The sequence below is a fragment of the Hoplias malabaricus genome, chromosome 7 (genome assembly GCF_029633855.1).
Source record: "Hoplias malabaricus isolate fHopMal1 chromosome 7, fHopMal1.hap1, whole genome shotgun sequence".
Lineage (NCBI taxonomy): Eukaryota > Metazoa > Chordata > Actinopteri > Characiformes > Erythrinidae > Hoplias > Hoplias malabaricus.
In genome coordinates this window covers 14,555,737-14,812,802 of record NC_089806.1, presented here as the reverse complement: position 1 = coordinate 14,812,802, position 257,066 = coordinate 14,555,737, and the positions used below count along the sequence as shown (strand labels likewise).

The window sequence follows — 257,066 nt, the reverse complement described above, 5'->3', positions numbered from 1 at the left end:
ACTGGTGCCCCCTCCAGGGTGTAATCCCGCCTTGCGCCCAATGATTCCAGGTAGGCTCTGGACCCACCGTGACCCTGAATTGAATAAGCGGTTACAGATAATGGATGGATGGTTACAGATAATGGATGGATGTATTTCATTGGACAGTGACAATTTTTAATGATTGCTTTTGAATACAGAAAGTGATTAAAATCCTGGTGGTATCTTAATAATAAGATGATTATTGACTAAAATCTATAGGACTACCACACACTCTCTAATGAGCATAATGTATGGGTCCACATAATGTCTAAGTCCAGAATGTAAAACATAGTTCTGAGGTGTTCGTATATCACGCTCAGGTCCACTATATGAGCTTCTCCTCTGGAACTGTAAGAGCCATACCTCATTGTCACACTGGAGAATCACTGTAAGCCTTTCCAGCCTGTTGCTATGCTACATTATTAGTGAAGCATCAGGTCTGAACCCAGCATGGTTCCTATTAGAAGGAACAGGAAGAAGGGTTATTTCAGAACTTCAGCTCGCGTGATAAATCACTACCTACAGTTGCAATCAAAATGTTCATTCCCCATTGTAAATTAGGTTTATTAGCAAAATGTGAGGAGATTTAGAGAGTCCAGGTACTGATGTTGGGTAATTCATTCTGGATCACAAATTCAGTCCAACTTCATCCCAAAGTTTGTGGTTGGTGCTTTAAGCCTTTAAATCTGAACTAGCCAATGCCTTGATGCCAGCCATTGGGCTGGGTGAGTTTAGGATCATGTGTGGCTGCTTCAATGTGCACCACAGAGCAGTAGGTAAATATTAAGCTTTTAGGAATTTCTACAATGTTTACATGCTGCAAACTCATTTAATTAAACAAGTAAAAAAAGACAAGTTTTCATTGATGTAGGCTCTTTAATAATCAGTGAGTTTCAGCTATCTGAATTTCTTATCTAATAATTTTACAACCACAGGTTTAAATCATAATGAACAGAAGTGGACCAGTGCTGCTGGTCATTTATGTACCAAGCCCAAGGCAAGGCTTATTATAATGTACCACTGGCTCAGAATAGGCACAAAACCTTCTCTATTCCATTACCACAGGCACATGCACATGCCACACAGTCACAAATGATCCTTTGTGTTTTGGTCGAGTAGATAGGCATGAATGTGTAGTCATTTCCTAAACTGCAGAGAGGTTATTTTTCTCCTCTGCAGCTTTAAAGTTCCAGTTTGTCCAAGTTCTGGCAAGCTTCTGAGGTCAGGTCGTTTTGGGGCAGTGCCTTGACCATATGGAGTCCAGTGACCACTCATCCTCAAAGCAGGACTCAGCTCTCAGAGTGATGAAATATTCATTGATTTCTCTCAAACACACAAGCTTACAGGGCTGTAAAGTAGGCTTGGAGAAGAATAAATGGCTCAGTGTAATCTAATCAAACTGTGTAATAATATTTCACAGAAATGGCAAATACCCCTTTAAACCAGTTGGGTGCATAAAGGGAAAATTGGTTCAAGTGGGATTTTACAGTTTATAAAAATATTTTGACTGAACTCAGAGCCCATAAGGCTTAGCCTTCTTAAGATTATGGCTGTCACTGATACTTAAAAAAGAAGATCTAATGGTTCTTGGAAACTTAAATATGTGTCATTTTCAGTTGTTGTGGTAAAGCTATTTTTGACTATTCCTCTTTTTCTTGAAATACAAATATTACCTCCTCCTGTGAAAATTAAGTTTTCTACTTGATTCCCTCTTAACATATTCATGTGGTGTTGTTTACACACTAGAGGTATTCCATGCCCCAAGCTTTGAAGCTGCAGATTTCAAAAGATCATCTGAACAGCTTGTGTGCAAAATCACTACTCCAAAAGGTTTTTGAGGCAGCACTACCTCCAAGGCAGAAGAAATGTATTTGGTTACCAGCCAACAGGCAAGGATGAATGTGACCGTTTAGCACACATTATGTGTAGTTTTTTCAAATTTTGTGCCATAAACAAGCAAAGCTTCATCTAGACCCTTGTGGATTCCCTGTTCTCTCTGGCAGAATGACTTTGGAAGAAATAAATGTGCAATATCATTTTCTTTTTACACTGTACACTTAATTCAGTTTCATAATTTGCTAGAAGTGCTGCAAAAATGTCAGCATTTGATTTTTGATTGGAGGATAATGTCCCTTTGAGGGAGCTTCAGAATGTTATAATGATCTGCTGTGTCTGAGGCAGATTTTGCAGAAGTACATTTGAGTAATGTTTGCTGCCTCAGAGGAAGCTGTAGAATGTATTACAATAAAGTTGTGCTGCCTCTGAGGCAGGCAGAAGGCCTAATGTATAATGTATGTACGCCTGCAACATAGGCCTTATTTTGGAAATGCCTTAGAATTCATCACTAGCAGCACTCAGCATCCAGGCCATAATTAGCTTGTGAAGCGTGGCTATTAATAACACATACCAAAACCTGACAAAAGAGAAGTCCACGACACATTTAACACTTCAGCTTCAAAGTGTGACTTAGCAGTAGCTCACAGTAAACTTTATCACTGATATGGAAATATGGAAATAGTAGATATGCTCTACTTGACCTTTCACCAAAACTACCTAGTCATTGTAAGAGTGAGCTTCCTTTAAACAAGATGCTAATTCATATTAAAAACACATGTATATGTAAAAATAATACTAATATGTAAGTCAATAACTGTGAAGTGAGGACTTGAAGTGGAGTGTAGGGATATTTTACATGCAGTCTGAGTGGGGTCCCTGGCATTACATACTAGGCAGTCCTAGAAATACCCTGCTTATTTTAGTAGTTGCTAAGATAAACCCAGTCTCGCCGAAAAACACTGCTGAGAAACCCTAAAGAGGAAATAGTGCTTTAGATATCTGTTTGGTCCAGTTTGCATTACCTACAATAAGTAAACTCTGGAAATCCCCAGGGTAAAGACACAGCAGCTGGCCATCAGATTCTGCACAAACCAACAGAATATTCATGTCACAGAACCTCATGTCACAATCAACACAGTGTCCATCAATGTTTTTTTAAGTAAATGAACACTTACAATATATAGACAAAATGTGTCCCTATACAATTTTTTTTCTGAAATGAAAATAGATAGAAGTTTATCCCTCTTTTGCTTCAGTAAAGGCTTCTACTCTTCTAGGGTTTACACACAAACACAGTTCCACTGCTACACAGTACCATGCTGGAGTGCTTTATACCCCTCTTGCTGACTTGTTGTTTATGCATGCTAACCTTAGACCCCAGAACATCTAGTTTATTTCATGTATTTCTTAGGAGATTACCTGAGCGCTGATGTGCACCTTAATAACCCTAAATTCTACATTCTACAATTCTAAATGTTCATACATTGGATTCGAATGGGTTAACACAGAGCACTGTGTCACGCTTTGTCTCTCTGTCCTTTGATTTCTGTCCTTGTTTTCTGCTTTGTCTTGTTCCTTTCCCACCATGTGCTTTGGGTTTGTTTATGTCAACCATGTGCTTGTAACTCCTCATGTGATCTTCTGCCACACCTCTTTCTGTGTCAGGTGACTGATGTTCACAGATGACGCTCCTGATCTTTTGACACCCCCCCCCCACTCTTTCTTTGTGTCATGTGACTGTTGTTCACAGGTCCTTTCCCTAAGCCCTGTTCCTTAGTCTTTGCCTTGTCTGTCATTTTATGTGTATCTTGATCTATTCATGGCTTAGTCTTGTTTCGTGTTTATTCTTTGCCTTAGTCCTGTGTCATTTTCTAGGTTCTCCACCTTGCGCCTGTTTCTGTGTCCTTGTCCCTTCATTCCACACACCGAGCATTACACACTGTCCCATTGTTCAAGAGAAACTCAAATCAAAGACTTTTATACAATCCATGCTTGCATTAAAAGAACAGGAATTTGTCCAAGGTTTATTCTAATTTTTTATATGTAGCACATTTCTACAGTTTGTGTGATGTTTAAGTTCTCTGATGTCATTAGTCCTTGCTTTGCCAAGCTGAGCTTTGTGACTGGGTGAAATGCTCATATCTGAAAGTCACTGATGTAAATGGTATTTTCCTGTTAGCCTATTTTCCCCTCCATGGATTAAAGGTTCTGCATCAAGCTGCTCAGTTCCCCTGGCTGATCACACTAATTAAATGATGGCTAATTCATTTTCTGGTTGGTGGGTGCAGGTGGCCAGGCCAGTCAGAGTTGTGTATGTTTTGCAAACACACTCTTAAAGAAGAGCTAAGAGTGTCCTTCATGGTGAAATGCAAGTAATAGGTGATGTCAGAGGCATGTTTGTATGGGTTTATATCACAGAGAAAGACATCAACGATATTCACATTATATTCTGTTTTTAAGCATATGAAGAATGTCAGGGGAGTTTATTTCTATATATTAGCTGATTATTTCATGATGAATGGATCAGTAGAAATAGAGCTCTAAGGTCATGTCACTATTCTGTATTTAGCATCATGCACATGTTTGGAAAAATTTTCTAGGAAAAAAATGATTACCACATTCCCGTGGTAATGAAAAATGTTCTCAAACAGAGATGTTTTTCTTTACAGTTATTTCTCCTCATACTCTGAATTATGAAGTCATTAAGGAAATGAAACGTATGGAAAAGTGCATGGAAAACTGTTGTGACCTAAATTGACTTCATAAGTCAACCTCACCAGAATGCCCCATGCAAACCAACAAACTGTGTCCAGTGCTATAGCAACTGCTAAACAGTCTTGTGGTTCTGAGGAAACCGGGAGAGAATTTGTACACACAACAAACCGTAATCTTTGGGTAAATTCTTTGCAAAGATGTCATTCATTTTGTTAGAAAAACAGCCTAGACTAAGAATTCCTAATATGGGTATGATGCTACCCATATTACCTCAAATTAGTAAGAAAAATATATCTTGTAATATGATTTTCTATAAACCCATTCTGATGGTTTTGTTATAACAAATATTCAGTGTGTCTACCAAATGTCAGGTTGATGGAAAATGAAAATGTTGCCGCTGCAGGAAATTGATGTAAAAATCAATCAATGTATCAATCAATGAACATGTATTACAAAAAGGTTAACATGAAAATGCTCCAAGGGACAAGCACTATATAAGTCATCGTGAGAGATCTATAGTGATCTGAAGTCCAGAATGAATTCAGAAAGAAAAATGTCTATGCATATTTATTAATATTAACTAATATTAACATCAGCTCTAATGTGCTGTTTTGTGTTCTGTTTTGTATTGTTTCTGTTCTGTGCTCCCCTTGTCATGTGACTGTTTACCCCTGTCTTGTGTCTGCTTCCTGATTGTTCCTTGGTCATGTGATACCCTTCCCTTGAGTTTCTAGTGTCATGTGTCTTAATTAGTACCCAGGTGTTTCTTGTAGGTGTTGTCTTTATATAGTCCTTGTCAGTGTTTCTTGTTCATGGGTCTTTGTATGTATGTTTGGTTGTTGTTCATGGTCCTTCGCGGTGGTCTATGTTTAATGATCTGTGTTTAGCCTTGCTTGTGTTTAGGCCTTGTTTTATGTTTGGTTTTGTTTCGATTCCTTGTTTAGGGGTAAGCCTTGTTTAGTGTTTAGCTTTGTTTATTGGTTAGTGTTTAGCTGTGTTTAGCATTTAGCCCCTTAGTTCTGTATAGTCCTTGTTTAGTGTTTAGCCCTTTTGTTTTGTGTCCCTCTGTATAGTTTCCTTTAAGTTATATTAATAAAGCCTCATGCACTTACCTCCTTCCCTTACTCCTACACCCCCAGCGTATATTACATTAGCATTAAAATCATCTTTCAAATTATGCATCCATTCAGCAATGGAAAAGCCTAAAAGCCACACTTTAATTTCACTTTGAAAAGTATTGCCACAGTTGTAATGATGTCACAGAGAGATCTGATTTGATACCATACTGCTGAGTTAGTCCTGGATCTGCTTGATAGATGTAGATCCAGAAACAAGAGCAACCCGAGGAAATCAGATTGGATAATTGTGGATTATTTTTGTTTCCAGCAGATAGCTCCCTGGTAAAAAAATAACAAATCCCTAAATACAATGATTAAATACAGTAGCCAAATATTAAATACAGTGAATGATGTTATATCAACTATTATGTACACCCCAGGTGCTCCCCCTCCAAACCAACAGAGGTCACTGTCTCATGAATATTAAGCCCAATTTATGCTTCTATGTTGAACCTATGACATAGGCAGCATGGCCTGGTGTGCACCTCTCCAGACATGTCTGGAACTTGTCGCATCTATGCAGACCACAACAACTGTTATTGGTCTGCAGTCGGACGAACATGTGACGTAATTTAGGAGAAAACAAACAACCACATACATCGTGCGGAAGCTTCGCTCACCATGTCGTACACACTGAATCTGCGTGAACTCCGTGGCATAAACATCATGTGACAAACCTTTTCATTGGTCAGTACAAAAGAGGTGTGTCACCGTAACAATCCCGGGAAAACATGTAGCAACACTACTTCAGAGAGCAGAAGCTGACTGAACTTCGGACCCTGTGACTATGATTAGTTGAAAGAATTTATTGCATCCAATAATTTAGGATGTCATTTCACCTCGTCATATCTCATGTTAGAAAATCTCAACTTGATTGGTCTGCAGTCAGTTCAAGTTGCTCAAGTCAAGAAGTCTAGAAATATTAACTCTTCTACGCTACACTCACTAAATAGTGCACTTTAAAGATTCCTAAAACTAATACCACTACACCACTACATTGTGGTGGTATAATTGCATAGTCACGCAGACACCAACGCACAAGTATAAACTTTCACAATGGCATAGAACACTTGCGCACAACAAAGTTTTTTTTTACTCATTTAGGAACACTAGGCTCCCCCTAGTGCAATTGACTTTTACAGAACTGTACTGAATTTGGTAGGGAAGTGAAGGGGTAGTTTCCTCCAAAAGGCACATAGTGCAGTTTCTGCAGTGCTGTGCCAAGAGTAGCAATGACAGAGGCTATATTCTCCCTATTACAGGTCAATGAAGCATCACAATGATTGTGAAGCTATAATTTTAAGGTAAACATTAGTGTTAATTTATGCACTCTGTTTTGTCTACGATTGGTTCAATGAATTTCTTGCAGCCAATCATTTAGAATGTAGCTTCACCCAGTCATAACTCATGTTAGAAAATAATCTGAAGTGTGATTATTCTACCTGACTCGTGAGTTAATCATCTTCCTGAGTCGCTCTTTTACAAACCCCACTCCAGTGTTTCAACTGAATTGTCCGCTGAGTCAAGGCATCATTTGCATGTGGGAACACATGTGGAGAAGCCTCTGCAAGGACCCAAAAGTGAATTGAACTCTGAGACCATTTCCTGAGAAGGCCTTAGTTCAGTTACCCTGTGGCTTGTTGCATGAAGTGTAAAAACAAAGCAGCCGCTGTCTGCTTTGGGTTCTGATTTACAGCCTCTAGGTTTGCTAAATAAAGCACCAGTCCTTACAGAAGAAACAAACCACAACTTGTGAACGATGGCTGCATGTGGGATCATGTGGTCTTAGGAAAATACAACAGATATCCTCTGCAGTGCCACATCAAATTTCTTTTTAAAAATGTTTTCAAATATTCAGCTGCTTCAGGAAGGAATTTAAAGGTCATGAATAAAAATGGGAATCACTGGGCGCAAGGCGGGAATACACCCTGGATGGTGCACCAATCCTTCACACTCCCACTCACACATTCAGTCACACACTCACACCTACAGACAATTCCAGACAGTCGCCAATCCACCTACCAACGTGTGTTTTTGGACTGTGGGAGGAAGCCAGAGCACTAGGAGGAAACCCATGCAGACACGGGGAGAACACACCAAACTCCTCACAGACAGTCACCCAGAGCGGGATTTGAATCCACAACCTCCAGGTCCCTGAAGCTGTGTGACTTCGACACTACCTGCTGCACCACCATGCTGCCTGGTTTTGCAAATTTGTTTGCAAAATTTAACACACTAAAAAATTAAGATTTAAGTATAGCCTGGGCAAAATTATTACTCCACAAACGAATAGATGACCAGAAAACACCATATTTTTTATTCCATGTAAAAGATAAAATAAATGATCTTAAATCTAATGTCAGCAGAGCAGAGGCATGTAAGCACACTCGTATTTTCTTGAAGTTTTAATAAGATATGTATGTGTGATGTTGATCCAGTTTACAGTTGTAAAGCTTGGTGCAGTAATACCTTGAGGGTGTAATCATCTATGGACACATTTCCCAGACCTAGATTAAGACATAAGAAATAAATATTCAAAAGAAATGCAGACAGTATCTCAAATTTTTTGGCACATTTTATGGTATGTTGATACACTTTATGACCAAATATTTATGGACAGCTTCTCGCTCAATTTCTAATGGAAATAAGGATATTAATTGCTGAAATATTGGGAAAATCTCACAGTTAAAACAGTGCTCATACTCTTCCACTTTATACACATACCCAAAATAATTTACAAAAGCCTTATACAAAAATGTGCATTTCTTCTACATCCCACATTATCAGAGTCAAAAAATGTGTATTTTACTTAATGGGCTTCAGTGCGTTATACCAATAGTACTTCACAAAAATACCTAAAGATGACTAAATGGTACACTGTGTATAATGAGCAAAAATACAAAAATAATGAAAATGATACATTCTTCTGATTAATTTCATGGTTATTATCAGTCATCCTATTAGCAGGTCAATGTGTTTCTTAACGTGTTATTTGACACTTTCGCTATTAGCCTCCTATCATTCTCTTTTCTGCCAGCAGGTGTTGTTCACTCTTTCCAATGTTCTGTTATTAAGATTAAGGTATTATCTGTACACACTACAACACGCAGCAATCATAACAGCAGATAACACTAATGACATTCCAGGCTTAAAAGCAATAACAACGTTCCTGGATCAATAACAGTAATGATGTTCCTGTCTCAACAATAATAACAGTGTTCCTGACACAACAACATGTACAACATTCCTGGCTCAAAAATAAGGCTTATATGACATTGCATGTAAAAGATGAGAGATGCAAGGGTGTCAAATTATGCAACAAGAACATTTGCATCAAATTATGAAACATGAACTAACCAAGCATTGATACCACATAGTCACAAATATGGTATGTTGGCAAGAATTTAAATATCCAAACTGGATTTCCATGAAAACATAAATTGCCGTTCTCACAGTGCAAAAAATGTTAAGTTAGCAAACTGTTCAGACTAAGTAAATAGTAAAAAGCTAACTACGTTTAATCTGATGTTAGTCAGTTTGGCAAGGCAAGTTTATTTTCACACATAAACAAGGGCAATTCAAAGTGCTTTACGGAGTCGGAAGAAACAGTAAACAGCAGTTAAAGAGCAAGAACAAAAAAGCATAAAAGGCATTTAAAACGATAAGACATTTGCAGAGTGCATAAAAGACATTTAGATTACTTACATTTGGCACATGATTAAAATGATTCAAACTATTAAAATGATACAATAAACAAAGCAAAACAAAAAAACTAAAGCGCCATTCCAGAATAAATAGTCAAGAGTTTTTTTTAACTGAGCTGTAAACCTGCTCAAACAGGAATGTTTTAAGTCTTAAAGTTTTAAATGTGTCAAAAGTTAAGGCTCTTTGAATGTTCCCAATCAGCTGGTTCAATTTTAGAGCAAGCTGTGATACAGATATTTTGTAAGTAAAACCAATGTTTCATGCTAAGCTCCAAGGAATCCACTTGCCTTTGAAAAAGTAGTGAGGCAATAAACTAATATTACAGTTTTTACAATCACTAACATCACTGTGTCCAATCTGTAGTCACATTTTCAAAACTCTAAACACAATTAGCACAACATCCGTCAGTTGTGGACTATACCATTAACACAATTTATTTTGTTTTTACAAAATGTACAGTAAATTAACATGTTTTTAAAATGATTACATGTTCTGCACATGCAAGCTTTCCCAAAACCAAAACTATGGATCTTTCTTGACTCATTTACAAATTCTTGCACACAGTGTGACAGTGATGAAAACCTAATGTTGTTCAAAAACTTAAATACAGTATAAAACATCTACTTCTGGAACATCATCAGGTGAAAATCTCTGCTGAAACAACAGATTAGCGTTTCTGAATAAACAGATCAGTGACACGTTGAGAAATATCTGATGTAGATGAATCTAGATGAATCACGCCTGATTCTAAACTCACTCATGAGACATACGCTGGTGTTGAAGTTCTGTCAATGACATGGAATCCAAATTCAGGATCCACATTCAGTGTGGATCTAAAACACCATACAAAGAGAGAGTGAGAGAGAAATTTGTAACCACAAATTACAGGAAATATATATGATCTTGCTCATAAACAGTTCAGTCCACACAGAAGCTGGAAACAATATAAACTGTTGTTTGAATCTTCACACTTCTTTACATGGTCACAATTGCAATCACATCACAGAGAGATGCTACATCTAATTGGATACTTTCATTTCTGGTCCTGGATTTGCTTTATAGATGTAGTTCCAGGAAACCACAGGAAATCACATCTTGTGTCCAGCGTTCACTGACCACTGTTTAGTATTAAACCGATAATTGTGTGTGAAGTAAAGGGGTAGGCTTTAAACTTCAAAGCCACTGTAGCTTCACACACACATCTCTCACTCTCACTCTCTCTCTCTCTCTCTCTCTCTCTCTCTCTCTCTCTCTCTCTCTTTTTCTCTTTGTGTGTTTGTGTGTGTGTGGGCGTGTGTGTGGGGAGGAGGTGAGTGGGGCCAGGGGAGTGATGGATAGGGGGAGTGTTCAATGACAAAGTGCTCTGAAAGGAGGATGAGAACTAAGGGGAGATGAAAGAGAGAAGATGAAACACATCAATATAACCTAATATGATCTACCACTGTCTTTGGCTATTTTTTGGTTTTCGTCCATTAGAAAAATACTTAGGTCAGGTTCTGATATTGGATGACTTCAGCTTGTCCCTATGGAACTATATTTTGTTTAGTGCTTATGCTTCTGTGTGTTTTCAAGAGGCTCTGACTTTTGCCAATCTGCCATTGTTTAAAAGAAGCTGTTCTAAATGACTTGCCTGGTCATAAACTGGATAGCGCTCCATCAGTCCAGAGGATGCAATTCCACTTCACACCTGACAATGGGCATGGGGATGTTAACCTGATGTGTTGCTGCCTGAAAGTGCCTGCTCAGATTCATTTCATGATTTTCTTTAGAGATTGTATTTAGAGATTGCTGTGTGCACAAGTAAACATCAGTGTGCATAACGCGCGCACTTTTTATATGTACCCCATGTATATCAAGTTATAACTAGTGTTTATTGCTCTGAAAGGCTAAAAATGAATAGTAAAATGTTATCTTGAGCAGTTAAGTAATTTCTTCTGTATATTTGACTTTAGCCACACTCCCTCTTGGTATTAGGAAACTGTTGATGTTTGGTGTAGATACAGAATAGTGGACCTCAGTGTGATGAGTTGGCATTGTGTGTGTAGCATGTGCAAAGGAAGCAGAGACAGATGCAGAGAGAGGATTCAAAGCTATGACTCTAAAAATACATCCTCCTGAAAATTAGAAGTACAGACCACAGAGCTTCTGTGTTCAGTGATGTGACTTATGCTGCAAATGTGTGTGTGTGTGTGTGTGTATGTGTGTGTGTGTGTGTGTGTGTGTGTGTGTGTGTGTGAGAGAGAGAGAGAGAGAGAGAGAGAGCAGTGTAGTCTGTGTATTCATAAGTAGGTGAGTGTGACTTGCATGCATGTGTATCTGTGTGTGTGTGTGTGTGTGTGTGTGTGGGTTTGTTTCTTGTACTTGTGTTGAATAATGCAGTGATAGAGCTGACTGAGTGTTCTAGCATGATGAGGATTCTCCTTAGAACACTATGTAGTTCTGCTGTGTCATTCCTCACTGCAAACTTTTATAGGCATGATGTAAACTTAATTTCACATTTATTATACCTTCCTTTTTATACCACCTGCCTTTTGCACTGGGCAACAATTTCAGATTGAAATTGTCCAAAAATTAATCATTAATTTTCTTCAGCAGTCAAGTTACCACTTTAGTGACATAATTTATCCAGAGAATCTGGCAAGGTGAGCACACACTGGACAGGGAACCAGTTTATCACACTGTCACATTCTCTCTCTCTCTCTCTCTCTCTCTCTCACACACACACACACACACACACACACATACACACACACACACACACACACACACACACACAATTTAACCTAGCATATTTTGGACTGGGAGGGTGAGAGCCCCAAGCACTGCAGGGGAAAAAAATGGAGCAAAAATGGAGCAAAAAAGCAAATGCGGTGTGATCCCACTTTGCCCCCAGTGGTTCCTGGCAGGTTCTGGACCCTCGGTGACCCTGATCTGGATAAGCTGTTACAAACAATGAGTGAATGAATGAAAAATGAACCAACTGCTTGTAAAATAATGACTGACAAGCTTCTTTAGTAAAAATCCCACAAACATTCTCAGAATGAAATGTAGTGATAGGTAAATACTGTGCAAAAAAACAGTGGTACTAAAGAAGTCAGAATGATTAGACTGGGAGAGTAAAGAGGGTGTCACTAAGGAACTTGATATTAAAACACATTCTATATTGTTTGACTGGAGGTTTTTTTTTAATCTCCCCAAACTGAAAACTTTATGACTTGAAGGGTGGGGCAGTTTATAAAATTATACTAGAATGTCCTTCAAGATAGTGGCAGAGATTTTCCTACAGTAATGCATTTATACAATGTGCTCTGGTTTCCTCCCATGGTCCAAAAACACAGGTTGGCAGGTGGATTGCCGACTCAAAAGTTTCTATAGCTGTGAGTGTGTGTGTGTCCCTGTGCCCCCTCCAGGTAGGAACCTTGCGCCCAGTGATTCTGGTTAGGCTCCGGCCCCACCACGACCCTGAACTGGATAGTCAGTTACAGACAATGAAAGAATGAATGAATGAATAATTAAAGTGTGACATTGCAATGTACGTTTAATGTACATTTTTATGCCCAGTTCATTTCTAATACATTAACTGGAACAAAGCCCCATATCTCCACAATGTCAACTTTACAAGAGAGGTGGTAAATAAAATAATAAATAAATAAATAATTGTAATAATAATTTTTATACAAAAGACAGTTATAGACCATTTATACAGCAGATCATGTGACATTTTGAAAGCGTTTAAAAAGCATCTGAAGAGAACTGATCTTTCAAAGCTTACTGGCCTATGATTCTGCTTCTTTACAGAACTGTTAGTGTCCATAGTGCTGATGACTACAGCAGGAGCACTGGAAATTAGGGTCAGCATGTGTTCTGAGTCATGTGTGTTTTTGGATAGCAGTTACGAGCCCTTTCTTGAGCTCTGGTGACAGCCACAGTGGAAATCTCCCCCTGACGCAGATGCTGTCAATCAGTGCACCCATGGCAACCAGAAAATGCATGGAGACAAAGTCCTTCACATCATCCTCTGACGCGCATCAGATGCTATAGAGATGTTAAACAGGTTCTGTGTGGATCAGCTCACTGAGCTTTTGCAGAGAGAAAGCATTAATGAATGGAAGATGAAACACACAGATAAATCTCTACAGACTCATACACAGAATAACACAAACACACACACACATGCACAAACTGATTTATTCACATCACTCAAATTACCTGTCAATCACACACACACACACACACACACACACACACAATTACACACTCTTCATTCTTCACTGCTTTCTGCCAAGCTCTGTTCCACTCCATTGCAGGTTGCAATTTCAGCTGTAAGAAGCCCCCAAAATAGTTAACACTTTTTCACAGTAGCCATAAAAAGATTTTTCTCTTTGCACTGGCAGTCTTGCGGTTTATAACTGAAATTTCCCCCAGATTAATATATTATGGAATATATTTTTATGTAAATATATTTGATGAAACCAGAAGCATTTTAGTGCCTATAGTCCATAGTATATATATATATATATCCGCCTTATACAACCACTATATGTCACACTGTACAAGATGCTGCAGAACTTTGATGAAACTTATGAAAGACTGTGCACTGAAGTCAGATCTGAACATCATTCCAAGCTCCTTTTGACTGGTTGCTTTTAGACAAGTGTCGTAGTGTTAAATTTCACTTTGTTGGATTTTGGACAAAAAATTTCTGACACAGTTCAAATTTAACCATCAGTTACTTTATGGAACTGAGGCTGCATATAAGCATTTTCAGATTTCAGTTTGTAAATGTTATGAAATGTGAATATACACATTTAAAGAACCATTTATGCAAGTTGTGTGTGTGTGTGGTGTGTGGTGTGTGGGGTGTGTGGTGTGTGGGGTGTGGGCGGGGGGTGGGGGGGGTGGTCAGTTGCCCTTTTTTGCATAAAGTCTTATGTGAAGATTCTGGAAAGCTTTAAATGGTCCTTCACACTCACACATCCTTTTTTTCAGATGTGGTTCTTCAGGTAACCAGAAGTGGTTCTTCTATAGCATCACTTATTTGAGGCAATAAATATTTGAGGGAACGTTTCACTAGTGTAAACAAACACTAGCTTGGTGCTAATGTAACACTGGGTAGTTACTACTGGTACTCTAGTTACAACACAGATACCAAATTTAAAATCTTCTGCTAAAGGAAATATATAGGAAACAAAAAATGATTTTTTGATAACCTTTGAAGTATTATGAATGCTTGTATATTCAGCCAGGTGAGAGAATCTGTGAGTGTCCAGTCTTTGAAGCGCTTTAGTTGGCTGAAGTGTGTAAACGGGTTGGTGGATTGACAATAACAGGTGTCCAATGTTTAGAAAGTGGTTGTAAAGCACAGCATCAAACTGATACCTTTCTCCAATCCTGTTGGAAATAAAGCACTGATAGATCACTTAATGCATCATGTCTTTATGCTTGCAAATATAAACATTTGGGTGTCCCTGGACAAAAGGAATATTTTGCTAGCATATGATTCCAAGTCATGTGAATCCAGTCTCAAACTGATAGCACCACTGTATGACTCAAAAAGCTTGAAGGTTTGAGGTTTAAACCGCAAAACAACTTGGCGAGTAATTTCGAATTTTGTGCTCTGTCAGGCCTTTTTAGTCAGGTTCATCTTTGTATGGTTGAATCCAAGGAACCCAATAGAGAACAACCTTGTTTTGAAGTGTGGAGGCTGTTGAACGCCTTAAGCAGACATGTGTGAGTGTGAGCGAGTATGGATCCAGACACCCACTCTTCTTCACTGGGCCAGGAAACCATTACGTAACAGGTGGGTGACTTCCCCCACACACGCAGTGGGACTGCACAGGGAACTGAAGCTCAGAGGCTGGGGCCATCTTTTTCTTTCTCTCTTTTAGTCTTCAGTATCTTTCTTTCCAATCTCTGCTCTCCACTACCACCTCACAACTCTTCTTTCTCTCTACAGCAATAGTTCTCAAATGGTCCATTTTTTGGGCATCCATGCATTGGGAATTATAGAGAAATGTTTGTCAACAAATGCCAAAATAATAAAAAAGACACATTTGTCGTCTTCTTTAGGATTCTAACCCCACTGTATCTGCTACATCACATCTCCCAGTGGCAGTGAATCTTTATTATTAATTAATCAATTCATTCATTCGTTATCTGTAACCGCTTACCCAGTTCAGGGTCGTGGTGGGTCCGGAGCCTACCTGGAATCATAGGGCAACACACACTCACACATTCACTCACACACTCACACCTATGGACACTTTTGAGTCACCAATCCGTCTACCAATGTGTGGGAGGAAACCGGAGCACCTGGAGGAAACCCACGCGGACACAGGAAGAACACACCTACAGTCCTCGGCTCTACCAGCTGAGCAATTGAAGGACTGAATAATACTAGTTTTATATTAGGCTAAACGTGTCTAAAACATACACATCCTATGGTTCCTCTTTATTTCAGTCTGCAGCTACTCATAGCTGGAACACACTTCAAAAAACTCTCAAACTGGAATCTTTTATCTCAGTTTCTAATTTTAAGTATTGCATTATGGAGATAGTTTGTTTTGACATTTTATATTGTCTATATGTATTTATGTGTATTCAAGTAGCTCCTGCTGCTTGCTAGGCTGCTATTGTAAATAACAACTTGTTCTTAATGGCTTGCCTCATTAAATTTAAGGTTAAATAAAAATGTTTCTTATAATCATTTCATTCTTGTCTAGGGTTCTTTGTTTTCTAGGTTTAAAGCCTTATAAAAATACTTAACTTTACCAAACTTTAGTCATTGCCAATTCCACCCATTAGCTAGGTCTCTTTCAAACACACCATACTAAGCTGGGATGGTAAAGCCTCATTCATCCTCCAAGATGCGAATCCACATTTTCATGCTGCTGCTAATACTTAGCTGTATGCTAAAAGCTAAATGCCCTATTCTGTTAGTCGGCTAACAGATGCCTGCATTGGCTAACATCATACTGAATGATTGTGGGAGAGGTTGGGCCATCATATACACCAAGAGCGAGGCTGATAATGCTTTCTTGGACTCCCAGCCATAGGCTGCAGAGGGACAAATCCTGCAATGAAAGAGCTAAAACTAAGATGGCTGCCCTAAATGGGAGCTCTAAAAACAATAAGTTCATGTTCTCAGCTTCTTTATTTTTGATGTTAAGAACTACAAGCACTCAATGTGCAACAATAACTCTATAGTAAATTCTGTCCTAAAAATTTTTTATAGGCTTTAATGTGTTGAGAAAATGAAATCATTTAAAAGGGGGTGTTATGTGAAGGGGGCGTTGACGATGGTACTGACCCATCGTCTTTCTTCCTGCAGTGTACTCACTGGAAAAGTAATATGATATGTTATTTGCATTCTGTAAATGATGAAACCATGCTGTGTAATGTCCTGCCATGTTTATTTACAAGAAACACACAATTAGCTGTAAAAAGACACATTTTTCCCAATGCGCATTCTTCTCAGTCATACCTCCATGACGCTTCAAATGTTGAAGAGAAATCATAAGTCTACCGTTTAATAATTAACACACAAGTACAAAGTTCCTGTAAATAAGGGTTAGTAAAACCTATTAACAGACCTGTAGAAAGTCACTCTGTCTTCCTTGACTCCACAAGGAAGTCTCACTCTCTCTCTCTCTCTCTCTCTCTCTCTCTCTGATTCTTACTCTCATTCTAAGCTAGTATTTCCCTCATTCTTCTCCATGCATGGATTCATATCTACTGTAAAACAATTACACAAGTGCTAAAGTAGTGTTTCATCCTACTCTCTGCCCACACACATCTATTATTTCAAACTGACTCCGTTAGAAATCAGCTAAGAGCAAATGGAACACTGTGTAATTATTACATTACATTAAGAAGTAATGTGAAACACGTGACACAAGGTGGGTCTGTTTTTAGCAGTTAGCCTATATTACTCTCTCACATGCCATCTTCTCTCTCTCTCTCTCTCACACACACACACACTTTATTTCTACACATGTACATAGACATACTGTCTCACTCTGTCTTTTTCCACATGCACTACCCTTCTTTGCCTCTCTCACTGTTTATTTTTCACTCACACAGGATTTCCCCAAATTTTCAAATTCAGATTTTTTGTCTTACATTTGTCATACACCGTATTCTATACACAATCTTTATTTTTCTTTTTCTCTCTCCCTATCCCTCTTTTACTCTCCCTCACACTGTCTTAGCCACACTCACTTTATATTATATATATATATATATATATATATATATATATGTGTGTGTGTGTGTGTGTGTGTGTGTGTGTGTGTGTGTGTGTGTGTCCATCTGACATTTTCTCACACATGGCATCATGCATTATTGGTTGTCATGGCAACCGCACTGTTAACCCACACATGTAGCACGTACATTAAGTGTGGTGTGTGTGTGTGTGTGTGTGTGTGGAGGGAGTGATTTGGCTGTGAAACACTATGCTTTTTGTGATTTTAAAAGGCATGATTACCTTGTGTTCCTACCCGGAACTTATGGTGTATCACTCCATAATTTATGCAGGAACTTCCCTGTATGAATCAGTGCTTATAAAATACTTACTGGTTCCTACTGGTATTTAAATGTATGCACAGCAAAAGAAAAAGAGGAACAAGAGAGTAAACCCGGGGACTTAGAGTGTAACTTATTTACCCTGCAATTTCCCAGAAATTATGGTGTAACTTTTTAGTATATAGAGAGTCCAAAAACTATTGTCCTTTGTTCATAGCAGTTGTCATTCCTTATGCATGTTAATTCAGCAGGCAAGCTTGACTTAAACCCTAGGGATTTAAAATTAATTATGTCTCTTACTTTATTGTGTGATTTTGAATCATAAGAATTGGCTCGATACAATTTCCTAGATTCCCATTAGGTCCTCTACTGCCTCAGCTCATAACAGGAAGGTTGAGTAGAAAAAAACTCACCTCTCAAGTGCACATAAATGGAAGGCGTTTATTGTCATCCAGTGACATAAACTGAGTACACTAATGTAATATAAATATTTACATGCTGAATTACATTTAAAAGACAAGCAAAGAAATGGTTATATAACTCTGCACTATACATACAAACATTGTTAGATCAATGTTTCCTCTGAAATCACAAATGTTTGTAGCCCCTTAATTGCAGCCTCTTCTCTCTGGGTGGTCTTGGAAAGATGCTGGAACATTGCTTTAAGAATCTGATGCATTCAGCCACTAGAGCATTACTGAGGTCAGATACTAATGTTTAATGATTAGTTCTAGATCTCAAATGTCACTCCAACCCATGCCAAAATTACCCAGCCAAGAAATATAAACGGAGATAGTAGGTGGGATCTCTCACAAAAATTATTCACAGCTGCACAGCACAATACAGGATAGCTTTATAGTTTTCTAGTCAATATTAAGCATAGGGAATAGCCAGGCTAAGTTCATGTGTGACTGCTCCAGTCTCACATTCTGTTGACATATTATATAAATGTTAAGATGCCCAGATACCTTCCTATATAGTTCTTTTGGCTGATCTGTTATACACACAAACGCCCACATGGCAATAAAGTGTCATTTACTGAACCGCTCTCTACCTGACAAAGTGTGTTGATATTGCACCAATCTTACAAAAGTCAGTTAAAGCCACACCTATGAACAAGGTCAATCACCTTTTTCTCAGAGGAAAAACATAAAAGATTACAGAAAAACAGAGAGAATTTCTTACTCTCAGACACATTCACATACCTAACCTGCTTCCTCCATATCAGCAAATGTAAATCATAGGTCTCTGTAAACCTCCACAGCCAACAAAGTCAATTAAATTCCAGCTCAATAGTCAGTACCGTGCAAAACAGCTTGTGCCTGATCAATATTCACACACAAGGACCAGTGATAATTAGGCACTGTTGACTTTTCTGATTAATGTATTTGCGTTCATAACTTCCTCGCAGCACATTTCCTCTTTAGGAAGAAGCTTAGTACTGACTGCATCAATCTCCGTGAGAGTGATTGCTCTCATTCATCTTGCTGTGTGTGCATTTGATCAATAGAAAAGCTGATTGTGTCTAGGTTTCCCCTTTTTGGTTCAAAGAGGGGAAAATATCAATTATATTCCCTCATCCACTTACTAGATTGGCATTCTGGTGTTAATGAGGTCAGTTATAGTATGAGGAGTGTAATATTTTCAAAAGCAAAGGCTGTCTGGCCTCAAAAGGTCACTTGAGGACACAAGAAGACCACACCATTCTATTGTGCTGAGTTCATGGTCACAAATCTGCTGAAGGCTAATGTCAATCAATCACCAGTCACTCTCTGGAGCGACTCTCTCCAAAATGTCGATGCTGTGGAACATTTAGGTGCCTCTGTCTTTCGTTCTAAGTCTTAAAGGATTGTACAGGAAAAACCTAATTTACACAATCTGCTCACTCAAAACATAGTGAGCCAAGACATGTAAACTGGGACATGTGAACAGAAGCTTTCACAAAACTGTAACATGAGGATGATTGCCCTAACAGTAGTTATTCAGTTATCTATTAGGCATGGATTTGCTGTATTTTGCTGTTTGAGTATATTTGGATTATTTTAATGTGAAACTTAAGCTAATTATTTTAACAAAACAACATTGAAAACGTTATTAATGTACAACGAGCTGACAAATGAATCAGGAAACCTTTGGGGTTGATAAAAGACTGAATTTTGGTGCGCACCATATAGGATAGTAATAATAAGATCTTGCCAGTTTGGTGCCATTTACGTATTTTATTTATTTATTTATCGCTACACTTATAAAGCGCCTTTCTAAATACCCAAGGACGCTTTACAATCAACACTGCAGAACTCCATTCCATTCAACACTCAATCCACACACACACACACAGATGAGAAGCAGCAGCCAAACGCAAACAGCGTACTATCAACCAGGAAAGACCGTCCACTTGGAAGACAGCATCAGGCATTAGGGTTTCACCCAGGATAGAGCACCAATCCATATCTGGGCACACACACATTCACTCATTCACTCCCACACATACACACTCATTCACTCACACCAGGACAATTATTAGAGAAGTCAATTCACCTAACCATTCACCATTTGAATATAAAGCATATAAATCATTTGAATCTCTTTGGACACATTAATCTGGATAAATGTGCTGTGTATTTTGAATAGACTAATAGAATGCAGACAGACAGAGTTGGCTCCAGGCTTTTGAATAGGAGCTCATCCAGATTTCTTCTCACACTGCAGGGTGAAGTATGTGTGTCTTTCATCACTGTGGTCCTAGAGGTCTTCGTAAACAGCCAGCCTGCTGTCTCACTGTGTAACGATGGCAATGATGTCACTTGTTCCAGAATAACAAAGGAAGGGCATGTCTCAGTGTGTGAGTGTTAGCGAGTGACCTACACACCCTACACATCAGACATTATCATAAACAAGCAATATAATAAAGTAAACATTAAATTAAATATTCTCTTGTGAGCTGCATTTTACTACAATAAAATTTAAAAAGAATAAAAACACTTTAATAAACATGGGTGTTACAATTTTGATGAAAAAATGACTTACAGCCTCTTTAGGAAAGGGGTCCAAAGGGAGTAATAATGAATTTCACCCACTGTGAGATCACATGGGCAGATAGGCCCAAGTGTGTGCTTGAGTCCATGTGGTTTAGACCTCAAACTATACAAGTAACCTCTTATTTTGATTAATAATAATTGCTGATAAAATGGCAATTTTCAAGATCTATTTCAGCGATGCTCTGTTTAACATTACCCTGTGAATAGAGCTTATTTGTCACTCCATTTCTCTGTAGCACACAGCACTGGCACAGTACCAGTCACATAAAAAAAGTGTCACCTAAGTAAATTCTATCTGCACACATTACTGTTGTCCTGGAAATGAGGAATGGGGCCAAAATATCTCTTTAAAAATGCACATTCCTTAATTTGGCTATTTTGAACAACAAGCTAACATAATATCAGTCATAATGGGTGCCAATTTAGTCTCTTTATTCTGAAGGACACTTCCAGATAAAATCGTGGAAGACAATAATGCTTTGAATGCTTAAAGAGGGCTTCAAACCCCTGAATAGATAGTAACACTATAATTTTCTAACAAGTGATTTAAGGTCTACTCTATGTCTAAAAGTATCAAGAAACCAATTTCAACTCATAATTTCACATATGTAAGGTGCACATGGGAATTCAGTTGTGCATGGAGCAGTAACACATGAGTGTTGGTCAACACCGAGTTTGACAATGCAACAGCTATGTTCCTTTGAGTGATGGAACAATATTAAATAAGACCAGGATCAGTTAGCATGGATTAGACCAGGATCACAGCACTGTTCTAAAATCTGTCAAACATTGCATAAAGAGTAGAGAATGCGCCTATAGATGAGTAGAGACAAACTTATTGCGTGAATGGGTGTAATCATACAGTGTATTTACTTATTGAAGAATAAGTTTGTTAGTATAATGAGCCAGCACAGAATATCTGAATAGCAATGAGAAAATACAATGTGAAAATACACAAATGGAACTTTTTCAGTCTTTATTACTAATGAAGCTAAAATTACTGGTTATCCTCTGCCAGAAAAACATGAGCTGTGTAGCACAACGCTAATTCTGGCAGTTTTCTGAGCCACTTTGGGATTGTACATGCACACATACACACACACACACACACACACACACACACACACACACACACACACACAGCTCCTGCCTCTCACCGTTGATTATGCATGAGCCTCCCCAACCCCTCACCAAGGCTGCCCTGCTGGTTGCCAGGGCAACCATCACGACGCAAAGCTGAGGTGGGCAACAATAGGGTTTTCCATGTGAGGAAAGAATGCAGAAATGAGAGCGATCTCACCTTCACTGCTTCAAATTGGTGAATTAAAACCCATGTTAAAAATGACTGAAAAAGCCAGTGAAACTGATATATTCCCTCAAATTCTTGTGGAACAATATAATTAAATACTTTCTATTGAAAAGAAAGGAAAGTCACGGATGGCCAACTGCAATCAGACCAATACAATGTACATTAATGAACATGATAGCACAATAGTCAAACGCTACATTTATTTTTAAATTACAGTTCTGAAAGGCAGTGAAGCTGTACTGTTACATAGGAAATGAAACAGAGACACGCAAAGAAAATCTGTGAATCAAACAAATTTGGTGTCCTCAAAACCAAAGGTTGGCCATCAGCTCCTGTCTTTGGTATTAGTTTGATTATCAGAAGCAGAATAATGACAAAGCTGGAACCACTAAATACTAAAAAGGTTTATATTTAGGTATAATCTAATTTTACCATTATTTTTTTTCTTGCTTTGTTTTGTTTTGGGGCGGCACGGTGGTGCAGCAGGTAGTGTCACAGTCACACAGCTCCAGGGACCTGGAGGTTGTGGGTTCGATTCCTGCTCCAGGTGACTGTCTGTGAGGAGTTGGTGTGTTCTCCCCGTGTCTGCGTGGGTTTCCTCCGGGTGCTCCGGTTTCCTCCCACGGTCCAAAAACACACGTTGGTAGGTGGATTGGTGACTCCAAAGTGTCCGCAGGTGTGAGTGTGTGAGTGAATGCGTGTGTGTCAGTATTGCCCTGTGAAGGACTGGCGCCCCCTCCAGGGTGTATTCCCCGCCTTGCGCCCAATGATTCCAGGTAGGCTCTGGACCCACCGCGACCCTGAATTGGATAAGCGGTTACAGATAATGAATGAATGTTTTGTTTTGTTTTGTTTTGACCTCAAAATTTTGTACCTTTAATTAAATAAGGGACAAAATACTGATTTAGGCATCAGATGCAATAATTTGAAACAGATGCTGCTTAAAGATACTATTGAGTATGAGGCATTATTTATTCCACCTGCTAAAGCCTTTTGTAGTGCTGTGTGCGTTGTGTGTGTGTTGTTTTTTTGGGGGGCTTTTCCATTGTCATACCTTTCTAAAGAGTTACTACTGTTCCCACATAACCTCATGCCTGAGACCTATCACACCAATTCTAACCTCAGCCACCAAAACCATGTTCTATTCACAAAAACATTTGAGAGCTGAAGCCGAGGAGTACCAATGAATTTCTAGTGAAGGGTGTTGTTTCTCTGACTTGCTCTGATTTGATGAAGATGCTCTGTGTGTGTGTTTGAGGGGGAGTGCCAGACTGGTCGTTTGTTTGCCCAGGCACAGCCTCTGCAGAGCAGCAGGATGCTCGAGTCGTGATGGTGAGCGGGAGTGGGAGCATGCAATATTTATAACAGCCCAGAAGCCAGCAAGTCGGATTGTGTGCAGTTCATCCCTCCACCCGCAAAGCGACTCAGTATAAAACCTTTCCAACCTGCAGCCCACTGCCTCCTACAACTCCATCCCCGGCCCACTGCCTCTGGGCACTGTGGAACGTGCACTAAAAACACTGATAACTTGAATGTACACAGTTCAAAGGTGTACACCATTTTCATATGAATACATATTTTAATATCAAAATGTTTATTTTCCATTTTGCTTTCTAGACAAAAAAATATATATTTTTGTGGCCATTGTATTCTATTTATTTTAATTAGCTTTTTTATAGAATATTAATAGTTACATTTTTTTTTATTGTGTATGAGTTTAACTCATTTTAACCAGATAAAACGATATAAGGAGGTAATAGGAGAGACAGGTGTTTTAAAAAGTTAACTTTAGTATGAAAAAATGACATTATCTGACATTTTGTTTTCAGTTATACTAATATATACTAACGTAATACTTTGCAACTTGTAAGTAGACTGTAATAAGCTTTAACATCTGAACTCTAAAAATTGTCATTGGGTTAAACTAAAGCATTGCCAGTGCAATGTAAAGTTTGTCCAAGTATAACATAACAATCAATATTGAAGGAAACTAATGTGGTGCGATGGCTGAATGTACTGTAAATTATTCTTGTGTATATTATCAAATGGAATCAAGAAAAGGCCATTTTTCCAGTGTGTCACACAAAAGAGAAAAGGCTAAATGAATCTCTTTTCTGGAAGGTATGAGGAAATAATGCCTATGTAAGCAGTTGCCAAAGATTCCTGCTTTCCATAGACAACACTGCTGCACTTTGCACACAAGAGCAGTGAAGTTTGCCTGAGAGGGGGAAAACCATAAAACTGGCACATGGCAGAAAAGGCATTTCTGACTAAACAGGTTAAGCAAGGTGCTTTTTACCTGTAAAGACACATACACCCCTCACACATTCACCATTTCACACTTGAGGTGGTTGTGAAAGACATACAAACTGCTTGCTATATACAGATAAAACAATACCATGCAAGCAGTATGCAGGGGAAACCCACTTTTTTACCAGTCTTGCATCAATTGTTGACATGTAAACAAAGTCATTGTGGGTGGTTTGACAGGAAAATTGTACATAGACTTCATCTCATTTCATCTTACTCTTACAAACCTTTCAATTTCAGGGTCACAGGATGAAGGGATCTGAATTCTTCTCCAAATTTGGTTTTGAAGCCTACACTAATTAAACCCTTTTTTACTGTCCACTTTTTTCATATACAATCTAAATTACTTTGTATATAAAAATATTCAAAATTCCCCTTTATTTCACTGTAAATATCTCTAAAATATATATATAAATAACAAGCATCAGAATTAACTATTTAAGGTGGAATAAAAATAATAAATACAAATAAATTTAAAAAATGAAATCATTCTAAAATTCCCCTTGGTTTAACACCTATATCAATAGAGCAGTCAGCATGGTTTATGATTGATACTATTATTTACTAAGTTAATCATTTGAATGCATGTTTGGTTTTTTGTACACAGGGGATTTTTCAGAGTACTCCAATTTCCTCCCACTGTCCAAAAAAATACACTGGTTGGTGGATTGGCTACTCGACAGTGTCCATATCTCTGAGTGGGTGAGTAAATGTGTGAGTGTGTGGTGCCTTGTGATGGGCTGTGGCCCTGTACAGGGTGAATTCCCACCTTACCCCAAGCGATGCTGGGTAGGCTGGATAAGCAGTTACAGACAATGAATGAATGAATGAATGAATAATTCTAATGCTATATTATTTTACTACATAAAGAATAAGATATTTGTGTACATTACTCCTAAAACTTGCCCATGTAATACTATTGTAATATAGAATAGCAAGCTTGACTAATGTTTATCTTGAAACAGTTATGTACAATGAACCCTCTCTGTTTGATTTTTCTGGTTCCCATGGAGCTGGCAGTCCTCGTGTCCTCACACACTCTCTCACACTCCTACTTACACCCACTTCAGCAGCCACCCACCCACACTCACACTTACACACACACACACACACACACACACACACACACACACCATAGAAAACACCTTAATTTTTATCCATAAAAAGAGATCTAATCTAAGCAAAAGAGAATGAGTAAATGTGGATTACCCTAAGTCTTGTTCTTTTGTTCTTCTTCAAATGAATCTATTTTTATATGCTTATCATTTCTACATTATCTAACAGAAAAGATGGGGAAATGTGCTCAATGCAGACAAGGGCGCCCTCAACTGGAATACTATCCATGTGAGAATAGAAAAACATTGGGCTGATGGTACATTTAATTAAATACATTATTGTTCCAAAACAGTTTACAGACATCCAAGGGGGCTGTTCCCCAAAGCAGGATTTACGCTAGATAACTTACACATACACTTGAAGGCACTTGAAGCTCGTGGTCTTTTTTTTAACATATTTAAGCATCTATAAACAGTTTTTTGTGGCATATATATGCCAGCTCCAGGCCTTCAGGAACAGAAAAAGTAAAATTTCACAGAGGGCATGATTAGGATCAGGATCAGCCTGGTTCTGTTTAGTATTTAAGTGGCAAGGATTAGGTCACATTTAGCAAGGATTAGGTCACGGTGACCTAAACATATATTCAACAAGTACCAACCCTAAACTATTCTATAGTTTTAGGAGCATGAGGTATAAACCTGAGGATAGCTTTACTTTGTGAAGTATGCTTTTGTTTTAATAAGTGCATATATGTTTGATATGCAATATACTAGACCAGACAAGCACACAGACAAGTAGCTAAAGAAAACAGGATTACAATATTTTAATTTAAATATTACATGTAATAATTATCATATAATAATGTATACTTTTAATAATTTATTTAAAAACAAGCTAATGCTTGGCATATGTCCAAGATTTTTGAGTTAGCTTGATAATTTTAACTCTGGTTGGTCTCAACTCCTTTCGTGTTGTACAAATGTGAATTAATTTTATATGGCTAAACTGAGAAATCCTGCTTTTTTGGAACAAAACCTAGAATTGCTCACTATTATAACCCTGTGTGGACCAGGACTAGGCCCAATCATTCACTGAATTGTTTTTTGTTTCATTTAATCTTATTTTATCTGTGGGTGATTTTGTTTGTTTGTTTGTTTTATATTTAACCATATATGTTTATATTTAAGCTGAATTTAGTGAAGGGTTTTTATGATATAAAACAGAAGCTTACTGGTTTATTTACAATAGTGTAATATATTTTTATAAGTGTAATTACTACGACCGTTATGCGGGGCTTTTATTTTGAAAAGCAGCCTTTAAACACAGTTTTGGTAACTCGCTCATGTTTGCTGGTTGTGACGGGCAGCACGCTGAAGAGGAAAAACTTGAGAAGCCGCCTCTTACTTCGTTTAAATAATATTGAAGTCCTGTGAAAATGGACGAAGATCTCACAGTGAGTGTCAGCTGTGAAGACGCTTGCTTTAAGATAATGTTTGACGGTTTACGAACTGAAAATAATTACCCCCAGTCTGTCAAAACCGCTGTATACGATTTCAATCCTTTACACTGTTGTGTTTGTGAGCTGTAAATAGAAGTCTGTCGGTGTTGTGACATTATCTAAACCTACTTGTCTAAACCCACGATTTTTTTATATGTTCTTTTGTATTTCATGATAAATATGTGTTGTGGGTGCTTTGTGTAGCTAGTCTGACTGTACCAAAATTGTACATGATGAAACAAAATGTTTAAAACTATATAGCTGATACCTAGTTATCTTATCTTTACCCTCATACGGACATTTAGGCTATACATATCTTCTCCTTATACTTTTGTTGGGAGAATTTCCTGGTATGCTTCGTTTAGCCTATTGAAATATTGTACCAACTGTTTTATTTAGGTGGCTATACTGATAAAAATATACTACTATATCTAGCACTTTTGGATAAGTCATTCAGACGAGAAGCACATCACAAAAACTGATGGTGAACTGAAGCGAGGGATGCATTTGCCCTGCTGCCTAGTTCAGACATCAACAGTACTTATCCAGAGAAAAGTTCACTGCCTATTATTGTTGTTTAAATTATGGCAAATGGGAACAGGGAATGGAGATTGTTGGTCTGACCAAAGGATTGTGTGTTGTATTTTTCAGGAAGGTTATGGTGAGCCGTGTGCACAATGTGGAGCGGTGTGCTGGGCTTTAACAGATGGACAACAGTTTTTCTGCAAAAACTGCCACAATGTTATTGAGGTACAGTATTTTTTCATGCTGGGATAGACCAGTACTGGAACTGAGGGGCAATGGCCTTACCAATTACTAATATCTGAAATGGGATGGCACGGTGGGCAACAGCACACAGGTTCAGACCTCTCTCGGGTGCTGGCTTCAGTCCCTGCCTGTCTGTGAGGTGTAAAGTAAAAGAGTCTTATGTGCTAAAATATTCCATTAAAAGCTATTCTTGTACTATGACACACAAATAAAAATCCCTACTGTAATTGAGACCCCAAGTTTTGAGCAACTGAGATCCCTTTAACAAGTAAGAATGGGAAAAAATTAACTTTCAAAATTACAGTAGTTGGTCTCCTCAGTTCCTGGAAATGTAGGTGATGATATACAGTGTTAAACATGCCCCTCTCCCAAACTTTGCTTTTTTTTTTTTTTTTTGGTGCTGGCATCTTACTTTTTTCAATTTTGACAATTTTAGTTGTTATACTTGGACTATTTTTGATTAACTATAGAGTACAAGTGGTTTGCAAATCATAGCATGGTTTTGTTTTGTTTACATTTTCCCCAGCATCCCAACTTTTGTGGAAATGGGGTTTGTAGATTGACCGTGCAAAAGTGTATTGTGATGGACTGGCACCCAATCCATGATGTGTTGCACCCTGTGATTCCAGTTGGGCTTCTCACCCATCATAACCCTGAACTGGATAAAGCAGTTAAAGTGAATGAATGTATGATGATCAAGACTATCCAATCACTGATAACCAATATTTTAGATGCATAATAATTAAAATCTTCATTAATTGCTATTTATTTACCATGGGTAACTGATATTTCTCAAATAATATAATATACAAATTGCAGTTCTATTCATTTTGAGTTTTATTTTATTTAAGACATGCAATTTTGTTCCTATTTGACTACAAATCCAGTAAATGCATATTTGTCAACAATGTGTAGGTAGTACCAGGCATTTAAGTAATATATATATAGTGGTGGTATATTCTTTCTAAAAAAGGTTCTCAAATAAATGTTGCCCTGTTTGGAGCTGTGTATTAAATGTATAATAAAATATAATTATAAATAAATAATTAAATTATAATAACTGATGATTTACTGCTTTTCAAAAGACTTTTGTGAATTTAAAGTGGCAAAATGCTTGCACTGTTTAACTGAGTGTATAATAATACGATAGAGTTAATGATGGTTACATTTTGACAACTGAACTCTGGATGATCAAGAATTTGTCCCTTATTTTGATATCTTGTTTTATTGTTAACAGAGAACTCAAGAGGTTGTGGATGAAAGAACTTTCATCCAGAACAACAGAATAACCTATGTAACATCACGCTCTCGCACGAAGACTGGCCGAGGTAAGTTCTATATTCTCTAAAGTTCTGCACCTCTACAGTAATGTAACTATGCTTAGTGTGGATGACTGTGATTGGTCATTAGTGGGACAGACATTGATTAATTTGAACCGAAGAAGGACATGAGCATAAATTCATCTTCTCCACACACAGACTTCAGACAGCAGCAAATTCATAGCAGGATATTTCCTCAGACATAGTGTGGACGTGGATGGATAAAAAGTTTAAACAAAAAAATGGACATTTAAAAAAAAAAAAAAAAGACTATGGACGTTGCCAGCTTTGTATTTATGTCCTGGCACCTCATGTAACCTATGCTCTGTCCCAAACAAGATTTATAAAACTGGTACTACTACACGACTACATTGTATAGTAGATAGTGTAGAGGAAGATGTATGTGATTCAGCCGTAGTGGTGTGGCAGTGTAACTTGCGTATAATCAAAGGGAATCAAGTAAATTCAAAGGCACCTTTACTAATGTTCTTGTAGCTAAAGCTATTCAAGTACTTTGAATATTATAATATTAACTGTAAAGTCTTCACAGAAGAGTGATGTGCAGTGCAGAAATGACACCAAAGGGAAGGTCCTACTAATACCATTTATTTAAGAATGTGAAAAAAAAAATGCCAGACAATTTATAGATATGTGATTTCTAGTGCTGGGTTGTAAATGGGTAAATGACAGACGCACTGTGTCTATCTTGTTTGGAAACACAGAAGGTGGAAGATCATGGCTGGTAGTGGAAGGCTTTCAGTTCATCCTCAAACATCAGGCAGAAGCTTTGGTTCGTCTGGGCGTTTGCCCTGAATTTAAGGTCAGTAAAGAAATGTAAATTTGTGTAGCTAGTTAAAAGAAGTCTTTGCTGTTTAATTTAAATAATTTATACCTCCCAGACAAATGTGTTATGGGATTTCTGGAAGCGATACCTACAGAAAACCAGGCAAGCCTACACAAGGGCACCGCTGAGGAGTAACTTAAATCCAGTGGTGAGTATGATGCAGCTGTTCTAATATCTGGGCTTAGGGTTTATAAATGACATGTCAGTTTGCTGTTAATGAGCCTTTTTTTTTAATTCTGAAGAACTGTGTTTGTTCTTTAATGTATTAATTATCTAATATTGCAACATTTCTTTAAGTGCCAAGAGTGTTTTTTAATGAATTATTATTCATTATGTAAGAAACCCACTAATTTACACTTTAACATGAAGTCTTTATAAGTTCAAATAAATTATCGCTGCTATTTATCTGAAATATATCCTTCAGGAAACAACCTCTGAGAGTGAGGCTGGAAATGTGAGTGATGCGTCAGATCAGAGAAAGCATTCGTCTGCTGGTATCACCGTTCCAATTTTTCCCATCAGTCCACTTGAGATTTTACCAGACTTCATTGTGTTTACATATGTGTGTGTTATTTCTTATACAGGATACTCCAGTGATGAGAAATATTCAGTGTGTTCAGGCTCCCTGGATGCTGAATTCTACATATGTGCTAAGGAAAGAAAGAGTCATTGTCTCATGAACATGCCCCGGACTCTGGCCCTGTGTCATCTAGCCCTGCTCTGGCTCCGGGAGGCCATCACACTAGCAGACTTGCTCAGGTTATTATAGAAACAATCTGTCATATGTCATGTAAGCTCATATGTCAAGTCGTGTTAGCTTCTTCAGTTTTGCAAGAGAGTTGTGACTAACCATTAGTCTAGCTAACAAGTGGTGGTAGTCATTCATTCATTCATTCATTGTCTAAATACCGCTTAACCAATTCACGGTCGCGGTGGGTCCGGAGCTTACACGGAATCACTGGGCACAAGGCAGAAACACACACCCTGGAGGGGGCGCCAGTCCTTCACAGGGCAACACACACTCACACATTCACACACACCTACGGACAATTTTGAGTCGCCAATCCACCTACCAATGTGTTTTAGACTGTGGGAGGAAAACAGAACTCCCGGAGGAAACCTACACAGACACAGAGAGAACACACCAAACTCCTCACAGACAGTCACCCGGAGTGGGACTCGAACCCACAACGTCCAGGTCCCTGGAGCTGTGTGACTGCGACACTACCTGCTGCGCCACCGTGCCTGTATTTATCACAAAAGAAAAAAAACTGGGAGCACACATGCAATTATGTTGTCTGAAAAATATCTGTAAAAATAAACAGCATTAGTCCTAGTGTTTATCCATTTCCAAAATATTTGAGATGCTATGCAAAATGCAATGATGTGCAAATCTTTTAAATGTTTTAAATTTTAAATTGAAAGTAGTTCAAAGATGTTGAACAAAACATTTCCTCTTTTTTCATTTCATTCAATAAACACATTCCAAAAATGGAGACTGAGGGCACTCAAAAGTGGTCTCAGCGACACTATGTAAATATTTTATATATTCGTGTCTTGTTTGTATATGGTTTCTTCTTGGCACAATGACGTTTTAACTTGCATCTGTGAATGCAGTGAAGAGACAGTAGTTTTTGTTATGTGTATCTAAGCCCATGCAATGATTTCCACTACTTAATCATGTCTGTTTTCAATGCAGTACCAACTGTGAGCCCAAAGGTCACAGCCAGTCAATATTGTTTGTTGGCCTTGTTTTTTTTTGTCCTGATTCTAAGAATATTTTACTGATATTTTGCAAATTCAACAGGTTTCAACAAATACGTATTGTTCATTTAATTAGTTTAGAAAGAGATGGGTCTTCACTCGGGTTTTGAAGACTGCGAGAGAGTCTCCTATTGAGACATTGAATGTCCATCACCAGGGACAGAGAAGAGTCTTGACACTAGTCTTGAAGGATGGTGGGTCTGGTCTGTCTGTACTTGAAGGGTTTGAGGTACATACTGGATCTTGACTGTTACCATAAAATAGGAAGGGCTGGCCCACTCTTGATTTGCAGTCAAGCAGCAAAGGTTTAAATCTGATGAGGGCAGCTACAGGAAGCCACTGAAGGGCGTGACATGGATGAACCTGGGGAGATTGAAGACTGCCTTTTGTATCAGCTGCAGTAGCCTGACGGTTCAGTGAGAATGACTGGCTAGGTGCAAGTTGCAATAGACAAGTCTTGAAATGATAAGTGACTGGGTGGCCTCCTGAGTGAGAGAGTAGAATCTGCCTGTTGTGCACAAAAAATCTACTTGACAGTGTCAGGTTTGCAATATGGGCTGAGAGTCAGAATTGATTATAGACTGTATATCACTACGATATATGTATATTTAATCATTTTTGAGAGAAATGAAATAGGGATACAGTTTGGTAGCTGCTGAGCTGTCCAGTGTGGGCTTCTTCAGGATAGGAACCACCCTGGTGTTCCTGAAAGAAAAAACAAGTAATTTTTGTGCTGTGAGGGCATGCAAAATATTTGTGAAGCTTTCCCCTTTTTATTCATGTTTTACTCTGTTTTATTCCCCAATTAATGAAATACCTGAACTTGTTTGGCATTTCTGTTGCAGGTTGGTATCCAAGGGGCATGTCCCATACATTAATGTCCATGAGGATTTCCCTGAACAGATGAAGTTCTTTGGCAAGGACGCTTATATCTTTAGAGCTGAGGTGGGTGTGGGAAAGGGTGCAAGCGCTCTAAATGTTGATTAAGATTGGGCATGTGGTTGGTTTGTACTGTGGTGACTGCAACATTCAGTACTCTGTTTTACATTTTTACTAAACTACAATATAAATACATTGTAACTAATTTTACATTTTGTAATGTTACTCCACAGACCATCCCTTCTTACAAAAAGGTGCAAGAGGATGCTCTTCAGCTAGCTAAACTTCTGAAGCTCCCTGCTTTCCCTCCAGTGACCGAAGACTGCCTCCTGCACCCAGGCCTGCTCAGCCTCCGCTACCTGATTGAGCTAAACCTTCCTGGTGAGTTTTTCGAGCTGGTTATAACCTCTTTCCCTTTTGCCATGTTTTCATCTCATGTACTATCGCCAACTCATTTGTCTTTTAGACCAACTACATTACTTTGTATGCCAAGTAATGGAGGATATAGGCATGGGAAATGAACACTTTCTGACCTTTGGCTTGTCTCGGCCAAAGTATGCTCTTCTGTGCTATGATGTTCAGGCAGCGGCACTCATCATTGTTACAATGAAGCTTTTCTTCAGGCTGGATGATAAGATGGAATGGTGAGTGTCTGTCATGAATCTAATGCACAGCCTTGTTGCTGTTGATTTATGTAACTTTTATACTGTTTAAGTCTTCTGAAAATAAAAAGTAATACATTTAGGAGGCTCTTAAGAGTGAATTTCACATGTATTCACATTTGAGCATTCCTAAACACGTATAGTGTGATTTCTAGGAAGATAAATAGTTTTGGTTAAAACTATTTAAAATAATAAAGCCTCTCTCACACCCATTTGCCTCAGTTAATTACAAATTCCACATTACACACACACAACGTGGCTGATGCAGACAAACATTTGAAAAGGCCTTCAAGAGGGTGCTTTAAATTTCTGCAGTTACCTTATAAAATAAGATGTAATATTCATCCACTACATTGTGGGTGCCCGTAACAATGCATTTCACGACGCTATAAACAAGTGAGAGAACCAGCTCCTGTAACCAAAACAATGCGTTCCAGTGTGAGATTTTATTATTTTTTTACATTTTATTTTCTTTTTTTACTAATTGAAAACTTAAGCCTTTGTCCTGCCTACAGCACACCACAGCTACATACAAACAGAGTAGAGAATAGACTGAGTGGGTATGCATAGACCATCATAATATTAACTATATTACATGATATTACATGTTATATATTAACATGTAAAAACATGAATTGTTTAAAAACAAATAAATTACAAAGGGGGCGGGGGGGGGGGGGTGTTTAGCAGAAGAGAGCAAGAAATAGTAAAATTTGAAAACCTAAAAAAATCTATATCAAAGGTATTTATAAACTGATCTGTATGTATGTGTTTACATAGGCTCATATAAAAGATGATAAACTTCCCCTTCAGCAGGTGTTCAAAGAAACATGGTAGGGGTGTAGTTCTAGTTTAGCTAAGGGCCTCTTATTGGTTAAATAGCTTTTAAAATATGGAAAATATAAAATATGATATATGATGTGCTTTTGCAGGTTTGAATTTGTGAATTTAGGGTGCAACACAATATACACGCATGTGTAATTTGATTTTGATTACATAGAAATTTTGAAATCTTGGTAAAATTATCCTTTGACATTAGTGACATAAATGAAGTGGCCAAACACACTTGAATGGGTTAGAATAATGCTGAAAAATGGAAATAAACTATCCCATTGAGTCAGGATTCTTGTTGGTCTTACTTGCTTTAGTATATTCTTGTTAGGCTTGCTTTGCGTTGTTCGTTTCTGTGTGAGGCCCTTTAATCCTTCTGCACCATTATTGTGAACAGCCATTATAAAAACACTACAGTTTATGGATTCTATAATGTATGAAAGTATAATGCATTCATTCATCCTTATGTTCTAATGTGTCTGAAGGACATTGCATGGGAAATTAATAGGAACAGAACAAGACAGTGATGATGATGACCAAGGCAAGAGTGACTACATACCCAAGCGAGGTAGTGTGATTATGCTGTCAGTTCTGCATCAGCACTCATTGTTACTACTTTCAAATCATACTCTGTTTTTGCATTTTCTGATGATCTTGTGGAACGGTACAATGTCGCTTCAGGAATCGGTGGACTCATTTTATGCATGTGCTTATATTTTATCAGACAGTGAGGTGTTTAATTTTAGAAGGTGGTATATGATTATGCAGGCTGCACTGGAGCAGGCCAGGAAGAGAGAACAGCTTTTTGATGCCAGGTGAGATGAGTTATGTCTGAGCAAATTTTCTCTATTCCATCTTGTATTCAATGAAATGGTATAACTTTACTTAATGTAAAAGTCCCTCATTTTGATGTACCGTGCTTTTTCAGACGACAGTGGAAGTCCAAGCAGCCAATCATTCCATCTTTGGTCATCAGGAGCGTGTTTCTAAAAAGAAGACGTAAGTACATCACTTTATGCTCATCCAGAACGTGTCTCTTTTGCCATTTCACTTTTATTAATTAGTGTCTGCAGAGGGACCCTGGCCAATTCGAGACTTCATGACAAGCATGGGAATCCCTAGATGCCTTGCAATTCGATTTGTTTTAATTAAGGGGCCTTAATGTGATTGTAATACGATTCTCATTTTAACTTGAAGTATTCTCCTTGTTTTTAAGGAGGCCGTGTTTTAATTTATATAGTAATTGCCAGTGTCTCCTGATGCATTCTTGTCTTTTGTATTTCTATAGCCTATATTATTACCTTAAGAAAATTATATTGTAGCAAACAATAATATTAAAAGATCTGATGAAAATTTCATATTGAATTCAATACTGATGAACATTTTTGGAGCATTGTGTGGTAGTTATTAACAATTTTGAAAGTTATTTGTATGATAGAACATGCAAAAACACTTTGATTATTAACATTGTCTCTATTTGAGATGCAAATTTAGTAGTGTTTAATAAATAGGGAATTGTGCGTATAAGAAACACATATATTCTCCACCACATAAACATTAAATGCAATATGATTGGGGGAAAACGTATGTTATTAAGATGTGTTTATAAAGCTTTGGTCTCAGACATTTATGTTGTTGCACTTACTGTATCATACTGTGTGTGTGCTCTATTTAATAACTTGAACATGCTACATAACTGATTACATGTATTTGGGGGTCTGTAAAACACAACACACTTCTTGATACCAGATGTTTTAGCCATCTCTCTCTGCAGCACCAGGCTCAGACCTTTTCCTCCTCTTCCTCATATCCAGGTATGGTTGAACAGCTGCAAAGCAATTTCTATTCTCTGACTGGTTCAGCTCCAGAGCAACAGCCTAGTACCCCTCCTAGCTTTGTCTTCCTCTGGGGGCCAGGTCAGGATGCAGATGGACCCAGCCTCCACCACAAGCACCTCAACTGCATGCTGTATAAACTGGAGGACATAGGGTTTCTTGTCAATGGAAAGTATTGGCACCCTGACTTGAAGATCTGCCACGAAAAGTAAGTAACAAACAATGTAAATACTATTAGTGATAGTAATCGCACCAGAAGGAAGCGTATCTAACAAGTTTCTGTCATATTTCTATTAGGATAGTAACCACAAGCAGAAAATCATTTCAAAATCATTTTTATCACGATTGTCATCACTGATTTAATGCTAAGTGACTTGTGTGGAATTTGCTGTATCCTCAGCAACATTTAAATACATAATAGTGAATAAAATCCTGTTAATTGTGCTTTGTAAGAAATGTATGCATGAAATATTCAGGATTTATTAATATTGTTGATGTTTGTGTGCAGAAACTGTAGAAGAAACCATTACACCGAACAGGAGCACACTTTTCCCAGGACGTACGTGTGGCTATTGGAGCTTTTTTCTTTTCTTCTTGGTGTCAAGAAGGCTATGGTGCACAATGAGGTCATCAAGGTGGAGCGTCTCTTATTGCGCAGAAGAACTGCATCTCAAGGAGGCCCCAGTAAAGAAAAAGTGACTTCATGACCAGTGTAATTGTAAAAACGGACCATTGCCACAAAAAGCAAACCCCCCCCCCCCTTTTTTTTTTCCTGTGAATTATGAGTAGTTACAATGCTCTGCCACTAGAGGGAGACCGACACTAGGTTTGCTGAAAAATATCTTGTCCTTTTGCTTTTGAAAACAGATTGTTTATTTTTATATGCTTTAAAAGGAGTTAAAATGTAAAATAAAGTCTTGTATCTGATAAGAAATTATGCTTTAGTGTGTTTTCTTTATTTTCACTTTGTAAAAAGGGGAATGCTGACGTGAAAATGGCCGGAATGTAATTTCCTTTGTTCTCCGAGATCTGTTTTTATGAGGCTGAGAGTGGGTGAGGGGATCTGAGACAAAGGGGCCAAAGATCTGAATGAAGACAGGAAACTATTACGCAAGAGGCTAAAGGCCAGCAGACCTATCAATACAACTGGTTTACGAAACTGTGAACACACCTAGTGCACATCATATCAGACACATTTACTAATTATCTATTTGTAATGTGTAACCAAGGCCGAGCCTGTAACTGTTTATTTGAAAATGTAGTCTCTTAAGAGTTTTACTAAAGGTAAAACTGCAACCTAAAAATCTTAACTGCGTTGTTAATATTTCTGGATTATTTTACATTTGATTAAATTACTGTTTCAATCTTGGTAAGCTGTGCATTGTATGGTCTGATTCGGTTTATTCAGAAAAGAAAAAAGCATGTATGCATTACAGTATTGAGAAATGTCTTCTTAGTAGAGGTGTAGGTATTTTTACTGAGAAATAACATGACTATACACATTGAACAATGAATTTCCAGAAGCAGTTGATCTGGTACATCTTTAAAACACTAAGACTAAAGCTTAATCTCTTTCTCCAAAAAATAGTCTGTGGTCAGACATTATAGAAAGATACTGCTTGCATTTGCTTAATTTACTATAGTGCCCACTGTACTGTGTATATAAACGCAGTCAATCTGCCAAAGGCCTAACAAGGTGGACATTAACTTCTCAACTCCTATAACAATCAGTGCCATGAAGCTGCTTCTTTCACACCTGATGTTAGCCTCTACTGGACCCAGCCTGATGTAAATCACTGTTTTCCCAGCCACTGATCTTCTGCTGCATACTTACTATGTCATTACCTCCTACAGCAGCAAAGGCCCTAACCCAGTAAAGACCTCTTATGACTTCTGCACACAATCACACCCTGCTCTCTAACAGGTAAACAGTTCATTAAATGACACATAAACAATGACATATATAATGTGTCACACTTGCCTGAAAAATCTAATTAAATCTGGGACAATGCATATTTTTACACGCTTATTTTACCTGTGCCTCATTCAAAAAGCTCAAGCTGGAAACAGATTTTATGACCTAAAGCAACACTAGGTCATATTTTTATCTTAAAATAACACCATTGCGATGATTCACTTTGCTGTAATAGGGAGAAAAGGGCCCTTTTTTGTTGCTACACTTGGGTCAGCACAGTAGAAATTGCACTATGTTTGTTTGGGAGGTTCTGATTTCAGGACAGTGCGGTCAAAATTAATTATACTCTACAACTTTAGAGGGAGCCCAGGAGCAAAACCACATACGTAGTGTTGCTTTAAGTAAGAGTAGGCCACTTTTAACCGCTGTTGTCTCAGGAGGAAAATACCTGTAAAAGGAAGAAAAGTGGACTGAGGGGTGAAGTACATGTTTTGAAAGTTTGACAACGTTTACACACAACAGAAAATACTCTTACTAAAAAAGAATGAAATATTAGTTCTATATAAGACCTTCTAAAGTTAAGGTTGGGGAAACATTAGGTTGTGTGTAGTTATAATTAAAAAAAGTGTGTAGCGAAGGAGATCTAGAGATTGTGTTGCAACTACGAGGCAGAATTTTTATGGCACCTTAATGTAAGTTAGAACAGGACACTTACGCGGGTTTACACTACGTCGTCGAGCCAACATTAGCTTTGTAGCTACAACTGCAGTTAAGTGTGTGTGTGTGTGTGAGAGAGAGAGAGAGAGAGAGAGCTCAATTGTGCTGCTATGTTTCTCTGGCGCCGCTCCCTGCACGCACCAGCTGACTGCTCGCGCATGTAAACATCATTCACATGCTTCCTACACACACACACACACACACAGAGAGAGAGAGAGATGCATCTCACTCCTACTGCCTTTTACAAAATAAACTCTGAACCCCCCTCTCTCTCTCTCTCTCTCTCTCTCTCTCTCTCTCTCTACCTCACGCGCTCGACGCTTTTCTTTGAACGGGGACGGTTGGTTATAAGCGGCGCACACCGCGGTTTTAGAGCAGTATGACTAAAACACATCCTTTAACCCTTTCAGTGCCTCAGTTCACTGTTTCGTTTCTGGAGTTTCTAAACCTCTCAAAAGTTGGTCATATAATTAATATGGTCTAAAGTATAAAATTCGTCAGTTGGTTAATGCTGTTATTGGGTATCTGTTTCTATATGAAGTTTTTTGTGTGGGTAACGTGTGGGTCACGTGACAAGAGCCAGTCACTTCACACGGGCCTCAGAAAGTCCCTACAGAGGGAAGTCTGTGAAATATTATAACACAGCTACAGCTGCCATGATTAGTGCACTGAATATTTGAAGGGTCTCTTACTGATTTTCTAATACAACAACACTAAATCAGCAAATGTGAACATGGGACCAATAACACTGTATTTTAGGACAGGCCTAGACACTGTAGCCGAATAAAACACAAATGTCGGGGGTCCAGAATTCAGCGTTTGTGAGGTCTGAGGGCAATATAAAATTGTATATAGCTTCCCAGTAAACATTTAGGCGTTGATTCAACGTTGAAATAACGTAATGACTGCCGTCTAATCAACGTTCTCTTAAGGTTGAAAATGAAAGTTGAAAAGACGTCCAAACACAGACATTGAAAAGACGGCTATTAGACGTATTTTGGACGTCCATTTACGTTATTAATTGGTCCAGAAATAAATTACTTGTATAAAACGCATTTTGGACGTCCACTTACGTTATCGATTGATCACCACTTAACTAACTTATTAAGATGGATTTTTGACGTTTAAAATATGTCCTTGACGGACAGACTACTTTAAAAAAAACTATTTTGAACGTCCAGGGACGTTTACTGGGTTTACACATCCAGAAAAAAAACTAAATCCAGCACCAAACATAACTTGTCTGATTGACTAAATTTAGGATAGGATGAAGATAACACATTTGCAAAAATGTGATTTTCAGCTGAGCTATTGCTTTAAAGGTTGAAAGAGGACAGCAGCAAATCAAAAATTCAGTCTATAGGCCACAGCTGGAGAGCTGTCCCCTGCTGGGATCTGAGCATGCTGCTTAACCTTAATTGTCCGCGGTCCTGTTCTGCTCTACAGGTGTTGCACACATCTTGCACAGTGCAATATAATGAAATAGAAGCACACTTCACTACAAAGTGAATGCAAAATCTAATGGGCAGGGTCTCACCTCTCTGTAGATAAAAAAAGCACTAGCACTGCCTCTGACTTCTCTTATTTTCTTTGTGATTTCTTTCTTTCTTTCTTTTTTCTTTCTCCGTGACCACAGCACTGGTGTATGTCTATATATGGAAAACAAGGAAATAATGAATTCACTCTTGAATGACCTCATGAAACTTACTGGATCATAAAAGTAGTACCTTTTTTCACTAATGTCAGAAGACATTTGAAGGTGTCCACAAACCTAAAGCTCTTTATATCCATGTTTATGTGTTTGGTTGTTAAAGGATGAAAACTTTCCATTTGCGGGTTTGAGGCTTTTGGCAGAATGTGATAAAATGCTGACCTAAAGCAAAAAGTGAGCTTGACTGAGTGGTGGGGGGAAAAAAAGGTTTCTTTCCTGTTTGTGTGTGAGTGGAAGTTGTGAGTGACTCAGCGTCAGTGGACTTTGTAGTTTCCGAAACTCACGCTCCCCCATCCTGTTTTCTCGGCTCCCCTTCTTCAGATAAAGAGAGACGAATTTGCACAGGGTTTTTCAGAATGGTCTGAGTAAATAATAGCAGCTGATATTAATTCTATATTTATGATTATAGGTCCTTCAATATATATCTGCTACATATGTACATTTATATATAAACTATTTGTAATCTTGTGCTTTGTGCATACTATTTTGCAGTGTTTGTATGGACAGGTATCTAAAGTTGCATTAATATGAATAAAAAAGTGCTGTCTTATTATCTTAGTGAATTGTAGAAGACAAATATAAACACAAGTGTAAATCAGAAACAGGTGACGTATAAACGGAGGGAAACAAATTTAATAGAATAAATAATTTCAACTTTATTGGTAGTGAAAAATCATTTCCTTTGTTTGGTAGTGTGTGGTTTGGTGAGTAATGGGCAGCAATGGTCTTCAAACAAAGGTGAATTAATATAGTTATGCTCATTCATACCAAATTGATTGGATATTTTTTTTAAATATCAAAAGTACATTAACGCGGCAAAGGACAACCAGGCAAAATATTGATATGGGGTATAAATAAAGAATATAAAGATTGGAGGGGGAAATACACATTTCATTTCAGTTTTATTTTAATAAAGTATAAATATTGAAGTTTATAGGTACATTACCAAACATGTAGGTGGAACAAGTAAAATCAGTAGGTGGAGTCATAAATGGCCACTCAACATATGTCAGTCCCAGGACTTTTTAATTTAATTGGACTTTTTAAATTGATAATATGGACAAATTAGTTGAAGATGTTCTGATGATGGGATGTTGTCGGCTGAATGTTTGGTTCCCCTTGTGTCTTCCACAATGAGAACTGAATGAGGAAGAGAGGAAAGACTCCCTCCTGGCAGACTGACAGTCCAGAGCCACTGGAACATAAAATAACAGTCAGTGTGACCTGCTTCAGGGCCTTTTCACAGGTGGAGGCATACATGAACATTTCCAGAGCTGCTAGGATTTCTTTTAGAGACGTCTCATTGATGGATGAAAATAAATAAATAAATAAATAAATGTATTAAATTAAATAAAGTCAGTTGGATTTTTGCACAGTTCTGTATGTTTTGGTCTGATTTGCAAAAATAATTAAACACTAAAAAAATCTTTAGAAGTCGGAAATGGTTTAAACGATGACCAAATCAGATTCTTCTGTTATTCTTTCTTTTGCTTTATGTTCTCTTTTCTAGCAAGAAGTGATTGGTTAGCAACAATAGAAGTGCATTACAGCCTTCTCAAACTTTTGGCTGATATCTTTGTCTTTTTAATGCTTTGAATATATTGTAAACGCTGCATTTCCTTCCAATTTTGATTGAATTAAAGTTGTTTCATAAGGACAAACAATTTTCTGTTTCTTGCATAGTGTGTATTATAGCTTTCTGCTGAACAGTTATAGCTGAAGCTAGCTTTGTGTTTTGTGGCTTGGTGTCAGCTCAGTTGTAGTTCAGTCTTGTATGAGTTGGCAGAGAGCTATAAATTTCCACTTTTTAGCCTGTATAAACTGCAGGATGTGGGAAAGATGTGAGTTCAGCTCAGGCCTTAGAGACTCTACACCATCTGCTTTAATAATGCTGAATAGACACTATCCTACTCCAGCTTGTAAGTTGTGAAGGGACTTCATACTCAGGGACAGTTTGCCATAGCAGGCCAAACAGATAAAGCTTATCATCCCTTGTAGAAAAAACCTCCCGTTGTCTATTTGCATTGTGCTGTGGAGGGAAACTTTAGGACATGAAACTCGAAAAGTATGTCTGTACTTAAAGAAAAGCCCGCCCTCCATTTTTGGGTTTGACCTACATTTGTGAACCCCACCTATCTCTTAACACAGGGCTTGTTGTTGTTACTGAGGGCAAGCTGAAGCGACACATGTTTCTCTCTCTCCTCTTTCGATCACCCTGCCCACTGCCACTGCAGTTTTTCCTCTGGCGGCCAAAAAGACCCAGCGCATCTGTCACCAATCCCTTCACATAAGCAATGTCCTGGCACATATCCCTCTTGCACTCTTTCCACCCTCATTCTCTCTCTCACTCACTTACTCACACATACACGAACATACTCCCTCCCCCGACCATTAATGCATCGCCCCTACACATGGCCCCAAACCAACACCCTCCCCAAATTCCACAGCCTCGCAAAAAGTCAAATTGGGCCGCTTTACTGCAGGACCAACTCACGCTAAGATATACTCACATTAACCTGAAGAGCAGCTTTTGACACATTCAGTATGGTTTCATGGTTAGTGCAGATGGAGGGTTCATTGCGATCTTCACCGAGGGACTGTCTAAACTCTTCAGTCTATAATGCTGTACCACAACAAGAAGCAGCCTAAATGAATAAGCTCTGATGAATATGCAGATTGAGAATTTGGTGCCCCGAAAGAGAAAAAATTATTCAGGACACTTAAAAATAAATGTAAATGTTAATAGCAGGCTAATGGTGGCAAAATGCAAAAAAACACTTCTAATGTCAGGACCCATGAAAAGTCATTTTCTAGACCCATTTCAATACTCTTCTGGGAGTACACAACATCAGGCATAGTGGTACGGCATGCTGTTAGTGATTGTTTGATCCCTTTACGGCATTGAAAGAGCACTTCTCGGCTTGTTTACCTCATCAATGCTCCAGCAAGTCTAAGCTATGTCGTACAATATGCATCGGTTTCCAAGACAACACCCACCCAATTAGCATTTGGTATGGTGGCAGATCAACGTAATGGATGGATGTTCAGTGTAATTAAAACTAGTGTTCCCATTTCAACCCCCAAACTCCAAATAAATAAAACACTTCCATATGACACAAAAACATTACCATACATGGTACAAACTGAGAATATGGGTTAGTGGAGCTCTAGAGCACCCATGGTTTGGTCACGTTTCTTAACAATAGCAGCTTGTTTACATAGCTTTACACAGGTTCAGTGCTGCAAATGGAGGAGCAATCTGAATTCACTCTAATAGTAAAAGACGTGTGGTGGTCTGATACTGTTCGCCAAACATATTCAAGAATAGTATTCCATCTCAAACCTATTTATAGAATAGAATTAAATCAGTGCTGTTATTCCGTTATGCCCATGTAATTTCTGATATATTTCAAGATGAACCTTGTGATCTGAGTGAAAAACAAGGATGGGCAAAGCTATTTGGAAAACACCAAAGAGGCAGGAAGGCGGATTGTGGGGGCAGAATAACAGCCATAACTGTTTCTTCTCTGGGTATACAGCCAGCAGCTGTCAGCTGAGGTGGGAACACTGGAACTGAGGTTTTCTAAAGCCATGGCCAGTTGAAGGTGTTTTTTTTGTGTGCCTATATCTAACCTCATTAATTTATATGTTCCATTATATTGATACAATGTGAAATTGCTAGGTGCCCTTTATATTATGTACATGTTTCATGAGGAATCAATCAACAAACATAGTCCAAAATATGAGAGAAGAGAAAAATCTAATTAAATCAGATTTTTTCATACCATTTCTGCCACTTATTAAAGATGAAAACTGGCATTTTGTTGTGAAATGTTCTGTTCTAGGTGCGGTGGTGCAGCAGGTGTCGATGTCACACAGCTCCAGGGACCTGGAGGTTGTGGGTTCAAGTCCCACTCTGGGTGACTGAGTGTGAGGAGTTTGGTGTGTTCTCCCTGTGTCTGGGTGGGTTTCCTCTGAATGCTCTTGTTTCCACCCATGGTCCAAAAACACACGTTGGTAGGTGGATTGGTGACTCAAAGTATCTGTAGATGTGAGTGAATGTGTCACCCTGTGAAGGCCTTGTGCCCAGTGATTCTGGGTAGGCTCCGGATCCTCCGCAACCCTGAACTGGATAAGGGTTACAGACCATGAATGAATGAATGTTCTGTTCTAGAGTAATGTATGGAAGTCTGAAATTTTTCACCACTTTGAGAGAAAACACATCTGAAGAGCTTTGCCACAGTAATATTGTGTTAAATAGATATTTAAGACATTGTTTTGCAATAGTTTTTAAGATATACAAATTATTCAATCATTTTACATTTGTTCATGTCTGAGTGATACATGCATGGTGCTGTATGGCAAAATAATACACAAAGAATATTTTTAGCAGACTTTTACAAACCCCATTAATAGAAATGCTGGGATACTTTGTAATATGCAATTAAAACAATCTGTAACCTGTTAATTCTGTTGTAACTCAATGTTTTAGCTGAGCATCTGAATATATTTTGTTAATATAAAACATTTTTACACTTGGACAGGATAAAATAAGATCGTAAGATTTAATGAAATTCCAAGTTGTGCATTTTGAACCATTCCACAATAAGCAGTTGAATAAGCATCTACCAAAGGCTCAAAGGTAGGTTATGGCTCACCACTTTTTGCCACGCTACATGAAAGAATTGTCAAACAACATAACTGCAAATAATTTAGGTCCCTTATTATCTACAGTGGGACGTCACGGTGGTGCAGCAGGTAGTGTCGCAGTCACACAGCTCCAGGGACCTGGAGGTTGTGGGTTCGATTCCCGCTCCGGGTGACTGTCTGTGAGGAGTTGGTGTGTTCTCCCTGTGTCCGTGTGGGTTTCCTCCGGGTGACTGTCTGTGTGGAGTTGGTGTGTTCTCCCTGTGTCCGTGTGGGTTTCCTCCGGGTGCTCCGGTTTCCTCCCACAGTCCAAAAAACACATGCTGGTAGGTGGATTGGCGACTCACAAAGTGTCTGTAAATATGTGTGTGTGGTATGAGAAAAATCTAATTAAATCAGATTTTTGCATACCGTTTCTGCCACTTATTAAAGACGAAAACTGGCATTTTGTTGTGAAATGTTCTGTTCTAGGTGCGGTGGCGCAGCAGGTAGTGTCGCAGTTGCACAGCTCCAGGGACCTGGAGGTTGTGGGTTCAGGTCCCGCTCTGGGTGACTGTCTGAGAGGAGTTTGGTGTCCGGATGGGTTTCCTCTGGATCCTCCTGTTTCCTCCCACGGGCCAAAAACTCATGTTGGTAGGTGGATTGGTGACTCAAAGTATCCGTAGATGTGAGTGAATGTGTCACCCTGTGAAGGACTGGTGCCCCCTCCAGGGTGTATTCCCGCCTTGCACCCAATGATTCCACGTAGGCTCCGGACCCACCACGACCCTGAACTGGATAAGCGCTTACAGACAATGAATGAATGAATGATCTCCTGTACATAATATTATGAAAAGATTCAGGGAATCTGAATCTTGAAATCTTGGTGTAGACCAGGTCATCAGTGTCCATGTCATGGGTGACACAGGCTTCACTGATGTAGAGACATACTTTGCGATTTTAGAGAGTCATACCACCATTACAGTGACAGACTTTTGGAAGTAAAATCTGGCCTCATTCTACACATTACTATAGTGTGGCTTTATAGAGATTGTATGTGTGCTAGAATGGCCTGCCTAAACTCAAGATCTCCTATTAAAAATTTAAATTGCATAATGAAGAGGAGAATCAAACAGCGATGAAGCAGCTAAAGTCTTGTATCAAGTTAAACAAGCAAACAAACAAAAAATCCACATGCATATGCATCCTCAATTCCATCAATTCCCAAATAATTAAAAAGTATAATTAAAATGAAAGGTGGTATCTACAGGCCTATTTCCAAATTCTGGGAATGTTATTTTAAGCACAAATTTAAAACTTGTTTACATTTAGAAAATACATTCAAGTTGGTCAGTTAACATTCTTTATTAATGGTTACATCTGCTTTAGTATATTAAGCTCCGGACAACATATTATTTGTTTGCAAACAGAGCCGTACATTTATTAAGAAAGATGTTGGTAAGTCTGTATCAAAACTGAACAGTCAAAGCCACAGTGAAATAGAATTCAACAGGATCATCATGCTGCTTTTCATCGCTACATCCTGTTAGTGTCCCTTGTTACTATGACAACATGTGTTTGGGATCCCCAAGAAAAAGTCACTGAGTCTCATTTATGTACACAGTAATTTGTTTATAGATTATGATTATACGTTTGTAGGTCTGGGATGTATTTAAAATGTGGCGATCCATTTTTATGTAACATTTCAGCACTGATCTTGGCATATTTTGCTTATTAACTCTAATTGATGTCTTTTGTTTCTTTGTTTTCACTGACACTGTAGCTTTTACACAGTGTCACATTATGATTGTCAATTTATTGTAAAGAGCTTACCACACTTTCATAGTCTCTAGAGTAAACAGAGAAAATCAAATTTGGCAACAAATCTCTCGTCTTTCTCTCTGTCTAGGAATATACAAAGCTCTGAAGTGGAGGGAGGGAGTGTCAGCTCTTTGTCTGCAGACACTGTTCCCTCCAGTTACAGACAAAATCATAGTCGCCCATCAAGGTGGGGGGCAACCGGTATACAGCCTTTCCCCTCAAACAGCAAAAGCCCAAAGTCACTACACACTTACACCTTGCCAGTCTTATGAATAGAACACAATAACAGAGCCCAGTGTGTCTGAATAAAACAAGAGCCACACAAAGGGGGATTTTAAGGGTTAACACAGCTACAACAAAGAGGCGCAGCCCACTGGAAGGCTCCGCCCCTTTCAGGGACTCTTTAAGAGAAAGCTGTTTACAAAGCTCGAGCTGAGGGGTCTTTGAGTTCATCGCTGCTTCGCTTCCCTTTTTTTCTTTTTCTTTTTTTGTCCACTGACTGAAATCAAATGCGACTGTCATAAAGGTGCAGCCTCACACTGCTGCCTCATTTAACCGCCTGTCTTCTATTCAGGTGTTCATCTTCCGTCACTTAACTGAAGAATAACCGTGGGAAATGTCTATTTTGATTGACAGCTGTATGAATATTGAATATTAAGCAACGTTTCCGAAACAACGTTTGCATGTAAAAAGTCTTATGCAAAACGTTGGTTAATTCTGGTGTAATTACATGTTTTCTAAGGGCAGAAATCGTCCACCACATGTATGCACAATTTCTGCATTTATTTATTTTTGATTATAAAAAAAATAAACAAAAATAAATGAGAGAAAAATAACTAACTGAATTACTGCAGAACGTGTTAATATTATATTTGGGCAATTTATATATTGCATTTTTCCAATATAATAATCTCAGCAAATAAACAGACAGGTTCGCACACTACTGTTTCTGATTTTACTTGTCTTTAAATAAATATATGCAGCCTCCAACTTTCATTTCCCTCAAACATTTCCTCTTTATTACCTTTATCCTGACGTAGACTGATTTTTTTAGGAGTGTGTAATTACTGTTTTCATCAACAGCGCTATCAGTAACTCCCTCCGCATTGTTTTCCGTGCAGACCGTCTTCCTTTGTCACGGAGAGGACATGAACGCCCCTCATGAGAACCAAGGACTGAAAGCCGCCTTTAATTAAGCCTCGTATTCGTATAAAATATTTTTTTAACATTCAGACCGGTTTATTTGTATTGTGGTCAGCGCGCGCGTCTGGCGGAGTGTCTCACGGCAGCGCGCGTTCGCCGCCGCGACCTTTCCCCCAGTTCTCGAGCGCCGAGTTCATCGGGTTTACACTGACACCGCTGACTCCTCGGCCACGCCCCCCAACAGCCACGCACCCCGCCTCGGCCAATCAGGATGCGATCACGTACTGATCACGCGCTGCCTGCGCGCCTATTGGCCGATCACTGCTACACCTTTGTTTCTGATTGGCTGCATGTTACCACCCGCCAGTCTGCTCTGAATTTTGTTTCTGTTTTATTTTTTTCCCTCTTCTGCTTCTCCGCTCCTGATTCACTCAGCTGAGGCTGGACCTGGCTGTGAAAAAAGAGTGGCTACACTTATGAGCTCAAGATCCGCTCGGCGGTCGCGTCGCTTCTTTGCCGTCGTTGTTGTGTCCTGACTCCGCTGTTTTTGTTCTTCTTTCGCTCACACATGCCCACTGTCGCTCCAGACTCCGGTCAGGTAAGTTCACCCGTGTGTCTTTTCCAGACTGCCACTGTTTCTTTGCCACTTTGCGTGATTTGCGCAGTGACCCACTAATGATCGTTTGAAGCATCCGGGTGCTGCAAAGTTAGACAGCTTTGTTACGGTGCATGTTGTAGATGATTGTGGTTCGTTGTCATGAACTGATGTGTTTCTTAAGCCCTTGTTTGCCTAACTCGTTTATCATAACACGGTCGTGTTTCAGTGTTGCCCTCTTGATATATACAAGAAGTTGCCTTTACACGATGAAAGGTGTCAAACAGTAAAAATAGTCCACTTTGTTTAACACATGTATATGCTTTCCATCGCAGTTATTATTTTGAAGTTTTTACTTTTTGTGAACTAGACTCTTCATATGTACTTCCCCACACAGAGAAGTGCATGCAGAAAAACATTTGCCGCAATGAATGTTGTGCATCATGCCCTTTAGGGTGAAGGGCTGCAGTGCTACTCGAGACCTTTGCAGCAAGTTCAGTTCTGTTACTCCTGTGTGGTGTTCTTGTTTTAATGTCATGCCGTTTATAAACGCACAGTTTATTCTTGTAAGTCGTAGCCTGCGGATGAGGGAGCTGCAACCTCAATAACTACAACAACATATTCTGACACCTCTGACAGTGTGGGTCCCTCTGAAAATAGAATAACATGGCTCTAGCTTTTGGCCCCTTGTGAAGTCTTCCTACAAACAGAGGTGTAGCCTGAATTTAGTACTTCCTCATGTGGGTTCCCGCCCTTGCTGCAGATTTTTTTTACATGGTAAACTCACATAGCGTTTTGGTTTGGGGCACGTCACTCTAAAGTCTATTTTTGGAGATGGGAGGTTCCCAGCTCTAGAGTTTAGTGTTAGTGTTGAGGGCTGGGTGTAGCAACTAAACAGCACTGGGGCCCATTCTCTCTCTCTCTCTCTCTCTCTCTCTCTCTCTCTCATTTCTTCATCTCATTACTCACTCATGGAACTCTACACACTAAAATAAAGGTTATTGGCTTAGACATATGTTTCTAAGCGTTTTCAACTTCATCCAGCCACTGAAATGTTAGGAGATCTCAAAAAGAGATTATTCTTCTGTAATGATGGGTAATATGGTTACATGACATGTAATGCATCACAGCATTGATTTCCAGAATATTGGCATATTACAAAAAATATACAACTATTTTTGTCACAGAAAACTATGCTATTAATAATTTCAAATTTATTGACAATTCAACAATAGAGCACTGCATATATAAGCTATTCTTGCAATAAATCTGCCTTTTTAGTGCTGACAATATCCTTATTATAACAAAAATAACATATTGTTATGTAATTCTATGAGTTTTATTATAGTTACACAAAAATATTGCCCATCCTATTGTTCTATAACATGATTTACAAGAACCTTATATTTTTAACATTGTATAGGCAGTCTTTAAATGACACAATACTGTATACAGTAACTGAGGAAAGAATTTGAGATCTGAAGTATAGTACATAATATTAGTGTCTTGGAAAGTTGCCAGCCTTGTATGTGACAACAACTAATTTGGAAACACAAGTGCAACTTGAAAACTGAATTACATTAAATCTTTTGTTTTGTCTTCACATTTGCTGAGGTTAACAAAGCTGTATTGTGATGGTCAGTAGTTATTGAGAGGTCTATACAGTGCATTAACATCCCAAGCTAATCTGTATTGCTCTGTTGCAGACCAGTCTGATGGACATCTGTGAAGTGATAATGGAGAGGAACAGGCATGACAGTGAGAAGTCCTGCTTCACCACACTGCAGTATCATGACCTTGAGGCCGCTGAGGCTCTTGTGTATATGAGCGCCTTGGTCGAGAGGTCACCCAAACCTCGCCCTCTGACGCCCACCTCCGATTCCTGCGACTCGCTCAGTCTGCTCCAAGAAAATTTGGAAAACCCCAAAGACCTGGTGTCCCTCTCTTCTCTAGTAAGTTTCTAAAAATGAAAAGTGCTTTGTTAACGTTATTGTTAGGGTCATTATTGTCAAATTGTCAATGAGTGTTACAAGAGATATTCATGTTGAACATACAAGAGAAGTGAATATTTTGTGTATGCCTGTTTTTGTAAAACTAATGTTTGTTGTTGTTGTTTTTATATATTTATTTATATATTTTTTATTTTTATTTTTTTACACATTAGTGCATGACCCCACCACAAAGCCCCAGCTTTGCTGAGACCTCTACAACTTCTGCTGTCATCACCACCATGCCTGCTTTGGCTGGTTTGGGCCTCAAACCAAGTGTCACACGGCCCAGAATGTGCCCTGTATTGACCAACACAGCAGCAACACACAGAACCCTGCAGACTAGCAGTACCACATTCCTGCCAAACAATCTTCCACCATCATCCTCTGAGCCAGCTGCACCATGCAGGGCCATGGCCACCAGTGTCATAAGGCACACTGCAGATACATCTCTCGAACATCACATTCCATCCCTTATCACAGTGCAGGAGAAACCAGGGTTGTCAGAGGGGCCTGTCCAGCTGTCTGACACTAATGCCCACGTCACCATACTGACTGAAGTTCAGACATGTAGTAGTCCATGTACTTCTACCGAAGGGGAAAGAACCATCCCCTCACTCAATTCCTCAAGCTCCTCAACCCCTTTGCCACAAACCTCCCACCCCATGCCACAGTCTCCCATTGCCAGCTCTCCAGTTCTCTGCCAGGTGTTTCCAGTGAATGGACAGACTGGCATCATCTCTGCAATCGTTCAGACCCATGTTCAGATGCAGGCTACTGGGCAAAAGCCCATCCTTCCTCAGTCATCTTCTTTTTCCCAGCCACTTCTAGTGGGCTCTCCTGTGGCTCAAGGTACTGTGATGTTTGTAGTTCCTCAGTCCCAGGCCCCACAGTGCCAGCAGAATGTCGTAACTGTTGGCAACACTAAACTCCTGCCCCTGGCCCCTGCTCCAGTGTACATGCCCCCAGGTCAGAGTGGAGGGACTGCACAGACTGATTTCTCCCGCAGGCGGAACTATGTCTGCAGCTTCCCAGGATGTAAGAAGACCTACTTCAAGAGTTCTCACCTAAAAGCCCATCTGAGAACCCACACAGGTTGGTGTTTATTCAACACTGAACAGAGAGTGCGGTAGACCTTCAAAATATGAATGAAAGCTTTAAGTTGCTTCATTTTTGAAACTTTTACATCTAAAATGTGAATACTGCCTTCTATTATTTTACATTATTTATCAATAACAAACAAAAGCATAGTCTAAATTTCTAAAGAAGGGGGCACAGTGGCACAACACATAGAGTTGCTGTCACACAAATCCAGTTTCCCATAGTCCAAAAACACATGCTGGTATGTGGATTGGCTATAAAAAATTTGTTTATAGGTGTGAGTGACTCTACGATGCCCTGTGATAGACTGGTGTCCCATCTAGTGTGTGTTCACTAGAATCACTGGGCAGGATCTGGACCTGCCTGGACATAAATCTGAATGGGATAAAGCAGTTATATAATATTAATGAATGAATTTCTAAGGAGGAATGTTGAAGAACTGGTTGAGAATAAAGGAATGATTAATGGAGGTTATTACATTTATCATTATATGTTATGTTACATTTATATATGTTGTTCTGATTATGATACTGACTCTTATTCTTTTCAGGTGAGAAGCCATTCAGTTGCCACTGGGAAGGCTGTGACAAAAAATTTGCACGCTCTGATGAACTTTCCAGACACCGCCGCACTCACACAGGCGAAAAGAAGTTTGTGTGTCCAGTGTGCGACAGACGCTTTATGAGAAGTGACCATTTGACCAAGCATGCTCGCCGTCACATGACCACCAAACGGTCTGCTACATGGCCTACCGAAGTCCGTGAGCTCAACAAAATGGCCTCCTCCCAGGCCCCATCAACACAGTCTTCTCTGGCCCTCAGTGTACTTTTACCTGCCTCAAACTAGGCCAATCCTCAGGCCACTCCGTCACCTCAGGACAATATCCCACTGACCATTTCACAGGGGAACACAGAAAACCAAGGCTGCTACACATCCATGTACAAAATAAACTGACCTTGCACTGGATTTTTTTTTCTATCATGGTCATTTATAAGAAATTATTGTTTACTTTTGTATAAGTTATGTCTCCCAAAATGTATGCACTTCCGTTGCCAAAGTTTTTGTGTCAGTTCATATTACGTATTGTACGCCATTGTATATTTGTACATAAATGTAACTATCTATATGAATGTAATGTGTATTCAAACGATGCATTTATTGACGATATATGAATAAATGTTAAGTTTCTGTAAAGTGAACAGTATTCCTACCTGTGATACTACCTATCTTGATTTGAATATAATTTAATAATGAACATTTCATTTCAAGAATCAAATAAACCATCATGTTTATGTTGAAGTCTGTTTCCTTTTGGAAGTGCCAATGGTATTTTGGAAGCTTGAAACCAGAGGGGCCAATGTGACATTTGACACAATTGACATAGAGCAAAATATTTGTACACAGCCATGTTTAAGTCACGTTTTAAACATTATTAAAATTCGTCCTTAGCATTTATAATATTTTGGCTTTTTATATAAATTTCCTTTATTTTTTAATTTTTTTTTTTGCTGAAATGTTCAGTTATGCCCCTCTGGTTCCAAGCCCTGTGTCTGTTATTTAACAGTATAAAGGCATTGACAGTGAAACAAAGAGGCCTTGCCTCAAAATATATATGTGCAATTTTATGTAAATTTATAAATATATGTGTAATTATTGCGATATAATAAACCATTCCAAGTCGTACTTAGCCTTCAAAATATTTATTATTAAATATGTTATCAAAGGCATCCGAAGACTGGTCAAAGGAAGCTAAACAATGAGTTCATTATGCAAGCCCTACATTGAGGTTTTTCTGGATACAGTTACACAACAGTCTCCCCATAACACCCAGTAACAAACTCCGTCCAATCACAGCGCATCGCTGTGGAGCGGTTAGGGGGCGCGACCAATCACGACCAACGTTGGACTGTGGTGGCTTTGCTGATTGGTTGAGATTGAACCCGCCCAAATGCCTTACTGACCGATATTCTCAAACGGAGAAAAAGCAAAATTTAATTTTGAGACGACACCGTCAGAGAGTGAAAGGGGCCCTAATTTTTTGCTATTTATACACAGCAAATCCATGTAAAATGAAATGTTCTTAATGTGAATAAACGAAAAATTAAAGCAATTAATTAAATAGCAAGGCACAAGATCGGAAAAAATATACAAACCCCAATGCGCACTAAGACCAAGGAAACGACGGTGAAGCAACTTACGGCGCCTATCCATGAAAATTATATTTCAGTGTACCTTTCGTCAACAGCAACACACGGGGGAACATGTAAACAACATTCAATGCTTTTCAAACACTACAGTTAAATAAAAACATCGGACCCAAACCGTGGTAAACAAAACACTCCTAGCGCAAACACGTTAAAGAAACCGTATAAATATATTTATTCACCCCAACTCGGCAGGCGACTTGTAGTCGTGTAGACCCGTTTGTTGGAGGTGAGCTGTTTTCAGATTTCTTAAAACTAACTTGCGCATGTGCCAATCAAACCAAGTGTTAAGTTTGTTTAAAAACACAGGCCACTAAACTCCCTCGATTTCATTACTACAGCCTTATTATCAAGCTAAAATAATACATTATGTGTAATTCCAGTATACACAAAATATCAAGTAGCGTCTTACGTCATAGAGGGGGAAAAAATCATAAAAACAAGAACTACGGCTACGGTCATTACGGGGGTTTGAATTGTTAGTGAAATGCGACCTCTGCTGGTTATTCAGTGCTCCGACCTCTCATTATCAGGGACTAAGTTGTGTAGGATGAAATTGTGTTACATTTGGTCAGTATGTGCCTGTGACACCTGCGAGCCTATCTTGAGTTTACAGCCACAGTTTACTTCACTTCAGAATATTTTATAATGGTATGAGACAGTCAAAAAAAAAAGGGCTAACAAACTCTATTTCCAGAAAAGCGGATTATTTCTTAAATGCAATAAAAAATTATTTTTATTTGTCAGTTCTAGTAAAGGTTCATGTAACTGACACAAATACAAAGAAAGATTTTCACAGTCAATTTTGTATAAGTGAGTGTATAAAGGATCATCAACTAAAGTCTGTCTCTAAACTAAACTAAGTCTCTCTTGCTCTCGTGGGAGGCGGTCGCATTTTCACCCTCTCCGCTCCTTATCTCTCCTGCTCGCTTCTCTGGTCTTGTCTTGTCTACCCCGGGTCTCTCTAACGCCGCTCTTCGAATTACAATTTTGAAATGGAATTGATCAGCTGGTCTCTCAACGCTATTGACACCATCTTCTCAAGAAGAAGTTTGGGCACGGGGGAGCCCTCCTGTCCTGATGGAACGACGCTGGCTGGATATGCCATGGATATGGGAGAAGTGGCGCGTGGTGTGTCTGGCGCCTCTCTCCATTGAGGACATCGAAGATGTATACCTATTTGGATTTATGATCGTGGGATTTCTGCTGATTGGATTAGGTGGTGCCCTGGTCTATCGGAAAATTAGAAGAGTTGAGTCAGTTGTAAACAGCCCAAAGAAACTGACCAACATTATTGATGGGATGGGCAGAGCCGTTGGCGCACAGACTGGGACTGTGAGTAGAAGCTTGGATTCCATCAAGGAGCAACTAACGGCTTTGAACGCCAAGATTGATCGTCTGGAAGACCAGTGAAAAATTGGAACTTTGAATCAGAGGGACTATAGCAAAAAATTCAGCTAACATCTCTGATTCTAACAAGCTGAACTTTATCTGTTTTGGCTGCCCCTGCTATCAGTGGCCTTGGCTGCTGATAGTCTCAACTCCTCCAGAAGGAACGGTCGTCATGGAGATCTGCTGCACCTCCCTTGTCTGAGCTGGGGCTCAAGGACACGTGACCGCTACTACATCTGGACATTTTCACGAACTGAACCTGGTCCCCTCCCTTCCCCGTTGAACACGCCTCCTACTGCTTTTTGTCTACGTCACTGAAACTACTTGTGTGTATTGCTTTGTGTGCTAAAGGTGTTGTTTTTTTTCAAGATCACACACTGTGCTTCTTAGGCACAGTCTGGGACCTTCATTTTTTTTACCACCACTTCCCCAATGTTAATCTAGATGTTTCTTCTAACTATACGATGGCGCGGGTAACCTGCTGCGGTCGCGTCTGTTGCACTCACCTAACCCCTGTTTATGTGAGTGTACAGACGGAAGCTAATTTCGCTGCAATGTTGTACTTGTATAACTTTGTATGTGACAATAAAGATCTATCTATCTATCCATCTATCTATCTAAAACCACAGTGTTTGCAGAAAGAATAGCTCACTTTGTGCCAAATTTTGATATTTCATACAATTCAAAAATTATATTTGTTAATGAAATTTAAGAATATTAATAAATATAGCATCAGTAATCTATGGGAGCATCTTTGTTGTTTCTAAGCAGCATGGTGAATGCTATAGTTATTGAGCTTTTCTTTTTATTATTAATTTGTATCATATAAAATCTTCGCCAAATCAACCTTCAGAGTTGCAGCTTGGAGTTCTGCACTGTGGGGCAGTATCTTAATATTTTCTGTACTAGCCTTCCTGTTAAGGATAATACAGGGCATATACTGTACAGTATTAGTGTGTAGTCCACAATTAGTATGCAGCTGCAAAGACTCAGTATTTCAGAAATCTGTTGTAACTTAACCTGCTGCAGCATAAAGAAATGCAACCTGAATTTCTGCTGTGCAAGGAGAAACCATACATCAGTTCTACGCAGGAACAGCACGACTTCTATGTGGTCAAGCTCATCTCATGGTAAAAAAAAAATGTGGAAAGGTGTGTTGTGGTCAGATGAGTCCACATTTCAGCTTGTTTTTGGGAGAACAACTATGATATTCCCTGTACCACAGATGAAAGGGACCAGTTAGAACGTGAAGTCCAGATTTGTCTCTTATGGAGCATCATGAAGAGCCAGATAATGGTGATCAGCGACTGTTTAAGTCTTATCATGCAAGAATGGGCTAAAAATGAACTTAGAGTTGTGAAAATTTTTTATCCTAATTACCCAAACAATTTGGGAGTGTTTTGTAGACATTAAAGTGTAAATGTGTTCATATTTTAAAACTGTAGTCAGGTTGATCACTGAAACATTTTACAAGCGTTTGTGTGTAGTTCTGTCAATTAATCAAATATATATGAGAATTAACAAATTACAGGTTGTTGTTTTTATTACATTTTACAAAAAATCAGGGTTTGTGAATTTGAGGCACTAACATAACACAGAGGGCTGGTTAAATTGTTTTATAATAAGCCCTGCTCCACAGTTGCCAGTTTGACCTCAGCTTTATTTAATTTACTCTGTTTTTGTGCTCCGTATATTAGCATGCAGGATTTGGCTGGCAACTGCTATGTATGACATTTACTTGGTGCTGTGTGTTGGTAAATATTTAACAGTGTCTCGTGTTAAATCCTGTTGCTAAGCACCTGCTCCAATATAACTGGAAGGTATTTTTTTATTTTAGATTCTGTCTCTTTTTAAAGCACGTTTTTAGTAATTTCTAAAAATTCTGAAGCTGAATATCTGAATTGAAATGTTTTTTTTTTTAAATATAAATTTGTTGATTTATCTGGTTTTGTACCGAAATCAGTGGCTTCTCAGCTTTTTTCCGCTTTAATCCTCCTGCCAGTAGAGGGCCGTACCCTTGGTTTTGAGCTTCTCTTGTTTGTGTCGGTGGACTGCTGAATATTGTTGGTCTCTAAAGTGTAGTAGCAGAGGAAAAAAACCAAAAGGAAAACACTATTAAACGGATTTGTGGATAATTGCTACTCGGTCATCAGTTTCAATAAGTGACTTTATCTTCAGTGTTGTGTAAATCTGCCCGCAGTGCTGTGTGTAATTCCTCAAACAAGGGCTTTACGTTTAGTCTAATGTTAGTTTACGCGGGATTTATCTGTGGAGGCTTTGGCTTTTTAGTGTTTTGTTGTGAACGAATGGTCACTTCTTCTAACATTATAGCTACATATTAAGCGTATTTTTTTATTGTTGATGTTGAACGTTGTGGAGTATAACCCCTTTGGTGAGCTTTGTTCGGGTGTAGCTTGTTTGTTTGCTCCAGGAGCGAACAGTAGACTAACAGCCCCAAATGTGCTTATTACTCAAAGATTATTCCAGAACAAAGTCAGACAGGGGTCAGAAATACATTATTAACATGTGAAGGACACTGGGGTCTGCACAATGGGGGAGAGAGGTTCTGGTTGTTATTCTCAATCTGGCGGGAATTTGCTGAGCAGGAATGCATTGTTTGGTTTAGGGAGTGTCCTGCTAAATGGGCAAGTTTATTAAACTTTTCCACTACATACACGTTTATGCACATGACTGGATCATTGCTAGTTTATTTAGATTATTACTAGTGACACAAATCATTGTTATATGCTGTTACACGGTCATGCCCTTTACTTCCGTACATCTCTGCGTATAAATGTTGACATGTAAAAGTACATAAACGTGCAAATGTGCGCGGGGTCCCCTACATTTAATATCCTATGTCCGTGATTCGGCAGTCGATTTATTTTATTGCCGTGGCATTAGAACGCGTTTTGTTACTAGTTCATTCGTTAGCTCCCTTAAACGTGTTTTTATATGTAGTGGAAATTGCTGACACAGATATGCAATGCCAATAAAGTGTACGTTGTTTTCTTATCTTTATCACTTGACTGTTAAATATATTAACTGATAAATTAAGCACATTTCCCGCCTTTGTGGTTCACAAACCGTATGCAAAAAGCGTCTGTTCCTCAGGGAGATAATCTAGTGTCATGCGTGATGGTACTGTCTTTTGGTGTCTAAATAGGTTTATATGCATAAAGACGTGTTATTCTTTTTAAAGTTTTAATTTATATTTTTGCCAAAGCGCGCCTTTTTTTTCTCCCACAAGCGAAAAAAAGCCGGTCACAAATTTAGAGAACTCCCCGCGTTTTAAATTTCCCGCAATCCTTGAGTGACGTTTTCAGCAGTTTTAGTTTGATTGGCTGCAGACAAAAAAACCGGCTAAACTCTGATTGGCTGAGCATATAGCGCCAAGATCCAAATAAAAAGGGCTGCAGAAAGAGAGGGTTTTTTATTTAGCTTCTCAACTTCGCTGGATGCTTTTGCTCTTTCTTCCTTTTTTTAATTAAGCTTTTGTTTTTTATTTACGATTTTATTTCTTCTTATTCTTCCTTTTTCTTCTTTTACCGCAAGATATTTTATTTCTCTGTACTTTAACTCCTATAAGAACTGAAAATGCTGTCTACTCGCTCCCCTCTCAAAGCCAAGAATGAGAACTTCGTTTCTACGAAGCTGGACGGCATGTCTCTGGTTGATAAAGAAAACACGGTAAGTGTGCTACTGTGTGCTGTGGTAATGTCTGTTGAAGTCTTAAACTAAATTCTGCACGTTTAACGTAAGTTAGCTCCGTTGATAAGTTGAGAGGAGGCGGGAAAATGATGTTTAATATTGAAGTATCTCTTTAAATTAAGAAATGAGTGTTAACAAATCACTGTCTGTATTTTTAGCCGCCGAGTCTGAGCACGAGTAGGATTCTGGCTTCAAAAACGGCGCGTAAAATCTTCAGTGACTCTGAGGTAAGTGTCAAGCTAAAGCTGCTAAGTCGTTCAGTAGCTGCTTTAATTTTACCTAACGCCGTTGACTTGTGTATATAATTCGTGCTACTGTTTATTCTGAATTGCCGCCAGTTATCTGTGTAAACTATTAATATGGTTAAATAAAAAAGGTAAAGCTAAAGTGTTTACCTAAAGTGATCAAACATGTAAGGGTTAGTAATTTAATGTGGCTGTATCTCAAATGTGTCTAGTTTCTTTACAGTGCGTAGAGGCGCTGTTTTGTTAAGGTTTTATGATGTGCCCAACGTAGGGTGGAGGAGAAAAGTGTTTCTAACCCCACCCTAACGTTACCAAAGCTGCAGGAAACTTAACCAAAACTACTGACCTCTGTTGGCGGTAAATGGCTAGCTATAGCTAAGTAGTTAGCCTATTGTGTCATGTTAAAACACACACTTGCACAACAGCCAAAGAAATACAAAACCCTTAGTATTTATATGAACAAAACGATATAATTCTGATGATGGCAATTGTTTTAGTCAAATATGCTTAATTATGAGCTATACTTAAAAACTGGGAGCATCCAAGTTTAAAAAACAATTTAACCTACAGATCAATATATTAGAATCATTGAGCCATGATTACAGTAAGTGAAACTTTGTGTAAGTGACCTGAGTTTCTAGGTTTTGCTGACTTTAGGACATTTGTGAAGAAGTTTGCATGTTTTAAGTCTCTTTCTCTCTCCCCTTTTCTCTTTTAAAGGAGCGACCCAAACCAAAGATTGAAAAAGTGGAGGACGAGCCCCTTCTGAAGGACAACCCACGCCGGTTTGTCATTTTCCCCATTCAATACCATGACATCTGGCAGATGTACAAGAAGGCTGAAGCATCTTTCTGGACAGCTGAAGAGGTATGCATGCATGTCTTGGTATTAAAACTTGTCTGAGATGGGTGTTATTCAGTTGATTCCCGATTTTAAGAAGTGTTCGTGTTCTAGAATCACTAGTATACCCTGCCAGATACAAATATCCAGCTGCAGGTAAAGTGATACTATAAGCCTAGAGAATATTACAACTGGCACTGAATGCACATTACTGTCCAGGCTAGAAATCACTGTCATTTTTCACCCAGTCAATTAAAATAGATGTTCTTTACAGCCATAACTTCTGTGCTTCAGAAAGCTCATTTCTTGTTTTATAATTTTTATTCTTAACTGAGCCATTTTCAAGCCACTTTCTGTTCCTGTAGGTTGATCTGTCCAAAGACCTTCAGCATTGGGACTCTCTGAAAGACGAGGAGCGATATTTCATCTCTCATGTGTTGGCGTTCTTTGCTGCAAGTGATGGCATTGTTAATGAGAATTTGGTGAGTTGAAAACCTATCTTCCGTTTACCTAAATACATTGCAATTTAAAACAATTTGATTCTCATTCCATGTCATGTTTTCAACACTAGGTGGAGCGCTTCATGCAGGAAGTTCAAGTGACTGAGGCACGTTGTTTCTATGGCTTCCAAATTGCCATGGAGAACATTCACTCTGAGATGTACAGCCTTCTTATTGACACGTATATCAAAGATCCCAAAGAGAGGTGAGTTGAGCATTTTAAGTTTGCTTGGAGGGCAATGATGAGAAGCGCAGGGGTACGGACCTCAGCTGATGATGGGAGCTGAGTGTTGGTGTTATTCCAGATCAGTAGGCATGTGGTCAACTGCCTGGCTGACACCAACATGAAACAGTCGCTTTACTGAGCCCTGTGAAAACTTTAAGGTCTTAATGATCTGCAGACATCCTTGCAGTCAACTAAACACATACTTCATTCTTGCAGGGAGTACCTTTTCAATGCTATTGAGACTCTTCCATGTGTGAAGAAGAAGGCTGACTGGGCCCTCAACTGGATTGGGAACAAAGATGCTAAATATGGTAAGTTTAAACTTCCTTTTGCATTACAGCAAGATTTTGTAATGTCTTTTAAGTATTAAATAGGATCAATGATGCAATACCAATCACTAGAAGACAGTACATATAAAGTGCAGCTCCCACGTCATGTTTTCTATGGCAAATATCTGAGTTTGAAAATGGAATGTGGACCAATCTGATTATTACATTGATTTATTATTTTAAATAAAAATTCTGCTGTTCATTGTCTACATAATATGATCTATAACTAACATCAGCCTGAACAGATCACTCTCCTAAACTGAGTGATAGGACAATGCTTCAGGTGCTGACCTGAAGGAAATGTCTGTTTCATACAAATCACGATTGTTGAAATGAAGGAATGGGACTGGGTTGTTCGGCTGTATATTCTCCCTTTATTTTATTCCAGATTAACTTTTTAAAAACAAATATTAAAAACTAAAATATTGTGAACAGATTTTCACACTAGGTGCAAATTTCACGTCAAAGCAAGATCTCCAGAGAGGACTAGACGAGCACAACTATGAATTTAGTATTTCAATATTTATTATTCCATATTTACAGTTTCGTTCAGCTGTTTGAAATATGAGGAAGGCTGTTTAGGCAGGTGTATTTAAATGTGGTAGAATGGTCTGGCTCCTGTCTCTGATAATAAATTTGACAACATGGTAAATTTTGGCTTAATTTCTGTAGAACCGAAGGGAATGGAAGCATACCATCAGTGTTTTTATAATCATTCTGTAACACATTTACTTCTGTCTGCAGGTGAGAGAGTGGTGGCCTTTGCTGCTGTGGAGGGAATATTTTTCTCTGGATCTTTTGCAGCCATCTTCTGGCTGAAGAAGAGGGGTCTTATGCCTGGCCTTACTTTCTCCAATGAGCTCATTAGCAGAGATGAGGTAACATCATCAAATATTAAAACAAGCAGGTATTCTTACAATGGTGCATGTATGGTGTTTAACAGTTTGTTTGGCTTTCAGGGTCTTCACTGTGACTTTGCCTGTTTAATGTTCAAGCACTTGGTCAACAAGCCCTCAGAAATGACAGTCAAGAAAATTATTACGAATGCAGTTGAAATTGAACAGGTATTTATTATCTGTATTTATCAGAAGTTTTGAGGGTTGTGCTTCTGAGAAGAGATTTCTAAATACAAACTTGCTTTTTATAGGAGTTCCTGACGCAGGCTTTGCCAGTTAAGCTCATTGGCATGAACTGTGATTTGATGAAGCAGTACATTGAATTTGTGGCTGACAGGCTGATGCTGGAGTTGGGCTTCAACAAGGTGTGTATGTTGTAAATGTGTTAGGAACAGCACTTTAAGTTGAGTGGTTATTGCCTGTAGTTTTGCATGTATTTTAATGACACTTTTGGTGGTTCTTTTGTAGATCTACAGAGTAGAGAACCCTTTTGATTTCATGGAGAACATTTCCTTGGAAGGGAAGACCAACTTTTTTGAGAAGCGAGTGGGAGAGTATCAGAGGATGGGGGTCATGTCGGGACCCACAGACAACACCTTCAGGCTCGATGCTGACTTCTAAACTTGAATGTAGAGTGAATGGACACTTGTAAATCTAAAACTTGAAGAGGTGTTTGTCTAAACTACCTCCATAGTTCATCCCCAATGATGACACACATCAGGGCTTTGAAATGGGCACTAACAAATCTTCAAGTGCATGTGGGGTTTATTAACTTGTAATATTCAAATCCAAAATGCAGTAAATCTTGTGGTGTTTTTTTCCCTCCCCTTTCCCCCTTCTCTGCAATTGGTGCGCCTGTTATTTATAGCTTGTAAAAACTGCCTTTCATGCTTTTAAATACTGCTTTTCTGAGTTCTTAACAGTACTTGTAATTGATTATTTTTGTATTTAACCCCCTCCCCCCTCAGTGTAAATAAATTTTTTGTTAAAGTGGTGGTTAAAGGGTGTTTTTTATTAAAGCTGCAAGGGATATAACCTTTTAATTTAGATGTTAATTCTTTTTAAAAACTTTATTCTTCAGCACATTTAAAAGGCTGCAGAGGCAATAGGTTACATAACGTGTTTCAAAGGGATCATTTCAGACTGAAACCTGCATTAGAAGCACAGAACCGTCTTTTCCCTTGCATTTTAAACTGCAGGGTTTAATAAATGGTAGCATGTTACAGCAGGAATGGATAACTCCTGTAGATCTCACAAATTGTTATTGTATGTGAAAAGGGAGGCTAGAGGTATCCAGTTGGTACACAACTGTAACAGAACAGATAGAAAACATGGAAACTTGTACAGCACCCTGTATTTATAGCTATAGTTATCTGGAGCACTCAGCGTAGGTTAAGGCAGCCAGCCAACATCCCCTGTTTGGGTTCCAAAAAATTACAGATGGCAATGTGGACTTTCTCAGCCACACAGTCAAAGTTTATGGCTGATTAATTTAGTATTTTTATGTAGTTAAATTTACTGGCTAATAAGAAAATCTGATATGTGGCAGTGCCTGTTCAGTCTTGTGTTATCACAAATGGTAAGTTTGATATAAGGCTGAATGCGTTGAATAGTTAAAATTCCAAGAGGAAATGTTGAAAATAGATGATTAAATCGATATATTCATACACCGCTTTGTGAAAGTGCTCAGTTCTAGAGACGCCTACTTTATAACAATTTTTCCAACAGGGATAGGAGCGATATATGTAAAATGTATGTCTCTTACACTCAAATGTGCTAAAAAGGGTACTTGTGATGCCATAGAAAAACCACTCCAAGTTTCATAAAAATGTTTAAGAGATGTAAGCGTTTTTAAAGTCCTTCACTTGATCTGAAAGTGGTTTACTCATTTAAATGTTATAAGCAAAAATTGTGGCATCTTGCAAAAGCATTTTAGAGAGCAACTTCACCACTTTATTACTTAAAATGTACAAATATACCCATGTATTTGACATGTTTACAATTTTTTTTTTTTTTTCCAGAGTGGAAACTTCCAGGGCAATATAAGGTGAAATGACATCAAAACCCAAGTTTTTGCTGTTATCAACAATACAAATAATCAGGAAAGTTTGGTAATTCAGTGGTCACCGTGGATACTAACTAATGGCTATGGGATGTTGTGACCCCTGGTTTCTATCACCATGTCTTTGAAGAAACCACAGTATTTTAAAACGAATTAATTTTTACTTTTTGACTTTACACTCTGATTTTGTGTTCATCGTAATTATGTTAAACATTTGACTAGTTGGTTTAATCCCCCTCGTATAGCTCTACTGTAATAACACAACATGGATAGAAACAATGGCTGGTGGTGTGGCATGGGCATTATTAAGACGAATATCTATGTGGATATTCCTGATTAGCATGCCTGTCAACATAATGCCAACCTGAAGTGTAGGCTGCTAGCAGCAGCTGCTTTAGCCACACTGACACATAACAGATGGTGTTAATGTACGACATGACATGAGATAGCAATCAGTCAAAATCCCCAGGAAACATCTGGAAATAATCCAATGTAGTGACAGGTCATTTTGCTGCATCAGCAGCTACACTACTACTTTATCCACTCTTATTTGAAAATGTTTAGACTAAATTTTGGAACATTGCTGTGAGGATTTCATTGAACACAGCCAAGGGAGTATTAGCAAGATCAGGTACCGATAAATATTCTGGACAAATATTTCTGGATCCAAAAGCCACTAAAACTCACCTCAGATTAATTGCATGCTGTAAACACAGAGAACAGTGCTGGGGGCTGTTGAGAACTAACTCTATCACGACTGTTCTAGAGCATCCCCTTTCACTTCCTGTTTTTCAATGAAGATTCTGCACGCTATCTGCACATATTTCACAGTATATACATACAACATCAATATATCTCTGACACAAAAATCACAGACGACTGATATCTGACACTGTCTGACTCTGGAGTGATCCTCGGGACAGAAGTTTAAACTAGCCCACAGACTCAGCAATAACTTGTATTTTCGCTGTTTGGTGCGAATGTCTCATTCCCTCACCATCCCAGCTTAGACCAAAGGCATAAACAGGTTGGTCAACAAACCATTGCATCTAACAATGTGTTGTTTAAAGAGGAAAAAAAGAGAGAAAACATTTGCTACTAACAGCTGCCCCACTGTAGATTAGAGTCTACTGGAGCAGGAAGAGCAGCTGTGAAGCCAGTCCAGCACCTCTCTGTTCCCTTTTAAGGACATAGGTCCCCCGAAAAGCACTAGTGTTGGCTATCTGTTTCATCTGACCCACTCTTGTTTAGAACAAAAGCTTATATTTATAGCTAACCATTTAGCAGAAATAACTGTATGATACAATGTTATTTGCAGTGCTAAAATATGTGCAAGACAGTGAAATATTTTGTTTTCAGACATTTTGCAATATATAATAAAAATGAATACATGCAAATGTGTATTTCTTAATCTATTTAATAAAAGTCAAAAAAACTATTCAAAAGCTCATACTCTGTAGGACAAGTCGAATTTTCTTCACTACAAATTTGATCACTTTTGTTAAAAGCTCAAAATAAAACAGTGTTATCAAAGGTTGTTATACAGTCAACATGTCTAGTAGTTCTTTTATCAGATGCTCCTATTTTTTCTGTTCCTTGCAGCTTTTTGTTGGGGAACAGGAGTTCCACCAGGTTTTCAAACTTACTGCATAATTAAATGAAGAATGTGTTTCAGACCTGATGTTGGATTTGACATGTTTTATTGTAGAAAATGCTGCAGACTGTGATTTCTCTTCTGTGATGGCGACAGAAACCAGGGGTCAAAACATCTACAGTTTTATAATTATATTATTTACTGTCTAAAATACATTTTTATGTACAACTAAAAGAGGGGATGGTGGTCTGAAAGGAAAAACTTGAAATCTGAAATAAATGCATTAGGTTTCTTTGACAAAGCAGAATTAATATGTTAATAATAATGACAACAAAACCAGAGAGCTGTCAAAAAATCTATGGAATATAACCTTCAGTGAACAGATGATAGAAAATATGCTAATCTGACACTGGAAAAGCTAGGTGTCCTTGAACAGAAACCTTATAGGAGGGTAATTGTTGAAGGCAGGAGCTGTTAAGGTGAGCGCTTGTTTCAGGATGTCACCATGCCTTTATCACAGAAACTACAAGCATACATTTTTTCAGAGAAGCCATGTTAGAAATTGGCCCAGTGTCTACCACAGTGCTGTAAATAACAGGCCCTGTTCACAGCTATTCTGAGCTGCCATTATCAGCCTGAGTACAAGAGAGTTCAAGGGAATCCTCCAGGATTGTGCACACTAACTAACTATGTGCTTGGTGTGAAAATGTTCTAAAAATATCTTCTCTAACCCAGAGGATTGGCCTTGGTGCAACTCAGAAATGCTCACATATAATCCGAGTATGGAACAGGTCTATTGAATAACTCGGATCATTTTAAATAGCACTGGCTGAGGGCACAACTGTCCCAAATGAAGTGATGAGAGACAAAAAAGTAATGGATGTTCAGCATTTACTGGAGAAACTGGTCTGATGGAAGACAATTCGATCAAATCGATAATCTAGGTCATAGACATATGAACACAGATGATGGTAACATTATGATCTTTCATTAGTTTGATAAATGACATTACATATTAAGAATAATGTCTGCGCTTAAAATGTGAACCAACAACTATAAATATTTCGGTTTTTGAAATGCTGGCCTTATATATTACCTCTTATTATTTCTGAATGCATTGTTTTTAAATAAACCATCAGAAAATAATAGGAATCCCCTGGTATGACGATTAGAATAGGCCAACATCCAAACAAAGCCAAAAAATGCTTAGTCTTCTGATCGGGCTCAGTGAGGTTGACGAATAAGGGCCTGGAGCTGAGTGGTCAGTGTTGAGGACTTGCGCTAATGGCCGTCTGGGGACACCTGTTATTCACAATGACCCTAAAAGGAGACGCCTGAGCCAATCAGAGTGCTGCAGCTACAAACCATCCAGAGAGCAGTTGTGGAGGAGGGACAGAGAGCCTCATCCATAATGCCCCCTCACCCGCCTAAACCCCACCTCAGCTGTCTGTTTTGGGCCCCATCAAGCATACCACTCACTGACCAACTGACACAGACAGGATTGCGCAGCAAAGACTGGAGGCCCCTCAACTGGTCCCTTAACTAGACTTTCTCAATCCATCTAAAGTTACAGTTAACGGCCTCCCCTTCCTCAGAAGCCCTCCGGACCGCCAGAGCGCCAGCGTATCCAAGCCTGAATGGAATAGTGACTGTAATACTTCCCAGATCACTTTATGAGACGTGTGATTACGTTACATCTCCACTGGCCCCAGTGCAATATGCAAAGTCAGAAACTCCCACCTCGTGCTCTTCATAACACAAATAATACACTGCCATGACTGTTCACATACTCAGCAGAGTGTACACTGTTGTAAATCACTTTAGAAGAGCACTTTGAAGTACTGCATTATTTTGCAAATTCAGAATTTTAGAATAATTTGTAGTGCACTGTAAATCTTGTACATTTTTATGAAAAAATACTGAATGTAGTAACGTTAACACATTTTAAACCTAAAGCAGTGTTTAACTGAGCTCCTTCTGTTTGAGAACAAAGGAAAAACTTGACTCTAACCAGTGCCATGTATGTAAATCACCAGATCCATCTATTTATTTGTTTATTTATATATTTAAGTGAATGTAAGAAATAAATAATGTGAAGTATACATGGGGATTTTTAGTATAATTTAAAATGTGAAATCACAGGCTTTATATTTATCTGTGAACAAAACAGAATACAGGTCCCCAGTGCTTATTTCTTGCTTCAGGAAGAGCCATCTGTCACCCAAGGAAACTCATTCCATTTTATGGCATTCTGAAAATCTAGGATGGATTCACTTGCTACTGGGTCATTTTTTAGTAGTTCTTATTTGGTCCTGTGTGAATTCCTAAGCCCGCCCCTAGCCCCCTGCATCTGGACGGCCGTCATATTTAAGCGGCATCCCTAACACTCTCCCTTTGTCCCAGTGGAATCTCCAGTATTGCGGCACAACTTGGTAAGTCTCTTCTACTGACTTTTAAATGGACTTCTACCTACAGGGAAAAGGGAGAGGAACAGGGCTTTGTGTTTGGATACAGAACTGAATGTATATGGGATGTGTTCCCTCAGTGATCAACTTCTCTTTTGAGCTCTCTGTACTCTTTTAAAAGAAGGTGCAAAAAAGTTTCTTTGGAATATTGCTTTAGAAGAACCAATAAGGGATACCCAAAGGCTTTTTCAGTGGTTTCAGGTGGTCCAATTGTACTTAAAGGAGATGTTAATAGGATTTTAAATGAAGATGTTTTTAAAGCTTGGGAAAATGTTATGTAATATAAAGATTCATACATTTTTTAAATCATCCATTGAAGCTAAGTGCTGTTTCAAAACATTTATTGATCAGATACACTAAAGCCTGGAAGTATAATTACATGAGAAATTGGTCTTTTATCAGAAGCCAACAGTAGAAAGATTGTCAGGTGCACATTTCCTCTCTCTACAAGGAGAAAAGTGAAATGATAGGTTGTTCTTATTTGAATAGTAGCTCTGCAAATATGTAAAACCTAAATATGCAATCACCGACTTGTACTCGTAAACTGGATTCTTGTTTGGATCTGCCAGAAGTATCTCTGTTGAGGATTTAAGTGAAGGAATTTATCAATGGCAGCAGTAGTACAGCACAAGAGTTACTATGTGTGGACAGCTGGGCCAGGAGCCTGCTGTCACTTGTCAAGCGACAAACTCCTTCAGCTGTGAAATAACTTCAGATAGGGGGCTCAGTGGGGGAATTACAGGAGCTGATGCCAAAAATAGCATCCTGCTCTAGAGGACTGTGCTATGCCCCTTTTTGGCTTTATTGTACTGGACAGGTCATATCTCACTGCATACAGTGAATTCTACAGTAGACCACCATTGTGATGACCTCCTGGACAATGGCAGATGTTTATGGTGTAGTCCTAACTACATTTTTTAATAGTCTACATCATTCACATTGTATGATTAATTCAAGTAATTTCTGCATTATAATTATGTATAGCCAAATTTAGGAAAGAAAAAGCTAGTTACAGTTACAGATTTTCCTTGTTGTACACAGTTCCCTAAAAGCAGAATGAAATTGTTATCTTCTAACTTTTAAGACCATCCCAGAAAAGACCAATCATGTGTGACGACGATGAGACCACCGCCCTTGTGTGCGACAATGGCTCTGGCTTGGTCAAGGCTGGATTTGCCGGTGATGATGCCCCCCGTGCTGTCTTCCCCTCCATTGTTGGAAGGCCCCGTCACCAGGTAGGCAAATTCACTTTGGACAAGTTTACTCAATGTACTCAATGAAGGAGCTTCACTGACTCCAAATTAAATGGTGAAATTTGGGTACAAGTTTACCTGTATGATGTATCAATCAAAGTGCGCCACGATTTTCTGATGGATAAAATTTCCCCAACAGGGCGTGATGGTGGGTATGGGTCAGAAGGACAGCTACGTCGGAGATGAGGCCCAGAGCAAGAGAGGTATCCTGACCTTGAAGTACCCCATTGAGCATGGCATCATCACCAACTGGGACGATATGGAGAAGGTAGTGATGACCCAGAAACATTCAAAACAACAATATTTTAACATCATATATATGTTGTATAATGTGGCATCATAGGAAAGGCTTCAAACAATGTGCAAATTAAACCTTAATGGCAGTGGATCAATCAAAGCATTGTGATAGTTGCTTATGCAATTTTTTGATCTTCATTTTGACCCAGATCTGGCACCACACCTTCTACAATGAGCTGCGTGTGGCTCCCGAAGAGCACCCCACCCTGCTCACTGAGGCCCCCCTCAACCCCAAGGCCAACAGAGAAAAGATGACCCAGGTAAGCAATTACTACCAGGGTATGCTACACTAAAAGCAAATATATTGTGATACTTGAACTTTATTACACAATGCACAAAATGTATCATTACATTTAGTACATGAAAAAGCTGGAAAAGACAAAACAACAGAAAAAAGAGCACTGTCATATTAAAGTAGGCTATAAAGAGAAACAGTACAGAATCCAGAAGTAACATAATTTAATAATTGGGGAATAAATGAAATAAATTATCAAAATAATAATAAAAAAAGAATGAATAAGACTTCTAGTCAGTCCATTAGCAGCTACAATATACTAGTTGTTGGTTGTTATTTTACAGACATTTAAAAATTGGTCTAAAGCAGTTATAGTCCCTACTGCTATTTTTCTAGTTTTCTGGATGTACTGAAAATCCAATAATATACGCATGAATTAATAATATACAGTGCTTACAAGCATTATTACCACCCTTTATACTATCATTAATGTTAACTGACTTATGTCTTTTAGATCATGTTTGAGACCTTCAACGTCCCTGCCATGTATGTGGCCATCCAGGCTGTGCTGTCCCTGTACGCCTCCGGTCGTACCACTGGTCAGTATTCTTCAAAACTTTGCAAATTTTCCTTAACTAAACTATTTTGTAAAAATTGTTTTTTATTTTGTTTGTCACTATGCCAAATTTACACTCTCCTGTGCCACTGATTCATAGGTATTGTGCTCGACTCTGGTGATGGTGTGACCCACAACGTCCCTATCTATGAGGGTTACGCTCTCCCCCATGCCATCATGCGTCTGGATCTGGCTGGCCGTGACCTGACTGACTACCTGATGAAGATCCTTACTGAGCGTGGCTACTCCTTCGTGACCACTGGTGAGTACAGAGCAGAGTGGCAGGCCTTTCCAGAATCCATATAACTATTCAGACTAAAGACGTACTGTACATGAGTAGGTCATCTGTTTGTAAACATGGCTACCCACACTTCAGTCTTACCACAATAGTCTAGAGTGTGATTTTGAATTGGAAAACTTCGGATGATGCATATTGGAGGTGGGTAGAATATTTAAAAAAATTGAATGGATACATTTGGATGGGCTGTTTCTGGCAAATGCAGAAGGAAGGCATATAGCAGACATTACTGCTAGAATGTCATGCCTCTATTAAAAGGCATTTCTTTACAGCTGTGGAGGATATCTCCAAAGTTGTAGAACAGATTTGCAAGTTACAGTGAAGAACACAGATGGATTAAATCTCATAAATACTAGAAAATAAAGAAATAATTATGAATAATGTCAAATCAGATAAGCTTGGGGATGCAATTCTGCACTATAGAATAATATATGACATGACATATATGACAAGACACGAGACTTGGGTACTTTACATGTGTACTTTATTTGATGCATCTATATGATGTTTTAGTCAAACCTAGTTGAATAGAAAAATATATTCCATGTGCAGACCTTGTATAGTGACATGCTGAAATTTGCCATCTACAGCTGAGCGTGAGATTGTGCGAGACATCAAGGAGAAACTGTGTTATGTGGCTCTGGACTTTGAGAATGAGATGGCCACCGCTGCCTCTTCCTCCTCCCTGGAGAAGTCCTACGAGCTGCCCGATGGCCAGGTCATCACCATTGGCAATGAACGTTTCCGCTGCCCTGAGACCCTCTTCCAGCCCTCTTTCATTGGTACGTCCTTTCTAACCAAAATACATACTTTGTCACAACGTGTGCCCTGCTGTTGGCCTAAACAGTCACAAGTCTGACACAGCACACCTCAGATGTAGTATATCACTTATGATTTTGCCTGTTGCCCTGTCCTCACAGGTATGGAGTCTGCTGGTATCCATGAGACCGCTTACAACAGCATCATGAAATGTGACATTGACATCCGCAAGGATCTGTACGCCAACAACGTCCTTTCTGGTGGCACGACTATGTACCCTGGTATTGCTGACCGTATGCAGAAGGAGATCACTGCTCTGGCCCCCAGCACCATGAAGATCAAGGTAAGAATACAGATGAATGAAGGCACACTTTCAGAAGAGCAGTGTGAATCCTGCACCACTTCTGTGTATTTTCTAATTATTTGTCTTCTCTCTAGATCATTGCTCCCCCTGAGCGTAAATACTCCGTCTGGATCGGTGGCTCCATCCTGGCTTCCCTATCTACCTTCCAGCAGATGTGGATCAGCAAGCAGGAGTATGATGAGGCAGGTCCCTCCATTGTCCACAGGAAGTGCTTCTAAACATCCAATCCAACCAAACCAGCTACTTTTCTGTCTGCATTTGTACCGTTCTGTTTACTGTATATACATGTACTGTTGTAATAAAATAGATTTCCTGTAACAGAAATCAGGTGTCTCCTCATATTTAGTTTAAAAGAAAGCAAAAAAATACAATGTATAATAAATATGTATAAAGGTCAAGAAACATTTTTACATAAAATTGTAATTTGGAGAAAAAAAATCTTTGTGTATCAGAGCTGTGATTTCAGATACTGCTTACATTTAACAGTTTGGAGTAATATTTCTCACTGTGTAATATGAGTATCTGCTGTCGAATAAGGTACATCATTAGCACTTATTGCATGCATTGTGGTATTGTTTGAGTGCACTGATAAACCACTACAAAAATGGCAGAACCCCAGAATAGTGCACTATATAGTGAATAGGGCACTTTTTCAGACACAGCTTGTAGTTTGCCACGGAGCCCCTAAAGGGACTTGGTGGAAAAATAAAAAAGAATATTGATTTTGCGTTCCCTCGCAAACACATTAGCCAATGTTTTATGATACACAATTGTCTTTGGGGCTCAGTCAACACATCAGGACACTGCAGTTTCCAGGGAAATCCAGCCACTTGAAACAGATATTATATATGTATTTATTTATCTCTACTAACACACAGTGTAGTTGCCAGTGTGAATCGTTCATACATCCGTAAGGAACTGTTTTGAGCAGCAAGGTTATATACGTTCGGTAGCATCCTGAAAGTGCTAGTCAGAATGCCGTAGTTCCACGTGTCACCATACTAACAGCTGTATGAGACGTAGGCGGCTTTGTGAGAGAAAGAAAAAGTGTGGACTGGGGTAGAGGTCAAGCTTAAATTAAAACCTTTACCAAGCATTTCCCTCGCAAAAATACGGTCATTCAGTAACAAGATGGAGGGTGTAAGGCAGTGGCTCAACACAGAGATCTCAGGGCACATTGCGGACTGATTTTTACAGACTCCTGGAGCTAGCGAACCGGTCGCTACACCATGCATTTCGTTTTATCTGGGAATTCTGGTTTGTTTTTTTAAAGCTGCAGTAAAAATAGAATACCATTTTCTTCCAGAACAGACTTTTACACACATTACTCCAATACACTACCAATAGCTACACATTTATTCAGGTGTTCACTCTCCATTCTCTTCCACTGTTTGGAAACTGAGTTCATTGTCTGTATCTCTGTACTGTTCACGTAACCTTTGTCCATGCGCTTGCACTTTAAATTCTCTCATCCTTATTTAATAGCCATTAACAAAACAGCAACAAACGTTTCAGCTTGCGCTCCCCAATAACATATCCAGGTTTTCTACTGAGAAGAGATGCTATGTCTTTATATTTCAGTTCAATATCAAAGTAAAATTCTACAAGCTGCTCTATTGTTCACCTGACACGCACAGCAAGCACATAATTTACAGCAAGCACGGTACTACGGAGCCCACAAAGTATTTGTGTGGGAAAGCAATTGTGTTTGCGAGGGAACACAAAACTATTTGCGATGGAACGCAAATAATTGCGAAGGAATCCATTATCTTTGCGAAGGAAAGCAAAATCAATAGTCTTTTTTTATTTTTCCCCCAGTCTATTTAGGGGCTCCGTTGTTTGCTAACCACATTTCACTCCAAATTCAGACCATACAATAAAGCAGTGGAAACAGTCATAATACAATTACAGTTTACAGTTGTGGAAAATTATCAGTTTGCCAGGCAACTCTAAAAAGGCACTCAATGCCATTCTCCTATACAAAAAACAGCTGTCGTGTTTTCTGTAGGGCCCATGGCTCTTTGTTTTGTTTTGTTCCAGTCTCCCTTGTCTCCTCCTTAGCCCCTCCTTGGTTTGTAGCTCCATCCTCTCATCAGTGTTTCCTCTTGTGATTGTTGTTCCCAGGTGTTTTGTATTGTCTAGGGCAGGGGTCGGCAACCTTTACCACTTAAAGGGCCATTTGGACCCGTTTCACACAGTAAAGAAAACACTGGGAGCCACAAAATCCTTTGAAATTTTACATGAAATAACACGGCATATAACAGGTTATTTTTGCCTTTGTGCTATGTATAAACAAACCATACTGTGTTACATTTATGAAATCAATGAACGACTGCAGAAAAATGAAATAACATTTCTGCATGCAACAAAACGTTTTTAACTCCGAAAAAAAGACGTTGGGTTGACGGTTAAGTAAAATACTCAATGTCTATTTGAGTCCTTGTAGTAATGGGGGAAAAAACGCTGAACTTAAATTATACACTGGCAGCAAACAAAAATGCTGTCCTCTGTCTGCGTGCCGTCATCTGTCAAAAAGTTCAAGAAACCGCACACTGGCGGGTGTCGCACATTAGAAGTTGTGACGTGTATTAAGAGCGACAAAATATTTTAAATATTAAAATATTTTAGATGTTACAAGATCGCCATAATTTTCATAGAATTACATTTTGAAAATGAACGAACTAAAATAAAATACATTTTAATTAAATACTCAGTAATTATTTTCAAAAGCTGAGCCGCATCAGAGGGATCAAAGAGCCGCGGGTTGCCGACTCCTGCTCTACACCCTATACCCTTCACCCTATACTCCACACCCTACACCCTTCACCCTAAACCCTACTCCCTATACCCTACTTCCTATACTCTACACCCTATACCCTTCAGCCTAAACCATACTTCCTATAGCTAATAAAATGGTTGTCTATAGATCTGCGTGTCCTCACTGTGTGTTCAGGAGGCAGGAGCCTGTGCTTCATGTTTTATATCTGATCATATCACAGGCCTTGTTTGGGACACATACACACAGGTGTTAAGGGAGGAAGAAATTTTTCTACCTCAATTTTTTCAGGAGTCATTCATTCACTCAGTCAATTCATTTATCTTCTGTAACCAGTTCACCCTGAATAAAAGGCAGGAACACACTCAGGACAGGGCCTCAGTACATCACACACTCACCTTGTTACACACACACACACACATTTGTGAACAATGTCACACAGCCAATCCAAAAACCTGTGTGTGTGTGTGTTTAAACTGTGGGAGGAACCAGGAGCACCTGGAGGAAACCCACACAGACACAGGGAGAATCCACTGCACTCTTCACAGACAGTGACCAGAGGACAGGATCCCACCCAGGACCCCGAGACCCTGGAATGTGGGGGGCCCTGTTTAATATAATGAAGTAAATAAATAAATTCATTCATTAATGAGGAAGAAGACATATACAGGCAGTCTCTAAGATTTTAAAGGTCATCTTTCAGGTGGAAACTTTGTTGTTTTTAAGGTGGACGTCTTAATAAAATTGCTCCAAAAAGCACAAGCAACCTGAGTTGGCATAGGACCATGTGAAGTTTCGTGGCTGTAAATATATTCACATATACTGATAAATACACTTAAATATACTCAGATAAATCTAAATATACTCACATATTCTTTTACATACACTTAAATATACTCAGATAAATCTAAATATATTCACATATACTGATAAATACACTTAAATATACTCAGAACAATTTAAAGTCATAGCCATTAAGCCACATTTAAGCTAATGTGGCAAGGATGCTAGCAATACTAGGGTGACCAGACGTCCTCTTTTACCCGGGCATGTCCTCTTTTTTAGACTTAAAAAATGTCCGGGCGGAATTTCATAAACGTCCTGGATTTTGTTTTTCTAGAGCTTACATAGAATTTCGAGAAGCGTTTCGTTCACAAACTAGTCCCGCCCTCCCCTACTCCGTTTGGTTCGCTTGAGTGAGAAGGGGGCGTGGTGAAGTAGCCTAAAATCTTCTGATTGGACGGTCTGACTGTAGAGCTACAGTTATTGGTGGATAACCTTCTCTGTAAACATTTAATTGGTCAGTCTGCACGTCAGTAGTCATTGTTTACGTCAGGCAAAGCTCCTGTACCTACTCTCATCTCGAGCAGCTATGCCGAAACGTAAATGTAAGTTCTCGGATTAATTAAAACAGAAATTCCCATGTTTTGTGCAGCAAATAAAAGTGTAAAGGACCCAAAAGCACACATAGGTTCAGCTAAGCATTCACGCCCCCCCACCATTATCAAACTCATTATCCAAAATTTTAAATGAGTTTGTAGTATAAATTAGTTCAATGCAAATATATGTGCAGCGAATATGCCAGTTTTATGTAGTTTAACATTTTCAAAAGACTTCTTCGAATTTAATTTTCTTCTCAGCTAACGTTTTCCCTCTCAGTGATAGAGTAATGTAGCGGTGTCGGTTACTCCACCTGATTGCAGGCCATATATATAAATCCTGGCAATGTCGTATTACAGCCTTGGAAGCGAGTTACAGACTCGTGTCTAAACATCGCTTTCTACAGCACAGAGTAATGAGATTACTCCATTCTGTTTCAGATACAGCCACGATCGGTGACAGCTTCCTTTACCGGAGGCAGCTGCCTGTCGGTCGTGTCTGCTGTCTGTCTCTCCAGATGCCAGTTATAGATGAAACCCCCTCTCCAGTTGTTAAATACGCATTATCACTGCGCTTACAACAGCAAATATCTCGTATGTCTGACACGTAAATTGCAAACTGAAGCGTATCATTCTATTATTATTCGTATGGAATCGATTCTGAATCTTGGGAGTCGACTCAATTTCAAAATGTGTAGGTTCTGAGAATCGATTCTTTCTGGAATCCACTCGCTGCTCTAGATGAACCTTGCTGGAGGATCAGCATCCAGTGATCGCCAGCCTCTTCCAGAATCACAACACGAGGTAAGCTTATTTATTCACTTGATTAGAGCGAACTATGTTTTTGTTTGTTTGTATTTTGTCTTTCAAAAAGGAGATTTAAAGGTGGTGTAGGCGAATTGATGTCGAATAGCTGTGTGTGTGTGTGTGTGTGTGTGTAGCAGTTCCTCTATCCTCTGATGGTGATGGCGTAGGTGGATGTGAGGATGGATGTCGCGATATATTTGCCCTGAAACGGCGGAAAAAACATCTGATTTTATCAATCCGCTTCTATTTTATTTACAGCGTTAAAAATGGCGATAAACATGCTTCAGTACTTGGTGTTTTGTTCTCCACAAAGTCCAGTGTTTACGAAGCTGAGCTTGGCTTCTTATTTTAATATTCGTTCCCTATCTAGCGCTGTTCTGTTCAGTAGCAGTGGACATTATGTTAATGCATCACGCTGCCCCATGTCAGTTTATAAGGAAAATTACATATTTACTTTTTAAAATGGCCTGTTTACCTTTTCATTATCTGTTATTTGCAGTGTAAACATAGATAATGTGCATGTAAAAATCTACAGGGTCTCACCATTCATTATTCAACTTATACACACAAAATCCGGCTACAGATTTACACAACATATTTCTTTTTAAATCATTAAAAAAATGTTCCCAACATTAGCACTAATAAATGCTTCATCTTTATCGCTACACCCAGGCCACTAGGTGTAAGTATAAGGACCTTTTTAAAACCTGAAGTGGACTCATTTTAGAAAACAGCTGGATGTTATTTTAAATTCTGCACGACATTTTACTACTCTGTATTTGAGTTCTTTTCCCAGTGTTCAGTTCCACATTTAATGCTTGATGCATTTTTTGGTGAAAAGATGTTGGCATCTGATATGGATTGTCCACACCTTCGTTGTGCAGCAAAATAGCAGACCCTCTTTTAAAATCTAGGAAAAATTTGCCATGCAAAAAAATAGGTGTCTGTTCTTGAGTGCATAAGAATTTAACCTTAATGTTATCCCTCTCTCAGCAGGGAGCCAGTGGTGCACTCCTGCCCTGGTCCTCAGGATGTTGTCTTCAGTCTGTCTGGGTCTGCTGGTGAGTCTGATTGCGATGGTGTTTGGCCGTAGTGCACGTACGGCTGACCAGGTCTCAGAGGCTGACATCCAGCGGCTCCTGCACGGCGTCATGGAGGAACTGGGGATTGCTCGGCCACGGGTCGAATACCCGGCACATCAGGCCACTAATATAGTGGGTCCTCTCAGCATTCAGGGTAAAGAACAACAGTTTTGGTAAAGACCAATAATATAGAACAGCAAACTGAATGTAAATGAGATTAATATATATACACTCACACACACACAAAAACACACTGTTTTGCATAATAACACTGCAACAACAAATATTAACAAATTAGATTATATAATTATATGATATGTTTTGCCAGTAATGCTGAAATAAGGCACAATTGAAAACAAAAACATTTTGTCTACTCTTTTTGCGTTCATGCATCCCATGTAGTGAAATAACTATGGGTTTGTGTTTTGTGGCATTAATCTCTTCAAATGCCTGGTTCCTATCATTTCTGTAAACTATTCTGACTTCAAGAACACATTCAGTCACTATGAATTACTTTTTATACATCATAATATTTGAGCTAGGGAGAAAGAATATCTTTATAATTCTCTACTAATTACTGTTGTGGAACGTCCAGTGTATTTTTACACTGTATTTTATTTATAATATATATTTATGTCCACTAGGTGGTGCTCACGAGGGGCTCCAGCATCTTGGACCATACGGGAACATCCCCAACATAGTGGCAGAGCTGACTGGGGATAATGTCCCAAAAGACTTCAGTGAAGACCATGGCTATCCTGACCCCCCCAATCCCTGCCCTCTGGGCAAAACTGGTACAGATTATTCCAGAGACACCAGCTTGATATACCTTGTTATATCTTGACAGTTGTCATTCTGTGATTAATTTATAAAATAATATAGAGTTGTTATTATATTTATTGTGTTTCATCTAGTTTCTTCATTGAAGTGTCTGGTTCAACCAATGTTAGTCAGATTATTTCATTAGACTCTATTATTCTGATATAATATTAAGTTCTGCTCTGAAAAAAGGGGATATATTTGTGCCCCTAGTTGCCGATGGCTGTTTGGAGAATTCACCGGACACAGCTGAGTTCAGTCGTGAGTTTCAAAAGCATCAGCACCTTTTCGACCCAGAGCATGATTACCCCACACTGGCCAAATGGGTGAGTTTTTGTAGGTGAACAGGTTTGCCATCTCAGGTATGACTGCTTTATTATACATCAGCAGAGAAAAAGAATATATGACCGGAGCTGAGCTTTCATCACACTTTAAAAATGTTATTTTCTCTCTTTCTTTCTTTTTTTTTTTGGACGTTTCATTTAAGATGACAGTGTCCAGATCAAAAACTAAAGTGAATGTATACGTATACGGATAAATGAACATTTTCATATTGTGAAAAGTTCTAAAATTTGACGTGAAATGCGAATAACACAAAATAATTTCTCTTCATTTTTTTTGTCACAGAATAAGGAAATGTTGTACCAAAAACTGAAGGGAGGACCAAAGAGAAGAAAAAGGGTGTGTTGAGCTTTAAGTGCACTTATGTGCCAGAATGTGGGATGTGAACTACAAGAGAGCTTGTGGTTATCTAATGTCAGGAAAAGACTTTTTAAGTACATTCTCTCTGTCTTTTGTTTCAGAGCACCAACCCATATCTAATGGGACAGAGGCTGGACAATGTAGTGGCCAAGAAGTCTGTACCACATTTCCCAGAGGAGGAAGAAATGGAAACGGCTACAAGCAATGTCATGCCATAAAATTTGTTTTTCATGTCTGCAACGCCACAGTGTAACTAGTATTTTTATCAGTGTTACATCATAATTAGATCAACTTTAATTGTCAGACTAGAGGGGAATGATGACTGTCCTTAACTGTTCCCTATCGCAGATTTTAAGAAAGTTCAATAAAATCTATATGTTCATGTGCATGTCTATGGGGTGTGGCTTTTTTTCAGGACTGTAACTCACTGGTTTTCTCAGATTTCAGTTGGGGAATTAATTGACTTTCCAAACATTCTTGCAGTAAGATATTCTGCTTTGCTGACAGTTTTGTTCCTGTCTATAATGTGCCTCAATTGCACAATAATTTAAATTATAAATAATATTTCTCTTGGGAAAACAAATCATTTCAAGACTTGGGCTGCTTTGGTTTATTATGCCCAGGGCAGAAGGTTCATGCATTCAGAGCAGGGCCATATACTGCCAGCCACTTCCTCCAGTTTCTGTGTTTTGGGAAATGTACCCACAAAACGATAACTTTAAGCCTCTCAAATCCCCCATGGTCCTTTATAGTGTGTGTTGAGGGGCGTGGTGGGTTGCCACCCTCCTGCCCCTTCCACTTAAATGTAGAGAGGGTGTCCCACGTACTCTTGTCAAGCTCTGGATTTTGAATCAGGTTGTCTTCCCATTCGCGTGCATTTATTTTTCAAAGCAAACCCAGCTTATCAGGGATTTCACTTAAAAACATCTGGCAGTTCGCAAGGTAAGTACCATCTCAGCCTGTGATAACGGAGACGCTAATGTTAGTGTTCAGTGTTTTTAACTACACAGCTTTGTTCAAAGCGGAACAACACGAGGGAGCTCTAAACACTGTTAGCGCTGATATGAAGCTAAAATATAACGTTACTCTATTAAGGAGAGGGCGTAGAGTACAGATATTCTCCAGTATAAAAACCGATAAGGAGTTTCCACCTGCAGAATGTGTGTAACGGTCCCTGAACGCCCAATTGTCGCTTTGTTGGCACTTGATTTGCTGAGAACGACGGACAACGTACATTTTGTCATCGTGGGGATGTTATGCTAGACCCCTTTAAGAAAAGGACGTTTCATGCAGCTTTTTAGATAAACATCAATAACCCAAACACAATATTTCCATTTGGTGCTGAGGTACAGTTTCGAGGGAGGAACGGGCACAGCTAATAACCCCGTAAACGACCCCACAAAGGCAGGAATACAAACCGCGTGTGACGTTAGGACTGGTCAGTTTTAGCAGTAGGTGAATACTTAATAGAACTATTTTATTTATTATAGGTTTTCAAATAAAATAAGGTATATATTAGAATTTCGTTGCAGACACAGTGATGTCACAGTAATTCACTTTCGATGATCGTGACAATGACTTTAGTGTAATTTTTACCATACAACCACCACTAAGAACATGGCTTTTATTTTTTTAATTAATTTTATTTAATAAGTGAAAATAAATATTTATAAATGGTTTATTATTAATATGGTAATACTTATATTACTTATAGGAATATCTGTTATATATAAAATAAGGGTCCTACTAAATACTAATTGTTTTGTTCTTCCTTTGAAATTTGTGTAATTTAATTGTAGTAATAAATAATATAGCAAAGAATATAGCAGTAAAAAAAAAAAAAAAAAAAAAAAAATTTAAACACCCTCCAGTGAAAATCAAGTGTTGAAACTTAATATCTTTGTGTTGGAAGATGTATTATATGTGAAATAAGTGGTCTGTACAATGACTAATATTTTCCACTTTTAAACTCCAATATTCTCAAACAGGCAAATTCAGACAGCCAGGGTTTATTACATCATTACCTAAGTAAACAATCCTGTCAGACTCTGGGGTGGGATTTTCCAGATGCAGGTGACCAGTGTCATTTGGTATATATATATTTTTATATCCATACACTGATGTATGGAGATGAGGGGTGTAGTTACTGACTAAAGAGGGGCTTTATGTCTTTTCTTTCATATGAAATGCTTAATTATTATAATTATGATTATAAATATTATTATCATTATTAAGTCAGCTTTCTCCTCTTATAGGCATGGCTAGTTGTCCTGTCCCAGTGGTCCTGGCTGCTGTGTATCTGCTCTTCTGTCCACTGAGCTGCTCTGATTCTGTGGGTTTTCATGGCTCATTTTCTCACTCAAACAAGCCTCCAGCTCTGGGGTGGTCTCCGGTGACCTCAGGATCCTCAGGTGTCTGGTCTCCGGTGGTTTCTGGATCCTCAGACGGCAGCAGTAGCAGTGCTCCAATGGCGGATGAGCCGTTGGACTCAAGCCATGAGGCGCTGCATGTGACGGAACGGCATTACTTGAAGCGTGACTGGTGTAAGACACAGCCGCTGAAGCTGGCGCTGCGTGAGGAGGGTTGTCTACCGCGCACTGTCATGAACAGCTTCTGTTACGGACAGTGTAACTCCTTCTATATCCCACGACATGAGCTTCATGAGCAAGGAGCCTTCCAGTCCTGCTCCTTCTGTAAACCCAAGACCTTCACCATGGTCACCTACACCCTGCTGTGTCCAGGTCAGATCCCCCGCACACGCAGGAAACGAGTTCTCCGTGTCAAACAGTGCCGCTGCACCTCCATAGACCTCGACTGACCAACCCTTCAAGCTTGACTTCAGGCCCAAAAAACAGGCCTCAGCTCTCACTAAGGCCAAGGATGGATTCTCTAAAGCACTGGCTCCCAACACTGGTTCTGGAGTGTCTTCTGTCCTGACCATTGTGGAGTTCTCACTGCTCCTAATTCATCTGATCCAAATAATGAGCTAAATAACATGCCCTGTTAGACCATACGGACCCTTCCACACTGTGTACTGATGGCTTCAGGCCTGAAAAACAGAACTGTTTCTCTAAAGGACCTCGCACTTTCCTCGGTCACAATCATTGTGTTTATTAACAACTCGTCCTGTGTTGTCTAAATGTTATGGAGAAATTTATGGGCCCTGAGCAAATGAAGTTCTTGTGCCACCTAATTTACTCAAGGTGTTTTAAATGTCTCAAACATGAGGGCCCTGGGGATTCTCTTCCATTAGTCCCACATCTTTGATAATTATGCTTCAATAAAGTTAAAGTAACACTATATCCAACAGGAATGCAAAATACACTTATATCTACACAGAAATGCACAGCAATGGTTATCTGATGATATCTGGTTCCCACAGTTTATGTGAACTTTTGGGACAAGAAAGAGGAGGGAATTACACCTATTTTCAAACTTTCTACCTAATGTAAAAATTAATTCAGTGCTTTCATATGAAATTCTCTGATTTCTCTATGTATTGTATAAATATAAAAGTATTTTTTAGTACATGTACGCATGGTGTCAGGCAAAATGCTTTTTGAGATATACCACTGGTTTACCATTATCAAAATGACTGAAATAAATGGTAGAATCCCTGGTTATTTTAAACAAATAAAATAAAAACATGTTTAGGTTTGCAGTGCGGAATTAGCACCCCACGCTTTCACCACCACCACCAGTGTAAATGAGTCTACATTTTTGTCTGGAAAAGCTAATGGAATAAAGCTCTTCTCTCCAAGTTGGCTGGGGAATTGAAAACCAAATTTAAGGGTTCTATAAAAGTGAGTTTCATGGCAATTAGGACTAATTACAGGATCATAGGAATTACAGGAATGTTTATACTTTAATAAAAGATATGTGCAGCCTATACCAATGATTTCAGACTACGCTACACACCTGTTTAACACATTTTGGTTCAGGTTCTGTGTTGTTTTTAACACAGCGTGTTGGAAATATTTTTTACTCAAAGGCAATGCTTACAATGTCTGCCACTGTAATTTTAAGCAGGCTCTGCTTCTTTACCTTGGTTCACACAGACTCATTTAGCCTGTGTCTGAGTGTAACACTGATGTTTAATACATGTAAATGTTTTGTATGTCATTCAGCGAAAAAGCATATCACTGTCCACCATGTGGACATAACGTTTTCTGATTGCACAGCTTTGTGAAAGGTTGTTTCTTGCATAGTATAAAATTGTGTACATAGTGTATTTCAATGATTTTGAACAATCAAAAGGTACCTTAATCTTCGATATAGAGATATTTATTGCATTAAGTCTTGCTTTTTTATGTACAAAAGGAAAATTTATGTACTGAAGCAGACTTGTCAAGTACTCCCAACATCTTTGAAATAAAATGGAAATTGACATGTCAGTTCAAAGCATGTCATCCTTTAAAGCAATGCAGGCGTAAGGGAATTTTATATTCAAGAGTTTACTGTATGTACTGTATCTCGGGAAAATGACACTATGTTGTGGCATGTATTTCAGTGTTGTAAATGTATTAATAATTTCAAAACTATATTTTGAACATACAAAATAAAGAGTAATATCTCTCTTGTAATTAGTAATCTGTTATTCCTGAAGATCCAGTTTAAGACTGAATTTAACATAAAATCATACAAAGATTTTCTGAACATACACAGATGAAACAGAAGATAATGTTTACTATATGTATTATTTAACAAGACAATCCAGCCATTTATGTATTAATATAGGCCAGAATTTTCATGTCTGTGGATTAAAGGACTCACACACTTGAGTCTTTTTAAACCCGTGCAGGACGATATATATCAGCACATCAGATATTTATATAAATTGTTGTTTATATCGTTTGTTAACATGAATTGAAATACATCCCCACCCACTTCCACTCGAATCAGTTTAGTTTTACCTGGAAAGTGCAGCCACATTGAAAAGTTAGAAAACTGCCAGGATCAAAATGGGCTCCAATCCCATTGGAAAATAAATAATGTAAAATAAACTTTGTGTCAGTGTGGAGAGTTAATTATATCTCAGCTGCTGGTTAGACTCGCTTCTTTCAGACGCAGTCTTTCTTTCTGTTAGGAGAAAAACAAACTTCTTTTAGGAGAAAACTAAGCCAGACATTTAAAAGATGTATGTCATCGATCTGAACTAAACCTCCAGAATTCTAACTTATAGGAGATGTTGAATGTACATCAGTGCAAATCTGCTGATTCAAGCCTTTTTGGACCATTTCTGGTCCATTCATCATGAAATGTATAATATACAATATATTATATAATAGCATATTATATTTTTATATTATATACATTATAAATATACAAATATAAAATACATATTATAAAAATATTATATTAAATATATAAGAACTTAAGAATATATAAGTTCTACTTCCAGTTGGGGGCAGCTGTGGCCTAATTATTTGAGAAGCATGCTTGGAACTGGAAGGTCATCTTTTCAGGGGCCCAGGGGTGTGAAGGAACAGCATGTTCTCCTCCCTGAACATCCATGGCTGAACTGCCCTTGAGCAAGTCACCTAACTCCCAACTGCTCCCAGATGGTTGCCTGCTGCTCCGAGTGTGTGTGTGCGCAAATACGTATATATAATATATACGTATCTTCAGAATGTATTAGATGTGTTGGGAATTTCATTTGAGATATTTTCCTGTGACAGCGATATGCCACCTGTTGTTTTATGCTCCTGAATCTTTTCAAACTGATTAAATAAACTAAGCCATGAAAACCAGCCAAAGTGAATCAAGTGTTGCTGATAAATGGAGGAAACGGAGACCTAAGGTCTGGTGTGTTTCTAAAATAAATCCCAAATGTTAATCTCATCAGCAGGTTCACCAGCATATATCACAATCTGTGTATATTAAAGGTTTCCTAAGAGGTGTTTATAAAGCACTGATTTTTTTCAGTATTTATTGAACACAGGAAGTTGCTTTTACACTGTGTAAAACTGGCATGAAATACATAGAAATAGATATATTAAAGATGACTGAATAATGTTTTCTGATATGAACTTACATTAGATGTTTATGAGATTTTTTGGGGGGTTACAATGATGGTATGCCATATGCCTTTGTTCCTGTTCTTTATTAACATGGTGAATCTTACCAAGCCATTTGCGTCGACCCTCTTGGTCTCCACTTTCTTCTCTGCTGTGATGTTATGCACTGACTGCTGGGCTTCTTTCAGTCTAAAGAGCAAAGTAAGAATATAGTCGGCATATTGCTGCTGGTCAAAGCTTACATATGGTTTAATATATCAACAATGTCTAATGTAACACATGTATCTCAATTTTTATCAATTTTTAGTTTACTACATCATTTGAACACGGCAGCTGTCATTCACATTGTGAAAAAATTTCATGACGAATGGACCAATAGAAATTTATATTCTATATTATATATATATTATATATATATAATATTTTTGGAGATACATGTTTGTCCCTGAACAGCATCGATATTAAGGGAATCCCACCTATTTGCATGAAATTACAGATAGAGCTCTGATAACTATCACATTTTTTATTGGTCTCACAGATACGGGAATCAATAAATAATGTGTAACTGTTTAAGTGCTGTCTGAACTTTGCATAGGGCATGCACAGTAGTGTCACTGTCACGCAGCTTCAAGGTCTTGGGGTTGAGGGCTCGAGTCCCAGTCCAGGTCTATCTGTGAGGAGTTTGGTGTGTTCTCCCCGTGTCTGTGTGGGTTTCCTCCGGGTGCTCCGGTTTCCTCCCACGGTCAAAAAACACATGTTGGTAGGTAGATTGGCTACTCCAAAGTGTCCATAGGTGTGAGTGTGTTAGTGACTGTGGGTCGCCCTGGGAAGTACTGGTGCCTCCTCCAGGGTGTGTTCATGCCTTGTGCCCAATGATTCCAGGTAGGCTCCGGAAACACTGAAACCCTGAACTGGGTGATCAATTACAGACAATGAATGAAGAATGAATGCAATTTGCATGTATATTGCATTATGCATGTTTTTGGTTTTGCTTGTTATGCATTGTTTACAGTACTAAAAAGGGCTGTAGCTTGTTGGATATGTTGGAATTCCACAAATTTACCGAAAGATCTGCAGGATTAAATAGTTAATATATAAACAATGTCAATCAGAGGGGTTTGATGTGAACTGCTCTGTTCTATAATAACTTACTGAGTCAGAATTATTAGTAGCTTTGAGCCATTTTACATCAAACCACCTTCAAATACACTCTCAGTGATTAAATAATGAAAAATAAATCGTCCTGAAGTCCCGAATCAGGATGATTGTGTAAGTCTCTGTGTTAACCACGTACGACACTGGAAATTGTTGCTTTTTCACCTCTCCTTTGAGATGACCTTGTTCTCCCGCTTCCATCTGGTCTTGAAGTCAGTGCAGAACTCGAACCAGAGCATGAAAACATGACCAGGCTGGACCGCCTGCTCTCCAGTGCGTGGCTTCAACCCAAAGTATTCCACCAGGTCACGGAAGCTGAGGAGCAGAGTCAGAAAGCAGGGATGGAGAAAACAGACCAAGAGCTCTGCAGTGTACATTTAATAATGTAATAAATGTTCACAAAATCACCTCATAACATTTCTTAAAGCATACCTGTTATGATTATAAAATTGCATAAAGAAAATAAATTAACAAAGATAGCCATGTACCTTTTCTGTGCTGATAATAGGTGACGTTCAGTCGCTATTTGTTCATTCTGAGCTGCAAAAACACAAATATTGTAATGTTTACAAGGCATTCAGTTGTATACTTGGCCTCGTTAGAAGTTAAAGTATGTGTTGTTGCAATTATTAGGAACTCCAGGACTTCAGCAGGTAGGTTTCATGCAGTAGCAAGTTATGATATTTGATGTTAGAACATTACTTCATAAACTTGACATAAACATTTACCCCACGGACATTTCTGAAGTATTGTTAATTTTGGGTGATTAGTTTTGGATCACTAAAGCAACTCTAATTCACTTAATATGTATTTGATGGTGCTGCATTGCTCAGAGATTGTAGTTTGACGGCTCCACTACCCACTGATTGGGGCTTAACACTGCTGCAGCTGATGCTCAGGCTTGAGCATACAGATTTTGAAGCAATTAATCTCATGCCTTCTGTGGAGGGTATGCAACCTGTGTGTGTGCATGGGCAACTGAACGTCTTTGTCCACAACTGATGTGAATAAAGTAACTACAAAAGGAGTGCTACAAATTCAGACGAATATTGTAATTAATTTACAGAACTGGAAAGTCATTCATTCATTATCTGTAACCGCTTATTCAGTTCAGGGTCGCTGTGGGTCCAGAGCCTACCTGGAATCATTGGGCGCAAGGCGGGAATACACCCTGGAGGGGGCGCCAGTCCTTCACAGGGCAACACAGACACACACACATTCACTCACACACACGGACACTTTTGAGTTGCCAATCCACCTACCAACGTGTGTTTTTTTGGACTGTGGGAGGAAACCGGAGCACCCGGAGGAAACCCACGCGGACATGGGGAGAACACGCCAACTCCTCACAGACAGTCACCCGGAGCGGGAATCGAACCCACAACCTCCAGGCCCCCTGGAGCTGTGTGACTGCGACACTACCTGCTGCGCCACCGTGCTGCCAACTGGAAAGTCATATACACAAATATTTAATTTGTAAATTAAATACAGGAACTAAAATGTGTTCTTCTATGGCATTGTATCCGTAATAAAGTACTTATCTGAAGAACACAGAGATGGTATTAGTCTTAGGCCCTTTGCTGCTTATCCCACTCACTTCAACATGCAATACAATTTCTCTTTTCTTGTTTAAGTCACTCTACTGCTGCATTTTCAGAGATTCCCCCCCTTTTTTAAGCTGAAGTACAGCCTTGACTTACTCAGAAGTCTCCTTCACTGCCAAAGCCTTCCTGATCCCTATCTGTCTGTCTGCCTTCTGAAGCTGGCGGCTATCTTCCTCAGGTAAGAAAGACCACAGACACTTATCAGGTCCCAAAAAGGCCCAATCACAGATATTCTCCATGGAAACACAATGAGCACATTTTACTATGTAGTAGACAGTTGAGTAATTAAGGCAAGAGACACATGAGAGAACATTTTTAGAGAGAATTGTGTGCAGTTACTGAACTTTTCATGAGCAATGTTTTCTGAATAAAAGTACTTAATATATCTGTACTAAATTCTGATGTGCTGTACTATAAACACTGCAAGGTGGAGATTTAATTTCCAAATGAATGCAAAATGAATAATGCTCAACGTGATGTATATTTCTGTTGAAAATTCCAATGTTCAGTCAAGAATCAACTAGAAGGTAAAAAGGTTTTCTTAGTTTTCTGAAACATTTGTGTGATTTTTGCCTGAGTGGTTTCAAATGTCTTCTTTTTTAAATGTTATTGTGACTTTAGTTTTGGGTTTGTGTCTCTCTACATTCAAAGGGATATGGGCCTGGTCTTACATGATTGGAAATTACTGCCTGCGTGGGTTGTAGAGTTCTCTGAATGGACTATAAGGACTTTGACCATAGTTAGTACTCTCAGACAAGTACAAATACTACAGAAAGTCATTCTTTAGCAAGAGGCTGCTTTCAGCAGACACTATCCTTAATTTTCAACAGGCACGTATGCTCTTCTGTTCATTCATCTTGTTCAACAAGCAGCAAAACAAAACATCTCCCCTATCATATCTACAGACACATCTGTATTCCTTCCTCACAGCCTCCTCTGTAGAGCTGTCTGTTTGACAGGAGGACACGCTGTTAAACCTGATTCACAAAGACAGAACTGTTCAATTTAGAGAAATATAAGGAAGAGACAATTCAGAGGCTGTTGTAACTACACCTGTTCGCATATTAAGTGCACTGATTTTTAGCTCACCATTGGTTAAAAAAGCTTCCATTTTCTCCTTGAAAGGCTGGATGTAGTTAAGGGTTGTTCTGGAGCACACACTCTGGACATCTTTCTCACAAACTGTAGGGGGAAAAAAAGAGTTATTGCTTATCTAAGGCTCAGCTTTGACAACTACTGAATATCCTTTTCAGCTCTTATTGTTTCTACAATTTTAAAAGAGGGATTTTATCGTTTTTTCGAACGCTTTAAAGTGAAATGGTTTAGATGTGAACAAATTCACTTGATGAGAAATGCTCCATTCTACAGTGTGATGTGGAGCTGACAGGAACCAGACCCCTGCAGTCTACACAGCAGAAATCTGCCAGATTCCTCAGATGAACTATATGTATAAAAATAAAGAAGTGCTCTGATTTTTAAATATCTGTTTGTGGTAGAGGAGTACTAATAGGACTGTGCTTAACCAAAGTAAATCCCCATATTTTTCCAATTCACCAATATTACAGCATGAGCAACATCTAAAAACCACACTGTTCAGTTGTGGTGTTGAATACAAAATAAAAAATGTCTATTTTTGTGCAACCCCAGGTGCCAGTCATGACCACTGTAAAGAAAATTATCCTTAAAAAATGATCATTCGGTAATTTTCGCTACATGGAATATTTTCTTTCAACACACAAGAGTGATTTTGTTTACAGTGACTGAATTGTGTAGGAATGTTGGGAGATTCCCCTTTAACTCCTCATGAATTCCCTTTTAACTATCCATACCCAGATTGACTGTTTTCAGCTTAAACTGAATGATCATTGTTCATTTGCTGTATACAAATGGTACAAGTGTTAAAAAGGTACAAGTGTCTGTAGGAGTTCAGTGCGCTTTTCTCAGAGGAAGGATGCAGCGAGGCAGGGGCTGGAGCTCCACCTGTGTGGAGTCAGAGGTTATCACTAGTCTTTTCCCCTGGATAAAGGCTGTTTAGAGGCACCTCTGATGGCGGCCACAGATAGCTGCCACTCTGCCTGTGGCACCAGGCTGTGCCGTTTATTCCCCATCAGTTCTTCATCCAATCCCTGGATCAGAGGGACCGGTCTCCTGTCCCAGTCATAATACACCCTGATGGCAGCCAGGGCCTGCTGGATACACTCCATCTGCATCTCCCTCTGATAAGATTACACACGTCACTGTTTTCATTCAGCATTTGTGTAAACTGTGGAGGCAACCGGCTACAGAGTAAGCCCCCAACTTTACAGCAGAAGCATTTAGCAATTTCTCTTACATTTTCTACACTAATATCTATAAACAGTCTGCAGTAACAACATTTGTTATCACTTGACTATATGAATACTCAGGGCTAAAATTCTGTAATGGGTGGTCATATGTAATCGTGGTCATGATGAATTCAGATGAGATTATTTAGCCTAGTTTTTAATGGATGTTTAGAAACTGTACAAGGAAATGTTCAAATGATATGTCAAACATTCTATTATTAAATTGAATCATTTTTCATTTTATACATCCATTAGTCAAGAGCAGTGTCAGTGCTCAGTTTGTAAATAGCCTCTGTACAATGTCTGTGTGACAGCTGACCAATTAGAAAACCTCCCCAAAGCTGCAATTTTATTTGAATTCACAGCTATATTCGGATGACCTTTCTCATTCTGTGTAACTGGTAACTGTGGGTCTGGCCACCGCCAAGCACCAGGAGATTTAAATACAAAGAATTTTGTCTGCACTGCTGTCATTGCTCTCTTTTTGGCAGTTTTCTGCACAGAGAATAATATCACACAGACGTTCCCAGAGTGACTCATGTGAATAGCTCAGCAGTTCCCTATGCCACAGAATAAGGCAGGAGACAAATGCGGTCACCTTGAGCGAAGCCAAACAGGGAGCATAAACTATGTGCTCAGGGCAAACAAACTAACCATAGCGTAAAACAAACAACCAAATAAAACAAAAACAGACCAGAATGGTACACAAAGAGAAGAAAGACCAGGTTCATCCCAATCATGAGGGAGGTTCAAACGGTGGGACAAAGGGGAGAGAGCGATGGGCCAGATTTGGCAGTCTCTCAGTCGCCCGATAAGGATGGCTTGTTGAGAGGTAAAGAAAAGAATCTCTGACACACATCTGCGGGGCCACACTGAACTGAAGCTGATACAGTGTAACAGGAGAGCAGTGATGCATCTGTGTGGAGATAGAGCTCGGCTCGCAGCCGATAAGCTGCTCTTCCCTCAGATTATATAAGAACAGACTGTGAGCCTCTCCTCCACATGAGCAACAAAGCCTCAGAATCATACAATGCCATGGAGCATCTGATGGGCAGGATTAAAAACATATCTAAAAGGCGCCATGGCAAAGTCACAGAGACTCCTCTCCGTCTAACGTGCACGTGATCACAGACAGACACGCACACACTCACACAAGGGAGATAGCAAGTTTTTGATCAATGCCATATGGACACACTTGAACCAAGTATGACATAAAGTATATTCTAAAATAAAACCAAGAAAAATATTGAAATGAATAGGGGTATAAAAATGCGTCATGATAATGTCATAACAAAATGCTAAACTGAGTAGCAATATACATAACACTGAAATATGTCATGGCAGATGCTGTGAGCAGTTTTGAGTTGTCATGACAGATTTAATTCAGCAATATTACAGTGACATGTTACCACTGTCGATAATGCCATGGCAGATGCTATAATATTTGAACACTTTACTCTAGGAAAGACCTTTGTTCTAGACTCCAAGATGGGATTTTACAATGACCAGCCAGAATGACACTATATCTGACCAGATGGGTGCATTAGCAGTTGCAGGTATAGTGTCATACCAGCCGGGCATTTTAATATCCTGGTCCATATTAAGATCCAAGGTCTGGATTTGAAGCCCTTTGCTGTAGAACAATTATCATAAGGGTACATGATAATGACTATATGTCAAAGTGAGTTGTTGTGGATCTAATTCAATGAACAAGATCCTGAGATGTTTGTTGAGTGGCAGTGACATTACTAACTGCTCCACCATGCTGCCAGTTTTCATGATATTCTTTTGTAACGTTGTATAGTAGAAATCCACAAATTAATATTGACAAGTATTATCCACAACTGAGATAATGCTTTGTGAGTAATAGATATTCTGGTCATTTTGCCATTTAACGCAACTTTCAAACCTTTGCAAAAAATAAGCACACTTCCCGACTCCCAGGTATAGTGTCGTAAACAAAGTAAACAACATAGTTACAGTATTTACTTATTCATTATCTGTAACAGCTTTTCCATTTCAGGGTCGTGGTGGGTCTGGGGCGTACCCAGAATTACTGGGCGCAAGGCAGGAACACACCCTGGAGAGGGTGCCAGTCCTTCACAGGGCGCCACACTCACACATACAGACACTTTTGAGTCACCAATCCACCTACCAACATGTGGTTTTGGACTGTGGGAGGAAATCGGAGCACACGGAGGAAACCTATGCGGACACAGGGAGAACACACCAAACTCCTCACAGATAGTTGCCAGGAGTGGGACTCGAACCCACAACCTTTAGGTCCCTGGAGCTGTGTGACTGTGTCACTACCTGCTGCACCACCATGCCACCCTAGAGTATTTATATTTCTTCATTAAAAGTTTGGAGAAAATATTGCAAGAACGTATTCTCCTATTCCATGGAATACAATGAAGAATTTATTCTTAGGTTTATTTTTAAATTACTGGACTGTGTGATAAAGGTTTGAATTTGAGGATTTAAAGCACATCTAAAATGCATGGAATTTAAGCAAAGTTCATCAAAGCTCATCCTGCACTTTTGTGGGTTACAGAAAAAAAAAAAAACTTGTTGCAATACGATGCTTTTTGATCTATGAAGATTAAAGCGAAGCCAGGCGGTGGTAACTGTGTCTTTTCCATTCTGGGGGAACTGGACCACTGTGAGACACTGACAGAGTTACAGTCAGTCATCAGAGCATTCCAACCTCAAAACACAACTGAAAAGCCACACAATAACAGGATGGGAGCAGATTGATTACAGGCACACAAACAGTCCTGGACGAACAGCTTTATTACACAGAATCATGGATCTTATGCTGATACCACACAAATGTGAAAGACAGAGCAGTGCAAGCTCAACTATGTATTTTATTTGCTGCTCTGTCTGGGATGATATGGTTCTTACCCGTCAGGTCGTTCCACAGCTTTCGGAGCTCCTTCGTGAGGTCCTCAAATTTAACTTGGGCAGCAAGAAAGACATCTTGAGGCTCAGGCAATGGAAATATGCAACTGTCTTTCCCAGCATTCTGATAAGAAGTGTAAGGCTAAATCAGAACCGCATCCTCAGTGATGAGTTAAATGTGGAATATTGTGTTGATAAGGAAAGATAGATAGATAGATAGATAGATAGATAGATAGATAGATAGATAGATAGATAGATATACATATACCTCATCAATGTTGCGTAAATAGTAGGATACCACATAATCCACCAGATTTATGCGATTATCCTGTGAATCAGAATAATTTTTTTTGCCAAATATATGGTTAAAATAAGGACGTTATATCTGATGTGTGTTAACACACAGACACAAAATAATATACAAAAATGGTTCAGAATATTTTGGTGCCCCAAACAATATCCTACTCTGTGTGTGTGTGTGTGTGATGTGTGTTGGGGGTGGCTAAATAGATTAAATCAGCTAACCAAATGTAATGCTTGAAGTACAAATGAAAAAAAATGTTAGCAGTAATTGTAATTACACTGAAAGACTTACTCTGCTTTTAACATCTTTAAGCTTGGGGAGAATGTCTAGGCAGAAGCCGTCCGCCTGACCTCGGGTTCTGCTGCCTCCATTCATGTAGTTCCCCAGAGCAAGAATCATCCCCAGCACTTCTTTCACACTGACTCGCTCCAGCAGCTCCTGACACATGGTATCGCATTATTATTAACATTCATTATCATGGCCAACAGTGGGTTCAATAGACGAAACCTAAACATCATTATTTTCATGTGTAGGAGAGAGTAAAAGTGTATATTCCAACAATTCTCAGATTAGTCCTTTCGGAAGTTAAATACCTTGCACACATGGAGGACTATGTCTGTTTTATGCTTGATGGAAGCAATGGCATCAGCAAATGTTGATTTGAGAATGACGCAGCGTGCTCTCAAAGAGAACTCGGGAATCTGAGAGAGCTCATACAAGAACCTGGAGGAATAAGGTATTACAAACACCAGTCAACCACATACTGAAGTTAACTCAGCAACTCAGTTGAAATCTGATTAATGATCTATGACAGGGGTCCTTGAGGTATGGTGATTTCTCTACTCAAACAAACCTGATCAACCAGGTATAGTGACTTTGTTTGAGTAAAAGGAACTGTGCTAGAAATAGGCCCTCCAGGACCAGAGTGGTGAATCCCTAATCTAGAAAAGTCACCTATCGTGCTGGTCTCAGTACTTTAAGAGGCTTAATACAGACTACACTGTAAAAGTGACTACGAAATACTTTCCTTGGTGTTCCCTAAACAGTGACCTGGTGTTTCTGTGAATTCTTGACAGATCTGGTTAATATCTCACTGTTCAGGCTTGTCCAGCAACTTGATGTGCTCTTCATCTGCGGTTTCATAGTGTTTCCTTATTCTTTCCAGTTCTTCAGGCTGAGCTCTCTGAGGACCATAAAAAAGCACAGACACCCAGATCACAAAGTGGAAACAGAACTTTGAAATATGCACAAAACAAGGCCATTCACGCAATTATGAAGGGACAATTGTTATGCTGTGTGTGCTTTTTGGAGCAGACTGGTTCTTCCCATGAACATCTAAGTAGAAAAACAATAATATTCCAGGCTACTGCTAAGTTACTGACATAGTGCATGAAACTTTGGGGAAAATTTGGTTTGGGGAAACGTCTAGGGCCCAGTTATCAGTTATTATTTTGTTGCTGCCCAAAGAAGTATGTGTATCTCCAAAATAATAACTTTGGAACATCGGAGCATTGGAACGTTGGAGTTGATTCATCATGAGATTTTAACACGATGTGATTGGCAGATTCTGTGTTGTTTCTACTCTTTAAGAAAAGGTTACTAGTTGAAAAAAAATGCTCACGTTTTCATACAAGGCTTCAATAGCATCCAGGTCGACCACAGAGTTGTCCAGCATCAAAACAGCTGAAAGAAAAAAGGTATGCCATTTTCTGTAAGCTTTTATCTTACAAACCATATTTTCCGATGATTTGTGCCAGAAGGAAATGCTGCAGACCGATTTGTGACGTGTATTTAAACTTTATTTTCACACAAAGTTTAGGTTCAGTGGTTTTGGACCACACCTCTTTGGTTGCATGCTGTTTCACACCACAGCATGCCCCCTGACAGTGGAAGATATAATAGATGCTTCTAGAGCAAAACAGGCAACATTGCTATCTGTCATTATTACACACAAACACAGTTAGTCAAATCTGAGCTTTCAAGTCTCCAGTAACATACAGAATTCTAGAAATAAAGACTGCAGATTCAATTGCATTTTAAAAATGTTCATCTATGAAATAATTATATAATATTTACTTTAAAAGGGCTTGTATGTGTCTTTTTGGCTTGTAAGGGAAACCCAAATCACCTGACATTTCAGTTCCACCTCAAAATACATAGCTGCCAGCATGTAACAGAAAATAAAAAACCCCTAGCAAACAAGAAGCTGATTTTTCAAGCCTGCCTCTATTACTTTTGCAGTAAGTGGTTACAGACAATGAATGAATGAATGAATAGTGACTAGATTATGGAACAATGTAATACTGATGTAGAGTATTATATATGGAATCTGCCATTGGTCATCATTCTACACCAGAGACATTTTAATTTCAGGAAAACCATGTTTAGTTGAATGTAACATCTGAAGCTAATTTTTTAAAGAGTGGGTTATTTAATGTAGGCAGAAATTCAAACAAGCCTCACCACACTGCAAAGGCAGCTCATTTGATTAAAACGAGCAGCAATAAAAACATGCATCTTCCATTGAAAAGCACAGAACTGTCTGTAATTAACCACTATAGCTGCCTTTTAATAGAGGGATAAAAGATTAATCCATGGCTCAAATATATCAGTTTACCGGTTTTAAACAGAATTTGTTGCTCCCAACATACATTGACATGAAAAAAAAGGGCAGTGTTTTAACTAACAGTAAATACAAGTAAGAAAGTAACATTTAAGCTGTGTCTCTGCACGACCTGCTTGAATGTTTTGAAGTCTCTTACCCTGCTGTATGTCCTTCATATCCAAATGAAGGCTTGAGATTAGAATGCCTACTGCCTGAGAGCGTTTGGCATCCAATAGCTTAATGATCTGGGATGAAAAATAAATAAATAAACAATTTAAACAGTACAAACCATAAAAATACAAATACAGTAAAAGTACAGCATTTTACTGAATAAGAACATTCCTTCTCTTGTGCAAGAGGAACAATGAATAACAACAACACTCTGTGGAAAATGAACCTTCAGGCCAAGAGAAACATTAAGATGGTTATGTTTCATAAACCATCTTAAATATTCTGGAGAGAAACTACAAGTTTTCATCCATTAGACTTTATTCTCATACACAGTGTAATTACATATGTCCATTTCAGAAACAACAACAGAGCCACTTGTGGCATCCTGTTATTAGACTTAAAATATGTCCCACACTCAAAGGATTTGTCCAGTCTGAACTGAAACGGAACTAGTAATTTAGCTATTAAATTGAGACATTCAACAACAAAACTGTAGTCAATGAAAGTGCAGAATCAGCACTACGAAGAAAGCTCTGTGAAGCGTTTTCTGTGAAGCCTGTCTGTGAGCTACAACACCCAGGCAGTGAAGGCAGAAATGTTATTTAAACAGAAAGTCATTTTGTTCATAGTTTTATTTTTGCAATGTATAATTTAATGTGAAACCAAAAACATTTTCGTGCAAGCATTCATTATTTATTCATTATCTGTAACTGCTTATCCAATTCAGGGACACGGTGGGTCCAGAGCCTACCTGGAATCATTGGGCGCAAGGCAGGAATACACCCTGGAGGGGGCACCAGTCCTTCACAGGGCAGCAGTCACACATTCACACCTACGGACACTTTTGAGTCGCCAATCCACCTACCAACGTGTGTTTTTGGACTGTGGGAGGAAACCGAGGCACCCGGAGGAAACCCACGCGGACACAGGGAGAACACACCAATTCCTCTCAGACAGTCACCCGGAGCGGAAATCGAACCCACAACCTCCAGACCCCTGGAGCTGTGTGACTGTGACACTACCTGCTGCGCCATTTGTTGCAAGCATAAATATTTAAATTAATGTTATTTAAGCATAAATGCTTTGTTCCTGTCCATTGTTGCACTTATCATGCATTGTTATTCTAACATAAAACTAAAAAGATAAAAATTAGTTTCTGAACTGGATACGTCAGTGAAAACAAAAATGCATTTCTGAATCCAGGACCTGGCTGCAACATATTTCAGTATTTATCATTTAACATAATGCACATCTAGTGTTTAGTGGACTTTATCAGTACAGTGAGGAATACATGCTCATGTGAGGAAAAGAAACCTTTCTGCCATGCCGTGCCACATTGGGTTATTCACTATACTATACTAATAAGAGTATAAAGATTTAAAGTGGTTTATACCTTTTTTGCTTTGGCTTTCTTTTCAAAGGCCTCAGAGAGGGGTTTCCTTTTGGTGGGAGAGGACATTTTAGCGAACAGCTCGGCAAACTCATTGGTGTTTATTATGGCTGGCTCCTTCAGCGAGCTCCACACGGTATCATTTCTAGAAGAAGAAACGGAGGAAAGATGAAGACAGACATTCAGACACCACTAAGTCTTGTGTTCTACAAGCTGCCTCCCTCCCTTCTTTGTTTTAAAATAATACTGAATAATGGATGTTTCATTTTTCCCCTCACTGCTTAGAGCCTAAAAGGTTCAGTTTTCACACGTCAAACACAAATCCAGGCAGCTTAAGTTGGACTAAATCAAGCAAATGCCCAAATTAAAGGAAACACACTGTGTTAGTGTTGCTGAGCAACATGGCCTAAAAAATCACATTAAATCAATAGGAAGCCAATACTGGCTTTGCTAAAACCTTTTCTCTTATGAAAACAATCAGACAGGCTGCAAGACGCTACAAGGCTAAGCTTGACTTGGTTTAGCTCTGGCTTGCTGAATGCTCAGAGAGAGAAAAAAAGCTTTCATGAGGAGTCAAATAACAGTGCAGCAGCAGAGTGATGGTTGAAGACCAGAGTGGTTGAACTACAGAAATCCACACCACCGCTAGAGGTCCAGGAAGGCCTGCTGATGCCTGTGGTTAGCCCCCCACACACACAGACAGACAGACAGACAGACCTCAGTGCAGCACTGCTGCTAATCCTCCCCAGAGGCCTGAAAAAAAACCGTAGCTTCCTAGTTTTATTTATTTTATTTTTTAAAATAAATGATAATTATACTGAGATTGACGTCAGTAATGAGTGAACTTTATGATGATGTTCAAAATATGTTGTCTTTTCAAATCTGTTATGTGAGGGTAAGAAAAAGAGATCAGAATGACTGCTCAACATTGGTGAGGACCTATTAAGTCTGTTTGGTGGTTTTCTCGTTTCTGTGTACAAAACAGATATGAGGTTCATTAATTTGATTGGGAAGTGTGGGCGGGCATAAAGCACTACTTTCACTTCATTGGTCCGGCTGAGCGATGACCTGTTTTTAACTGCTCTCCGCAGTTAAAATTTAAAGTCTCAAACCCCTTAGACATCCGGGGCTCGGTGCGCAGGCACACATGTATTATATGTTTGTAAACATAGGCGTATTCCATAAAATAATATTGAAATGTTATTTATGCATTTTTGTGTTATCTTTTTTCTTAGTAAGTTTTTATCAAAATCTATATGGGTTTGAGTGGCACGGTGGTGCAGCAGGGAGTGTCACAGTCACACAGCTCCAGGGATCTGGAGGTTGTGGGTTCAAGTCCCGCTTCAGGTGACTGTCTGTGAGGAGTTTCGTATGTTCTCCCCATGTCTGCATGGGTTTCCTCCCATGGTCCAAAAACACGCCTTGGTAGGTGGACTGGCTACTCAAAAGTGTCTATAGGTGTGAGTGTGTGTTGCCCTGTGAAGAGCTGGTGCCCCCTCCGGGGTGTGTTCCTGACTTGCACCCAGTGACTCCGGGTGTGCTCTGGACCCACCACAACCCTGAACTGGATAAGCAGTTACAGACAATGAATGAATTATAAACACAGCACCCAGTGACGTCTAAGAATTTGAGACTTTTGTTTTAACTGCGCAGAGCTGCTCAACACAGCAACACAGTCTAAACGTTTGGGACAGGTCATCGCTCAGACGGACCAATGAAGTGAAAGTATTGCTTTAAGCCCACCCACCCTTCCCAATCCAAAAATTTGAACCATTTTAGAGACAGAAACAAGAAAACAAAAAGAAAACGGTTTCTGTCTTTGTGTGTTTAAATGGAAATCAAATAAACAAGCCGTTTTTTCGTTTCTCTTATTCTACATTCAATCTAAGAATCAAACTAATCAAATGTATATGGACCGGAAAGGCACAGCCAATCACTGGGGGTTGACGACTACTGACGTGCAGACTGACCAATTAAATGTTTACAGAGAAGGTTATCGACCAATAACGGTAGCTCTACAGTCAGACCGTCCAATCCGAAGATTTTAGGCTACTTCACCACGCCCCCTTCTCATTCAAGCGAACCAATCGGAGTAGGGGAGGGCGGGACTAGTTTGTGAACGAAACGCTTCTCGAAGTTCTATGTAAGCTCTAGAAAAACAAAATCCCGGATGTTTGTGAAATTCCGGCCGGACATTTTTTTAAGTCTAAAAAAGGACATGTCCGGGTAAAAGAAGACGTCTGGTCACCCTAGGTAGGACTCGAGTAGAGAACGTGATTTAAACAGCTCTAGGTTAATGAGACGTTGACATTTATATATATATATATATATATATATATATACATTCGGGACAATTCAGTAATCGCTGGATATTGGTGGGGTCACGTCACCTCCGTCCATGCTAAATCTACACCCTTGACTCTTTCTTTCTCTTCATTATTTGGCCAAAAGTTAGTAGACACCATTTTAATTAGGGCATTCAGCTAATTAAAGGTGCACCAAATATCCACACACAGCTGGTGTAATTATTTTAAAAACAGTGTAATAAATATGATGCTCTAGAGCAGCTGCACATGAGCCTAAGGTCATTTTTCCCAAAGGCAAGTGTCAGCTTAGAACTCTGATTTTCTGTAGTGGTGCTAATGACAATCTCTGATGGTGTTTACCTGTTGTTTTGAATCTGTATTCGTGTCCAGTAGAGTGGTTTCATTGGACACACCGGCTCCACTCTTGGCTTTCGTTGTGGCCACTCTTCGGCTCTAGAGGAAAACAGCCCAGGTCCAGCTGGAGGGCAGGGGGCGAGGCCTGGTACAGGTGGTGGTGGAGGTGGAAGAGCGCCTCCGGACAGAGGTGGAGGAGGTGGTGGTGGAGGCAGTGGACCATTGCCTTTTTCGAGTTGTGGCTGTCTCTCCGATAATTGAGCAGGAATTGAAGAAGCATTAGTGTCTGATAATGACGGTGGACTGGGTGGGACTCTGTTATCAGACTCTGTTGAAATAGGTAAAGGTGGTGGTGGAGGTGGAAGTGGGTGTGGAGCAAGAGAAGGAAGTTGTTCCTGATTGCCAGAAAGGCTAAGAGTAATTGAAGTGAGATCAAGTTTTTTTGGCACACTTGGTTGAGGGCAAAGGCTACTAATCGATTCTGTGCCCTCCAGAGTCTTGATGAAGGTTTCTCTATCCGTCTGGATGCACACTGTGCGAAAGGCACGAGGCGTGACGCCGTCCTCAGTGGACACTGCGACATCTCTGAGCTCACCATGAGTATGCTGAGCCTTTTCTTTCTGCTCTGTAATGGCAGCCTGCAGTCTGGACACAGTTTCTGCATTTTCCTCTCGTAGACGAAACAACTGGAGCTTAAATTCAGCCTGTGCAAGAAAACAGTCATCAGAAGCCAGGAATATTTTCAGTAAAGTCTGTTTTGTTCCACTGTCCTTTGGCTTTTTTGACTTATAGCTCATCTCCTTAGCTCTTGTGTAATTGCACATTGTGCTGTAGGGCAGTGGAGAAATCTAATCCATACCTGACATCACTAATATTATTGCTGCTAAATGCAAAGAAATCCTCAAAGGTATGTTCCAACATCAAACGTGAAGACAGCCTAATGAGAGAAGTGGGCTCCGGATCGGAAGGTTGCCAGCTTGATCTCCACAACTGCCAGAAACAACCATTCCTGAAATACCCTTCAGCAGGGCACCCAACCTCCAAAATTATCCCTGTGTGTGTGTGCGCGCGCCCCCGTCTCTAGCGAGTGTGTTTACTGCCCCAGTCTCTAGTATGTGTGTTCACTGCCACAAATGGGTTAAATGCAGATATCACATTTCACTGTACTATTTTACAGTGACCATAAAACACTCCCCCACAAAGTAGAGGCTATTATTGCAGTAAAGGGGAACAAGACACCTTTAATTTCAGGAGTGAAAAATGAGAATATTTTAATCTGAAATGTAATAAAAAAATCAAAATATGCTGCTGTGCATGTATAAAATGATGCTATATAAAATGCACTTCTATATACAACTTTTACAAAAAAATGACCATTAGCTAAGTCTCACATGTTTAGCACCAATAAGAAAAAGGAATATCTAAAATATCTGAATAAAAGCAGATAACTTACAGGACAGGTTCAAAAAGAAGCATATTATATGATCATTAAAGACCTTGTTGGTCTTTCAAAAAAAAAAAACTAGAATATGAAATTAATCATCTGCAAATATCTGCAAAGTTTTCTAGTATATAATAAGCTAATATTTTATTAGGGATATAATGTATGGAACATATGAAACAATAATAAATACGAAAATAAAATGTATATTTATATGTCAGTAACATGAGAGGGGAATCCAGACCTTAAAGTCCGTCCATGTTCAGAGTGATTTACCTCTAATGTTTCTACCTCTTCTTTGCATTCTCTTTTCAGTTGTAGCAGAGCTGCCTGGTGCTCTACAAGGACATAAGGCAAAGTGAGCATTGAGATTAATAAAAATTACAACGTGGAAAAGTTAATATAAAAAGCAATTTAAAATGAATGGAGATAAACTAGCATTATTCACCAAGGATGCTGCAGATTTCCAGCAGGTGGCAGTAGATACATGCTCCTAAACTCAAAAGTTACTTCCTATTTGTGCATGACTTCACTACATACATGCGTGACAACACTTCTGAGATATGGCTATTCTTTTAGTGTGTGCTCAGGTGTGACTGTAGATTCCACACCCTGTTGCCCTACAGGATATGAGACTTTATTTTGAATGCTGACAACAGTAGCATATGATGAAGCACAATCTTTTATTAATTTCACCAATTCAAAAGTGGATAGAACATAGAACCCATAAGATGATACATTTTATTTCAAGAAAAGTAGTGTGTGGTCACTGCAAAGGTTATCTGTACTATAGAAGAATTATTGAGGGTGGAGGTGTATTCGCATTTGTTTGGAGAGAGTTGCACCATCACGTACAGGGCAAATACATGACTCAGGACAAACATTTGCTTTTGCCTTTCTTGCATGAACAATAAGTTCTTACCAGCCTCTGTGTATTTCAGCCCTATCTTCTCCTCCTTGTCTGTTGGCTTTGGTGGGGGCCAGACGGCATGGAGTCGTCCTGGGGTCCGATCTTCACTTTCTGAGGGCTGTGGGAGGTGAAAAAACAAAACAAAACCAAAATACATTACATCATATGCATTCACATAATGCAGCAATACAAATATTGAGTAGATAATACTGTCAGTGTTGCGTTATGGCTGTAAAGAGAAAAACAGGAGATTAACGAGGGGTCACAAAGTTCTGTGAACCAATACTACTTAAAAAAAACAAACAAAAAAAAAAAACACCTGTTCTGGCAAATTGGGCTTGCAGAAGATCTACAGCATAATTATAATAATCTGAAAAACCCTACAGATCAATATGTGGGTTACCTGTATTTATCATCAGACATGGCTAAGATGGCTTTTCATTTGGAAACTTTAAAGTACACATTAAATTAAATCTAATTTGAAATAATATGTGTGTTTAAAAAGTTCTCATTCTGCTGCCAACATTCTTCCCTCGGCCCATGGAGTCCCTATTTATATAAAAAGGGCAAAAGTAGACTTTCTCAGCAAACTGTTTTGTAATTCCATGTATAAATATTTGCCAATTCCACCTTCATTCATTCATGAAAATGTTATAAGTTTTGGACTGCTTTCTAAACGAGGCACAACAGAGATCAAACGGTGACGCAGCAGCAAAAACAGCTTGATTAAGTTAAAGAGGAATTTGAATGTGATGTAAATGATTAGTTTTGGTACATAAACCAACACACATTAGTTAAATAAAGACCACAGTTTGAACATTTTCAATGTTGCTTCTTTACTGGTCTCATGAAGTCCCCACATAAGTCTGCATCTGCCCAATCTGTTTTTTTGGAAAACGGAATCCTACTCTTTCTACAATTTTTGTGTTGTAACAAGACAGTTAAATGAAAATATTTTTTAAAATCATTGCTCTTATTTTGTTTTGTGAAAAGACACAGATTTTGCAGCATCCCCCACCCCATTCCCATAACCACTGAAAGCTTTAACAAGCAATGCCAAATGCAAAATAAAAATAGCTCCTACTTTGGCATCAGAGAGCTTCCTGTCTGGAGACTTGCTAGAACTCCTGTCAAAGATAGCTCGGATCGCATCTGTGTTTAGGCCCTTCTTCACTGCATCCAGGTCAATACGGTCAGAGGGGTCCTTTTTAGTTTGTTTGGGGGTAAAAAATGCCTTGAAGGCATCAAGAGCTGTCTCTGAAGTTGGAGATTTGCTGTTACTTTCAGAAGAATCAACACTGGGCTCTTCTACAGCAGTTTCTTTTATGATCTGCTTCTCTGCTGCTGGGTCCTGGCTGATGGGAGATACTGGAGGGTTTGCTGCAGTTTTCGGTTCTTTTTTTATTTCTAGTTTGCTGGCATCAAAGCTCAGCAGCTGGGAGAGCTGCTCGAGGAAGCTCCCTTTCGCCTCCTTTTTGGAACGTTGCTCAGAGAACAGTCCTCGTTTGACAGACCTTCGTTTCAACAGATTGTTGTCTTTAGGAGGTTCTGATGTTGCTTCTGCATTCTGCTGGTCATTTGAATCTTTCTTTAACCCTTTCAGTCCATTAAAGAGGAAGGGTATCTGATGAGGTTTCTCCAGCCCTGGAGAAAGTGGAGTGGGGGTAGACGTGCTTTCAGAAGTAGGCAGATCTTGAGAGTTGGAATCTCCTTGATCTCTCACAATTGCATTGGTGGTTCTCTCGTTGTGAATATCATTTTCTCCAATTGTTTGTGCCTGGTTATGCTCAGAATCGTCCATCTCCCTTTCTTCACTCTTCTCTGTTCCTAGCTTTCCTGTCTGGTCAGACTTGTATTTAGGTGATAAGTCCTCCTCAGGAACATGATGTGGTGAGCTACCAGAGAGTACTTTCGCTTCAATGAGACCACAAAGGGAAGAACCTTTAGGAGAGGTGTCCAAGGGATCATTCACAGACCTGACTTCCTTACTTCTTTGCTCCACAATTGGTTGTACGTTTGTTGCATTAGGATTAGTATGGCGCACTAACATTGGTTGGACACTGTTGTCTCCATCTAGGTTTTCCCCAAGGGCATCAACCTCAACACAACTTAGAGTAATCACCACAGACCTGGAGGATGCTGGTGGGCTTGTAGACTGACAATACTGATTTCTGGTGTGGAGCTCTTGACCTTCCTGTACATTGTTTTTGTCTATTAATGTGTCTTGATTAGGCATGTCAGTAGATAACTTGAGATGATTTAACTCTGTGTATGTCTCTACAGTTGCAGATTCGTTTTTAGCAAGATTTCCATTAGAAAGAAGGAGGATACTGCCCCCAGCAGATAATACCTGATCATTAGTCTCTCTGTAAAGCTCATTACTGCTGTTTGTAGATGAAATCTTGGAGCCTCCTGCAGTAGAGTCAGGATTGTCAATGTTTGTAGAACTCATGTGAAGCTGCTCAGGTTTGTTGACAATTGAAAGTTCCGGGGTTTTGATGTCTGTATATTTAACGTCGTCTATTTTCTCTTGAGTTTCACCTTCATATTTTGCTATAGAAAATATCCCTTCCTTGGTGACATTTGTCTTATTTTTGTCATTCGATGCACTGGCATTATTGTCTGAAACATTCTTGACATATTCTGACGATGCCGCTGTGCTGTTTACTATAGGAGTGTCTTTACCGATATCACCACTATAGTCCTTTGCTAGCCCTTTATAGCTCAGGCTACCATTGGCTGTATCTTGGATAAATGCTCTGGTCAGCAAGTCAGCTTGACCATCTGCTGCCTTCTGGTTAGTCTGGCAAACTGACGATGAGTCTTTGCAAGAATTTCCCTGAACTGAGTTGAGTTTCAGGGCCACATCCAACAGTTCTTTTTCTTTATGAGATGCTGTTTCATGATTTTTTATTTCCTCTTGCCCTGTGCCAAAACTAACCCCATTTTCAGTGTCATTAATCCACTGCTCTGGAGGTAATTTCTGTCCCAACTCAATATTGGTTCTGCACTGCTCCCTAGGCTTCCATGTCATTGGTAATCCCTCCTCAGTCTCCACTGAAACCTCTTTCCCAAGTGTGATTTCTGTGGATTTGGTGAGGCTTGAAATTTCCACATCTTTCACATCTTTTTCAATAGCTGAATCATTCTCGGTTTTAGGCTTTTGCAGACTGCTCTTCCTTAACACAGTGCCCTTCTCAGACAGAGAGCGAAAAAATGCTAGAACTGGTGTGTCTTCATTTAAGATCTGAGGCTCTGATTTTTCTGATTGATTGAAAAAGTTGGTGAATTTGTTAAAAAATGAAGCAGCTGCATCATTTTCCATTGTTTCAGATTTGTCTGATGTTCTTCAGATGAAAGCTGTCTCGACATACAGACTCCAGGCAAGCAAAAAGAAGAGAAACGCTTTAGTTGTAGTAGTTAGCACACACTTCTAATTCAGCAACATCAAGGTGATTTAATATATTTGCCATGTTTGTTCTAACCAGCAAAGCTTGACTTTTGCATCCTCTTGTTATAAACGTCTTGTTAAATGTCTTTGACAGCAATTAATTTGTGTTCTCTGTTCGAATGTAGCTTTTGCCCGTGTAAAGTTTCACTGGAGATCTTCCGTCGACTTTCGATGTGTGCAAAGTTGTTGTAATGCACTGACTTCATTGAAGTTTCCAGAAAAGACAGGCCAGGAAAATCATGGTCTTGGAACAACACAGAAATTGAGATCTGATCCTCGTGCCAGTTACAGCCCAAAAGCAGTTACAGACATGTAAAAGAATCCACAATTCTTAGGAAGTTGGGAGTCAAGACATTTTCCAATTGATGTGGCAATGAAGGAGTACTTCCCTTGATCTTGCTTCTCTTATTTTCAGGTCTAGGTTCCAATAGTATCATCACATTCAGCAGTTGTTCTTGCTTTAATCCAATGTCACAGCAGGAACACACCAAAATCCACTCATCCTTTACATGCACTCACACATAAATGTTCTTCGCTGAAGTCAGGGCTCCACCTTCTGTACTTGAACTTCTGTATCTGTACAGTGCTACAATGTTTGACTACACCCTCAGACGTCTCTGAGCTATAGCCAGACAAACACACACACACACAAACACACCTGTACTGGACTGCTGGAGGTCTTTTCCTTTAGCTCACAGTAAACTCTGTGAGATTAGCCTGTTTTACCCCACCTCCCTAGACACACAGTCCCCTGTCAATCTGCTCTGTGCTCTCTGAGGTGACTGGTACTGCATCTGCTACTTCCTGTTATAATGGGAGCATGCACACTGCTACCTTAAAAGAATTTTTAAATGTTTTTTACAGTTTCCTTTGAATGTAGAAACCCTTTTTTAATAGAGTGTTGTCTTCTTGTATAATCATGACACAAATCATACTTGTTTAACCTATATTCTGAATATATAATAAAACAAACAGGACTGAGGAAAGGATCTTGGATATACACCAATCAACCTTAACATTATGACCACCTCCTTGTTGCTACACTCATGGTCCATTCTCGCAGCTCCACTGACCACACAGGAGCAATGTGCAGTTTTATAATTACAGACTATAATCCATTGTTGCTCTGTATACTTTATTTAGTTCTTTAATGGTCAGGATCCCACAGGGGTGGTGGAACATTCTCAGTGCTCAGTGACACTGATGTGGTGGTGATGTGTTAGCGTCTGTTGAGACGGTACATGTAAATCAGACACAGCAGTGGTGCTGGAGTTTTTAAATACTGTGTCCATTCACTGTGCACTTAGTTTGACACACGTACCTTGTTGGTCCACCATGTAGATGTAAAGTTAGAGACAGTATCTTATCTGTTGGTACACATTTGGTATTGGTCACTGTCTGTAACTGATTATCCAGTTCAGGATCATGGTGGGTCTGGAGCCTATCGGAATCACTGGGCACAAGGTGGGAACACACCCTGGAGGAAGCGCCAGCCCTTCACAGGGCCACTCACACACACATTCACTCACACACTCCACACATGGGGAGAACACACCAAATTCCTCACAGACAGTCACAGGGAGAGGGATTGGAACCCACAACTTCAGGATCCTGGAGCTGTTTGCTGCCCCGTTTTGGTGTTCATTCATTCATTATCTATAACCGCTTTTCCAATTCAGAGTCGTGGCGGGTGCAGAGCCTACCCGGAATCACAAGGCGGGAACTCACCCTGGAGGGGGCTCACACCTATAAACATTCACTCACACCTACGAACACGTTTGAGTCACCAATCCACCTACCAACATGTGTTTTTGGACCGTGGGAGGAAACTGGAGCACCCAGAGGAAAGACCAACTCTGAGGAAACACACCAAACTCCTCACAGACAGTCTGGAGCGGGACTAGAACCCACAACCTCCAGGTCCCTGGATCTGTGTGACTGCGTCACTACCTGCCGCACCGGTTTAGTGTTCATTCATTCATTCCAAATCACGGTCGCGGTGGGTTCAGAGCCTACCTGGAATCGTTGGAAACACCGTGGAGGGGGTGCCAGTCCTTCACAGGGCAACACAGACACACACATTCACTCACACACTCACACCTACGGACCCTTTGGAGTCACCAATCCACCTACCAACATGTGTTTTTTTTTTTGGACTGTTGGAGGAAACTGGAGCATCCAGAGGAAACCCATGCGGACACAGGGAGAACACACCAACTCCTCACAGACAGTCACCCAGAGCGGGAATCGAATCCACAACCTCCAGGCCCCTGGAGCTGTGTGACTGCGACACTACCTGCTGCACCACCGTGCCGGCACAGTTTAGTGTTCAGTTGTGAACCAAATTAAACCATAAAAAAAACTCTAAAACCATCGAAAATGTAAGTTGGTATTTTGTAATATAGACTACAGAAAAGATTTTCCAACTCAAAGTTAATAAATAATAAAATATATTATGTAGAAATATATGAACAGACATTCCTTGATTAGTTATTTGTCTTAAAATTTGATCTTTTAAAAATTTACTGTGGAAATAATTCTACTGTAACGTCATTGTCAGAGTTATGCATCTTTTTCATTGTATTTTTACATAAATCTCTTTTAATAATTTTTGTATATCTAAGACCACTTTAATTATAAAAGGATTATTTGTAATACCTCCATTTTATGCACAGATTGAACCAAATTTGTTTTATAGTCTTGAAAAATGTGATTCCAAAATTGTGCTAGTGTACTGAAATAACACTGACTAAACAATCTTTCGAAGGGCTGGAGTATTCATGTAAGCATTCTTTTTGTATTATTATTATTATTTTTTTGCATGCAATCTTTATAAATAATGTAAATGTGCTTACAGTTAATTCAGGTTCTGGGGAGGTAAGTGGGACACTGATGATGTCACTCTCAGCAGGGGGGATCCTCAGCAAGTCGCTGTGGTTCCATTTGAAGGAATAGGCCAGGGATTTGTAGTGGGATTCACACTCATCCTGATCCAGCAACAAATGGTCCTCTCCTGTAAAGACACACAATCAAATTCATACATTTTTACTGTGACCTGAGACACTAACAGAAAAATAAGAGGATTTGCAGATGTTCTTTAAATTATTTTACCTTTTTCATCCGTGACTATATTAAGTGTAAAAACAAAATCGTTTAGTCTATTGAACATTTTTTAAAAAGAAAATAAAAGATCAAATGAGGGCAAATAGACAAGTTAGTGCATTCCAATAGACATTAAATTTTATTGCTAGATCATACTACAGGTCAAGAATAACTTTGTTTGTTGTGCATACATTCATATATATATATATATATATATATATATATATATATATATATATATATTCCAGTTGTTTAATTACAATATTTCAAGTAAAGGATAACAAGGACTTCATGTCCACCACCAAGTGTTGTTTACCGAAATAATTTTCGCAATTAAGCTGACATTTATGTGATTAAACACATAGCTCATATTTACACGATATTAACAATGAGGGCTTAAGTTATGATCAGGAACACACAAGGAGACTCTGTAACAACATAAAGGCCATGCCTTTTAGTGAAGTGAAGGGAACATCCGGGCCACATAGCCCTGTTCAGTTCATTTCACAGTTTTTATGATAAAACATACGTTGGACTACTACTGACGTGCAGACTGACCAATTAAATGTTTACAGAGAAGGTTATCGACCAATAACGGTAGCTCTACAGTCAGACCGTCCAATCAGAAGATTTTAGGCTACTTCACCACGCCCCCTTCTCACTCAAGCGAACCAATCAGAGTGGGAGGGCGGGACTAGTTTGTGAACGAAACGCTTCTCGAAGTTCTATGTAAGCTCTAGAAAAACAAAATCCCGGACGTTTGTGAAATTCCGCCCGGACATTTTTTAGGTCTAAAAAAGAGGAGATGTCCGGGTAAAAGAGGACGTCTGGTCACCCTATGCAAGCTTACTGCACAAAGTAACAGGCAGTAATCTCAGCCACAGACGGTTCACTCACAAGCTGGTGGAGAGTCTGATACTTTCAGAGCATTAAAGAGGACTTCTACGATTGTGGGGAAACACTGTTTTTTATGGTTTGTACACCTCTAAAAGCTCCATGTATTTAAGGTGGAACGATATGTTTAAGGGAGGTAAACGACTGCTTTTTAATGTGGCTCAAGTTTAACTTGTTTGTAAGTTTTTATTTATTTAGTTTGAATTACCACAGAAACGTATTTAGCTCGAGTGGAGTCGTTTAGTTTCGTAGTTAGCTGTCACCTGAATTTGGAAACATACCACCTTAAGAAATCCGAAACAGCAAATACAAGTCAATATTACCCATATGTGGAGCACGAATACAGCAATTTCTTCATCTCGATGCGTGCTTTTTATAACATTTGGAGTTTTCTCCATTACTCTAGATGCCGTTGCTCTGCCATGAGCAGAGAGAGAGACTAGACAGAGACAATTTGGCGTTTTATGAGAGGCCCTCTAGGGCAAAATACAATGAAACACTTTACACTGAATAATCTTAGTGCACACTACATTGAAATACTTGCACAGTACTCTCAGTGTAACAGGAAGGTAGTTTCTGAAGAACTGAGCATGCTCAGTAGCACAGAGGGTAATGATGTTTGATAAATTCCTGAGCTTTGAGTATTTTAAGAAATGAACATACATTTCCCCCTCTGTGTTTATATCGGTCTGTGGAGGTGACAGAGCAGGTGCTGAAATGCTGATCTAAAGTGAATTAGAAACTGAATCTATGAATACAGGAGACCCAGTAAACACACAGCAGTGCACAACTGTGAACTGAGACCAAGTGAGCGCTGTGGCTGCAGACTGCTGTGAGTTTACTGCGGCCCCCTGTAAAACCAAGAGGCATAAATGTTTGTTAATTTCTTAAAAAAGAAATCTCAAAGCCCAGGTGTTTAAAGTCTAGTTATTAACAAATATTAGTGCAGTGTGCGCTAGTGTTTGGGTCCTATCATAGTTTTAGCCATTTGGACTTCGTAAACACATTACAGCGTTTTCTAGCACAAAATCAGATTGGAGATATAGGAAATGGGGAACCATCCTCTGAATTTTATAAAAACTGTTTTTCTTTTTTTTTTTTTTAAATCATAAATGTCACCTTTAATTTAGCCTCACTGATAGGATTCTGTCAGTTGCATTCTGATGGGCTCTCTGCCTCCTATACACCATGCTGAAATAATTAATAATAATTATTAATAATTAACTAATAAAAGATTTATTATTAGTCCTTTTGCGTGTCAGTCAAATTTCACTTCCTGCAGTTTTAGGCAGGTCTTGGCCTCGATAAGTGGTGAAAGGTACCAGACTCTCCCTAGGGTCTGATAATGTGAGACTACTGAGGTCAAAGTACAGTAAAAATCTATGAAGTTAAGCTAAAGCCATTGACATTTCTTTGTAGTGCAGCTGTAACATAACTTAAGTATAAAACATTGTAAGAAATACGTCATTATATTTTCAGAAAGATTCTGTTAACTGATTCCTTTAATGGCTTGGTTCTAAGCTTGTGATATTTTTGCCGCTTCTGAAAGAAACTCTTGCATAAACTGGAGAATCTTCAATGATATCAGGATCTAGTGATTGGTTTACAGCTCTTGCATTTTGCCACAGCTGAGGTGTTACAATTTTCCCAGTGTCAAGCATAAGAGGAATGCCATCTCCACTCTAGTAAATCAGTGTCAAACCTTTGTGGCACTGAACTATTATGGCTTCAGAGGCGTTACTGCTTCAAAAACATTTGGTCTGCCCATCCCTTTTTACCCTACTACTAGCACACTATTTTGTGTGTGTGTAAATACATATATATATATTTACACACACACAATATATACATATATATATATATATATATATATATATATATATATATATATATATATATATATATTCCAATACCTATAGCACCACTGAAAGGATTCAGGAGGTACTGCAAATGCAACAAAGGTCAGTCTGTGTTGGGCAACATTATCAAATTGCAATATTTCATTAATATAATTACATATCAGAGCCATTCCAATAGTTCTGGACAAGTTCTCCCCAAAGAACAAACCTCACACCACACCACAATGTCCAACAGCCCACTATATCCAATCAGACAACTCAGTGGAATATTGAAGTAGGTCAGTCCCAGCATGTTGTGAACTTCCATGGATCGATGAAGTTGTAATGTAATAAACAGCTGAAAATGAGCACTCAGATGAACCCATGTCCCTGAGTTTCCCAGGCACAGACCAGACCAGCCAATCAATACAACACAGTTTAACAGAAGGGAGCCAGTTTCCTGTACCATATTACAGAGCATTTCATCCCACTGAAACAATCTCCCACTGTGAACCATTCTCACTGTATGTTGTATGATGGTGAATGGATATGGACAAATTTTTAATATTTCATGTCTTTACATATCTCACATGTAATATTAGATATTAATAGACACAACAAAATCATTGCTACTATCCGCAGTTACACAACATTCTAATTAATGTTTAGTGATACTTTAAAAATAAACTAAACACTTCAAACAGTTTGTAACTTAAGAATTTGTAAGAATGAAGATGAAACAGAATTATATCTAATTTAAATTAAAAATGTTTTGGTAGAAGTAGATTTATATACTCATGATTGCTTCCTGCTTTGGCATCACTACTGGAAATAAAAAAGCAATGTCACTGGACCACATGGTGGCTATTTTTGAAAAGGGTAAACCATACCCTTAAGGGAACATGCCTTATCACTTATTTTTAGGGATTCTATGATACCATGTTTCACCCCTAATACTGATACTTGATCCTTACATATCTGCCAATACACAATATAGAAAGAGATCCTAATTTTGTCTTACTTTACTATACACTCAGTATAAAGCATGAAATGGGTACATTTTTCGCAGTCTAGCAGTGATACTGATCTCCAGCAGCACTGCTGTGTCTGACACACTCATACAACCTAACACATCACCATCGTGTCGTTGTCACGGCAGCACTGAGAATGATACACTACACAAATCATACACTGAAAAAAAATGGTCCAAGTGCATCAGTGGCTGGGCAATATGTTCGTCACAGAGAGTAAATGACCTTCCTGATACTTTGTTAAAAAATGAGATTTGATTTCCAATTCACACTGACTTTACATTTAAAGGTCACCTTTAATATGAAGGTGAAATGAAAGAACATATACAATTACAATGATAGTAGAATATAACACAGGGCTTCTCAGTGGTGGTCCTAGATTATCCCAGGAATGTTTGCAGGACAAAAATTACATTGTGCAGGGCTGAGGGCTATGGGACTAAGGATGAAAGCCACTGCTATAAATGAACTACCACCTTAACATACAGCTGAAGTGTATGCATTATTCAAAGACTTGAACAGGGAGTTCAGGTAGCAATGTGACTGAGTCAAGTCATGCTGAATTGACTAAAGCTACACATTCTCTTTACCTTCTCCTTGTCTTCTTTTGATGTCTGGGAAGGTCAAGTGCATTGGTAATGTTTGAAAAGATTATTCAGACTTTAATGTATGTGTAGTCACTGTTTACACAGGATCTCTTAAGAGAACAACCAAGAATAAATTTGTAATATAAAGTATAATCATCCTTCCAACTGTAAATAACCAAAAGAAATAATCAGTTAAACACATGCATTTTTAAATATTTACACAGTTGCCTCTATAACCTCCCCGAGAATAGTTTATAAAGCATTTTCCAACAAGCATCTAGACTAGCAGATAACTACTGGGCTTCCTGCAGTGCTCTGAGTTCAGCTCCACTGAGCATCTTTGATGTCTTGCATCACATGATCATTTGAAAAAATGAAGAACTGCTTGACCAGACACAGCAAGCAGCAGGTCCCACCAGAGGAAACTTGAACCATGTTTCAGTCTTCTACCAGTGCTAATCTTTGTCAATAGCAGCAATCACAAGGTTCAAGATGAGGATTCCTGTCCACCTCAGTGAGTATGGGGAATGCAAAAGGTTATAAACTCAACATTTCCCAAGCCGTTCTCCACACGTCTGTCCTGTAAAGATTCCAATGACTCTGAAAATCTGTATTTAAACATCTGCTTTCACCACTACATTCAAACTAGGCAAGCATAAGTTAAAAAAAAAAGAGCTGTAAGAGTTTATTTGCTAAAAAAAACCCAACTATTATTAGAATAAAAAGAAATAATATTAATATATTAAGTAGTGATGTTCTGTTTGTGAATGTGTTGTTTTAACCCTTTCCAAAAACTTTGTTGTAGTAAAGTATTATTTGAGGTTATCCTCCAATCCCTAGTTTTACTAGTTAATTAATGTTTTATCTGCACATGCTCAGAACACATCTACTACTTGGAAAAACATTTTTTTACCTTTACTGTACTGCTGTATTACAGTATGCATACTGAGAAATAAAACATAATTATTTTAATAATAATCCAATGTGCCTACGATTTTGTACAGGACAAAGGTAGATGAGAATCTGAAAGCAATGAAGAAATATGCCCACCTGCTTTCAGAGAGATGAGCATGCTTGATAATTCGGGTGAGTTCCAGCTGGTATCCACCACCTCTAGAGCAGTCACTGATCCAGTGAGGCTGCAGACATCTGGACTCTTTTCTTGTATTGCTTGTATTGGTTTTATCCAGTTATATATATTTGTTTCCTCGCTTTGCAGGATGCAGTGCTGTAACATGATTTTGGAAGGACTCGAGGAACAAGGTAAACCCAAAAGTGAGGAGCTTCCCTCGCTGTTGCTGGAGCAAGGTACATGTATAAATGCACTGAATGAAGAGAACAATGTTCTCTCCTCTGGTTTGCCCCATACTGGGTATTTCTTGCAGATGTACAAAGGTTTCTGTTTGACAGTCTCTGGATCTTGCATCCAGACTGAGCTCGAACATTTCTGCTCCTTTTGTGGACCACAGATACTCCCCAAGTCTTCACCATAATGTGCAAAGATCCTATCCACCTTGCAATTTCTGTGGAGACTTTGGTTTAAGTCTGTTCCCTGTAGATATATTTTCTCTGCGGGAACAATATCCTCGTGGTTTAGGTCCTGGCTGCTGTTTGTGCCTTTCAATACACTTGTAGTTGCTTTGTGTTCTGGAGAAAGAGTGCAATCTCTGGGGTGGTGTAAAGTAATTAAGGTGTTCTGTTGAAAGATACCCTCCAATTGTCCTTTCTTCAGTCTCATTATTGGTGTGGCAGACTGATGTGCCCAAGAACTTTCTTTTACCAACTCCTCTGGACCTGGAGGGCCTAGCTCTGTAGGATCAACAGTTAAATCACTTTCTGCATCAGTCCACACTTGCAAATCCTCAGAACAAACTTTTATCATCCAGTTACCTGTGTACAGTTCATTATCATATTCTGACAACTCGCTGGACTGGTCTCCATCCATCTCTGCATTTCCTGTACATTCTGCAATTCCAGTTCCAGTTCCACTGAGGGTCAAGTCAGTTTTCTGATCCTCTGTTGAATATGATTTGCTATAAATTACCAAATGTGTCTCGAGTCCACTTGTATAATCCAAAATCTGAAAACAGTGCTGTTCATGTCCTCCCTCTGTGGTCTCTGACACACCCTTTGAGAGCAGTTCAGCATTAAACCTTTGTTCAGCTGTACTCCCTGGTCTCTTCTCTACACCGTGAGTGTTCATCAGCCACGATCTCTTCGATCTCCGTCTTTTAAAGGATGTTCTCAGGGCCTGTGGACAGATATGGAGTGTCTTCTTTAGGCTGCTAGAGAAACTCAGTCCCTTCCGGGTCTGATGAGCACTCTCAAATTCCCAGTTGTTGGGGAGACTAGAATTTTTGTTACACTGATGATTTCCCATAGCAACACTGGCTTTGCAGTCTGCACGCATAGCCTCTAGTCTTTCTGTAAGCACCCCTCTTTTGACCTTGTCTGTCTCATTAAGAACCTCATACTTTGCCTTTTGTGGCCCCACCTCCTTAATCTCATGACTAATCACACTCTTACCCTCATAAGCTTTAAGACCTTCCTGGGAGTGGTCTTGGATATTGTAGGAGGAGGAAAAACTTGCTCATTTGATTCTGTTTTCTGATTAGTTTGTACAGGTGCAATATGGTGACGGTTGCCCCCAGGTCAGACTCAGTGTTAGAGGATTTATCTGTTGATGTGACAGTAGGAAAAGTGTAAAGATGGTTAAAGCATTATATGACATCCAGTATCTATGATGAAAATAGATTCAAAGATGAGCTAAATAAGTCTGTAATCAGGTAATTAATTCATTCATTCATTATCTTTAACCGCTTATCCAATTCAGGGTCACGGTTGGTCCAGAGCCTACCTGGAATCATTGGGCACAAGGCGGGAATACACCCTGGAGGGGGCACCTGTCCTTCACAGGGCAATACAGACACACACACACTCGGACACTTTTGAGTCGCCAACCCACCTTTTGTCTACAGAGCACTGGAGCTGAATAGAATACCTACCAACACCTTTGGCAGGGGTTGAAACGCTTATCCAGTTCAGGGTCGCGGTGGGTCCAGAGCCTACCTGGAGTCATTGGGCGCAAGGCAGGTATACACCCTGGAGGGGGCGCCAGTCCTTCACAGGGCAACACACACACACACACACACACACACACACTCACACATTCACTCACACCTATGGACACTTTTGAGTCGCCAATCCACCTACCAATGTGTGTTTTTGGACTGTGGGAGGAAACCCGGAGGAAACCCACGCGGACACGGGGAGAACACACCAAACTCCACAGACACCTGGAGTGGGAATAAAACCCACAACCTCCAGGTCCCCAGAGCTGTGTGACTGCGACACTACGTGCTGCGCCACCTCCTGCATTTTAAAATGAAACAGTTTATTGTTGGCCAAAGAAAATATGGATAATGAAACGAGTAAAGCCACTGGCATTTAAACAAATTTGTTTTAAAACAAGCTTCCACATGCATGGGTTGTCAAATGAGCTATGGACTGAGAAAAAAAATCCCTTCAGCAATGCCTATGCAAACAGTCTGATTACAGAACTCACTGTGCTGAATATGAATGACAGCAGCTGTGATTTCAATTTACCACAAGAGGGCCTTGTTGCTTCTTAAATGACGGCAGACGCAGCAGCAAAGTGTCCGCATGCGAGATGTGTGTAAAACCAACACACTGCATTATTGCATATATTATCGAATGTGTCATTACACTTGGCAGAATTGTATTATTTGGCAAATTACTCGAGGAAAGGCAATAATGCTAAATTCCTCAAAGTAAGACAACTAACGACAAGTTTGGTGTCCAACGCAGAAGAGCTATTTTATAGTTCTAGTATTATTCAAATACAGTTAGATTTACATGGGGATATTTTTAACAGAAATGTACAAATATGTACAAAATGCCTACATCGTCAAGTGTTGGGGGGTTGGATGTGAAGTGCTCCATTCTAGAGAAATTTACATGATCAGATTCATCCACTATGGTGGAGACAAAAAACATGTCTGAAGAGTTAATGCTTCTAAAAGCTCCCTCATAGAAATCTGTTACAAAAAATAATGGTCTCTGCCTGATGCATTGTTTTTAAAAAAAGATTAGATTTTGTTTGAAAGCAAAACCGTAACCCATGGAAACCCAGTTTTTCATTGTGACCACTGTTGTTTGTTTTCAGAAAGCACAATGTTTTTAAATATTAAGTTTAAATAAATTGCCTATATATTTAGATGTAAAACATACCCAGGTTCTGTTCTCACAAATGAAATACATTTTATGTGGACCTCTCTGCTTCAATGTTTAGTTTAACATTTTCTTCTCGAATGTTCTGCCAGTTACTACACTTAACCGCTCACAGACCAAGCCTACAACCTGTTTGATAACGAGGGTTTTGAGGGAGATTATGGAATGGCACTCAACGTTTTTGGTTCATATGAACGACTAGCTGAGGGAGACACGGAGCCGCAGGTTTTATATTCCCTGTTTGTGTGTGTGAGTGAGAGAGAGAGAGTGAGGGAGTGACCCCGGAGGAGCGCAGTGTAGTGGCTCTGCCCGCTCTCCCCTATATGGCTGTGGATTAGCGCTATGCTAATGTGGAGGAGAGGAGAGGAGGAGAGGAGAAGCGCCGCGTCGCTGTGAGCGCTCGGAGGCTTGGAGCAGGTTTAACACAGCCATGGCAGAAGGGGGAGAAGGAGAAGACGAAATTCAGTTCTTACGAACTGTAAGTACACTCCGTGTTCACGGCTTGGCTCTGGTACTCATTCACTGCAGTGTCTTTTAAAGGTTCTCTGCGTGGGGTCTTCAAAAAGCCCCTCACGCAACCCTGTAGTGCTGAGGCATCAGGTTTTCAACCGTCGTAGGGAAACGCTGTTGAATCTCCAGTTCATAACCTGCCGCATTTCTTTTCTGCTTCACTGTGCTCCGCTCGTGTGCCCGAGTCACCGGTTATCGCCGCTGTTACTCGGTTTGAAAGTTGACGCAGGTGGCCAGCTGGGGCTCGTACATCACCTGTCATTAACGCTACTGGATGTGAATCTAAAACAGTCCTCCCTCAGCTGCAGGTGCAGGGCTCACTTGTACACTAAGTAATAGCCCTGCAGGCTTGTTTAAAAAGTTTTCTGGACTTATTTGGGGGTTTTGTAAAGACTGTTCTCCTGCAGGCTACCTGCTGCTTCCCTCTTTGGATTTGTTTCGCCCTTAACCTGCTCATATCTGAGTTCTAGGGCTGGACCGATATGAAACGTCTGTGAAACTGATACTGATTAAAAGGAATAAATATTCTGAACCATAATGAGCTCATTTATTTTGATTCATTTAATTTATTTTGTAAATTTGCAGCCTCAATAGCTTTTTTTTTCATTTTTAAATTAGGCAGTGACTAATGCATTAAACAGTGCCTTAATGCTACTTTTTTATTTAGATTTTAGACACTAAATGCTAAAGATATTAGCTTTCTGTCAACACCATTGAATAATTCTGAAGAAGTTTCTCAAGAGTTGTGCATTTCACATGAAAAACATCCTGAATTAATTTACATCTTAAACACACAATTAAGCAGAAATATGGAAAATCAATAGAATTCCATTTATGTCCAATATATGTTCAGAAGGTTTTAGTTGTCAGCTGTGTATTATAAATTATGACTGTTCTTTTTTTTTAATTATGGGAATTTTAAATTTGGGGCTAGGCTAAACAGATTTAGTTTTGGTTTATATTGATTAGATTATTGTTTAGATTGATTCATATTTATTTATTTATATTTTCATAAATTTTTCAAAGTAATAACACATCTCACATTATTTATAATGTGGTATTCTCCTGCTAAAGCTTGCACTGTATTTTATATTTTTATAATTTTCTGGCATTTTACCTGTGGTGGGCGGCACTGTGGTAGTGTCGCAGTCACACAGTTCCAGGGACCTGGAGGTTGTGGGTTCGAGTCCCGCTCCGGGTGACTGTCTGTGAGGAGCTTGGTGTGTTCTCCCTGTGTCTGTGTGGGTTTCCTCTGGGTGACTGTCTGTGAGGAGTTTGGTGTGTTCTCCCTGTGTCTGCGTGGGTTTCCTCCGGGTGCCCCGGTTTCCTCCCACAGTCCAAAAACACACGTTGGTAGGTGGATTGGCGACTCAAAAGTGTCCGTGAGTGTGTGTTGCCCTCTGAAGGACTGGCGCCCCCTCCAGGGTGTATTCCCACCTTGCGCCCAATGATTCCAGGTAGTCCCTGGATCCACCGTGACCCTGAACTGTATAAGCGATTACAGATAATGAATGAATTTACCTGTGGTGCCGTTTTGAATTCATATTTACCATGTCATCTAGTTTTGCTGTATCACTGAGAAAACAAATTTGAACCCTGGTAATATCATGTCCAAAAATGTGACATGTCAGATATTATTCTGAACAAACAATTTTCCTAAACTAAACCACATGCACACGTGGAAACAATGATCATTATATTTTCATTTAAAGATAAAAAAAAAATGGAAATCACAATATTGCTTTTACAAAATATGAAAACTTATATATTTTTTTACTTTTTTTGCAAAACAAAAAGTACAATTTTATAAAAAGGTAAAAACACAAAAATCAACATATTTAGCACAAAATCTCCTCCAATTTTTTGAGGATAAACCTTTTTCAACTGAATAATAATGCAGTATAGTACTACTGTGGAAGGTAGTCTTCTTCTTGCCATGTCTAAAATTATTTCGAAGTATGGTTCCAAATCCATTTTGCTGACCAACAGCTCTGTTAAAAAAAAGAGCAACCATTAAATAAGGTCCCACACATGCAAATGCCCCTATTTAGAAATGAAATGATCAGATACGGTGTGTTTTCTTGCTGTTCACACTGCCACACTGATAACATGAAACATATTTTACTTGCGGTGTCAACATAGCCCAAGTTATGCATGTTAGCTATGTGTGCTAAGGAGTGTAAAATCTCTCTCTCTTTTCTTCAGTAAATAAACTGGAAAAAGCACTGCTGTGCTTTTTCAGTAGTGTTCACTAAGTTGTTTTTGTGTATGTTTTTCTATTTCTGTATCAGACAAAGATTAATTACAGTTGCTACATAAGACCAGCCACCTCTGTTTTTTTTTTTCCTGTAATCGATATGCTTTGGTTGAGAGCTCTTCTAGTAGAAATGATCCTTTCTTTTCTTTGGCCAGTAGCATATTGAAACCCACTGGCTTTGTACAAACTTTTAGTATTGGTCACATATGCTCAGTTGTGCTATAAAACAGCTTCTAACTATATCTGTATATGGCCATGAAGCTGCTGTATATCATGGTTATATTTTTGTGTCGCAGCTTGAATGGCTTTTCCTGTAATGGATGTAGATGTTTTAGACAGCTGGGAAATGGAGTCTCCAGGTGTGAAGCATTTTATTTGGAGTAAAGTAGTTGTTTAAGCCGGCAGATTCCCCAGGGTTAATTGTCAGCTCAAAGTGCTTGGCATGCCTGCAGTGTAATAAACCACAATACTCAAATTCCATGTGTCAGAAGCATGCTAATAATCTGATGACACTGAAAATTACCAGAGGGTTCTTGAGTGAGTTACAACCTTGGTGTTGGTTAAACACCTCCTGGTCATCATAGTCATGATCAAAAAACATACTTCGTATTTGATTATAGTTGATTTCTCCTATGTGATGATGCTGATTTTTAAGAAATAATATTTTTATGTAAAAAAAGAGTAAAGTCTGATATTATTGCACATCTAAAATATTAAATATTATAAGATGTGTGGATGTTTAGCATCTTCTGCTCTTTTGTATGAAAGAGGTTTCTGGTTCAAATCTTTCATTTCATCATGACAAACCACAATACTTTTAATCTCAGATTATCTCAGTGATCACTTGGGGGTGTAATATGTGAGGCTACTGTAAAGATTGTACATGATGCATAATAACATATTGCCACTAATTGAAAACTGCAGCAATCCCTTGCAGGACCATGGGGAAGGTGGATGTAGTCTCACCTTGCCGTTAAGGTGTTAAAGTGGGAAAGCTGGCAGTGAAGGGCATGCACACACTAAATCGAAATGCTCAAGGGGTGTGAGTGGAGCATGTTCTCCCAGTAACCTCTAGACTGGTGTAAAAATATGCCCTATTTCTGCTTTTGCTGCTGCATTATTGAGCATTTTAATATTGTCTTTTGTGGTAGGCTGTTTCCATTTCAGCAGTAAGAGAGGTGTCCTACAGTTTACTTGTCAGTGGAATAAACAACAGTACATTCCATAAAGTTTGATTTATTTATAGATATCTCCAAATACCTAAAAGTATATATATATTTGCAAAATGACGTGGAACGTCAAAGGAAAATAGTGAACAAATATTTCCAAAATTAGAGTTTAAATCATCATCTAAAAACATTAAAAGAAACATTGTAAATCCACACAATGAATGCTGTTACGGAGGGAAGGTAAGAGGGAAAAAAAGATAAAATTTGCGAAGGAATCAAAGAAATTGAATGTTGTTTTCAGAATAATAAACTGCCACTGACCACGGAAGTCTTTAAATGTGATTTGAATTTAATGTGCCCACCTTCTGTGACTGCATTTTGGAGGTGTGAAGGATAATCTCTGTGTGTTTCTTTGAAAAACCAAAAGCAAATATCAGAGCTGTTATGATTTTGGGAGATTTGCTTTTGGTTCATGTGGACTCATAAATATTGGACATTTATATTATATTTTTTGCTGAGCTTTTTTTTTTTATTAAAGCTCCACATTTTTAAACAGTTCTCTGACATCTTAATTAAATATCTGTGACATGCACTGGTCAAAATACCACAAGGTTAAAACACCACAGCGCTGTTCTCCCCCTGTCTAAACAGCCCTGTTTAGAACAGCTGGTTTCAGCTCCTGTTTCTTTAAATGAGAAGGAGCCACAGCTCTGTTCACCATGAGAGTTCAGGAGTTAGAAGAAGCACTGTTTTGTTTGTTTGTTTTATAAAAACTTGGTTCAGGTTCTACTCTGTTCTATGTAGCAGAAATCAGAATGACCATCCAATGTTTTCTGAATTAGCCAAATATTTTTTATTTATTTGTTTATTTATTTATTTTACTTTTTGTATGTGTTTCTGAGAATTGAATATCCCTAACGCACTGGCAATAAATAAATGGATACTCTCAGAAAAATTGTCACTTTGGCACTATTTGTTCTCTTTGTGGTGGTACACTCAAGGGGACATATTGAGTACCTTAATTAATGGAATATAATTGTAACATACTCTATAAAAATTACGGATTTTAAAGTTGTGTTGATTTCATACGCTCCATTTAATCTCAAGGATGTTCTTTCATTTTACACAGGTCTGTAGTGAAATTTTACAAAAATTCAACTCTTCTTCTGGAAAAGGGAGCACAAATGGACTTTTAAACTAATTTACACTGTGTCGTTAATGGTACTGTTAAATTACTGTTGTACCTTTAGTGACAATAGTGTACTTGTATTATACATTTTTTCTGAGAATGTAGTATCTTCTCACCTAGCAAAAAACACCTCAAAAAGACACTGAAAAGACAATTTGGCCAGCCAACGTTTATATATCATTTATAAGATGTTCCTCTTCATTTAAAATTGGTTGAAATGTGGTAAATGATCAGAAAAAGACGTCTATCATAGGCTAAATTTGGACCAAATCAGACATACCAAACAGACCCAAGTTTCAGTGTCTATTTTTGGGCAAAATTAAGGCCATGACCAACTAATCAGATTTACCTTAAAAAAAACAACATTCATATGAGGTCTAGTCTTTGGTGGGTTACTGTTATATAGCACTATATGACTTGAAATGTCATGCCATAGATCAGTATTTGGATTTTCTTTCTTTTAATTACTACAATACCTCAGAAAGGATAGAGGGTAGCTGAGCTTACCAGGACCTTTATTTAGTCTTTGTGTTTATTGAGCAGTTGTAGTGATACCTTTAAGCTCAGGTGCTCCCTGAGGAGCCTGTACAGTAGCAGTGGGCTTATTTGGAGTTTATGTTGTTCTGGAAGCCCTCTACATTCCAAGAGAAGACTCCAGGTTTAAAATTAGCCTCTTTAAAGCTGATGCTTCCACCAGACATACGCATACAGTTCTCTGGCACCAGCCTATGTGTCATTGCATCAGCTAGTTCAGCTAACTAACATTTTAACGACATTTTTTATTGGTTTTATATGATTTAAAATCAGCAGCTTGCCACCACAAAACTATAACTATAAATTATAACTATAACTCTGCAATATATTCAAGCACCAGTGTCATTTCATCTGACCAAGACAATTCATTTATTTCCAGTATTAATCGATGATTGTTAAATTGGAGATTTGATTTAAAAAATGAGTATATAAAATGATTAGATTTATGGAGCACAACAACATAGTAGCTGGCACTGACCCTGATGCTATTGTGGTGGCGAACAGACTGCAGCCTAAATAAGTGGCCTATACATAATTAAAAATGTGCTCAAGATGATTATGTGATGGTGCTTTTACTCTGATCGTCTGGAGTTCAGCTTTTGAAGCTGAACTCCAGTATGGCCTCATGCTGAACAAAAGGTCTTGTTTTTATTGTTTAAATACTTTATTAGTTGCTCCCTCACTTTATGGATGTTTGAGTAGTTGATGTAATCAACATCAGTGTAGACCATTCATTCATTCATTCATTGCCTGTAACCGCTTATCCAGTTCAAGGTCGCGGTAGGTCCGGAGCCTACCCAGAATCACTGGGCGCAAGGCGGGAATACACCCCGGAGGGGGCGCTAATCCTTCACAGGGCGACACACACACACACCTTCAAGTTCCACCTATCAATCCTATGTCTTGTTTGAATATTTGTAATTTGCAAGCATTACACAGTTATTCTAAAATAATTACTAAAGTTTATAGAGCAAATATAAATAATCAGGCTTAAAATTTTGGGAAATAAGCGTTTTGAAAGAAATTAAAACATTAAGAGAGAATTAATATGCAGTTTAATAGACTATAGGTGAAAACAGTGAGGTGCTTGAAGCAGGTGCTCACAGTGGCTCTCAGCACTTGTATTGGTAGGTGAAGGATGCACGGCGCTGGTAAACAGTGTTTTAGGACTCAATGATGCGAAGATCGGCCATGTCATTTTGCTTTCATTAAGTGTTCTCTCTATTTATGCCTCTAGATTTAGTCCCTTTGAGCTTAGGAGTATTTCGCTGGGTTGGTCTCAGTTTGTTTTTCTCATTTCCACATTGTAGTTTTTGCAATAAAATCTAATTATCCAATAAAATTCCTCATGTCTGTCTCTAGCCTTTGCTTACATTTAGTAAGAAGAAATATACTGGGAGATCGCGTTCCCTCCCTGGAAATAAGAAGCGGAGGAACGCTGCACCAGCCCTCCTCTTACAGATGTATTGAATACCGTTTCTTCGTAGCCCTACTAGCCCATGTTGCATTTTTTTTTACACAAACTACATTTACGCAAATTAAGCTTAATTATGAAAATCATGAATCATTATGTAGTTTACACAACATTTTTCGGTTTCAGATTTTCAGTATTTAATTAATTTTTTTATTAAGTAGTAATTTTTCCAAGGTCTCCTGGCGTACCACCACTTACTGCTTCATGTACCACTAGTGGTACGAGTACCACAGTTTGAAGAACCACTGCTGTAGACAATAAATCATGCATCATTTGGCACTACTTTTTAATTCAGATGATCCACTGCAATCTACTGTATTTTAAACAGTGTCTGATTCTGAAGCTTGTTTGGTTTACTTAAGGGCATAGTAGCTGTGATGTTTGGGAAACCTCTTGATATCTATCACTGATAAATCAAGCATGAATCAGAGTTCCTAATATGGGCGTGACAGCCATTAAAAATAATGACTTGACTACAGTGGTCTCTAGGACTGACACATGCCAAAAATCCTTAGTTTGCTACATTCACTTTCCATTTGCATAATATCCACCCCAAGCGTTGCATATTGGACTGAAGCAGGCCTTGCAGATGATTCATTAAAATATATTGTACACCAAGGACAGCCATGGTGAAATATTAAATGTCACAAAGGCAGATATATAATTGGCTGAAAAAATTACTGGGATATTTATATTTTTTTTATGGACCACAATCCATACTAAACTCTCTTAGTGTCAAAGAGATGCAAGTAAATTTAGTTTGCAAAAAAAATGCTTAGGTATTATGAAGTGTGGTGCTCAGTAGACTGTACTCACATTATAGATGTAAACAATAGTGGCACACTATACTTTTGAAGTCTCAGCTGTTTTTTTCCTGTAGAACATTAGATAAGGGGCCATCTTCATTTTCTGCCAGGCTGCTCTTTAATATATATGAGTGATAATCCAGCCACTGTTTTCCATTTAACCTCAGTTTCACGGTGCCCTGAGGTGATCTTATTCATCATCTATTTCCAAGGTAGATTTATATTCTCTGTACTGGAGATTTCCTCTCAGAGATAACATCACTGTGCTTTACAGTGGTGTTCTGGACTTTTTGCTAAAACTGTTTTGAAGGCTCTTGCTAAGTGTATCTGTGATAAGTAATTGTGTTGGAGACAGGCAAAATGAGTAATTCATTTTAGAGCTTTTCTTTTCTGCTTGTCATTATGCATCACCTATTCTGCAGCCCTCCACCCCGATGTAAGATGCTGAGTGCAGTTAGATGCTGTGAATGTGACTTATGAGAGACACGCAGGTGTAGGTAAACTGCTGGGCTCAGTTCCAGGATTGAAATCCTGCAGTACGTGAGTAGACTGTGACCCCGTGTCATCTGACTAAAGTTCCTCTGTGGCTTCTGACCTCCACCAGCTTGACATGCCCTGCTCAGTGCACTGAGCCCCTTCACATTGGTTAAAGAGAGGCTGATGTCACTGGCGTGGTGTGCTCCCTGGCACCGGTTCAGTCCCAAAAGGCGTGGAGCAATCTGTGCTGAAGGACAAAATGTCGTCTTACATCCATCACCATCACCATTGTGGATTCAAGGCTTGATCACTAAATAATTGACCTGACATGGACCTCTAAGGAAAGACTTGAAAGTTGTGAGCAATACAAAGCTATGATCAATATTTAATTTGCATCCCTTTCTACTACTTTTTGAACTAAATCTGTAACTTTATACTCAGTGAAGCTGACAAAATGGATGACAATACCTGTGAAAACAAGGTGGTGGCTTGTTATGTCATGGATGATTACTTCACATTTCCTTAATTGTGCATCCATTCGTAGTTCTACTATTACAAACGGTAGTCCATCTGTTCCTCTGTATATTTGTTAACCCACGTTTCCCCTTATTCTTAATGGAAGGGATGATTTGGGTGGTGCATCATTGTCACTGCCGCAGTGACAGTGAATCGGTGGAGGCATGCTAGTGCATTTTGCTCCGGTATGAGTGGATCAGACACAGCAGTGCTGCTGCTAGAGTTCTTCAACACTGTGCTCACAAACTCCTTTAAAGACAAGTCAGTGGTCACAGTTTGCAAAGCAAAAGATGGTCTACAGTATATAAATGTAGAACTTCAAAGTGACACCTTAATTGTAGCTTGAGCTGATATAATGGAAAATGAGTGCAGAAACAAGGAGATGGCTTTAATGTTATGGCTGATCTGTGTATGTATTTTTCCTTACAAAATGCATTTCTCTAGTCAGGCGTTTAATGAGATATTCCAGGGATTAATGATATCCCATCATTACATTCATTTCAAGTGTATAATCTAAAGTAACCAGACACAGCTTCTAATTATGAATTGAGCTACTTAAAATTTAATGGACTGCTGACACACTGTTTGATATCTGTGGGCACTGCCCTAAGAATTAGTGTGGGGCTTCCAGATTTTTTCCAGGATGATTTGGAGTGATGTTGTGATCTAATTGTGGATTAATGATCCAACATCAGCACTTGACACTTGATGCTCATGTTGCTGGAAGCAACTAAAACCTGAAAAATGTGTAGCAAGAATGAAAGAATGCTCAGTGAGCAAAGGTAACAGAAAACTCTGACTAAGCAAAGAGCATCAAATAATACAAACAGGACCACAGAGGAACAACACCTAAAAAAATCACATTTAATACATTTACATACAATTCCAGACTACAGACAGAACTGAGACAAAGGGCTTATATGCAGAAGTGACAACGACCCACTGAGAGTAGTATTTCAGTAGTATTAGTTTTATGATTTGTGACGTGCGCTCTGACAGAGCCAAAAATATTCAGATATAAGAAGCTTCTCCTTTACTGTTTCGCATTGGATTGTGAGACAATTGTGTCCATTATTGCACTGTGGATTTCTTAACATACATTTCTGACACCTTTATTCATCTTACATACTCAAATACTGGCTAGTAACTGCAGTAAAAGTGCAATTGGGAAACCATCTTTATTTACGCTGGCACAAGAAGACAAGTGCATTAAATTTTAAGTGAAATGGTCAGGTCTGTGCTTGTGTTGACAGAATACAGAAAATGCTGGTGGACCAGGAGTGTCCCACCTTATCTCCAAAGAGCCAGCGTAGCTTCAGGATTATTTTCCAAACAAACAGGAGCACACAAGATCAGTTGTTTTGTTGAGACGTGTTGAATACACAGGCAGAATCAGACTCCTGCTAGATTGGAATGAAAACAGCAGCCAAACAATATAGCCCTCTGCAAATGAGATTGGATGACCCCCTGCAGATAGTCTGTGCCTACTGAAGATTTTGTATGCATTATTTACTTTTTAAGATTGTGATTCTCTTTTTGCCTGGTGTTTCAGATAGAACATGCACACTGTTGCCTCCCTGTTTTAAATGTTATTGTTCCATACCATGCAGTCTATTTCATCATCTCCATACAAAACAGGACAGATGAATCTGTATTTGAACCACATCTATAGATTCCTCTCTTTCTTCGAAGCCTGCCACTTTCATTTGTCAGTGTTGATGGAGGTCGCTCAGCCATGCTTGCAAGCCATTTTCTTATTTAATGAGAAGGGTTTATAGCAATATCCATGGAAAGTGAGCTTCGGAAAATTCAATTTGTAATACACCTGAGCATAAGATGTAATATTTGATGGTGAACCTTTGTAGTCTAGCCTTATCTTTCTATCCACGGTTTCAGTATAGCAGTGTTTCTCTACTCCAGTAGAGACAGTATTTGTCGTGCTATGTCATTTACACTGTGGATGCTGAAATCTTACATTGACGTCCCTGACAGTGCCTGTATTATGCCTGTTGTGTTGTTATTTTCCTTCTTTGTGTAACATCTTTAAAAAGGATGGTCTCGGTATAACTTGCAAGCTTGTAGCATCTTATTAGCAGTTAAGCAAACAGATCAATAGCAGCTACAGCACAGAGAGAGGTCTGTTACTCTTTTGGAAATGCAATGCGTTCTGGATATAATCCAATGCTCAGTGAAAATTGATTTATCCGTATTTCATTAAGTGAGTAAGAGAGTGTTTCTCCAATACACTGATACAGTCCAGAATTATAAGTGCTTTTAAAAAATCATAATAGAATAATTAATAATTACAGATTATATGATACTTCTTTTATAAAAGCTGATGACACTGATATTGTAACCTTGAGCTTTGACCAACAGCAATCTCATATTTATTTACATTTATATATTCTTTGTCATTTATTCTTCAAACATGATGAGATTCAAAAATGATGAGATTCATTTGATCCCGTCTGTAATAGATTCAACATTTGTATGCTCTGTGATACTCACCAGTACTCATTTTTCATATCTATCAATAACCAAAACAAACAAACAAACAAACAAAAATCAAAGGAGGTTACTTGAAATTCGTGCAATAACATAGTTATTGATGCATCAACATGCCAAGTTCTTCTAGAGTAGAAAAGTAAGAGATACACGTATCTAAATATTTGCTGACATCCCTTATAATTAGTAAGTTCAACTACTGTAATGTGGACTCATTGTGGACAGAGATGTTAAACTGTGCACACATCCTAAGAGAATGTTGTACCATTTAATCTCTAGCCTTCCTAGAAGAGTAGATGTTATCTCAACAAAGACATTTTATTATTATTATTTTTTCTTTGTGGTGAGTGTTGTCTGCTATGCTTCGTTTAAGACCATCACATTTTTACACATGCATCATTAAAAATATGGCAGTAAATCATTGCCTGTAGTTCCATCATCAGACCTATACTGGTAAAATCATTGTTGATTATACAGTAACTATAGACTTCATTATCAGCAAAAATATACATGGGTAATTTTTTCACAATATTTTAAACATAACAGAAGATCTTCCCACTTAACTGGGTAAAGACAGAGGTGGGGGGGATATGAGCTGCATGTAGTCAGCTTACTTAGTTATTTAGAGAATGGAAGATCAGCAGAGGTTTGGAGCTGTACTCTGAATCGGGGTTGGATAACTCTGGACTTGGACATCGCCTCCAAATACTAGAATCTAATTCAAACCCTAACTTCATACTTCTTGACTGAATACTGGAGTCGGATTTGCCAGATTAAGGCAGAAACTCAGGAGGGTACACCTCCAGCAGTCTGGCAGTACCTACTCTTGTTGAATACTTATAAGGGACCTATAGGGACATGTCACTGTAACCTTTTTTGTTATCAACATATTGTTCCCATAAATAATTGTGATAACTGATATTACTGTCATTTGAAGACCAATGAAGTGTATTTGAATATAACATATATTTAAATTTCCTTAATATATATATATATATAATGTATATATGTATGTATAACATAATTAAAATATAATCACAGTATTTAAACAAATTGACATTAACAGCTTCAGAACAGAGAGAACAGAACAGAGTGAGTGACTAAAACACTTTTATAAACAACCATGCCAGTAAACTCAATGGGTGATTTTGAGGTCAGCAAAAATGAATGAAGAAATGTCCATGTATTGTTCGATAAGTCGATAATGTAATTATTCTGACATGACTAATAGAGAATGATTAAATGTGTTCACGCTTGGGTGGTTGTCATATAGCGCAGTATCATTTCACAGAGGTTGATCTATGACATATCATGATGTGGCAAATCAAGCTAAAATCCACTAATCTGATAGTTTGTAAACACCACTTATCACCTTGTCTGACATTTATGAGCAATGTGATTCTGAGACGTAGCGCCTAAAAAGATGGTGCCCTGAAAATATAAGCACTGCCAATTTGGTGATTTGGTTTTTTCATATTTTTATGAGAGTCTGTGTTACTTTGAGAATTTGCAGAGTATGCAGGTAACAATAGCAATGTTGGGCAGGATTTAGTGTATTCACCTTTTCTCAAGTTCATGTCAGTGGCATGGCTGAGTGAGTTGCGAGCATTTATTTGGTACAGCAGCACATCAGGAGCTCTCGGGTTACAGCCTCTGGAGGCTTCAGGGCACACACACACCTGTTCATGTCCTTAAAGACGAATGCTGAGATGGAAGTAAGGAAGAAGTAGGGGGGTGGACACCCACAGTAGCACCTGCTTTTATAAAGCCACAGGCATGGTGGCAGACATTACGGGTAGGGGGAATAAAATGTATGCAGCATAGTGTCACAGGACTTTGCGTGAAAAATAGTATCAATATGTAGATGCTACGTTATTGACATTTAATTAATTATTTATTTATTCATATGTTTAATATAGGAATAAATTAATTCTAAAAAATGTTTCATTATTGACATGAGGTCTTATTTTTGCTTTTTGTTGAGACCAAGGCTCAGAAAATTTTAATGTTTTTTTGCTCTGTATATTTTTTTTAAAAAAAACATCACATTTAAAATGCTTTTTGATTTTTAAAACAATAATGTAAATGCAAATAAAATAATATTGTGACAAAATATGTTTTATTCTCTTGATCTGATGCAATCTTTCTGATAATTTTTATAAAGTTTCGAATAGAATTTAAAGCTTTCATGATGAAAACCTGACTACATATGACTTTAGTTGCAGTGGTTAGACGGCATAGTGAATAACATCAGCATCCTATATAAAAGTGACTTAGCTCCAAGAAAAAGAAAAATGCAAGAAAAAACTGCAAAATTCTTAGATACAAGATGAAAAATTCTCCTGACATTTCACAGCACTTTGAATAACACCCATTGCTGCATTTACGGCCGTAAATCACTGAATAAGAGCTGTTGTTAGAAAAATAAATGTTTTTGAATGCTGATTAGTGTGCTTCTTACTATTTGCATTAAGAAAAAAAGGCTGGTGACATGAACAAATTATACATTTTGTCAGTGAACTGGCAAACTCTGAGATCTGAGAAACAACACTATTTTCTATTGTCATTGCAGTAATTCTGTTCTGTAGTGGGCATTTGTCTAGGCTGCTGAGCAAAACAGCAAGACCAGGGGTGGTACACTGTCTCTTCAGCCATGGATCTGAAATAAGGACAGGGTAGGACTGAAGTCTTGGGGTCAGGTTCCCACCCCTCGGGATGGGACACCCCCCCTTTCCCAGCCACCTTACGCACGCACCCCCCCACAGCCCTATACATAGCCTGTGATGCTGCTCCTTAGCTGTCTAGCAGATGGCTCTCCTGCTGTCCCCTGGATCACTTTGCCGCAGATTCACCAGATTCCTTGGCCCAGGCTCAGTTTAAGCAAGGAGAGGAGGCCTGAACCCTACTTTTAGACGAAGAACTCTGTAGACCCTTAAACTGCTACATGTTTTAGTTTAGATTTTAAGTGGCAAATTGTGGAATGTGCTGTTTTCTGTGTCTACATGAACACACACTGTGTGTGTATAGATAAAACAAGCTAACATGGGTTACGAAGTCTGACGGTATGCCAGTTCCCCCAGCTGCTGCAGTGGTATAGAGGAGGGGGTTTTCTCAATTTTAAGGAGGTGACAAGCCCCTGACACCAACAAGTTTAGCCTGCTCTGAAGTTTATTAAATGCCAAAACTATGAAGCAGCAGGAGGCAGTAAGCAGTTTGTCTGTAAAACTGATGTTGGTTTTTATAATCCTCTGTTAAAGAGATCAGACTGAATTAGGTTAACAGTGTTAAACATGTTATGATACACATGTACATTTTAACAATGTTATGATGCAGATATCATGTTATTGTACTGCAAGCAGGTTCAATGTGTAGCCATTGTGTTGTATTTTTAATATATGAGTCATCGTAAACTGCAACAGTTGACACTGTTCCATTCTTTTAAACTCACTGGGGTTCATAAAAGTACGGCAAATGTAAGATAACATCCTTGCCTGCATTGCATCCGTGTGTGACCAAATGAATGTCTAAAAAAATTTGTGTTGTTTTTAATAATAGATTCACTAGGTACTGTAATCTTTTTTGGTAATTTGATTTTAGCCGAACACAAAGTAAGAGAATGTATGTTGGATTTATTGCTTAGATATTTATAGAAAATGGATCATATTTTGCTAATGGCCCTGATTTGAATTAAACCTTAATGAGTAAATTAAGCTTGGTGACCTCGCAAAACATGTCTTCATTATGAAACATTATGACTGTAATCATGTTATTGCACAACATATTAATGACACTATAGCTGGGGGGCTGGATGAATGCTAGAGAGAGGATCTGATTGGTGCTGATCATTTGCAAATGGTCTTGCAGGGAATGAAATTGCATTTTCTGGCATGATACATCTAATGATACACGTTGCAGTATCACTGTTTTTTATTGCCATATTACAGTACCATATAATTGGTATGCTTTTACAGTTGTGTGCTTGAAGTTTCTAAAGAAAATTTCCCATGCTCTTTGGTGACAATGAGTTAATTGGATTGTCATTTTTATTCATTATGTGTAATTCTTGTCAGGTAATGACATTGACTTTTTAAGTGCACACCGTACGGATCAAGTATCAAAGCTCAGAAGAGTATAGACCATGGTGGTATAGTAATCATGAGTGGATTAACCAGGCAAAAGATTGTTCAGGGAAGAGAGTTTGAGCTGCAAAGACTGCTGTGGGTAACATTACACTAAATGGAGTATATACTGTAGATAGTTTGATAATACAAGTTGATAAAGATTCAAGTTACAGATTGTCAGTTACCCAAATACCCAAACCCAAAACATCATCCATAAATCTACATTATCCAAACTAATATAATTGGAATTGGCACGGTGGCGCAGCAGGTAGTGTCGCAGTTACACAGCTCCAGGGGCCTGGAGGTTGTGGGTTCGATTCCTGCTCCGGGTGACTGTCTGTGAGGAGTTGGTGTGTTCTACCTGTGTCCGTGTGACTTTCCTCCAGGTGCTTCGGTTTCCTCCCACAGTCCAAAAACACACGTTGGTAGGTGGATTGGTGACTCAAAAGGTGTCCGTAGGTGCGAATGTGTGATTGTGTGTTGCCCTGTGAAGGACTGGTGCCCCCTCCAGGGTGTATTCCCGGTAGGCTCTTGACCCACCGCAACCCTGAACTGGATAAGAGCTTACAGATAATGAATGAATGTTGATTATGTGATGAAGAGGCTTTAAGAATACAAATGTATGAACAGACTGTAAATAAATGACAAAATCCTGGAAAGCTAGCTCACTTCTCAACTTAAATAAATGTACCATGAAACATAGCAAGCTACGAAAGGACACTACAACAGCACTGTTTTAACATCATGATATATTACATTACAATATTCATATTTTATAACAGCGAAAATATATTTAGTTGTTGGTTGAACTTATCAAACCATCAAGCCTCCAAGCATCCAGTAATGGAATAGCGTGTCCTCTTATGTTATTATCTTATGCCGTGTTAGTACTGATGTTTTGTTATTTTGCCATCTTACCCAAAATAGCCAAGCAAAAATATTGTGATAATTTCTTTAAAACCTCATTTCTGTCGTTTACCATCAGTAGTAGAAGGATCTCAATAATCCTGCCACTTTCTGGACATTCTCCCTTGTTCTCATATCACATTAATGTCCAAGATGTACCTCATTGAGGAGAATGAGCTTTGACTGATGAACTTGCCTGGCTGTGTTTGACAAATGGATATTGCTCTGATAGTGTACGTCAGAGCCATGGCAACCATCAGCTTAGATTAATGTGTTCTGCGAGCTGGCAGTAGAGAGCGAGGCCATTCAGGAAAAGCAAACGAGACCCAAATCAATTAATTCCTCTTGAGAAAGATAGTGCCCGAGCAGTAACAGGGATGGAGCCATTGTACAGTCAGATCCTACCAGTAATGCAAACTTGCCTCCTCTAACTCACTCAGGAAACTCCAGAAGTGTTTGCAGTTTATCTCTCATTGCTAATGGGCTTCAGGGACCTGAGGATGCATGTATAATTAGATTTAATATATTGCAGTAAGTCTAGCCCTGAATACAAATTGTAAAATGTTTGATTATTACTTTGCATTATTTTTATTCATAGATATTGATTGGGCAGTTTCTACTTCATACTTAAAAAAACAACAAAAGAAAACATTTTCAAGTATTACATAATTACATAATTTTGCCATATCACCTCTCTACACTCATGCAAAGGCTTTTTTTTGCTTTTTCATAACTTTATTACTTATAGTATAAAATAGGTTTAATATATAAATAACTATAAATTAAACTGACCGTTTTCTCCAGCTGTACAGAGACTTATCGGAAGTTGCATTTTCTGCTGACAGGATGATGAAGTTGTGCTCCAGTGTGTTGCTACCATCCAGAAGGAGAACCGTAAGTTTTGCCTCTCAGCCGAGGGACTTGGGAATCGACTGTGCTACTTAGAACCCACCTCAGAAGCTAAGGTAAGACCGCAGTATCAAAAATACAACAAGACAAATCTAATATTTTCAGCTTAAGCATTAAGCAAAACAACATACATGAATACTTTAGCTGCTATCAGCGTTACCTGTGCCTATACTGCATTACCTGTAACACTCTCTCTCTCTCTCTCTCTCTCTCTCTCTCTCTCTCATACATATATATATATATATTTGAATTTTACTGGCTGAAAGTAAGATTTGATCATTTTATGTAAAAAAAAAAATGCATATGTAAAATACATGAAACACTTACCCTAGCTTACTAAATAGGGTCTTTGTACACTCAGTTAAGTGTGAAGAGGCGTATTATAAATGTTCAAAAATACCATCAGTAATTTTTTTTGGGAGGAATATATCTCATTAATGGCAAGATATCCATGTAGTAGAGAACCATGGCAACAGCAACTGACCTGAACCTTTAAACTGTGCTTTCCATGCATGTAGGAATGAGACAGCTGCATATTAGCTTTTATATTGCTCTTTATACACTGCATGGTCAGTATTTAAAGAGAAAAAAATATATATATTATATATATATATATATAATGTTGCTTTAACCATCTGTTGATCTTCGAAATATATCTGCCTTTATTTAAATTATTTAATTGTGGTTAGAGGGTCATAACAAAATAAAAATATAAACAGATATTTTTTAAAAGTTAAATAAAGCCCACTCAAACCTTTAGAAAATTAGATGAAGACAAAAATGATAAAATATTATTAATAAAGTAAAAGGCAACATCAGTCTGAACATTAAAATAAATTGAATTACCACGTACCTTAATATTATTTGTATTTTTTTTTTTTTTTTTTTTTACAGGTTAAGCCAGTAATTAAGTATATTAATCTCATTTGCTTAAATCTTTTGCACTGAATTCCATTGTTTCATAGTTCAACTTTGTTTGGACAGTGTTTAGTATACCTTTGTGCCTCTGTGAGGAAAAGGCCTGACAGACAAATATTTTTTTTTTTTTTTATTTATTTTTCTCTCAGGTTACTAACCAAACCAAATTTTACTTGAGAGATCTCATATAACCTTATTAGCACCTTTTCCTATTCATTTTCCAGATTAAGACAGGGAGAGGTCAGAGGTGACCAGATCTATTTGATGAATATCACAGTAAATCATATTAGCTCAGGTTCAAATGAAAAGTATTGGATGATTGATTGATTGATCTTAAATTATCAGTGAAAGTCATCAATAATTAATATTTCTGAATATTAAACATATTAGTAAAATATTTGTAGGTTTTACTTATACAATGTTGCAAATTAAGACATTTTCCAAGACAACAAAATTGGGGGATTGAGTAAATTGTAAGGAATATAATTTTTATAAGGATTTTGGGAAAAGGAAATATGGATTAAGGACTCAGTCCATGCCAAGCATTAATTAAACCTTAGCACTTTTCCTGGCTTATCGTTTGAGCAAACCAATCAAAAATGGTAGAAAGTGAAACATTATGCCCAACAGGTAGTATCACTGTCACACAATTCCAAGGTTCAAACCCCATTTCAACTCACTGTCTGTGAGGAATGTGGTATGGTCTCACTCTGTCTGTATGGGTTTCCTTCGGTGACTCAGGTTTCACCCACAGCCAAAAACATGCTGGTAGGGGAATTGGCTGAGTGAAATGGTTCACAGAAGTGAGTGTGTGAGTAAATGAATGAGAGTGAGAGTGATGCCTAGACTGGCATCTCGTCCTGACCAGCTGTGACCTTGAACAGGATATGGCCGTTACAGAAAGTGAATGAATGAATTAATGAAACTATGCCCTGGCAAAACTTATTAAAATTAAATTTCATGCTGAAAGTTTCATATTAGGACATGACTATTGCCAGATATGTATGCAAATTATTTCTCTGCCTCTTCTATCTCTCTTGCTCTTCTTCTCTCTCTCTCCCCCTCGCTCTCTCTGTCTTTCTCTCTTTTTGCAGTATGTTCCTCCTGACGTGTGCATCTGTAACTTTGTGCTGGAGCAGTCACTCTCAGTGCGGGCCCTGCAAGAGATGTTGGCCAACACAGGACAAAATGGGGAAGGGGTAAGTAGTCATATGTCACCTCAGTCACTTCTGCTGTCACTTAATATAGAAATTCAGCCTACTTACTTATATACTACTGTGCAGGATCGCTTGTGTACTTAAGTCCCACTCAATACGACCTTTAAGTACAAGTGCTTAATGTTTTTATTGCTAGGATGTGAAAGCAGAAAAAAAAGTTAATAGGAAGATAAGTTGCCAAAACTAAATGTAATACCATATTTTTCTGTTTTTATTTTGTATAGTTTTGCCTTTAAATAGAATGTCTATGATTTTGGGGAAACGCTGTTCTCTAGTTAGTGTACGTTCAGAAGCTCTGCATCCTTTAAGGTGGAATGAAATGTTTTAGGGGAAAACACCCGACTGTTGTTTGTACATGGCCCAAGTTTATCTTTAACTTTTCATTTGGAACTTGAGTTGCTAATTTTGCAGGACTTTTGGTAATACAGTAAACCTTCTCCTGAATTTGGAGACATTCCACATTAAGTACTTCGAAACAACAAAATTAACATGGAGTAGGAATCGGTTCATGCTTTTTAACATTTGGAGTTCTCCAGATATATTTGCTCTGCCATGAGTAGAGAGAGAGAGAGAGGTAATGAGTATGAATATGGACTGAAGAGCTAGCAAATAGTGAGGAAACATCCTCTAAACTATATAAAACATGTTTTTTGATTAACATTGCCTTTAATACATTTGCAGCTACTTTCTTTTCAGCAGACGTTTTTTTTTTTTTGTTTTTCTAAAGTACATTTCACAAACATTCAGAATTTTAAAGAGAGATTTGATGGTCTACTTTGTCTTGCACAGCTGTTGGAAGTGTTCTGTTTGTTATATTTTTAAGATGATCTCTTTAGAATCTTCCCCTGAAAAATGAAGCATTATATATTATATAAATGGAGAGTTTATATAATACAGCTTAATGCTTAAACCCAGCACTTATAATTGCTGTAACTTATAATAGGTATAAGGGCCTATCAGTGAGGACTTTATTGTCCCCTGATCTGCTTTCACACCAAAGCATTTTCTTTGTAAGATTATTCATACAAAGGTGGTATAAACTGTTTCAAAAACATGTTATAGATTGCTGGCAGGTTCATGAAAGGTATTTTGGTGAATGGATTTTTGTGATTAAACACGGCTTAAATGTTGTCTGGCTACACTCTGCTGTAATTAACATCCTTTAGCTGAAATGAAAAGATTGCAACATGATGCTTTCAGCTGTACTTCTTTATGGCTCTTTGTAAAGAATTACTCTTCATAACATAGTCCTTTTTTGCACTGATCGTCGATAATCTTCACAAACACTCTTTATTTCTACTAGGCTTCTTGCTCACTTGCTGTTAGGAGGATTTTAGGAATGATGTTTACATCATGTTATGGACTTATGTGGCTTTTAGGACATGATCCTGAGCATTTATTTACGTATGACACTATACATCCCAACTCTGTCATCAACACAATAGCTCACTAACAATGCAGCTCTGGTAAATACTATCATAAATAACAGACTGCTTGTTATGATGGTATTATACCTTACCAAGATTTCATCCATTATTTCCTCTATATCCAAATCTACTTCTATGAAATATCAGACCTCATTGATGTGTCTTTTTGCTGATGTTATTGGTGCTTTTGCATCAAATTTCATGAAAAAATTTCCCTGTGTATCTGTCAACCAGTTTCCAACATCTGGTCCATTTTCCAGGATGTATCAATATTAGCGTATGACAGAAATGTTTTAGGTGTTTCAGTCTGGTAAAATCAATTGGATTAGCATCAAATGACTGAATCTGAGGCGTATAAATATAATAATGAATATATACACATTTTTTGCCTGTTACCATATGTTAATATTGGTATAATATGTGACATAATGGATCTCATGTTTGTGACTGTTAAAGTGGTCTTTTGACTACAATATCACAAATTTTATCATTGATCGGTAAATGCCTTTTTGCTTTTGTTAACTGTTCATCTGTATTTTTTGTTCAACACGGCTAGAGTCCTGATCATGAAAGATGGGTATGTTGTATTTACAGTTCATTCCCCATTTGGACAATATGCATGAGTGAATTCCAAAAAAAAAAAAAAAGGCTAACATTCTTGTGGTTTAGTGTTTTCTCAAGTAAACGTTTTGTATGTAGTAATCCATAAATCCGCAAAGGCTTATTTAGACACTAACCAAACTAATCTGTGAAATATAGCTAATCCCTTTATCTCAAAACTTCACACTCTCTTTTCATGGCTTTAAAAAATAAGCACAGTTCAGAAAGAACTTTTTAATGTCTGCAAGTTTGAGCCCAACAGAAATAAATTAACAACGAATCCTTATATTTCCCTGTTGCAAATCTAGAAAGTCAAAACCACTAGGTATAATTAATTGCGCACATTTTCATTTATGTTGAAACTCACAGGTGACATCACTTCTCAAATTTACAAAAGTCCCTTTCATATATGAACTCCAGAGAAAATTCCTTTTGCACATGCAGAAAAGAGTGGAAGATGTTCTGTGTCAGACACGTTCTTGAAGCTGAAAATGTTCAGCGTGATTTAGGCATGGGGTGGAACCTGTATAGCACATGCAGTATAAGCTCCAGGACATTAGCAGCTTTATTCACACATGCACTCACTCAGACTTGACCCAGAGTCTTTACTACGGAGCTAGTGTGAAATAGTCTGTGTTAAGTCCGGGACAAGTGTTGCGGGTGTTTGCATTCACACATATTGCTCCTCTGGGTATAATCTGGAAAATTTCTGGTTTACTGTGCATGTGTGAAAGGGGCTCAAGATGTAATGGGATCCTAATTAATGCCCTCAACATAGTGAGCAGTAGGAACAAAATTGAAAATCAAGGCAATAACTAAGTTGTAGCTACTATTTAGTAAGATGGTGGGTAAAATGAGAAGAGTTAAGTTATTAGTGACTAAGTCATAGCTACATTCTGCAGGCCTGGGAACATGAAAATGAAAAAAAAAATGTAACTATGTATGAGGTGCTTCAAGATAAACCATTAATAATTAATAGTGTATTCAAATTTCATCTCCATATTTTGCGATCTGCATTATTTTCTACTAAAAAGTAGTGTCACCAGGAGGTTTATACAAACCCCTTAATCAAAACATAAAGCTGATTTCAGCCTTAATTGCTCAAGATATTCTGAAATGAGAGTGTTGAGTTTCTGTTCCAGTCATCTTGTCCCTGCTCTGTACTACTTTGCTTTTTTTCTAACACCAAGAAATTTGCACTAAATCTTGAAAACAACTGTTATACATTAATACGGGTGCAAATACTGAAACACAGTTCTCAGATATGAAACCTCTTTTTGTTGCTGTCTTTTTATTTTTATTTTTTATTGTCTATTTATATGTAAGACACTTGTGTTTAGAAAATACGTGTTAGGCGTATTTGTGTTCATATATTGTTTGAGGTCATGTATTCTCATAACTCAAATTTCAAGGGTACCAAGGAAGAGGAAATGTTCTGGAATATTGATTCCAGGTTCTTAAAATGGAAATTTACATCTTTCATCTTTGCTTTTCCCATTTGTGATTTCCATGGTGTATTCATGTTGATTGCTTCTTTTGACTACTGTCATTCTGAATCACAAAAATGTAGAGCTTTGCTGTGTCACAAAAGTTTCTGATTATCTAATAGCATTTTCAGCTTGCTTTTGCTAAAGTGGCTCACATAAATATATACATAGCTGTTCAATTGGTTTTTTAGCAATATAACTTGTGAATAAATTAATTATCTGAAATAAATTACACTCAACCATTCCCTGGGTCTTAAATGGTGTGATATCAGAGTGAAACCCAGCCAAAGGTCACTGACCTACATTTGTGTTGACAGCAGCCCTGCATTATTAAGTGCAGCTTCACAATAACAGCTGAAAGAAGGGCTATGTTTGCACATGATGGCTTTTTTCTCTTCTTGTTTGAGGGTGTGGGTGGTATTATAGTATCTTAAAAATATTTTACAAAGTGAAACTTTTGTTTCCTTAATGCTTTCAGAGATGTATAAGACGGGTAAGTATATTTTCCGTTTTCGGCTTTTGCATTTATTTGGCAAAGTATTTTGATGACTATTTTCTTCTTTGTTATAACTTTATAAATGCTTTATGAAATTACTTTTGGTAAATACTTGACAAATTGTTTTACCTACTTTTTTCTTCACATTTCCTCATCTACGGTACAACAACGAAATTTTTTCTCGTTCAAACAAATGAACGGGAAGTTTTTCCTAACACCTGTAACCGAGTAGCAAAGCATGTGCTCGGTTGTTTCAAGACAAAAGAAACATCTGAAAAAAGATCCTTTTTTGTGAAACAAAATAACTTTTCCCTCCCTCTCTCCAGATTTATACTCTGCTGGCTAACTTTCTTTCTCGCTGCCCTTCTTTCCTTTTCTGCAGGCAGGGCAGGGGGGCGGACACCGGACACTGCTCTACGGTCACGCCATCCTACTGAGGCATTCCTTTAGTGGAATGGTGAGAATGCACCACACTGATTAAAGCCACTGAGGAGGAGGATTAGCTCTGCTGTTGCTGTCTACAGCTACTGTGGGTTCAGTCTCATCAATGAACAATATAAATTATGGGGCCAAACTAAATATAAATACTTGACCGCAGTATATGAAGGGTCAGGTAAAGGTTATCACTATCAGTGAAAGACAATATTGTAATAGATGTGATTATATATTTAATTAAATATTCCCAGGTTTGCTGTCTATACGGAATGTAAACCACCATGTACAAACAGTACAAGTACAGAAACGTTTGGATTGAACCACTTGAATTCTATTTTAATGTGCTCTTACACTTTAATTTGTTTCTGAACAGTATATGGCCTGTCTAAAGACATCAAGGTCTCTGACAGACAAGCTGTCATTTGATGTTGGCTTACAAGAGGATTCAACAGGTATGCTACTATACATATTTCTTTGGACATTTATCATCACTGTCCAAAGAAAAAGTGAATCTCTATTTTCATGGATTATTAGTTTATTGCATCATTCGAACACAGCAGGTGTTCTTCACATTCATGATGAATGGACCAATAGAAATGCTTCAAAGTAACGTGGAATACAATCTTTTTTCTTTGACTTCTACTGAAAAAGTTTTTTCTTCCTCCTTTAAAGTTACTATATTGAGGTGTTTTTCATAAATTTGAAGTGGCTTCATTCAAGACAGTGGGTTATGTCCCCACTGATACATGGAAGTCTTACTATTTTTATGTATTGTGGCCACCCAGAATAGCAGAATATGATCATCAGATGTGATTATTTGAGAAGGCTGCTATTGGAAGTGTCCCATATGTGATATTTTGATACATGTCTGTGGAAATGTCTTTCATGAAGCCTGCTGCAATGATTTAATTTATCGTTGATTTATCAACACGTTATTGATTTATTTGTAGGAGTTTTATGAAGATAGCTATTACTTTATATTTGCATTTTTTTGGATGTTTACTTCTCAAAGGGGAGGCTTGTTGGTGGACTATTCACCCTGCCTCAAAGCAGAGATCTGAAGGTGAAAAGGTTCGAATTGGTGATGATCTGATTCTGGTCAGTGTGTCTTCAGAGAGGTACCTGGTGAGTAATGTTTTACACATTTAGACTATAAATAAAACTACAAATTAGTATATGCCTCAGAAAAAAGAGCAAGGTTATGTTCTCCTAGTCTACCATCTTCTGTGAATACTACATTTGTTTTATATGTGACTTAAATGATGTGTCTTTTTTGCAGCACCTGTCTATGTCCAATGGAAATATACAAGTGGATGCTTCTTTCATGCAAACACTGTGGAACGTACAGCCTACCTGCTCTGGCAGCAATGTGGCAGTTGGTCAGTTACACGTTAAACAACACACAAGAAACATTTGACAACACAGTGTAGACTGTGGAACAGGGGAAAATTTGGAATGATTTTATTGGAATTTGTGATCCACATCAATTTTTTTAACATCAGTTCTTGTGGCTGAATGCAATCAAACATCACAGAAATATTTTACTGTTTTAATCTAGTGAAATGCCTTTACCATACTAACACTTTTTACAGTAATTTCCCTGAATGAGGACATGTAATTGTAGACTTTACATGCTGCATTATTTAGTGAGATAGTGTTTTTTATGCTTTGTTAAGTGAAAGCTGTTTTTTTTAGATTATCTCATTTTATTTGTCCTAAGGATATTTACTGGGTGGGCATGTAATCCGCTTGTTCCATGGACATGATGAGAGTATGACCATACCAGGATCTGACCAGACAGAGGAACAGCAAAGGTGCGATACACTCTGTCAGCTTTTTGAATTTAAAATCTTGTAGTAACTATTAAAGTGTATTGCTATTCCTGTTGTTATAACTGTATTGCATGACAAGCTGTAATATCAATCGTTCAATATCTATCACAGCTTGTAAAAACCATTACAAGCTTCATTAACATGTAATGTCTTATGTTCTGTAGAAGTCATTAGTAGGGATGGGAAGATATGAGAATTTCAGGAAAAATGTATTTGGTAAAATCACAGATTTGTTGTTTTACTACACTACTATAAATATGTTTACTGCAGGTTTTGTCTTGACACTTCTTACACATTCCAAACCTGTTTTAAAAAGGGTTAGTCTTCTGAGAAATTTCTCTTCAGCAGGGTGGTGAATTATGAGGCTGGGAAAGGAGGGTCCAGGGCCAGATCTCTCTGGAGGTTGGAGCCACTTCGCATCAGGTGAATGAACATGCCAACGAGCAGAAACACACTTGCACAAAGCTGCCTGGGCTGGGGCTGGGATGGTTAAATTTTAGATGACATTGCTCTTTTTGAGCCATCAGATTCAATAATGGATGAAAAGTCCCAAAGAGTAGTTCAAAGTTAGTTCAGCTTTACAGTTTATTCTCGCGGTGGGAGCAAAGTCCTACACAAAAAAGTCCTACACAATCAGAAATATTATTAACACCTAGAAATGTGTAAAGTGTTTATCAGATAAAACAATCAAATATATTTTTTTTAACTAAACTCTCTTAGTTCTTAATTTAGGTTCTTAGATCTTTTAAACAATGAGTTCAAAATTGATTTGTCTACTCTTATGAAAAATTAATATTCAATTAATATATCCAATTAACATGTAGTACAGTACAAAGTACATATGAGCAGTCGATTAGAATGGAAATTACAAAGGTTATGTGCCCTCTTGTGTCACACAGCTGGAGTGGAAGTCATATTCGTTGGGGTCAGCCCTTCCGTTTGCGTCATCTTTCCACTGGCCACTACCTGGGTCAGACAGAGGACCATGGCCTTGTGCTACTGGACAGAGAAAAGTCAAACACTACTGCCACCGCTTTCTGCTTCAGGCCAAGCAAGGTTTGATTTATTCATAGAAGAGGCTGAATGTGGATTATTGTTGTGTTTTAAAATAGAATGTCAAACGCTATTATATTTTGTAATGAGATGTATAGCCCACATCCTGTAATTAAAAGCACAAATGTGTGATTTACAGCTCTGTATCCAAAACTTAATTAACTGTAATGTGACACTGTGTGTAATCATTCCAGGTCAGTAATTGGTACAGAGGCTTCTCAATTCTTAATCGTCAGTCTTTGAGTTCATTATTATTATAGTGATCCATAAGTCATTCTTTGGCTCTAGCAAGTTGTGCAGGAAGGTCACAGGCCTGCTTTATTCCCTCTTTGATTTGCTCAGTCAGAGCAGCATCTGCTTCCTGCTGTTCCAAATTGCTGTCCTTTCGATCTCAATAAAGCTTGAAAAATGTCACTGATGCTGACCGCATCAATTCGAGAAATGGGCAAGCATTGGCAAATCAGCTACGATGTGTAGTTTGTGTGTGGGACTCATTTGCCTTGTTTTCTCCCTGGCAGGAAAAAGTGGAGTCTGGCCCTAAGCGGGATATTGATGGTATGGGGGTGGCAGAGATAAAGTACGGCGATTCTGTTTGTTTCATCATGCACGTTGCCACGGGGCTCTGGTTGACCTACCAGGCACCTGATGCAAAATCCTCCCGCCTGGGAATGCTCAAGAGAAGAGTGAGTAATTTGCAATACAGTAGTTTATTATTAAATTATGTACTAGAATGTATTGAAAAAAAAATAAAGAAATGTAGTTTCTTGATATTCGAATGGTAAACAAATTTGCTATTTAATTTTGCATTGCATGAGATCTAATAAAAAACTAATCCCTGTAGCTGTCTACTCTCCCCTGTATCTCAGATTTTCTTTCGCCGAGCACTAAGTGTGTATAAAAGAGCAATTATTATGTATGCCTGTTTTAGTTTATCCCCTCAATATCCCAAAGTAATGATGAACTAATTGTGTGAAAGTGCCCCAAGGCTACTTGCTGTTTTGAGTTGTTTTAGATGCAAAGAGTATAGCTTCAGGCACTTTCAAACTTTAAAAAAAACATTATTATTAAATAATATAGCCTCTATTCTAGTTGTGTCAAACCTCAATTAAAAATAGTCATTCTTTGCACTGGAAATGCTGCACCAAAGTACTTGTTTGTTGTATGCCGAGTGAAGCCAGAAAAGTAGGCTATGAAGCTGTTTTTTTTTCTTCAGCCATTTGGAAACTGGATTCCCTGACAGCTGCAACACTGTTGCAGCTTTCCCAGCCCTTTCCAAGCTCCTCCACTGGTCTGAATTACTGTATAAAGAGATTCAAATTTTGTAAAATTTAAGTAATTTGTTACTTAAATTTTGAGTGATTGATTACTATGGTGTTTTATATGTTAGAGCACTCAGTCAAAAAACTTTGGATTACTGAATTGTAGACACAGGGAGGACAAGAATATCTGCTGTATATAGTAAAAAGGAAGGGGTTTCATGAGTTGTAAAGAAAAAGGCACAGCATGAACCCTACTTTGTAATCTCAGGAGGCCCAAAACTGTGGTTGATCTAAATCCCCCATTCACATTGACAAAGTTACATGGTTGGGGTTTGGATGACCACATCTGTCAAGTGTAAGTTATGAGCTGAGCCCAGATTAGAGGGCTAGTGAGAGAGACCTGTGTCAGCTCGAGCGTAACAGCGGTAGACTCTGGTTAGAGTGCAGGACATACGAGGCCACGCTTCAAACGTGATAATGAGGGAAGCATGGTGACAGTCTGTTTTGTGAGAGTGGTCAGGATTAGGTGTGCAGATGAAGAGCTCATCTCCCCAGCACCGTGGCATGCAGCTTGATTCTGGGACATGGTCCAGAAACAACACGGCCACCTCTGCACCCACCACGAAGGCACTGTCTAATGCCCTAGTGGCACACTGATCCAACATGCACCAAGAGCATCCTAACAATTCAATAACCTCACAGTAACCCAGATATACTTAATCAGCGATAAACAGCCCCTGCTCTGCACAGTTTAGTGGTTTTTCTGCTATAATTGCTTTAATATACCCACTAAAGCAGATTAATAGGTTACAATTACGATGGGCAGACAATAAGGCAACCAATATTATATCCTGTTCTATAATTCATCTTAAGTAACTACTACAAATTATTGCGTCCTGTAGTGACAACAACAATGAATTGAATGTGGGCCTAAAGCTGTTAATCTGAACAAGCTACTTTTCTGTGGTGCAAAATTGTTAGTCATAATTTATTTGCATCTCTGTTGCACAAAGGCCTTCCTCTGTCCAGAGGGTCATATGGACGATGGGTTAATACTGCAGCTTTGCCAGCATGAGGAGTCGAGAGCAGCCCGCATCATCCGCAACACCACAAGACTCTTCACACAGTTCATCAGGTACAGCCGTGTTTGTATCTCTGTCCCTGTAGTACAGATACTTAAGTATTCACAAGACATTTAGAGTGTCATTCAGTGTCACTATCTCTGAGCAACCTGATTGCTGTCTCTGTGTTATTTAATGCTCTGTTTTTGTAACTTTGCCTCTTGCTGTGGTTTAGAGGGCTGGATGCGCTAAATGGGGAAAAGGCCTCAGAGGTGTGTTTGCCTGTGGGAGAAGTGCTGCAGACCCTCAACGATCTCATTACTTACTTCCAGCAGCCTGACTCTGAGCTGGAGCATGAGGAAAAACAAAGGCAGCTCCGCTCACTCATCAAACGGCAGGATCTCTTTAAAGAGGAGGTGAGATCTGTGCAAAGGAGAGAACAACTGCATATATTTATCCTTTAAACTGTAATGAAACTCTGTGACCGATTCAGATGAATAATAAGTACAGTTTTTACATACACACACACACACACACTCTCACACATATATATAATCAGCTTTTTTATTTTGATGGTTTGTTAGTTTATTTTCTTTGCTGAATTTGACAAAATTAAAATATTTTGTCAATGACTATAAAACGATACAGTTTTAAACTGTTGTGACATTTTGGAGTACTGTTTTATAAAAAGCATATAAATGTGTGCAGTATGTAGTAAATTGCCTGTTTTATGAATAATAGTTATATTAAAAAATGCTGGCTTACATATAAATATATATATTGAGGTTACTCTATAGTGGTCTGTGTGAAAATAACTGTGTGATGGATGATGTTTAATTTGCCCATCTGGCTATTTTAGGGAATGCTCACATTGGTCTCTGTTTGCATCGACCGGCTCAACGTGTACAGCAGCGCAGCTGAGTTTGAGGAATTTGCAGGAGAGGAGGCTGGAGAAGCCTGGAAAGACATCCTCAACCTCCTCTATGAGCTACTAGGTAATATGGTAACATTAAGCACACACAGGTCAGTTAGTATTGTGAACTTCACCAGCAAGCACACTTGGAAATGTCTAATAATTAAATTAATTTGTCAGAATTTAGGTCAGACAGGTCAGAATATTAATATTTTGATATTGTCACTGTCCAGTGAAAATATATATATGTCTCAATTTGTCAATTTTTAGTCTAATACACATTAGTCCTTCAAATTAAATCTTTTTACATTGACTTCCATTGAAAAAAGCATTCATTAAAAGCAAAGTAATGAGAAGTGAGATTAAAATATTCCAGGATATTCCATTACAGTTCGAGAGAAGCAACTAGTATATTAGTCATTTGTAATGAATTATTTTTGAACAACAATCACATTTCTGTTTTAATGTGGCATAAATATGATAAAATTGTTAATCCCAAGTATATTTTAGCAAAAACCTCTAAATAACTTTGTTTGTTTAGTTTATGTTAGCATTAATTAAATTTATTAAGGCTTTTTCATTATATTTTTCTTTATATTGATTTCTTTTTAATTCTATATGTGAAAGATTCAAAACTCTGCTGGAGCTGTTGTTTTCATCACATTTACATGCTTTGTGAGATTGTGATAGTGAACACTTACCTAAGTTCACCTTGACTGCGTCCACATTCATCAGGCCCTCCTGCTGAGGCAGGACAAGACTTCATGTCCCTCAGTAAAAATGGAGGTCACCCTTGGGGGAAGCTGGCTCCTGTGTCTAGGTGCAGGACAGTGGGTATGATGCATCAGGCTGGGGACATCCGCCCACGTTCAGAGTATTTGACAGATCCATTTACTACACAGCAACACTGCTGCGTGCTCAGAGCGTTCAGGCTCCCACGCAAGTCAGATGTGTGATTCCAATCTCCCTTCAGAGTTCTATGGCTGCTGTTGCTTTTGATGGATTACTCCTTTGGGAATTAATCTGTTAGCTCACAGACTCTCATTTAACATTTTATATGCAGTCTGCCTTAAGCACACCGGTAAATTGTTTTCAGAGTATCGCCCCTCAGGTAGACCACCCTGTGCATGAAGGTTATGAAGGACGCATCATAATGGTCAGAGGTTTATTATTAATGAAGAGAAGGCAGTACTTTTTATTGCTTATTCTTCTTGTCCTCCAGCTGCACTGATCCGTGGAAACAGGCCCAATTGTGCACAGTTCTCAAGAAAACTGGACTGGCTGGTCAGCAAATTGGAAAGGTTGGAGTCCTCTTCAGGTATACACTATGTGTTTTTACACACACACATACACACACACATACACACACACACTAAAATGCAAAAGTTTAAAGGTCAGATTTTTATGATGGTTTAAATGCTTATGCCTAAAGTAAGCTACATTCTGTTGCTGTAATACACTGACATATGGTTCATTGGCTTCTGCATCCCAAAAAAATTGTTTTCTGTTACACCGGAGGGCATTAATACAAAGCTTTGAACTGCTGTTTTTTTTTTTCAAATTTCTGCTCCTGCTTTATTCTTGTCATGCTTGCTGTTCTGAGACAAATATACCTTGTATGGACTGAAAACTATTGACAGATAGTTGTCTCTTCAGGCATTCTCGAGGCCCTGCATTGTATCCTAACGGAGAGTCCAGAGGCTCTGAACATCATCCAGAAAGACCACATCAAATCCATCATCTCTCTCCTCTACAAGCACGGACGTAACAACAAGGTCAGAGAAAGCAGTCACCTCACAGGCAGGAAGGAATGAGTCTAATGCTTATCCCTGTTATATTCCTGCAAGGAGAATAAAAGAGTGGAAATGCTGAGGTGCAAGTGAAATGGCTTCTTTTGGTTCCATGTAAATGTGTAATGTAAATAATTTAGAATTCCCTCTCTCCTGAAAAAGGCTGCAACTCTCTGCATACTGGAGCTGTCAGGTTGGGTGATCAAAACCCCAATATACATTTTCTAAATGAAGGCCAAAAAAAGTGATTATTGGAGATGCCCTTCGTGCTACAGAGTCATTTTATTGGAGTTATGGATTTGATGTATATAACCTGAAGACTGGTATTTTGTTCATTTTAATATTGACAGCCCTGTTACTGAAACCTCTTCTCCTCCTGAAAACCCTGCAGATTCTGGATATTCTCTGCTCTCTCTGTGTCTGCAATGGAGTTGCAGTAAGGACCAATCAGAACTTCATTGCTGAACACCTGCTGCCCAGGAGGGATGTGCTGCTTCAAACACGACTGGTCAATGATGTGCAAAGGTAAACATATTGACTCTTTGACATTTATTTGACAAAAGAGAATTATTTCCAATCTTTATACAGTACTGTGCAAAAATCAGAAATCAGCTTTCATTTGTTTAATTTCCAGTAAACATTGCAAAATTTTGTTTGTTTTTCCCCCCAATTATTATTTGTCTTCAATGCCACATTTTCCTTGAATTTCCCACAGCTGCACAGTACAACCAGCCTTGAGGGTGGAGGCAAACACATAGTTCCTCTGAGATTTTCCACTTACCTAATGTATTATAGTTTTGAGTCAGATGGTCTCTGATATTACTGTGCATGATGCTTTGAGGTTTTACATGTTTTACTTTGTTTTCCGGTAGGAATAATAACTCCATTAGAACTGTGAGGTAAACCCAGTATCTTGTCTTTTTCAGCATGAGACCCAACATCTTCCTTGGCATGAGTGAGGGCTCAGCTCAGTATAAGAAGTGGTACTTTGAGTTAATAATTGACCAAGTGGACCACTTTGTAACCAGCGAACCCACTCATCTTCGCGTGGGCTGGGCCAGCACTAAAGGCTATGCTCCATACCCTGGGGGTGGAGAGGGCTGGGGGGGGAACGGCGTAGGAGATGATCTCTACTCCTACAGCTTTGATGGTCTTCATCTTTGGTCAGGTACACAGTGAGCATGACATTGTTACAAATGTGAGGTAGTTCATACATATCACAATAAAAAATGTACACATATCTTTAATAATCTTTTTAATTTCGAGAAAATATTTTCCATTTCTCTTCATTAGAAACTTCTACTGAAAAATGAATGAATAGTTGTTTTTCACATGTGGTCAGAGGTCAGACACTTGCGCATACATTTTTAGAATAAATAACAAAAACAGTTACTTTAAAAGATGTCTTTTATTATTTGGTGTTTTAAAGCTAATCTACATTGTACAGCTGATGACTTTACCAGGTATTAAAAAGCACTTACTTACCAGTCATTCTTTTTGTGACAGGCCGAATCCCACGTGCTGTGGCCTCCATTAACCAGCATTTGCTGAACTCGGATGATGTGGTAAGCTGTTGCCTGGACCTTGGTGCCCCAAGCATGTCCTTCCGCATCAACGGCCAGCCAGTGCAGGGAATGTTTGAGGACTTCAACACGGACGGCTTCTTTTTCCCCGTCGTCAGCTTCTCCGCAGGGGTCAAGTTAGTCCAACAGCCGCCATCACCACATGCTCACCTGCCTTGCATAAATACATTCCTACATAAATAACCAGCAGTATGGAGACCGTTTATCTGCTGCTGTAAGAAATTATGGAATTTGCCCGAGACCTGAGGAGAACAGATAGGGTTTTATCTTCTGCTCTTGAAAATGAAAAACTGAGAAGTTGTTATAAGTCATAATTAATGAGGACAAAATCCTGCAGTAATGATCAAAGGTGTATTTTCAGCTTTTCTGTGTTGGACTTGCCATGACACTTCAGTGGAGAATTTTTGCTGCACTTCTTCTTTCACCTTGTAACCCAAAACAGTGTTTTCATAATGAATGTTCACAGGCATTTACTCAGAGAACCTCACAGCTAATTCCAGACTACTTTAGAATTGATGAGCGATTTCCAGGAACTTTGCATGTTTGAATGCATTGTTGCATGCTAGATGATATGAATAATACATATCTACAAATACATTTTAACTATGTCATATTTTTCTTAGGGTTCGTTTCCTATTGGGAGGTCGCCATGGTGACTTTAAGTTTATGCCCCCAGCCGGCTATGCCCCTTGTTATGAGGCCCTACTCCCAAAGGAAAAGATGCGTGTGGAGCCTGTGAAAGAGTATAAGAGAGATTTAGAGGGAGTGAGGGACTTGTTGGGAACGACTGAATTTTTGTCTCAGGCCTCCTTCATCCCCATGCCAGTAAATACCAGCCAGGTCAGACCCCCACCATCTGTTTTATTTCAAATTGAACATTCTATTTAGTTACATATTTTATATATTTGTTTATGTATATTTGTTATTTTATACTGCTTTTTTTGTATAAATATTTTAGCAGTTTAATGATGTGCTATTGTTATTAATAAATTCACATCATTACTTTTGTTAGAAGTTTTCAAGGGAATTATAGCTGAGCAAATGCATGTATCATAAAATAGTCAACAACTGATATAGTAAATGCTTAAACTACACAGTAAGACATAGCCGACCGGATATTAGTTCATTCATGTCATTATAGTAGTTAATTAGTGAGTTTTCATGTTTATTAATGTGGGAGTAAAATAAATATTGTCTTAGATAGTCAGAATTATCAATGCAGGTGAAATAGCAGTTTTGATGCGAATCCTTTAATCAGTTTCTTTGCCAGTACTGATATGACTCTAGTAGTCTTTAATTCCCACTGTTACGTTTTTACCATATCATATGCCCTTTTATGATGCTATGAAGAAACCTGAAAAATGCAAAGAATTTCATATTTATATTTGACAGATTGTTCTGCCTCCACATCTTGAAAATATACGTGATAAACTAGCTGAAAACATCCATGAACTCTGGGGTATGAACAAAATCGAGCTTGGCTGGACCTATGGCAAGGTAAGAAAACTGCTAATGCATTGTTATACAGATTCAGAAATTCCTTTCTAAACCAGTGCAGTGGAGGTAATTACACCATCTCCTTAAAAAGCACCTCCATTGATTTTTATCAGTATCATTACCTGAACTACCAGTTTCACTTCTGCCTCAAGAAACTGACCATCTAGGGAATGCCATGAGGGGATAATTGAAAATGTCACCCTGAATTTAGAGGTACTGGATCCCAGATAGCTTCACAACAGATGAGCATGTAGATTTCATTTTCAGATAATAGAGCCAGGAAAGATGAGTGCAGACTAATTTAATGTGTGTCCACTGCTCATTGCAGCAGGATAGCATTAAAAATGCTGGTCACATACACAACCACAAGCATGCTTGCACATATAAGAGACCAGATCTAGGCATCGCAGGAGAACACAGAGGCTGAACTGATGACCACTGTGACTTTTAATGAGCAGCTCACTCTCTAAGACCCTAACAGACATTCTTTAAGGATGAGAGTTCATTTACCCCAGGGGCCAGACCTTATCATTTATTAGAAGCAATATTTTGGAGGCCCAGATGTTCACCCTTCAATTTAACTTTAATTAGACCTCATTAGCTCAAAGTGACATTGTCCTGAACAGGAGATGGGGATCTTACTAAGAGAAATGGCAGAAACTTGGCATGCTCCATGGCTTCCATGACCTGCCTTCATTTTTCACTCTCAGATACATTTGCATTGCCTCCTGTGCCATAAAATCTAAATGGGCAGAGCATTTCTAATTGCAGATGCATTTCATTTTCATAGAGTAAGACTGTTTTTAAATCACTGTTAAGGTCACTTTTTGCCATAAATATTGTTTATTACACCAAATTGTCCTCTTGTAATGCGTTCAGCCGTTAATCACAAAACTACAAACAATTTTGTCAAAGATTATCATGTCTCTATCAGAATTTGACAGTGTTAGACATGTGCTTGTGACATTTAATAGGGTTACTGAGAAAATCATAAGGAAATTCTAATATCACCCTACACACAAAGATAGTTAAACTTTTAGGGTGGATTGATATCATATTATTGTTTCTGTTGACATGTGCTGGTCGCATGTTACTTCAGGATGTTATCATGACTTGACAAAAAGCTGTCCATATAGATCAAAGTTACTTTTACCAGACGAAACAGCTAAACGTTTTGGAGAAAACATTTAGTAAATTCATCTCTCAGCTTTTACACATTTGCATATACCTTTATGTTCATCCGCTTTTAGACTCTAACGTCTGAGTTACATTCAGAATTTCACTATTTATTAGTACACTAGGCAAAGCAAGGCAAGGCAAGATTATTTATAGAGCGCCTTTCATACACAAGGCCAATTCAAAGTGATTTACAGAGTCAAAGAAACAGTAAAAGCAGTTCTGAAATTAAGAGCAAGAATAGAAAACTAAATTATTAAAAAAAAAAATATAAACGACATTTAAAAGAATTAAAATATTGCAATTAAAAAATATGATTATAAGATTCAAAGTATTAAAATTGTACAATTAAAATAGTGCAATAAAATAAAACACATGATTTAAAATATGTGTGTTCACAGCCCCTATTGCACTTGTGTGTGTGTGTGTGTGTGTGTGTGTGTGTGTGTTCACTGCCTCAGATACATTGACAAATAATTGCACATTATCATTAAGCTTCAGCTTTAAGGTCCAGTGTAGAAAACAGGGCCTAAGACCATCTCATATTACTGTGTTAATATGTTTGCTTACTTTGAAAAAATTGAAGACAAAAATATTCTTGTTTCAAATACATGTATACAGACACTTGGTTTAAAGTGGTAAGAATTGTTGCATGAATGGCAAAAAGGCCTGAAAAAAAAAGATGAGATATTTTAATAAGATTTTTACTTTAAAGGTACGAGATGATAACAAGAGACAGCATCCTTGCCTGGTTGACTTCTCTAAGCTGCCCGAAACTGAAAAGAATTATAACCTGCAGATGTCAACTGAAACTTTAAAGTAAGTGCAACATCCCATTATTATACGAACTAAATGCCACATATTGGTATAGGATTAAAATGCTAATCATAGATACAGTGGATCACAGGTAGATTGAATGTCTGAGGCTATAAGCAGATAATTTACATCTTATTCATTTAGCTTAGTGTCTCTTGAATCTGCATTGCAGATAGATTTATGTCATGTCATATAGTGCCAATGAAAATGTGATTGTGTGTTGGAGATTCTACCCTCATAGTCCAGCTTGTGAACCACAATAAATGGCATTATGAGAAGATTTTTGACAGGAAATTCTTTGACAGAAATTTCTTGACAATTTTTTCCAGGACCTTGTTAGCTTTGGGATGCCATGTTGTACATGTCAATGCAAATGCTGAGGAAGATCTGAAGAAAATGAAACTTCCCAAAGAGTAAGTACCCATATATCCTGCTTTTGTGATCTATTTCTGTTTCTGTAACTCAGTAATTACTGTAATATTTCAATAATATATTAGTGTGGAGTACTGTTGGGATTCCTGAGACAGAAAGGTCACAAAACCGCTTATTCACTACTGATAAAGTATGTGGGGGGATAATTTGGTACAAACTTATTACAAAATAGCTAGTATTGGTTAAAGTAACAGTTGTTTAAAGTATCATTTACCACTATTTTTGAATAAGCCAATCAGAATTTTTCTCTGTGCCATTTGGCCTCCATGATTGTTCATATTACGGAAAGTATAAAAACTCAAGATTTGTTTATTTACACAATGTTTATGTCTTTATACAATTACAATTTTTACGCAAAATTTTTTAGGTAGTGTACATAAGAAGTGGCTGTAATATTTTCATCTGTGTCTTATAGCTATGTGATGTCAAATGGTTATAAACCCTCGCCACTAGAGCTTTCTGAAGTGAAACTGACACCTGGCCAGGAGGTTCTGGTTGATAAACTGGCTGAAAACGCTCACAACGTTTGGGCCAAAGATCGCATCAAGCAAGGATGGACCTATGGCATTCAGCAGGTAGATTTATATCACTCAGTTCATTTTATTGAGAAGCAATCAGCATTCCTAAGGCTGTTGAAAACTCCACTGGGCTCTGTCACACATCTGAACTGTTGTTTTGGTCTTTATTATTTTAAGGATTTGAAGAGCAGACGCAATCCACGACTGGTGCCATATGCTTTGTTAGATGAACGCACAAAGAAATCCAACAGAGACAGCCTTCGAGAGGCTATCCGAACACTTATTGGATATGGATACCACATTGATCCCCCTGACCAAGAGAGTGAGAGACTATTTTTTTATATTATCAAATGTATGATTATATAAACATTTAGATCAAAACAAAGGACCTGATAATTATTGCTGTTGAATTAGTAGGATCTTTCCTAGCTTCACAGTGCCATTGCCTTTCCCCTAGCTGCCCATGTGGTGGAGAAGATGAGTGTTGAAAAGATTCGTTTCTTCCGTGTGGAGAAAACCTATGCAGTGAAGTCAGGGAAGTGGTATTTTGAGTTTGAAGCTGTTACTGGAGGAGAAATGTGTGTGGGCTGGGCCCGCCCTGGCTGTAGACCGGACATTGAGCTGGGCATGGATAACCAGGCCTTTGTTTTTGATGGTTACAGGGTAAGTGCCACACATACACTGTAGCAACTTCGTCTTCTTTCTAATACAGATATGTCAAAGAGTGACTGCACTGAAAACAGTGAAACTTTGAATGTACATTTTTACATCAGGGTTGAATGAAATTAAATCATGTACACCCAGATATAAAATTTCAAAATGAGTACATGATACTCAGATGACATCTCTGGATGTACATTTCAGAATGTGTTGTAATGTGAAGGTTTACATTTCAGGGTCGCCGGGTGCACATGGGCAGTCACTTTTTTGGAAGAACATGGAACAGTGGGGACGTGGTTGGGTGTATGATTAACATGGAGGACAAATCCATTATCTTCACACTTAATGGAGAGATTCTCATCACCAACAAGGGCTCTGAGCTGTGCTTTGCTGACTTCGAGACAGAAGATGGTGAGGATGTTTATTTATGAAAATATGAGTGATGTCTTCTGTTTTGTTGTGTTCTGAGGTCTTAATAAAATATATCTTGGTCAAAGCATCACTAGGATCAAATAACACAGCAATATTTCCATCCTAAACAGGGTTTCTGCACCTGTGGCTTCAAATATGAATGAGCCAAAGCTCAGTTTAGCATGAGAGACACAGGAATCAGGAGCGAGCAGCAGAAGCTCTGGTTTTAGCCATTTTCACTTTCTTCTCTTTCTCCTCCATTCTTGTTTTCACCATATTCAATCAGCACTCAATTTGTTTGCATGATTGCATGAGTGGTATGTTATTTTTAGCTCCATGTAACCTCATTTTTACACACTGACATAAACGCAGGTCCAGGGTTGCGAATGGAGAGACTCAGTTGAGGAGGTGGAACAATCAGAACATCACATTTTAGCCCATATTTATTGACTTAGGGAGCAGAAAAAACCCAGACTGGGTTGATTTGTTTCACTGTTTGTGCGTTGGCAGGCTCCAGATCACCAAATTAACATGAAGTTTTTAATATATGATTGGGAAATCTGTGGTTTGTGTCCTGTTGTGGGTGGGGCTGCACAATGTAGTGCTATTTTCACAAACATATTTTCCATGACATGTAGTTATATATACTGTACTCTTTATCGGTCCATCTGAAAAATGTGAAATATGTCACTCATGGTTTGTTGAAATCACTCATGATGGGGTATAACTGTTCTCAAAACTGACAAAGTACAAGAGCCAGAGTACAAGAGATTTTGTGTTCTCTCTGTCAGTGAGTTAAGAGAGAGTTAATGACTTGTATTTTCTGTAGGGTTCATACCAGTCTGCAGCCTGGGTCTCTCCCAGATTGGTCGAATGAATCTGGGCAAGGACGCCAACACTTTTAAGTACTACACCATGTGTGGCCTGCAGGAGGGTTTTGAGCCTTTTGCTGTAAATATGAACCGAGAAGTCACCATGTGGTTCAGCAAACGCCTTCCCACCTTTGTCAATGTGCCAGAGGAACATGAGCACATTGAGGTACAGTCATAACAAAAAAAAGTTTCTTTTTGAAGGTTTAATTTTCAGATGTTTTCATGTTTTGCAAATATTTCTTGCATCCATCTGTTTTCATTTGTGTTTAGGTCACTAGAATTGACAAGACTGTTGACACGCCTCCATGTCTGAAGGTGACACATAAGACATTTGGGACACAGGCTAGTAATGATGACATGATCTACTGTCGACTGAGCATGCCAGTCGAGTTTTATCCAGGTCCCAGGAAAGTCACAAACCTCAACGAGGTCATCACTGATGACCAAAAAGCAAAGAAAGATGACAGCGGGAAGACAGATTGCAAAAGCATTACAAAGGTACACATTAACTCATCCTTGACCTTCTGCTACTGTTAGACGTTGATGTTCAAAGACGCATAAAGACTTTATAGGCAATCAATAGTTAGATGCTTTACATATTATTCCTTCTGTATTTGCTACTGATATCAACAGCATATATTTTAATATGCTAAAACTGTATTGTTATATGTCTGAGCTCATTGTTTTGCTTCTGTTTCAGTATTTCTACTCGGTGAGAGTGTTTGCAGGTCAGGATCCTGCTGCATTGTGGGTTGGCTGGGTGACTCCAGACTATCACTACTACAGCAAAAACTTCAGCTCTAGTAAGGTCCGCACTGTGACGGTCACTCTGGGAGATGAGCGGGGCCGTGTTCATGAAAGGTCAATCATTCACTTATACACATAAGAGGATACAGAATGTAAATCACATTTACATGATTGCATAACTGACTTGTGGTGTAATCATATAATTAAATGTAAATGGTTATGCAATTTTAAATCAACATGAATAGAAAATGAAAACTTTAAACTTCTGAGAGATAAATACACTGTGTTTAAGCCTTTAGTCTTAAAAGGCCAGTGTCTACAATATGAAGTCGTTGAGGAAATGTGTCTGATTGAATTTTACCTCCTGCCCTATGACAACATTTGTGTTATTCTTTGCTATATTTTGTTCAGTGTGAGGAGGAGTAATTGCTACATGGTGTGTGCTGGAGACATTTCAGGCAGCTCTTCTGGACGCAGTAATATTGATCTGGAAATCGGCTGCCACATTGACCTGGCTTCTGGCCTGGTCTCATTCACTGCCAATGGCAAAGAGCTGCCCACTGCATATCAGGTAGCTTGACTTTTGATGTAAAAGACTAACCCTGTTGCATCAGTAAGAGCATATCCGGTACAAGCCACAGACTGAGATACTGACTTAGAATGCTCTGTATTCATGTGATGAAAATGATCATAATCATATTAATTTACTTATTTTCCCCACTTTTTTTAATGCTCTGCTATTTAATGTCATGAGTGATTAAGACAAATAAGGTTAGTCACAACAACACAAAGTTTGGCAGTTATTGATGACCAATTAATTTAATAATTTGACAGCCCTAATTTGGTTTGATGTCCTTAATAGGGCAGTGATGTAGCTTTAGATATATAGCTTGTTCACTAAATGTCAGCGAACAGAAAAATTACGTCGTATAATATTAGCTTAGATTAGTGAGTGAAACCTTCCAGAAAATCTCCATTACCTCTAATGGGAAGCCCGATTTATCATTAATAAAGTTCTTTGCTGACTCTGATCTTAGTTTGCCTCGGGCTCTGATTCCAGGATCTGAACCGGTGCCAGATCCACGCTGGCACTGTGGAGCGCTTTCATTCAGTACCCTGTCTGAGAGCAGACTGGATGTACATTAATCCTGACTAGTGTTCAGAACATGGCCTTCAAAGAGAACAACTCCAGTGGTGGCTGAATGTTAAAAAAAAAAAATCATTCGTGGTTTTCTTTGTTCTTTACCCTTGTGGTACGACCAGGTGGAGCCCAACACAAAACTGTTCCCTGCTGTGTTTGTTCAGCCCACCAGCCCAAACCTTTTCCAGTTTGAATTTCCTAAAATCCAGGTAGGTCCTTCATTTTAGTTAAGTGTTATGAATCTGGTTGGTCTAGTTAATCTGGTATGAATGTCTTGGACACTGCTAATGCCTATATTTCCGTCATATTAACATTAATACTCCAATATGTCAATTTTCTTACCTCTAGGAAGCCATGCCTTTGTCTTCAGCAATTTTCAAGAGCTTACACAATAACCCAGAGCCTCAATGTCCTCCTCGGCTGGATGTGCAGACTATTGTAGCTGTTCTGTGGAGCAGGATGCCCAACACCTTCCTCTCGGTGGAGACAGCTCGTGTCAGTGAGAGGCATGGCTGGGTGGTGCAGTGCCTGGAACCTCTGCAAATGATGGCAGTCCACATTCCTGAAGAAAACAGGTATGTGTTCATTTATTTTTAATAGAAAAACACTTTCCTTTACTATCATATATTACATATCATAAATATTGTTTGGAGTCATTGTAAACATTATGTAAAACAAATTATTATTTTTTTTATTCCACGGTAACTTTTACAGTGTGGATTAAGATGTTATAAACTAAATGTTAAATAAACAGAAGATCGTAAAAAAACTATATATTTTCTTAAATATTTAAAAAGATGTTTGAAACACAAAAGAAATTTGAGTAATTTAAATAAATTACATGAAATCACCTCTCTTTAAATATGGACACAGCAGTCCCCAATTTAAGAAAGTAGAATACATACAGTATATATTGATGAAGTGATGAAGGTAAATATAAGTGTAACTGAACACACATATACCCAGCAAATGTTTGAACAAAACCAGTGTGTTTTCAGTCATTACAATGTGTAACCAACCAAATAAAGTTATACAAAAAAACTTAGATTCTGAGAATTCATTACAGGGTCCAGACTCCATTCCTCATTTTTATAGGTACCTACTCTGTGTATAAATATAAATTACATAGTAGTTTATTCATTATTCAGAGTTATTCATTGTAATTGTTGGACATAAATATACTTCCCTAATGGCTTCCAGGTGCATTGATATCATGGAGCTCTCGGAGAAAGAGGATCTGAGAGAGTTCCACTACCACACTTTGAAGCTGTACCGCGCTCTGTGCGCTCTGGGTAACACTCGTGTCGCACATGCCCTCTGCAGTCATCTCGACCAATCACAGCTTCTTTACACTATTGATAACCAGTACTTGTCTGGGCAGCTGCGTGAGGGCTTTTACAATATCCTCATTAGCATCCACTTGGAGACGGCTAAAGAAGCTCGCCTCATGATGAACAACGAGTTCATCATCCCTGTCACAGACGAGACACGCAGCATCTGCCTCTTCCCTGATGACTCAAAACATCACTCTTTACCTGGAGTGGGTCTCAGCACCTCACTCACCCCTCGCCTCAACTTCACACCTCCATGTTTCATCACTACCAAACGAGAACACCTATACAGTCCCCAAATCCCTCTGGGGATCCTGAAGGAGAAAGCCATCAGCATGCTGACAGAGGCGGTGCATGGTGGTGGCACCCACATCCGAGATCCTGTAGGTGGCAGTGTGGAGTACCAGTTTGTGCCCATTCTCAAGCTAATTGGCACTTTGCTGATCATGGGAGCACTGAGCAGTGAGGAAGTGAGGCTCATCCTGCTTCTCATTGAGCCCAACGTCTTTGCCGAAAACAAAGAGGAGGAGCCACAGCCTGCTCTGCCGGAGGAGGCGGCTGAGAAGGAGGAGGCCAGCAGCAGTGAAGAAAAAACAGTGGAGGCAGGAGAGGAAGAAAGTAAAGAATCCAAGCAGGCACCTAAAGGCCTTTTAGAGAAGAGCCTGCCTGAGTCAGTCAAACGTCAGGTAAATGCTCATTCTAATAAAACGTATCTGACACAGCAGGACCTCTAGCTGTTGCCCAGGACTGCCTGAAGTGTTTTTCAGTAATGTAAAGTTGTCTTTTAAATAAGTTTGGCCTGCCACCACATCACTCACTGACAGAATAGTATTATGCAAAATTGAAAAACATCTGGACCTTTTAAGTTGTTTTAGTAAGTAAAAAATTGATATAGCCCCACGTACGACATTTGCTGCAAAGTGTAGCACAGTTTCTATTTGATTGTTATTATTGTTTTACATATTTTCACATAAAATATCAATCAAATTTCATTTGTATCAGGGTACATTATTTTTAATGTGCAAATTCTCAAACATGTTTATATTTCAAAATATGATTAGATTTTTTATGGTCCTCATCTGAAATATATTTAACGGATTTTGATTGTTTTAATTTTGATGCAACAGAAATGTTTTTTTTTTATTGATATCCTGTGCAATTACAAGTGTTAATTGTTAATTATGCGATTTCACCATTATGTTTGTCTCTTGTACAGATGTGCGAACTGCTTCACTACTTCTGTGACTGTGAGCTGAAACAGCGCATCGAGGCCATTGTAGCCTTTTCAGATAAATTTGTGTCCAAGCTACAGTACAATCAGAAATTTCGCTACAATGAACTCATGCAAGCCTTCAACATGTCAGCTGCTGTTACTGCTAAGAAGACAAGGGAATTCCGCTCTCCTCCACAAGAGCAGGTAGGGCATCTTGATCAAATCTGCTTGGCTTTTGTCTTGAAGTGTATTCCTATTATGGCTCTCAATTTAGGTTTTACTTTATTAGCAATAGAGCAATTCAAAAATAACATATAGACCATTTATAATAGCAAACAATAACATTTAGTTTACCTATTTGAAATTTGTTACTGCAAACATCCCTGCTCATTGGTTAAATCCTGCTGGTATAGATTTCCTCTTTTACAATCGGTAGAAAAGCAAATTAAAAGGTAGGCACTCCCCTGGGGAGAATCTGCTAAATACAGGTACATAGTCCTAATGACATGCTTTGAAGAAAATAACAAAATGATCAAGCAGGACAAGCACCCTTTCACTCTGCCTATGCTAAATTGGCTGGTATAAGTGCCTGTTCCCTTAAATGATAATGAGCCAAACACAGCTCTTGAGCATGCTGCAGTAGGCAGAGTAGCTTTAATTTTCATAATTTTTGATTTTTACTTATTTGTCTGCTCTCATTTTCAAAGTCCTCTTATTTCTCTGATATATTTTTTGCTTAGTTCTGTGATGTGTCTATTTTGCATGGTTTAACTGCCTTTGTTCTGTCACATAAAAGCTGGTCCTGGGCCATGATGGGTGATGCTCAGATGAGGGGGCAGCACAAATATAATGAGTCACCTTATTACATCAAAATTGCTCAAAAAATAGTTTTTTGACTTTGCCAGCTCAACAAAAACTGTTGTTTTATTTCACGTTTTATTTGTGGGTTGCTAGGCTCAAGGTCCCCAAATGAATATGCAAATTAACTGATATTTTTCTCAATAATATGTCCTATTTAATCTAATAATTTCTCTAAGATTATCTGATCTCTGCTTAGCACAGGTTAATGGAACTGAAATGGCTCAACTGTTCCCAGAAGCCTTCTTATTGCATGTTTAATTAAGATTTTCCTTCAGCAGATTCATCACCTCTCTCAGTTCCATTATTGTGCCTGACACATTCCTGGCCACAGATTACAGATCAGATGTTGTACTACATCAAAAAAAAACTGCTTCTCTCCCTGAAGCTCTTTTGTTTTAACCATTAGTCATTGTACAAGTTTGTTGGAAATAAACTTTACCTATTCTGTATCCAGGGCAACAGTGAGGTCTCTCGCTGCAAAGATACAGCAGCTTTCTGTTTTTGAAATTTGTATTCACTTTAGAAAAGGTCAGATTGTTTATGCCCCTTATTTCGTTTTTCGTCTCATGTTCAAGCTTATATCCACGCTTGAAAGAAAGAGCATTATTTGTTGTTTAATTTTACCATAATTACTGCTTGACTGGCCACATGATGTTGACCTTTTTAAGAGAGAAAATGCTGAATGTGTGTTTTTACCAGATTAACATGCTGCTGAACTTCAGTGCTGGGGAGGACTGCCCCTGCCCTGAGGAAATCCAGGAGGAGCTTGTAGTTTTCCACGACGATCTGCGACTACACTGTGGTATGTCTCAAATCTCATTATGTTTTTCGCTTTATCTCTAATATATACGCATTCATTCTCCCACCATATAGAATGTTTTTGGGTTTTTTTAGTAGGTGATACACCAAAATTAAATTAGCCAAATCAAAAAATAAACATTCACACAGAAATCCACCAATAAAAACCTAACAATAAATAAGAAAAATGATTACACTAAAGTATAGTCTGCAGCACATGCTATGGTCTTGTGAATGAGTTCTAGTTTTATAAGGATTCTTAAATTACTTTAAATGTTACTTTCACAATATAGTCAAGGAAACAACAGTATAGTAATAATTAATTAGGCTCGTTTAATCTAGATTTTTTTCCATCAGCTTTGTGAGTTGACCAGCTTTCTCCTGTTACTAAAATACTAAACCAGGCAGCTCCTAATTTTAGTTGCTGAAAATGTTTAATGTGTTTCATCTAAACATAACAAGTGTAGTAGTGAAGGCATGCAGAAATAAAACTCTGTATGTGTGTTCCTCCAGGCATTCCCATGGAGGAAGAAGAGGAAGAACAGGATACATCCATCAAGGGTCGTCTGCTTTCTTTGTTATACAAAATTAAAGGTCGTCCACAGAAAACTGAGGAAGAACCATCAGAGCAAGAGCAAGCAGCACCAAGTAAGCTAATAAATTACATTATAAAATCAAAAATGCAATTAATGCCTAATTATAATCAGTTAAGACCTAAATAATTTTCACTTACTGTAACAATAGCAACACTGACGCGGTAATTGTGTGTAAAGTGTGTGGTGCTAGTGTTTGGGCCTGCGATGATAGCCATTTTTTATGCTTGAAATAATGTCCCAAAAATAAAGATAAATGGTATTATTGTCATTTTATGACCATTTTATACCACTGATATAATGATTATATTATAGCATAATAATTAATTTACTCCCCATTAAATTGCAATGCACTTTTAGCAAAAATGAATTTATTAGCAATATAGGTAGTTTCGCAGTCACACAGCTTCAGGGACCTGTGTCCTGCTCTGGGTGACTCTTCTAGTGTCTGCATGTGTTTCCTCCGGGTGCTCCGGTTTCCTCCCACAGTCCAAAAACACACGTTGGTAGGTGGATTGGCGACTCAAAAGTGTCCTTGTGTGTTGCCCTGTGAAGGACTGGTGCCCCCTCCGGGGTGTATTCCTTCCTTGCGCCCAATGACTCCAGGTAGGCTCTGGAACCACCGAGACCCTGAACTGTAGAAGCGGTTACAGATAATGAATGAATGAATAAATAAATACAATCAACATAGTAAACTCAATGGGCGATACTGAGGTCAATAGAAATGATTGAGGAAATATCCATATATTGTATGATAATGTAGTAGCTGTGACAAGCCTACTAGTATGAATTAATGAATACTAGGTTGAGAGTGGTCTTCATGGTCTATATTCAGCTAAGCTGCTTTGTGATCAGATACTAACCATTAAAGAATGATTAGAGGACAGCTACCATATGGGGAAATATGGGGATAAGAAAGTGTGCAGAAAAACAGGACTTCAGTCTGTAATTGTAGAACTACATAGTGCTCCTGTTTTGTCACTGGAGCTGATAATATGGACTATGAGTGTTGGTACATCATAGACATGTTGTTCTGCTGTATTCCTCCTTTCTGATGATGCCATGGCTTGTGGAGTGTAGTAGAATATCTGATTCGACTAACTGAGATACTGTATCACTGGGCTCAAATTTGAATGGCATAATTTTGCACTGAATAATGGATTGTCAGCTCACCCATAAATGGTGTGGTGCAGAGACTGAGGAGGAGCTGCTGAATCATATTAATATTCTGCTAGCTATACCACATGCCTTATGGTAGACTTGACAAAGGAAGAATGCAAATGAGCCATACAACCTCATCAAGCTGAATTTCACTTCTGAAAGGAAATAAGAACTCAGTACACAGACAGAAAATTAAAAGTCATATATCTTTAAAAATATAGGTGACATTATATAACAATCAAAACATTTTTGTGTGCTTCTTTTACTCTGCTACAATGGAAAAAACCTATATAGGTTTCAGTTCATCACATTTTAAATCACATGAGATCCTCTCCTCTCCTCTCAGCTAACCTGAAGGAGCTGATCTCCCAAACAATGGTGAGCTGGGCTCAGGAATGCACTATCCAGGACCCAGAACTAGTGCGCAGCATGTTCAGTCTGCTGAGGAGGCAGTACGATGGCATCGGAGAGCTGCTGCGTGCCATGAGGAAGAGCTACACCATCAGTGAAAAGTCTGTGCAGGATGCCATCAACCTGCTGGCCTCACTGGGTCAGATCAGATCACTGCTTAGTGTTCGTATGGGAGAAGAGGAGGGTCAGCTGATGATCGATGGCCTGGGGTGTGTACACTCAGGACAGACACCTTTGTGTAGTCATTATGAAGTAATTGCAAGCCCAGTGCAGGATTTATGTCAGTTCTGTGTCTCTGTCAAGCAGTTATCTTGTAGATAATGTGATGGACCCTTCTACCAGTCAGATGTTCAAGTTTCAGTTCAATTTGAACAATAAAGCAAAACAGCGCTCAGAGTAGTTTAATGTTTATATGATGAACTCGTAGTTCTACATGTTTTAATGTTTGTCACCTCAGAATCTAAATTGCATCTTGAATTGTGAAGTGCTTTATAAATTTTACTTTCTCTCAGGGATATTATGAACAACAAAGTGTTTTATCAGCACCCAAATCTGATGCGTGTTCTGGGCATGCACGAAACTGTCATGGAGGTGATGGTCAATGTGCTTGGAGGAGACAAGTCTCAGGTAATTTTTCTTTCTTTCTTTCTTTCTTTCTTTCTCTCAAAATAAGCAAAATAATCTACTTTATTAAGATTTGAAAAGCTGGGCTTGAGTTCTCATATTAAAATTGTAGGATGAACGATTTCTGTGACTTGTCTAAAGCTTCTTTCAAAGTTTTCCCCCCGTGTCCATGTCTAAGTTTACTTTAAATGCTCATTCATCTCCACTACTGACGACGGTAGAAGATCCCAATACTTCTACAGCTTACTCTTAATGAACTCCAGTGGGACACTTGTAGGTCGGTGCTGACTACTGTTGACAAAAGCTGCTTCCACTGTAAGCACAAGACCAGTCTGTCAGGAAAGTCTGTCTGTATTAAAGGCATGGACTTTAGCAGATGGGGAGCCTAACCCACAGTTAACAACTTAATACCCTTAATGACTGAAGTGGTTTGATAGTGGGTGAGGGTGGGCTTTCGGGCCAGTCCTTTTTGGGGAGCATCAGATGACAGGTCTGTGATTTAGTGCCTTCAACCAACATGGAGTTGCTTTTTGGGGGGAGGGGATCCTGGGATGCCGCATCACCCTGCCACTTCTCATTTCTTTTGGCAGACTCATTAAAGGCGGTCTCTGCCTGGGGAACATGGATTCCAGACACAGAGTCTGAGACCTGATATGTGCAGTTCTCTTACAGTGTTTATCTGAAATGTTAAACATATTGCTTGCATGTATGATTAAGGCCTGTCCACATGGAGCCATTTATTTTTAAAAATAAATTTTAGATTTTTCTCACTCCGTTTTTGAAAGTATTCCTGTTCAGACGAATACGAAAATGATTGCATTATCAAGCCAATGCAGTAGGGGGCCATATAAGTGCCTCTTAAAGAGAGACATCAAAACAATGCATGAGAGAACCACCAAGGTTTAATCTTAAATCACTCCATCCTCCCTATGTAGTGCACTATGCAAGTCATGACATTACTAAATATAGATCTTAATAGGTTATTATATATTTCTAATACATCATCATTTTTATTTATATTTATTCATACATGGGAATCTGAAATCTAGTGCTAGCTGCATGTACATTGTAGTTTAATGACTTATGTACTTCACTATATAGGGAGTGAGGAGCTATTTGCATTTCAGCCAGAGACAGGGAGGCTGTGTGAAGTTAGCTTTTCCGAAAACTTCAGTGTATCTTCGTCCACACGAGAATGCTGCCTGTCGCTACAAGATTTGCGCTGCTGCCCAATTTGGACTGCACATGCGCAGAACATCATGCTTGTGTACACTCTGCTGATATCACTCTGATATATTATTAATTCCTTCTACCGGTAGCAAAATTTTAGAGACATGCCCCTTTTTTGTTGAATGTCATGTGTGTCCTACATCATTATTTGTTTTGTTTTGTGTAAACAGCAGACTACATCAACACGAACGTTGTCAGTTGTATATAAACACATTGCAGGTGTTCCAGTTGTTTAAATTTGTAAAGGACAGTGAGCAAAGACTAACTTATGTTTATGTGTGTTTAAAGTTACTCACTCTTGAATTTAAAGCTTCCCTTTGCTATAAGCTACATGCAGGAAGGTCTGTGCATGCGCCATCCAAATCGGACTGGTCGTACAAAACGGGTAGCAACAGTGACAAAGGTGTCTTCAAAAATCTCCACTTTGGAGAGTGTTTTCGACAACTTACATTTTCAGTGACTTAAATGCCATTTCTGTGTGGATGGGAGGCCAAAATGCAGACAAAAACTCTGATTTTAAAAAGAACAGATCCGTGAGGATGGGGCCTAAGCCTGCTCCCTTTGGCTAATACCCGTTTCACAGATTCACGGTAATCCAGAAATGTTCCAGAGTTTATCAGGAAGAGTTGTGTGTGTGTGAATGCGACCACTTGCAACATTCGCCTCGGACTATACCTGCACTGTGTCCAAAACTGTGCCCTTTTCATTATATAGTGCACTATTTTGGGGTCCCGCCATATTGTAATAGTGTCCGATAAAACATAGTGGACAATTTTCAGTGCAATCAAACAATCCCACAATGCACTGCAAAGAGTAGTGCACAACCCATGTACATTAACAGATATCAGATTATCCATAATCTGTGTTGTTTGGTAAAAAACACCGTTTCTACCGTTGTTTGGTATAATTCAGTTCCCTATAATAGAGCACTATATAGTGAATAATATAGGGAATAGTGTATAGGGAGCCATTTTGGACACAGGGCCGGACTCTATCCTATTCGCACCCTAGTAGACTCTGGGTAAAGTCAGCGCAGGTGAGAATGGCGCGGGAAATGTTCCTATGTTTCTCCTGCACATGCTGCACAGGCGCTGCTTCATGCCTAAAGCATGTGTTTCATCTCCCACGAGAGCATGGGAAAAGTAGAAAATCTCTCACTGTTTGCTGCATGTGTGAATAACAGTTCTGGAACATATCCAGACAGGATACTCTGGAGTTCATGTGTGAAAGAAGCTTATGAATCACATTTACATTTAATGTTTGGTGTCCAAAATGTTTATTTACTTCTTTATATTTCTGGAAGCTGATGTAGCTAAACATTAATGTTAACTTTATATTAGCCCTGTTCAATTATTACATATATTTTGATTGTGATTATTTAAGCTGATTTAATTATTTAGGCTAACTGCCAATATTATTATTTTTTTATATTTGTTACTTTGTACCTTTATATATGTTTACAGTACAAGTAACAGAACATGACCCCAGTATGTCTGTCAGTGGGACTGTGGTGATTGGACAAGGGATTGGTAATCTGAACCAATATTTAAGCCACTGTAGTCTTTCACAGTATACAAAAATGGCACTTGATTGAGTATGAGTTTAGAGATTTCAGATAGACTTGCTGATGTGTAAAGCTTGCTACCTTTGTAAGCATTGTAAACTAATACTGTAGCAATAAACCTAGGACACCAAACATTTCTTGGTTGATGAACTACATTTATGTGATAAGAGAAAAATATGGTACATTTGATTTTTGTCTTCTGTTAAGGGAGTAATATTTCCTCATAATTCTGCCATGATGTGAAAGCACCAAATGTGCTGTCTGTCTGGGACATTGGAAAAGAAAGAGAGGCTGTTGATGGAGGTAAAATTAATGTCTTTTATCTTCCTGCAGGAGATTGCTTTCCCGAAAATGGTGGCCAGTTGCTGTCGTTTCCTTTGCTACTTTTGTCGCATTAGCCGCGAGAACCAGAAAGCTATGTTTGACCACCTGAGCTACCTGCTGGAGAACAGTAGTGTGGGACTGGGTAATTACACACACATACACACTCTTGTAGTGTCTGGGTTCTTTGGAATGCGGGTCAGGCTGAGTTGAGTCACAAGGTGCTGCCTTGACTATGAGAAATGGCTCAGGCTGCGGAGATGGCCTGACTCTGCAGGAGACTTTTCCTGACTCTCGCTGCATCTCTGGACTTTAATGCACAGCATAAAAAGTGAACTCCTCTATTATAGACCATACCACCTTCTGTAATCAACTAGCAGCACACTACAGGGCTGAATAATCACTCTCACCAGGAGGCACAGATGAAGTTTTAATGCCAGATCATTTTGTTTTCCAGATTAGGATTTGACATGTTATGTTGTGATGTATGCACAATGTATGATGGTGCACCACCATGTTAAGTACTTGCATTAGCGCATGCATAGTTTTAGGTCAAAATTTCTTCTAACAAGCCTGTATGTATCTGGTAGAGAATAAATAATGATTTTTGTTTTTAGTGATTGAAATCTCTGTAAATCAAAGAAATGCATGAATTCTGATTATTGAATATGTACGGGTTTGCATAAATACAGCATACATCCTTATTCATGCTCGTAGTATTTGATAGTGACTCAGTACTCAAGATATTATCTTGAGGAAAGACTGCCCTCTGCCGGTGAATGTGCATAGTAGAATGGTAGAAGATTTTAAACAAACTAATTGTTTGTCATCACAGCTTGTCCAGCCATGAGGGGCTCAACTCCACTGGATGTGGCTGCATCCTCTGTGATGGACAACAACAGTCTGGCCCTGGCATTAGAGGAGCCAGATCTGGAAAAGGTACTATACATTATTATATGAAGAGATCATTTGATGCACAGAATTTGCTACAGAGTTAATTTAAAAAAAGAAAATGTAGTATTCATGAATCATAAAAGTAATTATTGCAGTAACTTGTCTCCAAATAAGTGATTTACCAATCCATACATTTTCAGGTCTGAAACTTATTCTCAGGTCAAGATTTAATAATATTTTTCTGCAACAAACACCCTAGTGTTTATAAGCAATGTAAGAAAAAGGGCCTAGTCTCTTTTTTGGATGCTTTCCCAACAGAGGGGACTGGGGAGCATATTGAAGATTTAAATTTTTGTGTACTTTGAAATAGTTTGTCATGAAAGTTTGTCACTTGAAGTTTATTCTTGTTTTTTTTTTTTTTTTCGCTGTGTGGTTGTCAAGGTGGTGACATACCTGGCAGGCTGTGGGCTACAGAGCTGCCCAATGCTACTAGCCAAGGGATACCCTGACATTGGCTGGAATCCCATTGAAGGAGAGCGCTACCTGTCCTTCCTTCGATTTGCTGTCTTTGTCAATGGTGTGTGCCCTTTGTATTGGCTGTAATTTTCTGATGTTTTCTAATTTGGCTGATGAGGACTTGTTGCACGCAAAGTTATTTGTTTGTGTCTTCTCAGGTGAGAGTGTGGAGGAGAATGCTAATGTGGTGGTAAAGCTGTTGATTAGGCATCCTGAGTGCTTTGGGCCAGCTCTGAGGGGAGAGGGGGGGCAGGGCCTGTTGGCTGCTATGTTAGAGGCCATTAAGATCTCTGAGAATCCTGCCCTGGACCTGCCCACAGGGTCACCTGTGTAAGTCTCAAAATGTCCGCTGTCTTACTACTCTTTTATATACAAAAAACACAGTACATTGCATAAATTAGGTGTTGTGTTCATTACATTTAATCCAAATGTACATAAAAAAAGTATTTATGTATTACATTCATGTTCACTAACATCAAAGTCCCCATCTTTAAATCTAAACCAAAACTCACACATACTTTTGGATACATTACTATCCCTCAAGAACAGAACAAATCAATGCCCATGCTTGTGTGACACTCTTTTCTTGATAGAACTTCACACAAATACGTTCTTCTCATTTCTTGCTTTTTTGAAGAATAAAATGACAAAGGAATTTTGTATAATTTCATTGCCCATCAAATGTTTGAGGACAGCTGTATTTATTTACATGTTCTTCTGGTTTAAACTAGCCCTACAGAAGAATGTAACCACTGCTGATCAGTAGGTAGCTCATAGCCACTGTTGCTGCCTCTGGACTGATTTCAGAGTTTGTGATATGATTTGTCATATGGCAATTTCTGTCAACCTGCCTCTGACCTCTCAGTGAATGCCATGGGAGTGATTAATTGATTTTGACTGAGCACTTGCCTTGTGTGTGTGTGTGTGTGTGTGTGACAGGGTTGGGGATGAAGGAGAGGAGGAAGTGGCACACATGGGCAACTCCATCATGTCCTTCTACTCAGGCCTCATCGATCTTTTGGGACGTTGCGCCCCAGAGATGCATGTGAGTGCTATTCACTTCCCGTTTCATAACACAGAGAAAAAATAGTCACTTGGGACTAAATCAAAATAACTTTCTACTGACACTTTAGTCATCTTTGTTTCATGATGTGTCTTTTCTGTCTGGTTCTGTGACGGATTTATGCCATGTTTGACACCTATGCCCTATAATATTGTACAGAGCTCTTGTATTATTGATGTTTTACAGTTGATCAACAAGGGCAAAGGTGAAGCTTTGCGTATTCGTGCTATCTTGCGCTCTCTAGTGCCTACCAAAGATTTGGTGGGCAGCATCAGCATACCTCTCAAATTGCCAGCGATCAACAAAGGTTAGCCCAGATTCGTAATCATCTGACTGCTTTAACACCTCTTCAAACATATTTCTGATTGTTTCCACACAGCCTGTCAATTTTGTTTTTGTAAAACAGAATTTTCATTCATATTTTATCACTTTTGTACCACTAATTACAATGATTAAATTGTTGCTTAGGCAATAATTTCTCTAAATGCTCTAAGACACAAATCAATATGAAAAGCAAGAAACTAGCAATTTGCTTTAAAACCAGAAATTTCAAAGTTCACTCCTAAGTTTTGACAGGCAGTCAGTCTATAGCCATTTTTACATTTTTATCTCTTGTTCTCCTTGTTCTTATGGCTTTCATGGCTGCATGTCATCATTTTCTCTGCTCTCAAGACGGCAGTGTAACAGAGCCAGACATGAATGCTACATTCTGTCCTGAGCACAAGGCCCCAATGGTGCTCTTCCTGGACCGTGTCTATGGTATTGAAGATCAAAGCTTCCTCCTTAACCTGTTGGAAGTGGGCTTCTTGCCTGACCTGCGTGCATCTGCCTCTCTGGACACGGTGAGTGTAGTAGGAGTGTGATAATTACTGTTGTCATGTTTGATAGTAGCTTTTATAATAGATTTACTTCAGTATTATTTTTTTAAATATAAAACTCAAATAGTAAAATTAACATTAATATCAAGCTGAAATATTATGCTAAAAATGACCAAGACATATTTTCTGAATAATGTTATTTTTACTGCATTAAGTAAGACGTCAAGTATTGTGTCAGACAGAAGTATGAATTTTTTAATTTGTGTCATGTTGGTATTACATTTAGACTTCCAGATGCCTTCAATTTTGAAATTTGGAATACATTTTCAAGATTTAAACCAATTTTGAGTGCAACAAAAAAAAGAGAGTGAATTTAAATATTAAGGCTGATAATATTATCACATGATTGTTAATTGGACATTTAAATATGTATTAGGTTTTAATAACTGTTAATTACATAAATATACAGATGTAACAGTTCTAAGCTCAATCAAAGACATTTGAAATATAGACACAAAATCAACAGTCTGATTATATGTAATCTGTAAAAGACGACAAACTTCTTACAGTGAAGTATTTATTGTCATATTAAAGAAGGGGTACTGTTTTTCTCTCCCATACCCAGGAGGCACTGAGCACCACAGAGACAGCCCTGGCCATGAACAGGTACATTGGTTCTGCCGTACTTCCTCTGCTGACCCGATGTGCCTCTCTCTTTGCTCATACGGAGCACTATGCCATGCTGGTGGACTCCACACTTCACACCATCTACCGACTGTCCAAAGGCCGCTCACTCACCAAGGCTCAGAGAGACTCTATTGAAGAGTGTCTGCTCGCCATCTGCAAGTAAGGGCTCACAGTCAGGCATTTGGAAGGACTTTTAGTATCAGGCTCCATCCGTGAGGCCACTTGTTTCTCATTCTGAGTAAATGCACTTTAATTGTTTCACTCCTCAGGCACTTGCGGCCCTCCATGCTGCAGCAGCTGCTGCGCCGCCTTGTCTTTGATGTGCCACAGCTCTCAGAATACTGCAAGATGCCCATAAAGGTGAGAGTTTATTTTAGTTAAGTTTACAGTAAATTAACATTTAAATTCCTATATCCCTAATGATGTGAAAAATATTCTATTTGCTAGTACAGACCATGCCCATAAAGCCTGAAACAGGGAGGTGAACTCAATCCCCCTTTTTGGGTAGGAGTTCAGGTTGGCTTCAGAATATGTATGAAGCCAAACCCCCCATTGGATAAATGAATATAAGCAAAAGGGGTGGAGGTGGGAGCAAGTTTGTCAGACACAGAAATGACGTGAGCTCGCAGGGAATATATATGTTTGAGGGGAACAGTGTGTGCGTGGTTCTACTCCCAAAAATATGTTATTACATAAATTCAATATGAACAAATCCCATTTCCAAATATACTGGGATGGTGTGCAAAATATGAATAAAAACAGAATGCAAAATTTATATCAATACAGAATTTAAACCCTGAATTTTATTAAACATAACATAATATCAGTAAAGCATTTAGAAAATAAGGAGAAATCTCTGTGTGACTGGGACAAGGCCCAAAACCAGTATTGGCTGGCTGTGATCATATGGCCTTCAGGTGGCACTGCATTAAAAACAGACATGCTTTTGTAGTTGAAATAACTGCATGGTCTCAGAAACATTTCCCAATATATGCACACAGATTGTCGTTGAATCCACAAATTAAAGTTAAAACTCTACAATGCAAAGAAGAAGCCATATATAAACAGAATCCAGAAATGCTGCTGCCTTCTCTGGGCCCAGAATCATTTAAGATGGACCTAGGACCTAGGCAAAAGTGTCCTGTGGTCTGACAAATCAAAAATTTAAATTCTTTTTAGAAATCAGGGATGCCTCATCTTCCAGGCTGAAGAGGAAAGCTTGTTAAAAGTGCATAGTTCTAAAGCCAGCATCTGTGATGGTATGGTGGTGCACATGGCATGAGTGACTTGCACATTTATGAAGACACACTCATAATGCTGAATGATATATATGGATGGTTTTGTTGCTATCCAGACCTTGTGTTTTTTAGGGAATTCAATTATATAGAATAGAATAGAATCTTTATTTCATTTATATTTCAGCAAGGCCAACGAGGCCAATCCACATTATGCATTTATTACAACAGCAATGTCTGGTAGTAAAAGAGAGGAGCTAAACCAGTTCAGGCCCACTGAAAACATTTGATGCATTATGAAATAAAAAAAAGAAAAACTGTAACAGGGACCCAAGCTGTTGAGCAGCAGAAATCCTGTATCAAGCAAGAATGGGAAACTTTCAAAACTTCAGTAAGTGGTCTCCTCAGTTCCCAAACATTTAGAAAGATTGGCCAATATTTCAACAATCAAATTTCTCAGTTTCTGTTTTTTCTTTGGAAAATGACTATATTTTTACAAAAGTCAAATCCAAAATGGTTCAGAACAGTATGTGAAAAGACATTTGAGATTTTACTATAAAAACAGAACTTAATATGCACTTAAAAATAATGTTTTTCTTTAAAACTTTCTTTTTAATGTACTAATAATCTTCAGAATAGTACGAGGCAAGGCTGAGTGTCAGATAACACACACACACTCCTATTGCCCCAGGCTTTCAGTCACCATAAGCAATTTGTCACTTCAGATCCAGTCATGATACTTTGAGCTCTGTGAGAACATATCATTCTCCTCTTGACATCTCAAGTGATAGAGTGTAACAGCAACCTACTGCCCTGCTTTCATCAGTCTCTCCCAAATCAATCAGCTGAGCAATGGCTACTCTCCATCATGCCATGGCTTTCAACAACCAAGATAATGGAATTTTGAACTATCTTCTAGTTTGATTTATCTGGAAAATTCTGCCACAGTTTTATATTTTGGTAACTCCTTTGTTTTCTTTTCGCTGTAGCTGTTGACCAATCACTATGAGCAGAATTGGAAATATTACTGCCTGCCTAGTGGCTTGGGCAGCTATGGCATGGCCTCACAGGAGGAGCTCCACCTCACCAAGAAACTCTTCTGGGGCCTTTTCGATGCGCTCTCTCAAAAGGTACAGCAAAACTCCACAATCAGCCAACATTTTATTTGCATAAATGTAGAATTGTTGTGGAGGATGATTTTTTTTTTCCCATCTGTTGTATTTCGAGATATGTTCACATATTCATTTAATAATAATTACTCTTTACAATAATTCTGCTCTCTGTTCTCTCCAACTTTCTTTCTGCTCAAGCTAATCTGGAGCAGCCATGCAGCTCTCAGTTATAGATGACTGAGGACACAATTTCCTTTTCCTGACATTTGTTCTGTCAAAAAGGTCCAGGCAGACGTCAAGTGAAGAGTAATGAATAATTTACAAGGAGCTTGTTGCCCTCCAACAGAACTATGTGCTCTCTCAGACTCAATCCAAAATGCACTGGTTATATAACAGTTCACAGGACCTTCTGGAGTCTGGCAATGCAGCTTTATTTATAGCAAATTACCTTCCGTTTTCTCTCCTACAGAAATATGATGCAGAGCTTTTCAAAATGGCCATGACTTGTCTGAGTGCCATAGGTGGAGCCCTTCCACCAGACTATGTGGACACAAGCCCAGGCACTACTTTGGTGAAGCAGGTCTCTGTGGATGCTCAGGGCAACTTTGACCCCAAGCCCATCAGCACTGCCAAGTAAGTATCAAGAGGAGCACATATCACCTTAACATTTGTGTTCAGAAATTGAACTTACTAAAACACTGTGTTAATTTTTCAGTATCTCCCTGCCTGAAAAATTGGAATATATTGGCAACAAATATGCTGAGCACTGCCATGAGAAATGGGCATCTGAAAAGGTAACTTAATACGGAGAAAGGGCCAAACAAGGCACTGACTTTGTAACACTTCTGACATTTTGGGCTAGAGCTAATTTACACCCGAACAATTCATTAACATGCTAAATTAGGAGTTTGTAGTATCTAAAAGTTTTCAAGATTTGGAAATATTATTAACAATTATTTTGAAGGCTTTTACCATGTAATATTCATTTATTCATTGTCTGTAACCACTTATCCAGTTCAGGGTCGCGGTGCATATAATATTCACATAATATAAAACTCCATATAATTCAACAGATTTAGACAATGCCAATGCAAGCCAACACAAGATAATTTTATTTAAAAACAGGCCACAATTTGTGCTTTGGAGAACAAAAGGAAATCCAATTTAAATGAGACTTTACGGGAAAAACAAACAAGCAAACAAAAATCCCAGAATATTATACAAAGAGTGGCTTGTAACGTACATTTTCTGTGTCACTACACAAAAGCATTTTCACTTCATGGTGTATAAAAGTATTGAGAACTACATGCAAACACATACACATCTTTAAGTCATGGTAAAGAACATTTTGTTTTTTGGCAGATTGCACTAGGCTGGACTGCAGGAGAGAAGGTGGATGAAAAAGTCAAAACTCATCCTCTCCTCAAACCATACAAAGCACTCAGCGAGAAGGTACTATGTGCTTCTGAGCCTTCCTCTACTCTGCATTCATCCACAGAGCTGATATTTACTAATCCCCATTAATCCATGTATTGGAATTTGTCCAGGAGAGGGAGACCTACCGCTATCCAGTGAAGGAGTCTCTGAAAAGTATGTTGGCCATGGGCTGGAATATTGAGAGGACCAAAGAGGGAGAGACCATGTTCCAGCAGCGAGAGACAGAGAAAAAGACCTCAGAGCCTTCCCAGGTAAATAGATACAGGTGCATCTCAATCAATTAGAATATCATCAAAAAGTTAATATATTTCAGTGATTCAATTCAAAAAGTGAAACTCATATATTATATAGAGTCATTACAAACAGAGTGATCTATTTCAAGTTTCTTTAATGTTGATGATTATGGTTTACAGCCAATGAAAACCTAAAAGTCGTTAACTCATAAAATTAGAATATTATATAAGACCAATTTAAAAATGATTTTAATACATAAATGTTGGCCTACTGAAAAGTATGTACAGTATATGCACTCAATAATTGGTTGGGACTCCTTTAGCATGTATTACTCCTTCAGTGCTGCATGGCAGATTAGAAGAAATAAAAGCTTGAAATAGATCATTCTGTTTGTAATTAATCAGTATAATATATGATTTTCACTTTTTGAATTGAATTACTGAAATAAATTAACATTTTGATGATATTTAAATGTATTGACATGAACCTGTATCTATTTAAAGCAGAATAAGGGCAAATAGTTTATTGGTTTTAACAATAAATATATTGATTTGTATTTATATAATATGCTATTTTCCTAGGGAGATGGATTTAAACCATCACCTGTGGATCTGGATAATGTGATCCTATCCAGAGAGCTACAGGTAAGTTCAAATGTTTTTTGAATACTGATTTATGAATACATAAAAGCTCTTTTTTTATTTCAGTTAAACTTGCTATTTAGTACAAGAAAGAAGCATTTTATTTTAATTTTTTAGTACTAAATGCCTCCAGAATTTTTGTAAGATATAAATTTGAAAAAATACATTTTATAAAAGTCATATATTTTTGAGGTATTTATATAGTTTTCTATTAAGTATATGTTTCCTATTTTTTTAGAAACCTATTATGAATTTTACAGGAAATGACTAGAAATGTCTTTTAAACTGGCTTGTGTGTTCCACAGGCTATGGTAGAGACTGTAGCAGAGAATTACCACAATATGTGGGCAAAGAAGAAAAAGATGGAGCTAAATAGCAAAGGTAATGATATTTTCTTTAAAACATGTCTCTTGTATTTAATATCTCAGTGTTAGCTAATAAGGTGTTTTCATTTGTAGGAGGTGGTACTCACCCTCTACTGGTACCATATGACACTCTGACAGCTAAGGAGAAGTACAGAGACAGGGAAAAGGCACAAGAGCTTTTCAAGTTTCTACAGCTCAATGGATATGCAATAAGCAGGTTTGTGTGTAAGCTTTATCTTTTCTTGTGCATTCATTTAAAAAAAGCCTACAGCAAAAATGCACGATTGTCACTTTAATGACACATTAACTAATTATGACCAATCCTCTGTGTCTTTACATTTGTATGTATTTATCAGAGGTCTGAAGGATATGGAACAGGAATCCTCTATGGAAAAGAGAACTGCCTATAAATTCCTTAAAAGATTGCTGAGTTATGTGGACTCCGCACAGGAATTCATAGCACACCTTGGTGAGCTGATCTAAAAAACAAGATCATTTAACAACAGGAGACAATAAAAATATGAGAAAAGAGAGAAACATTAACACATATAGAAATAATGGGTGATAATGGAAATAATTAATTCATGTAAATTCTGTTTTGATTAGCTCTTTTTTATTTTTATTTTTCTGCAGAGGCTATGGCCACCAGTGGAAAAACAGACAAATCTCCACATGAACAAGAGATAAAATTCTTTGCAAAGGTAAGAATGTAAATCTTTCTTTCTGAATATTAAAGCAGTGGTATAACCTACCTCAGACATGCTTCTAAAATTAATGTTCCTGATCACCCTGAATTGCAGGTTCTGCTACCCCTGATTGACCAGTACTTTAAAAATCATTGCCTCTACTTCCTGTCCTCTCCCAGCATCAATCTGAGCAGCAGTGGCTATGCTTCTAACAAAGAGAAGGAAATGATCACCAGGTTTTGCTCATTAATATTAACTATAACTACATTAAAATAGTAATATACAAAAGTAAATTTACATTATAGCAGCATCATAATAGCTAAAATCAAATCAAACTTTTCTGATCATTCTTGTGTTGTTTATTTCTCACTATTCTACAGTCTCTTCTGTAAGCTAGCAGCCCTTGTCAGACACAGGATTTCTTTGTTTGGTAAGATCATCCTCAATTTGATCAGCTTTTTCTCTGTTTGTATTTTTTTTTTTTTGTGTAATTCATATTTGAACACCTCTCCTTTTTTCAGGGAGTGACTCTGCCACAATGGTGAGCTGTCTGCACATCTTGGCATGTTCACTGGACTTCAGGTAGATACTTTTTTTCAGGCATTATTCAGTACTGTGCTAAAAGGCACTTACGCCATTTTTAATTTACCACAGTAGTATATAAAAATGACTTCCAATTAGAAAATGTAGAATTTTTTATATTTTTTTGTAGGACAGTGATGAAATCTGGCTCAGAGCTGGTGAAGGCGGGAGTCAGGACCTTCTTTGAGAATGCAGCCGAAGACCTGGAAAAAACAATGGAGAACCTGAAGCTTGGCAAACTGGGCCAGTCCCGAACCCAGATGAAAGGAGTTGCACAGATCATAGTCTACACCTGGGCGGCAGTGCTGCCCATTCTTACTGCACTCTTTCAGCATGTCACCCAACACCAGTTTGGGGTGGACTTGATATGTGAGGGGACATTTCTGATATATATTACAGACACATATCATGACTTTCACAAAAAGAAAAAAAAACAACTAGTTAAAAATAATCACATGTGTAATACTTGATTGCACATTCCCATGCCTCAGTAATCTTGTCTGGTAAGGATTAAATCAGGCTTTTAAAATAGTTCCTGTCCATACTGGCTAACTCTTTCATAAACTGTGTGCACATTTCAGTAATTTCATGTGTGCCTTTGTCAGCATTTTACCTGTGGTTCCACATTGGGAGAGTGTAAATTCAGGTCTAGTGTTTTTGATCATCAAGTCAAGGTGTTTCAGTGTTTTATGTTGTCTGTTGGACTAGTCACATCCAAACACCCTGCACTTGTGGACTTGTGGAATATGGTATGTTGTTTTCTGCTCAGTCATGAAACAAAACCATAAAGGAGGAGTGGGCTAAAATGGACAGGAACTTTCTTAAGGGACTGGTGTAATCCTTACCTGACAGGATTGATGCTGTCACTAAAGCAAAGGGCTCTTAACTATTTTGGATCTAATTGATGGATATGACTAATTGTTTCACCAATGAAGCTTATTACACAATTATTGTTTGCCTGATAGGATACTAATGAAAATAGTAGCTATCTTTAGACTATTTGTAACATCTATGTTTTTTAACTTCTTAATATGTTTCAGTGGATGATGTTCAGCTGTCCTGCTATCGCATCTTAACCAGTCTCTACTCATTAGGAACTGGAAAAAACAGCTTTGTTGAGAAGTAATATACTTTTGTAAACACCTTGGTAAGATATACACCCTTTTACCTCAGCTAAAGCTTGTGTTCATGTTTAAACAGACAGCTTCCCGCACTGGGTGAGTGTTTAGCCACTCTGGTGGGTGCCATGCCTGTGGCTTTCCTGGAGCCTCATCTAAACATGTACAACCCTTGCTCTGTCTTTAACACCAAAACACCTCGGGAGCGAGCAAGTGAGTGCCTATATCAATTCAATAATTTTGTAAAAGTAGCTTTGATAATGGACTATTATTTTGATAATATCTGTCTGCTTCCAGTTTTGAGCATGCCTGACACTGTAGAGGAGATGTGCCCTGAGATGCCTCGTCTGGATGGCCTGATGAAGGACATCCATGATATCTCAGAATCAGGGGCCCGCTACACAGAGATGCCCCATGTAATAGAGGTTGTCCTGCCCATGCTGTGTAGCTATCTGTCTTATTGGTGGGCAAAAGGCCCTGAAAACTCACCTAGCCATGCAAGCTGCTGCACAACTGTTACCTCTGAGCACCTCAGCCTCATCCTTGGCAACATCCTCAAGATCCTCAACAACAACCTGGGCATTGATGAAGCCTCCTGGATGAAGAGGATTGCAGGTAGATGCTGTGTGATGTCATGCAAAGTAGAAGTAGTGTTTTTGTATGTACAGGTTTTTAAGTGTACTGTTAGATTATACAGATTTCTTTGTGATTGGTGAAGTTCAGGGATAGTGAGGGAACTTTCATGCTCACCATGTCTCTGCTTTGTTCATTTCTATTCAGTGTACACTCAGCCAATCATTAGCAAGGCAGGTGCAGGCCTCTTGCGAACTCACTTCCTTCCTACACTGGAGAAACTAAAGAAGAAGACGGTAAAGGTAGTGGCTGAAGAAGAGCTGCTGAAGGCTGAGAGCAGGGCTGATACTCAGGAAGCTGAACTGCAGATTCTGGACGAGTTTGCTGTGCTCTGCAGGGACCTGTATTCTTTTTACCCAATGCTCATACGCTATGTGGACAACAACAGGTAGCATGACTTTGCAGAATGTTCAATAAGTAAATAAATATTTTTTTCTGGTTCCCAAAATTAAAGAAAGCCATTTTCTAATGGTGGCCATAAATGGTCATTTTTTTGAGTAAAGTGTTTTTCTAACATATATATAGAAGGGAAATGTGAATTACACATAGAAACATAATAATATATTTTGTGTATTTTACTTCATACCTATGAACTTAATGAACTCCCCTTCTTTTTTAAAGATAAATTATATATGTACATTTTAATTAAACAGAAAAACAGGAAGATAACGTTTTTTTTCCCCCTATCTAGGTCCAAATGGCTGAAGGAACCTAATGCAGATTCAACTGAGCTCTTTAAAATGGTGTCAGAGATTTTCATCCTTTGGTGTAAATCTCATGTAAGTTGTAAAAAAGGTTTTTGTGTAACAAAAGATGGCATTATTTACTTGTTTCTGTGTTTTCACAAATATATTTATCTCTTTACTTACAGAATTTCAAAAGAGAGGAGCAAAATTTTGTGGTGCAAAATGAAATCAACAACCTTGCCTTCCTCACTGGAGACAGCAAAACCAAGATGTCAAAGGTAGGTCTTCAGATGGCCTAACTTAATAAATGCCTGCATAAAGTAGACTTATTTGCTTCAGGTACAGGTGAGCATATGCTAATGACTCCTTAGCGTTGGAGAAAAAGCTTATTCAAATGTTTTCAAGTCATGTGACTGGGGGACACAATATTGCTGTGTTTGTGTGGTCTGCACCAGTCAGGAGGCCAGGACCAGGAGAGGAGAGGGAAGAAGAGGAAAAGAGAACTGTACTCTGTTCAGACTTCCTTAATTGTTGCAGCCCATAAAAAGTTGCTGCCCATTGGTCTCAACATGTGCACCCCTGGAGATCAAGAGCTCATCTCTCTGGCCAAGATCCGTTACAGTCTAGTGAGTATCAATCTTTTTAGTGATTCTGGCCTGCTCATTCGTCATTTCATTTTCAATAAACTTCTAGTTCAATGACTGCAGTAGAGATTTTTTTTGCAGAAGAGACATGCTCCCCGGTAAATCTCTGGTTTTCTGCTCCTCACAGAAAGACACAGACACTGAGGTGAGGGATCATCTGAGGCAGAACCTCCATCTTCAGGAGAAGGTGAGTTAAAATAATGTCAGATAATGAATGCTTAAATGTATGAATGTATAAATCTCAGAAATAGTAACTCTACAGGAAAACTTTGTTAGTTAATGTGAAGTGTAACGTAATATCAGACTATTTCTATTGGACTTTTTACCTTTTTATTCTGAAATTGTCACCCAGTATATGTGAATTTAAAAAAATGAAAAATAAAAAAATAACTATTGGAGACAAAATTGAGATATGTTTGTGCAAAAGGTGATGACATCATGCCACAAAATCTAAGAAGTCGTAACTTTGGAGGGGAAGAAAACATTTTCATTTATAATTTAAAGCCATTTTATTCCAAGTGTTTTTTGAACAATTTCTCATATTCATACAATAATTCATGTCTTGGTCTTTGTAAGATTTGCATTAATTTCATGTTACCAAATAACTGAATATGAATGATATGACTAAATTAATAATTTAAGGGGCTAATAAAATCATGGGTTCATGTTATAGTCTGAGGACCCGGCAGTGCAGTGGCAAGTGAACCTCTATAAAGACATATTGGTGAAGAGCGATCTGTCTCCAGATTCTGAACGATCTGTGGAAAGAATACAGGGTATCTCAGCTGCTGTCTTCCATCTGGAGCAGGTCAGAAGCATTACTAAATGCATGCCATTGGCTCTTTAAAGAATGCTTCAATTGATGATTCTTTTTTGTAAATGAGATATGCAAATATTTTAAAACTTTTATTACAACTCCATGTAAAATAAAGCTTTTTTACCAAGTAAAAGTTTTTCACAGAACTCAGCGTTCAACTAAAAAAACTTTTAGAAATGATACTTGCATTGAATTCAAGCCATAAAATGAAGCTGGGGTATAAGGTTTTTACATAACTTTCTCCGCAGGTGGAACAACCTCTGAGGAATAAGAAGCTGGAGAAGCAGAAGCTGCTGTCCAAACAACGCAAGCGGGCTGTGGTTGCCTGTTTCCGCATGGCACCACTGTATAATTTGCCAAGGTAACCACTCTGAAACATCTACAGTTCACTTTTATAAAACAATTGGACTATTAGAGATGTCAGTGTTATATGCACATATAAGTAGTATGTTTCTTTTAGTGTTCTCACATGATTTTCCCCATTCCAGTACATGTGGCCTACAGTTTCTTTCTGACTTACTGTAGAATACCAAATTGCACTGTATGCACATTTGATTTGTTGTACATAGTCTTTTCTCCTATTTGCTACTCAACATGATCTAAGCTCCTCTCATTTTGTAACTAACCACCAGTCAGAATGAAAGTTTGGGTACTGGATATTTTTGAACATGACCTAGTTGGTGTTTTCCTACACCTGTCTTGCTAGTCCTAAAGTTTCTTCCTCTTTGTTGTCTCTACAATACACTTCAGATACAAAAATAATAATTACTTCCTGAATGGCTATGGGTACGTTTGGCTGGAAAAGGTGTACCAAACCTCCAGCTTTGACCGTCTGTTCTCCATGCTAACGGTAATGTGAGCCTAAAAGACCTCATATTCCAAACATCTTCCTCTAGTCCATTATCCAACCTAAGGATTGAGAAAAAACATTCAGTTTCTACTTCTGAATGGTCACCTTCCAGTTTTGAGTGCTCTTTTTGTAACTGTTACATTAATAGTATCATATACCTGGTAAAAGAAAAACGCTTTTTACATTGCTAATGTGGTGAAAAATAACTTGTTCCAATAAATTTAGGACTGTCTAGCAAAAAATATTTTGACTTTTACCTTTATACGTTTAACCCTTTAAACAGCAAGCTTACTGCTGAGTTAATACGACATACTACTTTAAACTACTATGAAATATTCTGTAGCTAATATGTTATAATGCAAGTGAGGAATTGGAATGCTGATCCTCACAACATAAACAGTTATTAAAAATGTGGACCTTTGCTGTATAAGGGGTTTACAATATGATTTGTACTGATTTCCTGGGTTTCCTCTTTCAATGATTAAGGTGGCCAGTCAGATGAGGCCATGGGCCACACATTCCTCTCACCTCCTGCCCCTTCCCCTCACCTGAACACACCTACTTACCTTCCTTCCATTTTTGGCCTCCCTCCTTGCCCTGCCTCTTTTCCATCCTAACCTTCCTCTCCCCCGACTCTTCAGGCATCGCTCTATTAATCTCTTCCTCACGGGCTATCAGAAACTTTGGATAATAGCAGAAGAGTACTCCTTTGAGGAGAAGCTAGTGCAGGACCTGGCAGTAAGTACTGGGCCGGCCTCAGCGCTGCGCCGTGTGCCGTGTGTGCCTGCTGTTTGCCTCGCGGCCAGCACCTTGCCTGCTGAAATGCGGGAGCGCACCCCCGCTCGCCTCGCGCTCTCCTGCCGACCCCCTGGTCGTATGGCGTTCTACAGACAGAGGCACAGCACACAGGCCCTGCATGAGTTTCGGCTGAGCCTCAGCCCTCGCCACCACTCTAGAGCAGTCTGTCTCAGCACAGCAGTGGTAAGAGGGGAAAGTCGCACCCCACCACACTCTGCCTCTCTGTTTGGGTATCGTCTTTCTTTCGTAAGTCTCGTAGTGTAAATCGTGAGAGTTGGTGGCATGTTCACTTCATCTAGAAACCATGTCTCTGTGTAAGTGCAGGCAGTACAGTTGCAAATAAATGCACCCACAGAATCTTAAAGGGCCCATATAAGGTCAGAATTATGTGGGGAACATTTCAGGGTTTTGCAATGAAATAGGTGCAGAATATGAGTAATCTTGGAGAAGGAATGAAGGCAGAAGTTTAATGTTCTGTCCAGGGCGGCCAAATAACAACATTATTAACAAAATGTCAATTTCTGTCTTCCATAATAGGCTTTTGTTTTGTAACATCTATTCTGATTGGTCTTATATACAGGGTGAGCCAAAAGCTGCAGGACACTCTTTTATCTGAAAACCCCAGCAAGTAATGGGTGAATGTGCCAATCTTTTAGGTTATGTCCAGAATATGGCCGCCACTTTGAAAGCCTCCATATTGGATCAAAGGCATGTTTTTGCTAATGGGAAGGTGGTCATGTAACATATCAACTAATAAAAGAGTGTCCTGCATTTTTTGACTCACCCTATAGATGCCTGGATACTTTTATTCTGAAATGTTATATTTGGATTTTGAGAACCAGGAATTTTGCAATGTTTAATGTATTTTCCCCACATCTGTCCATTAAATCTCATATAGAGCATTTTGCAATAACAGCACTCTATCAGGTCATTCACTTACATTTCTTTAGACTACTTTAGGCATAGCACACTGCCTTGAGTGTGATATGAAACTTATTTGTAGCAAAACAACTGTGATGAATTAAAATGGACTATTATTTTGCAACTTGCTTTCTTTATCTGACTGTACAAACCAAGAATTGAATGTATGTTTTTAAACACTACTTTATTCAAAAAGCACAGTAATGTCAGTTCTCCTTTATATGGGCCCTTTAAAAATATAAATTATAGTTAGGATATTTTTAGAAAGGTTCGGTTTGACAAAAACTGATAACAGAATTGCACTAAATAAACTCTAAAATCCCAAGAACTACCCAAACATGCTACAGTCTAATTTGCAGAATAACTGGATTTGAAGCACAGCCTGAAACTAACATTTAACTGTAAAATGGTTTAACAAATTCAAAATGTAAAATTAAATTCCAGCTATCACTTTACATCTCTGAACATGCTCTGCACTGCCATTCTCATTGCACTATAACCACACAGTTTTGCATGTCTACCATGAGCTGGTCATTGACCACTAATTGCACCATCCCTTGGACACACGGTCCTTGAGCATCACATCAGGCAATGACCATGCTCTTTTCAGCATGTCACCTAAACCAGTGCTTCTCAGCTCTGGTCCTAAGGCTGCACACACCTTGATTTGTTCTCCAGCTTATCTAAAAAAGAGCACAAAGCTGCTTGTTCACTTTGAAATTGAGTCATATTTATGTACAGCCATAATTGAAAGACACTTTATAGTGTCATAGGACCAGGAATGAGGGACACTCATTGAACATTTAAGTGTGCCATTATGTGAAAATAAAAGAATAATTGCATGTGATTTAAGTGTGGACCACTTGGTCTGGCCTGGAGAGACAGCTTGAGTATTGAAACAATACAGAATCAGTTATATATTCTTTTTTATTAATTGTTAAGAAAAACTAAATGAATCAATGTCTAAACAGTGATTTAAAGCTTTTTTTTGAGTTGGTCTGTGTTTTGTTTTTTTTTTACTTCTGTAATTAGCTTTTTGTACAAACTAACCATATCTGAGGTCTACTTGCAGTCATAAAAAATATTTGGGAACTCTGATGAAATTGTATTTGTTGATTTTTTTTTAAAAAAGTAGAGTGTTTTAAAACTTCCTCTAGAGAGAACACATTTTGATAAATTTTACATATTGGGAAAAAATAAGACAAACATTGTGGCCTTGACAAAATTTTACAAAGTCTATTTACAGTAAAATAAAGCTTACACACTGAAGTTTGCTCCCTATAAAGAATGTGTTTTCACTTAGAAGGTTGTTCTAAGATGTATTTAGGTGAGGGGTATTTATAATTTTGCACATGACTATATATGGTTTGTGATAGCACAGGGTGTGATGTGGTTGATTGTGTGTGTTCCAAAGAGAGATAGTGGTGCCTTTAGAGAGCTTAAAGTTTACTTGTGTGAAATGAAGAATGAAGATTTGACTTTTGTGACTTGTCTGGTTCTCCCTCTAGAAAAGCCCCATGGCTGTGGAAAAAGATGATGAGGAGGCAGAAGCTGAGATCCAGCCAGATCCCCTCAAGCAGCTCATCCTCCACTTCAGTCATAATGCCCTCACTGAGAGAAGGTGACATAGAGCCCTTACATACATGCATGTGCAAATTAAATAATACACTCGACAAACATATGTTTAAAGGTTTGTAAACACCTGCTCATTATTAGTTCTTTTTCTGCTTAGTTTCTCTTTCAGATTCCCCACCCACACATAGAGTATCTGTTATGCTAGGTTATACTGACCACAGCTGATGGGATTTTGCAGTTGCATTCTCCTTGGCTGTGTGTATCTCTGTAAAAGCATTTCAGTGCAGCAGGTTTATCAGTCAGATATAGTCAGAAATATTAGCTATTTCCCTGTCTGCATGCTGTAAGATATGTTATATGTAAGATGGCATCGTGAAGGTGGCAGCTCCTGCTCATTTCTGAGCCTTTTCTACTTTTATTTTGTAACTTTTTTTCTTTATTAATATAATGTTCACACATTATTTAGTGTTTTTTTTTTTATTATTGTTGCGCGCCTCGCTATACCTATGCTGCAAATTTCCTTGCTGTGGGACTAATAAAGGATTATCTTAATTGAGATATCCTTGTTTGTTCCACTTCTCCGCACGGCCCACTGCTGGGTGGCTGTATACCCCTCTAGCCACTGCTAGGTATTGGTCATAACTGTCTTATTTTACTAACAGTGCTTTCTGTGTAGATTACTGCGTATGTGGAGTAGAACATCTCGTTCAAAATGGGTGCAATAAATGTAGATGAATTCAATAATTAAAAGAGGTGTCGGGGTAATGTTGGACTTTTATTGTGCTGCTTCAATATAAATAATCAAAAACAATAATCACATTTTTTCTTTAGTTTCCAGGATGTAGATCCCTTGTATATTGCGTATGCAGATATGATGGCAAAGGTATTTCTTTCTGGCTATTGTTAATGACTACAGCCAAATGAGATTTTGCAGAACATCAATAAAAACAAGGCAATGACAAAGTGAAATGGATTCTTTTCAGAGCTGTGCTGAAGATGAAGAGGAGGAAGAAGAGGGAAAAGAAAAGACCTTTGAGGTATGTCCAAGAAGTAATTTTAACTGTTTTAAAGAAACCATGACTGTACAAAAGTCGGTTATTTTGTTATATTTCTAAGGAGTTTAGATATAAGGTGCAAAAGCCCAAATCTGGGATTCTAATAATTCTTAAAAAGTGTAGAAAATGTGTAACTCCTAACAACCATACAAGACCTAGTAAACCACCACTTACTTTGAAAAACAGTACTTACGTTGAAAAACTATGGGCTATGATAATTCAAGGTATCTGTTTGTTTGTTCATCACAGGAGAAGGAGATGGAGAAGCAGAAGACTTTGTACCAGCAGGCCAGGCTGCATGCCCGGGGAGCTGCTGAAATGGTGCTCCAAATGATCAGTGCCAGCAAGGGTGAAAAGCTCTTTTGTTGCAGTTTATACCTTTTTTTTCAACATGAACATTATCGTTTTTAATTCCGATTGTAAACTGCTTACAACTACATCTAACCAGTGTTTATGATTGTTAGGGCGACTTGGCCCCATGGTGACTTGCACTCTAAAACTGGGAATCTCTATCCTTAATGGAGGCAATGTGGTTGTTCAGCAGGTATATTTGACTGCAAAATCATGTTAGTTTAATTTCAACACATAATTGCACTAATTATTATCATATAATCAAATATATTTTATATCTTTAGAAAATGCTGGACTACCTGAAGGAAAAAAGGGATGCAGGTTTTTTCAAAAGTTTATCTGGACTCATGCAGTCCTGCAGGTAAGGGATATTGCAAACATAGTTAACATCGCCTAGTTTTATTGCACAGTAAACTAAACTTTCTCCCTGCATTAGTGTACTGGACTTGAATGCATTTGAGAGGCAAAATAAGGCGGAGAGCCTTGGAATGGTGACTGAAGAAGGGTCAAGTAAGTTCATACCATCTAACATTCATAATCATTTACTCTTGCCATTCCTTTCACCTTTCACTCCACTACAAAGTAGTTTACAATCTTGTCATGTGTGGTCTAATCGTGCACCATTTGCCACAGTTGTTGAACCATTCTATTACTAGTCTCTTTTCCGGCATTACTCAGCACTGCAGGGTCTGGTATTGATTCAGTTTCAAAAGAGAATTGAATGCAATGGACACTTCTGTCACTCACCAGCTTACAAGAACCAACATCTTCTGTGTTTGAGCAGCTGGACTGTTTTTAATCTGTGCAGTTCTGTGTTTCACAAATGTGAAGTGTTTTCAAAAAGCGTGAATATGTTTCAGAGCTGCACTGCTCTCTGAAGTTGTCTCATCATTCTGTATTTAACATCATTCTTGTATTAGGACCTCTGGGTCTAAGCAGAGTTTTCCTGCATGTTATAATGAATGCAGAAACACCACTCTTGTATTCTGTGGTAAACAAATATGGTCTTGAAGCTTCTATATTTTCTTTTCCAAATGTTACTGGATCCTCTGAAATAGAAAATTGTTCAAGAGTAGGAAATATGGAAGATTTGGAGTTTTCAAAGTTTTTGTAAACACCATTCATTTTTCTCATAAATATGAGCATGATGCTGGCTGTAGTATGACATAGATCTATTGTAGCCTGTTTGTCTTATTGTCATGTGTAGATTTTTACAGATATAACCAATTTAATGATTTGAATGTCCCAAATCTACAGTCATATTACTAATGCATTAAGTCATCATTAATCTTATATAAATGTGATTTGCAACTGCACACTTATACTAAATATGATTATGTAGTGGGAGTGGTGTTATTAACCAGTTGTCCTGTCTGTATATACTGAGATGGTCTACACTGCTCATAAAAATTAAGGGAACACTTGATCATCATAGTTTATCATCATCAGTTAAACTTTTGGGATATCAGTTGGTTAATTAGGAAGCATACGTGATTGTGTATCAATTTCACCTGCTTTTGTGCAAATGAAAGTGACAAGTCCATCGTAGAGCAAGACAACCCCCCAAAAAAGAGAGAGTTTTTCTGGTGGTGGCTACAGACAAGTACTCTCTCTTTATTCATCCTGATGGATTCTTCTCTAGTTTAACATTTCAGTTCCTGGATGACAAAGTCACTGTTGCCATTGACTGGCCCTCACTATCCCCAGACCTGAATCTATTTGAGGATATTTTGGACATTATATATGTCATTGAATCCTATGCAGCCATGAAGTGCTTTGGACTATCCAGGAGATCACTGGTGCCCTGATCCAGGTCTAAAAGCAGCTCACTTTGGATAACTTCATTGGGTGTGCATACAGGCACATTGTCACAGAGTCACATTGTAAGCTACTGTGATAAAATCCACACAAATTGGATCAGTCTGTGAATTGAGTATTGTACTTTGACTTTCAGTGAGATTTTTTAATACAGCTTTCAGTGGGTTGATGATCTTAGTTTCCATTGACAATTGTTTCTTGACAAAATTGTCATTTTGTTTCCAATGAAATCACATGATTTTGTCATTAAAATCTTTCTTTTATCATGATCAGATACATTATTTTAGCGTTCCCCTAATTTTATGAGTGGTGTATTTAGCTCATATGATATGTCAAAAACGGCGGCACGGTGGCGCAGCAGGGAGTGTCGCAGTCACACAGCTCCAGGGACCTGGAGGTTGTGGGTTTGATTCCCGCTCCGGGTGACTGTCTGTGAGGAGTTTGGTGTGTTCCATCTGTGTCCGTGTAGGTTTCCTCCGGGTGCTCCGGTTTCCTCCCACGTTCCAAAAACACACGTTGGTAGGTGGATTGGCGACTCAAAAGTGTCCCTAGGTGTGAGTGTCTGAGTGACTGTGTTTGTGTTGCCCTGTGAAGGACTGGAACCCCATAATGAATTAATTAATTTAGTGACATTGAAATAGATATGTATTTGTAAGATATATGTGTAACCAAATGCATTTCTGCCCAAGATGGTTTGTTACAATACAATGGTTTCTGAAGTCTTTAGTGTTAGAAATATGAGCAGTATATTTTCTAATGGAAAAAAGAAGCATGTCTAATAAATACACAAATTTCTTACAGAACACAAGACTGTAATTCCAGATATTCTCATTATTGTGAGCTGCATGTCGATTCCAACTAAACCAATTCTCCAGCAGAACTAACTATAGTGGTGTAGTGTACTCCTGATAATCTGTGAAGCAGTGAATATTTGTGTGGTGCAATTATCTAGTCTCATCTCCCATTAAACACATTTAGCTGCATGTGTATGTTCCTCAATTACAAATGACCACATACTCTCATTTGTCTTATATCCAGTGTTTTCTCCTTTGCTTATGTCTGCCTTCTTTGTTTGTCTTCTATTATTTTATACTCTTGGATGGCAGTCAACGTGAGTGAGCGGGGTAAATACAGTTTAGCTTCTCCTCATTTCGCTGTGCTGTCACTCAGCATGTTGCCATTTCTAGGCCATTTCTACCCTTATCCCCCTACATCCAGTGACCTTGATGCACTATCCTAATCTCTCCTGCCGAAAATTCATGCATGCTAACATTCAGAACAAAGATAAAGAACCAGGTTTCCTTACCTTATTCCGGTACTAAACTAGAGCTTATTCATTGAATAAGTGTAGGTTGACTTTACTTAAAAATTACTAACCAGGCAAATTAATACCGGTTCACACAGGCCTACCTCCCTGTAGAATTCCTAAGCTACGAAAGGGACCGTGACAGTAAAACTGTGAATCTGGGGCTTATTCACACATCAGGTGTGGTGTGTGACTTCCACGGTTATGACATGGTGTTAGAAAAGTGTTGGAACCCTGTTTCCCTCTCACAGGTATTCTCTCAATAAATCAGTGTGTCATTTCTTAAATCAACACAGTTTGCGTCCACTATTCTTTTTGGGTATGTTCCAGAACTGTAATGTATATACACTATGTGATACCTGTGAAAGTATCTTTGCTAACAAAAGCTTCTTTGAAAACTGTCAGTTGTGCATATTAATCTTCAAGCATTTTTTCCTCCAGTCGGCTCTTTGGATGCAGTTGCAAGTCTGCAATCTAAAGTTCATCTTAAGTGCTGTGAGGTCCTAGTGTAGCCGGTTTTTGTGCTTGCTTTATATTCATGATTTTTTGGTTTGTTTGTTTTTGTTTTTTTTTTAGGTTTTTTTTTGGTGTTTTAATTCATTCAGTAAATATTTCTCTCTCTCTTTTTGTATCATATTTTAAGGTTCCAAAGTATTACAAAATGATGAATTTACGAAGGATTTATTTAGGTTTTTGCAGCTTCTTTGTGAGGGACACAACAATGGTAAGATTATCTATTTATTAAACTACATTAAGACACTGTTTAATTATTTATTAATGCTGCTAAATTTTTTGAGACCAATTAAGACAAAGTCTTTGTTTTTTGTTGAACGTATTTTCCAAACTGTTGTTTACGATACCTTCAACAGATTTCCAAAACTTCTTGCGAACTCAAACAGGAAATACAACTACAGTGAATATAATTATTAGCACAGTGGACTACCTCCTCCGTCTACAGGTAACACACAGTAAGGGGTAAAGTCTCACAATCAAAATATACAGCATACTGAAAACCAGTGTTATGTACGCTCATCTAATGCTCAAATTCGTTTTGGTTTCTAGGAATCAATTAGTGATTTCTACTGGTATTACTCTGGAAGAGATATAATGGATGAACAAGGACAACATAATTTTTCAAAAGCCTTGGCAGTAGCTAAACAGATATTTAATTCACTCACAGAGTACATTCAGGTAATATTAATTGCTTAAGTTTACATTGCTGAAACGTATCATGATGGTTCAAACTAGTCCACTGAAGAAGTTAATTAAAAATCAGGTTTTAGTTTCTGTGAATTTAAAACATGTTATCACTGTAGGTACTGATGTGATTCCTTCCTCAGGGTCCTTGTATTGGGAATCAGCAAAGTCTGGCTCACAGTAGATTGTGGGATGCTGTGGTTGGATTCCTGCATGTCTTTGCCAACATGCAAATGAAACTATCACAGGTATATACTCACTATTTATATTTGTGCTAATAATAGGACTGTCAGTTGTTGTTTTTTTACTATTATTTTTTGTAAAAAAAAAAAAATTAGTCTTTTATTTTACGTCCTATATTGTTTTATACAGGACTCAAGCCAGATTGAGCTGCTAAAGGAGCTAATGGATTTGCAGAAAGATATGGTGGTCATGATGCTATCTCTTCTGGAGGGTAACTCTCTCATATCTATATTAAACAAATACTGTTTGTAAATGCATTATCTGTGTAAATTAAGTAAAACTGATTTGCACATAGGTAACGTGGTGAATGGTACAATCGGTAAGCAGATGGTCGACACTTTGGTGGAGTCGTCAAGCAATGTGGAAATGATCCTCAAGTTCTTTGACATGTTCCTGAAGCTGAAGGATCTTACTACCTCTGACAACTTTAAAGAGTATGACCCTGAAGGAAAAGGAATTATCTCTAAAAAGGAGTTCCAAAAGTCAATGGAGAGCCAAAAGCAATACACACAATCTGAGATTGAGTTTCTTCTCTCTTGTGCTGAGGCAGATGAAAACGACATGTTCAACTATGAAGAGTTTGTGGAACGCTTCCATGAGCCAGCCAAAGATATTGGCTTCAATGTGGCAGTGCTGCTCACCAACCTGTCAGAGCACATGCCTCATGATTCACGCCTCTCCACTTTCCTGGACCTGGCTGAGAGCGTGCTCAGTTACTTCGAACCCTACTTAGGCCGTATTGAGATCATGGGTGGTGCCAAACGAATTGAACGGGTTTACTTTGAGATCAGTGAGTCCAGCAGGGAACAGTGGGAGAAACCCCAAGTCAAAGAGTCTAAGAGGCAGTTTATCTTCGACGTGGTCAACGAGGGGGGTGAGAGTGAGAAAATGGAGATGTTTGTAAACTTCTGCGAAGACACAATCTTTGAGATGCAGCTGGCTTCCCAGATATCGGAACCAGATGCTATAGAACGAGTGGAGGAAGAAGAGGATGAGATACCGAGTCTGTTGGAGGAGCTGACTGAGGGAGAAGATGGTTCCCAAGAGTCTGCTTCAGCATTCACTCTTGCCTGTACCGCTATGAAGAAGAAAATGTCCAGTTTCCGTCAAATGCTGACCTTCAAGAGCATGCGCAAGCAATTCAAGAAGTTCAGGAAACTGACCATCAGAGAAATGATCAGTGGCTTCTTTTCCTTCTTCTGGATGCTCTTCACTGGATTCTTCAAAGGCATTTTTGGCCTGATCTTCGGATTCTTTCATATTATATGGTCATCAATGTTTGGAGGAGGTCTTGTTGAAGGAGCTAAAAACATTAAAGTAACAGACATCTTGGGCAACATGCCTGATCCCACACAGTTTGGAATTCACGGTGATGTTCTGGAGGCAGAAAAAACTGAGGGTGGTGATTTAGTGGTTTCGACAGAAATGGTACAAATGGGTGTTGCAGGGGACAAATTGGAAGTTGATGCCGTCATAGACCTCATAAACCCACCAACTAAACGAGAGGGAAAACATGGACCTGAGCCTGGACTGGGGGATGTTTCAGAGATCCCAGCAGAAGTCAGCCCTCCTGTCGAAAAGAAGAAAAGTCAGGTGTGCATTTTAGTGTTCATGATATAATTACTGTGCTTTCATGTTTTCAGTGTGTTCTATTTCCAGGTGCTATAATAAAGCAGGTTAATGCAAGCTATTGCTTTGTGAATTAAACAGAAAGCTGCTGTAGAGGAATCAGAGCTGGAGAAAGCTGAGTAAGTCTGACACTTGTACTTTCTCTTAAACCTACAATAAGTAAGATGGGTCTAAGTCTGTGGATCAAACAGACAAATACATTTAAACTGATTGCTTTCCAATAAATATACCTCGGTTAAGCATATAGTTATCTGCATAAATCATTACCACTAAGTTATTCAGTTTTCAGATTAAAGCAAGAATCATATTAAACAGAAAATGTCCAAATGTTCAACATAAGTATTTAAGCAAATAGAATTTTACTGCATATGCACACTTTACATTGTACTCTATGCATAAAATAACAGCACAGAGCATCAGGAAAAAGAGGATAAAGACAAGGAAGAACAGCCCGAAGAGCCAGTGGTGGAGGAGAAGCCAGCACCAAGAAAACGGCGTGGCACAGCTAAAGAGGCGGCTCCAGCATTCATGGCCAGTTTTTTTGCTGGCTTAGAAGTGTACAAGACAAAAACGCTGGTAAGACATTATACTAAAGCTTTCTTAATGCAATTTAAGAAAGGTATGAAAAAGGAAAAAAACCCACAGATTTTGATCCAAAAACTTAATGATAAAATGAATCATTTAACTTTTCCATTCCAGAACTACTTGGCTCGTAATTTCTACAACCTCCGTTTGCTGGCACTGTTTGTGGCATTTGCAATCAACTTCATCCTACTCTTCTACAAGGTTTTTTTTTTTAATACATTTTTATGTTTTCAACAAATTAAAAAAAACATATTCATGTGATTATGAAAGTTGACTGTCTGGGAAATGGATTCTTCACTGTGTTTATTCACTCGTTATTTCGGAGAATTCTAATGAGATGTTTTCAGGTGAGTGGTGAAACTGATGATGACGAGGAGGATGAGGGTCCATGGGGTGGCGATGATGATGAAGATGATGAGGACGATGGTGGAATGGAATACTATGTACTTCAGGAGAACACTGGCTACATGGCACCCACTCTTACTTTCTTGGCTATACTGCACACCGTCATTTCCTTACTGTGTGTGGTGGGATATTACTGCCTTAAGGTATATATTTCTCTTCCTTAAACAAAATGTAGACTATCAATAACAACAAATATTAATATCCATTTAGACAGCGCGTATAATGTAAAGGTAATACACATCCTGTATATTCCATGTTTACTGTAGGTGCCTTTGGTAGTTTTCAAGCGAGAGAAGGAAATTGCAAGGAAGCTTGAGTTTGATGGCCTGTACATCACTGAACAGCCCTCGGATGATGACATCAAAGGACAGTGGGATCGTTTGGTTATTGCTACTCCGTAAGGCACCTTTAAATGCAGTCTTAAATAAATCACATATTATCTTCCTATGTGTCTTCACGCATTGTTTTTCCCTTTCAGGTCATTCCCGAACAATTACTGGGACAAGTTTGTCAAGAGAAAGGTAGTCACAGATTATTTATATTTTATGAATGTGAGAGGGTGTCACAAACTAATAGTTGTACTTTCTGATAAATAACTTTAAAAGTAATTTAATTCAGGCATAAACCCTCTTTTCTGAATGACAATGGATACATTAATAAATATGGGCTAACTACCTTAGTAAATTAATTTTTACTGGTTAATTTCATATATTTAAGTTGTGATCGTTTAAAAATTGTGTGTATCATCAAACATTTAAATATCTGTCAACCTAACACAGTCCGCAGGACCACTATGAAGTTTGCAAGTGTGTGTATATATATATATATATATATATATATACGAGAGTAAAGTTGGTCCATGTTTATCTTAACTATCATCACCCTTCAGGTCATCAACAAATACGGTGATTTGTATGGGGCGGAACGCATTGCTGAGCTCCTTGGTCTGGATAAGAGTGCACTTGACTTTGATCCAACTGAGGAAGCTGTAGTTAAGGAGGCTTCTTTGCTGTCCTGGTGAGCCAGACTACACAGATCAAAATGTCATGCTAGGGGCACGGCTGCAAAACATATTTCTGTAACACTGTTCCCTTTTTAACACACAGGCTGAGCTCTATTGACACCAAGTACCACATCTGGAAAATGGGAGTTGTCCTAACGGATAACGTGAGTCGACTTTCCAAACAAGCCAATTTTACAAGTTACTATAAATCTTTATCCAATTCAACATCCATGGTTTCTCTATGCAGTCTTACCTCTACCTGATCTGGTACACCACCATGTCTATTCTTGGACATTACAACAACTTCTTCTTTGCTGCTCACTTGCTGGATATTGCCATGGGCTTCAAGACCTTGAGGACCATCCTGTCCTCTGTAACTCACAATGGAAAGCAGGCAAGTGTTTGCCAGCAGAGGGCGTGTGTGTCTCAGATTCAGAAAAGCAAGCCTCGTTTGTGTAAAAGCTTAAGTTAGAGCTTTATCTCTTCACTTGAATAGCTGGTGCTGACTGTGGGCCTCCTGGCTGTGGTGGTCTACCTGTACACGGTTGTGGCCTTCAACTTCTTCCGCAAATTTTACAACAAAAGCGAGGATGAGGACGCACCTGACATGAAGTGTGACGACATGATGACTGTGAGTTAATGTTAAGCCAATTAAGTGCTTAGGGAGTGAAGACCAAATAAGAGGTCTGTTAACACTTCTGCACAGAAATGATTTAGTGCTTTTAAACTCAGTATGTTTAGCTAACCTTGCCGTAGAAACTGGGCTGAGAGCTAATGATCTGTTCTGGTGGCTGGCCTTAATGGTGTTAGGTATTCACTGACTGGTTCCACATATTTGTTACACTTGTGATGTCACAGCACTTTTCTTAGGCACCTCCTGGTCACACAGAGTAAACAGAGATTGTAACTAGTAATTGTAGGGGAAGAATATAAAACACAGATCAACCGAATTGGTTTCATTTGTTGATATTTTATATTCAACTAGCAACTATATGCTAAAAGGCTAAGCTGAATCCTTGTCTGTTTCAGTGCTACCTGTTCCACATGTACGTGGGTGTGAGAGCTGGTGGTGGTATTGGTGATGAGATTGAGGATCCAGCCGGAGACCCCTATGAGCTTTACCGCATCCTCTTTGACATTACATTCTTCTTCTTTGTCATTGTCATCCTTCTGGCCATCATTCAGGGTAAGCATTACAAATAAAGCCATTTAGAAGGCTGTACCAGACCTGCTTTAGATACGTAAAGTATGCCTTTATGTTTCAAACCAGGTTTGATCATTGATGCTTTTGGGGAGCTGAGAGATCAGCAGGAACAAGTAAAGGAGGACATGGAGGTGAGTGCTGTATTTAGGTTTAGGTTCTATTAATAATATAAATTATAACCTATCATGGGCGGCCCGGTGACGCAGCAGGTAGTGTCACAGCTCCAGGGGCCTGGAGGTTGTGGGTTCGATTCCCGCTCCGGGTGACTGTCTGTGAGGAGTTGGTGTGTTCTGCGTGGGTTACCTCCAGGTGCTCCGGTTTCCTCCCACAGTCCAAAAACACACGTTGGTAGGTGGATTGGCGACTCAAAAGTGTCCGTAGGTGTGAGTGAATGTGTGTGTGTGTTGCCCTGTGAAGGACCGGCGCCCCCTCCAGGGTGTATTCCCGCCTTGTGCCCAATAATTCCAGGTAGGCTCTGGACCCACCGCGACCCTGAACTGGATAAGCAGTTACAGATAATGAATGAATGAATACCCTATCATAAAGATAAAATGATTTCCTGTCGACTGCGCACAAATAATATGCCATTTTCATCATAAATGTCCATTTTCATTGCTATTATTTCAAATGTATTTCTACTTTTTTTTATAATTTATTTAATTTATTATAAAAGAATCTGTCATATGCATTTTGAGTAAAATAATTTAATCTGTTTAATTAAACTGAGGTTGAAGTCAAACAGACATTGGTTGGGAGTAATTCAGTGAACAGATACTGACTTACTACAGGAAAAACAACAAACACTATTCCATTCAGTATGTCCTTTTTTGGCATGGCCTGTAATTATGAAAATCCACCAGGGTGTTACTACAGTGGAGTGTGTATGTTGTATGGTGCTCTGATAAATCCCTCCTCCCCCCCTACATTTAGACAAAATGCTTTATCTGTGGGATTGGAAATGACTATTTTGACACCACACCACATGGCTTTGAAACTCACACCTTACAAGAGCACAACCTGGCCAACTACCTGTGAGTGTATCCTCTTCATTACTTCTCCACATCATTCACTTTGAAAATCTGTTGTGATACACATTGCCATTTCTGAACCTGTTTTTGCTCCCTCCGCAGTTTCTTCTTGATGTATCTCATTAACAAAGATGAGACTGAACACACGGGTCAGGTGGGTACACAGTCATGTACATGTTTCAACAAAACTATGATGCCATGTTATCAAGGTTGTACTGCCATTCACTGTACATTCTTTGATCACAGGAGTCGTATGTGTGGAAAATGTATCAGGAGCGGTGCTGGGATTTCTTCCCTGCTGGAGACTGCTTCCGCAAGCAATATGAGGACCAGCTGGGCTAAAGGAAACGATTATGGCCTTCAGCCCAAAATAAAACAAGATTATGAACCTCAAAAAAAAAAACAAAAAAAAACCTCAAACTAGATCTAAATCACATGACGCTTACATTTCCTTTCACTCATTCATAAATCTAGACAACAAGACGATGTTACGAAGAACTTGCTTTGGATAAAACATCAAGACAAATAAATAAATATATAAATAAATAAAAAAAGAAAACGAAGTGAACACGACTAAGTGTTGACTCAGACACAACGTCCAACCTGCCACAACATCATGTACGATATATATATATATATATCATATCAACAAATGCTGTGGTTTCTTTTTGATGTTTTGCTGGCTTTTCATCTTCTGAAACTCAAACATTGCACAAGGAATTGTGTGAACAGACATTACAGGAACACTTCATCCAAAAACATTGACAGTGAATATGGATGGCCATCAAGACCAGTTAGCGTAATCATTGACATAATGCTAACAGGAAACTGCTAATATTCACTCATTAAAAGAAGGTTAGTATTTTTGAGTGAAGTATTCCTTCAATGGTAGTTTTTTTAGACTTACGAAGTGAATATCTGAGCAAAATATGCACAAAAAAAATACCTTGGTATTCACCAAGTGCAGAACTTACGATATAAGGTCTTTTGGCAAATAAATGTAGATTGTACAATGCCTTTTAAGTGGATAAACCAAACAGCAGGAAGTGGAACACAATGGAAAGAATGAATCCTTTCAGCCATTTAGATTAGCTTATTAAGAGTTCAAGTGCCTTATGACAAAACCTATGCAAATCATTTTGTCTCTTCTAACGTGTAGAAAGCCTGCATTGTAGTTTTAGAATGATGGGCAAATCTTACTTATGGTAGTTTTGTGAATCTAGTTGTTTTAAGTACAGAACACAAGTGCTGTTATGATTGGTTTCCTTTAAATAACAGCAACATGCTTGGCTGAACATCTCCCATTACATTATAGGAAGTCAATAAGAGAATCCAATGCTAAGGACATTACAGCAACAAATTTATTGAACTGAATCAAGACAAAATTGTATGCCATTTGTGAAATGTATTTCATTTTGGGGGAAGGGGGAAAAACCCTAATAAAGTAAGCAATGCAATAAATCCAGTTTCACTTACTGCACTGATTTTTATCTCATATTGGCCCAATTTTGGAAAACATCTTACACTTTTCCAAGGACGTGTCATGTCCTTTTGGTATTGCCTCAAAAACAAGACTTGAGGTTAATAGCATAGTAAGTTGCTTAACCAGACTTTTAATGATAGCGACAGCTCAGAGACAAGCTGTTATTATCGTCAGGAATGCAATGTCTTTAAACCTATTAGCATATTCCAATTGTCTAGGTCACTAATCACCTTTCAGCTCTTTGCTTCAGGAGATCATGCTGTCGAGCCAGTCTTCGAGATCCTCTTCAGTCAGCTCCTGCTTTACTGAGGATTTTTGAGGTTTCAGTTCTTCTTCCATCTGCTGGTTTCTCTCAACTTCTTCTGCTTTGGCATGCTCGGCATCCACCACTTTATTTTCTGTTTCTTCTACTACTGGTGCTGCTGAAAAACCAATCCTCAATCTCAACATTTCAGATGAACAGATTTCATTACGTCTCTAACAGGCTGTATGCTGAATACTTACCTGTTCCTTTGCTAGCACATACACCAGCTTTATCTGATGTCATACACTCCTCTGTAGACACTTCTGTGACTGGTTTCTGTAAACCCAGGAGAAGATCCAGCTCCTCATCAGCATCATTCTTAGAGTCTGTGAGAGAAGTGGAAGCCTGGGAGGAGATGCTAGTTCCTGGAAGAGTCTTGACTGGACTGGAGCCTCCCAGAGCTGCCTCTCGACTCTTGAGTTGTGGGGCAAGAAGCTTGACTCCAGCAGTAACATTAGCATCTACTTTGTGTGGCATGCTTAGTGAGGGAAGTTCTACTGGGGTTGTCACCTGAAACATAAAAACTGCCATGCTTTAATCAGTCTTACAGATTAATTATTACCAGAGCTGCTGCAGTATTCTTACCTGGATAAGATCTGCCTCCAGGTTAAGCCTTGTGTGCAGTGGGAGCTCTTGAAGAGACTTGGCTAAAGCTTCCAGATCCACAAAGACAGCAGACACCTGTAAAGAGAAGCCGAATTAAACTATTGAAAAATATTGGCGAAGGTTTGATTGCATTCAGCCAGGATTCCTCTAAATGTAATTTGTAAAATGTAGCTTGTGTGTGAGCGAATGAGTATTTACCTTATTAACTGCCAGTGAATCCACTTCCCAGTCTTTCTCCTCTGAAAAGCGGAATTGAGTATAGGAGTCCCCTGAAATGGTAAAACAGATGCAGAGGTGGAATCAACTGCAATGTACTATACTAGATCCTCTCAAGATTTATATATATATATATATTTAGCTCAAAACATATGGAAATATTAGTCTTCCATTCATTTGTATCTGTTATTCTGTACCTATTTTATGTACTGGTATCCACCATCATCATCAGCACTATCATCATTCTTCTGATGTTTATTAGCCAGTTTCCTTCCTAATTTTATTTACTGCCAATTGCAACTTCTATTAAATTCCAACTCAATCAATTGATGCAAATGTGAAAGGATGAAGACTAACCCATCTTTCTGTTTCTCATCAGTTTGTGACGTGAAGCTAGCCACTGCGTCACATCAGGAGCGCACTAACTGTTCAGTCTGTTTATGTTAGTTAATGTGATCATTCTAAATGATGGCGAAGTGGGGTGGGTGGGTGGGGCAGAGAGAGTGACTGACATCCTTTCATGGATGATGTATCAACAGGGATCGAACTAGCCGTCTCCCTTGAGAGGGCTGATGTTTAGACAGTTGAGCCACTCTGAAGTCCTTTTGTAATGCAAAGTAACTTCAGTTGTTCAAGGCAGCAGCAACACACGACAGCACAAGAAAGACACAGCTGGTGTGTCAAACACAGCTGTGTGAGTGAAGATGGAGGGACCACAAACCACACCACCACTGACCTCGCCTCAATAACTGCCTTTCAGCTTCACCTCACATGCCAACTGCAGTTGCTTATGGAGCTGAAAGGTGCACAGTGTGGGAGCAGCAGGTCGAGTGGAAACAGCACACGGGCATTTGTCTTTCTAAATGTTGCTTTTTCACGCCTCTGCAAGGTGTGAAACATTTTGGGAAAGTGAGTAGGGTTTATATGTTGTAAAAGACAACCTTTACCACGGCAAACTCCAAAATGATGTCAGTGAAAACACAGGAAAAGCTGGCATTACAGGAATAAGAGGAATAATGAGAAGATAAACTGTTATGTTCCCATGTAATTTTCTTCCAATGTTGATAGACACACATCTATGAAAAGTGAAAGCTGGGAATAGATCAAATACCAGTATATATTATTGGTCACGTCTGTCCAATAGCAATAATTTATTTTAAAAAGTGTAGTTTGTAAAATTAAGCGTGATCTATTAGCAAAAGTATATAAAACCACATTTTCAGTAGTGTGTAATAATCCGTAGCTTAAAATCATTGTGTTTTCATTCGCTTTGAATGAGCTCCTCATGTTCATAAAGGGAGGGGGTTCTCTGATACCATTCCACCATGTTTTAACCGGAGCCCAGAATGGACAAACAAAACACTGACTCTAGAAAAGGCCCTTTGCAGTTTTACATTTAAGCAGCAGCTTGGAAAAAGGTCTCTGGGTGGAGTAGTCATTTGCTTGCTATCTGCAGCCTCACAATTAGATGCCACTTAAATGTACTCATTGCATTTTAAAGCTATTATCTTGCTGATATAAGCCTGATATCCTTGTGCTTCCTTAGTTGGAATCCAGCCAAACTGCTAATAAGAATGTGAAAATGCAGATTACCTGTTAAACAGAAGAGGACAAAACTGACTTTACAAATAATAATAAAAATGTTTTCTTTGTATCCAGAAAGTACCCTTTTTGTATTATTCTTGTAATAAACACTAACATATTTGTATGGATATATAATAGTATGGTTATGTATTGAATTTGAGTTTTTATTCTTGTGAGTGTTACTTTGCAAGTGTGTCTATTTTCAGTTTGTTTATTTCTATGAAATAAGCCTGAATTATATTTGATCAAAGTTAAATCATGAAATACCTCCCCTTCACCTCTGAAATGAAAATTTACATGTGTAATATTCACAGAAATTATCCTCGTTTCAACGATTCACAAAAGAGAAATAATTAATAGAAAATTACACCTCGCTTTTGCCATCACTTGCAATGACTGAAACTGGGGTTGATAAATGCCAGTTTTGTCACAGAAACCACTGCCCAGTCCCATAGAGAGCTCAAAATGAAGTCAACACCGTGACGACAAAACCACGGACGCTGCTACACCACGTCATTTCATCCTGCTGAGCACTTTCATGTCATAGTCCACTATCAGGAAATGACATATTACAGAATGTGCTATAATGACTATAAATGTGACTATTTCATACCTGTTAGTCCGGGTTAAAAAATAAACAAACATCCTTCTTTTAAATACGTGCCTGGATATCTGAATATATTCACACACATTGACAAACATTACAGCAGTCAACTGGGTTTTTCAAGGCCTTTTACAATATTTAAAACAGGTCAGTTTCACTGTTTCAATATTCTGTTTAATTTTAAAATGTTCAGTATGTACAGAAATGGTTACACATTAAATAGCAAACAATTAACTGCTGAGAAAAAAAAAAGGACACTAAAGAAATTGTCAGGGGTGGTGCTGATGTCATCTACAGACGCCACACGATAAACAATGTCTCGGCTTCAGATACAGGCAAGGTTGGGTTTATCAGAACGTGACCTCAGTAACCTGTATCTCTCATCTGCACATTGCAGTGGATTTCTGAAGTGAGCAAAGGGCAGATGATGCCTGCTGGACTGCAGGAGGGCTTGCGGTAAGTCAGTGTGAGAGACAGTGGGGGGGGGGTGTGCTCTCGCCCTTCGCTGCCGTTGTATGCTTAGCTGAACCTGTGTGCGCTTTAAGGTCCTTTACACCTTTATTTGCTATACAAAACATGGGAGTTTCTTTTTTAATTAATCCGAGAACTTATATTTACGTTTCGGCATAGCTGCTCGAGATGAGGGTAGGTACACGAGCTTTGCCTGACGTAAACAAGGACTACTGACATGCAGACTGACCAATTAAATGTTTACAGAGAAGGTTATCGACCAATAACGGTAGCTCTACAGTCAGACCGTCCAATCAGAAGATTTTAGGCTGCTTCACCACGCCCCCTTCTCACTCAAGCGAACCAATCAGAGTAGGGGAGGGCGGGACTAGTTTGTGAACGAAACGCTTCTCGAAGTTCTATGTAAGCTCTAGAAAAACAAAATCCCGGACGTTTGTGAAATTCCGACATTTTCTAAAAGTCTAAAAATGAGGACATGTCCGGGTAAAAGAGGACGTCTGGCCACCCTACCCCTGTCAGACCACATGCACAGAAACCTTTCCTCACGTGCAGGGAGAACACAGTGGGGTTTTCTTCACTCAAAAGTTAAAAGTAAAAGTTTTCAGTTTGCGAGAGGACTGTTCGTTGCCTGATGTTTTTTTCTGGCACAAAATTATTTTCTCCACTCGTGAATTTTTAAATTGGACCCAACACCTTAGGTCAAGCTGCTGCTGTTAATAAATAAACACTCCCAAGTGCGGAACTTCTCCTGCCTTGCACTCAGTGATTCTGGGTAGGCTCCGGAGCCACCGTGACTCTGAACTGGATAAGCGGTTACAGATAATGAATGAATGAATGAATAAGAATGGGTGAAGGCCACTAATTTCCAAGGCCATTAAACAGTGCATGCCATTTCCCTCAAGCTGCACTCATAGTCATTAAACAGAAACCATTTCAGAGGGTTAGAGGCTGTGAAAGGAAACATCAGGTTAATTTGCTTTTTGTCACGGCTCTTAAACACAAGTCAAGCCCAAAGCAATTAACACAAAGCAACTCTGGAACAGACCGAGCCGTCAAAATAAGTCACTCAGCGCTAATTGCAATTATAAAAAAATATGTAAATCTTAAGCCAACCATGCACGATAATAAGACAGTTATTTATTCCAAACATCCAGAGAAATGTGAGGATCTGTCAGTGAACATGCTGAGACTTTTCCTGAGAGTAAACATCAGTAATGTGCACTCATTCACACCTGCAGGTCTGACTTTCCCAGCCTTAAGTGAAAACTATTCATTTCATATTTAGGAGGAGTGTCAGAAAGAGCAGGGGGCCTGAGGGAATCGTCACTGTCCAATGAAAGACATGCATCTCCATTTTGTCCATTTTTAATTTAGTGTCCATCATTTGAACACAGCAGCTGTTCTTCACATTATGTGAAAAATGTAATGATGAATTGACCAATAGAAATATATCGACTTCCACTGAAAGTTAAGGTTTTTTCATTTCTACTGAAACGTGATTTAAAGATGCATATATTTAAACTACTAAAGAAGGCATGGAAGAAAAAAAAATAAATTTAAATTAAAAAATTAAAAAACAAAACCAAAAATACTAGTTAGATACATGAAAAACTAAGTTGTAATGTGCTAAAAATGAACAAAATACACCTGCCGTATACTTGGGAGGTACAGCCAACACTGCAACTGCATGCTGTTATTGAAGCATCAGTGGCATCAAAAATACAGACTATGGTTAATTAAGTGTATTATAAAGATCCAGAGGCTTGTGTAAAGAAGAGAAATAAATGACATGCAGAGCACTGAAACCACTCATTAAGTAGGCCAACATTAATTATATCTCTCTGATCTCTGTGTCTGCAAGTTACTTGAAGGAAATGAGCCTGAATATCTAGACCAGAGGATGTGCTGGGTGAAACTTTTCCCAAATGGTTTTTAATCAGCAGGCCAAGTTCACTCTGATCTGCTAAAGGATGGGCTTTTTTCATTCAACATTTCCACAAAGAGAGGTTTATGGAAGAAAGACATCTTTGGTTTGAAAAGCAAAAGACCACAGCGGTTAAATTAATAAACATTAAACTATCACGTCACTGCCTTAATGGATAACACAGCAACACAACAGGAAACTAGAAGTGCCTTGTCTCAGCAGGAGTACCACTGTACTACAAAAACACAAAAAATAAACATCTCAAATTTACATACACCTGCTTCTGCAAGTATTCAGATATAATAATGCAAAGATTGTGATGTCTGAGATGTCTAGAATTGATTTTTAATGTTGGTCTGTATTTCATGTTACGATAAGATATATATCTCATTTCAAATGAAAAAAAAAGTAGATTAATGTGGGTTAACACAGTGGGTCTGCAGCCTACCTGGAATTACTGTGCATTAGGCATGAACACACCCTGGATGAGCCCCCATCCAACACAGGACAAGACTTTATTACACTCACAAACGCAGCTCATCATCTCCTGTAACTCAAAACCTAACGATCGCAAATACATCACAAGTCTTCAATTATCTATAAATGATCATATATTTCATGCTCTGAACAGCAAGACAAACTGTTTACCTCAGTTTACAGACACCACGCTGAGTCAGAGCTCAGTAATACTGGTCTTACGTATGACATGTGTTTAGGATGAACCTAAAGGAAGAACAGAGTCACCAGAATGTAACTGCTGAACATTCCATTTACAAGTGGAAAGGAGGCACCACAATATAACTGCTAACCCTTTAAGATTGGGGTGAAAAAACTACAAGCATATCAATAAGAAAACAGTGTTAGACTTATTTCAGTCATAGCGGCCAGTTGAACAGCTCATTTCATGACAGGTATCAAACCTGAAGTAGACCTGTTGGCAAACTCTTTTTCAGAATCTGAACGCATGAGCTGAAGGCCAAATATTATCTCGTGTAAGTTATCAAATGTATTTATTTTCCACATCTGTATGCAAAAGTATCTCCTCAAAAAACTCAGGTTGTTTGATGGTAAATGACTGATGTATCATTTGATATAAAGGATTCAGCATGGTTTTAAGGCCTTTCCGAGATCAAAGGAGGGAAAAATAAACATCAGAGATGACATAGTAAATGGGTATTGCTTTGTGCTCAAGGCTCAATTACAGGGTCAACAAATATTTTACACTGGATTTCAACAAATACACTTTGAGGACTAGGCATATTATTGTCTAAATGTGAGAGCTCTTGAGAATTCACAACCATAAGACCACAATGTGCGCTTCTGTTTATCCAACATTTCTTCTGAAATGGGTAGTAGACTAGTCTCTAATATTCTAGAAAGGCTTGATTTACTTATGAGGTGTGGTAGATATCGGATGATTATTTCTCCATGAATTACCTTCCTATACTTTGGATCGGTTTGGCACAAATACCGACATTGGTTTTATTTATTAATGTCGGCCCGACATGTCTGATACACATTAGACAGAGTCTCTTAGCAGCAGTTTATCATTGGAAGTGTGTTTATCCAAAACGTGACAGACATCAAAACCACTGTTTCATTAATGAGAATTTACAAAAAACTTGTAAAAAATCAGAAACCAACTGTTTGTTTAGAGCAATTGATGTGTAAAAGGTTTTTTCTGCCATGCATCAGGATAAAAGCCTTTTCTCACCGTATTGTGTCAGCTCTACAAGCAAAAAAACATGCATACATTTTCATTAATAGTTTCCTGTAGGCTAAACTATACAGCTTTTATAGAATAAAGGTGGTTAAATTCTTTTTTAACGATGCATGCTTAATTCTGCCAAACTCTGCAACTCCTAAGTATATAATGCTTGATACTAGTGCCAGTTGCACAGCAATGTGTCCATCCATCCATTATCTGTAAGCGCTTATACAATTCAGGGTCACGGTGGGTCCAGAACCTACCTGGAATCATTGGGCGCAAGGTGGGTATACACCCTGGAGGGGGCGCCAGTCCTTCACAGGGCAACACAGACACACACACCTACGGTCACTTTTGAGTTGCCAATCAACCTACCAACACCAAGCTCCTCACACACAGCAATGTGTAATATTTGCAAACCTAAAGTTTCAAGGGGTGGAATATCAATATATAATATTGATACCGATAGAAAAATAATTAAAGAACAAACATTCTCAACAATGCACAGGACGGGCAGCTGACAGTGGATTTGGGCAACAAACTTCCCGCAGCATGTCGTCAAGACCACCCTCAGACCTGACATCATCCTGGTGATGGAGACAACAAAGAACGTCGTTATGCTGGAGCTCACAGTGCCATGGGAGGGGTGCATGGAGGAGGCCTTCGAGCGGAAGAGGGGGAAGTATGACAGCCTGGTCAATGACTGCCACGGAAAAGGCTGGAAGTCTAGGTGTCTGCCGCCAGTGGAGGTTGGGTGCAGAGGCTTTGCAGATGAGTCTCTCTGCAGAGCCTACACGGCACTTGGCATTACAGGGGGAGAGGAAGAGGAGGGCCAACTACAACAGCACAGAGGCGGCAGAGAAAGCCTCTAGGTGGCTTTGGATGAAGAGGGCAGATCTGTGGCAGAGCGCCGATTGAGCACAAGCTGAGGTCTGATCAACCTCAGCTGGGTCGCCTGAGCGAGGGTGTCTGATGTTCAAAAGACCTGAAACACCCAAATGACCTCAGGTAACATCACTGATGATGTGCCCTAGCTTTGCATCTAAAGATGTATTACTACAACATAAACAACAAACAAGCATGATGAATGGACCATTATTACTATTATTGGAACCACTAAGAGACTCTGCCTTTTGCCAAGCTGTTCTGAATGACTTGTCTGGTTAATTAAAGGTTAAAGTAAAAAATTCAATAAATAAAAAGACCAATGTTAATTACTGTAAGAGAAAACCTAGGATCAGTGCATCTCTTGAATGAACCCTTAGTCAAGACTCATTAGAAACCCAGAATCATCTATAATCTTCCTCCTCCAGTTTGCTTTTTACTTCAACAAAGATTAAAAAGGGTGAATGAGAACCTGAACTAAAGCCCTTCAAAAATTAAAACTGATTCATGCTTTGAAAGACATTTCTCTTGGTTCCATGGCCTCATCTCCAGTTTGATACAAAAATATTTGGATATATTTTGTTGATTTCAAAATGACATCTACAGGGAACAAATTAAATATGACAAATCTGCAAATGTTAATGCGTAATTATCATTTATTTGATGTATTTAATGTCCTGGGGGGGGGCGGTTATTTTGTTTGTTATACCTCAGTATTGCCGTTACGTAATAATTATATTTAGCATTTCATGTAGCTGTGTAATCTCTGCAAAGCTCCATTTCCCTTGTGTTATATGGATGTTTATAATGAGCACAACCGAGTGGTCTCTGACTGACAGCCATGTACTTTTCCAGGAGTAAAGGAAGTCATAATCTCTCTTAAATGGATTAGGGGGAAGGTGAGGCACAGGTTAATACGCCATGCCAGAAGCAGGAAATTAGGGAATCAGGATAATTACAACCCAACTATCCAAAAGAGCCTGTCTTTACTGCAGATGATAAGCATAAACATTATATTATACATCAGTCCTAAAGTGAGAAAAGTATTAGAACAAACAGCAAGACATGTTTTCTGGCTCCTGTGCACAGTGGAAAGGCAACACTCTTGAAACATAATTGCTGCTCTTACTGAACTGATAATGTGTCTGAAGACCACAAGATAAAACTAACAAGTGGAACTGACTGCATGCAGTTGGGTAAATAAACTGCCCTTAAAATGAATGTTCCACTAGACAGGGCTTAAGTACAGAGGAAGGCATAATGGCCCATTAACACAGCAGTTACAACTCATACATTTCATCAGAGAAATGACACTGTGCCACTGTGTGGGAGGACAAACACGCACATGTAGCCCAATTATTTGCACTGTTTGATGAAGGGAGACAAATGCACACAAGCTTTTTGAACAATTCATTCATTCATTCATTCACTCATCTGTAACCGCTTCTCCAGTTCAGGGTCACGGTGGGTCCAGAGCCTACCTGGAATCATTGGGTGCAAGGCAATATGCATCCATATATGCATTTAAATTTTAATCAAATTTGATGTAAAGTGGGATCTCAGGTTTTTGCACAGCTTTTTCAAACTCCTTTAAGACCCCAAATACATATCAAGAAATAGTAGTGACTTAAAAGTCCTAAGAAGCAGTGTTTCTATGAGGGCGGAGTAGGGAGAGCAGTGAAATGCTGGGCTTGTCTGCTCTAGTAAGCTGTAGTTACTGTGTGCTCACTGAGCTGCAGCCACTTTAAGGTGAGCTGATGTGTGTGATGGGAGGTCCAGCTGGTGGAGCAGACAGAATCAGGGCCGACGACTGCAACCTGAACAATGAGAGGAGGGAACAGCATTCCCCTACAGGTGCACTGTCACTAGTAATCAATCACACTACCATCTCCTCAATGCAGGATGTGAGGCTCAGACGTCTCAGAGCTCAACCCACAGTGAAACAAGGTCAGTCATGGCACATAAGGAAAACTGAGTAAGTGACGTGAACCCCAGGACCACTGTATAGTGAGTGCAGTTGGTTACATTTAAAAGTACAGAGCAACAGAAAAGGGACACAGGGGAAATGTTTGTCATGTCTGACCATGATATTCCACATTTTGGTCCCAGAATCTGTGATCCCAAGTGGCCAGTGGTCAGGGAGTTTTCAAATATTCACATTTATTTGTTGATAATTGCACAGGATAAGATCAAAATGTGCATTTTTTCCCTAAAATTTGTCAGCTGCAACAGGAATTACCGGTGTGACTCTAGGACTCCTGACAGTGGACCGCCACCATATATCCACGTCCCTTGTTATAAGTCCTCCTGGGTACATTATATGCCTCACATCGCCTTTTACAGTCTCATTATGATCAATAAACTTTGAGGCCTGGAAATCCTGGACAATATTACAAAGCCTTACATAAGCCACTTCCTGTCAACTTGACTCTGTGAATTGATGTAAGACACTCACTATGAGTAGCCATGGGCAGTTTGTTAAAGCCTGTGCCCTGTCCACTGTGCAGTGTCCAATAGGACGACACCTACTTACTGCTGTGTCAATGTCCAGTCCCAGTCTTTGTGTAGCTTCTGCCAACTTTGATCATTTTCCACCACCCATACAGTTTCATTATCCATTGACTGCGAGTGCATGTAATCTTAATTTCATTTCATTGATCTAGTCAAGCTTTCTTCCTTTGATGGTCAGTGATGCAGGTGATTACGATGATGAGCCAGAAAAAAGTTAAAAGAAAGCAATAATCTTTGCTTTCAATTTTTTCCCTTTTTTCATTTTTTAAATGCCCTGACCAGAATGCTCTAAATGATCATTATTATTTTGATTCTGAACACACGTCTTGCCTACACTGGCAAAAATGAACAAATCCGTAGTGAAACTAAGATAAAATTAATGTAATCAAATGTGTGTCCACACACACATTATGTGCATTAAGTCAGAGACCTACCATTTGTTTAATTTCAATCAAAAAACATCAACACATACAAGCCAATCATGTCACGACATCAGCAAAAGCTTCTCTCTGATGGGGAGGGGTATTAGGAAAATCTAGAATCACGCTTTCTGCACTGTAACACAACAGGCAGTGTCGCTGGGGTTGTGGGTTCGTGCCCTGCTCCGGCTGAATGACTGTGAGGAGACTGTGTGTTCTTCCCGTGTTCCTAACACGATCCAAAAACACTTGTTGGTAGGTGGTTTGGGGGAGATGGGGAGGGGGGGATGACAAAAAAAATAAAAATAAAATAAAGCTTCAGAAAGCAACTGCACTACAAAATAAAAAGTATAAATAAATAAATAAAATAATAAATCACAATAATTACACATACCCTATTTATTTCTAGAATATCTGCAAACCCACAGCCTCTCCAGCATTCATTTTTCCTCCTCCTCAGACTCTTTTCCATTCCCTCTCTCCTCCTCCTCACCATCCCATCCCAGTTCTGCTGCTGCATGTTCACTGTCCCAAATCATGACGAAGAGCTCAGCCCCCATGGAAATGATCTCCTCTCTGCCACTCACAGCTACATCTGTGTATGGCAGTAGAGCAACACAAAAACACACACACATGAATGCACCGCAGCAGAAGCAGCTGAGCACCTCTCTCATCACCAACACCACCACCAGCATCACCTCTGTCATCATCATCATCAGCTTCCACAGCCAAGGAGCATCAGTGTCAACTGAGAGAACATCGTCTTATTTCTTTAACAACATGAAGAGCACTAAGCCTCAGGTCCTGCCACAGGACACGGCAAAAGCATCATTTGTTAGTGATTAAAATTTAGAGTACTGGACTGGATCATATGAGGGCTTTGATGGACTTTGCCAATTGAAGAGTTTGTGGAAGGACACAGCCTGGAGTGTGATCATCACCAGAGAGATGAATAAACTGCCCGATAAAAGTCGTTACTGGACAGGGACAACAGTAAGTATTGCTTTAATTTCCAATATATGGCCAAGAATTGACACAGAGGCTTTATGAGAATTTAGGAGAAAGATTTTAACCTTTTCTTCTGTGCTTCAAACAAGAGATCCTGCCTAAATAGAAAGATTCTCTGAACCACAAACACAGAACTGATGTACAAGTCGTTTAAGTGTGTGGACAACTGCTTCACTAGTTTTTCTAAAATTAATCGTAGTAGGTTTTTAAAGGGTCAGCTTTACTACTCTCCTGGGAAGATTCTAGTGTAGGTGTCGCAACACTGCTGTGAGCCATGAGCACATTAGTGAGGTCAGACACTGATGTAGGATCATAAAGATCACAAAGCCACCTCGGACAGTGGTCCCATTGCTCCACAGCTCAATATTTAGAAAATTAATACCCCTCTAGGCACCGAGTTTGGTGGTCTCAGGCTCATGGATAGCTACTCCAGAGCATCCTATTACATCTCCATGGAGATTATACAAGCTGAGTTTTATTTACTGAACATCTTGGGCCACAACAGGTGCACCTTATTATACAAATTGTAAGAAATGTCTAAAACATTTGGACAATTTTACTAAAAATGTTTAAATTTAATGTGTGTGTGTGTCTGTGTGTGTATATATATGTGTGTGTGTTGTGTGAAACAAATTATCTAAGAAATGCCCAATATTCCTCAGTATAGGTATTTGCCAAAAAATATTGTTTTATTAATGGTTTTAAATGTACACAACCTTTATCGTTTATAGGGGATTTTTATATTTGAGGGAACTAACTGTACATTCTCAACTCAAATCCATCCATTGTGATGTCGGATAATCCTACAAGAACAACTAGTCACAAAATCTGAGACAGTGTAACTGGTGGAGATTTCACCATCAGTGTCAGCTACATTCTGATTTCAAAGCTGTTTGTGGGTGTCAGGTCTGTTCAGAGGCTCTATACAGCCATGGTCATTAAGCAGGTCATTGTCCTACAAACACTAGCCCTAGCAACAAGGCAACAATTACAGCTGCAATGTAAACTCACACAAGGAGAAGGGAATTGTCCATGGCTAATTTAAAACGATAATCAAGCAAGAGACAGCTGAAATCACAGACTTTGCCTTAAATTACACATGGAGAGACTAAAACGGTTGAATTTAAAGCCTGACTCCATGTGAGGTGACAACATTTAATTAAGTTCCTTCTGATAGAATCCCAGAGGAGCATTTCCTGCTAAATGGTCCAAATGTTCTCAGTTAAAAGGAGCTTGTGGCCCCATCTGACACATTCGCCGTTTTTAGAGTGCATAGCCTGACAGCAAACACACGTCAGGCTCAGGACAACTCCATTCATAAACGGCATTCACAACAAAGAAAAACACGTATCATTAGGTTTGAGGAGAGGGATGTACTAGGAAGATTTCTCAATTTAGCCAGATAGCTTAAACCCTAAATAAAGCCTGGCCAAATAGAAACAGAGGTGAGGGAGATTCCTATTGGCCTGTCCTCATCCTTGGGCTTAGTTTAGCTGGCTAACTTCGAAATCCTGCTTAACGAAGAAACACCTGAAAAATCCAGTAGTGGGCAATGTTTGTTCAATTGACTTTGTGCTGAATATGTCATTATTAAGCTACATGTATTTTATCAGCTACAACAAATAAATAAATAATTGCTGATTACAATTTTTTATAGAAAATATGTCAGCTAAAGACAAATGTCAGCTTAAAATATTAAGGCTTAGTTCCTGACTATATGAAAAATCAAGCTGCTGAGATCATGCATTAACTTTCAATCCGTTTTTAACCACCTATAGCTTGTGGGTATGTTACAATTTACACAGTCTGCTTGTATTTGTGTGAGAGAGGTACAGAGATAGGTGTGTGTGTGTGTATGATATATTTTATATCTTTTGAGGAGCTGATCATTTCCCTCACACTCACTCACTGAGGAATTGGGAACACTGGCCACTCCTGACCCTTATAGCAGCTCATATCAAGTTTACATTAAAGTTGTTGCGCTTAGGCTAAACCAGTATACAATGTAAAATGTCAACACTAAGCGATTTATCAGGTCTCAGTAAAATGATTATTCCAGTCCAGTTTGCAAATGAAACATGAATTACATTCATTTAGGCCTCAACAGTACCCACATTACCTTTGGGTCATCATCATGAGATCTGCATAGATGTCTCTGTCTGTATTGCTACTCCATCTTGGAAACACTGCCCAGCTGTGTGTAGAACATGGTGTACTATATGTATCAGGTTCTAAAGGATTATTCTACTGTTATCCCATTTCATAGTGGAAGATTTGAACCACTACGCCTTGTAACTCTGTTTTAAGGAGCAAGGTGACACTTGGAAGCTAAGGGTTAAGCCAAAAAATGGGATTGGACCTTGATGTGACCGACTTGATGTTGTGACAACATAGTTCTGAAGAAAATCTCCCAAGCCCATGTGGCTATATTTCTCACAGTAGCATGACAATTTCTCCTGTAATGCCATCCGAGTGCTCAAAGCTAATGCTCGTTCATAACTGCAGTCTGGCCTTGCTTTAGACTGACTGAGGTTTCTCAAAATATTTTGATTTTTGAATATGAATTTTTTTTTTGCAATCTGAGAAATGTTTGAAAATCTCATCAAGTCTTGCTCAATCTGGTGAACCATGACTCATCTTTTTTTATGACTGAGCCATTAGATGCTCCTTTCTATGGACCTTTTTTATGGAGTGTTTAGAAAATCTTGTAAGTGTAATATTCTATAAAATGTCCACTCTTGTTTTGACCCTATCCCAATTCTAAGTTCTATTTTCGTTCATATTTACAAAATGCAGTTGGTCCACCAAAACAAATAATATTTTCTTTCCACTTTTGTCACTTAGATCAAGGCTCAGGAGAATGAACGAATCACAGACCGCTGTTTTAATCACATTTTACCAAATTTCCCAACTTCTAGAAAAATGAGGATTGTTTGTTGTTTATAAACGTAATCCACGTATCTGTATCATTATAATAACAACAATGCTGTCAAATATAAGAGCAGTAAAACCACTTAATGTTCCAATGCAGATGAAACAACAAGCAAAAACGCTCTTAATAACAGGCCCAGAACCCTGGAAAGCACTTTGTTAAGCTGGAAATGAACACAGTTCATGAAATGTACAGTCCCAGATTTCATTGGTAGCCCAACTGCCATTGATAACAGCAACACATTACGCCTACACTCAATTAGACGAACTGAACAATACAGAGCAGTAGTTTCACACCTCAGGAGATGATTAATTGCTAGTGTGGGCTAAACAAACACAGTCAAATAAAAGGGAAAAAATTATAGCTTGTAGATATATAACCCTCAACAACAGCTTCTATCAACATGTGGCCAAAATAAAGAGGAATCTACCAACATGCGGCAAAAGCAAAACCCCACATCATAGCAAAGATAGCTATAGAAAACAATTCAAACATATTGTGATTAGAAGATAATGTATAAAAAGCAGAATTTACATTTGTTCAACATATTTTTTTGAGCAACATGAGACAAATTAATTTTAATAACATGATCTGCCTGTATTTAGATTGTGTTTACCGGAGTATATTAATGGTTCTGGGCATGGAGATTTTTAGACAAATCCTGACCTGGCCAAAATCATATGGCAATGAGCCAGGTCAATGAGCTTTGCCAGAGAGCAGCCAGAGGGACTGCAACATCGCTGCCTAGAAAAACCATCCCCTTAAAAATAGATGACACAAATAGACCTCATGAATATCAATATGCTTGTCAGGGAAGTAGATTAGGGAAATGAGAGGCAAATCAAGCTAAGAAAAAAAAATCTCTCAAGAGAGCAACCGAACCGAAAAATGTTTTGCAGTAAAATAGGATGCTGGATAATTAAAACTAATAACTGAAGATAATAACTGAATAGTGTCCCGGTAAGGCTCAACTCAAAAAAAGAGGTTTGGTTTAGCTATATTCATCCTTTACAAACAAAAATTCTCTTCCAGTTCACAGACTTGATGCAAGATTAATGTAATAGATAAGATGAATATGATAAATTACAGAAAGCAAATTCCTAATTATAGGAATAGTTAATTCTAATTAGTTATAATTGCCTTTCTAAAAATGTTAAGAGTGGTTTATAATGTTTCTAGACAATGAAGATCAAAGCCATTATGGGAAAGAAATAAAACATTTTGAGTGAAATGTTCCCTATTACAATGGAGCTTAAATCTTTATAAATGACAGAATGACTGAAACTATGATATTTATGACCCTGCTCTGTCTGTGATAAATGGCTCCTTCCCAAGGAAGTCATACAGTGTACTTTCAAATCACAATGCAGCTGACAATTGTAGTGTAGCAAGGATGGATAATGACCAAGTATTAATGATCAAATATGTAACATATTGTGTCATAAATAATAACTATTATATATAACATGGTTATGGATATTATGGTGGGTGAGTGAGAACAACAGAAGTACTTGTAATCTTTGCCAACCCTCTGTTGAACTCTCATTTATATCAGATTCAGCACTTTTACAAAAAATAGAAACACACTTTTTCGGAGACTTTTCTCACAATGGCAGCACACAGCAGGGCCTAGACTGAGAGGGTGACTAAAATAATCCTAAATTGGAACTCTGGTTTAGTCGATGGTCTGACTGTGCCATCGCTGATTGTGTCACGCTGCAGGAGGTTAGTTTTAAAGTGATAAGCATGAAGAAAAAAAAACTCTGAACTTACCAGCAGAACTGAGGAGGACATTGTAGTCTGTTCCTCTCTGAACTGGAACACCATCATTATCTTTGTCTTTCTCAGGTTCTTCGTAGCGGTCCCAGTTGGACTCCAGCTTTCTCCTGGAGTAAATACTGGGCATTTCTTCTTCAACATTTTCTTTATCATCTTGTTCATCTTGACCCTTTAAAAGAAAAACTAAAAGTTGGTATTGCACAAAAGATATATTAAACTGTTATTTATGTACTATATAACTATATATACTATGTTCTATCTATCTATCTATATTATAATTCTGATGTGAATTGGTAGGTTGTTCAGTCTAATTTGTATTTCCTGCGCTAATTTTTCAAATGTTTGTAGACACCCAATGGTCAATGAAAGTGCACTCACTGTGGAAACAGATATTCATTTGTGCCTAATATCTCCATAAATATATATGAAAAATTGTGTTCTGTGGAGCCACAAGCCAGAGATCACCATGCTTAATATGAAGACTAGTCTAGAGGGACCAAAAACAAATTTAAAATAGACTGTCTAGCTGTGTTTTCTGGAATGATGTAGCTCAAAGCACCACCTCTGGGATGAGTCAGAGTGTGGTATTTGTAACAAAGAACTAATCATCTAACATGAGAACCTGACCTCAGTAAAACCTGTGGCTATATGCTATCAAATCCTGATCAGTAAGACTCAACATCTAGCATAAAGCCTTTCCAGAATAGATAAGGAGACAAACTCCTCCTTAATAATCTTAGATTCCGCAGAAATTTTGAACACGTTTCCACAAACGTTTGACTAGAGCATATTTGTCTGAGCTACTCTTTGTCCTTTAAACATTTGCAGGTTTACTGTCATTGTTATGTTAGTGATATCTACTGCTTAGTGACTTGTCACAAGCATAAAATAGATGCTTTTAACTTATTTTAGTTCACTTATTTTAGTTTAGTTATTTTATTTCATTAACAGAAGAATGGAGGCTAAAATATCTTGCTGACTCAAGTTGAATGTCATTATTTCACTGCTGTTACACAGGGAAATCATCACTAAGTGCTATTCTGACTTGCTAATTTTACTTCTATTCCTGTTGTTTTTCAGAAGGACACCTTTACTTTAGCCCTTTTCTATTTTCAAGAATTTTTTTTTTTTGGGAGCCACAGTGTTGTGGGTTCAATCCCCACCTCAGGTCAATGTGAGGAGTTTGGTGTGTTCTCCCTGTGTCAGTGTGGTTTTCTCTGGGTGCTCTGATTTCCTCCCAAAGGACAGAAACATGTTTTTAGGTGGATTTTCTCTGTAAAATTGTCCATAGGTGTGAGGGACATTGTGAATGTCTGATGCTCTGTGATAGACTGGCGTTCAAGTCCAGGGTGTGCTCCTGTCGTGCACCCAGTGAATCCATGTGAGACCTGAACTCACTATGACCCTGAACTGGATGAAGATGTTATAGAACATTATTAATTAATTCATAAATTCATGGTCTGTAGCCACTTATCCAGTTCACCAAACTCCTCACAGACAGTCACCAGGAGTGGGACTGGAACCCACAACCTCCAGGTCCCTGGAGCTGTGTGACTGCGACACTACCTGCTGCACCACCGTGCCACCCCTTATAGAAAATGAATGAATAACAATTTGTTTTTGAGAATGTCTCCCTGAAAATGTATCAAAAACACTGAATAATTAAACAATTGAAATGAAAACCAATTTATTAAGAGTCATTTGATATTAAATTGTGGATTGTTGAAGAACTCTGACACATTTTTTGACACACGTCAAAATAAACCACAGACAAAGCACATAAAATACCTGTAATTCACCTCTCTAACACGAATGGATTTAAACATTATATAGGTATTAAACTAATAATATACAGCCTTTGAAAAGAGGGTTCCTCAACATAAAGGTAATGTTTCTATTTATAACTCTGAGTGTTATAAATACTGCTCTAAAAGTATGTTTACATGTTCCACTCAACTGTGAAGAAGCCATGAAAAAGTCTTGTTATAAAGGAGAGTGCAGCAGTACATGGCTGTTTCCAAAACCACACAACTACTACATCACTACTGTCTACACTCAAAACTAATGAACTAACTGACTGTGAGTATATATTATGCACGATGTAACATATCTCAGGTAAATTAATTACATGTTAAGTAATGTAGCTAAGTATTTTGTATTACTTTTGCCACACTCTCTGGCTGTAGCTCAAATAGCGCCACAGTCCCTTCAAAGTACACTTACTGAGTTAAGAATAGCTGGATTCTTCCCCACATATTGCAGTATATATCCGGTAAAGAACTGCACACTTGGCTGAATCCCGCTGTGCTGTATGTTATAAGAACTGTCTGAAGGACCCTGTCAATAATTTGGGAAGTAAGACGTGCACTAAATAGTGAGCACGCGTGGATCGAGACCAAGCCCCTCTCCCTCTCTCACCCTATTATAGAAGTCTGTGGAGTTATCAGCCCCTCCGCGTCCTCTTCCCCGGTGAAAATCTCTCTTCCCTCGGCCCCGGTGATGTCCTCCCCTCCCGCGGCCTCTCCGCTCCCCTGAGGCCGCACTGTGGTGTGCCGCCCCCCCGCCTCTCCTCCACTCTCCGCCGCGGCCTCTACCGCCTCTGCCTTCCATTGCAGGGTGCTGTATCACTGGCACACCAGCGGTGCCGCACGGAAATCACCCCCCGATCACGAAGAAGCGTTCCGCCTTAAGAGGGAGATTTCCCAAACCTTCCCAAACTCGCTTCTGAAGTGATACTAGATTTATTGAAATGACCGCCCATTAACACTGTAAATCTGTGTGTGGGAACGAAATTAGCTTCTCATTATACGTTTAGGTTTTACCTTGTGCAGTCAAATAAGAGGCTACAGCTTCGTGATGGAGTTGGTTTACGACTTAATTACTACTAATACTACAACTACTGCTACAAAAAAAAAAACCTGTAACATTCATTCATTCATTATCTGTAACCCTTATCCAGTTCAGGTTCGCGGTGGGTCGAGAGCCTACCTGGAGTCATTGGGCGCAAGGAGGGAATACACCATGGAGGGGGCGCCAATCCTTCACAGGGCAACACACACTCACACAGTCACTCACACACACACCTACGGACACTTTTGAGTCGCCAGTCCACCTATCAACGTGTGTTTTTGGACTGTGGGAGGAAACCGGAGCACCCGGGCCCTGTAACATTTTACTGAAAAAAAAAAAAGAAATCTGAAGAAGAGCAAAAAAATAGATATGTTCTTCGTTAAATATTATTTCTTAATCCATTTGTATGGATTTTCAGCCTGTATTTTTAGGTGTACAAATATGATTTATAACTTGTGAAAGTGTGTGTTTGTAAGAGATAACTAATCCAAAACATTCTCCTACTCGTCATTACATGGTAAATATTACATAGTATTAAAAAATCACATTTTATTAAATAAAAATAACCTAAAAATTAAATATTTTGAAAATGACAGGTCGCTGCATTCATTATGAATTCCATCAGCTACAAAAGCATGTGCATCGATTTGTTCTATTCTTTGGGCAAATTAAAAAGGGTGATTTAGATGTAAGCTGTCTGTAGTGTTAATACTTCATTTTTAGATTTTTAATAAAATACCATAAAATGACAAAAGAGTGGGAGGATGCTTAAATGATAAATTACAGTTATACTTTACACAAAAACACTTTAAAACATATTTATACATCTACAGCTTTAACGTCAGTGTAGGCTAAACTATTAATGTAACTATATTAGTTTTGTGGCATCACAAAAAAAATCTATAGGTCTGTATAATGAATATTGAATATTCAGTGTACATTACTGGCCCCAAAATCATTTCAATGTTCCATTTTATTTGAAAAACGGTGTAAAACATAAAGAAGTGTTTCCAATCACCCTGCTGTCAGCTTGAACTTCATTTTGTGATTTCAAAACCTGAAAACCACAATTTGCTATATGTTTGCTCTGGATCTGACTCAGAAACATGACTGGAAAGAGCTGGAGTTACTGGTAAGCACATTAAAAATGAACATATGTTTTCCTCATTTGTGAAATTAAGTTTGTTCACTTTCTAATTTCAGGTTAGCCACTGGGAGCTCAGTATGAAGTACAGAGACTACTCCTCATGTTAAGTTTGTTCACAGTAGGCCCAGCGGGATGGATGTGGATAAACTTCAAAATACCAGTTCCAGTGGAAACACATCAGTTGTCCAGAATAATCCACATGATCTTTGGGAGGTCATTACTATCGCTACTGTGTCTGCTGTTGTGAGCCTCATCACAATAGTGGGGAACATTCTTGTAATGCTCTCATTTAAAGTTAACAGCCAACTGAAGACAGTCAACAACTATTACTTACTCAGTTTGGCTTTTGCAGACCTCATTATCGGAGTCTTCTCTATGAACCTGTACACATCTTACATCCTTATAGGATACTGGGCTCTGGGGAACTTAGCCTGTGATCTGTGGCTGGCTCTGGACTATGTGGCCAGTAATGCGTCAGTAATGAATTTGCTGGTAATCAGCTTTGATAGATATTTCTCCATCACAAGACCACTTACATACCGGGCAAAGAGGACACCCAAAAGAGCTGGTATCATGATAGGCTTGGCATGGCTAGTGTCCTTCATCTTGTGGGCCCCTCCTATCTTATGTTGGCAGTACTTTGAGGGTAAGAGGACTGTTCCTCCAGATCAATGCCAGATTCAGTTCTTCTCAGAACCTGTGATTACATTCGGTACAGCTATAGCAGCCTTTTATATCCCTGTCTCCATCATGACTATTTTGTACTGCAGGATTTACAAGGAGACTGAGAAGCGCACAAAAGACTTAGCTGAGTTGCAAGGGCTCACTTGTGTGGACAGACACGAGAACTTAAAGGCACAAAAGCAAAGATCTTGCTTTGGTTTTAACACTGATGGGCGTGCCACACAGGCCTCATGGTCTTCATCCAATCAGAGCAACGTAACCAAGTCTACAACACAGTCTGAGGACATGTGGGCAAAGTCAGACCAGACTAACACTCTCAACAGCTACACGTCCTCAGAGGATGAGGAGAGGCCTGTCTCTGAGGCAACATCTCAAGGATCCTACAAACGCCAGGAACAAGAGCTTGCTTGTTATGAGGCAAGCCAGTACTTTACTAATTCTGTTAGGTACTGTTCTCAAAAGAACCATAAAAAATGCATCTCCTACAAGTTCAAGCCCGTTATGAAAGACATCACCTCTGATAAAACCAACATTGGGACTGAAACAAAGACATCACATCCTTGTTCTTCAACAGAGCAGCTAGCCCTTTCATCTACCGCCTCTTCCAAAAAGCCCATGGATCCCAACCTGAAGAACCAAATTACTAAGCGTAAAAGAATGGTTCTGATCAAGGAGAAAAAGGCAGCTCAAACCCTGAGTGCCATCCTCCTGGCCTTCATCCTTACTTGGACTCCATACAATATCATGGTGCTCATATCCACCTTCTGCTCCGACTGCATTCCTGTGTCCCTGTGGCACCTGGGCTACTGGCTCTGCTATGTCAACAGCACCATCAATCCAATGTGCTATGCCTTATGTAACAAGACCTTTCAGAAGACATTTCGAATGTTACTCCTCTGCAAGTGGAAGAAGAGCCGTGGGGAGGAGAAACCGCATTGGTGTGGTCAAAATCCACCAATGACCAATAAGTTGACCTAAAAAGCAGAGACAGTCAAATCAAGTGCCACTCATGTAAATGCGGGAGCTTTTAAGTCATGCTTGTGCACTTGTACATAACATTGTGCAGTCGGAAAAATCAACCATGTACATTTTCTGTGCATTGCTTGAGACTTTTGTAGAAGTGTAAGGGCTTGGAAGGTAATGTTTACATGAGCACAGCATACCGTTACAAATGCAGTATGTCAAAGGATAGACCAAACATGGACAGGTATCTTTCGCAAAGTTTAATTATTGTATTTGCACCAGTTTCAAATCAGAGATGAAACCAAATCACTGTTTGGAGGTGTTGATTTCTGACCATATCAAATTGTCTCAAAAACATATTTATTACTGACTGAGGAGTTAAGCTACTGAATTAATTTATAGATAAATTAATTTGTCTGAAGAACAGCAGTCAAAATCTGCAGGTTGTAAGGTAATGGTCATTAGTCAAAAGGACAATATACAGCACTGAGCTAAAGTCAGAGACCATTCAATACATTTCTATCAGTGACCATTTTATTTATTCCTTTTATTTTCAATATACAGCATGTTTATTCTTTGTCTTCAGTAGAATTTCCAGATATAACAGGTAACAAATAAATCTAGAGATATTTTACCATGCCTGTAAAAATCTTTATTTTCTGTTTCTTAAAGTACAAGTAAACCCTGGTTCATGTTACGTTCACCAGTCATTAAAACTTCATATTTCACATGTCCTGTATTGGTCTTCTAGTGGAAGGTTACTTTATTTTTGTCTTTCTCCATTCATCAGTAACAGCATCTTAACAGCTCTACATCCTTTCAAGACCCATAGTGCCCCAAAAGTGTCTGAGGCTAGCTTAATTTTCTTCTGTTTCTCAAAGAGGAAAGCTATCATTTGCATGTTGACAGATTTGTTTTACGATTTTTTTTCCCACAAACTGAAAATGAATATTTTATATAACAGCTGTTTTGTTTTCAGAATTTAATTAAACAAAATAGTAGTCCCTGCCTTTTGCTTAGTACTAAAGGCTCATCTGTTGTCCTCTATATAGATTGTGCCTTTCTCAGTGTAAACCCAGTGACCTTAATTATCAAAGTTGCATACTGTCAAATTCAATAATAAATAAGTGCAGACAATTGTCACAATTTTGGAATGCATGAATTTCACCTTTGACATATCTGTACAATCCAATTCATGTCCAGTAATAGAACATAACAGTGACAATGTGATACCAAAAAAAATATTAATCTATAATAACAATAATAAGAAATGTTTATTTAACTACAATATGAAGTCAATGTTTGATAGAAACATCAGCATGAATTGGGGTGTGCTTCATTTTAAATAAATGAGGCAACCATAGGAGGCCCCTGCGGTGACCCACTGAAGGGGATTCATCAGCTGTGTTCTCTGCTTGTTTTACTGTTGCACAAAAGTGAATCAGACAAAGAACAGTTTGTCCAATATTCAGTGCAGTCAAAACTGTGCTTGTTTTTAAGCAACTTTGATGAATATGGACCCAAGACTACTACTTTGAACACTTCATCTAATGTACCATTATTTTATTTAAAGGATCCAGGTACCTCTAAAGTTAATGACCCAGCCTACATGGATATTCAGTTTAAATTGTACAGGCTACTACTGTTTCCAAACATGGCTTATATATCATTTAGTATTTGGAATAATTGTCAACTTAATCCCAGTTCAAGAAACTTCAACAGCAACCAGTTTCTCTAGGAAATATTCCTCCCTGGGAAGATTAATCTTGTTTAGGACATCAACCACTAAAAAATAAGCAATCCACAAACGAGAGACAGAAAATGACATCACAATTTATTACTGTTCAGTTTAAATATGTTTATATTTCATAGCTAAGATTTTTATGCATTTAACATTTCCATTCACAGTCATGTACAAATTCAACAAAATATCATGGAATATTTTAAAGTAAAAGCTCTTTTTCAAGTAGTATATGGAAAATGGGTTGGGGTCAACGTGACAATCACCTTTGGCAGAAATGTAGGACAGCCACAAACCATTCCACATTTCAACCAGCTTTACCCTGAGCTCCAGGTTCAACGGCACCACAACTGCATCGGCCTCAAGAGGATCTGTTTAGAAATCTCAGCTGCAGCAGCAATATAAGCATACATTACCGTTCTAGTGACATTGAGAAATAGAAATCTTGGTCCAACCGACCCTTAATAGAATGAACTAAGCTGTACTTTTACTGGTGCATCTTAAAAAGTTTTTAAATGTTTTCTATTCTTTATTCATTCCAAGAAGTTAAACACTCACAAATATATTAACTGTTAAGTGTGGTGGCATATAATTAAAAAAAGTACACATTGATGAATAGAACAATATAAACTATACATAGCCCTGACAAATTAAGCTTTCTGTTTACTGGAGTTAGTCTATGTTTATGATTGTATGGTGCTGTTGATGAAAAAATAAAAAGAACCAATTTGAAAAACAGGCCACAAAACAATGCTACAGGAAAGCAAAATAAACCTTCAGTTCACAGCACTACCTCCTTTTCAGAGCTGCATTCCTGCTCCCTTTACTGCCTCCACCTGCCTTGCTGGATCCCTTGGAGAAGAGTTTTGTCATAAATTCAGAGACGTCTGGCAATTCCGGATTGGGGTTTAACATATTCATTGACTGCTCCATTTCCTGCAGAGTTTTGTGGTATAGAAAGAAACAAGACACATTTAAGGTACTGAATCAGTTTAGGGATTGTTGCATGACAGAAAAAATATATTGACATAACCTGCAGTACCAGCCTGATAACTGAGCACTCACAGCACGGTCATAAACATGGTCACATTTAATTTTGATATTATGAAGAACTCATAATTCAAAATGCAGCCTTGATATATGTTTTGTTAAAATCCTTCTTAGATTTTAACTAATGCTAACCAGAGTATTATTTATATACATTATGCTGTGTTCATAGAAAATTAGATCTTATAAACATACGGAGGGGCCTCTGAAGAGTAACGTTTTAATGGTCATCACTATTTAATAATACGTTTTTAATAATCTTGTTAGGCTGTATCAGTAGGCATGTGACTCTTTCGCATCAAGTGCTTTCAACCCTTGCCCTCTTGATCAAGCAGGAAAGTTTTGACTTACCTTTCTCATTTCAGGATCGTTTGTGTTCACCACTTTCGGGAGCAGAACAATGATAAGTAAGGGAAGGACCATCATCATGACCTGTTAGCAGAGTAAATGAAAAAAATGTTTCAGCAGATAACAAGGTGGAGCTCTTATTTGGCGGATTTTAGCCCTTCAGATTTCAAGGGCAAACAGTTTAAGTGTGAATATCTATCATACAAGAGGCAAAGCAAAGACAGTTATATTAGAATCAAGTTGACCCGACAGAATACACGTCAACTACCAGTACTACACATCTTCAAACACACACCGAGGCATTTCATCTGCTGAGTGTTTTGTTTTTTGTGCGATTATTCTTGCTATATCAAAAAAGTGACTCATTTTAAGAAGCAACAATCTTACTTTGCTTTGGATATAATTGTTGGCTACAGCTGACACCAATACTGAGCTACAGTAGGACACTTAGGTGTAATATATAGTCTGCAAAAGTGTCAGAAAAAGGGGCAAATGTAGTCTTGGCCCCCAAATTTCAAACGATATCTTGTTTGAAACTTGATCCATATATTCATTTAATATTCAAGGTACACTGCATTCCCTTTTCCAAGGGGAAAGATACAAATTTATGCACCTACCTTTTCTTTTCTATATGTTTTTAAATAGAATTTAAAGAAGATATTTGATAAAGCTGTACTTTCACAAAGTAAGAGGCTTTCCAACTTGAAAATTCAAAAGTTCTGGCCTAAGAACCTAACTGAAAAATCTGCTTTGTGGAAAAAAAATCCAATCCTGAAATATGTCATGATTAAATTCCCCATGTCAAAGATGCTTGAGAGTACTGGCTCCATGACTGTTTGGTATGTATCATTTTGACAACGTACAACCGACTTGCAAACAACTTTACCATTGGATTCATCAGGAAATCTGTCCAGCCCCACGTCTCCCGCTTCATGAAGTATGAATGTGGTCCACTAGCTCTCATCTGAAGGGGGTATGGCTGTCTTACAACCTCTGAGGTTTTGATATAGTTCACCAGGCGAGATCTGTGGTACAATACAACAACCTGAGTAACAGCTGGATTCTCCATGAGACAAACAGTGAAGGTATCAGGTCTTGGTTTGTTTTGATGAAAGATTACTTTAAGGATTTACCTCATCTTGCCTTTCGAGGTGATGTCCACCCGAGTTGGCTCAAATCTGTAGGATGGTGATACGATTTCAACAACGTAGGAACCGGAGGGTACATCATGCACAGCAAAGCTTCCATCAGTTCTGTGGACAGAGGAAACGAGCTGTGGGATGAATTCTTTTAAAACTTTACTTAAATTCCATATCCCAAAAGCTAAGGCATCTAACCACACATGGTTTGCATCATATGGTTTTGTTCTTTACACCGAGGATTAATCATATTCATATTGTTAGTGCAAGAAATTATTTAAATTAGAAGATTGTCATGTTTTCAATCATGACTATATTTTATACTGAACTGAGGAATTATTTTTACTGAAACGAAAATTTAAACTTACAAGGGCAATTTAAAAATTTTTCAACTTTCTTCACAGTTGAAGCACCAAGATATAAACAGAGTCAGGGGAGAGTGGTTTGACTTTCATTTACGTAAAACAGTGGTGAAAATTAAAAGGTCTAAAATGTCTAAAGAGTAACACAATACAAGAATCTTCACACGCCTTCTCCTTTTCATATGTAATGCTGAAAATGGTGAAATTTCCAGGCCCTCTGAAATCACCAGTCTGAAACTGTCTTAGGAAGAATGTGGTTTCAAACAGAAAAAAATGCTCATTGTGCTTACTGTTTATTTCAATAATAGTAGCATTACATCTGCTAGCATTATTTTGAGATATTATAAGTCAATATATTGTGATATACATTGTGATCTCATTATTTTGAGATACTAAGCCAATACATTGAGATAGGCTCTCGTTATTTTGAGATACTCAGTCTATATTTTGAGATTGTTTACTATCGCAATATATTGACTTACCTAAAATAATGCGACACTGTCTCAAATTAATGAGATGGTATCTCAATATATTGAATTAATATCTCAAAAATAATGACTTAGTATCTCAAAAATATTGAGATAGCAACATGAATATTAATGAAAAATAAAAAATAGGTGCCCTTTTTTCATTATTATTTTTATGTGGCGGAAACGGGATTCCATATGAGAGAGACTCGTTACATCGGGGGACTGTTTTAAAGACTTTCATTATACGTTTCTCCAGCTGTAACCCTCAGGGGCTGAGTTTCATGGTCCCTGGTGTCATTGGAGAGCTAACATAGCGGCTAAGCGGCTAGCGCCACAGCTACTACCTCCTACTCAACACTTTCACACTTTAAGTGCTGCATATCAACAGGAGCTCACCTTAAAAACCCTACGTACTCTCCTCCCTCAACGAGGACCCGGGCGGAGGAGACCCAGTCCTGCGGTTTGACTCCGGAAACGATGGCACGGCCCTCGATTCTGAAGCGGTCTCCGCTGCCCGAGGGAGCTGCGCCAGGCCCGGGCTCCGACTCCGGGGTACAGCACGACACCTCCAGCAAGGCCTGGAGAAACACACACACCTCCACCAGGCTCCGGATACACCGCATGGCTACAGATAAATACCTACACACCGCCGCTGTGTCCGTCCAGAAAGCTATTAACGTCTGTCCCCGTTTCTCGCAGTACCGATCCCAGCAGCGGAAGCGTCTCCACACACTACAGGATACACCGCACCACGTGACCACGAGATAGAAAAATAATCGATTAATTCTTTCCCTCGGTTGAACAACGCATTCCATTAAGTTAATAAACTCAGCGTTATTTTTACGGTGTTACTATTTTGAATTAATATTATTACATTATTATTATTATTATTATTATTATTACACCTGAACACCATTCCTCCACACATTTAAAGTCAAGTTTCATTAGATTCACACCTAGCGTTTACTTTAAAGCATAGCATTTTTCTTTTTAAAAAAAGCAACGATAATATTAATTTAAATTAATGTGGTTCGTTTCTGTTGCCTTCTGTATCTTTGCACGACGCATAAAATAGTTGAGGATTGGTAGTCTTGCATGTCAGTCAAGCGATGACACTGAAGCAGGATTGGCCAGCTAACCGGATAGTGGGAGGGACTTGACCGTGTGACCACCAAAGGTGAATGTGTGTGCATAAAGGCACGGAAACATATCTGTTTAATGAAAATACAATTGATATACAACAGAAAAGAAAAAAATCCCATTTCTCAAATGTCATATTCAAACAGTAGAAAGTTTTCAGACCAATTTCCTCAATTTCTTCCCCTAAAACAACAAATTAATCAATTCATCCATTTATTGTGTGAAACTGCGTGGTTGTCCAGTCCAGGGTCTCAGAGTATCTGGTGCTTAACCATAATCAGTGGATGCAAAGCAGGGACACGCACTGGTTCACAGGGCACAACACACTCACACATACATTCTCTCACAGCTATGGACACTCTTACACAGCCAATCAACATTTTTTGGGCACATCACACTCCAGTGTCCCGAGGCGGAGTTCAAACCTACAACCCCAGGACACATGATTGTCATGAAACATAACTGACAAATGTCATTCAGAACCAGACACCCAGAGATGAGATTATATTGAAAGGGGGTCAACCCTAGTTTAACAAGTGTCCTGGGTGGAACCATAGATAAAAATAAAATAGACTTTGGGGGAAGAATTTAGAACTCACGCAAATATTAGTTTTGGACACATTGATTCCTGTGATTTACATTTTAAGTGTTAATCCTGCATTTTCTTTCATTTGTGGGAACAAGATAAATACAAGATATAGGCAGTTATACTTGTCACATGTTTAAAAAGCTATCCCAAGCACAGTTTGACTGATTATTTTGGTTTACAATAAAGAAAAATATAGAATCCAAATCACAAATGAAACTGATTTTAAATATTTTACAAATCAGATGCTTAAAACTGAGTATCATCTATATATATATATATATATATATATATATATATATATATATATATATATATATACACACACACACACACACAGAGGCTGGGCCATTTATATGGATACAACTTAATAAAATTGGAATGGTTGGTGATGATAACCTGCTGTTTGTGGCAAATTAGTATATGGGAGGGGGGAACTTTCCAAGATGGGTGGTGACCATGGTGGTCATTTTGAAGTCGGCCATTTTGGATCCAACTTTTGTTTTTTTCAATGGGAAGAGGGTCATGTGACACATCAAACTTATTGGGAATTTCACACGAAAAACAATGGTGTGCTTGGTTTTAACGTAACTTTATTCTTTCATGACTTATTTACAAGTTTCTGACCACTTATAAAATGTATTCAAAATGCTGCCCATTGTGTTGGATTGTCAATGCAACCCTCTTCTCCCACTCTTCACACACTGATAGCAACACCGCAGGAGAAATGCTAGCACAGGCTTCCAGTATCCATAGTTTCAGGTCCAAAAACAAGTAGGTGGATTGCCGACTCAAAAGTGTCCGTAGGTGTGGGTGAGTGAATGTGCGAGTGAGTCGCTGGTGCACTCTCCAGGGTGTGTTCCTGCCTTGTGCCCAGTGAAATCCCGGGTAGGCTCAGGCCCTACTGCAACCCTGAATTGGATAAGCGATTTCAGACCATTAAATGACTTTGACCAAGGCCCCAGAGAACCCTTTACTTGTGCAAGAGGAGTTTAACATGTTCCTTTTAATACATTCAATGATTTAAAATGATGTTATTAGAATCACTCACCTAAGACAAAAGTGTAAGGCTCCAACTATACAAATTCTCTTATTATACCACTGGAAGAAATACACAGCTAAAGAGACAGCACACAATGATAATGTTAGCTACTGCAGATCAGATATGTTAATACTACCATTTACAATAATAAAAATTCACTCGTTGATTTTGTTAATTTATTTAGAAGTTGATTAAAAGAAAATCATCATTTACACTTTACACACACTCTCAAACATTTCATTCATGAACAGGCAAAAAAAGAGTGAAAGCAATAATAACTTAAGACTGCTGGATTTTAAACTCTTCACCGAAAAGTCACTGTACTGGAGACCCAGAAACATGATACATGACATAACATCCACTTTAGTAAACGCACACTATAGCACTACAAGTGCGAAAGCTAAAACTTCAGCTTGGCACTTATGGGAGTGGCCTGATTCCATACAGTCTCATGGAGTTGAATGTGTGCCGCTAAACAATTAAGTCCACTTCAATGTGAAGCAGTCATTCCAAGTTTGCAGTAAGGGTTTCACCCTTTAAAATGTCTCCAGTTTTGATGTGGGAAGTGTCTGAATTGATCAGTTCATATAGCTCCCCATTCACCAGTTTCCTCTTCTGGAGTGATAGAAAGACTCAGTTCATTTGGCTGCAGCGGTTCAAGGAGCAGCTTAAACAACTGCAGCAAGTGCCTGTAGTGGTTGTTTCCTCAGTGTGCTACATTGATACATCACCGTAACTGTGACAGAAGTGCTTCAATAGCCTAGAGAAAAGAAAATATAGAAAAGGGTAAGACTTTTGAGGGCTGCACTGTTCCTTTCAAAAACAGACTGGACAAATGGACAGCAAACCTTGGTTATTTCACCCACACTTCCAGGTAATGTGGTTAATTGATTCTTCTCATCCCACAGTTCAAGAAGTAGCCTTCTCATGGCCTGAACATTCCTGAAGTAAACACAATCCAAATTTTCTTAGCATAAATATCATATTTTTTATCCATTCTGTAAGCAACACTATGCAGCAATGTACATAAAGCAATACCTGTCATCTGAACAGCCATCTTCCGAAGCTTTGCCATCTGAGTAAAGTTCAGGCCACCATTTCTTAATGACAGAATGAACCCAGTGCAAAGCCACAATGAGGTGTCTACATTGAGCAAGTAAAAACAAAACAATCAAAAATGTACCAACATTTTTAAATGAATATCAAACTGGTAGTAGTAAATACAGTCAAGGATTACTTACCCTTCATGTTTACTGACAAGTATTTTCTTCACCTGTGGTAAAAGGTCTACACAACAACCAATAGATATACATGGCTGCTCCTCTTGAAGACTATAAAGGGAAAAAAGAAAATGCTGTACAAAAGGTTCATAATAAAATATTTATAAAAGGCACAGAGAGCTAGTTGTTTACCTTTTCGTAAGTACAGGAAGACAATCAACAAGGACACCTGTGTCTTGTATTCTGTAAAACAGGAACTGTGAATTATTTTAGAGTAAACATTTTGCCTTAATCCTGACATAAAGAGGGGTACATCACTGCCCCGTAAAACTAGTTTATCAATCAGTTGTGTAGGTTTAAGAGTGCTCAATATGTAAACTCCTTACCTGATCAGGTAAGCCACTAATTCACTAGCATTTCTTCGCCAAAGAGTCAAAGCAACATTTAATCTGAGATTCCTTCCAAAGAGCACATGAGTCATTGCATCATGATCCTTGGACAACTTCAAACAGAACAGAAAAACAGGGTTAGCAATAAAAGTAATTCAGAGTCAGAATACTGTAAACGTTGTCAACCTGAGGTCTTTTCACACCTGAATACCCAAGTCTACACCCAGAACTAGGGCTGTGCCATAATGTATTGTGTGCAATGATCGCAAAAATTATTCAAACGATAAAACAAATCTATATAGTGGTAATCGTGATATTGTGACTTGTTCAAGCAATGACGTCATACAGTCACACGCAATATGGTGTACATTCACTACGTGAGTCATTTAGGCACAGACAGGTACAGTGCAACTTTGCTTCAAAGAATTTGCTCCAAAAGAAGAGTGATTTCAGTCATGTGGAAGTGGGTTGGAAATAAAATATCAATACAAGTTTACAAAATAAGCAAATGCTTACACATTTATTTGTTGTTCATTCTTAATGTTTGAAATTGTTATATCTGTGCTAAAATATAATGTTAAATAATAATTTAAATAAGAAATTTTATATATATAATTAATTAAATATAACATTTATGTTGTTGCCATACTATGTTCTGGAAATTAATCTAAATATTTTTCAGTGTTTTACATATAATTAAGAATATTGTTATTGCCAAAATACCCTTAATTATTGTGATATTATTTTGGGGCCATATCGCCCACCCCTACCCAGAACAGACTCTGGGCTTGTTTGCAGATGGGGTCATTACCTCTGCAAATCACTGTAAAGCATTGTACAAAATGAACCAATCATGCAACCCCGGCAGTGGATTTAACTGAGACGGACCACTCTGGAAGCAAATTTCCCAGATTTCAAAAGGACCAGAGACTGGTGTTATGGACCGCTCCCTTTCACACTTTCTCAAAAGGTAAATGACATGCGGTGCACACAGGCCTGGGGCCAGAAAAAAAAAATCTTTTAACATAAAAGCACCCCTAATCTCAGTTTCTAAAATCTGGTCTGTGAACAAATGACATTCAATAAATTCTCTGTATAGATATGAAATCTGCAATTTGTTATATTGTTACATAATCACCTTTAATTATACATTTGTAAGATCTAGCATTTAGTTTTTCTAATCCTGAGGGTTAATAATTGAAAAATGATCATTTACTGCGATCATCTGAAAATTAATGGTAAGCTTTTTTAAAATTTGGGTAAAGTTCAGGCTTACTGTGCACAGTGAGATGCTTAATTTTTCTCAGCACATTTGTGTTACTCATAACGGCTTAGTTTTTTTAGCAAACACAACAGTACTAATTAACAAAATGAGCTGATGTTTTCTTTATATACTCTTAGAAAGTATCACTTCCTAGAACCATTCTAAAAGGTTTTTCAGGATTAATAGATTCTATCCATACTGAAAACCTACAGAACGCTCCTCATAGTATGGCTGTTTTTTTTCCTTGTTATGGGTTCTGTTGTAGGTGGAGCTTTCACAGGCTCAGGGTTTCCCGCAGAAAATTGGTTAGTCAAGGTGTTACCCTTGCTGACCAGGGGTGGGGGGCTGTGGTGGTTGTGATTCACTGGTTCTTGTGTGAGATCAGGTGGTGATGGACAACAAGGCAACAACCTTGCAACTGCCCCCACGCGGGCTCCTGTTGGGAATCAAAGCTCAAGAAGCGAAGCGAGTTATCATTCAGTGTTATAAATATCCACTGATATTTCATGAGTTATGTGCTCTGTGTATTGTTTGGACGCTTTGAGGAACTTACATGATGGTTTGAGATTAGAGTTGACTCATTGAGTGAATTAGTTTACGAGTCAAGTGCAAATTCAAATTGATGATTCAAAACATTGTTTACAAGCATGGGCTGCACATGCTCGGACCTCATGTACACAGCTCAGAGATGACACACAGCTCACCTTAAACACTGGATTATACTTGTGTTTGTGACGGAAAACTTAGGAATAAACATTAAATTAGTCAGAAAGTACAGAAAGTACTTTGGAAGTTTTAAGGATCTCTTACTATTAAGTGTTTTCTACAATGGATTGAATAAACCACGGATCACTGGACATAGCAGAAACTACGCACAAACATATCGAAAGCCTTGATAAGAAACTGAATGTAACACAAGACAATGTTTTGAGAGAGTAATTAGAATTGCTTATTTGTGGCTCTAATGTTAATGTTTGAAAATGTAATAAAATTTAACGAGACACCTTGGTATATCATTCTGTTTCAAAAGTTATAGCACAATGGTTGTAGTTTCATAGTCATGTATTTTCAGTCCTGCAGCTGCTCAATAGCTTATGAACAGTCCTGTTCTAAATGTGTTTAGAGAACTTCCAGTTCTTAAACACTTCAAAACTATTGTTGATAATCTACAGTACCTTTCAGATGTGAAAGTGTGTGTTTCTTCTTAAGCTGTTCATTAAAAGAAAAAAAACCTGTCAGTCTACTTCACTTTCCCTTGGTGCGGTTCAAGGCTACTCACCTCAGTAAAGTAGTCACTATACTTGGAGCCAGCTCCTGCCATTTTAGAGGCTTCTGTTGAGTTCACAGGGAACCCACAGTTGTCACTGTAGTGAATACCCTGCACGTCCTCTGTGCATGTCAGCTCATTTTCTTTGTTTGCCATGTCAGAGGACCTGCCTGCTAAAGGCGCTTTCCGACGTACACTGCAGCCCACTGCTGAATGCCGCGTCTTCTTGCTCACAATTCGTTTTGCTTTGCCGTAATTGTGTGCACACCGCCCCACTGGAAATCTGTTAAAATGAAGAGGAACAAAGCAGACAACAGGTTTCTGTTATGAAACAAGATTATTCTGTTTATGAGTTGCTGCTTTCAAAACTTCTACTGCATTATGCCATTTATAAATTAACCTGGAGATATACGGTTTTATGTGACCTTATTGCCATGGCTCAAAACTCACCTTTCTTTATCTATTTCTTCCTTATTTAAATAATCCACCTAAAAAGAGAGGATAGGCAATACTAGTATTCCTTGAGTCGGCAAAAGTAGCTTTGACTGCTTTTAGCCAACATGACCTGTCATACAATTTACAGTTTCATCTCTGTTTCTCTAAATATCTCAACTTACCTCCTTCATGTTCTTTTCATCATCAAGACAGCTCTTGTGTTGGAAAAGACCAACAGACTGGGCCTGCTTGAGCCTGTGGAATTCTGCATCATTCTCAACATTTCCAGTGGCCATAATCAGGGATTCTAGGAAGAGACAAAAATATAGATGAATATTAGAGACATTTTCACAATTAGCAAAACTTGGTGGACGGAAAACCCAGCAGTGTAATGGTTGAGCGTTGCAGCATTCAGACAACCAGGATTTCTTATGTCATAAACCAAATACCTGGCGCACACTATGGGAAATAAAAAAAAAAAAAAAAAAACAAAAAAAAACAAAAAACAAAAAAACAAAACAAAAAAAAACCCTGAGGCACAATTTTATTATTCAGATTTTTGGGTACTTTGGTATTGTTGATCAAACTCTCTAACCTACACAATGTGTACTGAATGAAACACCACACACATCCTGCAGCACCGATTCTCAAAATCTCACAGGAGTAAGGAGACTGGAACTTCTGAAAAGCTAGGCGTAAACAAACACGCAGCACAACACCAAAACCATTGCTTTGCTAGTGGTCTTTTCAAGCATGAAATCAATGTCGTGTTACACACCACAGGACTGGTGCCCACCCCACAATACAGGATACTAAGTCAAAAATATTGCATGTTTCACACGTATGATTCACATTCAGGGTGGCCCCAACTGTACTGGGAGAAATCTAGAGGAGCAAAGTTTAGATCATGGACTCCCCACACTACTCTGGGGTCAAGGTGTTACCCTTGCTGACCAGGGGTGGTGGGCTGTGGTGGTTGTGATTCACTGGTTCTTGTTTGTGACCTGGTGGTGATGGACAACAAGGCAACAACCTTGTTACTGCCCCCACATGGGCTCCGGTTGGGAATCAAAGCTTAAGAAACGAACGAGTCACCATTCAGTGTTATAAAAATCCACTGATATTTCATGAATTATGTGCTCTGTGTGGTGTTTGGACGCTTTGAGGAACTTACATGATGCTTTGAGATTAGAGTCGACTCATTGAGTGAATCAGTTTACGAGTCAAGTGCCAATTCAAATTGGAGAAGTCCAGAGGTGCAAAGTTTGGATCATGGACTCCGCACACTAATCTGGGAAGATCATTGTTTACAATCACCAAGAAATTAGGAGGTCTTTTGCGAGGAGCAAATCAGCTTCAGAATCGAGCTGATTATCCTGTATTGTGGGCCAGTCATAAAGAATCAATCCTGTCAACTTGCAAGCGGGCAATGGGGGGCTAATTAGAGGTAGAGGCAGGGACACACTGCATATTAATAGATCCATGTGTACCAAATAAAGGCAAAAGGTATAGACTTTTAAGGCTTTAGGAGATAAATCCAGTTAGATTTGTTCATAGAAGTGCATGCTGGTAGGAAATAATGAGAAAAAGGCATTTAATGTCTCAATAAATAAATAAATAGCGCTGCAAAGTAGTCCAATATATCTAGCTTGTCCAACTTAACTTTTCATAACAATACAATGTAAATGACGTTGTTTACACCTTAGTGGCGTAAATGTGTGGATTAAAGCGGAGTGGTTTTCATACCTAAGCCGCATTTTAAAGAAGGTCATTTTCAAACCGCAAGTGCTGCAGTTTTAATTGTAGACCGCATTATAAAAACTGTTTTTACCCGCGTTAAACGAAAATTTAACTTACACAATAGTGAGACCAGACGGATAAAACCATTCATTGTGTGGCTATATAACAACCAAATTACTGTCTGATATTCAATATTCAACGCTTCAAATTAAGGTCGGATCTGCTTGTTTTACTTAGTTACAACAGCAGGGCTGGGACTACCTTTATAGGGAAAAAAAATTATAATCTCAATATTGATCCGCAATAAAACAATGTTCTGCTCCATTATTTTTTTTAAATAGTTAAAAAAAACTTCACAATATTTTGTAAACTAATTTAATATTCTGTAAAATCATACCTGGTTGTTTTGGGCGTATTCGGCCGAGCTTCGGCAGGTTTTTATAAACACGCTAAGTTCCACCTTAAATAGAACGCAGCCTCAACGTGTGTTTAAGGTGGAACACAATCGAATGAGCAGAGTACCTCAAGGCTACTCGGTAGCTCACCGGCTAACTAACGTTAACGTATTTCACCGGTTATGGGAAAATAGGAGAACTGCGACAATAAGTCGCTGATAAACTTGAAACTGGTAAAAGTTCACCTGAACGCTGAGTAAGTTTACTCTGACAAATCTGCTAACATTAAAATGAAGTAAACTAACAAAGTCGAGCAAGGCCTCCGTACCTTTAGCTAATTAGCTGCCAACTACCACATTCACCCAATTAACAGATAACATTACACAGAATATTTTTTTCAAAAACATTCCACCACGCACAGTTTTACAAAGCAAGAAACAGGCCTCTTTTGTTCAATGTGAAAGAAAAGCTTACGACTGCAGACTATGCAGTAACTTACACAATAACATATGGCTGCCTAAGTCCACTTTAAGACTCTATTATCGAGACCCTCTTACCATGGCATCTTCATTAACTCAGCTTATCTTCCTCTGCCCTCTACGGCAGTGTCCTTTGGTGACTGTATGCCGATGTAAAAGCAGGAATACTTTAGAAAAATGACAGCTTAAAGAGTATTACACATTCACCAACTGGGCGAAGCCTGCACCATTCAAATAAACACAACGTTGTGCTGCTGGGATTGTGGGATTGAGAGAGACAAGCCTCTGGCGGACTCTGGATGAGGGCCACAGTGGACTTTAGCGACCTGCAGTGGAGAAATATTGAACATACCCAAAGATACGGCTGACTGCAAATCTGCCTACTGCTCTTCTACTTACACTTTATCAATGTGTATGCATCGAATGCGCTACTATTATTTTTACATACTCGGATATGGACAAAGCACTTTAATCGCGGCTAACAACAAAGAACACTGTGTGACCTACCTGGGATCTTATGGGAGTGGAAGCTCATTTCTAACACTTTAGGTAGTATATATATATCCCTAATTACAAAGACTAAGGCACATTTGACCCGTATCAGGTGCCTGTGTGGTGTACAATAAGGTCACCCTTCAGGCCCAAGGATTGACCCCTACAGCAAGGTGGTCCAGCAGTTTCCATATGCTCTGTGGATTTAAGGATTGAAGAGTCTCAGCAAATAAATGCAAAGTTAATGTGATTAATTCATTCATTCATTCATTCATTATCTGTAACCGCTTATCCATTCAGGGTCGCGGTGGGTCCAGAGCCTACCTGGAATCATTGGGCACAAGGCACGAATACACCCTGGAGGGGGTGCCAGTCCTTCACAGGGCAACACAGACACACACATCTACGGACACTTTTGAGTCGCCAATTCACCTGCCAACGTGTGTTTTTGGACTGTGGGAGGAAACCGGAGCACCCGGAGGAAACCCTCGTGGACACGGGGAGAACACACCAACTCCTCACAGACAGTCACCCAGAGCGGGAATCGAACCCACAACTGTGTGACTGCGACACTACCTGTTGCGCCACCGTGCTGCCCTAATCAGATTAATGACCTTTATTTTCTCTTCCAGGATAAACATCCCTCATTAACAGAGCATGAAATCACTGAATGAATTGATGGGTATAAAAATGTTTCTTAAAATTTAAACATAAAACTGTTCAATGATTACTGACAGTGGCTTGTCATCAGATGGAGTATCCAACATTATTCTTATATGAGAGAGAGAGAGAGAGAGAGAGAGAGAGAGAGAGAGAGAGAGAGAGAGAGAGAGAGAGAGAGAGAGAGAGAGAGAGAGAGAGAGAGAGAGAGAGAGAGAGAGAGAGAGAGAGAGAGAGAGAGAGAGAGCGCTATGGGCTCTTGCTGGTTTCCACAGCCAGCAGGAAACTTGGGGACGGTGGGAGTGAATAGTACTGTCCTCCTTCATCAATTTAATCTAAAACAAAAAAAAAAAATCTAACACCCAACTACTGGCGAGGTGCTGGGAATGGCTGCCCACCGTTCAGGGTGTGGGTTCTCTGACCCTAGTGCACTAGTCCTTGATTGGTTAAATACAGAAGAAATTTTGTTGTGCATCCACAAAGAATTGCACATTTTATTTTTAATTTTAATATTGTTTAAAAGCATTTTAAGTTGTTTTTTTTTTAAAACAGGTATTGAAATGCAAAATACACACACCCACAAAACAAGCATTAAAAACTGCTTTTGATTCACCAAAATAAGGGGGAGGGGGTTCTCCCAGTTAAAACTCACTAGACACCCCTACATAAATGGATGCTTAAATCAAGTTTAATCAGGTTTGAACTGGATGTTTAAACCAGGGAGGTGTTTACATAAAAGCATAATTTCTTTTTGCTGTCCACTGAAGTAATCTAAAACCCACCCAAATATAAAATCAGAGTAACACTTCTGCTTATAACTGACACAAGATGCCCACAAAGGGTGTTATACAGTGCTCAGTGACAAAACAAGGTCAGTGACATTGCCCTGTTTACCTTGAAAATACTTGTTTTCCCATCATCATCATCCATCAGAATCTAACGACATTTGTCTTCTTCTAAATTATCAGAATTTTTATTATGCCACTCTGAAACAGCAAACAGAGCAAGGAAAAATCTTCAATGGAAGTTAGTGTAAAAAATTTTAATTTAATCTAATTTTGGACCATTCCTATTGGTCGATTCATCATTAAATTTTCTCAAAATATGAAGGTGCTGCTGTGTTCGTACAACGCAAAAATGCAGATGGTTTTCTTTGGACAGAGATATGTAAGGCCACTAAATGCAAAACAGTGTAAAATGTCACAATGAAAGGCCTTAACCATAAGTGTTTATTCTAAAGTAAGTTTTAAGACCAGTTTTTTTTCCCAACAAAGGAAAACACTATTTGTACGACTAAATATATTTTATAGAATGTATAAATTACAACATGTGTAAATGTTAACCACCAAAACAGACCATTTTGCTTTATAAGGTGGCAGCTACCACTGGCAAATTGATTATTTTACTACAAGGAAATGTGATGGATTTACTGAAAACAATCATCTGTTCCCCTTAATCTCCTGTATCCTGCTTTTCACCCTGGCCTAGCCACAGTCGTTTACGCACTGTAGTGCCGAGGACAAAGGGATAGAGCAGTAGCATGTTGCTTTTGGCTGGGCATCTAGACATCAGAGCTTAATATCGATAATTGTGTCTGCATTATATAACCCTGCTTCAGGTTATTGCAGTGTTGCTCTGTTCTTTCAGTGGGCAGGCTGCCATCTCTGAGGCTCAGGGCCATGGCTCCTGTTTTGCCTCTGACCACAGAATAGTCAGAATCAGAGGGATGAGCTGCAGGGCACTGATTCTGCTGCATACTTCTGCTATGATACACTCCAAAGCCAAAAAGCAGTCGAGTCGCACCACAGCATTTTGGCCATGACTGCGGCTTCAAAGAGAATCGACCGATGCCATTAAAAACAAACAATAAAAGGACACTGATTTATTTGTGTTTGCATTTCTTCTCCACACACGTTTCATGGCCTGTTGGTTTTTCCCACAACTGAATTCTTCAGAGAAATTAAACATTATTACTGGGAGAGTTTGAGTAGACACAAAAATCTCATTTTTTATCAATGATTTATTGTGCTATTAAAACTGCATTAGCAGTGCTGCTGAACACTCAGGCAGAGGGCTGTTGGAATGAAATCCAACAGATTACTCTTCTATGAAAAATTTGCACTAAATTAAAACATTTTTGTGAGGATTTGATGATATTCATCCAAGACAACCTTGGTGGCACTGCTGTCGGAAAAGTTATTCTCTAATCCAGAGATTCTGGATAGTGTGCTAACTCACCAGAGAATGCAGTTTGAATCCACAACCTAAAGCTGAAGAGGCTTTATAATGCAGTGTCCCAGGTGGGGGGGGCACAGCATGTTCATCTTAAGCTCATGTGTGCCAGCTCCAAATCATTCCATTTTATTAATTAGTGTTTTTCTACTGAGATGTTTCAAGGTATATGTAACTGAATCCAAAAATGTGTGTCTGCAAAGTCCAGTCTGTAAAATGTGTACATTCCCACCTGTATACTGTCTTGTTGCCTTTGTAATGTATAGATTGAATCATGATGTGCAAAAAAAACCGTGAATACAGACTTGGCTTGTTTATGCTGAGAGATCAACTGATCAATCATGGATTACACTCAACAATGTATGATTTGGGTGTTGGATCATAATCAACAATGCAATGATACTAATGTGGTGTTTGTGTGTGCTGTGATAGTCATACTGGCCCGGTGGGGGGAGGGTCCTGTGCATTGATGAGTAGTGTGAAATGTGGATAAAAATATGCAAAGAAACAGGTGGACTACTGTCTGTAATTGTCAAACTAATGTGTGCTCCTGTGTGGTCAGTGGAGCTTAATAAAACAGACAAAGAATGTATTTACAAGGTAGGCGTTCCTAATCCAGTAATCCTTCAGTGCAGAATGAGGCCATTTAAACGGGCTATTGAGTGCACAGCTGGCAACTTTGCTAATATACAACCAGTTTAATAAAACGCAGACCAGTAAACCTCATCAAATGCCAAATGTTGAGTCATAGTTCCCTATGAACAGCAATTTCTTTATAAACACTGCTACAGCAGCTTCTATTAGACGTCATACCATTTCAAACACTTCACGTTATCTGACTGATCACTTTCTGTTAAAGATCATTCGATCTATAATTTGCTGTGTCACTCTTCACAGTGGGCGCTGTTAGCACAAGCAGCTGGTGCTGTAGTTGCTGCCTTTTTCAGTAAGCATTTCAAGGGGTTGTCCTTGAACCTGCGTCCAAGGCTTTTTCTTCACGCTTCTTTCCAAGAACTCTCTTACAAAGCCCTAGAGGTTCTCAACCACAAGATGGTGGTGTAGAGCTGTAGATTCTGTTGTGATCATGAATGAGATCTGCAGCTCCCACAGAACATTTGACTAAGATTTTATTGAGCGTGGACGTTAAAGCCTTTCCCCAGAAAGCTACAATGTCTGTTTAGGAGACTACACTGACATTACATAGACTTCAGTTACTCCAGGTTACAAAGTCTTTTTAAAATGTTCTCTCAATGATCCCCTCATGTCATACAACATTCATATAGCTTAAGATCCCTGAAACAATGTCTACAAATGAAGGGATTAGGACTGAAGTAGTATGAGTACATGTAACACTATGCAATAAATTTGTTTCATTACCTCATGGTCCAGTAATTAAATCTGTCTTCAACAACCCTCCACACCTACAGTTGGTGACTAGTCTATTGTAGACAGAGTGCAACCTGTAGGTAACTGAACAACTGTACTATTTATTGCTGCATATTCCAGTACATTTGATTTAAAAAGGAAGAATTCAACCACTGAACATATTTTTGGAAACTTTGCAAAATAAACCAAAATTCCACAAAAAAACAATTAGCAAAATATTTAATTTTGATAGATTAATAGATGAATAGAAAAGCACAGAACTGAGAATCACTGCTTTTATATACACACTCAAAGTAGAAACTTCATTATTCATTCATTATCTGTAACCGCTTATCCAGTTTAGGGTCACGGTGGGTCCGGAGCCTACCCAGAATCACTGGGTGCCAGGCAGGAACAAACCCTGGAGGGGGCACCAGTCCTTCACAGGCTGACATACACATTCACCCTGCCCATCCACCTACCAGCATGTTTTTGTGGGAGTAAACCGGAGCATCCAGAGGAAACCCATGTGGACAAAGTGAGAACACACCAAACTCCTCACAGTCAGTCACCCAGAGCAGGACTTGAACCCACAACCTCCAGGTCCGTGGAGCTGTGTGACTGCAACACTACCTGCTGCACCACCGTGACCTCCAAACTCCATTATACCATTTAAAATCTTTTCTGCTAGGTGGCACTTTATATCTGAACAAGAACCACATATGGCTTTAGCAACGAAGATCTGGTCCCTGAATAAACAGATTATTCAGACAAATGCCATCATGCTCATGTCTACCAGCAGAGATGTATCAGAGCTCAGTTCTTCTGTAAAAGAGAACAAGCTCTCAGCAGTGGATTTCCTCTCTCTCAGTCTAGCCCAGAGATTATGTATGAAGTTATGTAATAAAAGATGTTTATTTTGTATGCCCTGGTCTAACTAATGCACTTTTGTTAATACATCAAGGCATGTAATTGACAGGAAATACCAAGTCTATTTACTTTACCTTATGTCCTGTCTAGCAAGTTGGGTATGTTTTGATTTCAGGTAGCCCAGTGGTTTTCTTTGGACATTGGCAGAGGGGATTTATGAAGAGCGCCTGTATTCAGAGAAGATCTGTATCAGTCCCCAGGGCTCAGGGCGTGCGGTTTCAGCTCCAGGAAGCAGAGTGCTGAAAACACGTAACTCACCTGTGGACCTTCTGACGAACAAAGTGGAGCCCCTCGTTCTCACGGACACGTACATAGCTGTGTACAGAGCAGTATCTTGGGGAGTATTGAATGAAAAGTACAGCTGACTGGAGCAGATTACGTGCCAAAGCTCTGGGGCACCACACACCTGTATTTGAATCCATATCTTTCTGGTCAATCTATGCAGTATTTGACATCCACAAATTACTTGTTGCTACTTGGAACATATGATTGAGGCACTGTTGAACAATCTCCAAATGAATCTTTGCTTTAAATATGCAATTCTACACAATGCTATTTAAATTATATATATATATATATATATATATATATATATATATATATATATATATATATATATATATATATATATATATATATATATATTAGTTCCTGGAAGAGTAATTTGCACAATGTAGGCAGTGTGGAGGATTGTTGCAGATTCAGAGAAGCATCTTGGAAATATCATGAAAAAGTTGATTTACTTCAGTAATTCCATTCAAAAAGTGAAGAAAATGTGAACATTTCCAGAGTGTGGTTAATGACTCCGGCAGATCTGACTGTGACAGCTTTAACTAAAAGGAGAGAACCAGAAGGACACACAGACACGGGAGCATCCTGAAACACTAGCATCCCTCCGCTCCACCGTCAACAAACCTGAGTGATCGCGTGAAGCGGCGGGACAACAGCACCAGCGTCTCAGTTTACTATAATTCCCTGTTCCCTGTGTCAAGCAACGTAGAGTCTGTGCCTCTCCTTCTCTGCCTTTCCAAACGAAATGCAAAATTGATTTTGACCAGAAAACATAAATTGGACCACTCAGTAGCAGTCCAGTGCTTTTTGTCTTTAGTCCAGACGAGACGCTTCTGACGCTGTCTCTTGTTCAAGAGTGGCTCGACACAAGGAATGCAACAGCTGAAACCAATGTCTTGCATACGTCTATGCGTGGTGGTTCTTGAAGCACTGACTCCAGCTGCAGTCCAGTCTTTGTGAATCTACCCCACCTTTTTGAATGGGTTTTGTTTCACAATCCTTTCCAGGGTGCGGTTATCCCTATTACTTGTACACTTTTATCTAACACACCTTTTCCTTCCCATCGCCTGTTTATTAATGTGCTTGGACACAGAGCTCTGTGAACAGCCAGCCTCTTTAGCAATGACCTTTTGTCCTGCTTGTGTAAGGTGTCAATGGTCGTCTTTTGGACAACTGTCAAGTCAGCATTCTTATCCATGATTGTGTAGCCTACAGAACTAGATTGAGAGACCATTTTAAAGGCCTTTGTATGTGTTTTGAGTTAATTAGCTGATTAGAGTGTGGCACCAGGTGTCTTCAATATTGAACCTTCCCACAATATTCTAATTTTCTGAGATACTGAATGTGGGGTTTTCATTAGTTGTCAGGTTTAATCATAAAAGAAATAAACACTTGAAATATATCAACTTTTTCATGATATTCTAATATTATGACCAGCACCTGTATACTAACCCTATATTAGAAGACTTTGAAAATAATAAAATATTACACACTCACATCTAAAGACAATTAGCTTTTAGTCACTGACCAACTTTGCTCATGCAAATAGTGACCTGCCAGAGCCACAGTCTTAGTAAAGACTAGTAACGTGATAATTTCGAACGCGCTTTATTATACTGGAACATCAAGACATGAAGAAAAAAAGGCAAGTAAGAGTTTAAACAGCTCTTCTGGCCATCTTACACCAAACGATCAAATGACGGGAGTGCACTGCCACTCATGTGACATTATTCTGACAATGAACATTTGTCTGGAATGCTTACACCAAACGACTTTTCTTGTGATTTAAGGCCAGTCTGTTGTCATGTTGCTTTAAGTAACCTATACTTGTGCCCTTAGAAGAAGGACGTAGGGAAAAGGCAAGCAAATGAATAAAGCAATATTTCGGCTTGATATGTCACAAAATCAGCAGGGACCCAACCACAGCCTCAGGATGAACTCCACTGACTAAACAAATCCTGTCACATGTCAAGCCCAAACACATGAGCACTAAATAAACTATATCCCCACCCCAGAAGTCATGATGAATGAATCCATGAATCCACAGTCCCTTTAGCATGGATATGTAAATTCAGCCAGAAATACTGTATTCGTAAAATGAGTATACATGGGGAAATATGTTGGTGGCTGTGTGTGTGTGTGTTTTAGGGGTTACAAACATTAAACAGTATTAAGGGCACTGCAGTGGAGCTGGATGCTGATGTTAGCTTTGAAGAGTGGTTTAGGTTACCAAGAGAGATTATAAAAAGATGAGCAAATGACATTTGTTTGGGGGAACTCCAAGGCTCACTAAAGAGGCTGGCTGCCAAAGAGCATTGTGTGCATTTCCCACTGTGTTTGAGAATAAACAAGGCGTTTAAATCATTTTGAATAAGTACAGAAGGTTCGAAGTTGAATCAAAAAGAATTCTCAGGAGTGTGGGCAGTAGAAAGCGAGCGTTAGCCTGTGCTGTGTTGACTCAATATTGGGAATGCATTCTGACAGAAAAGTTTGGATGCTGGGATCGCGTTCTTTGAGTTAATAAAGAAAAGGCTTTCCCAGTGGAGGAGCTCAATACTGCAGTGTGCGCCATTTGGGGAAATATGCCCTGTATACGTTTCCTGACTGAATACATACATGCTAAGGCTGGACAATGCAACCCTGTGTGACGGAGTTAGAAGAGGAAGAGCTGGAAAAACATGTTGAGAGCAGGGAAACAGTCGGCAGTTGTTTGTGAGCCAGCTCTTCACTGTGCAAAGTTAGCAGAGAGCAGTGACACAACTTGGTCTCCAAACTTTTATGAACTACTTATGCAAGGTGTAGGGAGACATTTAAGGTGGCAAATGAGGCTTAACTGCAGGAGGGCCTGCCTTGTGCCAGCACAGGATGCAGCAGAGTTGGAGAAACATTCATCATTTTGCACAGGACTGGACATATTGCCTGGGTACACAGAATATCAACAAGTTTAACAAAACGCAAGCATGGTCTGTACGGCTACCAAGAAAACTGAATAATACATTCATACAATGTATACTCAACGTACACGCGGATTCTTCTTGTTTCACTAAAAAGGCAATATCAATTTTTTAAATGTCTGCATTTATTTACAGTGTCTTCATATAAAATGGTGCATTAGTGAAGTGATGGGAACCAGGTTCTGTGATGTCTACTGTACAAATGAAGAAATGTCTCACAAATACATGTTTTATAGAGACTTGTACAGAAATCCATAAATAAAATGATCTCAGTCATCGATGGGGAAATATATTTTTCTTCTTTTTCTTTGTGTGTGAAATGTCTCAAGCATCGTAAAGCATCAGGAAATAGATAGCCTCTGCTAGTGCCCTTATGACGTTCTGGCAGTGTTAATGCCTCACCAAAGATGATTAAAAAAACAAACATGTTCTGGGTTATTCTATGTGAAGCATGGACATTGGAAGTTACGAAAAACAGAGTAATATACACTAAAATTATACTTAGTCAGGGTTCTCTACTGAAGGTTTCACTATATCTCAGATAGGAACTGTATTAAACACAGATTAATACACCCCCCAACATAGAGTTATTACCTAAAGGATCTGCTATATGTACCAAGAATGTACAGCGATAAACCCTGATTACATCATTTCCCTTCAGGCATGTCACAATTTGAACCCTCTTGTTTTCAGCCTAAACTTAACAACAAAATATTGGTATATGCAGTTTAAATATAATAAGCCCAATTATATTTAAAAAGGAAAATATATTTACAGAAATTACTCACGGACCCTGATATTTTATTTATGAAGCACACTATTAGAACAAGTTTACAAGTGCCCTATAGGATATAACCATTGTGTATTATTCTTAGTTTTGCATCATTAAAGTAGATTTACTCAGGAGAGCATAAAGGTTTAAATAAAAATGAAGTTGAACCCCCACGGTGGTGTCTTTGACACGAAAAGCCCTGACTTGGCCATATGTTCAGTGCGTGTGCTTTTTCACAACAAATTGCATTTACCACAAATTTGGAGAAAATAGTTTCCATTCTCTCCTCCTCAGGACACCCCCATTACGTGCCTGGGCTCAAAACTCAGCTCGGACTGAGGAGTGCGATACCAGATGGGCTTAGAGAGCTTATCTGTCCAAATTATTTTGGTGGTGTTTCAGAGCTTGCAGGAGTCCCAGGTCACTACAGGAACCAAAGAAATGACAGATAGCAGATTAAAAGATACTAGAGTGTGAGAGACAGTCTGCTGACTTAATTGAGATTATTGGCATCAGTTCTGCACTGTGTGTGAGAGAACAGATCGAAAGCAGAGATACAACAGAACATTCAATGAATACCATATGACTTCAGAGAGACGCAATGTCCCTGCAGTGATTTGGCAGGGTTCCATCAAAAACCTGAATTCAGAATCCCCTTTACTTGATGCCTCTGGATGACCTCTGACAAATTCAATTCAGTAAGCAGACTTGGGGTCTTAGATCCAGAGCAAATTGATCAAATTGGCAACATCCCAGTCACTACAATACTACACGAGCCAGCCATAGCATTTACTGTGGCTCAGTCAGAACAGCAGCTTTTCCAGCTGATCTTTTCTCTTATGATGTTCCAGGCTCTGAGTCACTTTCTGGCCTACAGTCACTGACTGGTGGGGTGGAGTGACATCACCATCGTGGTATAAACCATGACAAACTGACAAGTGCACAAAGCTTTGCCTAAACATGCACAGCTTTCACTGAGCCTTGAATCTTTGAAGAAGAAGCTGTACTTGACCAAAGACACCCCTGCTGTACACAGCAAAAGTGCATTACACTGCCGTTCATTTAGGGCAAACAATTTGGTTATCATCAGACCTTGTATTTATGCACTAATCAAATATGAAAGTGCACAAAATGACCAGAAGATTTTAGACACCCATGAGGCCCATGTGTGTTCTTAAACGAAGAGTATCAATTCAATATCATCGCACTTTGCAGCAGCAACAGCCTCTATTAGTCAAGAAAGGTGTTCAAACCTTACTGTACATACTTCACAACCACATTCCCAATGGCAAGATTAGGCACCAACGCTGGAGGATTAGTCCTACACCAGAAACCCCATCTTCTGGCAGACTTAACTGCCACTCAAACTATACATTTTTGAGTTTAATGCTAGTGAACACGGTGGCTATATTTGTATTATAGTCACTGTGACCTCAAGTTTCTGTCACCATCTCTATAAATAAATCAGTCTTTAATATGACAACTTTGTGTTTAAATAAGAAATTATAAAATTTATCATGGATAATGGATTTTTTTACACAGAATAGTGTTTAATAGCACAGTTTGTATTTTTACAAGATTAACCAAGCCAAAACCAAGCATTTATAGATGATTTACTGCTTATAAAAAAACATTACGATGCAACTATCAACACATTTTGGATATTAAACTCTGAGGAACCTCAGAGTCTTGAGCTTGTTTAATATAATGCTCTGTGAGATCATGACATGTGAATGATCTATGATTAAATTTGATCATCATCTATTTACACATTATGCATCAGTTAGACTCCAGTGCTCTGTCTTTCTTTATCACACATCTCAGAATTATTGGAAACATCTGGAAGGATCTTGATTGCGATCATATTTACAAAATCTTCTAGACTATTTTCATACAGCAGTAAATTGTGGTGTTTATGATACTGGACAAAGTGTGTTAGAGCAAATTTATTTCATTCAAATGCCATTTCAGAATATGACCACCTCCTAATTTCTACACTCACTGTCCATTGTCTCAGCTCCATTGACCACACAGGAGAACTTTGTAGTTCTACAATTAGAGACTGTAGTCCTTTTGTTGCTCTGCACACTCTGTTCACTCATTCTTTACCCTGCTCCTCAATGGTTAGGTCCCCCCCACAGAGCAGGTATGATGTGGGTGGTGGGTCATTCTCTGCACAACAGTGACACTGATGTGGTGGTGGTGGTTTTTGTTGTGTTTGTTGCGCTGATATGAGTGGATCAGGCACAGCAGTGTTGCTTTTTAAACACTGTGTCCACTCACAGTGCACTTAGTTAGACACACCTACATTGTTGGTCCACCTTGTAGATGTAATGTCATAGACAGAAGCTCATCAGTTCCTGCACAGTTACGGTTGGTCATCAAGTCCTTCAACAGTGCAAACAGGACTCTGTCTTCTAGATATTTTGGGCTGGTGGACTATTCTCAGAGAGGTTTAAAAACTTCCACTCGTACCAGCACAACACACCCACTGCTGCGCTGAGAATGATCCACCACCAAAATCATACCTGCTCTGTTGTGGTCCTGAGAGTTTGAAAAGTATGCAGAGAAACAGAGGCTCAAACAAAGGCACTTGAGCAGCTGTATGTGTGTCTAATGTCACCATAGATTGGTTTTAAATCCCCCATGTCTTGGGTTTTAAAGCAGTAAATCTGAGTTCTCTGTGGAGCACAATCCAATACCTTTGGAGAGACTAGATGGCATGTTTTTGATCCAGAACAAATCCAAAATTAATCACATGACCCCAATCATATTTGCATGCCTAAATGCATTCAAAGCCTCACAAAATAACACAATGTCCATTGCAAAGTGTAAATACATGCAGTGGTTATTTCCAAAAAAAATGGGACCAATTTCCACAAAAATTAAACACCCTTGGGAGACTGGATATTCACGAACATTTGGCCATATTATGTACCTAGAATCATCAAAAGCAGTGCCAACAGTAGGACTATGTTGTATTATATCATGTTGACAATAACTGAATTCAGTCTTGTGGATCAAGTAAATTCAACCTGTCAGTATTTTAAGTGTCGAAATCTGTGCTTCTGTGAAGCAACAGTTCAAAATTGCCAAAATTGATTTTGAAAGAAATATAAGAACACAAATCCCTTGGACACCTCTTACAAGTGTCAATCAGCACATTATGAGCCTTGACCTTGTCAGCACCTGGAACTGATGCACTGGCTTGCTGAAGGCCTAGGCAGCTTAGCACATGAACAAGGCCTTTCCCCTGTGTGCGTGCACACACTCAGATGTGTGGCATTCCACCACAGACTGTGTACTTAAAATATTCAGCATTCCTCTCCTGTGTGCTTGGTCCCTCTCTGTAAATCTGCACCCAGAGAAATCCTACAGGAACCTGAGGGTCATGTAGGGACACAGACTGGGCAATTCAGAATACACACACACACACAAAACATAATAATAATAATAATAATAATAATAATACACACTAGATACTTCACCTAAAAAAATCCAGCAATTATATAGTGCACTGTGGAGGACACTCATTTTAACAAATATATTTACTTAGAAAATGTGATGAGTCTGATTGCTGAATTTGAAAATGACCTCACTAATACTCTTGTGGCTGAACAAAGTCAAATCTTCATAGAAATATCTGACTACAATCTAAAGCACAGAGGCTGTCACTGCATCAAATACATTTACTATTAGAAGAAAAAATGAAAGGGCAGATGTCCCTACACAGTGTATAATCTCATATGTGCAATTACACGACATTAAACAATAAACAAACAGCATTATTAACATTAGAACATACAATTTCATTATGCAAACTATTGTTTCTAGTGTAAATGAAGGACCATTTTAAATGTTTAACTGCACTGTGTGTATGGGCTCTATTAAGCTAAAGGCTAAGCTATTATCTTGCAATTGAAAACAGCCAATTGCTGCCAACTCACGCTTTGTGAGGCTACACAAGTAACACTGTTTTAGAGCATCTGCTGCAAGGTTCTAAGATATCAAGTTTCGTTTATACCTCAGTTAGCTTGTTGACCTCGAGGAGCTATCTGTGTCTGCACAGAAAAATGTACACATTCTGGGTTAGTGAAAAGTTTTAGAAAAGCTATAGAAAAGGGGGATACTGAAGGAGATGTTCTTTTTTGTTTGTGAGGAGTCTATCCAATTGTGCCAGTTTGAGCAGTATATAAAGTTTACCTGTAGCGCCTGGATTTAAACATTTCTTTTGATGCTCTTCCACCACACACTGCTTCTCTTAATACTACTCTACTCCTTTCTCTCAAATCTGGTACCTGGAAGTGGGTACTTTAGTCCTTGCTCTCACACCTTTGCAAGGGAGCAGAGTAGGAACAAAACTTGTAAACCTTGTAGAGCACTAATTGGCCAGAGAGGGTTGTTTACATTGCGTAATACAGACATCCAGCACAAAGTTGTTATTTGCTAAATTTCCAAGCTATTTTATCAACTACATTTGTTTTTATTCAACTTGGAATGGCAGCTTGTAAAATTCTGCCTTTTTTTTTTTTTTTTTTTTTGGGGAGAGGTCTAAACACTTCTTGGATTGGTGGCTAACAAAACTCCAGCGAGAAAAAAACAAAGCTTAAGGTTACGTTTTTTGTGGCTCCCATTAGAGATGGTGTTTTGCAACATCACAGACTACGTTTTGGGAAACAAACCATGGACCAAGCGAGCAGAGGTAAGTAAAATCATGTAGAGTCAAGCAGAGCAGGTACCATACAGTGGAAAAGCACCATTAGTGAAAGGCTAATATGTCTCCAGCTGTGATTTTCTAAATCTAGTAAAATGGGTGGAAGTTTCCTAAGCTTTATAGAAAATGGATGTATATCTGAGTTTTAGTATTAAATACCTTAATTAATTTCCAGGCAAATCTTGATGCAACCAGTGCCTTATTTTAAATAAAAACAACAAATGTGCTTTCAATAAAGCCAATGCTCATTCTGAATACCTCAATGCAGTGGCCACTCTGAATAAATCAAACACATGCCCATTCTGAATGAATCCCACTAAATGTGTCTAGTACTATAAGGAAAATATGAAACAGTATGTGTCTGTTCTTTGTCACTGTGAGGTTAACTGCTCAGTTGTCCTAGCTGCAAATGCGATGAGTGAATTTGAGCATGTGTCGATGCATCAAATTTTACAAAACAAGAAAGCCTTGAGCGGATTAATCTGAAAACAGTTCACTTGAACCTGAAGCTAGGCAACAGGCCATCATGTGTCCAATAAGAAACAGTGGCACTCTCCAATGAGTCACTGTCAGAAAATGTTTTCTCTGTATTCTGTCCAAAATACTTTCCAGGGCATGTTGACAGGCCAGCCTCTCCTTACCTCTTAGCAGTGTGACAAATCCACTCAAAGTGTTTCCAATCAATTTTAGCTGATGCTCAGATCCAACAGTCCAATCAAGAGCAACCATTTCCGTCTGGCACAAACGCTAATGCAATCAAGGCAGCTGTCCAGACAGAGACATGAGAAAATGACATAATGAGAGGATGTTTAAGGTCTCCTTAGCAATGTAAACAAGTAAAAAAGAGATGCATCATCCACTCACTAACCACAAAGGGTTGATTCTCTCATCACATGGCTCTACATCATTCTTCCAAAATAACAGTAATTAAGTAAGCATTGTTATTTTACCGAGGATTATAGGTTATAAAATGTAGACACTTAACTGGGTAACTGTTTAAGGTGGTTAAACATGTAGAAGGTGTTGAGAAAAACAAAAAACATTTGTATCGTACTTATTTATGTTTACTATTATATTACTTTTAAAGAATTACCTGCCTGGAAATTTGCTCAGGGAATATGAAGCCTTCTGGATGATACATGTATTTAAGTAAATAAAAGAAACCCTGTAACTTTTCTATAACTTTAGTCAAAGCAGGGAATCCCTTAGTTTTGTACACATAAAAAAGAAATTCTAGTGATATCTGAGAATCTAAACACACATGCCAGTATTTCACAGCTCTTGGAATGTAAAAGAGTAGGCAGGTAGAGCCAACACGAGCTGAACAGAAGGACTTGACAACAAAATCAGGAACAGACCGTGGAACCACTATCGTTTAAATTTCCAATGGATGGGACCAATTGGAAATACAAAGACTTTTGCAAACTTCAGATGTTCATGATTAATTTAAAATGGCAAAAAAAATATATATATGGTCAGTTTAAAAAATGCAGTGAAGGTGCTAAAATAAAACTGCATTAGAAGTGTTTTCTTTGTTTTGTGAAGAAACTATTTTCCTTTTTACCAGTACAATAAATGCAGCGCTTGCTACTAGAGGCAAGTGGTCAAAGCCTGATCTACCATGTCTAACCTAATGTCTAAGACCATTTGTAGCTGTATACCAGTAGAAGAAATGGCGCCAACAGTCACAATCAGCCAAAAGTTCTCCACAGCTCTGCAATACAGGCCTGGAAATGGTTGTCGAGAAGAGGAAGAAGTAAGCCTCGAGAAGCTCTTACAATGAATATTAGCCAAGATGAGAGAGCCTTCGTGCCATGGCATCTGATCCAGCTGAGATGAATAAGTCTCACATTAGGTTTAATGGGCTGTGTGCATTTCCATGAGATTCTGTTATTTTGAATTAGGCTGAAGTGGGCTTTTAGAGTTTATGTCTGTCCTTCAAAGTGGAGGGCCCTAAATGATGTGGAACGGCTGTCAAGCGCGGCTCAAAACAAACACAGCTGAGAACAAACACGGTTGGGCTGTCAGTGGGAAAGCCTGCGGCACGCTACGTCCTGACGACCAGGAGTCAATGACATCTTTGTTTCCCAGTTCAATGTAGCCCTGAATCAGCTGGTATTCAACAATATGAAGTAGTGATGAGGAAAACATCAAAAACCAGAAATTTAATTACAGCAGTGCTTCTGTCATTGCATTTTGCATGCCTTGGGAATTTCAGCAGTGACACTTGAGCCAGCTTTCATACATTCACGGATTATTCTGGGAAAGGACTAGCAGTGTTTTTATGATGCTATGAATAGTTATACATTATAAAAGCACTAAACATTTCTTTTACCCAGCACACATTGGGTTTTATTAAATAGAATTTGAATCACTTCAAGTCTCATTTGCATTTATGAAGTCACTACTGTAACCAAATTAAAACAATAATAAGAAATATATATATATTATTAAGGTCTGGTACTGATATTGGACAGTTAGTTCTGGATCACAGACCCAACACCAACTCATCCCAAATGTACTGACAGTGGGCTGCCTTTCTAGATAACATGGTTCCCAGATATTAAAGACAATGCAAAATGAAAAAGATTCTTCTTGCTCATTTTTTAGCTCCATTTTTCTCCAGGGTCTCATCAGATCTCAGCCATTATCACTACTACTACTAACCCAGGTCATAAAGCATGAACACCACTATGTTCTTGTCCTTTAACTCTCCAGTCAGCCCCTGCCTTTAACACAGTCAGTGAGTCATGTGGTGAATAAGGGAGTCCGCCTGGTGATGGAGGAAAAGAGCGGCCATTCAAAAACCAAACTATGGCTAAAGTATAATTTTACAGGTTGATAATTCTCCACCAACCACCCTAAAATGGGTATCTGACACCACATTGGTAGGTGATTTAGCAGGGTAAAGCTGTCCACATGTTTGATTGTATGGGTGACTGTGTGATGTCGTGCAATGAACTGGAACCTGTCCAGGTTGTGATCCTCACTTGTTTGCAGTCATTCTGTGTAGGCTCCAGATCCACACCATGACCCTGATGCTGTGGATAGAGCAGATGGCATGAGGGAATTAATTTAAATGATAACCAGGTAATAGTCTGTTAAAGTCAATAATTTGATATTTACACTAGATTAGGAGTCTAATCTGTTTTCCATTGTTGAAGACTGTATATGCATCATATTGGCAATTGTTCATTTATTTAAAATAATAATAATAATCCCTTAGATTTTACTTTTAGAGTGTCTCTACGGTCAGTGTGGACCACAGTTATAACAGGGTTGAAGTACACAGAACCTGAAACAGTAACCCTCTCACCTCTCTCAAGGTTACATTCCACATTCCATCCATGCTCCCCCTTCTCACAATGCAATAAACTCACACACGCAGCAACCCAGAGTTCAGGAGGTCCATGACATAC

At 38.7% G+C, this 257,066-nt stretch overlaps 12 protein-coding genes and 1 non-coding gene across 20 annotated transcripts; 9 read left to right on the top strand and 4 right to left on the bottom strand.

Moving 5' to 3' along the window:
• Positions 1-26,956: 26,956 nt before the first annotated feature.
• taf1b (TATA box binding protein (Tbp)-associated factor, RNA polymerase I, B) lies at positions 26,957-36,904 on the top strand. Its single transcript, XM_066677376.1, has 15 exons — positions 26,957-27,084; positions 27,781-27,879; positions 29,135-29,225; positions 29,939-30,036; positions 30,116-30,208; positions 30,485-30,554; positions 30,645-30,819; positions 32,670-32,769; positions 32,937-33,084; positions 33,170-33,347; positions 34,682-34,764; positions 34,921-35,011; positions 35,125-35,195; positions 36,011-36,239; positions 36,540-36,904. Exons 1-15 carry the CDS (start codon positions 27,067-27,069, stop codon positions 36,736-36,738), a joined length of 1,743 nt encoding a protein of 580 aa, XP_066533473.1. The 5' UTR covers positions 26,957-27,066; the 3' UTR covers positions 36,739-36,904.
• An 11,496-nt stretch (positions 36,905-48,400) lies between these two features.
• klf11a (Kruppel like factor 11a) lies at positions 48,401-53,209 on the top strand. The gene is made up of 4 exons (XM_066677111.1): positions 48,401-48,562; positions 50,266-50,511; positions 50,724-51,642; positions 52,199-53,209. Exons 1-4 carry the CDS (start codon positions 48,533-48,535, stop codon positions 52,492-52,494), a joined length of 1,491 nt encoding a protein of 496 aa, XP_066533208.1. The 5' UTR covers positions 48,401-48,532; the 3' UTR covers positions 52,495-53,209.
• Positions 53,210-58,685: 5,476 nt separating this feature from the next.
• LOC136701954 (ribonucleoside-diphosphate reductase subunit M2) lies at positions 58,686-62,984 on the top strand. Its single transcript, XM_066676755.1, has 10 exons — positions 58,686-58,934; positions 59,114-59,182; positions 59,921-60,067; positions 60,406-60,522; positions 60,612-60,745; positions 60,983-61,077; positions 61,840-61,973; positions 62,055-62,159; positions 62,243-62,356; positions 62,460-62,984. Exons 1-10 carry the CDS (start codon positions 58,842-58,844, stop codon positions 62,610-62,612), a joined length of 1,161 nt encoding a protein of 386 aa, XP_066532852.1. The 5' UTR covers positions 58,686-58,841; the 3' UTR covers positions 62,613-62,984.
• Positions 60,774-60,910, top strand: LOC136702874 (small nucleolar RNA SNORD94). Its single transcript, XR_010803979.1, has one exon. It is a non-coding gene; the product is annotated as a small nucleolar RNA SNORD94 (small nucleolar RNA).
• Positions 62,985-64,965: 1,981 nt separating the features above from the next.
• Positions 64,966-72,172, top strand: actc1a (actin alpha cardiac muscle 1a). 2 transcript variants are annotated; one of them, XM_066676457.1, is made up of 9 exons: positions 64,966-65,080; positions 69,197-69,347; positions 69,505-69,633; positions 69,812-69,922; positions 70,412-70,496; positions 70,614-70,775; positions 71,402-71,593; positions 71,732-71,913; positions 72,009-72,172. In XM_066676457.1, the coding sequence occupies exons 2-9, from the start codon at positions 69,219-69,221 to the stop codon at positions 72,150-72,152; spliced, it is 1,134 nt and encodes a 377-aa protein (XP_066532554.1). In that variant the 5' UTR covers positions 64,966-65,080; positions 69,197-69,218; the 3' UTR covers positions 72,153-72,172. The 2 variants fall into 2 exon arrangements, with proteins under 2 accessions (XP_066532554.1, XP_066532553.1); XM_066676456.1 differs by lacking the exon at positions 64,966-65,080 and adding an exon at positions 68,052-68,079.
• A 4,578-nt stretch (positions 72,173-76,750) lies between these two features.
• Positions 76,751-79,882, top strand: LOC136702461 (neuroendocrine protein 7B2). 2 transcript variants are annotated; one of them, XM_066677528.1, is made up of 6 exons: positions 76,751-76,893; positions 77,890-78,132; positions 78,623-78,772; positions 79,011-79,123; positions 79,425-79,478; positions 79,601-79,882. In XM_066677528.1, exons 2-6 carry the CDS (start codon positions 77,928-77,930, stop codon positions 79,715-79,717), a joined length of 639 nt encoding a protein of 212 aa, XP_066533625.1. In that variant the 5' UTR covers positions 76,751-76,893; positions 77,890-77,927; the 3' UTR covers positions 79,718-79,882. The 2 variants fall into 2 exon arrangements, with proteins under 2 accessions (XP_066533625.1, XP_066533626.1); XM_066677529.1 differs by having other exon boundaries at positions 76,795-76,893; positions 77,893-78,132.
• A 445-nt stretch (positions 79,883-80,327) lies between these two features.
• On the top strand, positions 80,328-84,202 carry grem1a (gremlin 1a, DAN family BMP antagonist). Its single transcript, XM_066676762.1, has 2 exons — positions 80,328-80,441; positions 81,755-84,202. The coding sequence occupies exon 2, from the start codon at positions 81,757-81,759 to the stop codon at positions 82,315-82,317; it is 561 nt and encodes a 186-aa protein (XP_066532859.1). The 5' UTR covers positions 80,328-80,441; positions 81,755-81,756; the 3' UTR covers positions 82,318-84,202.
• Positions 84,203-84,402: 200 nt separating this feature from the next.
• On the bottom strand, positions 84,403-116,297 carry fmn1 (formin 1). Its single transcript, XM_066677836.1, has 19 exons — positions 115,778-116,297; positions 109,291-109,448; positions 104,069-106,177; positions 102,997-103,102; positions 102,351-102,412; positions 100,640-101,337; positions 97,977-98,118; positions 96,570-96,657; positions 95,429-95,490; positions 94,902-94,990; positions 94,401-94,530; positions 94,099-94,245; positions 93,772-93,831; positions 93,507-93,627; positions 89,365-89,457; positions 87,160-87,211; positions 86,837-86,986; positions 85,624-85,705; positions 84,403-84,578 (listed from the first exon to the last, which is right to left on the bottom strand). The coding sequence occupies exons 1-19, from the start codon at positions 116,295-116,297 to the stop codon at positions 84,534-84,536; spliced, it is 4,914 nt and encodes a 1,637-aa protein (XP_066533933.1). The 3' UTR covers positions 84,403-84,533.
• A 2,244-nt stretch (positions 116,298-118,541) lies between these two features.
• Positions 118,542-200,835, top strand: ryr3 (ryanodine receptor 3). The gene is made up of 103 exons (XM_066676473.1): positions 118,542-118,616; positions 135,448-135,567; positions 137,524-137,628; positions 139,630-139,650; positions 142,039-142,113; positions 142,465-142,543; positions 143,104-143,216; positions 143,371-143,470; positions 143,812-143,905; positions 144,272-144,346; positions 144,823-144,979; positions 145,495-145,659; positions 147,249-147,370; positions 147,532-147,712; positions 148,156-148,291; positions 149,432-149,527; positions 149,866-149,984; positions 150,391-150,524; positions 150,926-151,167; positions 151,506-151,698; positions 152,206-152,422; positions 152,975-153,079; positions 154,971-155,074; positions 155,401-155,484; positions 155,919-156,078; positions 156,199-156,343; positions 156,479-156,684; positions 156,918-157,092; positions 157,922-158,130; positions 158,235-158,462; positions 158,665-158,825; positions 159,123-159,282; positions 159,975-160,061; positions 160,201-160,427; positions 161,053-161,869; positions 162,400-162,600; positions 163,957-164,059; positions 164,569-164,703; positions 166,156-166,429; positions 166,733-166,847; positions 169,972-170,104; positions 170,795-170,898; positions 171,295-171,430; positions 171,528-171,699; positions 172,309-172,414; positions 172,619-172,739; positions 173,105-173,274; positions 173,876-174,096; positions 174,207-174,297; positions 176,162-176,302; positions 176,754-176,917; positions 177,000-177,078; positions 177,647-177,736; positions 177,832-177,972; positions 178,537-178,599; positions 178,902-178,977; positions 179,055-179,178; positions 179,318-179,430; positions 179,595-179,662; positions 179,762-179,883; positions 180,028-180,077; positions 180,169-180,229; positions 180,360-180,598; positions 181,270-181,351; positions 181,430-181,560; positions 181,645-181,962; positions 182,128-182,368; positions 182,672-182,759; positions 182,852-182,944; positions 183,122-183,292; positions 183,438-183,497; positions 183,984-184,118; positions 184,376-184,488; positions 185,619-185,715; positions 188,205-188,317; positions 189,103-189,154; positions 189,255-189,308; positions 189,576-189,675; positions 189,791-189,870; positions 189,962-190,038; positions 190,114-190,187; positions 192,602-192,619; positions 193,445-193,525; positions 193,671-193,759; positions 193,864-193,992; positions 194,142-194,246; positions 194,371-194,452; positions 194,537-195,834; positions 195,952-195,989; positions 196,278-196,446; positions 196,570-196,656; positions 196,803-197,003; positions 197,127-197,257; positions 197,339-197,381; positions 197,750-197,877; positions 197,967-198,027; positions 198,111-198,257; positions 198,360-198,494; positions 198,893-199,049; positions 199,134-199,198; positions 199,998-200,098; positions 200,198-200,249; positions 200,342-200,835. The coding sequence occupies exons 1-103, from the start codon at positions 118,569-118,571 to the stop codon at positions 200,435-200,437; spliced, it is 14,565 nt and encodes a 4,854-aa protein (XP_066532570.1). The 5' UTR covers positions 118,542-118,568; the 3' UTR covers positions 200,438-200,835.
• aven (apoptosis, caspase activation inhibitor) lies at positions 195,674-221,151 on the bottom strand. 3 transcript variants are annotated; one of them, XM_066676470.1, is made up of 7 exons: positions 220,948-221,151; positions 218,524-218,698; positions 202,687-202,757; positions 202,468-202,563; positions 202,083-202,392; positions 201,809-202,000; positions 195,674-195,811 (listed from the first exon to the last, which is right to left on the bottom strand). In XM_066676470.1, the coding sequence occupies exons 1-6, from the start codon at positions 221,137-221,139 to the stop codon at positions 201,825-201,827; spliced, it is 1,020 nt and encodes a 339-aa protein (XP_066532567.1). In that variant the 5' UTR covers positions 221,140-221,151; the 3' UTR covers positions 195,674-195,811; positions 201,809-201,824. The 3 variants fall into 3 exon arrangements, with proteins under 3 accessions (XP_066532567.1, XP_066532568.1, XP_066532566.1); XM_066676471.1 differs by lacking the exon at positions 195,674-195,811 and having other exon boundaries at positions 201,403-201,997; XM_066676469.1 differs by lacking the exon at positions 195,674-195,811 and having other exon boundaries at positions 201,405-202,000.
• Positions 221,152-222,658: 1,507 nt separating this feature from the next.
• chrm5b (cholinergic receptor, muscarinic 5b) lies at positions 222,659-224,188 on the top strand. Its single transcript, XM_066677559.1, has one exon. It carries the CDS (start codon positions 222,659-222,661, stop codon positions 224,186-224,188), a length of 1,530 nt encoding a protein of 509 aa, XP_066533656.1.
• Positions 224,189-225,986: 1,798 nt separating this feature from the next.
• Positions 225,987-230,020, bottom strand: emc7b (ER membrane protein complex subunit 7b). The gene is made up of 5 exons (XM_066677155.1): positions 229,677-230,020; positions 228,443-228,562; positions 228,196-228,334; positions 227,313-227,393; positions 225,987-226,850 (listed from the first exon to the last, which is right to left on the bottom strand). The coding sequence occupies exons 1-5, from the start codon at positions 229,901-229,903 to the stop codon at positions 226,704-226,706; spliced, it is 714 nt and encodes a 237-aa protein (XP_066533252.1). The 5' UTR covers positions 229,904-230,020; the 3' UTR covers positions 225,987-226,703.
• Positions 230,021-231,686: 1,666 nt separating this feature from the next.
• Positions 231,687-254,391, bottom strand: katnbl1 (katanin p80 subunit B-like 1). 4 transcript variants are annotated; one of them, XM_066677128.1, is made up of 10 exons: positions 254,289-254,391; positions 236,806-236,930; positions 236,639-236,676; positions 236,201-236,471; positions 233,655-233,770; positions 233,461-233,511; positions 233,290-233,379; positions 233,087-233,191; positions 232,897-232,990; positions 231,687-232,808 (listed from the first exon to the last, which is right to left on the bottom strand). In XM_066677128.1, the coding sequence occupies exons 1-10, from the start codon at positions 254,374-254,376 to the stop codon at positions 232,776-232,778; spliced, it is 1,011 nt and encodes a 336-aa protein (XP_066533225.1). In that variant the 5' UTR covers positions 254,377-254,391; the 3' UTR covers positions 231,687-232,775. The 4 variants fall into 4 exon arrangements, with proteins under 4 accessions (XP_066533225.1, XP_066533228.1, XP_066533227.1 ...); XM_066677131.1 differs by lacking the exon at positions 254,289-254,391 and adding an exon at positions 239,745-239,768 and having other exon boundaries at positions 231,692-232,808; XM_066677130.1 differs by lacking the exon at positions 254,289-254,391 and adding an exon at positions 238,761-239,037 and having other exon boundaries at positions 231,692-232,808.
• Between the last annotated feature and the right edge of the window lie 2,675 nt (positions 254,392-257,066).

Bases quoted from the DNA above. Each gene is read 5' to 3' on its own strand.
- taf1b (XM_066677376.1), top strand. The intron at 32,770-32,936 runs GTGGGTGTGGGA...GTTACTCCACAG, and splicing joins CTTATATCTTTAGAGCTGAG to ACCATCCCTTCTTACAAAAA. The intron at 34,765-34,920 runs GTAGTGTGATTA...ATATTTTATCAG, and splicing joins TGACTACATACCCAAGCGAG to ACAGTGAGGTGTTTAATTTT.
- klf11a (XM_066677111.1), top strand. From the start codon at position 48,533: ATGCCCACTGTCGCTCCAGACTCCGGTCAG. The intron at 48,563-50,265 runs GTAAGTTCACCC...GCTCTGTTGCAG, and splicing joins TCGCTCCAGACTCCGGTCAG to ACCAGTCTGATGGACATCTG. The intron at 51,643-52,198 runs GTTGGTGTTTAT...TATTCTTTTCAG, and splicing joins CCATCTGAGAACCCACACAG to GTGAGAAGCCATTCAGTTGC.
- LOC136701954 (XM_066676755.1), top strand. From the start codon at position 58,842: ATGCTGTCTACTCGCTCCCCTCTCAAAGCCAAGAATGAGAACTTCGTT. The intron at 61,974-62,054 runs GTAACATCATCA...TTTGGCTTTCAG, and splicing joins AGCTCATTAGCAGAGATGAG to GGTCTTCACTGTGACTTTGC. The intron at 62,160-62,242 runs GTATTTATTATC...TGCTTTTTATAG, and splicing joins ATGCAGTTGAAATTGAACAG to GAGTTCCTGACGCAGGCTTT.
- actc1a (XM_066676457.1), top strand. From the start codon at position 69,219: ATGTGTGACGACGATGAGACCACCGCCCTTGTGTGCGACAATGGCTCT. The intron at 69,348-69,504 runs GTAGGCAAATTC...TTTCCCCAACAG, and splicing joins TTGGAAGGCCCCGTCACCAG to GGCGTGATGGTGGGTATGGG. The intron at 69,634-69,811 runs GTAGTGATGACC...ATTTTGACCCAG, and splicing joins ACTGGGACGATATGGAGAAG to ATCTGGCACCACACCTTCTA.
- LOC136702461 (XM_066677528.1), top strand. From the start codon at position 77,928: ATGTTGTCTTCAGTCTGTCTGGGTCTGCTGGTGAGTCTGATTGCGATG. The intron at 79,124-79,424 runs GTGAGTTTTTGT...TTTTTGTCACAG, and splicing joins ACCCCACACTGGCCAAATGG to AATAAGGAAATGTTGTACCA. The intron at 79,479-79,600 runs GTGTGTTGAGCT...CTTTTGTTTCAG, and splicing joins GACCAAAGAGAAGAAAAAGG to AGCACCAACCCATATCTAAT.
- grem1a (XM_066676762.1), top strand. From the start codon at position 81,757: ATGGCTAGTTGTCCTGTCCCAGTGGTCCTGGCTGCTGTGTATCTGCTC.
- fmn1 (XM_066677836.1), bottom strand. From the start codon at position 116,297: ATGCGTGCAGACTGCAAAGCCAGTGTTGCTATGGGAAATCATCAGTGT. The intron at 94,991-95,428 runs GTGAGCATTTTT...TATGGTCCTCAG, and splicing joins TTGAAGCCTTGTATGAAAAC to AGAGCTCAGCCTGAAGAACT. The intron at 85,706-86,836 runs GTGAAAAAGCAA...TTTGCTCTTTAG, and splicing joins AAGGTCATCTCAAAGGAGAG to ACTGAAAGAAGCCCAGCAGT.
- ryr3 (XM_066676473.1), top strand. From the start codon at position 118,569: ATGGCAGAAGGGGGAGAAGGAGAAGACGAAATTCAGTTCTTACGAACT. The intron at 157,093-157,921 runs GTGAGGATGTTT...TATTTTCTGTAG, and splicing joins TGACTTCGAGACAGAAGATG to GGTTCATACCAGTCTGCAGC. The intron at 189,309-189,575 runs GTATGTCCAAGA...TGTTCATCACAG, and splicing joins GAAAAGAAAAGACCTTTGAG to GAGAAGGAGATGGAGAAGCA.
- aven (XM_066676470.1), bottom strand. From the start codon at position 221,139: ATGGAAGGCAGAGGCGGTAGAGGCCGCGGCGGAGAGTGGAGGAGAGGC. The intron at 218,699-220,947 runs GTGAGAGAGGGA...TTTCTTTTAAAG, and splicing joins CCACAGACTTCTATAATAGG to GGTCAAGATGAACAAGATGA. The intron at 202,758-218,523 runs GTAAGTTCAGAG...TTACCATTTCAG, and splicing joins TGTCCTCCTCAGTTCTGCTG to GGGACTCCTATACTCAATTC.
- chrm5b (XM_066677559.1), top strand. From the start codon at position 222,659: ATGGATGTGGATAAACTTCAAAATACCAGTTCCAGTGGAAACACATCA.
- emc7b (XM_066677155.1), bottom strand. From the start codon at position 229,903: ATGCGGTGTATCCGGAGCCTGGTGGAGGTGTGTGTGTTTCTCCAGGCC. The intron at 227,394-228,195 runs GTAAAGTTGTTT...CTCTGCTAACAG, and splicing joins ATTTCCTGATGAATCCAATG to GTCATGATGATGGTCCTTCC. The intron at 226,851-227,312 runs GTAAGTCAAAAC...AAAACTCTGCAG, and splicing joins ACGATCCTGAAATGAGAAAG to GAAATGGAGCAGTCAATGAA.
- katnbl1 (XM_066677128.1), bottom strand. From the start codon at position 254,376: ATGGTTGCTCTTGATTGGACTGTTGGATCTGAGCATCAGCTAAAATTG. The intron at 233,771-236,200 runs GTGAGTAGCCTT...TTCTGTTTGAAG, and splicing joins ATAGTGACTACTTTACTGAG to TTGTCCAAGGATCATGATGC. The intron at 232,809-232,896 runs GTTTGCTGTCCA...TCTTTTCTCTAG, and splicing joins GTGTGGGTGAAATAACCAAG to GCTATTGAAGCACTTCTGTC.